A 228,419-nucleotide genomic window follows, 5' to 3' on the forward strand; every position below is an offset into this window, starting at 1 on the left:
GTTGGAGGATCTGAGCTGTAGGGAGAGGCTGAACAGGCTGGGGCTGTTTTCCCTGGAGCGTTGGAGGCTGAGGGGTGACCTTATAGAGGTTTACAAAATTATGAGGGGCATAGATAGGATAAATAGACAAAGTCTTTTCCCTGGGTCGGGGAGTTCAGAACTAGAGGGCATAGGTTTAGGATGAGAGGAGAAAGATATAAAAGGAACCTAAAGGGCAACTTTTTCATGCAGAGGGTGGTACATGTATGGAATGAGCTATCAGAGGATGTGGTGGAGGCTGGTACAATTGCAACATTTAAGAAGCATTTGGATGGGTATATGAATAGGAAGGGTTTGGAGGGATATGGGCTGGGTGCTGGCAGGTGAAACTAGATTGGGTTGGGATATCTGGTCGGCATGAATGGGTTATACCGAAGGGTCTGCTTCCATGCTTTACATCTCTATGACTCTATGACTCTAAATACTGAGCAAATAAACATAGCAACTCTGATAACAGGGCCAGGGAAAATAGTGCCACAAGGGCAACATGCTAGTTCAGTGGTTAGCACTGCCACCTCACAGCAGTAGGGACCCAAGTTCAATTCCACTCTTTGGTGCCTCTCTACGTGGAATTTGCATATTCTTGCCATGTCTGGGTGCTCTAGTCTCCTCCCACAGTCCAAAGATGTGCAAGTCAAGTGGATTGGCCATGCTAAATTACCCATAGTGTTCAGTGATGCCTAGGGTAGGTGCATTAGCCATGGGAAATGCAGGGTTATGGAATAGGGGATGGGATGCCATTCAGATGGTTGGTGTGGACTTGTTGGGCTAAATGGTCTGTTTCCACACTGTAAGGATTCTATTCAAGATGCTTTGCAATGTAGATCGCACTGTGGAGCAGAGAACCTGAAAGAGAGGGATTTTATAAGTTTTGAAGACCTACTTTGAAGTGTATTAATGTTATTTATTAATAAACTTCAGACCTTAGAAGGGAGAGACTGTTGATCAGTGTGTGACAGCTCTGTGATTCTACTGCAAGAGTGTGCCTCCTGAGATGGAGCTGAAAATGTGTTGCTGGAAAAGCGCAGCAGATCAGGCAGCATCCAAGGAGCAGGAGAATCGACCTTCTTCATGCCCGAAACATCGATTCTCCTGCTCCTTGGATGGTGCCTGACCTGCTGCATCCAGCAACACATTTTTAGCTCTGATCTCCAGCATCTGCAATCCTCACTTTCTCCTCCTGAGATGGAGTCAGGAAGTTGGGGGGGGGGGGTGGAGATTATTTACTATTAAGAGGGCTACTGAACATTGCCAAAACTCTGACATTGTCAATTATATACTCTAGGCTATTAAGGAATAATTGATACTTTGCTTTAAGCTGATAGACATTCCAGGATGAATGACAACACTATATTGAAAAAAAGGAAAACATCACAGGAACAAACAGATCCTAGGCAAACTGACAACAATAACTCACACTCAAGTCATTAAGAGACCTTAATACTTTAGATATAATCGATGGAACGTATGTGCAAAGACTGATGAAAGTAGGACTGACTATAATTAACATGGTTTTGTTAAAAATGATGGTTTTATTGATGGAAAAAAGACACTTTTTAAAGCTTTTCACCTTGCATTCAGCAGGACAATTTTAAAAAGTACTGACATAAGGGGACATTTATACAGTATGAGAGGAGGGTGTTGATTGTTTGGTAAATGTACCCATGCAGACAATGATCCAAGGCTGGAACTGAACCCAGATCCCTGGTGCTGTAAGGTAGCAACACTAGCTACAGTGTCACAATGTGAAAAATAGACCAGTAATTGACTGAGGACTTTACTTTCCTGATATGTATTAATGTATTACAGGACATCATTTCACAATTTGCAAATTAAAAGAAATTGAAAGTATTATAAACTGTTAGGAGGATAATGAATAGGCTTGTCCAACAACAGACCTATGGGCAACAATACGGCATTGCAAATGGTCTTAAACAGTCCACCATCCATGCTCTAATTGCAGGAAGTTGAAACAGAGGAATCTCGAAGTAGATGCTTGTTCAATCAGAGGCTGCTCCGTTCTCCCATTTGATGTCGACAAGTTTGCTATGGAGCATATCAGCAGCACATGCAGAAGAAAACAATGATCTCTGATTGGGAAAACAGTGAGCTGTGCAAACCTTAGTAGCTTCATTCGGCCTGAGGTCTGCAAACTGGGAGCTGATTTTGTTTGAGGGTGAGGAGAGGAGATATTTGCATGCCCTGTTGTTATAATGGAAACATATTCGGAGTTAGGGAGCAAATTGGGAGGAAGGTAAGGTTCTCTCCTTCCTATGCAAGTGCCAATCTCTTAAATGAAGCACTCAAATGGCAGTGAGCTACGTGAAAGTGAGTTTTGCAGAATGAAAGAAAGCATATGTATGTGGCAGATAGCATGTTTTCGTGTGTAAGTAAAATAAAAGTACTGTATGAGTGGGATGCTGATTGTAGTGTCAGTGTGGACTCAATGGCCTGCTTCTACACTGTAGGGATTACATGATTATATGTACTGGGGCACTCAGATCCCTTTTTCACTCAGATCTCTATAATCTCTCACAATTTAGATAATGTACTACTTTTGCATTCTTCCTGCCAAAATTAATAATTTTCCCATGTTATCTGCCACCTGCCAGACCTTTTCCCATTCAATTAATCCAGCTTTATCCCTTTCTAGCCTCCTTAAATCTCTTCACAACTTACTTTCCTATGTGTCTTTGTGCCATCAGTAAAATTACAAATAATAGCTTTGTTCCCTTTATCTAAGTCAGTTCTGGGTATCATATATTAGAATGCAAAGACATTTGAGAGAGTGCAGAAAAGGTTCACATGAATCATTCGAATGATTATTCTCTAGTTATTGAGATACATTGGAGAAGTTGGGGTTTTTTTGGAGAAGATTAAACGGAGATTTGATAGAGGCATTCAAAGTCCTGGTGGATCTGGATAGTGTAGACAGGGAGAGAATTATCCCATTGATTGAAGGGTATAGAACAAGAAGATAATGGTTAATTTTGGCTAAAGACATTTTGGAGACAAGCGGAGAAACTTACATGCAATGAATGATTAGGATCTGAAATAAGCTGCCTGGAAATGTGATGGAGGCAGATTCAATCAAGGTTTTCAAGAAGGATTTGGAATTAATTGAAAAGAATGTCTGTGTGTAGACACACACACACAGTAATGGAAATTGGTGAAATGCTTAGAGCTGCCAAATTGGCCTATTTTGTGCTGAAAAAATGAAGTGCATGTGATAAATCAGAAATTGCTGGAGATAGTCAGGTCTAGTAGGACCTTTGGAAAGAAAGCATAGTCAATGTGTTGAGTCTAGTGACATATCTTCATAACTGGATAAATTTGTGACTGCAAACAAAAAAAAGGATAATCTCAGTGTGTTGAGCATGTGGGATATAAGAAATTTATGTTTCTTCTGCAATTCTAAAATTCATTATATAACTCACATCAGTGCGTAATTGTTTCAGCCAGGAGCTGAGTCAACAAGAATGTGAACTCTGTGGAAGAAATGCTAATTGGTTTGCTAAGAATGTAACAAATGGTATCCCCATTTAGAAGGGCTTCATGATAAGATGCTGTGAAGACAGACATTTAAACTCAATATGCCTGTATAAACAGTAGGTCTAAACATCTGTTTCCTTGAAAAGGCAAGGATGAGGGCAAATGGCCTGAGAACAGGAATGAGCATGTTTTTCACAGACAAGACCGGATAAGACATGAGATAAGCAGGAGGGTCTCAGGGGAGTGGAGGATGTAAACCGGTGGGGGGGGCCAAACAATGAAATAAGAAAAAAAATATAGCAACCAAATTGTATAAATAACGAGTATTTGTTGACTTTGGTGTGTTTTGTCCTGACTTGTGGACATCACACCCACTTGCAAGTGTGAAATAAAGAGCTCTGCTGATTCAGATCTTGTCTCGGACTGAAATTATTGCAAGTGAGCGAGCTTTGTTTCTCACAAGCAGCATCCATGGATGGAGAGCAAGCACATGTTTAGAGTTGAAATGACTCTTCATCAGAGCGATGGACTCATCTTAGTTTGCTCTCTTCACGATGCTGCCCGACCCACCATAATTTTTAGCTTTTTTTTGTTTTCAGTATAGATTGCAACATCTGCAGTAATTTGCACCTATATTGTGGTGAATCTGTGACTCTGAAATACTGTGTGCGAGTTCTTCTTTGCTTTTGTTATCATCTACAACACCAGAGGAAACTGAAGAGTTATTTTGATTTTCGGTATTTGTTCCAATCCCGCCCCCCTCCCCAAACTCAGAAAGTTAGGCCTAACCGCCACTTTCACCATTCAATGTCACCTTCCCAGAATGCAACGTGAGACAGAAAACATCCAATATAAAGAGCGGCAAGCTTAAAGAGTTAAATTGCTGGCAGCAGTATCTAAAGCGGAGATGGTGAGATACTTGGAAGAGGGAATCTGGGGAGTGGGTAGGGGAATGAGGATGATGTTATTTATGCTCCAGTTTTGGCGCTGCAGTGTGTTGAGCCACGGTTACCCTGGCAACCAGTCGCCATTTTGTGTTGGATACAAGCAGCGGCGGCGGGCTCGATTCTTCCGAGAGCAGCAGTCAGCATCCGATTGTTACTCTGACAGTCTTTACCAGTGTCCACATTACTGGGCCAGACATTGATAACCAACGTTTCCGAAAAGTGCAGTGGAGCTTCAATCTAGTTGAATCCTCCATATGTCGGATCATCGGCGGAAGCTAGGCACGCCTCCTTTCTACAGCAGTAGCTGTCCTATTTTAGTGAGTCAATATGTTTAAATGACTCAGAGCTGCATTGAAAAGTCACGGAGAAAATGTAGTTAGGCATGATTAATGGTGGGTAAGGTAGGAAGGCTAGCGGGTACGGGGATAGATTCAACAGGTGATGAGGGAATGATTGAGCTCAGGAATAGTTTGGCTGAGGGGTGTGTTGTCGGGAGTGGGTGATGAGGAATTGGGCCAGATCAGTGAGGGGTTAGGATGTCAGATGCAGGAAGGGTAGGGTGTTAAGTGGGTGAGGCAAGGTAGGGTACGAATTCGGAGGTGTGGAGTGGTAGATGAGCGAGGCAGTCCGGGTGTCAGTGGGAGAGGGGTTGGAGTGTCAGGTGGGTGAAGGTATGGCGTGGATCTCTGGGCTGGTTAGGAATGTGTTAAGTCAGTAGTGAGTAAGGTTTTTGGGGATTTCGGGTGTGGGTGTTGGTAAAGTCGTTGCAGATACTGTCAACAATGAATAAGATACCCAATGTTATGATTATTCAAGAATTACTGCAAATGTTAATTACTTTATATTCCCTGAATAATTATTCAGATAATTCAGAACCTATCAAAGTTTCTTGATTTGGAGAACTTTTCAGAGGTTTGCAACAGTTGTCCAGTGTCTTATCAGGTTCTTACAAGCTAAACAGGCAGGCTAGGGATTGCAGATAGAATAAGCAAACTGGCCACAGCACTGTGGCACAGGCAGCAACTTAACTGGTTGGGAGGCAAAAGGAGTTGGGTAGTGATAGGACATATTATAACAAGGGGAATAGATACTGTTCTCTGAGAGTGAGTCCTGAAAGGCCTGTTGCCGGCCTAGCGTCACGGTTAAGGGCTGGAAAAGAATGCGGAGTAAGACAAAAGGGATCTGGTTGTTTTCCCTGTTGGTACAATAGCATTGATATGACTAGAAAGAATTTGAACAAGTTAAATTGAAAAGCAAACCATCATATAATAAACTCAGAATTACTGCTGGAACCTTGTGCAAACTGGAAATGGGTAAAAAAAAGTTAAGGAGTTGAATGTTGGGTTCAAAGATTGGTGTGGGAAGAATGGATTTCAGTTTACTGTATATGGCACTGGAACCAGTATTGGAGTAGAAAGAGATCTGAGGAAGGATTAACAAAATGTTAACTCTGATTTCTCTCCAATGATGTTGCCAGACATCCTGAGCTTTTCCAGCAATTTCTGTTTTTGTTTGAGATAGAAAAATGCTGTTCTAGTGGATGGGCTACACTTGAATTATGCTGAGATTGGTGTCCTGGTGAATCAAATAGTTTGTTCTGTAGCAAAGACTTCGAATTAATTAAAGGGGGTTCAGTTTGGGAAAGGAGAGATATATAATATGCAAAATGATATGATAGCATTGTAAGGCAGGTATTTAGGTACTGAAACCCAGAGTGGGGCAGAGTGTTCAAACTTTTTAAATATGCAACAGATAGGCTGAAGATGTAAAAAAAAAAGAGATCTTTTAGTGGTTCTTTACTTAAATGCACATAGTGGTTGTAACAAAATAAATGAATTAACAACACAAGTAATGAGTGATGGGTAGCTTTGTTCATACAAGATAAAGTACGATAGCAAGAAATGATCTTGGATTAGGTGATCTAGAATCCATAAAGTTAGAGGAAAGAAATAATGGGGAAGAAAAACTGGTGGGAAGGGTTTTATAGACCCTCTAACAGTAGCTAGAGTAGATATTAAATTAGGACACAATGAAGGCATGTAAAAAAGGGCAGTATATTACATGCAGTCCATGAGTTGCAAATGTGTTCCATTCTGGAGTCTACTTTCAAGTTGAACACCATGCAGGATAATATGAAGTAGTAATTCATATATCAGGTCTTTCAAATTACACCCTTTTACAGGATGTTTGTTAAGTTGACATTCATAAATTTGGGATCCCTCTAATTGTGGGTAAATTAATCTTCATCTAGATTGAGAAAATAAAATTAGCAGAGAGTAGCCATGAGGGAAAAAAAGAGTATTTGTAACAGTTTCCAAGAACAATACGTTAACCTAACCAGGGTTAAGGCTATTTTGAGTCAGGCAATGTGTAATGAAGTGGATATAATGAATGATTTGGGTAAAATATTCCCAAGGAAATTGTAACCACCCCGATAACATGGTAGAATTTAGCATTCAGTTTGAGGGGTAGAACTTGGATCAGAAAAACTAAATAAAGGTAATTGCAAAGAAATATCAGGGCAGAGATAGACTGGAGTAGACTGGAAAAGGACTTCAACAGAAAAAGACATTGAAATAATGCATTCAAATATATAAAGATAATTAATGCACTTCTGATTGGCAAGGTCATGTGATACATGACAGTCCTCACTCTATACTGGTTAATGCAAGGATGAACAGACTTCACCTGATGAAGTAGCAGCCCTCTGAAAGCTTGTGGTTTCAAATAAACTGTTTGACTGTAATATGGTGTCATGTGACTTCTGACTTTGTCCACCCCATTTCAACACTGGCATCTCCACGTCTTTGCAAGATAAATGACCATGATCAATCTTGCATTACAACCACATATACATTTAGAATATTGGCTCTAATAATAACATCTAAGGTGTCAAAACATCTTACATTTGGCTTTCAGAACAGTCCAGAGGGTTGACTTGACAGAAGTTGGGGATGGGACAGTCCGGGGATGGGATAGTCCAGCAATGGGAGATCAGAGTCTGGCATAGTCAGATTGCGGGGCTAGTGATGGGTGGTTGTCAGGTGTCCCAAGTTTGAAAGGGATTGGGGCAGTTGAACTGTCATTTTAATAGTTATCCAGGAGTTAAGGTAGTTTTTGTACCCCTTAGTGTTTCCTGCTTAAATAAGGAATTACGCGACTTCATTGTGTCCTGATTTATTATCTGTATTAGCTACTGTTAGGGGGGCCTATAATTCCTGAATTTCCTTTCAAATATTTCTAGATGCAGAGGAATTTTCCATTGGAATTATGTGTTGATATTCCACACACTTCCTATGCACAACTCCAGTCCATGCCAATATGTCCTGCCATCTTCAATCTATATTTAGGATATTAACTGTTTTTCCCTTTTTGGTGCCAACAGCCTCTACTATATTTGACCATACCTGTATCTTTGGCAAAATAAATTAGTTCTGAAATTAGATAATGTTTATCCTTTTCCAATCTTTTCCTAAAATTGCTTACCACACTCTTTTAATTGAAACATTCAAAGCTTTGCTTAGTATCTGATTTCTTTAATTTTTTTCTTGCATGATTTATGTCAAAATCATTGACCCAGATCTTCAGGTCACTACAGACAGGATGTACCCTGGCAGATGCATTGGGACGCTTTGAAAGCCATGACACATTGGATAATCACTGCATTGTCATACTTTCAAGTTTATGCTGCCTAAGAACACTTACCCAGCATCTGGAATCGTCTGACAAGACCCCAGCTTTGAGTTAGATTTGAAAATTCTGGAAGATCATCCAGAAAAAGTGGAATTAATAGCCCTGGTGCTTCTAGAAACATGTGCCTTCTTTGGCCTTCCTCATTGATCCAGACATACTAGTTCTCAATCTATGAAACCTTCCTTGTGTAACTCTTGACTTGAATTTTTCTTGCAGATTTATGATTTTCCATGATTTTGATCCACTTTGGATAGGAGAAGGCAAATTGGCATCTTTTCTGAATGACAAAATACCTATACACTTACACAAATTATTAATAGCTAGGCCATAGTAATCAGAAATTCACTGGACTTCAAAAGTGAGGAAGTTGTGCTTTGGTATACAAAATCTGGAGAAGTGTAATTTTGGACACTAAATCCAATGAAGATAAATTCGCTTGACAAGGTGTGCAGTGTAGATTTATCAGAATGATTGAAGTCATTTTGTGTAAGCATAATTTTTGCACTACTACTAGTAGTAGAAATCTGGAACTCACTTCTCCTGAATCTTCCCTTTCACAGGTTGAACCTCTGAGCTGACAATCCAGAATTGGCAATGCCGATACCAAGCAGCCTGATACCATCCCGGTTTCTGACACTTATGGCTCATTTAGTCATTGTTATCGACATCTTTTGGTCCAGGGTGAGTAAGAAATGTGGCTGAGAAGCTAAGAGCAGATACATAGGACAAGCAATTTTCTCTCCTTCTCTTCCCGGAACTTTTTAACCCCATCACCAAAATTAATGAACTGCAGTTCCAATTGGAAGAGATGACTGAGATGGGAAGGGATGCAGCTATAAGCGATTTAAACATGAGGATGAGAGCAAGGTTTGAGAAGATTTGTAGCTCAGGTTGAGGTTCTGGATGTAGGTTTGCTCACTGAGCTGGAAGGTTCGTTTTCAGACGCTTCGTCACCTTACTAAGTAACATCATCAGTGAGCCTCCGGATGAAGCACTGGTAGCATAGCCTGCTTTCTATTTATGGGTTTAGATTTCCTTGGGTTGGCGACATAATTTCCTGTGGTGACATCATTTCCTGTGGCGATACCATTTCCTGTTCTTTTACTCAGGGGTGGTAAATGTGATCCAAGTCAATGTGTTTGATAGAGCTCCGGTTGGAATGCCATGCTTCTAGGAATTCTCGTGCATGTCTCTCTTTGGCTAGTCCTAGGATGGATGTGTTGTCCAGTCAAAATGATGTCCTTCCTCATCTGTATGTAAGGATACTAGTGTGAGTGGGTCATGTCTTTTTGTGGCTAGTTGATGTTCATGTATTCTGGTGGATAGTTTTCTGCTTGTTTGTCCAATGTAGCGTTTGTTACAGTTCTTGCAAAGTATTTTGTAAATGACATTAGTTTTGTTTGTTGTCTGTATAGAGTCTTTCAAGTTCATTAGCTGCTGTCTTAGTGTGTGAGTGGGTTTGTGGGCTACCATGACACCAAGACGTCTGAGTAGACTGGCAATCATTTCCAAGATGTCTTTGATGTAGGGGAGAGTGACTAGGGTTTCTGGATGTGTTTTATCTGCTTGTTGGGGTTTGTTGCTGAGAAGTCGACAGACTGTGTTCATTGGGTGCCCATTCTTTTTGAATACACTGTATAGGTGATTTTCCTCTGCTCAGTGTAGTTCCTCTGTGCTGCAGTGTGTGGTGGTTCATTGAAATAATGTGCTAATGCAGCTTCGTTTGTGGTTATTTGGATGATCGCTTCTGTTGTTCAGTATTTGGTCAGTGTGTTGTTTTCCTGTAGACACTGGTTTGAAGTTCCCCATTGGCTGTTCGCTGAACTGCGACATCTAGGAATGGCAGTTGTTGTTGCTTTCCTCCTCTTTAGTGAATTTTATGCCAGTAAGGGTCTTGAAGGTTTCCTCTAATTTGTTTCGTTTAGTGATGACAAAGGTGTCATCCACATAGTGGACCCAAAGTTTGAGCTGAATGGTTGGCAGAGCTGTTTGTTCGAGTCTCTGAATTATTGCCTCTGCTAAGAACCCTGATATCAGCGATCCCATGGGTGTTCCATTGGTTTGTAGTTTTTGTTGTTGAAGGTGAAGTGGGTGGTAAGGCATAGGTCCACTAGCTTGATGATATTGTCTATGCTGATGACGTTGTTAGTGTTTGGTGTATGTGCCTTTGGTTCTAATAATGTAGTCAGTGTTCCCTTGGCCAGGTTGATGTTGGTGGATGTGAACAGGGCTGTTATATCAAAAGAGACCATTATTTCATTCTCTTCTATCTAGATATCTTTGGCCTGGAGTGGTGTGAGCCTTCAACTAGGTGTTTTTATCTTTGATGTAGCTCCTTGGCCAGTCTGTAAGTTCATGTTCCAGGTAGTGAAACTATGAGTCTGAGGAGGGATTCCTCATTTGTGAATTTTGCGTGATTTGTAGAAGCATAGTGTGTTGGATCCGTCTGGTTTCATTTTTTGGAAGTTGGTCTTATTTATTTCTTCAGATTTCTGAAGTTTTTGAGCATTTACCACTCCCTGGAAAAAAAGAACAGGAAATGACATCAGCACAGGAAATGACATTAGCACAGGAAATGATGTCACCAACCCAAGGAAACCTAAGCATCTGAATACAAAGTGGACCATGCCACTAGTGCTTCATCCGGAGCACTGTTGCCTAGATGATATTACCTAGTATGGTAACAAAACGAAAGAAAATGAACCTTACAGCACAGCGAGCAAACCTACATTCAGGCACAGGAATGCATTATGCAAATTACTTAGATCTGACAATGCTACAGGAATTACACATGGCAGAGTTGAGGCTCTGTCGATCTCTGCAGGATTGGTGGATTTAATGCATGAGACAGAGTCCACTGGGGGCCAGAAGGACCATCAGAGGAACGCTGATAAGGCAGTGAAAGCTGATTAACCTGCAACAACAATGTCCTGTGTAGGTCTAAAGATCTGGATCCAGCAATCAGTTATATTTACATTGTACACTTTGACCTAATAGGAGACCCAAAAACACTTCACGACAGCTTTATGTAGCAAAATTAGACACCGAGTCATAGAAGACAATATTAGTCCAGAGCACAAAATGCTTAGTGAATGACTTAATTTTTGGGGTGAGTTTTTAAGGTGTGTTTGAAAGGAAGAATGAGGGATCAAGAGGTGGTAAAGTTGAGGGATGATTTCCAGCGATAAAGTAATTAAAATTGGAAATGCCTGAGACCAGCATGAGATGAGCACAGGTCATAGAGTCCTGTAGCGTGGAGACAGGCCCTTTGGCCCAAACTGGTCCATGCCGACCAAAATGTCCATCCACGCGAACCCCATTTGCCTGCACTTAGCTCATATCCTTCTAAACCTTTCCTGCCCACATATTTATTCAAATGCCTTTTAAATATTGTTAATGTACCTGCCTCAACCACTGCTGTTGGCAGTTCATTCCATACATGTATCACCCTCTGTTTAAAAAAAAGTTGCCCCTCAGGTTCCCAGTTATTCTTTCCCCTAACCTTAAACTTATGTTCAAGACTGAATGCATTCACCCTATTCATGTCACTCATGATCTTATGCACTTCTATAAGATCCCCCCTCAATCTCCTGCACTCCTCAAGGAAAAAAAGTCATAGCGTGTCCAACCTCTCCCTATAACACAGTCCCTTGAGTCCTGGAACATTCTTGTATATTTCTTCTGCACTCTTTCCAGTTTACTAACATCGTTCCTATAGCAAGGTGACCAAAACTGAACACAATACGGACGAACCTCGATTATCCCAATATTGGATTATCCGGTGTCGGAGAATTTAGCCCAATTAATCAGAGATCACAAACCCACAGATTGGACTGAGAACTGACAAGGATTTATTTAATAAACACCGATATTGTGAAAGAGACTTGACTCCACTGAAACAGTCACTGACAAGCTGCTCAGAAGGAACCACAGCTTCTTTCCCGAACAGAGAATACAGTGCAGTTTATACCCTTAAAGCAATAAAGTGTGAGTTATGAGACAATGGTGTGAGTTGGACAACAAAGAGAAATAAACTTCATTCACTGAAGAGATTCAAGTGTCTGGTGTCTAACAATGAGTTTCTTAATTTATTCAGGAGATTCCGATCCTTGGCTGGAGTAGGTGTTAGTGGATTTCATCCTGGAGTTTGTATTGCTGAGAGGGCAAGCAAAGTACCTTTAGTGTCTCTTTGTCTGGGTACCCTTTGTGAAGGCTTGACTCCTAATGGGAGCAGTTGAGCCCAGGGAGGCGCATTATCAGTTTATCTGAAGAAGTATATTCTCTTTGTCTGGGGCTGGGTGATTTATGTCCTGAAGTATGTATGATGTCTGGGGTGGCTAGTTTTGCCAATTTGAGACATTGTGAGTAAACTTATTGGATAAGTGCAGACATTTTGTGTTGTTTGTTTTGTGGCCATGTCATGAGGAAGGCGGGACCTGTATATTCTCCCACATCTGGCAACATTACAAGGTACTGATGTTTGGCTAGACTATGTTATCTGGCATTCGATTAACCGAATGAAATACTTCCCGGCTGTGTTCTTTGGATAATAGAGGTTCCTGTGTACTCCCAAGTCAGCCTCACCAACATTCTGTACAACTGCAACAGAGGAGGTTTACCAGGATGTTGCCTGGCATGGTAGGAAGATCGTATGAGGAAAGGCTGAGGCACTTGGGGCTATTCTCATTGGAGAAAAGAAGGTTTAGGGGAGATTTGATGGAGGTGTACAAGATGATTAGGGGTTTAGATAGGGTGGACACTGAGAACCTTTTTCAGTTAATGGAGTCAGCTGTTACTAGGGGACACAGCTTTAAATTAAGGGGTGGTAGGTATAGGACAGATGTTAGGGGTAGATTCTTTACTCAGCGGGTTGTGAGTTCATGGAATGCCCTGCAAGTAGCAGTGGTGAACTCTCCCACTTTATGGTCATTTAAGCGGGCATTGGATAAGCATATGGAGGTTATTGGGCTAGTGTAGGTTAGGTAGACTTTGGTCGGCGCAACATCGAGGGCCGAAGGGCCTGTACTGTGCTGTATTTTCTATGTTCTATGTAACTTGCCAAATTCTATACTCAGTGCCCTAACTAATGAAGGCCAGTATGCCAAAAGCCTTCTTCACTGCCCTGTCTATCTGTGACTTCACTTTTAACTCAGAAGATAGCAAACCTGCAGGGGCTTACTGAAATAGAGAGAGACTGCACCCTGGAGGGACTTTAAAACAAATATAAGTTTTAAAGTTGAGATGCTGTTCAGCCAGCAGTCAGCACAGACCAGTGTTCATACTGGTGTTGGGTGAACAATATTTAGTGTGGGAGCAAAATTTTGGATGACATCAAATTCATGAAGACCAAAATAATCAGCCAAGAGTGTGTTAGAATTGTTATTGGCCAGACCAGCCTTGTCAAAATATTCAGAAGATATTCTAGAGGCAAACCTTTTCTTCATTTTAAAAGTAAATATCAGGAGTTCTGTTCCAGATGCAGGTGGATTGGTTAGCCTACTGGACTTAAAGCAAAATACAAATTATCCACCACTGTTAAAATACAGTAAAAGAAAGAAGAAGTTGGAATACTTAACTCTACTGGAAAATTTAACCAAATAATAGATACAGTAACTATTACTAATTAACTGTTCCAATATTGCGACATCCATGAACACACCTTGGCAAAAGGCAAATCAGAAAATAGATTGTCTCACAAGCAGTTCTCCAATCCAGGAGGAAAGAACATTAAAGGGCAAGTCTGAGAGAAAGAGAGAACTCCAGATTTCAGCTGTTGTAAAGAGAGATGTGGCAGCTTTTCACAAACCAAACAGCTTCTGCTACTGAAAAGCTAAAAAATGACAGATCCTGGGTCTATGGGAGTTTGACCACACCCTACTTCCATTGTTCCAACTTCCCAAAAATAAAACAGGCTATTTACCTTTATGGGCTGTTCAACTGGACAATTTGTCACCTCTGTCTTAAAACAGCACTTTTTTTAAATACAAAGGGACAAAATAACCCCTTAAAGCCATCATGTCATTACAGTTGTCAAATCCAGAGATAAGGTTTCAGCAGCAGTTGAGGTAAGGGAATTGTAGAATCGGGTGATGTTATTGCAAGAGGAAGAAGATAGTCTTAATGATGATGCAAGTGATGTCCAGTTTGTGAATACATTGATTCAACCTTGTACAGTTACCAGAGATATCAATTGAGCTGAGAAATTGAATTTGAAGCAGGAACCAAAATGACAGTGTCAGTCTTTAATAGGGAAATAAAGTTATGCTCAACCATTTATTGAAGACAGTCTGATATTTAGCAACAGTGGAAGATTAAAAAGAGATGGTGGTGAGGTTAGTGTTGGTGAGAGACAGCATGCAGATAACTAATAGGAGGAGACAAGGAAACACTGGCCAACAGCAGAGGTGACTGTGGGAGCAGAAAGAGAATGATAATGCAATCCCATCTGACTGGGTAGTGCGTGAGTTGTTAGAGTGGGATGGCGTGGTCAACTATGTCAAAGGCTGCCAACAGATTAAAAAGGACATGAAGGAAAATATCACCTTTGTGTCAGTCATATTGGATATGACTTTTGTTAAAGCCCTTTCAGAATTGTGGCCTGGGCAAAAACCTGAATGGAGTGATTCCAATAGTAAGCTCTGGGAAAGATGGAAATGGCAACTAATGGTTAACGTTGGAGCAGAAAAGGATGTTGGAGGTGATAGTTTACAATGATGGCAGGGATCCAGGATTAGATCTTTTTGAGGAGAAGGATGATTGTGGCAGATTTAAAGCAGTAGCACAGAACTTGAGCAGAAAGGACCATTAGCGAAAGTGGCTGCTGTAAGTTTGGGGAAGTATTTTTATGTTGAATACCCATATATATACACACACACACAAACAAAAACAGAAATAGTGGAGAAATTCAGCATTCGTTTGGACATTCTAATTTTTCACTATTTTCTTTTGAGGGGAGAGGGCCGAAGGGCCTGTACTACGCTCTAATGTTCTATGAGTCCTTTCTCTACAGCGTTTCTTCCATATCTTTTGCAGGAGAACAATGTTTTGGCCAGTCTTCCACCCACCTACACGTCTCTCCAATATCAAAACAGTGATACAGAGTAAGTATCTTAACACAGAAGAGATTTCTCATACTGTCACTATGCACCTTTCAATAGCAATATCCAGCACATTTTGTGGTGATGACTACATGTAGATCAAAACAGAATTAAGAAATGAGGACAGACTTTTCATTGTGGCTCCAAGGCTTGAATAATCACTGATTCAGATGGACAGGAGCAGTACGGTGGCTCTGTGGTTAGCACTGCTACCTCACAGTGCAAGGGACCTGGGTTCAATTCCCGCCTCATTCTCCCTGTGTCTGTGTGGGTTTCCTCTGGGTGCTCCAGTTTCCTCCCACAATCCGAAGATGTGCAGGTCGGAAAAATTGGCCATGCTAAATTACCCATAAGTGCATTAGTCAGGTGAAAATATAGAGAAGGCGAATGGGTGGGTTACTGTTTGGAGGGCCAGTGTAGTCTTGTTTGGCCAAATGCCTGTTTCTATACTGTAGGGAACCTAATCTAATTATTTTACACTGTGTGTGTGAAATAAGTCAGTGGCCAACTGCCTGACTTGTTAATACCTGTGAATTTCAAAATGTTGAGCAATGCATGCAGAACTGCCATCTGCCCCAGTGTTTTTTGCTATAATTATGAGCGCTCCATCTGAATCAGTGATTGTTTAAGCCACTTATAGCTTAGAGCCACAATGAAAATTCATTGATGTCTAATGGGTATTGTAAGCTCATGCATTCCTTGTGTGCATTTTTCCAATCTGATGTTTTCTTGCGGTGCATTGGTAATATCTCTTACCCTGAATTGAGAGACCCGGATTCAAGTCCCACATTCTTCAGAAGTGTATAATGACCTCCTCTGACTAGGGTGATTAGGAAAATAGGTCTGATGTTCTGCATTTTGTCTTGCCTGTTTCCATGTTCGCCAGACTGGTCCAATGTCATAACAAATGGCTAGTGTTCTGAGGAATCTCTCCTCAACCCTGCATGGTTTCTCTTAGGTTTCAAGCATGCTGAGGAACTGGTGCTTATTTCAAGTGAGATTCACTCAAGTACTTAGTCAAGAAAGTAAATTTTCCTAGAACCCTCTGCAACTACGTCTCTGGAGACACTTGTAAACCAAATTGTTTATTTTGTACAAATGTGCAACTGAACAGCATAACATTTGCATACAGAGTTTAAAAATTTCCCTGTATTACTAGGAGACCAAAACTGCACACAGTACTCTAGGTGTGACCTCACCAAGGCCCTGTATAACTGCTGCAAAGCATCTTTACTCCAATACTCAAATCCCCTCACAATGAAGGCCAGCATGCCATTAGCTTTCCTCAATGCTTTCTGGACCTGCATGCCAACCTTCAGCAACTGTTCCATTATGACAAACAGTCTTGTTGCACCTCAGCTTTTCCTAAACTGCTACCACTCCGATAATAATCTGCCTTCCAGTTTATTCCACCTGAGTGGATAACCTAAATTTATTTGCCCACTCAGCCAGTCTTTCCAAGTCACCCTGCAGCTTCTTAGCATCCTCCTTACAATGCACACTTCCACCCAGCTTGGTGTCATCTGCAAATATGGAGATATGGCATTCAATTCCTTTGTCCAAATCTTTACCGTATATTGTGAACAACTGAGGAATCCACACTGAACCCTGCAGTATCCCGTCACCAAGCCTGTTACTCTGAAAAGGTAAAAACAATGACTGCAGATGCTGGAAACCAGATTCTGGATTAGTGGTGCTGGCAGAGCACAGCAGTTCAGGCAGCATCCAAGGAGCAGTGAAATCGACGTTTCGGGCAAAAGCCCTTCAAAAGCTCTGAAAAGGACCCATTTATTCCAATTCTCTGTGAACAGGTTCTCCATCCAAGTCAATAGTTAATCTTCGGAATATCTCCGAAGAATACCGCAAAAGGATTCAGTACCCCTTCTTCAGAACTGATTTGTAGCTAAGAAATATTTGGTGCACATGCTGGAGAGGAGAGTTGGGGCTGGGTGATCGTTTTTACCATCAGAATGTAGATTTTCCCCAAGTTCGTTGCTCACTCTGCATTTCTTCCCCCGCCCCCCAACTTGTGTAGAGTAGGCGACATTTGTGAGCAGCAAACATATAAGTAAACTAAATTGAGTAAAGTGCAGATAAATCGCTGCTTCACCGAAAGGTGCATCTGGAGCCTTGAATCATGAAGGGATAGGAAGTAAACTGGCAGTAAACAACCTTCTTTGATTGCATGGGAAGGTGATGTAGGGATATAGGGATGTTAGTATGTCCTATAGGGAACAGTACCCGTGGAAGGCTGACAAAGGAGGGAACAGGAAAATGTCTGGTGGTGGCATCTTCCTGGAGGTGGTGGAAGTAGCTGATTATGATCCTTAGGACTTTGGTTCGGCCAAGACCACACTTGGAATATTGTGTCCAGTTCTGTTCACCCTATTATAAGAAAGATAAGGAGGATTTGGAGAGGGTGCAAAGAAGGTTTACCAAGATGCTGCCTGGACTGGAGGGCTTGTCTTGCGAAGAGAGGTTGTCTAAGCTCGAACTTTTCTCTCTGGAGAGAAGGAGGAAAAGAGGTGACCTGATCGAGGTGTACAAGGTAATGAGAGGCTTGAATAGAATCAATAGCCAGAGACTTTTTTGCCTAGGCAGGATTGACTGGCACGAGGGGTCATCATTTCAAGACATTAGGAGGAAGGCATAGAGGAGATGTCAGAGGTAGGTTCTTTACGCAGAGAGTTTTGAATGCATGGAATGCTTTGCCAGCGGTGGTGGTGGAAGCAGAGTTATTAGGGACATTTAAGCGACTGCTGGACATGCACATGGACAGCAATGAAGTGAGGGGTGCGTAGGTTAGGTTATTTTATTCTAGATTAGAGATAATCCTCGGCACAACATCGTGGGCTGAAGGGCCTGTTCTGTGCTGTACTCTTCTATGTTCTATGCACACAGTTCTTGTTGCCACATTACCGAAAGTTTGTGGATACTTTGGAGAGGGTGCAGAGGGTTCACCAGGATGTTGCCTGGTACGGAGGGCGCTAGCTTTGAAAAGAGGTTGAATAGATTAGGATTATTTTCATTAGAAAGACGAAGGTTGAGGGGGGACCTGATTGAGGTCTACAAAATCATGAGAGGTATAGACAGGGTAGACAGCAAGAAGCTTTTTCCTAGCATGCGGAACTATATTACTAGGGGTCATGAGTTCAAAGTGAGAGGGGAAAAGTTTAAGGGAGATATGCGTGGAAAGTTGTTTATGCAGAGGCTGGTGTGGGCCTGGAATGTGTTGCCAGCGGAGGTGGTACAGGTGGGAACGATAGCGTCATTTAAGATGTATCTAGACAGACACATGAATGGGCAGGGAGCAAAGGGATACAGATCTTTAGAAAATAGACGCCAGGTTTAGATAAAGGATTTGGATCGGTGCAGGCTTGGAGGGCTGAAGGGCTTGTTCCTCTGCTGTAATTTTCTTTGCTCTTTGAATGTGAATGCTGGTATGGTGGAAAGTGAAGACCAGAGGACCCTGGACACTATTCAGGGCGCTATCAACTAGAGTAGCAGGGAATCCTTGTTTGAGGAAAAAGGTGGAAATTTCTTAGGCCCCTGAGTATGAAAAATGGCATCATCAGAAAAGGTGTGACGAAGACCTAGAATCTGGCAGAATGGAATGGAGTCTTTACTGGAAATGGGACGTGAGGATGTATAGACAGACTGAGCGACTGCCTTGCGGAACATTTGTGTTCTCTGCAAAAATTATCTAGAGCTTTTGTTGTCCTGCCACTTCAACACTTCACCATGTTCTCTGGACAACATTTCTGTCTTGGATTTGCTGCAGGACTCCAGTAAAACTCAGTTCAAGTTGAATGAACAGCATCTCATTATCCACTTAGAGACTCTGCAGCCTTCAGAACTCTATCAGGTTCAACAATTTTAGGACCTGAGCACTTTCTTCCATGTTCTTTCCCCAACTCCACACATCAAGCCGTGTTGCCACATGTGTTGCATTCTCTACAGCCAAGCGATTTTCACCCACTAATGGTTCCTATTTACAGCTTTTCTTTCTCCCGGCTCGCATTTATCCATTATTTGTCTGCTTAATTACTGTTCTTCCTCTGGGCTCCATGTCCGTCTATTGGTTAACTCCATCCCCTTCCCGACTTAAATAGATATACCAGCCCTTTCCTTGCTAGAATCACTTCTGAAGAAGGGTCACTGGATGTGAAGCATTGACTGTTTTCTCTCTACATATGCTGCCAAACCTGCTGAGTTTCTGTAGCTATTTCTGTTTTTGTTTCTGTCAGGAATCAATGCCATGACTATGACTCTCAGTCAAATGAATCCAGTTGTAACATGATTTTGAATATGCTACATCTGCACAAATAGACTGGCAGAAAACCATTACAAATTGGTCCTGCAATTCAGATGATATTACTCAGTGCTGTCTACCATTTGTAGTCGCAGAATCAGTTCAAAACTTGCAATGGGTACTGCTTAGAAACTGGCTTTGAGAGCCCGGGAGCAGTCAAGCATCATCCACTTGTGCTTCTAATGAGTTGGGAGGAACTCTTGATCTTCAGGGACTCACATTGAGATGACTTAAAAATGTGATACCTTTTGGATAATATACCTTAGTTTCCAAAACTGACTTTTCAGTCTCTCATTTGAATAAACAGTGTGCAAATCAACTGTTTGAGAATCACATCCAGAGAGTCAGTCCAAGCAGCACCTGATCAAGATGATAGGTGACATCTCTGTGTCATTGGCTCCACGTATGCCACGTTTAATGAATTGAATTTAACTGAATTTATTGTCCTATTTACAGAGGCACAGTGAAAAGCTTTGTCTTGTGAACAATACAGGCAGATAAATAGCATAAATAATTAAATAATAGGTATACAGCAGCAAAATCCAAAACACAGGTACAGGCAAATGCTCAAGAGTTTGAGAGTCCATTCAGTACTCTAACAACAATAGGGTAGAAACTGTTTTGAAACTGGCTGGTGTGTGTGTTCAGGCTTGTGTACCTTCTCCCCAATGGTAGAAGTTGTAGAAAAGCACTGGTATGGATCTTTGAGAATGTTGGCAGCCTAGTAGATGCACTCTCTAGATGGAAGATTGGCCTTTGTGATTGTCCGGGCCAAGTTCACCACTATCTGTAAACGTCTCCGATCTTGAATGATACAGTTGGTGGACCAGATGGTGATACATCCAGACAGAATGCTCTTGAGGCGTACCTACAAAAGTTGGCAAGGGTATTTGCTGTCATGCCAAAGTTTATCAGCTGCCTGAGGAAGAAGAAACGTTGGTGGGCCTTTGTAATCAGTGCATCCACATGAAGAGTCCAAGAAAGGTGTTGTGGATGACCGCTCCCAGGAGCTTCACTCTCCACTCGTTCCACCTCTGTGCTGTTAATGTGTAGGTGGACATGAGTAACATCCCGCCAATAGTCAATAATGAGTTCCTTGGTTTGACCGGCATTGAGAGCTAGGTTGTTCTCAGTACAGCATTTTTTCAGGTTGTCCACCTCCTGTTGGTAACTGAAAATGTGTTGCTAGAAAGGCGCAGCAGGTCAGGCAGCATCCAAGGAGCAGGAGAATCGACGTTTCGGGCATGAGCCCTTCTTCAGAAATGAGGAAAGTGTGCCAAGCAGGCTAAGATAAAAGGTAGGGAGGAGGGACTTTGGGGAGGGGTGTTGGAAATGCGATAGGTGGAAGGAGGTTAAGGTGAGGGTGATAGGCCGGAGTGGGGTTGGGGACGGAGAGGTCGGGAAGAAGATTGCAGGTTAGGAAGGTGGCGCTGAGTTCGAGGGTTGAGACTGAGACAAGGTGGGGGGAGGGAAATGAGGAAACTGGAGAAATCTGAGTTCATCCTTTGTGGTTGGAGGGTTCCTAGGTGGAAGATGAGGCGCTCTTCCTCCAGCTGTCGTGTTGCTATGGTCTGGCGATGGAGGAGTCCAAGGACCTGCATCTCCTTGGTGGAGTGGGAGGGGGAGTTGAAGTGTTGAGCCACGGGGTGGTTGGGTTGGTTGGTCCGGGTGTCCCAGAGGTGTTCTCTGAAACGTTCCGCAAGTAGGCGGCTGGGGATACAGGCAGTTTACTTGCAGAACGTTTCAGAGAACACCTCTGGGATACCCGGATCAACCAACCCAACCATCCCGTGGCTCAACACTTCAACTCCCTCCCACTCCACCAAGGACATGCAGGTCCTTGGACTCCTCCATCGCCAGACCATAGCAACACAATGGCTGGAGGAAGAGCGCCTCATCTTCCACCTAGGAACCCTCCAACCACAAGGGATGAACTCAGATTTCTCCAGTTTCCTCATTTCCCCTCCCCCCACCTTGACTCAGTCCCAACCCTCGAACTCTGCACCACCTTCCTAACCTGCAATCTTCTTCCTGACCTCTCTGCCCCCACCCCCACTCCGGTCTATCACCCTCACCTTAACCTCCTTCCACCTATCGCATTTCCAACACCCCTCCCCCAAGTCCCTCCTCCCTACCTTTTATCTTAGCCTGTTTGGCACACTCTCCTTATTCCTGAAGAAGGGCTCATACCCGAAACGTCGATTCTCCTGCTCCTTGGATGCTGCCTGACCTGCTGCGCCTTTCCAGCAGCACATTTTCCAGCTCTGATCTCCAGCATCTGCAGACCTCACTTTCTCCTCCTAATTTGAGATTTTGCCAATAATGGCTACATAATTTAGGCATGTTATGCAGAATGCTTTCCCTTTTCTATGTTTTCCTGGTGTTATGCATTTTGCATATCTTATTCCATTTTTTTCTACAGAAACATGTACAAAATAATTTATTGTTTTCCCCTGAATATTTCATAATCATATTTGCTGATTGTTATTCTTTGCTTTGTTCCAGATTAATTGTGGCACTGTCAGTGACTCTGGGCATGTTTCTAATTGAGCTGCTGGGCTTCTTCTCTGGTGTTTCCATGTTCAACAGCACCCAGAGTCTCATTTGTATCCTTCAGGCATCTTTATGTCTAGGACTAAGATTAAAAGTGTCCTTGAATGTTTGCAACACTGCCACCTCCTGTCAATTTATCATTTTGTAATTGTATATACTGAGGGATTATAGTATGAAAATAAGATTAACATTTTCTGTAGCTGTCTGTTTAAAGATGTGTATAATTTATTGTGGGCTTTTTTCTTCTGTCTTTAAGTGAAGTTGGAGTTGTTACAGTTTTAATTTTATCATGTGGCTTTAAAAGGGGCCATGTTTTGAAAGGTTCAGACCTGCTGTTTGGATTTGGGCTTGTGACCAACCTTACTACCTTGAATTCATCATAATCAGAGAGAGAGTCCTTGGACTATCAATGACATCAGGATTGTGTTGGCATAAGTTAACACAATTGGTTGAAGAGTATGGAGAGTACAAATAGTTGAACATTATTTAGCAATATTGGCACAAAGCACCAATGTGTCAGTGGGACATCTTGTACCAGAGGTATTGCTGTGTCGCTCACTGCCAAGTTTCAGGGTTTCAGTGGTTTAGTTATTGTAGCAGATGCCAAAAATAGTTGATACACCCCATGAGTCTGAAGGGACATCCCATGTCGGGTTTGTCCTACATGGTAGACTAGAACTTTTAAGAAAGCTTTATTTATTTATTTATTTGTTTATTTATTTCATAATTTGTTTATCTATTTATTTATCTTTTTCAAACCTTTATTCATATTCCACCACCAGGAACAAAGAAACACTCAAGTGGTCAGTGACAAGCAGTGCCTTTCTCATCAAAGGGCAATGCTCAAGTGATCAAACAGTGAAGGGGGGGGATAGGGAATAAATCGAAATAGAATTGATGGGAGAGATAAATCACTCCACACACCATGGTGCACACCTCACTCTGAAAACCTAGAGGGTATTGGCAGACACCACATGCTCCTTCTCCAGGGACACCTGGGTCTGAATGTAACCATGGAAGAGGGGCAGCCTTTTAAACAGTTTTTCTTTCTTTTCAAGAAATACCAATTTACAGGGGAAAGGGGCTGCTAGACGAATCCTCAAACCCCAACATACAACCAATTCACAGGGAAATGAAGACGCACCTCAAATCCCACCTTATCGAAAAGAAACAGTAACACACACTCATACAAGACAGTCCAATCAACCGAACAACAAAACAGTGCACGGAAAACAGACACCACTGGCAACCCAGCAAACCACATGTCTCTCCCATCTTCTGGCCGCAAGGCAGCCTGCCTCTGTACCCTTCTGGCTCTCACTCAGCCAATGCGCCTTCTGGCTTATCCTGGTTATATATTTTATTCCTCCTCTTTACCCCCACACTACCGCCAAACTGCTGTAATGCTTATATTTTCCCCAGTACCCATGTTGTATGTGTGCAGGTGTGAGACACAGTGAAAGACAACAGGTGAATCTTTATTCAATTTCCACCACCAGGAAGAAAGGAAACACTAGGGTAGCCAGTGACAAGCAGTGCCCTTCTCATTAAAGGGCAATGCCCAAGTGATCAAAAAGTGAAGGGGGGGATAGGGATTAAATCAAAATCGAATTGAAGGGGGAAGTAAAACACTCCACTCACCTCTCTGTGAAAACCTAGAGGGTATTCGTAGACACCACATGCTTCTTCTCCAGGGACACCCGGGCCAGAACGTAACCGTGGAAGAGGGGTAGTCAATTAAACTATTTTTATTGTGGTAAATGGAATCAATCAGACTGAGCAAAGAAATTGGTCCTCAGGCCAGACTTAAATATTCTGCTAATGTGCCTCCACAGGTAGAATACCTAACAGAATCATTAGATTTGGGCCATTTGGCTGAAAGACAGTAGTCAGGAGAAAGCCGATTGCCGGAGGAAGGCACATAATGTCTTTGCTCCATGGAATGGTGTTCTACATTTCTCTTGTGTTCTTTGGCCATTAGCTTGGCAATATCAACATACTGAAAACATTTACTTGCAAATTTTTCAAATTGTTATGGAGTATTGCATTCCAAACATGGTCTTTCCAAATGTGCTCTAGAAGGTTAGTCAAACAAATGTCTGTGTCCAGGTTTTTGTGTATTATGCAGTGTTCTCTATCTGAAAAACATAGAGTTGGCCCGCTACTTTCAGTGGTGTCTATTGCCATGCAATACCCCACTATTTGTAGCACAAGGTGAATTTCTGCTTTTTGCCATTCAATAGCCATCTTTCCATGGGACTGTGCAGTGAGAGATAGGGGCTTAATTAGTCCTTTGCAGTACAATAGCGGGCAGGCCATTAAGGAGATGCTATAAGGAAGCTAAGTAGTGAAGATTCAACACTTCAGCATCAAAAACAGAAATTGCTGGAAATTTTAAGCAGATTTGGCAAGATCTGTGGAGAGAAATCAGCGTTAACATTTCAGGTCATGTGATTATTCAGAACTGTTCTGATTACTATTTTCTACCATATTTGGAAACTTGTGGAATTACCAAATTCTTGAATTTTGAGCTTGTCCAGGATTTAATTTAGTTATTGGCTGCTTGAGGTAGTCTTCTGAGTGTCACTTCTGATGTATACATTGCAATTAAACTTTATTCAAGTTGAGGTCTTAGAGGAAATTGCATATCAAAGATGCAACTTTCCTCAACTATACACCAAAGGTTGCCTAGGCACGAAACAGACAAAAAAAAATTAGCAGAAACTTGTTGTGTCAGCACTCCCTTTCAATTGATTCAAAATTTCCTCTGAGGCTGGTAGGCTACATCTCCATGTTGCACTGCTGTCATGCTGGCAAGGGGAATGTAGTTGCTGAGCTTATTGAGAAGTATTTCAGATCATTCAATTCCAGCTAATGCAATAAGTCATGGGTTTATGACTCCATTGACCAACCAACTATGTCATCTAAGTAGACAAAGCCGTACAGCACAGAAGCCTTAGGCTCACCACATCTATGCTGACCAACAGTCACCAAGGTACACTAATCGTATTTTCTTGCACTTGGTTGATAGCCTGTTATCTCTGGCACCTTACATGCTCTTCAGATGTTTGTTAAATTTGTGGGAGTAGCGTCTTCACCATCCTCTCAGGCAGGATGTTTCATACTTCGACCAGCCTCTGTGTAAAAATTATTTTGTCAGATGTGCTCTTAAACAATTTGTTCCTCACTTTAAACCTGCACCCTCTGGCCTGAGGCACATCACCAAGGATGAAAGGATTATCATGATTATCATGTTTATGCCTCTGATAATTTTTTATGCTTCATTCACAACTACCCCCCACCCGCCCCCCCGACCCCAACCCCACTCAACCTTCTCTGCTCCAAGAAAAATCAACTTGACCTATCCAGTCTTGCATCATAACTGAGATGTTTTTTTCCTAGGCAACATCCTGGTGAATCTCTACACCCTCTTTAGTTTATTTACATAATTCCAATTAGTGGAAATTGGATAATGGAGACTTCATGGAATTAAAGACTCTAGTAGGAGTTACAGATAGATCCCCTGGTGGTAGCCGTATAATAGTAGATTGCATAAATGCAAAGATTCCATGAGCATTTAGCAAAAACTTAGACAATATTAACCTGAATTTAGTTTGGGATGTGTAGACTTAGCGCATTGTCAGCGGTAGTGAATTTCTTGTATGTTCATAATTTTTGGTAACAGTGGCAACTTAGTGCAGAATTCCTGCACTCCATAGGAATGCCTGGGAAATTTAATTTTCTGATGGGGCAACTTCTGTGCATTTGGAACCCTCCATAAATGTCCACTGAAATCAGAGAATTTAGAGGCTTGCAACTCAGTTAAGTTTAATAGTTATCCAACAAAAGTCAGAAGGACCCTTTTTAAATCTTTCCCTTCTCACCTTTAATCTATGCCCTCTAGTTCTGGACTCCCCTACCTTGGGAAAAGGCATAGGGTGAATAACCAATCTATGTCCCTCATAATTTTATAAACTTCTAGAAGATTATCCTCAGCCTCTGACGCTTGGGAAAATAGCGCAGTCTTTTGAGCCTCTCCTTATACCTCAAACCATCCAATCCTGGCAACATCCTTGTAAATCTTTCCATAACTTGATCCAAGCTTCACAGCATTCTAAAGCAAAGAGACCAGAATTGAATGCAGTATTCCAAAACAGGCCTAACCATGTCCTGTACAGCCACAACATGGCCTCCCAACTCCCTGTACTGACCAATAAAGGGCCAGGGACCTGGGTTTGATTCCTGCCTTGGGCGGCTATCTGTGTGGAATTTGCATATTCTCCCTGGGTGCTCCGGGTTTGTCCCACAGTCCAAAGATGTGCAGGTCAGGTGAATTGGTCATACTAAATTGCCCATAGTGTTAATGTATTAGTCAGGTGTAAATATAGGCTAGGGGACTGGGTCTGGGTGAGCTACATTTCAGAGAGTTGGTGTGGAGTTGTTGGGCCAAATGGCCTATTTCCATGCTGTAGGGAATCTAAACAATACCAATCGCCAACTTCACTATCCTGTCTGTTTGTGACTCTACTTTCAAGGAACAATGAACCTGCACTCCAAGGTCTCTTTGTTTAGCAAGGCTGCCCAGGACCTGACCATTAAGTGTATAAGTCCTGCCATGATTTGCCTTTACAAAGTGCAGTATCTAATTTTTATCTGAATTAAACCTCCATCTGCTACTCCTCGGCCCATTAGCCCAACTGATCAAAGTACTTGTATGACCTTGTACTCTGAGGTAACCATCTTCACTGTTCACTACACTTCCAATTTTGGTGTCACCTGCAAACTTACTAACCATATGTCCTATATTCACATTCAAATCATTTATATAAATGACAAAACCAGCATCAGTCCTTGTGGCACACCGCTAATAACAGTCTGAAAAGCAACCTTTCAGGATCACCCTGTCTTTTACCTTTGAGCAATTCTGTATCCAGTGGCTAGTTCTCCCTGTATTCCATGTGATCTAAACTTCTAGCTAGTCAACATTGCACAACCTTGTTGAGCGCCTTACTGAAATCCATACAGATCATGTCCATCGCTCTGCCTTCATCAATCATCTTCATTACTTCAAAAAACTCAAGTTAGTGAGACATGATTTCCCATGCCAAGTTGACTATCCTTAATCAGTCCTTGCCTTTCCAAATACATGTAAGGCTTGTCCCTCAGGATCCCTTCCAACAATTTATCTGCCAATGATGTCAGGCTCACTGGCTTATAGCTCCCTGCTCTTCCTTACTACCTTCCTTAAATAGTTGCACTTTATTAGCCAACCTCCAGTCTTCCAGCACCTCACCTGTGGCTATTGATGATGCAAATATCTCAGCAAGGGGCTAGCAAACACTTCCTGAGCCTCCCACAAAGTTCAAGAATACGCCTGATCAGATCCCAAAGATTTATCCAACATTAGAGGGCGGCACGGTGGCACAGTGTTTAGCACTGCTGCCTCACAGCGCCTGAGACCCGGGTTCAATTCCCAACTCAGGCGACTGACTGTGTGGAATTTGCACGTTCCTCCCACAGTCACAAAGATGTGCAGGTCAGGTGAATGCTAAATTGTCCCTAGTGTTAGGTAAGGGGTAAATGTAGGGGTATGGGTGGGTTGCACTTCGGTGTGTCGGTGTGGACTTGTTGGGTCGAAGGGCCTGTTTCCACACTGTAAGTAATCTAATTATGTGTTTACAGACATCCAGCACCACCACCTCTGTAATGTGGAGATTTTTCAAGATATCACTATTTATTTCCCCAAGTTTTCTAGTTTCCATATCTTTCTCCACAGTAAACACAGATGCAAAATATTCATTTAGTATCTTGCCCCATTCTCAACTGTTGCAATACAATGGAAAAATTTGGAGCAGATTCAGTAGAGAATTTAAATGAGAAATTAGATAAACATTTGAAAGGTAAATGTGATTTTGATGAAAGGCCTAAAAAATAAACCTAATTTTTTAAAAAGTCATAAGACATAGGAGCAGAAGTAGGATCATTCAGACCATTGAGTCTGTTCCACCATTCAATGAGATCATGTCTAATCTGGTAATCGTCAAAACCAATTTCCTGCCTTTTCCCCTTAACCTTCTCTGTACAGTACCTCTCACAGATTCTCTTATTGATGAAAATTCTGTCTATTTCAGCTTTGAACATTCTATTCAGTACAGAATTCCTCAAATTCTTAATCTTCTAAGATAAGATATTTTTTAATCTCTGTTTTAAAAATGCGACTCCAATTCTGCCCTCTGCTCCTAGAGTCTTGCACGAAGCATCTATGTCAAGCACCACTAATATATTACAATCTTGCATGTTTCAATATGGTCACCTTACATTCTTCTGAATTATAATCAGTACAACCCCAACTCACTCACCCATTCCTCATAAGAACTTCCCTCCATATCAGGATAACCTAGTGAAACTTCTCTGAACTGGCGCCAATACTAGTATATTTTCCCTCAGGTAAAGAGACCAAAGCTTGACAGTGTAGTGTTTTTTCTAGTTTCAGCAAAGCACCTTTATGCAGGTAGTTCTGGGATAATATGCTTTTCAGAAGTATGATTTGGCCATAGTGTCGCTGAAGAAATAGGGATGGGTATTTTGGAGAACACTTACCTCCATTGGCAAACACGAAATACCAGTGGGGATTGGTTCACGTACTTCATTCTGCGTATGTGCCGATGTCCACTGTGCACCATGTCCACACCAAAGTCTGTGCGAATGCGCAACATCAGTGCTGGTCTTCATGCCATTCTGCACATGCGTCAATGTCAGCTGCTGACTGAATAGCTGTCTGTGAGAGGTACTGTACAGAGAGCAGCTTTCTTACATTTTTTGAAATGTACTATGTTTACTTTTGTCTCATTAATAAGTATGATTTCAACCTTCATTCAGGCCATGCTAAACTTTATGTTAGACTTCTGGGTAATTTTTGAGTGAATGTGAGTGATATTTTTTGCTGGTCTGTCCAACCCCACTTTTCCTATGGGCCCCATTATTTCTATTAAGCAAGGTTTTGTGGAACGCAGCTCCAGTGTTATGGGGAAACTACCTGTTCTCTATGCCCCTTGAAATAAAGGTCAAGATTCTGTGCTTCCCCATTACCAGTTAAACTTGAATACTAGTTTCTTTTTGTAATTTTGTATATAAAGACCCCCAAATCCCTTGGTGCTGCAGCATTCTGCTGTCTTTCTCAGTTAAAGTATCGGCTTCTCTTGTCTTCCTGCCAAAATGTATAATCTCACATTTCCCATATTATATTCCTTCTGCCAAATTTTTAGACCACCTGACGAACCTGTCTATATTCCTCTGTAGCTTATTTGTATCATCCTTCTCACTTGCTTTCTCATCTCTGTTCATGTCATCTGAAGACCTGATGATAGGACATTCACTTTCTGCATCCAAGTCATTAACATGTAATGCAAATAATTGTGTCCCCAGCACTGATCCTTGTGGCAGTCCACTAGTAACAGTTCACTAAGTTGAAAATGTGCTGTTTATCCTAACTGTTCGTCTTAGTTAGCCAATTCTCTGTGCAAATATCCTGCCCCCAAAACAGTGAGCTCTTATTAAATGGCCTTATGTATGGTATCTTTATCAAATGCCTTTTGGAAATCCAACATATTACACCTATGGTTCTTCTTTATCTATCCTGCTTATTAGCTTCGCAAAGAACTCTTAATAAATTTGTTAGGCATGACTTCCCTCCTTCTTCATGAAGCCATGTTGACTGTGCATCGCCAAATATTGTAATTCTAAATGATCTGCTATTATGTCCTTTCTTATAGAGTCATAGCATCATAACAGCACAGAAACAGACACTTTGGTCCAACCAGACCATGCCAAATATAATCCCAAACTAAACTAGTTCCACATGCCTGCTCCCAGCCCACATCCCTGGGGCGACACATTGGCTCAGTGGTTAGTACTGCTGCCTCACAGTACCAGGGTCCCAGGTTTGATTCCAGCCTTGGGCAACTGTCTGTGTGGAGTTTGTACATTCTCCCCATGTCTGCGTGGGTTTCCTCCAGGTGATCCGGTTTCCTCCCACAGTCCAAAGATGTGCAAGTCAGATGAATTGGCCATGCTAAATTGCCCATAATGTTAGCTGCATTAGTCAGAGGGAAATGGCTCTCGGTGGGTTACTCTTCGGAGGGTCAGTGTGGACTGGTTGGGCTGAAGGGCCTGTTTCCACACTGTAGGGAATCTAATCTAAACCTTTCCTATTCATGTATCCATCCAAATGTCTTTTAAACATTGTAATTGTACGATTCATTTCAAACCACCCTCTATGTCAGAAGAATTGCCTCATGTCTCACCTTAAAATTGTGCTGTCAAGTCTTGAAATTCCCCATTTCGGGGAAAAGACAACTACCACCAACTCTATCTGTATCTCTCATTATTTTATAAACGTCTTTCGGACTCATAATATTTTGCCAATATCAGATATTAAGCTAGCTGGTCCACAGTTACCTGTTTTATTGTCACCTTCCGTTCTGAATTAGGCTGTCATATCGACAGTTTTCCTTTCCTTTAGGACTTTTCCAGAATTCAAGGATTCTTGAAAGATTAATATCACTATATCTCCTATCTCTGTACAACTTCCTTTCATATCCTTGGATACAACCTGTGAAGTACAAAGGTATTTTTAGCTCTGAACTGTATCAAATTAGCTAATACTTTCTTCTAGCAATAGTTGTCTTATTGGACATAATGAATTTGGGTAATGGTATTTTTGGAAAGTCAGGCTGTTACTGTACCTGAGCAGTCTTCGGCTCTTTCCTATTAATTATCTGTCAGCTATTGGAACACATGCCAGTGCCTCAGTAACTCTTCTCTTCTTCCTCTTTGAACAATGGCCGTGCAGTACATACTGGTGGATATTTGCTTTCTGCAGGTAGGTCATATACCATGTACATTGTGTATGCGAACCATTTTCACTAGAAATTTAGCCAGTCTAAATCAGTTACAATACAGTTCGTGGCCTCTATTCCTCATAGCATTCCATTTCTGAAACTTTTTTTCCCAAAACTGTACTCAGCATTTGTGAAAGTACATTGCAAACATTTTAAATAGAAAATTGCAAAAAGTGTGATAAACTTCAACTTTCTGCCACACAGCACGTTCCAGTCATTAGTGTCTCAGCACAATTGCAGTACTGCTGATATCTGTCAATAAGGGATATGCTGATTTATGTTGAGAGTGTGGTGCTGGAAAAGCACAGCAGGATAGGCAGCATCCGAGAAGCAGGAAAATTGACGTTTCGGGCAAAAGCCTTTCATCAGGAATGTCCAAACGGATGCTGCCTGACCTGCTGTTCTTTTCCAGCACCACACTCGTGACTTTAATTTCCAGTATCTGCAGTATTCACTTTCGCCTGCAGTAAATGTGCCTACTCTGTGAAGGGAAAGAGGGTATTTAAATAATGAATAAAGTCCCAAAGGAAAAATGCACTGATACAGGTAGCTAGAGACACCTGAAGGTGGTGTATCACAGATGAAATAATGGATTCCTGGACGGACAACTCTAAAGCCCAAATTGATTGAATTTTTAAGAATGTAACCAAAATGAGTGATGAAGGTAGAGTGGTACATATTGTCGATGTGAACTTTCGCAAAGCCTTTGACAAGATTCTGCCTGGTAGACTGATTCGTAAAGTTAGATCATAGGGGATTCAGAAGCAGCTTGACAGTCACCCTCCAACAGACAAGAGCAGAGAGACATCACTGAGGAACGTGCAGAGAGAAGTTGGCTCATTCACTATATGACGATACTGTCCCTTTAAAAATGTTATTTTTGTTTTTTGGAGAGGTGTTGTAAAAGGAGATGTGCTAAAAAGTCTAGTTTAACAATGGAAGTGGAGTGGCCAGTTCTCATTGTTCAGGTTTTTTCTAGTTTGTGATTCCAGGAGAGTTGCAAGCTTCAGTAAAGAATCCCTCCGACTTCGTTTGAAATTTCTCTCTGGATGTTGGTCCTTCCAGCCTGTAAGAATCTATGTTTGTTCCAATACAGTAAAATCCCATAAATACAAAGATCGATTAAGTTTTGCAATGGTTGTTATCCTAAATTCTTTCTTTTGTTCATGTTTAAATAAATTCTGTTTTGCTTAAAGCTGAGCTGTATGACTAGTTGCATCACATCTGGGGCATTCACATCGCATCTGCCTTTAAATAAAGAAAACGTTAGGGTCTAGTCTATCTTCTTAAAATATTTTGGGGAGGGGTTCTGGCTGAGTCTATAACAACCACAACTGAACAGCAGATCAGGGAAGAACACGTCAAGGAATGGTAACAGGGAGAGAGAGATTGGGAGAGGCTGTTAGAAAATTTGTTGTAGCCTAGAAGCTACCTGTTTGTAAAGATTGCATTGTAATTTAAGTTATCAGTTAGTAAGAAAATACTGACAAAATATTTTGAGAGGGACTGCTATTGTGGTGAAAGTGCTGCTGGTTGGTCTGAATGCGGGCTTAGGTGAATACCTGGCTACAGTTATTCTGTTCATCTATCTTAGTCTAAAGAGGTAGAGATGGCAGTTAGGGCAGTGGTGTGCTTCTCCTGCCAGATGTGGAAGATTAGGGAACAGCAGTTCAACCCACTGAGGAGCATACGGGGCTTTTGGGAAGTGGTCACACCACAGGTTCAGTCAGATGACCATCAAGGAGGCAGACAGGTAGAGGAGGAGTCTCCTGTGGCTATTCCCCTCTCTAACAGGTATACTGTTTTGGATACTATTGGGGTGGGTGGATAACCTGTCAGTTATGCATAACAGCAGCAGCCAGGGCTATGATATCACAACTGGCTCAGCTGTAGACCAAGGTTGGGCAAAGTCCAAGCAAATGATAACGGTAGGACACTCATTAGTTGATGGCACAGGCAGGTGTATCTGTGGCCGCATTCAAGACTCCAGGATGGTATGATACCTCCCCGATGCCAGGGTCATGGACATCACTGAGCTGTCAAATGAAATTCTTAAGTGGGAGGGTGAGCAGCCAGAGATTGTTGTGCACATTAACACCAGCAATATAGATAGAAAGAGGCATTAGGTCCTGCAGAGTGAGTACAGGGAGTTAGAGTACAGGGAGTTATGAAAGAAACTGAAAAGCAGGACCTTGAGGGTAGTAAACGTTTGGTTATTACCAGAGCCACGTGCTGGTGATGCAAGGAATAGAAAGTTGTAACAAATGAATGTTAAGTAGCTGGTGCAAAGGGTGGAGTTTCAGGTTCTTAGTTCATTGGGAGGATGTGGATGAGATCTAAAGGAGTAGTTTGCGTTGGTATTCACCCAGGAGAAGGACAGTGGGATTAGTGTAAAGCATGATAATATGCTAGGGCATTTTGAGATCAAGAAAGAAATGGTGTTGGATCTCTTGAATAGGTCAATAAGTTCCAAGGCCCCATCAGGATCTACCTCCAATTGTTGAGAGAGGCAAGATTATTGACACCTTGACCAAGATCTTTTTATCCTTGCTTGCAATTGGAGAGGTTTTGGAGGACTGGCGAGTTGCTAATGTTGTTCTTCTGTTCAGGAAGGGAAGTTGGGTAATCTAGTAATCTAAACCAGTGTGTCTCTCATTTGTGGTTGAGAAGCTATTGGAGGGAATTCTTAGGAATGGAATTTATGCACAACTGGAAAAGCATGGCCTGACTAGGGGCAATCAGCATGGCTTTGTGTGGGGCAGGTAATGTCTGACCAACGTAATTGAATATTTCAAGGAGATGACAGGTAGAGGAGTGATATCTTACATGGATCTTAGTAAGGCTTTCAACAGGGTCTCTCATGGTAGCCTCCTCCAGAAGGTTAAGATGCGGGATCCATAGTGATTTGGCCACTTACATTCAGAATTGGCTTGCCTAGAGAAGACAGAGGGGCAATAGTGGAAGGGTGTTTGTCTGGCTGCAGGTCTGTGATTAGTGATGTCCTAGACGCATCCGTACTGATGCCTCTGCTATATATAAATCAAAATGCAGATGGGTGTGTTAATAAATTTGCAGGTGACACAAAGATCAGTGGAGTTGTGTATAGTGTGGTCAAAGGGTACAGCACAATTAAAGAACAAAGAAAATGATAGCAAAGGAACAGGCCCTTGGACCCTCCAAGCCTGCGGCGATCCAGATCCTCTGTCTAAACCTGTCGCCTATTTTCTAAGGAGAACTGTGACTAGCAGTGTTCTGCAGGGACTGGTGCTGGATCCACTGTTGTTTGTCATTTATATAAACCATTTGGGTGAGAATTTAGGAGGAAAAATTATTAAGTTAGTTTGTGGATGACACCAAAATCAGTGTTATATATCAGTATTTGTGGGCGGCACGGTGGCACAGTGGTTAGCACTGCTGCCTCACAGCGCCAGCGACCTCAGGCAACTGACCGTGTGGAGTTTGCACATTCTCCCCATGTCTGCGTGGGTTTCCTCCGGGTGCTCCGGTTTCCTCCCACAGTCCAAAGATGTGCGGGTCAGGTGAATTGGCCATGCTAAATTGCCCGTCGTGTTAAGTAAGAGGTAAGTGTAGGGGTATGGGTGGGTTGTGCTTTGGCGGGTCGGTGTGGGCTTGTTGGGCCAAAGGGCCTGTTTCCACACTGTAAGTAATCTAATCTAATCTTATAATTGACAGTATCTAAAATTACAAAGTGATCTTGATTAATTGGGCCAACGGGCTGAGGAGTGGCAGATGGAGCTTAACTTTGACAAATATGAGGTATTGCAGTTTGGTAAAGTGACCAGGACATGACTTTTACAGTTTAATAGTAGAGGTAGTACTGTAGAACAGAGAGACCTAGGGATTCAGGTATATAGTTCTTTGAAAGTTACTTCACAAGAAGACAGGGTGGTTAAGAAGGCATTTAGTATTTAGCCTTAGTTGCTGGGATCATTGAATATAGGAGTTGGAACATCGTGTTGAAGTTGTACAGGACATTGCTGAGGCCACTTGTGAAGTACTATGTATAGTTCTGGTTGCCTGCTATAGAAAGGATATTATTAAATTGGAGAATGTTCAGAAAAGATTTTCCAGGCTGTTGCAGGGAGGGTTTGAGTTATTGGGGGAGAATGGATAGGCTGGGACTTTTCTATTTGGAGCGTACGAGGTTGAGAAGTGACCTAAAAGAGGTTTATAAAATCATGTAGGGCATAAGGTGAATGGTAAAGGTCTTTTCTGGAGGGTGGGGGAGTTCAAAGGGTAGGGGCATCTTCTTAAGATTAGATTCCCTACAGTGTGGAAACAGGCCCTTCAGCCCAACAAGTCCACACCAACGCTCCAAAGAGTAACCCACCCAGACCCATTCCCCATACATACCCCTAACACTATGGGCAATTTAGAATGGCCAATTCACCTGGCCTGCACATCTTTGGATTGTGGGAGGACACTTCCAGACACTGGGAGAATGTGTAAACTCCACACAGACAGTTGCCCAAGGCTGGAATTGACCCTGGGTCCCTGGCGCTGTGAGGCGGCAGTGCTAGCCACTGGGCCACTGGGCCTACCCCAGATGAGAGAGAAAAAATTAATTGGGACCTGAGGGGCCACTTTATCACATAGAGGATGGTTCATATATGGAATGACCTGCCAGAGGAAGTGGTAGATGCTGGTACAGTTACAACATTTGGACAGGTACATGAAGAGGGAAGGTAAAGAGGGATATGAGCCAAAAGCAAGCAAATAGAAATAGTTTAGTTTGGGAAACTTGGTCAGCATTGGTGAATTGCACTGAAGGTTCTGTTTCCATGCTGTATGACTTGAAGACAAAACATTTGAAATTGAATATTACAGGAAATTCTATTGAACTTTACTTTTCTTTGTACAATACAATGTATTCAAGTAATTCAGTAACTTTAGTATTTGTAATATTAATTCCATGCTAGTTCCACAGTGTTTCCAACGCCTCAGTGCAACGTGGCCTTAGACCTACTCTATGGTGCCTCTTGTCAGCAGTTATCTGCAGGACTTCTGACATGCCAGTGCTTGATTGGCATATGATTTGATGGGTTTTCACTGGAAGGTTCAGTGTAGATCCATTGTCTGACAAGATCTGCAATCCCTTGACAGCAGAAATCAGGCAAAACCAAGAAGTGTAGGGAAAATAAAAGAACAAACTGAAGGCAGCATTTATACACAGAGAATTATTGAACAGGCACATGGATATAAATATAGCCAATATTGTATTAGCTAGCAAACGAGAGGTGTAAGCTAGCATTAGCAAAATTGAAGTTCAACATTGACCTAATGAAGGACATGGAATTCAACTATCCAGGTTCGAAAATATTTAGGATAGAGGAAGTAGTAATAATCAAAGACGCAGTTATAGAACTCAAAAATAGAAATGGTGCACAGAATATTTGATTGAATTAAAGAGTTAAAGGGGAGTGTTGATTAAAAGTTGTGGAAGAAATATGACAGGAAAATTTGCAAAATGTCTGATTATTCAAAGATGGATAAAATTACAAGTAACAGCCATGGCAAATTCTCAAAGCAATAACATAAGTGACCTGTTAATCTGTTTTTATGCAGTTAACTGACCTGGAAATGTTGGGAAAGACAATGAGGGCCATCCCTATTATTTGTTGATGTTGCTTTGACCTCTGACCTCTCGACCTGTTCATTGAAAAATGTTGACTTTGTAATCAAACCTGCCTGCAACAAGGATGGTGCTGTTGTCTGGCGTACTGCCTATTGCCTTGCAGAGGATGAGGAAAGTGGGACACCATGACCCACCCACCAACATCAGGTTGTTGTTTCCATGACTATCACTAACCTTATCTCATCTGGATCTCCCCCAGTCACAACCTCACAGCTCATAGTCGCTTACAGCCCCCTTCTACCTTCTTCTTCCCAAAATTCACAAACTGGACTGTCCAAGCAGAAGCAATGTTTCTGATTGGTCCTGCCCCAGGAACTTATTTCTTCCTACCTTGATTTGATTTTTTTCTTGTCCAGTCCCTTCCCACTTCCCACAATTCTTCTGAAGCGTTATATCAATTTCAAAGTTTCCAGTTTCCGAGCACTGGCTACCTCCTTTTTATAGGAAACCCTCTAAATATTTCATTCCCCCCTCCCCCCAAGAGTATGATCTTGAAGCTCACTGCTTCTTCCTTGAGAGACAACCTGAACCATAGAATTGCTATAGCGTGGAAACAGGCTCTTCTGACCAACAAGTCCATACCAACCCCTCCGAAGAGTCACCCATCCAGACCCATTCTCCTCCCCTATTCTCCTACATTTACCCCTGACTAATGCATCAAACCTACACATCTCTGAACATTATGGGCAATTTAGCATGGCCAATTCACCTAACCTGCACATCTTTGGATTGTGGGAGGAGACCAGAGCACCCATGCAAACCAGAGGAAGCCATGCAAACACAGGGAGAAGGTGCAAACTCCACACGGACAGGCACTCGAGGCTGGAATTGAACCTGGGTCCCTGGTGCTGTGAGGTAGCAATGCTAGCCACTGTGCTGCCCCAGAACATTAGCCAAGTTCCTGATCAACAATCTAGTGATAATACAACTAGGCTCCTGCCCCTTTCTCATTCACCAACCACTTGCACTGTCTGCCTGAGTTTGTCCTCACTTTCAACAATTTCTCCTTTAACTTCTCTCACATTTTGTTCAGATCAACAATCCTACTATATTTATCCATATGGACCCCACTTATGACTCTCTCTTTGTAAGGTACTTGGGTAACTCCTTGTTTGAGTTCTACTCAGGTCCCTCCCCAGATCTCTTTCTCTGGTACATTGATGACATCCTAAATTTGCAGAGTGCTGCTTCCTCTCTCATTTGGAATTGGAAAAATTTATAAATTTTACTTCCTATTTCCATCATTTCCTCACCTTCACATAATCTATCTCTGACTCCTCCCTTTCCCTTCCTCAACAGCTCTGTTTCCATTTCCGGGGATCTGTTCAAACTTACTGACTGCCACAGTCCTCATAGTCTGCATTCTTTAAGAACTCAGTCCCGTTCTCCCAGTTCCTCTATCTCCGTCACATCTGTTTTGGTGATGCCACCTTCCACAGGTTGTGGCCTCAGAAATATCCATCTTTTTCCTGAACTGAGGATTCCTTGCTACCATGATCGACAGGCCCCTTAGCTGATCCATTTCTCACACTTCTGACCTCATGCTTTCTCTTCCCTTCCACGCGACAACAATGAAATGCTTCCCTTGTCCTCACTTTCCACTCCATGAGCCTTCCCATCCAAAGGATATTTAAGCCACTATTTTGACCATCTCTGGTGAGATGCCAAGATGAGACACATATTTCACAGCATTCCATAGGGATCATTACTTTGGGACACCCTGGTCCACTCCTCTCCATTCCTAATACCACCTTGCTCCCCCATGGCACCTACCCATGCATTCAAGCAGAAGGTACAACACCTGCCCATTTGCCTCCTCCATCACTCACTTTCCAAGGCCCAAAACACATTGTCCAGGTGAAGTAGCGATTTACCTGCAATTCATTCAATCTATCCTACAGTATCCACCGTTCACAATGTGGTCTCCTCTGCATTGGGGAGCCAAACACAGACTGGGCAACTGCTTTGTGCAACACTTCTGTGTAAAAATGACCCCTAGCTTCCAGTTGCCTGCACTTCAACATACCATATGCCAACATTTCAGTTTCAGCCTGTTGTAATACTCCAATGAAATGCAAGCTGGAGGAATAACACCTCATCATTATCTCCTTGGGCACTTTACAGTCTTCAAGACTAAACATCAAGTGCAAAACCTATGCCCACACCTCCACTTCCTCACCTCCTTCCAAGGCCCCAAAGGATCCTTCCAAATCCTACAGAAATTTACCTGCACTTCCACCAATGTCATCTATTGTATCATTATACCCCATGTGGTCTCCTCCATATTGGGGAGACTGGTCACTAGCTTGTGGATCATTTTAGGGAACATCTCTGGGACACCCGCACCAACAAACCCCACTGCGCTGTGGCTGAACACTTCAACTCCCCCTCCCACTCCAACACGGACATGCAGGTCCTGGGCCTCTTCCATCGACAAACCCTAACCACCTGACACGTGGAGGTAGAATGCCCCATCTTCCGCCTTGGGACCCTGCAACCACATAGGATTAATATGGATTTCACCAGTTTCCTCAGTTCCCCTCCCCCACATTATCCTCTTCCCAACCTCAAACTTGGCACTGTCGTCTTGACCTTTCCGTCGCCTTTCCCATCTATCTGCTCCAGTCTCCTCTTTGACCTATCACCTTCTCCCTCACCTTCATCTACCTTCTCAGCTACCTTCCCACCAGCCCCATCCCCTCCCATTTATCTCTCAGCACCCCCGGCCCACAAGCTTCATACCTGATGAAGGGCATACACCGACGTGTCAATTCACCTGCTCTTCAGATGCTGCCTGACCGGCCGTGCTTTTCCAGCACCACACTGTCGAGTCATACAATATGGACCAAGTTAACTTCGGCCAAGCGTATCCAAGCAGATCATGTTTCCAAACTAAACTAGTCCTATTTTCCTGCATTTGGCCCATATCCTTCAGAACCTTTCCTAATCGTGTCCCTGTTGAAATGTCTTTTAAATGTTGTAACTGTGCCTGCATTTACAATTTCTTGGGCTGTTCATTCCATATGCACACCACCCTCTGTGTGAAGAAGTTGCCCCTTGGGTCACTTTAAAATCTTTCCGACTCACCTTAAAGCTATGCTCTCTAGTTTTGAACTTGCCTACTATAAGAATAAGAACTTTGCTATTCAACTTATCTAGCCCCTGATGATTTTATAAACCTCTGTAACTCCACCTCTCAGCCTTCTACGCTCCAGGGAAAATAGATCCCAGCCTATCCAGCTTCTTCCTATATCTTAAAACACCCCAGTCCCGGCTACATATAGAATCCCTACAGTGCAAATAGTGACCATGTGGCCTATCAACTCTGCACGAGCCCTATGAAGAGCATTTCACCCAGACCCATTCCCCCTGTAAGCCCATACCTAGCTTGCGCCTCTGTGGTCAATACAGGGCAATTTAGCATGGCAAATCCACCTAACCTGCATGTGTTTGGACTGTGGGAAGAAACTGGAGCACCCAGCAGAAACCCACACAGATTTGGAGAGAACTTACAAACTCCACAAAGATAGTCACCCAAAGCTGGAATCAAACCTGGGACCATGGCACTGAGAAGCAGAAGTGCTAACCACTGAGCCACCATCCTGCCCATCCATATAAATCTTTTCTGCACCCTCTCTAACTTAACAATGTCATTCCTAAAACAGGGCAATAGAACTGTACACAGTCCCATCAACATCCTATATAGCTACAACATCCCACCTCCTATACTCAATGCTCTGAACAATAAAGGCACACATACAAAATGCCTTCTTCATCGCCCTGTCTTACTGTGATGCCACTTTAAAGGAACTATGTACCTGAACCCCTAGGTTTCTCTGTTAGACAATACTCCCCAGAGCCCTACCATTAACTGTGTATGTCCTTCCCTTAATTTTTCTTACCAAAATGCAACACTTCGCAGTTATCTAAATTAAAACTCTATCTGCCACTCCTTGACCCTCAGCAAAGAGCTTGGGCAACCATTACTATCTTGAAATGCCTGACCCACAGATAGATTGTGGGCTCCAATTTTTTGATCTTTATCAAATTCAGAATATTTATTTGCATACATTAAAGTCATTTCATTTGCTTGGTGGCATCAGTTGTGAAAGCTTTAAAAGATCAAGAATGTTTGAAAGATTTATTGGTCTGTCGTGAATGGAGGTTTTTAACAAAAAAAGTTTTTATAAGATAGTGAAGTTATAAAATATTCCTTTTTTTGAAGCATTTGATTACATATACAACTGTCATAGGATTTGATGATATATAGTGAATGAATGGGCATGGAATTGAAGGGGTGTTATACTGAGGTAAGGAGGAAGTTCGAACTTTCTTTTCAAAAGACATGGACAGTGCATTTATGATATCTCTGTTGTGCCCTGAATCATGACTTTTTAAAAACTGGCCTGAAACTATAAAAGTTGTGCATAAATACACACAGTTCCAATTGCTGCAGTTTAATTGGCCAGGTCAGGGTGTCACCTCATGACCGGCACTACTCCACACTTTTGAAATGCCTTGGTGAAATTCATAAAGCCTGGGAATGCTGTTGAGAATCCTACAATGGGTCTTGGCCACCTTTTTAAAGGGGTCTCAAGTCAATTAAACTCTGAACTCAGTTCCCCCCAACCCCCCACCTTTTCTTTTTCTTCTTCCTGATTCCCAGTATCAATAATACTTTAGCGAGGTTTGTATCTGTTTTTCTTTAATGCAGTTACTCAAAACTTAGCATCTTGGCCAGGTCAGATGGTTTTGAACTCCACATGTAACTATATTTTTAACTTGAGGCCTTTTTTGTAAAGGTCCATCATAACAGGCTAGTGGGCAAATTTGAAGCATATGGCATTATGGCTACGTACTGCCATGTCTCAAAAATTGCTTGACAAACAAGAAACAAGAATGGAAGTAAACAAATGGCGGACAGTTATTCATGATACATGTAAATGATCTCAATGAGGGAACCAAATGCAAGATTTTCAGTACTGCTGATGATACAAAACTAGGTGGGTCTATGAATTGTGAGAATTCTAGGTGTCTTCAAGGTATTTTAGGCCAGTTGAACAAACACATGGCAGATGAAATATAATATGGCTAAATGTGAAGTCCATTGTGAAAAATAGAAAGGCAGAGTGTGATTTAAATGATAATAAGTTAGGAAATGTGGATGTACAAAGGGATCTGGGTATTCTTGTACACCAGTCAATGAAAATAGTCTGGTAGGTACAAGAATCAATTAAAAAGACAAATGATATGTTGGCCTTCATTGCAGAGGACTCAAGTTCATAAATGTAGGGATGTCTTACTGTAAGGCTTGAGTATTGTGTGCAGTTTTGCTCTCCCTACCTAAGAAAAGATATACTTGCCTAGAGTGAACGTTCACTAGGCTGATACTGGGATTGGCAGGACTTTGCAATAAAGATATTGATTGGACTAGACAGTACAGTGAGGTGAGAGGGATCTGATTGAAACATAAAATTCTAACAGGGCTAGATTAACTAGATGCAGGGAGGATGTTCCCCTTGGTAAGGAGAGTCTAGAATAAGGGAATTAGTCTCATGATACAGGGTAGACCATTTAAGACTGAGATTGTGAATTTCTACTACAAAAGGCTAGGGAGGCCAATCACTGAATATGTTTTAAGAAAAAGATAAATTGTTTGATTTTGAAGACATCAAGGGATTTGAGGAGAAAGCAGAAATTACTCTGAGTTGTTTTGTGACATTTGTTAGTCCTAATTTCCAGAATACCGTTTCTACTTCAAGATCTTCTAAGACCAAATCTTTCTTCATCACTTTTGTCATCTGACTGAATTTGTTAAGACTTGCTTTTGTGTCGTGTAAGTTTATCCCTCCTCCTTCAGTCTTGGAATTTTCAAAACTTAAAAAGATAGTGTTGCCTTCACAACCAGAAGGTAATGCATTTAAAGAGCTAAAAAGGCATTTAACTGCTTTTCTTCACACCATCACGTGAATTATAGATTCGAAAGTCTGAGGTTGTAGGGATAAAGTGTGAAAAGGATAGGGCAGAATGTGCAGCAGTATCATTACAACAACCATTTGGCAGAGTTTTCTTTGAAGGATAGGATATGAGGAATGATTATCATTCAGGAGAATGAAGATGCATTTGTGCAATAATGTCTCCACACATTTAGGAAGTGGATTAGAATGAAAGTAAGACTGTTCTGTGTCTGCCTGTCTTGGTTCTGTCTGCTACAGTCTCTGTATTAATTTTTTTCCTGAGTTGTGCTTCAGCTGTTGCAGCACATTGCAGTGCTTGCATCTGTCTTTCCTTTTTTGTCTTTGAGAAATGGGAGTGTTGGACCTACTGGTATATCTTTAGCTTCTGCAGGTATCAATGATTCATTTTCATTTAATTTCTGTCCTATATTAATTGTCTGCAAGATGGATATATGGCAATAAATATAATTGGAATCATTACCAGTTCAGAGATAAAAATCAAAAATGAATACATATCGCACTCACCTAAGCTGCTGTAGGCTCACCACCAGTCTAAAAGTCCAATCATGATAAATCTAGAAGCAGCTAGTCAGGAGTACCCATATAGATAGACACATTAACCTGCAGGGCACAAGCTCAAAATAGACCCAGGTATTGACACAGAACCATTCATAATAATGCCTCTTCTTTCATTCACACAGAATATGGTTTGATGGCAGAATTATCAGCAGCTTTCCTCTCCAGATCAAAAACTACAAAGACAAACTAAGTGGATAAAGAACTGGTTGAGCAACAGGAGACAGAGAAGGGAGTTTCTCAAAATGGAGAAAAGGAGTGGTGTTCCACAGGGATCAGTATCGGGGCCACTGTTGTTCTAGAAGAGGGCATTGTTGGTATGATCAGCAAGTTTGCACATGACACAAAGACTGTTGGAATAGCAGAAAGCATAAGGGACTGTCAAAGAATGCAGGAGAATATAGATGGACTGGAGGGCTGGGCGGAGAAGTGGTAGATGGAGTTCAATCCAGGCAAATATGAGGTGATACATTTTGGGAAGTCTAATTCTAAAGTGAATTATATAGTACACAGAAGAGCCTTGGGAAAAGTTGATGGGCAGAGAGATCTGGGAGTTCAGGTCCATTGTACCCTGATGGTTGCTGCTTAGGTGGATAGAAGGATATTAAGTATCAGAGCTGCAGGTCATGTTAAAATTGTACAAGACATTGATTGGGCCGCATTTAGAATACTGTGTACAGTTCTGGTCGCCACATTACCAAAAGGATATGAACGCTTTGGACAGTGTGCAGAGAAGGCTTACGAGGATGTTGCCTGGTATGGAAGGTGCCAGCTATGAAGAAAGGTTGAGTAGGTTAGGATTGTTTTCATTAGAAAAAAGGAGATTGAGGGGGGACCTGATTGAGGTCTACAAAATTATAAAGGGTATAGACAGGGTGGGTAGAGATGAGCTTTTTCCCAGGGTGAGGGATTCAATAATTAATGGGCGGCATGGTGGTACAGTGGTTAGCACTGCTGCCTCACAAGTCCAGAGACCTGGATTCAATTACCGCCTCAGGCGACTGACTGTGTGGAGTTTGCATGTTCTCCCTGTGTCTGCATGAGTTTCCTCCGGGTGCTCCGGTTTCCTCCCACAGTCCAAAAATGTGCAGGTTAGGTGAATTGGCCATGCTAAATTGCCCGTAGTGTTAGGTGTAGGGGAATAGGTCTGGGTGTCGGTGTGGACTTGTTGGGCTGAAGGGCCTGTTCCCACACTGTAAGTAATCTAAAAAAATATAATAATGAGATGTCACACATTCAAGGTGCAAGGTGAAATGTTTAAGGAGGATGCACATGGCAAGTACTTTATACAGAGGGTGGTAAGTGCCTAGAGCGTGTTGCCAGCAGAGGTAGTAGAGGCAGGCATGGTAGATTCATTTAAGATGTGTTTGGTCAGATGCATGAGTCGCTGGGGAGCAGAGGGATACAGATGCTTAGTAATTGGGCGACAGGTTTAGACAGTGGATTTGGATTGGCTCAGGCTTGGAGGGTCGAAGGACCTGTTCCTGGGCTGTAAATTTTCTCTGTTCTTTGTACAACACAGCAGAGAAAACTAGAAGGGCTGAATAGCCTACTCCTAGTTCTACGTCCTTTGTAACACACACTGATCTTCCTTTCTCCATCCCTGTACTCTTCTGCCCACATACAGAGCTGAATTTAGTCACTGTTCCAGAAGGATTCAGATTTTTTTTTGTTAAAGCAAACCCTTCTCTGAAGTAACCAACACTCATCTGTCTCTATTTTGAAATTGAAATTCCAATAAAGGATAGTATGTTATAAATTATACACTCTTCACCACGCTGAGCTTGCTCCCATGCCCAACAGTCATGCTTAATGTTATCAACATTTTGGCACAAAATAAAGTTTGCACTCTGAGAGGGAGTGCAGTGTTTCAGATTATACAGTAAACTGAGGTCCCATCTGCTCCTAAAAGTCCTTTGGCATGATTTGATGGAACAGCAAGGGAGATCTGGTCATCTGGCTAATATTTAGCCTTCAATCAATTTCATTAGCTGTTAACCACTTTGAGGTACTGAAGTTATGAAAAACACTTTTTATATCGAAATATTTCTTATATTGTACCAGATCACACCTGACACATTGCTGGGTATGCCTAAGCACATGGATCTTGATCTAGGTGAACTAACACACATCAATCACAGCATTGAGGACACCCAACGCGAAAGCCTACCCAAATAATCAGCACTGTGTACACATGTGTGCTAACACCTTATTGTCGACCCTGTACTAACTCAATGGTGCACAAGGTACAGGGAACTTCTTTGACAACAGAATCATGACTTGGTATTGCTGCATTAGTGCACAGAGACATAAGCTTCTCATTGATAACTCTCGTGTTTTTGTCTAGATTGTGTAACATAAAATGTTTGTACGTTGAAGAATTTTTACTGTGATATAATATAGTGGTTCTGCTTGTCTTTTAGTGCTCTTCCAGCATGTATTGAAATCATTCTGATGATCGGAGTGTTTGGGCTGAAGAAGAAGCCATTGTGAATGTACTGAAACCCCTTAAATAAAAAACTGGAATCCATCAGTAAAGTAACAAGAATAGCGGAAGACATGACTAATCGCAATGGATCCCCACTCAGGATTGTGCAGTGGACAATGAATACCAGCAACATTTAGAGAGTTTCAGTGCCAGGGTACTTTATAAAACATGTATTTCATTGTCTGTATTATATCTCCTTCCTCATCATAGAAGGTATGGATCTTATGTTTTCTAAATTGTTTACATTATATGTTATATTACAGAACTATGCATCAGATAATTCAATATTGAACTTTTTTTTAGCATCTTCAGTTTCAATCATATCTGTCACAACCTGCATTACGGAAGTGTACATCAGTATCTCAATCTCAGAACATGAATATCACAGTTTATATTACAGAACATGTGTACCACTTGGATCTCTGTTCTAGAAAATGTATAATCAGTCTCCGTTATAGAAAGTATGCATTGCCATCTTCATTATCATGCTTTGTGTTGGGGGTATTGAGACGCCTTTTTGTTTATATGTTAACAGATGAGACTTCAGGCCAAAGTGGTCATAATTTAGGAGTGACCTGTATAATGAAAGGGGAGCAGTCAGCTCTCTAGCAGTTCAGTTCAGAGCTGGTTGGGGGTTTAACAGTGAGCTGTTTGGAAACTCTCTCTCTCCTTCTGCCCTTCTAACTTCAACTTGTAAGCTTCTGTTCCATTTTTTTAAACTAGTCTTTAAGTGGGGGTTGCTTATTGGGAATGTTGTGTATATCCGGAACAGTATAATTAAGTTTAGTTTGAATAATCTGAGTTCTGTAGGGGTTCTTTATTCTGTTCTTTGTGTTCAATTGTGTAATTCTGTGAATATATTTTTGTCTGTTTTAAAATCTGGTAGACATCCTAGCTGCCTTACTCCAGGTAATTTTCACTGTACGCTTACTGAAACAAACTGCAAAGTTATGGTCTGGGCTGCCTGCTTAAGAATGTTTTGAGTGGTTCGGCTGGATCCATAACAAACTGGGGGCACTTTGTGGGATATTAAACAGCGAGTGGTAGGTGCTAGTGTCTTTATTTCAGGTGTTGGTTTGGTTGGGTAGACAAAGCTTGGGATAGTAATGATTCTTTCAGTCGCCAAAAGTTTTCTGGATGTGGATGCAGTGATTTTGGAAGTTTTGCAAAAGGTGAATAAGACCAAGCTGGAATTGGACCTGCCACTTCTGTGAGGAAAGCAGAGATAATTACAGAAGTAGTTCAGCATTTAAACTTGCTGGAGAAATCATCAGAATCTCTAGAAATGGCAGGAATTTGATTGCAAATGGAGCAGCTTAAGTTGGAGGTGAGAGATATGGAAAGGGCAGCAGAAATGAAACAGTTTGAGTTACGATATAAAGCGGAAGAGAGAAAATGAAGAGCAACAGAACAGAGAGAAAAAGAGAGAGCAGCAGAAGAGAAAGAAAAAGAGAGCTTTTGAACTTCAAAAACTGACACCTAAAAAGGAAAGTCAGCTTAAAAGGCTGGAGATAAAGGCTGAGGTAGGCTTAGTGAGGAAGAGAGTGAGGAGGAGCAAGACCCTGGTAGTCAGAAGCCTAGTGAGAAACTGCTTAAGTATTTTCATGCATTGCCTAAATTTGTTGAGAAGGATGTGGAAGCCTTTTTCATTTCATTTGAAAAGGTGGCTAAACAAATGCAGTGGCTAGTGGTAATGTGGGTTTTGTTGATCTAAACAAAACTTGTCAGTAGGGCTAGTAAGGTCTATCAGAGGAGGTATGTGGGGAGTATGAGGAGGTGAAAAAGCCATTTTAAGTGCATATGAGCTTATGCCAGAAGCCTATAGACAACATTTCAGTAATCTAAGGAGAGATCCAGGTCAAACCTACAGTGAGTTTGAAAGGATCAGAGTAATTTCGAGAGATGGATAAGAGCTTTAAGAATCAAACAAACCTATGATGCCCTTAGAGAGGTAATTATTTTGGAGGAATTCAAAAATTCACTGCCTGAACTCATGTGGAAGAGCAGAGTTAAAACAGCAAGGTTAGCAGCTGAGGATTATGAGCTAGTCCATAAAACATGGTTTGGCTTCCAGAATCACTTTCAGTCCATGAGGGATAGAAACTGGGGCAAAGAAAAATCTTCATGTGGATAGGGAAAGTTAGATCTCAGTGAAGATCATAAGGAGAACTTACCACAGGGTAAAAATGAAACTCTTGAGGGGGACACAGAAGTTAAAAAGCTCCGGTGTTTTCATTGTAATAAAATGGCCACACGAAATCACAGTGTTGGTGGGCTAGGAGAAAGCCAGATGGAGAAAAACCAGACAAGCCTGGGAGTTTTGTTGGACTAGTAGTAAAAAGCACAAGGGATGTTAGACCACTGCATCAGAATGTACAAGATGGTCAGAGGTTGGTTACGGAGGAAATATCAGATTTGCTTAATGCACGCGTAAAGTTTATTCACATAGACCAGGAATAGCAGGTAAAGAAGGGACACAAGATCCTCTCAGTCTGTAATGCCGAAGGATGAAGAGATATGTACTCCTATTGTCAGAAAAGGTACTGGTAACAGAAATTCATGGTGAGACAAAAAGCACTCAATTATGTAAAGTGAGGCTAGAGAGTCCAGAGAACAGTGGAGAATTTGTGGTAGGAGTACTGGACGAACTCTCAGCTCCAGGAATACATTTTGTCCTTGCAAATGATATAGCTGATTCACCAGTAGGTGTGCTGCCTATTCTGTTTGAAAAGCCAGTGGAGATGCAGGCAACTGAAGAAAGGAACGATCTTTATTCAGGAATTTTCTCTGGTTGTATGATCGCAAGATCACAGAGGAAAAGTTGAAGCAAGAGAGATCAAGGGGCACAGATAAGGCATAGCTTTATCCGAGACTTTTTTTGACCAGATAACTGGGACAGAAAAGGAGCAAATAGGTAAACATGCAAGTATTTTAGCTCTGCTAAGCTGTTCGAGTTACAGCAGAAAGATTAGAACTTAAAATAGTTATATCAAAATGTGTGTTATTACTTAACAAATGATGTCTTAATGAGGCAATTAAGGCCATCACACACTCAAGCAGATAAGAAATGGGCAGTGTTACATCAAACTGTTTGCCAGTAGGGTATAGGAAGGAGATGCTGTGAGTGTTGCATGTGCTACCACTTGGAGGTCATTTAGGAGTGAGGAAAACACAGACTAAAATACAAAGACATTTTTACTGGCCTGGATGACACAAGGATGTAGCTGAATTTTAACAGATGTGTCATACATGCCAGCTAATCTGAAAACCACAGGTAGTAATAAAATATATATCTTTAATACCTATTCCAGCATTTGAGGAATCTTTCATAAGATCTTGAATGATTGTGTAGGTCCCCTATCTCAAGCAAGAAGTGGGAATAAGTATTTATTAACAATAATGGATGTGTCGACTAGATTTCCAGAGGCAATCCCATTGTGCAACATTACACCAAAAAGGATTTTAGAAGAATTACTTAATTTTTTTTAACTAGATATGGACCACCAGTCAGATCATGGATCAAACTTCACATCCAAATTATTCAAGGAGGTTATGGATATCTTGGGAATAAAGCAATTCAAATCTACTGCATACCATCTGGAATCACAGGGAACACTAGAGAGATGGCATCAATCACTAAAGACCATGTTGTGGGCTTATGGAGAGGACTATCCAGATGATTGAGATAAGAGAGTTCACACCAAATGAATCAACTAAATCCAAAGAACAGAACAAAGAAACTTTACAGCCCAGGAACAACGTGTTCCAAATGCCCACCACCCTCTGTGTGAAGTACTTACCACGTATATCCCCCTTAAACTTTCCACCTCTCACTTTGAAAGCATGACCTCTGGTTATTGAATTTTTCACCCTGGGCAAAAGCTTGTCTCTATCCACCCTGTCTATACCCTTCATGATTTTGTAAACCTCAATCAGGTCGCCCCCCCCCCCCGCTCATCTCCTTTTTTCTAGTGAAAACAAACCTAACCTACTCAACCTCTCTTCATAGCTAACACCTTCCATACCAGGCCACATCCTCCTAAACCTTCTCTGCATCCTCTCCAAAGCATCCACATCCTTTTGGTAATGTGGCACCCAGAACTGTACACAGTAGTCTAAATGCGGCCGAACCAATGTCTTGTAAATTTTAACATGACTTGCCAGCTCTTATACTCAATACCCCATCCAATGAAGGCAAGCATACTATATGCTTTCTTGACCACTCTATCCACCTGTGCAGCAACCTTCAGGGTACAATGTACCTGCACTCCCAGATCTCTCTGCCCATCAACTTTTCCAAAGGCTCTTCTGTGTACTATATAATTCACTTTAGAATTAGACTTGCCTAACTGCATCACCTCACATTTGTCTGGATTGAAATCCATCTGCCACTTTTCCGCCCAACTCTCCAGTCTATGTATATCCTCCTGTATTCTCTGACAGTCCCTTATGCTTTCTGCCACTCCATCAATCTTTGTGTCATCTGCAAACTTGTTGATCATACCAACAGTGTCCTCTTCTAGATCATTTATGTATATTACAAACAACAGTGGCTCCAATATTGACCCCTGTGGAACACCACTGGTCACCTTTCTCCATTTCAAGAAACCCCCTTCAACTACTACTCTCGGTCTCCTGTTGCTCAACCTGTTCTTTATCGACCTAGCTAGAACACCATATGACTTCACTTTCTCGATTAGTCTACAATGGGGAACCTTATCAAACGTCTTACTAAAGTCCATGTATATGACATCAACAGCCCTTCTTTCATCTAACAACTTGGTCACTTCCTCAAAGAACTCTATCAAGTTGGTAAGGCACGATCTCTCCCGCACAAAACCATATTGCCCATCACCAATAAGTTCATTCCTTTCCAAATATAAATAGATCCTATCCCTCAGTACCCTCTCCAGCAACTTCCCCACCACCGACATCATGCTCACTGGTCTGTAGTTACCCGGAATATCCCTACTACCCTTCTTGTATAGGGGGACAACATGAGCAACCTTCCAGTGCTCTGGCACCTCACCTGCATTTACGAATGCCACAAAGATATCTGTCAGGGCCCCAGCTATTTCCTCTCTCGCCTCCCTCAGCAACCTGGGATAGATCCCATCTGGTCCTGGGGATTTGTCCAATTTAATAACCTCTAGCATACCCAACACATCTTCCCCATTCATGCCAATGTGAACCAGACTAATCAAACTTCTATCTCTAATCTCAAGATTCAGCATGTTCCTCTCCTCAGTGAATACTGATGCAGAGTAATCATTCAGAATCTCACCCATTCTCTCAGGTTCGTCACACAGCCTTCCTTCATTATCTTTCAGTGGACCAATCCTTTCTCTAGTTACCCACTGGCTCCTTATGTAAAGATAAAATGCTTTGGGATTTTCCTTAATTCTGCTCGCTAAAGCTATTTTATTACCCCTTTTAGCCCACTTGATTCCTTGTTTAAGACTTGTCCTACTCTTCCGATATTCCTCCAGGGCCCGTTCTGTCCTCAGCTGCCTAGACCTTATGTACGCTTCCCTTTTCCTCATGGCTAGTCGTATAATTTCTTCTGTCATCCATGGTTCATGAATCTTGCCCTTCCTATCCTTTGCCTTCAACGGGACATGCCTATCCTGCACTGCCGTTAACCTATCTTTAAAACCTCCCACATCTCAAATGTGGACTTCCCTTCCAATCCACATTTCCCAGCTCCTGCCTAATTTTGATATAATTGGCCTTGGCCCAGTTTAATACTCTTCCCTTAGGACCACTTTCTTCTTTATCTACGAGTATTGTAAAATTTACAGAATTGTGGTCACTGTTCCTAAAGAAATCCCCCACCGCAACTTCTACCACTTGTCCCGGCTCGTTCCCCAGTACCACGTCCAATATGGCCCCTTCCCTCGTCGGACTATTAACATACTGCACTAGGAAACTCTCCTGCATGCTTCGTACAAATTCTACTCCATCCAGACCTCACGCAAAGTGTATCCCAGTCAATGTTGGGAAAATTAAAATCTCCCATCACCACTACCCTATTGCCTTTACATCTATTCATAATCTATTTACCTATTTGTTCTTTTACCTCACATTCTCACCTCACATTCTTTTACCTCACATACAGCCCCAACAGTGTAACTGCACCCTTATTTCTCAGCTCCACCCATAATGCCTCTACCCAAGACCGACATCGTGTCGTCCTTTAGCACAGCTGTAATATCATCTCTGACCATCAATGCAACTCCACCCCCTCTTTTACTTCCCTCCCTGTCCTGTCTGAAACGTCTATATCCTGCAACATTCAGTTCCCAATCATCATGCCCTTCCTTCAACCAAGTCTCTGTGATTGCAATAATGTCATACTCCTAGGCACCAACCCAAGTCCGAAGATCATCTGCCTTACACAATATACTCCTTGCATTATTGTAGATGCATTTCAGGTCGCAGTTCTTTTGTGCTCACCTGCTCTCTGCCTACTCTTCCCTTTATTAATGCTATCTTCATGATTCTTTCAGTCTGCAGTCTCCACCTCACTGTCTACTTGTTTTCTCTTCTGGTTCCCAGTCCCCTGCCACATTAGTTTAAAACCTCCGCAACAGCAGTATCAAAAACTCCCCAAGGACATTGGGGATTCAGTCCCTTTGAATTTATTTTTGAGAAGTAAGAGGGCCTTTAACATTTATTAAAGAGAAATTAATAAGTCAGAATTCAGAGACCGCCCATTTGGACGACGTGTCAAATTTTAGGGAATGAAGAAAATAGAGCTGCAGAGTTGGCTAGATAACATTTAAAAGTATCAGCATACAATGAAACAGGAAGTATTGGTGTTACTTCCAATAACAGGTGAGCCTTTAAAAGCAATGTTTAGTGGGCCCTATCAAATCTGGAGGAAATTGATTGAGGTGAACTACTTAATAACGACTCCAGACAGGAAGAAATCTCACCAAGTGTGTCATGTGAAAATGCTCAAAAGGTATGTTGATAGGGACAACTGATATTTCTAAGTGGACCTGCTCAGAGGCTATTGGCAAGTACCTCGGTCAGAGCAAAGGCAATTTCAGCTTTCGTGACGCCAAATGGACTGTATGAGTTCAAAGCCCCCACACCAACCTACATGCCACTCCTCAAGCCCCGCATCCTAACAGCCCACACCCCATTCCCCTGACCCCTCACCAGCCCACACCCCACTCCTGGCATCCCTCCACCAGCCCACACTCCACTTCCCCGACCCCCCCCCCCCCCACTGGTACCACATCCCACTCCTCACGCCCATCACCAGGCCACACCCCACCAGCCCACACCTCACTCCCAGCATCAGGTCCACGCCCCTGCACCAACCCAAACCCCACTTCCAGCACCTGCCCTTGCCACGTCAGAAAGTGCAAAACCTGCACCCACACCACTCCCCTCACCTCCGTCCAAGGCCCCAAAGGATTCTTCCACATCCGACAGAAATTTACCTGTACCTCCACCAACATCATCTATTGTATCTTTTGCACCTGATATGGTCTCCTCTATGTCAGGGTGACAGGAAGCCTTCTTGCGGATCGTTTCAGCTAACATCTCTGGGACACCTGCTCTAACCAACCCCACCATCCCATGGCCAAACCCTTCAAACTCCCCCTCCCGCTCCATCAAGGCCATGCAGGTCCTGGGCCTCTTCCACCACCAAACCATTACCACCCGACGCCTAGAGGAAGAACGCCTCATATTCCACCTTGGGACCCTGCAACCACATGGGATAAACATGGATTTCAACAGTTTCCTCAATTCCCCCACCCCCACATTATTCTAGTCCCCAGCCTCTAACTCGGCACCACCCTATTGACCTGTCCATTAACTTTCCCATCTATCCACTCCACCTTCCTCTCCGACCTATCACCTTCTCCCTCACCATCATCTATCTATTGCACTCTCAGCTACCTTCCCTCTAGTTCCACCCCACCTCCCACTTATCTCTCAGCCCCCTCCCCCCCACCCCGGCCGACAAGCCTCATTCCTGATGACGGGCTTATGCCGGAAACGTCAATTCTCCTGCTACTAAGATGCTGCCTGACCTGCTGTGCTTTTCCAGCACCACACTCCTGACTACATCAGTTCAAAGTCTTGCCATTTGGTATGAAAAATGCTCCAGCCACATTTCAGAGACTAACTAATCATGTCATTGCTGGATTACCCAACTGTGGGGTGTATATTGATGACCTGATGATTTTTAGTCACTTGTAGAAGGAACATTTACAGCATTTATTGGACTTGTTCAATCGGTTTTGGAAGGCAGGCTTGGTAGCAAACCCAGCTAAAAGTGAATTTGCCAAAGCCCGGGTCACTTTGCTGGGCCATGTTATTGGACGTGGACAAATGGCCCCACAGGATGCAAAAACGAAAGTAATTGGGAAATTTCTCATACCGTCAACAAAAAAATGCAGTACCATGCTTCCTGGGATTGAGTGGATTTTACCAAAAGTTTGTGCCGAACTTTAGCAGTGTGGCTGCTCCACTCATTGAATTGTTAAAAAGGGGGAAGATGTTTTAATGGACAGCGGACTGTCAAAAGGCATTTGATACCCTAAAAACTGGGTTAACCACTGCCCCAGTATTAGCCACATCGGATTACATGAAGCCTTTCAAAGTGGCTTTCGATGCCAGCGATGTGGGTGTCGGTACGGTGCTCCTGCAGGAGAATGACGAGAGGGTTAGAAAGACCCAGTGGGTATTTTTCCAGGAAGTTGAACGTTCATCACCAGAAATTTTCAACGGTGCAGAAAGAGACTTTAAGCTTGGTGTTGGCATTACAACATTTCAGTATTTATCTTACCAGCAATGCACCTGAGACAATCGTATACTCTGATCACAACCCACTGATACCTGTGGAAAGATTTAAGGACAAAAATGCCAGACTGTTTAAATGGAGCTTGTTATTGCAACCATTCATTTTGACAGTAGTGCATGTGGCAGGTTACGACAACATGTTTGCCGAAGCGTTATCGAGGTGCGAATGATATATGGAGGCGTTTGGTGGCGGCTGTACCATAGCCTGAATTTGCACATGGTTATGAATGGTTGGAAGTGTGCATTTAGGGTAGTGTATATGTGTGTTTTAGAATACTAACCAGTTTGTTTTTGAAGGGTTTTAAAAAATCAAGCCATCTTTTGATATTGATAGTTGATATTTTTAAGGGGGAGGTGTCACAAAGCTGATCCCTTTTTTTCTAGAAGCTGTTCCTTTTCTCAAGGATACTGTGTCCTTGTTTTTGTTCAGAGGGGTCGTAAACCACTCCCGGTTCAGAGATGACTAATTTGGTACAGAGATTAAAGGGTATTGAGATGCCTTTCTGTTTATATGTAAACAGATGAGACTTCAGGCTAAAGTGGTCATGTTTTAGAAGTGACCTGTATAATGAAATTGGAGTGGTCAGCTCTCTAGCAGTTTAGTTCAGAACTAGTTGGGAGTTCAGCAGTAAGCTGTGTGATAATTCTGTCTCTCCTTCTGCCCTTCTAACTTCAATCTGTAAGCACCTATTCCTTTTTTTTAACTGGTCTTTCAGGGCATTTGCTTACTAGGACTGTTGTGTAAATCTGGAACAGCATAATTAAGTCAAATTTCGATAGAATGAGTTCTGTTGGAGTTCTTTATTCTGTTCTTTGTGTTAAATCTTTGTTTTAAAACGTGTCAGTCATCCTAGTTATCTTACTCCGAATAATTTTCACTGTACAGTCAACCGTAACAAATTGCAAAGTTATGGTCTGGGCTTCTTGCTTTAGATGTTTTGATTATTCTGGCCTAGTCCATATTAACACACGCAAACACACACTCTGACATGCATGCACACTTACAAGCACAACACTCTCCCCCATACACACTCTCTCTCTCCACATAAGTCTATGGGGTGAATTAGCATTTGCAGAATTCTAATTACACATACATTCTATTTTGTTCAAAAGGCACACATAAAATCCTAAGTTGTCTTGAGAATGTGACTTGAAAGAAGTTCTGGGATTTATATATTAATAAATGCAACCCATTCTACAAGCTGAAACACTTAACAGCAATCCAGGTTTGTTCAATATATTATTTCAGTTGCAAGACACTGTGATATATATTCTATGTCTTTTGACCCTGCTCCACAGCTACATGATGCAGGACCAGTGCTCCAAAAGCTACTGCTTCCAAATAAACCTGTTGGGCTATAAACTGGTGTTGTGTGATTTTTAACTTTATCCACCCCAATCCAACACCGGCATCTCCACATCATGGCCTTATTATGAATGCACCTTTCTTGGTCATCAAGACCTGGATTGAGACTTGAAGCTGAAGGTGCTGACTCAGAGACAAGACGTGACTGACAGTGCCACAAACATTTAACAGAAGTGTTCAAAATCATGAATAGAAATGGTAGGGTGAAAGCTTTCTAAAAGGCACAGATCTGAGGTCATTAATTTTAAAAAAATTCAGAGGTGAGTTGAGTATTGTGTGTTGTGATCTGGAATGCTCCAACTGAAAGGGTAGTGGAAATGAATCTAACAGTAACCTTCAGAAAAGAAATGGATATATACTTAAATGGGACTCGTGTACAGCTATGAGAAAATAAAAAAGGTGTAACATATTCCAGTAAAGTGTTAGATAAGGTAGGCTGATGGAGAAGGTGAAGTCACATGGGGTCCAGGCTATACTAGCTAGATGGATAGAGAACTGGCTGGGCAGCAGGAGATAAAGAGTAGTAGTGGAAGGGAGTTTATCAAAATGGAAAACTCTGACCAGTGGTATTCCACAGGAATCTGTCCTGGGATCACTGTTGTTTGTAATATACATAAATGATCTGGAGGAAGGTATAGGTGGTCTGATTAGCAAGTTTGCAGATGGCACTAAGATTGGAGGAGTACCAGATAATGAATGGGGACTGTCTGAGAATACAGCAGAATATAGATAGATTGGAGAGTTGGGTGGAGAAATGGCAGATGATGGAGTTTAATCCGGACAAATGCAAGATGATGCATTTTGGAAGATCCAATCCAAGAGCAAACTATTTGGTAAATGGAAAAGCCCTAGGTAAAATTGATGTACAGAGAGATCTAGGTATTCAGGTCCATTGTATCTTGAAGGTGGTAACGCAGGTTGATAAGAGTGGTCAAGAAGGCAGATGGCATGCCTTCCTTCATCAATCAGGTATTGAGTACAAGAGTTGGTAGGTTATGTTGCAGTTGTATTAGATTTTGACTTGGCCACATTTAGAATATAGTTCTGGTTGCCACATTACCAGAAGGATATGGATGCTTTGGAGAGGGTGCAGAGGACGTTCACCAGGATGTTGTATGGGATGGAGGGTGCTAGCTCTGAAGGCAGGTTGAGTAGATTACAATTATTTCCACTGGAAAGACGAAGGTTGAGGGAGAACCTGATTTAAGTCTTCAAAATCATGAGGAATATAGACAAGTTGAATAGCAGGAAGCTTTTTCTCAGAGTGGGGGACTCAATTACGAGGGGTCATGAGTTCAAGGGGAGAGGGGAGACATTTAAGGGAGATCTGTATATAAAGTTCTTTACACAAAGGGTGGTGGGGGCATGCAACACGGTGCCAGTAGAGGTGGTAGAGGTCGGCAAGATAGCATCATTTAAGAAGTATCTAGACAGACACATGAATAGGCAGGGAGCAGAGGGACATAGATCCTCAAAAATAGGTGACAGTTTTAGATACAGGATCTGGATCAGCGTAGGCTTGGAGGGCCTAAAGGCCTGTACTTTCTTTGTTCTTGGTTCCAAACGAGTTCCAAAGAGACCAATCCATTCTGGGATGCAAGATACATGTTTTATTAATTTTGATTTAAAAGAGTACACAGCAGTCAGAATTAAACAAGTTGACTCACAAGCAATGTATAATTCTTTTGAACAAGAACAGCCTAATAATCAACAGATTAAAGCAGTTAACACTAACAATATAATCTGATGCTATTGGGAGAAGTGTCAGCCTCTATATTTCTTTCTCAACATTTGGAATTTCTTATGTCATTCCATATTTGGCCTCATGTCTTAGAATCCTAGCTCTGTCTATTGCCCAATCGTTAAGTGTAGTCATTTTCTTTTGGTAGCTTCATAAATATAGAGTTATTCCAGCCTTGAGGGAACTTTGCTATACATCAATCTGAAACAATTGATGATTTATAAGGGCTGTTACAAAGTAAGTGTCATGAAGTCAAAAACGTGGGTTTGTTCACTTTAAAAGAGGGAGTTTTTTTTGAATTTGAAATGCAGCTTAGCTGGCCGAGCAGAACAGCTGGGAGATGGGCTATTCCAGAATAGATATTAGATTAGATTACTTACAGTGTGGAAACAGGCCCTTCGGCCCAACAAGTCCACACCGACCCGCCAAAGCGCCACCCACCCATACCCCTACATTTACCCCTTACTTAACACTACGGGCAATTTAGCATGGCCAATTCACCTGACCCGCACATCTTTGTGACTGTGGGAGGAAACTGGAGCACCCGGAGGAAACCCACGCAGACACGGGGAGAACGTGCAAACTCCACACAGTCAGTCGCCTGAGGCGGGAATTGAACCCAGGCCCCTGGCGCTGTGAGGCAGCAGTGCTAACCACTGTGCCACCGTGCCACCCTTTTGGAAACAGAACTATATGTAACAATTAGCTGTTAAATAGATACCTGAGTTTTTGGTTGCTGTTTTGACAACAATTCAAATTTAATCAGTTAATTTAAATTATGACCAGGATGCTAAAACCCAATTGAGTTTGAATTCATTGTTTTGATAACATTTGAACAATGAGAGGGCATTTTGAAAATTGGACACAGCAACTACCCCCAAACAGCAGAGTAACTGCCATAGAGCCAGAGAGTTAACTGCCCATCTAAAATCTTGTGCTCAAAGTTAGAAGACACTCTATATAAAAGGTACCTCTTCCTGTAAAACATACTTGCTGTAAAAAGAAAGAAGAGGACTTGAGATTAAGTTAATGTAATGTTTAAAATTGTGCTACTTGAACAGTATGTTAACAGGATTATGTTCAGTTAGGGGAAAGAGTTCAGTTTGTTAATAGCTTCATTTAGTGTTTTATTAGGAAAATAAATTATTATTTTTCTTTAAATAGTGGGAATTAGGACTGCTCTGTCACTCACTCACATTTGAACAGATTATGAGGCAAGGCGAGCTTTTCTGGGTGTTCGAACTTTGCATTGTAACATAAGCTTGTTTCAAAAAACATATTTAGATAACTAAATGTTTATAATAATATGTACAATTTAAATAAGAATGCAATGGCACTCTTGGCTATACCTCATAGATTCCACCTTGAGGGTGAAGAAACTTTTATAAATGTCTACACTACTAAATATCTCCACAAATATCTGTGCTTTTCCAGCACCATACTTCTCGATCATCTCCATCTAACATCCAATACTTAGTTTAACTGAACATGATGCTTTTGCAGCCAAAATGCGGAGTCACCATCTTGAATGGCTGCAGTCCATGTGATGAAGACTGTCCCGTTGTGTGGTTAGGGTGGAGTTCAGGATTTTGACTCAATGACCGTGAAGGAACGGCAGTATAGACCCAAGTCCAGGTCTGTGGCTTGCAGAAGTCAAGAAAACATCTGCTGCCTGTGCTTCTAAGAGAGACAGGTCACAATTTTGGAAGGTGCTGTCAAAGGAGCCTTGGTAACTTAGTACATCTTGCAGACACTGAAACCATGATGCACCTTTTATGCATACTTAGAGTAAGTAATGTGATGAGTCAAACAGACTGCTTTGTCTTAGATGACTCAAACTTTTTGAGTGCTGCACTCAACCATTCAAGCAGAGTGTGCCATCATATTCCTGACTGTTGTAGATAGTGGGTCAATTCTGTATCGAATGGAGAATTATTTATTGCAGAATTCCTAGCCTCTGACCTGTTGCAAAGTATTTATTTGGTTGATCTGTCAAGTTGGTGATGAAATTTTAAAGTACAACAGGGGGAGTCAGAGTTGAATATCAGGGGAGTTTATTCTTCCTGGCTATAGATAGTCTTTACCTGGCACTTATCAAATATCAGTCCAGATTCAAGTGTTTGTCAGACATTGCTGCATTCAGTTACATACTGCTTCAATACTGAGGAGTTGAGAATTAAATGAAAGGAGGAATAATCTCTTGAATAACTTTGATTATTTTTCCTGTGCCTTCCATGCTGATGTACCGTAAAGAAGTTTGTACATCAAGCCACCCAGTCTACATGCAGGAAACACACACAGGTAAAGTTCAAACTATTTCAGCACATGTAATATTAAGCATATCCTCTGCATTATCAGAATTCGGATTCCAAAAGTTGTTGAAGCTACAATGCCCAAAATTTCATTTTATTTCTCATTAGGTCATTTTATAACTGATCTTACAACACTGGGCTGGTAGCTTCTAATGTGAAACCTGTCACTTTGATAATATTAGTAAAGGATTTTAAAACTGCTTTCTTATGCTAACTCATGAGTTGGTGAACTGACATTGCTTTGAACTCCTTCTTGAAGCATGAGTTCTGTATGTGAGGTCACACTCTGTCAAGTTTATAATTTAAGGCTTTTGATTAGATTCCCTACAGTGTGGAAACAGGCCCTTCGGCCAACAAGTCCACACCGACCTTCTGAAGAGTAACCCACCCAGACCCATTTCTCTCTGACTAATGCACCTAACACTATGGACAATTTAGCATGACCAATTCATCTGACCTGCACATCTTTGAACTGTGGGAAGAAACTGGAGCACCCGGAGGAAACCCACGCAGACACGGGGAGAATGCACAAACTCCACACAGAAAGTCGCCCGAGGCTGGAATTGAACCTGGGTCCCTGATCCTGTGAGGCAGCAGTGCTAACCACTGAGCCACCATACTGCCCATTAAAATTGTTCCTATTAAAATTATTGCAAACACTCACTGATCACAGCCAAGATTGTAATTTACATTCTATAAGTGTTTCACTCAATTTTTAATTAAAATACAAACATGACATGCTATTGATAGATTTATCAATGACCCAATATTGTTAGATCTCTGAGCAGATTACTGCATGTATAAGTTTATTATTCAATTTAAAATATTCATATCATGCAGGAAAGTCAATGCTATAGTTCCAGCTTGTGTACCCTTCTAAGATTATTTATTTCACACATTAGAAAAAGCAGAAAATGTATTAATATTAAAGTCTGACAGGATCGCATTGGATTCAAAATTTCTACTGACCTTTCAAATTCAGTACATGAAATATCAGATTTGCATCACCCCAATGGGAAGGAGATCTAGACTGGCACTAAAGTTGGTCATATTTTAAACAGTCTAAATATCCCTAAAATTTATTTTATAGCAACGATTTGATAGGCGACATTCAGAATGGTCCATTGTGGATTGGTTGTATCATGAATGTTGGAGCAGGTAAGTTAGAATCTTTGCTGTATAAAGGGCACTTCTTCAGGTCACATGGCCACTCCATCCAAGCATAACGGATACCAGTCACCTTCTGGTGACACTGATTTAGAGATAAAGATATTGTATTGACAGAATGGTCGACAATGGGGACAGAGAGCCACTTACAGCTAGACAAATTCCATGTTGTACAGCAACACACCTAGAGAGTGAAAAATGCAAATATCCTCTCATAAATTATGCATTAATCTCAACATCCATTAAACTGTCAATCAACAACCATATACCCACACGTCAGTCACTGCAACTACAAGGTAATGGTTTGAATACTGCCTGCATACTCGCAATGGTTGATTTATTTATTTTGCCTCACAACTGATGTGGAAATATAAGCTCTTCCTCTCAATGCATGTATAATTATGAAACTTACTCCTTTTACAAGCAAATCAAGTGGATGGATGGAATCACTTCAATTCTAATTAGAGTAATTTTGTTTTCAAAAAGATACTTGTAGGACAGCAAATATTTTATTTGCAGATCTTGATCTGACAATAAAAATCAATGCTGTGATGAGTAGGGCAGTTACCATGGGGAAACAAAAACTGAAAATACTGAAAATATTCATCAAGTCAGGTAGTTTCTGTTCAGAGAAGCAAAACAGCACATTTTGGAAATAACCAACATTTGGAGAATAGGAAGTTCTTTACCCAGTATCCATTGTGGCAGAGAAACCCCTCCATCCGTGGGTTATGGGCGTACAAAGCAATCAATCCCAAGATATAGTGGTTTCTCTCTCACAATGGATGCTCAGATTTCCCAAAATGTGACCTTATTGACAACATTGCCCTGCAGTGCCCCACTGACCAGACATGCTCTGACTTTACAAAAATGACATCCCAAAGAAAATCTGAGGGCAGAGATTCTTTTCCAGGGAAGGAAGACTATGACTGTGATCTGAAGTGGTCCAGCTAAAAGAAATGAAAGGAATTAGGGATGGGCAACATCATTCACAAGTTTTTAATTATTTTGAAGGTTTTCAAAGTTGTGTGTGTTTGTGTTTGTATGTAGAGTGAGAATGCATCTGGATTAGTTAGTGGGTGTGAATGAGCGGGTGAATGGGCAAGTAGATCATAATCTGATTGAGAACGGGAGAGATGGTAGGTTGAGTAACACTATTAATCATGGAGTTACTCGAGAGGGTTAACCCTAATCCTAGAGTTAAGTCAAGTGTATCTAGCTGAAGTCCCCAACCCTGAGCTCTCTGTAAGAGGTACTCATGGAGAGTTGTGGACTGTGCAGATTAGCCTGTTGGAGGTTTTGACCTCCTGGGCACTTAGCACACGTAAAGACATCCGCAGGATCCTGTTTGCACTAACAGATTAGGTGTTCACTGTTCCAGATATTGGAAGACCTGGCCCATTAAATATACTTCTCTCAAAGAAACTTACCATCCCTTCAAATACCATGACAGAGTTACTCTTGTCCTTTTAGGTAGATACATAAACTGGCAGAGAATAGACGGATATAGACCACGTGCAGGCAATAGGGTTAGTTTAGAATGGTATTATGCTTGGTGCAGGCATGATGGGCTGAAATGCCTGTTCCTGTACTGTACTGTTCTATGTCCTTACATCCCATCCCATCAGCCTGATTTCAACTGATCATCCTCTGCCATTTTTGACAGCTTCAGTGTAATGTCACAAAGCACATCTTCCACTGCCCCCCTTTCCAGTATTTCCAAAGGACCATTCCCCGAGACTGCATGGTCCATTCCTCAGTCATACCTAACAATGTCCTTCCAATGGCAATAACAGGGTTATAATACTTTCAATTCCTCTATCTCACTAGCCAAGGCCTAACACTCTTTCCAGTTATTTGTATTCTTTTCAGTTTAGTATTAGATTAGATTAGATTACTTACAGTGTGAAACAGGCCCTTCGGCCCAACAAATCCACACTGACCCGCCGAAGCATAACCCACCCATACCCATTCCCCTACATTTTCCCCTTCACCTAACACTACGGGCAATTTAGCATGGCCAATTCATCTAACCTGCACATTTTTGGACTGTGGGAGGAAACCGGAGAACCCGGAGGAAACCTACGCAGACACGGAGAGAATGTGCAAACTCCACACAGTCAGTCGCCTGAGGCAGGAATTGAACCCGGGTCTCTGGCGCTGTGAGGCAGCAGTGCTAACCACTGTGCCACCGTATATTCACTGATCCCCTCTATAAAGGGGAAATCAACACAGATTGTGAGACCACTTAGCGGAGCTTCCTATCATTTGTCATTATAATTGTTCACTTGACTCACACCCTGATCTTGACTTATTACAATACTTCCGTGAATTGAATCTTCAATGAGATTCAACGCAAACTTGCTTGATTCAGCATTGTACAGCCTTCTGGATTCAACACTGAGTTAAATAATCTTACAATCATAATATCTGCCTCCATCATGTTCTACATGTTGCTTGTTGGCTGGCTCAGTCTTGTTTCATTTATTTCTTAATGCCTCATGTTGCATTTAGACAGTTATTTCTGTCATTCCAACCTCATCTGGACATATCTTGTTTCTTTATTACAACCATTACCCACCAACATGGCTTTTACTTCACAAAATGTTTTGTTCATTACACTCCCTTATCACAGACCTTCCCCTTGTTTTTCCTGCCCATTCATACTTCTGCTGACTCAAAACCTATTTCATCCCTGTCATTCTTCAGATCTAGCGAAAGGTCATTCGTGACCTGAAGCATGAACAGTTACTCCACAAATGCTGCCTGACCTGCTGAGAAATGCTAGCATTTTCTATTTTCATGTCTGATTTCCAGCATCATCAATTTATCCTTTTGTTGAAATATATTTCTGTCATGACACTATCTCCTTCAGCATCAAAAACGCAAATTGCTGGCAAAGACCCGTAGAGAGAAATCAGAGTTAATGTTTTGGGTCCAGTGAGCCAAAACGCAGAACTAATGGCAGCTAGGAAAATGTCAGTTTATACGCAGAAGACAGAGTGAAAGGAGGGGGTAAAGATTAAATGATAGTGGGAATAGAGCCCAAAGATAGCGAAGAATAGTTGGACAGACAAAGCAGTGAATAACGATCTGGCTTGAAGGGTGAATAGCTATTAATGGGGTCTGTTCCTGATGAAGGGCTTTTGCCCAAAACATAGATTTTCCTGCTCCTGACCTACTGTGCTTTTCCAGCACCACTCTGATCTAAACTCTGTTAGTGGCTAACAATGGGTTGTGAGTAATAACAGACTTCGCGATAACAAGGCCTAGTGTGTGGGAGTAGGGGTAAGGACATGGGAGAGTTCAAGACCTAAAGCTGATGAAAGGATCCCCAAGCAGGAATTGAGGTGATGTTCTTTCAGCTTGTGCAGAGCTTCACTGGAGCACTGCAGTAAGTCTGAGAGAGATTATGGCCAGGTAACTGGAAGCTCAGGGTCTTTTCTGCAGGTAGAACAAAGGTTCTGCGAAGTGGTCACCCAGTATACGCTACGTTTCTCAATGTAGAGGAGACCACATTGTGAGAAGTGAATGTAGTAGACTAGATTGTATGAAAAGCACTACTTCACCTGGAAGCTATGTTTGGGCTCTTGGATACTAATGGAGGAAGTCTAGATTAGAGTGGTGCTGGAAAAGCACAGCAAGTCAGGCAACATCAGAAGAGCAGGATCCTCCAGTATCTGCAGTCTCACTTATACTAATGGAGGAAGTAAATGGACAAGTGTTACAACTTCTGCAGTTGCAAGAGAAGATACTGTGGGATCGTGGGGAGGTGTAAGGAGTGAAAGCAGAGTGTCTCAGTGGGAAAGGTCCCTGCGAGAGGAGAAGACGGGAAGGGAAGTGAACACGTGTCTGGCAGTGGCATCTCTCTGAAGGTGGCAGAAATGGTGGCTAATGATCCTTTGGATATGGATGCTGCTTGAATGGTAAGTAAGGACAAGGGGAATCCAATTGCTGCTGTGGGAGAAAAGAGGGGCAATGAGGGCCAAAGTGTGGGAAATTGGTTGAACCCTGTCAACGACAGTGCTGGGGAATCTCTGCTTGACGAAGGTGGACCTTTCGGAGGCTCCCTTGTTGAAGTTAGCATCACCGGAACAGATGTGACAGAGATGAAGGAAGTGGGAGAATGGAACAGAGTCTTTACAGGAAGCAGGGTGAGAATGTACACCCAAGGTAACTGTGGGATTCAGTGGATTTATAGTGGATATTGGTGACCAGCTTATTCTCAGAAATTGAAACAGAGGACCAGAAGGGAGGAGTCAGAGATGGACTAGGTGCAAAAGAGGGCAGGGTGGAAATTTGAAGCAAGATCGATTAATCTTTCCAATTCAAGATGAGAGAGACAGCACCGATGGGAGGACCGATCGGCCTCTGTGGGCGCAACTGAGATGCTCGGCTAAATATGGCCTGAGTTTATGTTTGGTCTCTCTAATGTAAAGAAGAGAACATCGGGAGCACTGGATACAATAAACAAGGTCGGAGGAAAGGCAGGTGAACCTCTGTCTTACTTGGATGGAGATTGAGGGGGGGGGATGGTATGCCCAGCAGGTTTTGCATCTTTTGACTGAGGGTTCGGGGTGGAGATAGCAGTAAATTGGTGGGGAGATTGGTGCGAACCAAGAATTGGCGGAGGGAACAGTCCTTGCAGAAGGCAGAGAGGGGTGGAGATGGGAAGATATTTTTGGTGGTGGAGTCAAATTGAAATCGGCACAAGTGTTTAAGGATGAGATACTGGATGCGAAAACTGGTGGGGTGGGCAGAGAGAAAAAGGGGGACCCTGTCTATTTGCATTTGGGAGGGCGGTTTTAGAGCAATGCAGCAGACAATGGAAGAGGTGCAGTGGAGGGCTGTCTACATGACAGAGGGGGGGAAAGGCATGTTGTTCCAAAGAGGTGGACATCTGGGATGAGTGGAAGTGGAATGTCTCCTTTTCCGAAGTGGAGGTGGAATAATTGGGAGAAAGGAATGGAGTTCTTGCAAGCGAGAGGGTGGAAGGAGGTGTAGCAATGGGAGTTAATGGTTTTATAGTAAATGTCTGTCTGGAGACTATTGCCGGAGACGGGAATTGAGAGGTCAAGAAAAGGGAAGGAGTGTCCTAGATGGACCAAGTGAATTTGAGGAGAAAGTGAGGACTGCGGATGCTGGAGAGCAGAGCGGAAAATGTGTTGCTGGAAAAGCGCAGCAGGTCAGGCAGCATCCAAGAAGCAGAAGAATCGACATTTCGGGCCCGAAACGTCGATTCTCCTGCTCTTTGGATGCTGCCTGACCTGCTGTGCTTTTCCAGCAACACATTTTCAGCAAGTGAATTTGAGGGTGAGTTGAAAATTGTGGGCGGAATCTATCAACTGCTCCAGTTCAGGTGTAACTGTGCCATACCTCAAATATATCACGACTGAGCTCCAGCACTGTCAGCTCCTGCATGTAGATGATGGTCAATACTGTGCTGTTCTTGAGCTGGACATCCTTAGGAAATGGGCCCTGGAAAACGACTGCTGTTTCTCCATAAGCCTCTGCTCGAGCACCAAGGTACAATCTATATGCGACATCTTGTTTGTATCGAGGATGAATGCTGAAATATAGTAAATGTTTACTTGCACACTTGGCACAGCTGAGATTCTACACAGTTAAGAGGTGGTGGATTCCACTCTCACTCAAGACTTGTTAGCAAGTAATTAAGTAATGCACTATTATGTGCAACATTGTTCAAATGAGGAGTCAAGCTGCAAGATTCCATAACACTCTTCAAAGGAATGGATAGAAGTTCTCTTGGGCTCCTGGCAAACTCCATTATCACTGATTCATTTGCATTTAGTGGAAACTTGCTGTGCACAAATTGCCGATGCATTTGCATAACTAACAAGTATTTTTTCAAAAGTTTGATCATGAAATACGCTTAAAAATTTTGAAGACAGTACATTATGTGAAAGCAACATTTTTTTCTTAGGACGGACTGCTATGTAACCATTATCATTTGCAAGGCCCTTAATGTTACGTCCCTCTGTTCAGGTAAACTTTCCACTTTGTCTGCAGCCGTCATCCATTACTCCCACATAGTTTTATCCCCACCAACCTCTGCTCCTGTCATTTGCAAAAGCAAGATCCATATTCAGAGTATTTACAGCCCACTGTTCACAGCTGGCTTTGAATGCAAATGTGTGATTGATTTTACGAATCTTTATCTCGACATCTTTAAACATTGGTACCTACGTGCCATAAGGTGATTTCTCATCACCCAGGTCCATTGCGACTGCCATGAATGTTCTCTTCATCTTTGGGTTTGGAGCATAACCAAAATCAGCAGTTTGATGCCAACGTATCCATGGGAAAGAATCATCTGGGACAGCATGGTGGTATGTGGACAGCTACAGGAATAATAATTACAGAATAATTAATTATGAACCATAACTGATAAATAGAAATTAAAGTAGTTGGGCAATACTAGGGAATGGCAGTATGCTGTTGGAGGACAGTACTGAGTGAGTGCTAACTTATCAGAAGGACAGTACTGAGCACGTTCTGAAGAAAAGTCATATTAAACTGAAAATGTTAACACTGTTTCGTCTCTCCTCAGTTACTGCCAGACTTGCTCAGTTTTTCCTGCGCATTGTTTTTATTTCCGAGAGAGCATTGTGCCATTGGAGGGTCAGGCCAGAGAGTGTGCTCCACTAGCAATTTTTGAGAAGACTTGTAGCTCAGGTTGATGATACGTAAATTAGCTCGCTGAACTTGAAGGCTGTTTTCAGACGTTTTTCACACATGATCAGAGAGAGTCTCTGGTGAAGTGTTGATTTGCTTCCTATCTATTTTATAGGTCTTGGCTTTTTAAGGTGGGCGATGTCATTTCCGGTTCTTCCTTTTCCTTCAGGGGACGTTAGATGGATTCTAAATCAATGTGTTTATTGATGGAATTCTGGTTAGAATGCCATGCATCTAAGAATTCTTGTGCGTGTCTTTGTTTCACCTGTGGGTGTTGTCCCAGTCAAAAGTGGTGCCTTTCTTTCTCTGTATGTATGGAAACTAGTAAGCATGGGTCGTGTCTTTTGGTGGCCAGTTGGCATTCATGTATCCTGATGGAAAGTTTCCTGCTTGTTTTTCGGATGTAGTGTTTTTTACAGTTCTTGTTTAGTATCTTGTCAATAACATTAGATTTGCTGGTAGTATCTAATGGAACCTTTAGGTTAATTAATGGCTGTTTAAGTGTGTTGGTAGATTTGTGGGCTACTATGATGCCAAGGGATCTGGAAGTTATATCTGATAATGTCTATGATGTAATGTAATGTGGCTATAGTTTTGGTTGCGTTGTGTCTGTTTGTTGGGTTTCTTGAAAACGTTGTACAGATATTTTTCTTCTGCTTTTTGTAGCTCTTGGGTGCTGCAGTGTGATGTAGCTTGTTGAAGTAATGTCTTGATGCAACTCTGTGGGTGTTGGGATGATTGCTTCTGAAGTTAAGTATTTGGTCTGTGTTTGTTGCTTTTCTGTAGACACTGGTTTAAAGCTCTCTGTTAACTGTACATTCAACTGTCACATTTAGGAATGGGAGTCTGGCTGTCATTCTCCTCCTCTTTTGTGAATTTTATGCCTGTCAGGATATTGTTGATGGTGTTGTGTTTCCTCTAATTTGTTCCATTTTGTGATGACAAAGGTGTCATCTATGTAGTGGACCCAAAGTTTGGGTTGGGTAGATGGGAGGGCAGCTTATTCAATTCTCTGTATTACTGCATCTGCTATGAGCTCTGATATTGGTGATGCCATGGGTGTTCCATTGACTTGTTTGTAGGTTTTGTTATTGAATGTGAAGTGGATGGTGAGGCAGAGGTCCACTAGCTTGAGGATGTTGTCTTTGCTGATGAAGTTGGTGCTGTCTGGTGTTTGTGGTCCTGGTTTTCCTCATAAGTGATGCCAGTGTTTCTTTGGTCAGGTCAATGTTAATTAATGTGAAAAGAACTGTAATGTCAAAGGAGACCATTATTTTATCCTCTTATATCTTGGTGTCTTTAATGGTGTTCAGGAATTTTTGGGTGGAGTGAATTCTTTGGTGGCTAGTCTGTATGTTGATGTACCAGGTAGGGAGAGTATGGGTCTGGGAGAGGGTCACTGTTTGAGTAGCTGCACTGTGGACGCTACAGTATCAGACAGGGAACACTACACTTTTGTAATGGTAGCTCTGTGATAGTATAAAAGGAGGGAGTGCTTGGATGGGCAAGTGGGTTGAACATGTAGGAATGCAGTGACATGGGCAGGTAAGGTGCAGAAGGGCAAGTACAGGGATTAGGGTTGCTATTGTGAAGTGGGAGGGAAGGGATAGAATTGAGAGTGGGAGATTTGACAACACAATAACAGATCATTATAAAAGATTCAAACTTTAGGTAGATCTAAGATTGAAATTTGTTTCTGGAGTGCTTTGTTCTAAATTAGTGAAGGACAATAAACAGTGGATTACCAAGACATTTTGAGATCAAAAAAGTAGTGGTGTTGGATATCTTGAAGAATAGTAGGTAGATAAGCCCCAAGATCTGATGGTATCTACTCCGGGTTATTGAGGGAGGCAAGAGAGGAGATTGTTGAGGCTTTAACCAAGATCGTTGTATCCTTGCCAGCTACTGGAGAGGAGCCAGAAGACTGGCTAATGTTGTTCATCTGTTCCAGAAGGCAAATAGGGATAATCCCAAACTACAGACTGGTGAGTCTCACATCAGTGGTTGGGAAACTATTAGAGAGAATTCTTAGAGATAGGATTCACATGCATTTGGAAAAGTGTGGCCTAATGGGAAACAGTCAGCAAGGCTTTGTTCAGGGCATGCCATGTCTTACTAAATTGACTGAATTTTTCAAGGAGGTGACAGAAGTGATCAATGAGGGTTGAGCAATGGATGTTGTCTACATGGACTTTAATAAGGCCTATGACAAGGTCCCTCATGGTCGGCTCATCCAGAGGATTAAGATGCATGTGATCCCACAGTGACTTGGTCGTGTGGATTCAGAATTGGTGTGCTTCAAGAAGCAGCACTTTGACAGCTAGTGTCTCCAAATATATCTGTTGGCCTATAACCTGATGTTGTGTGATTTTTAACTCAGAAAAAGTAGACAGTTAATGGCCAGATCCTGAGCAGCATTGACGTACAGAAGAAACTTGGGGTTCAAGTTCATAGCTACTTGAAAGTGGCCACAAAAGTAGGTGGGTGGTAAAGAAGGCAGGCTTGCCTTTATTGGTCGGGGAATTGAGTAAAGAGTCAATATGTTATGTTGCAGCTTTATAAGACTTTGGCTAGGCCACACTTAAAGTATTACAGGCGATTCTGGGCACCACATGACAGGAAGGATGTGAAAGCTTTGGGGAGAGTGCAGAAGAGCTTTGGGGAGGATGCTGTCTGGCTTACAGGATATGATCAATTAGGAGAGGTTAGTGAGGCTGCAGCAGCGGAGGCTGAGGGAAGACTTGATAAATGTCAGAATCCTTCTTCTCAGAGTTGAAATGTCTATGACAACGGGGCATGCATTTAAGGTGAGAGGGGAAAGTTCAAAGGAGATGTGAGGGCAGGTTTTTTTTATACAGAGTGGTGCGAGTCTGAAATGTGCTGCCAGGGTGGTGGTGGGGGAAGAAACAATAGAGATGTTTAAGGGGCTTTGAGATAAGCACATGAATGTGCAAGGAATGGAGGGATCCAAAACAAGGCAGAAGGGATTAGTTTAATTTGGCGTCATGTTCAGCAAAACATCATGGGCCTAAGGGCCTGTTCCTGTGCTATTAAGTTCTACATTCTATATTCTGGGATAACAACCACTCTCTTAATGTCAGCAAAACAAATGAACTGATCAATGACTTCAGAAAGAAAAGAGAACACACCCCCATCTACATCAACAGAGTGGAGGTTGAGAGGACTGATGGCATCAACTTCCTAGGAGTGACAATAACCAACAACCTGTCCTGGATTTCCACATAGTTGCAATGATCAAGAAGGCACAATAATGCCACTTCTCCCTCAGGCAGCTCAGGAAATTTGGCATGTCTTTAAGGACCCTCACCAGATGCACCACAGAAAGCATGTCTGGGTGCATGATGACCTGGTATGGCAACTGCTTTGCCTAGGACTGTAAAAAACTACAGAAAGTTCTGTGCACAGCCTGTACCATCATGGAAACCAACCTCCCAGCCATGGACTCTATTTACACCTCTTTTTGCCATTGTAAGGCTGCCAACATCATCCAAGAGCCTTCCCATCCAGGTAATGCACTCCTACAATCTTTTAAGTCAGGCAGAAGCAGAAGCTTGAACACACGCACCAACAGGTTCATAACCTCATGGCTCCAAAATTCAAACTCTCTACCAATAAAAGCTAACACACCGTATAAAGTTAAAAATCACACAATGCCAGGTTATAGTCCAACAGTTTAATTGGAAGCACACTAGCTTTTGGAGCGACACTCCTTCATCAGATGATTGTGGAGGGCTCCATCGTAACACAGAATTTATAGCAAAAATTTGCAGTGTGATGTAACTGGAATTATACATTGAAAAATTGATTGTCTGTTAAGCCTTTCATCTGTTAGAATACAGTGATAGTTTCACTTCTTTCATGTGTAAATCACACATGATTTACACATGAAAGAAGTGAAACTATTACTGTATGCAGGTGTCCCAGAGGTGTTCCCTGAAATTTGAGGGAATACCTCTGAGACACTCGCACCAACCAACCCAACCACCCGGTGGCTGAACACTTTAACTCTCCCGCCCATTCCGCCAATGACATGCAGGTCCTTGGCCTCCCCCATTGCCAGATCCTGGCCACACGACTCCTGGAGGAAGAGCACCTCATCTTCCGCCTAGGAACCCTCCAACCACACGTGATGAATGTAGATTTCTCCAGCTTCCTCATGTCCCCTCCCCCCACCTTATTGCAGTCCCAACCCTCGGATTCAGCACTGCCCTCTTGACCTGCAATCTTCTTCCTGACCTCTCCGTCCCCACCCCCTCTCCGGCCTATCACCTTCACCCTCACCTCCTTCCACCTATCGTATTCCTAGCACCTGTCCCCCAAATTCCCTCCCCCCTACCTTTTATCTCAGCCCGTTTGGCACACCAGCCTCATTCCTGAAGAAGGGCTTATGCCTGAAACGTCAATTCTCCCGCTCCTCGGATGCTGCCTGCCCTGTGTTTTTCCAGCACCACAGTTTTCAACTCTGGTACTCCAGCATCTACAGTCCTCACTTTCTCCTGTACTCAATACTCTGACCAATAAAGGAAAGCATACCAAACATCTTCTTCACTATCCTATCTACCTGTGACTCCACTTTCAAGGAGCAATGGACCTGCACTCCAAGGTCTTTTTGTTCAGCAACACTCGCTAGGACCTTACCATTAAGTGTATATATCCTGCTAAGATTTGCTTTCCCAAAATGCAGCACCTTGCTTTTATCTGAATTAAACTCCATCTGCCACTTCTCAGCCCATTGGCCCATCTGCGGTGTAACTTGTATACTTCACTCTGTCCAAGTTATTTTCACCCTATGATCTAAGTGGAATCGAAACACCCATCAGCCATGATTCAATGGTGGATTGGACTCGATGGGACAAAAGGCCTTACTTCCACTCCTATCTATGTCTTATGATCTTACAATCATATGTCCTTGCTTGCCATGATCTGCCTGTACTGTTCGCAAACATAAGCTTTTCACTGTACTTAGGTACACGTGACAAAAAAACAAATCTTGTCATTGTACTACCTGAACAATGCACCAATTATTGTTCATGTTAAAGAATTAAATATGTGGCTCAAAGAGTCATGTGGGAGAAAGTGATGAGGAAATGGAGAGGTGTTCTGTTATGATGGGCTTTCCTTTAACTAGTCTTGGATCAGCATCCAGGCAAATCATATAATCAAAGCTGTGGATAGGCAATTAAACTTCTCAGGGGGCAAAGGGTTCAACTGAAGGGAAAGTTCAAAATATATAGAGACAAGTTAAGGCATTGTTGTAGCAATTTGGATAGAAACATTCAGAGAATGAAGGAGTTTGACTACAATAGTAGTAAGCAAATAAGAATCGAATGGGAATAATGGTTTAAAAACAAAAGGTTCTTACCTGAATGTATTTTTAACAAGCCAGTTAAACAGTGACATCAATAAAGGGAAATGGCTTAATAGGAGTTTTTTTTTCATTCATTCATGGGATTGAGTGAATTGGCTGGCCAGCATTTATGCCCATTTCTAGCTGCCCTTGGGAAGGTGGTAGTGAGCTGCCTTCTTGAAATGCTGCAGTCCATCACAAAAGTGTTGACCCACAATGCTGTCGGAAAGGGAATTAAAAAATTCTGACCCAGTGACAGTGAAAGAACGGCGATATATTTCTAAATCAGGATGGCGAGTGGCTTGGATCTTGCAGGTGGTGTGCCCATGTATCTGCAGCCCTTGTCCTTCTTGATAATAGTAGTTTTGGCTTCTTTAGGAATCCTGAAGAAGGGCTCATGCCCAAAACGTCGATTCTCCTGCTCCTTGGATGCTGTCTGACCTGTTGCGCTTTTCCAGCAACACATTTTCAGCTCTGATCTCCAGCATCTGCAGTCCTCACTTTCTCCTAATAGTAGTCTTGGGTTTGGGAGGTGAGGATCTTTGGTGAATTTCTGCAGTGCATCTTGTAGATAGTAAACACTATTGGTACCGAGCTTGAGTGATGCAGGTAGTGGGAGTTTATGGATGTGGTGCCAGTCAAATGGACTGCTTTGTCCTGGATAATTGACATTTATTGGAGGTGCAGCCATTCAGGCACTTATCCATCACACTCCAACCTGTGACTTGCAAATATTGGAGAGGCTTTGGGGAATCACAAGGTGAGTTAATCCCAGTATTCCCAGCTTCTGATCTGCTCTTGTAAGCCACAGTGAGTCCAGTTGAGTTTCTGGTCAATGGTAACCCCAAGGATGTGGATAGTGAGGGATTCAGTGATGTTAACAACATTGAATGTCAAGGAGTGGTGGTTTAGATTGTCTTTGGTGATGTTCACTGCCGGGATTTATGTTGAAAATGTGTTGCTGGTTAAAGCACAGCAGGTTAGACAGCATCCAAGGAACAGGAAATTCGATGTTTCGGGCCAGAGCCTCCTGATGAAGGGCTCTGGCCCGAAACGTCGAATTTCCTGTTCCTTGGATGCTGCCTAACCTGCTGTGCTTTAACCAGCAACACATTTTCAGCTCTGACCTCCAGCATCTGCAGACCTCACTTTTCACGCCTGGATTTATGTGGCATGAATGGCACCTGTTACTTAACAGCCCGTGCCGGATTCTGTCCAGATCTTGTTGCATTTGGAAATGGACTGCTTCAGTATCTGAGTGGCATAGAATCAAAGAATTCCTACTGCCCATACGGCCCATTGAATCCACACAGACCTTCTGAAGAGCATCCCACCCAGACCCATAGCCATATCTTACCCCTGCATTTCCCCTGGATAATCCACTTAGCCTGCACATCCCTAGATATTATGAGCAATTTATCATGACCAATCCACCTAAACTGCACATTCTGGACTGTCAGAGGAATCTGGAGCACCCAGCGGAAACCCACACAGACATGGCGGAGAATGAAAAGAAGCATGTAACGAAGGTAACAATAATCATGGAACACATTGAACTTCATATATATGTTGAATAAGACATAAAGGCAGTCAAAAATATACATTTGAGACAGTTCCTTAAAAATGCAGAAAAGTTAGGGAAAGAAAAACAGAGTAGTACAGATTGAGAAAGATTGTTGGAAAGAGGATGCCCTTGAGGGGGCAAGGACAGAATCCATTTAGTTAGAGCTGAGAAGCAAAAAAACGTAATTATCATTGACTTAGAACATTCTGTAGTCCTCCAAATAATGAGAGAGAGAAGCACAAAATCTGCAGAGGGAGCAGTGAGATGTGAATTTGAAAGTGGTGATTTTGGGAACTTTAATTATCTGCATATCAATATGGATAATGGTAAAGGATAGATAGGAAGGAATAAGAATTTCTGAAAAATGTTTAGGAGAACTTCTTCAACTAGTTTGTTCTAGTTCAGCTATGAAGGAGTCATTGCCTATCTGGTACTGGGAAATAAGGTGAGCCATAAGTACCAGATGCCTGTGGGAAAACACTTGGATAAGCATGATCACTGTATCATAAGGTTTAGATTAATAATAGACAAAAGCAAGGATTAATATAAATGAGAATATCTAGATTTTATTTTTTTCATGCACTGATATACATTGAAAAGTCTTGTTTTACGTGTTATCTAGGCAAATCATACCATACATAAGTACATTAGGGAATAGAATGCAGAATATAGGCTATAGCCACAGAGAAGGTGCAGAGAGAGATTAACTTTAATATAGAACATAGAACATAGAAGGATACAGCGCAGTACAGGCCCTTCGGCCCTCGATGTTGCGCCGACCGAATCCTACCTAACCTATACTAGCCCAATAACTTCCAAATGCCTATCCAGTGCCCGCTTAAATGACCATAAAGAAGGAGAGTTCACCACTGATACGGGCAGGGCGTTCCATGAACTCACAACCCGCTGTGTGAAGAATCTACCCCTAACATCTGTCCTATACCTACCACCCCTTAATTTAAAGCTATGTCCCCTAGTAACACCTGACTCCATTAGCGGTAAAAGGTTCTTAGTATCTACCCTATCTAAACCCCTAATCATCTTATACACTTCTATCAGATCTCCCCTAAACCTTCTCTTCTCCAATGAGAACAGCCCCAAGTGCCTCAGCCTTTCCTCATAAGATTTTCCTACCATTCCAGGCAACATCCTGGTAAACCTCCTCTGCACTCGTTCTAAAGCTTCCACATCCTTCCTATAGTATGGCGACCAAAACTGCACACAATACTCCAGATGAGGCCGCACCAGAGTCTTATACAACTGCAACATGACCTCAGGACTCCGGAACTCAATTCCTCTGCCAATAAAGCCCAGTACACCATATGCCTTCCTCACAGCACTATTTACCTGGGTGGCAACTTTCAGAGATCTGTGTACATGGACACCAAGATCCCTCTGCTCATCCACACTACCAAGTAGCCTACCATTAGCCCAGTAATCCATCATCTTGTTATTCCTACCAAAGTGAACGACTTCGCACTTAGCTACATTGAATTCCATTTGCCACATTTCCGCCCAGCTCTGCAACTTATCTATATCCCGCTGTAACCTACCACTTCCTTCCTCACTATCCACAACTCCACCGACTTTTGTGTCATCCGCAAACTTGCTTACCCAGCTTTCAAGTCCTTCCTCTAGATCATTTATAAAGATAACAAAAAGCAATGGTCCCAAAACAGATCCTTGTGGTACACCGCTAGTAACTGCGCTCCAAGATGAACATAATCCATCAACTACTACCCTCTGTCTCCTTCCAGCCAGCCAATTCCTAATCCAAACCTCTAATGTATCCTCAATGCCATACCTCCGAAGTTTTAGCATTAGCCTACCATGGGGAACCTTATCGAACGCCTTACTAAAATCCATATACACAACATCTACTGCTTTACCCTCATCCACTTCCTTGGTCACCTTCTCAAAGAACTCAATAAGGTTTGTGAGGCACGACCTGCCCTTCACAAAACCATGCTGGCTATCCCTGATCACGTTATTCCTACCCAGATGTTCATAAATCTTATCCCTTACCATTCTCTCTAAGACTTTGCCCACCACTGAAGTCAGACTCACTGGCCTATAGTTGCTAGGGCTATCCCTACTCCCTTTCTTGAACAATGGGACCACATTCGCTATCCTCCAGTCCTCTGGTACTATTCCTGTTGACAACGACGACATAAAAATCCAGGCCAATGGCTCTGCTATCTCCTCCCTAGCTTCCCATAGGATCCTGGGGTAAATGCCATCAGGCCCAGGAGACTTATCTATATTCATCCTTTCCAATATTCCCAAAACCTCTTCCCTGCATATTTCCAGGGCATCCATTCTAATTATTTGTGATTCCATATTCACATCAGCAACAGTGTCCTGTTCCTGAGTGAATACTGAGGAAAAGTACTGATTTAATGTCTCTCCAATCTCCTCCGCCTCCACACACAACTTCCCACTACTATCCTTGACTGGACCGATACCTACCCTAGTCATCCTTTTATTCTTGACATATCTATAGAAAGCCTTTGGGTTTTCCCTAATCCTACCAGCTAAAGACTTTTCATGTCCCCTTCTCGCTTCTCTTAGCTCCCTCTTTAGCTCCTTCCTGGCTACCTTATAACACTCAATCGCCCCTACTGAACCTTCACGCCTCATCTTTACATATGCCGCCTTCTTCCCTTTCACAAGGGACTCCAATTCCTTACTAAACCACGGCTGCCTCACAAGGCCCTTTACACCATGCCTGACTGGTACATACCTATCGAGGACACGCAGTAGCTGCTCCTTGAACACTCCCCACATCTCATTAGTGTTCTTCCCTTGAAGCCTGTTTTTCCAATCCACACATCCTAAGTCATGCCTCACTGCATCATAATTTCCCTGCCCCCAGCTATAGCTCTTGCCCTGCGGCACACGATTATCCCTCTCCATCACTAAAGTAAAAGTCACCGAATTGTGGTCACTGTCCCCGAAGTGCTCACCTACCTCCAAGTCTAACACCTGGCCTGATTCATTACCTAGAACCAAATCCAATATAGCCTCCCCTCTCGTTGGCCTGTCGACATATTGTGTCAGGAAACCCTCCTGCACACATTGGACAAACACCGACCCATCTAATGAACTCGAGCTATAGCTCTCCCAGTCAATATCTGGGAAGTTAAAGTCCCCCATAACAACCACCCTGCTACCTTCACTCTTTTCCTGAATCATCCTCGCAATATTATCCTCTACTTCTCTAGGACTATTAGGAGGCCTGTAGAAAACACCTAACAGGGTGACCTCACCTTTCCTATTTCTAACCTCAGCCCAAACTACCTCAGATGGCAAGTCCTCTTCCATCGTCCATTCCACTGCTGTGATACTGTCTTTGACAAGTAATGCCACGCCTCCCCCTTTTTTACCCCCATGTCTGATCCTACTAAAACATTTGAACCCTGGAACGTGCAACAGCCATTCTTGTCCCTGTTCTACCCACGTCTCTGTAATGGCCACAACATCGAAGTCCCAGGTACCAACCCACGCTGCAAGTTCACCTACCTTATTCCTTATACTTCTGGCATTGAAGTATACACACTTCAATCCACCTTTCTGGTTACAGGCACCCTCCTTAGAGATCACTGCATTATTCCTAACCTCCCTACACTCAAGGTCCTGTACCCTAAAGCTACAGTCCTGGTTCCCATGCCCCCGCGGAGTTAGTTTAAACCCTCCCAAAGAGCACTAGCAAACCTCCCCCCAAGGATACTGGTGCCCCTCAGGTTCAAGTGTAGACCATCCTTTTTATAGAGGTCCCACCTTCCCCAGAAAGGACCCCAGTTATCCAGAAACCGGAATCCCTCCCTCCTGCACCATCCCTGTAGCCACGCATTTAACTGCTCTCTCTCCCTGTTCCTCGACTCTCTATCACGTGGCACGGGTAACAAACCAGAGACTACAACTCTGTTTGTTCTAACTCTGAGCTTCCAACCTAGCTCCCTGAAAGCCTGCCTTACATCCTCACCCTTCTTCCTACCTATATCGTTGGTGCCAACGTGGACCACGATCTGGGGCTGCTCCCCCTCCCCCTTAAGGACCCGGAAAACACGATCAGCGACATCACGTACCCTTGCACCTGGGAGGCAACATACCAAACGTGAGTCCCTGTCGCCCCCACAAAACCGTCTGTCTGTACCCCTCACTATCGAGTCCCCAAGAACAATTGCTCTACCTTTCTCCACCCTACCCTTCTGAGCAACGGGGCCAGGCTCCGTGCCAGAGGCCTGAACCTCGTTGCTTACCCCTGGTAAGTCATCCCCCCCACAAGTATCCAAAACGGTATACTTGTTCTTGAGGGGAATGACCGCAGGGGGTCCCTGCACTGTCTTCCTCCTCCCACTCCCCCTCACTGTCACCCATCTATCTTGAACTTTCGGAGTAACTACTTGCCTATAGCTCCGATCTATGACCTCCTCTGCCTCCCGAATGATCCGCAGTTCATCCAACTCCAGCTCCAGTTCCCTAACACGGGTTTGGAGGAGCTGGAGATGGGTGCACTTCTTGCAAGTGTACTCAGCAGGGAGGCTAATGGCTTCCCTCACCTCATACATGTTGCAAGAGGAACATTGCCCTCTCTGCACTGCCTACGCGTTTAAATAAGGGGAGAGAGAAAAAAAACCTTACCCAGGTAACCTAGCGCGCCTTCCGGGTCTGCTACCGCTTTTTTTTAAAGGAAAACTTTAAATTTTTAACTATTAAATAAACGACCAAACTTACCCACCAGCCGTCGCGAAGTCTTCCGAGAGACTGAATATATGAGCGGTCTCTTCAAATAATTGATAACTGTGATTTAAAAAATTATTCTTGAATCTGTTGATACATGTTTTCAAACTTTGAATCTTATGCCGGACGGAAGAAATGGAAGAGATTACAACTAGGATGGGTGGGTCTTTGATTATTTTGTTTGCTTTCCTGAGGCAGCAGGACGTATAGGTGGAGTCAATGGATGGGAGGCTCATGTGCATGGTGGACTGGGCTACATTCACAATTCTCTATCATTTCTTGCAGTCTTGGGCAAAGCAACTGCTATACCAAGCTGTGATGCATCTGCACAGGATGCTTTCTCTGGTCCAACTATGAAAATTGGTAGAAGTCATTGTGGACATGCCAAATTTTCTTTCAGCACAGGAAGAAGGCATATAACCAAGTTAAACAGAACCTAGGACTGACAGAAAAAATAATAACGGAACAATGGGTGATCTTTAAGGAAGACATATTTTAGATATAAACATTCCTTATTCCAGTCCCACTCCACCCCCATCCACAATTCTTTCTCCAATACATCGATGACAACATCTGTACTGCTTCCCTCTTGTTTGGAATTGGGAAAGTTTATCTATTTCACTTCAAATATCCACCTTGTGTCACCTTCACTGACTCTGACTCGTCCCTTCCTTTCCTCGGCATCTCTGTTTCTATTTCTGGCTAGCCACCAATATCCACTACAAATCCACTGACTCCCACAGATACCTCACAGCTTGCTTGCTGTAAAGACTCTACTCCATTTTCCCAGCTCCTCTATCTCCATCACACCTCTTCCAATGATGTTAACTTCAACAAGGAGGCCTCCTTTCTTCCTCAACTGTGGATTTCCCAACACTGTGGTAGAAAGGGCCTTCAATTGTGTCTGACCCACCTCTCATACTTTGGCCCTCACCCTCTGTCCTCCCTCCCACAACAGCAATACGGACCCTGTTGTCCTCATCTACCGTCCCACCAGCATCCAGATTTAAAGGAATCATGAGCCCCCATTTCTGCCAGCTCTAGCAGGACACCACCATCAGGCACACGGAAGTTAGTACGATGAAGGGCATACACGCTAGTCTGATCTTAGAAGGATAGAAGGCCAGTACAACAGAGAATCAAAGGGCCTGTACTGTGCTGTACTGTTCCATGTCCCATGGATATTCCCGTCCCCTTCCTCATCAGCCTTCCACACGGATAGTTCCTTCCAGAATTGTTTGATGCACTCGTCCTTCACTCAGAAAATGTCCCCACACTTCCACGGCACTTTCCCATGCAACCTCAGAAGGTGTAACTCCTGCCTGTTTACTTTCTTCTTCCTCACTATTCAAGGCCCAGGCACACCTTCCAGGTGAAGTCTTCATTCAATCTATTTTACTCCTTTCGCTATTTCACTTCAAATTTCCACCCTGCTCTCACCTTCACTGACTCTGACTTGGCCCTTCCTTTGCTTGACATCTCTGTTTTCATTTCTGCTAGCCACCAATATCCACTATAAATCACTGACTCCCACGGTTATCTCACATCCTGGTTGCTGGAAAGACACTTGCACAATGTGGAGTACAAAAATCGGCACACCATTTTGCAGCTACAATGAACTGCCTGCCCCATTGGCTGCTGAAGGGAGTGAAGATGGAGAGAGCAGAATCTTCCAACCTCCCTAACTTACAGGAGAGGTGCCAGAGGATGAGAATATGCCAAATGTGGCATTTTATTCAAGAAAGGATGTAGAAACATTCACAGTAACTACAGGTCACTCAGTGATGATTATTATTTTAGAAACCATAATCAGGGAAAAAAATAACAGACAATTGGAGAAATTTGAGTTAGAACACAGAACAGTACAAAACAGTACAGGCCTTTCAGCCATGATGTTGTGCTGAGCATTTACCTTAATCTAAGATCATCCTAACCTTCACACCTTTCAATTTACTGCCGTCCATGTGCTTGTCCAGCAGTCGCTTAAATATCCTTAATGTCTCTGACTCTACTACTTTCGCTGGCAGTGCATTCCATGTATCCACCACACTCTGACATCTTCCTCATACCTTCCTCCAATCACCTTAAAATTATGACCCTTTGTGACAGCCATTTCTGCTCTGGCTATCTACTCTATCGATGCCTTTCATTACCTTGTACACCTCTATCAAGTCAGCTCTTTTTTCTTCTCTCCAGTGTGAAAAGCCCGAGCTCACTCAACCTCTCTTCATAAGACAAACCCTCCAATCCAGGCAGCATCCTTGTAAAGCTCCTCTACACCCTCCCTAAAGCATCTATATCCTTCCTATAATGAGACATTGAGAACTGGACACAGTATTCCAAGTGTGGTCTAACCAGGGCACTACAGAGCTGCAGCAAAAGCTCGTGGCTCTTAAACTCAATCCTCCTGCTAATGATAGCCAAAACACCGTATGCCATCTTAACAACTCGGGTTGTATCTTTGAGGGATCTATGTGCATGGACCCCACGATCCCGCTGTTCTTCTACAATGGCAAGAATCCTGTCTTTAACCCCGTATTCCGCATTCAAATTCTACCTTCCCAAATGGATCTCTTCGCATTTATCCAGGTTGAACTGCACATTCCATTTCTCAGCCCAGCTCTGCATCTTTGGATGCTGCCTGAAGATTTCGCTGCACTTTGGATGCTGCCTGAACTGCTGTGCTCTTCCAGCACCACTAATCCAGAATCTGCATTCTGTCAATGTCTTGTTGTAGCTTGCAACAGCCCTTGACACTATCTACAAACCACCGACCTTTGTATCATCGGCAAACTTACTAACCTACTCTTCCACTTCTTCATCCAAGTCATTTACAAAAACTATGAAGAGCAGAAGCCCAAGACCAGATCCCTGTGGGACACCAATAGTCACCAACCTCCAGGTAGAATACTTTCCATCCACTACCACTCTCTGTCTTAGCAATTTTTGAGAAGATTTGTAGCTTAGGTAGATGATAAGTGTGTAAGCTAGCTTGCTGAGCTGGAAGATTTGTTTTCAGATGTTTTGTCACCATACTAGATAACATCATCAGTGAGAGTGATTCACTGGAGACTCTCACTTCTGCCTTCTATCGGCCAGCCAATTCTGTATCCAGTCAGCCATATTTTCCTGTATCCCATATCTCCTAATTATCTGAATGAGCCTACTGTGGGGAACATTACAAATGTCTTACTGAAATCCATGTATGCTACATCAACTTGTCTCGTTGCATCCTCAAAGAACTCAATAAGGCTTATGTGGCATAACCTGCCCCTCACAAAGTCACACTGACTATTTTTAGAACAATGAACAAAGAAAATTTACAGCCCAGAAACAGGCCCTTCGGCCCTCCAAGCCTGAGCTGATCCAAGTCCACTGTCTACACCTACTGCCGAATTTCGAATCATCTGTGTCCCTCTGCCCCCCACCTACTCATGCATCTGTCCAGATGCACCTTAAATGAATCCACCATGCCTGCTTCTACTATCTCTGCTGGCAACACTTTCCAGGCACTGACCACCCTCTTTGTAAAGTACTTGCCGCGTATATCCCCCTCAAACTTTTCACCTCTCACCTTGAACACGTGACCTCTTGTTATTGAATCCCTCAGGCTAGGAAAAAGGTTACCTCCATCCACCCTGTCTATATCCTTCATGATTTTGTAGACTGCATTCAGGTCCCCCCTCAATTTCCTTTTCTCGAATGAAAACAATCCTAACCGCGCTTCATAGCTAGCACCTTCCATACCAGGCAACATCCTCATAAACCTTCTCCACACTCTCTCCAAAGCATCCACATTCTTTTGTTAATGTGATGACCAGAACTGTACAGTATTCTAAATGCAGCTGAACTGATGTCTTGTACAATTTTAACATGACCTGTTACACTCTTACACTCAATGCCCTTATACTCAAAAGCATACTATATGCCTTATTGACCACTCTAACCCCTGTGCAGTCACCTTCAGGTTACAATGGACCTGAACTCCCAGATCTCTCTGCTCATCAACTTTTCCCAAGGCTCTTGCGTTTATAGCTTGTTCGCTCGAGAATTAGACTTCCCAAAATGCATCCCCTCGCATTTGCCTGGATTGAACTCCATCTGCCACTTCTCCGCCCAACTCTCCAGTCTATCAATATTCTCCTGTATTCTTTGACAGTCCCCTATATTTTCTGCTACTCCAGGTGCGGGAGGACTCTTTTTGTAATTAAGAACCCTTGGATTAATTTGCTGTAAATCATGTCACCTCATTATATGTGATTTGTCTTTCTTGTAATTAAGACTATACTATTTCTTTAAAAATATATAAATAATGTGTAATTTTCAAATGTAATTGTGCAACTTCACCACGGAACACGGAAGCTTCAACCTCTGTGTTGCTGGATAGAATTGCAACAAGGTACCTTAATTCAATAAACTAATAACCTTGTCTTTGAACAGACTATATTTGTTGATTCTTTTGACCAATCTCGAACCAAGAGGCCCCTCTTGAGGGGTCATAGAACTTCATTTTGGTGCTGTGACACATTTCGGCTTGGACAGATTGTGAACAGAGGTGTAAGATTTAAATATTCTTCACTATGGACTGTTGAAGAATTCGGCCGGCCAGACGTGAGTATTTTAAGAGCATTTGGTTTTCCCCTCTTTCAAGTGGTGTCTGACTTGATCCTTCGCTGTTTATTTTCCAGTCCAGCCTGAAAGGATCAGTCTTAGGGGACTAAGGTTGGGTCTGGGGGATATTTTAAACGTTTAAAAAAAGGGGGAAGAGATTAATTGAAGTTGAGGGAGCTTTGGTATTTACAGACAGTGGTGTTCAAAAATTGCTGAATTCTGAGGGGATGGTTGAAATCTGAATTCCCAAGCCTTGTTAATTTTTAGGTTTTAAATAAAACTTTGATCTCCTGAGCTTTGTATATTTCCAGGTTCTAAAAAATTGGATGCTTGCATTTTCAGCAGTTTTCGGTGGCTGTTGCCCTCAACAGTTTCCACATAGGCAGTTACTAATATTCAATATTTGAAGTTTTTAAGGAGGCAAGAGGCCCACAATATTTGAAGTTTCTAGGAGGCAGAGGGCCCCCAGTTTTTAATAAGAGGTTATTATTAATATAATAAAATAAAATATAATACTTAACAATACATTAATTCATAATAATAAATTGATAATAAAAAATATTTAATTTGATTTTTTAAAGAAAAGAAGTTTCGCGATATTTTATAATAAGTTTTTTTTTAAAAGAGGTTTGTGAAATTGATTAGAGTTTGTGGAAGTCTGAACAGTGAGTAATAATATTTTTTTTAAATTAGTTGCTATAAAAGTGAGGTAATTTTAAAATGGATAATGACATAGAGGATCCAGCATTAACATTAGTGAAATTATGCGAAAAATTTCCCCAAAAGTCTAAGGCCTTTAGAAAACTGTACGGAGGTCTAAACAAAACATTGGATGATGAACAATGGCCATTAGGTGGCCCTAAAGCTGTTCAATTGATTAAATCAGCTCAACAATTGATTTGGCAACATAATATGGGAGCGGGAACGAAAGAGTTAATTGGACTGTGGCGATAGTTTTGTGATGAGAGGCACAAAGAATCAGTTTTTTGCTCATGGCAGGGTACTGCCACCAAATTCGGGATTGAATTAACTGCAAGTAGTGCTATGAAATCTGTTGAGGTTCTTAAAAGTGAATATGCTCGAGCAAAACAATTACAGAAACAAAAGGAGAAGTCACAAGTGACTGGTAAACAAACAGAGCTGTGCAGTTTGATGGTTGGCTTTAGTTTTAACGAGAAAGTCAATAATAATTCAGATTTAGATAATTGGTGTTCTTTTTTTGTGGCTTCCATTTCAAACTCTTCTTTACAGGCTGATCAGTCCTTGGAATGTACAGCTGTTTCACTTCATTCTCAATAACTTTATTGCTTTCGCTAATGTTGTAGTCCAGGAACAACAGTGACAAGAAAATATTCTCGCTGCTGCATCTGCTATACTAGTAAAGCCTATTGACTTTACTCATATCCTTGAACTTTGCCCCAAAAATAAGGAATCTGCTGAGGATTTTTTGGAACATTTTAGAGAATGTTATTAGTCCTATTCTGGCAATTGGGCTTGGAATTTAAATGCTATTAACGCTCAGTATAATTCTATGCTATTAAACTGCTTGCCGCCCTCTGTAGTCACAACAGTCAAAACAATCTAGACTGGGTTGAAGCCATCCCTAACCAACTCCATCATTCTATTGGGGACTTGAGGAATTAGCTGAGGGAAAACAAGCCATCAATCCGTGTAAAATCAGAATTTGTAGTTCAAGAGGAGGCACCTAAACAACTACCCAGGCGTCATAGTTGTGGACCCGCACCCATTCAAGGCTGCAATCGTGGGTATGGCAGAGGGACTTCACCTAGGCGTCTGTCCCTGGCCTCTTCTAATTGTAACAGTCTATATCACTGGGCTCGTGACTGACCAACTAGTAACTGCCAAACTTGCAGCAGTACCCTCCACTGGACCTCTAATTGCCACTGGGGAAACCAAGGAAGTTTTCATGAGAATTACCCTCAAAACTCCGATGACACTTGTTTTGAATCTAATTTGCATTTTGGAAATTTAACATGATTTCTTTTAAGGTATCCTTCAGTAAAATATTAACTCCTGTTTTTTTTACAGGTCATGACTGCCTTACTGTTAGTTTCTAACTAATCTCTTTTATCCTTAGATGACTGCAAGACCAAACCAACCAGATTTTTTCAATATATCCAAGTGTGATATGGATGCAAATGCAGTAAAATTCTAGGAGTAGCCTAAATACAAATGGCGCCTATCTGTCTGATGGAAGTGACAAACAATTGAACTATAATCAAGAAGCTCAATTACCTTTATTTAACCCTATACTTTTGCAATGTTTTCTGCCTGGAGTCACTGAGATGATCCAGACCAACAGTACAAACCAGTCCAGAAATTTCCAGTCGCAAATGACGTGAGCGGTGGTTTTCCATTGGGATGGCCAGAACCGGACTCAACCCTGATGAAAGTTACAGGTAAAACAAATTATATTCAGCATCCTCGCGATCCCAAATGCCATATGCCAGTCCTATAGGGTTGATCAGAACCAGGATACCCACTGGGGGCGGAACCTAACTCATGTGCTCAAACAACGACCACTACTGGACAATCCTTTCCCGAGTGGGTCCTGAAAATGGGGACAGGGAGGCCCCAGCACCTCACCTTTGAGACTGGCAACAAAACATCAAAAAACCCAGGGGCAAATGCCCAGCCCTTGCTTTAACTGTTGAAATGTGGCCAATGAGGAGTAATGAGTCTTAAATATTACCTCGGAGCTGATGTTGGGAATTGACATGCTTTCATCCTATCAAAAGGAAAATCTACTAATATACACTGACTCTTCATGGTGCTTTTAATATGATCCATGATTTTGGAGCCTTGTACGAACATTGAAGATATTTAACCCCTAAGGGGGCAGCATTATAGTAATGCTATTTTGTCCAATCAATCTGACAGTTATCAAGATGTTCGGCTCATGCTGATGAAACTGACACAATTTCCAAAGTAGTGGGCAAGTATATGCAGCTGCCAAGCAGGCAGCCTAACTCCTCAAACTTCTGATCCCATTGGGTCCCCAGCAAAACCCAGTTAGACACAGTATGAGGACGGGCATGCCAGACTTAGGTAAGGTTCAAAAATCACGGGGGAATGAGACTGTCTGTTCAGTACCAATTCACAATAGAGAGATTGATTCCTCTATTGCTTACTGACTGTAATCATACAGGTTTAGTGTTTGGATTGTTTTCAATATTGTTTTGAAATTTGGAAGTAATTTGCAAATTTCCATTTCTGAAATAATTACAGGCACTTTATACGACTGACTGAATTATCAAGTGATTTGTTTTCATACATGGACACTAAGCCTAAATATCTTTGTTTTTTGTATGGAGCTTATAAGAATACACACTGGTTGACTTGATTTATTTTTGGATTGGGCTGTTAGATTTAAGAAGGAGTGTCTGGCTGAGCTATTATCTTCCCGTAGATAATTAATAGCGAACAGTGATGGTTTATAATTTTAAGATTGTACCAATATCTAAATTCTAGGATTAGCTCAATATTAGAAAAATTTCAGTGTGATTTGAAAGCTTTGTGTTATGTCACCATAATTTGGGGACAGCATTGCCCTCCAGCCAATATTCATTACCAATTTTTGCTCAAAATACCATCAGGTTTCTACACTTAATTCTAATTACTGTTAACTACAGCTGTAGATCAGGCCATTTAATTAGGCACAAGGTTAATGATTTTTTTTAAAAAAGATACAATATATTGCAGAACTAATCTAAATTTTAAATAATACGGATGTTTTTAATAGGAAAACTTCAAAGAGCATTACATTCTAGCAATGTTGGATTTATAAGAATAGGTTTGCTTAATTGGGCTTGCCTGGGCTTTTTCATATAAAATAAGAAAATAATGGGTAGGAAGGAAATTCCAGTGCAGAGTTTAAAATGAATGAGCTTTTTTGCCAATAATAAAATTACTCTTAGGGCTTCTAGCCAGCTGAAGAGCACAAATTACGGCCTCAAATAAGGTACTCCCGCGATACTCAAACTAGAATATGGGTATCTTTACTAGATTAGTTTGTGTTACTTCTTTGCTGCTGCCTATTTTAATTGAATATTGTATATACTTAAATACAAGAAGGAAATGGTTTATACTTTATTACAATGAACACTTCACGGTCTCCAACCTTCCAAGGGGTGAGATGACAAAGATCGAATTTGACCTGCGGTGTAGACTTGCCATTGCCAGCATTGGTGCACAAGAAGGGACAGTTTACCTGTGCAATCCTGAGCAAACAGAGGCTGTGTACCAACTATATCACGAAGATGTCCTTGTGTGCCGAAAGATTGAATGTTACCAAGAATGACTATTGCAGTGATCAACTGCATCAAAAATATTGAACAGTTTATTTACAGAATAAGTCTAAATGGTCTTTACCCTGTAAAGGTGTTGTGTGCCAGTTTGATTACATTTGTACTATGGGCATTCCTGATAAGCTTTGTCCCCTTGCTATGTTTCTAGAAACTCATAATAAAATGTTTGGAGAGGATGAAGTAATTTGTTACGCTCTTACTTCAGTAAGAGACTCCCTGACCCCTTTTATCCAAATCCTAACATGGGGGTATGGAATAGTACTAAAGTATTTACAGGACGTAATATCTTTTTAAATTATTACCTATCCCCATCTGCTACTTGTTTATGGACTTCCTCCTATAAATCTGCAATATCCTATCCAAATTGCTACAATTGTAAGGGATGGGGGTGCACTTATGTAAGAGTGCCTAAAGTTATTCCCTGTGCTATGATTAAATGTATTAGTCGTCACTGCTTTTCTGAAGGACCTTGCATCTCATGTGTATGCCTTAACGAAAAATGTATCCCTATTATCACTGGAATTCAAACTCTATGTGGAAAGGGTAACGACACCCACCTTCGTTATGCTACCCCAAACGGCACTAATATTTTCCCAATTGTTGGATGGGTAGAATCATTTTGGGATGTTGACCATGTTTCTTATCAGAAAACTCATCTCAGCACCCAGGCCCAAATTATGTAATCATGGATTATCCACATACCCCAGGAAGTCACAAAGATAGGCCTGCTTCTTACTTGGAAGGTCCCTCTGTTACCTATACTAAATCAGGATATATATTTTTTAATTATGATAAAGCATCTAACTACCTTGTCCTAAATGAAGCGAGGTGGGAAAGATGCTGGAGTCTATTATAAAGGATAAAATCATGACACATCTGGATAGTAGTAACAGGATTGGTCAGAGTCAGCACGGATTTATGAAGGGGAAATCATGCTTGACTAATCTTCTGGAGTTTTTTGAGGATGTAACTCTGAAGATGGACGAGGGAGATCCAGTAGATGTAGTGTACCTGGACTTTCAGAAAGCTTTTCATAAAGTCTCACATAGGAGGTTAGTGAGCAAAATTAGGGCACATGGTATTGGGGGCAAAGTACTAACTTGGATTAAAAGTTGGTTGGCTGACAGGAAACAAAGAATAGTGATAAACGGCTCCATTTCGGAATGGCAGGCAGTGACCAGTGGGGTACTGCAGCTTTTTACAATATATATTAATGATATAGAAGATAGTATTAGTAATAACATTAGCAAATTTGCTGATGATACTAAGCTGGGTGGCAGGGTGAAATGTGAGGAGGATCTTAGGAGATTACAGGGTGAACTGGACAGGTTAGGAGAGTGGTCAGGTGCATGGCAGATGCAGTTTAATGTGGATAAATGTATGGTTATCCACTTTGGTGGCAAGAACAGCAAGGCAGATTACTACCTAAATGGAATCAATTTAGGTAAAGGGGCAGTACAAAGAGATCTGGGCGTTCTTGTACACCAGTCAATGAAGGTAAGCATGCAGGTACAGCAGGTAGTGAAGAAGGCTAATAGCATGCTGGCCTTCATAACAAGAGGGATTGAGTATAGAAGCAAAGAGGTTCTTCTGTGGCTGTACAGGGCTCTGGTGAGACCACACCTGGAGTATTGTGTGTTGTTCTGGTCTCCAAATTTGAGGAAAGACATTCTGGCTATCGAGGGAGTGCAGCTTAGGTTCACGAGGTCAATTCCTGGAATGGCGGGACTACCTTACGCTGAAAGACTGGAGCGACTGGGCTTGTATACCCTTGAGTTTAGAAGACTGAGAGGTGATCTGATTGAGACATATAGGATTATTAAAGGACTGGACACTCTGGAGGCAAGAAACATGTTTCTGCTGATGGGTGAGTGCCAAACCAGAGGACACAGCTTAAAAATATAGGGTAGACCATTTAGGACAGAGATGAGGAAAAACTCTTCACCCAGAGAGTGGTGGCTGTGTGGAATGCTCTGCCCCAGAGGACAATGGAGGTCCAATCTCTGGATTAATTTAAGAAAGAGTTGGATAGAGCTCTCAAGGACAGGGGAATCAAGGGTTATGGAGATAAGGCAGGAACAGGATACTGATTAAGGATGATCAGCCATGATCATATTGAATGGTGGTGCAGGCTCGAAGGGCAAAATGGCCTACTCCTGCACCTACTGTCTATTGTCTACTTCTCATGCCGTAGTTGTAGGAACACTCCTTCTAACTCCTGTTCCTTGTCCAATTACCTGGCAACGAGATCATAATTCCCCTTTTAAACATACAGTTTCTTCTCACTTCTGTGGAGAATGGAAGAATCCAAAGGCCATATCAAGAAGTAAAATACACTCATTGGCATATGCAGCTCTTAGTGTTCTTTCATTAGGAGCGCCTTCAGGAATTATTAGTCATCAAAACCATAATTATCTCATTTGTGGATTCACGATTTTGTGAAATGAGACAACTGCTGCCTTAATAGAAATTAGGGACATGCTTTCAGAATTGTGTCTATTTGCCCAACAAAACCGATCACATACTTGCGAAGGAAGGTGAATTTTGCACTATAGTTAAAGGAAAATGCATTATGAGGGTCACTGATCTTATTGAAAACATTACTTGACATATTGATAATATTCGCACTTTTGTCAACCAAATGAATGAAGGTGCAGGATGGGGAGATTGGGGTTTTGGCTCATGGTACAACTGGCTAAATAATATGGCTATGTATGGTGCTATTGTTTTAATTGGTCTTTTTATTGGTTTTGGTATAATTAAATGTATTATTGCTAAAATATTAACTTTTAATGACAATATTGGTTCCACCCAGAAAATGCTTGTTCACTTAAATCATGATGAGGCAACATCATTGCCTGCCCTTGATTCCCCTTCGGAGGAAGAGGAAGTATGGCAGTCTTTTGTTGCCATTGAATTGGATTAATTTGATCAATGCCTTTATGGTGTGGTCATAGCATGGCCAAAGGGGGGAATAAGGATCTAAAATTTGAATTTAGGCAATAATTATATGTAGATTTTAATTTACTACAAAATGGTTTCTCAATTTAAAAAGAATACTATAAAATGGCCTGTGAACCTGTACTGCGGATTTGCAGCATTAAGCTGAAATTTAAAGATAAGAGGACAATAGAGTTTTCATAAAACGAATACTGACACATTAATTGACCATTTGAACTAACCTTGAACTGATACATAGCATGACAATTTTGTAAATAAGATATTTTTTCCAAAGAATACCATTGGATTAGCCTGTCTTCAATCATGTCACCATATTACAGTTGATTGGACTTTTCTCGTAATTAAGAACCCTTTCCCAGGAAACATCATTGGATTAACTTGCTGTAAATCATGCCACCTTATCATATGTGATTGGTCTTTCTTGTAATTAAGGCTGTACTATTTCTTAAAAGACATATAAATAATGTGTAATTTTCAAATGTAATTGTGCAATTTCACCACAGAACACAGAAGCTTCAATCTCTGTGTTGCTGGATAGAATTGCGTCAAGGGACCTTCATTCAATAAACTATTGACCCTTGCTTTTGAACAGTCTGCATTTTGACCGATCTCGAACCAAGAGGCCCCTCTTGAGGGGTCAGAGATCTTCAACTCCACCAATCTTCGTGTCATTTGCAAACGTACTGATCAGACCAACAGTACCCTCTTCGAGATCATTTATGTACATTACAAACAACAGTGACCCCAGCACTGATCCTTGTGGAACACCACTGGTCACCTTTCTCCATTTTGAGAAACTCCCTTCAACTACTAGTCTCTGTCTCCTGTTGCTCAACCAGTTCTTTATCTACCTAGCTAGAACACCCTGCACACTGTGTGACTGCACTTTCTCTATTAGTTTACCATGGGGAACCTTATCAATCATCCATGCACATGACATCTTTAATCAAACTATGTTTTTCCAAATAACCATAAATCCTATCTCTCAGAATCCTTTCCAGTACCTTGCTTACCACAGATGTAAGACTGACTGATCTGTAGTTCTCAGGGATATCCCCATTCTCTTTCTTGAAAAGATAAACAGCACTTGCCTCCCTCCCATCATCTGGTACTCCTCCCGTGGAGAGTGAGAATGGAAAGATCATTTCCAAAGGCGCAGCAATCTCATTCCTCAGTTCCTGTAGTAACCTTGGATATATCAGGTCCAGCACTGGGGCCTTGTCTATGTTGATGCTTCCCAGAATTTCCAGGACATCTACTTTCTTAATTTCAATCTGTTCAAGTCTATTAACCTGGTCCATGGTATTCTCACCATCAACAAGGTCCATCTCTCTGGTGAATACTGAAGCAAAAAACTCATTTTTAAATTCATTAATGAGACTTGGGCACTGCTGGCTGGCCAGCACTGTTAGCACATTCTTATTTCCCCTTGAGAGGTGGGGGTGAGCTGCCTTCTTGAATCGCTGCAGTCCACTTGCTGTGGGTTGACCCACAATGCCAGTAGGGAGAGAATTTCAGGATTTTGACCCAACAATTGTGAAGGAACAACGGTGTATTTCCAAGTGGTGAGTGGCTTGGAGGGGAACCTACAGGTGATGGTGTTCCCATGTATCTGCTTCTCTTGTCCTTCTAGGTGGAAGTAGTCATGGGTTTGAAAGGTGTTCTCTAAGGATCTTTGGTGAATTTCCATAATGTATCTTGTAGATAGTACACACTGCTGCTACTGAGCGCCAGTAGTGGAGGGATTGAATGTTTGTAGATGTGGTGCCAATCAAGCAGGTTGCTTTGTCCTGGATGGTGTCAAACTTCTTGAGTGTTTTTGGAGCTGTATCCAATCAGGCAAGTGGGGAGTATTCCATGACACTCTTGACTTGTACTTTGTAGATGCTGGGGTGTCAAGAGGTGAGTTCTCCGCCACAGTATCCCTAGACTTGACCTGCTCTTGTGTTTGTGTGGTGAGTCCAATTCAATTTCTGGTCAATGGTAATGCCAAGGATGTTGTCAATGAGGGATTCAGAGATGGTAATACCATTGAATGTCAAGGGGTAGTAGTTACAGTATCACTTCTTGGTGATGGCCATTGTCTGGCATTTGTGTGGCACAAATGTTACTTGCCACTTGTCGGTCTAAGCCTGGATATTGCCCAGATTGTGTTGCATTTATTCACAGACTGCTTCAGTATCTGAGGAGTCGCAGAAAGTGCAGACCATGGCGTCTTAGAATCATAGAGATGTACAGCATGGAAACAGACTCTTTAGTCCAACCCGTTCATGCCGACCAGATATTCCAACCCAATCTAGTCGCATCTGCCAGCACCCGACCCATATCCTTCCAAACCCGTCCTATTCATTTACCGATCCAAATGCCTCTTAAATGTTGCAATTGTACCAGCCTCCAAACCTTACTCTGGCAACACATACCATACACATACCATCCTCTGTGTGAAAACATTGCCCCTTAGGTCTCTTTTATATCTTTCCCCTTTCACCCTAAACCTATGCCCTCTAGTTCTGGACTCCCCGACCCCAGGGAAAAGACTTTGCCTATTTACCCCATCCATGCCCCTCATAATTTGTAAACTGCGATAAGGTCACCCCTCAGCCTCTGACATTCCAGGGAAAACAGCCCCCTCCTGTTCAGCCTCTCCCTATAGATCAAATCCTCCAACCCTGGCAACATCCTTGTAAATCTTTTCTGAACCCTTTCAAGTTTCACAACATCTTTCCTATAGGAAGGAGATCAGAATTACACACAATATTCCAGCAGTGGCCTAACCAATGTCCTGTACAGCCACAACATGACCTCCCAACTCCTGTACTCAATACTCTGACCAATAAAGGAAAGCATACCAAACGCCTTCTTCACTATCCTATCTACCTGCGACTCCACTTTCAAGGAGCTATAAACCTGTCGTCCAAGATCTCTTTGTTGAATAACACTGCCTAGGACCTTCCTATTAAGTGTATACATTCTGCTAAGATTTGCTTTCCCAAAATGCAGCACCTCGCATTTATCTGAATTAAACTCCATCTGCCACTTCTCAGCCTATTGGCCCGTCTGGTCAAGATCCTGTTGTAATCTGAGGTAACCATCTTCGCTGTCCACTTCACCTCCAATTTTGGTGTCATCTGCAAACTTACTAACTGTACCTCTTATGCTCGCATCCAAATCATTTATGTAAATGACAGAATGTAGAGGACCCAGCACCGATCCTTGTGGCACTCCACTGGTCACAGGCCTCCAGTCTGAAAAACTACCTTCCATCACCACCCTCTGCCTTCTACCTTTGAGCCAGTTCTGTATCCAAAGGCTAGATTTCCCTGTATTCCGTGAGATCTAACCTTGCTAACCAGTCTCCGATGGGGAACCTTGTCAAACGCCTTACATCAACCGCTCTGCCCTCATCAATCCTCTTTGTTACTTCATCAAAAAATTCAATCAAATTTGTGAGACATGAATTCCCACGCACAAAGCAATGTTGACTATCCCGAATCAGTCCTTGCATTTCCAAATACATGTACATTCTGTCCCTCAGGATTCCTTCCAACAACTTGCCCACCACCGAGGTCAGGCTCACCGGTCTATAGTTCCCTGGCTGGTCCTTACCACCCTTGTTTAACAGCAGCACCACGTTAGCCAACCTCCAGCCTTCAGGCACCTCACCTGTGACTATTGATGATACAAATATCTCAGCAAGAGGCCCAGCAATCACTTCTCTCACTTCCCACAGAGTTCTAGGGTACACCTGATCAAGTCCTGGGGATTTGTCCACCTTTACCCGTTTCAAGACATCCAGCACTTCTTCCTCTGTAATATGGGCATTTTGCAAGGTGTCACCATCTATTTCCCTACTGTCTATGTCTTCCATATCCTTTTCCACAGTAAATACTGATGCAAAATACTCATTTAGTATCTCCCCCATTTTCTGCGGCTCCACACAAAGGCTGCCTTGCTGATCTTTGAGGGGCCCTATTTTCTCCCTAGTTATCCTTTTGTCCTTAACGTATTTATAAAAACCCTTTGGATTTTCCTCAATTCTATTTGCCAAAGCTATCTCATGTCCCCTTTTTGCCCTCCTGAGTTCCCTTTTAAGTATACTCCTACTGACTTTATACTCTTCTAAGGAATCACTCGATCTATCCTGTCTATACCTTACATATGCTTCCTTCTTTTTCTTAACCAAATCCTCAATTTCTTTAGTCATCCAGCATTCCCTCTACCTACCAGCCTTTCCTTTCACCCCTCTGCAATCATTGGCAAACATCTCCACTTCTGACCTTATGACAGGGGGAAGGCTGTTGATGAAGCAGATGAAGATTGTTGGGCCTAGGATGTCCTGGAGTTGAGATGACTGACCCTCCACAACCATGGGGTGATTCCTGAGGAAGGGCTCATGCCTGAAACGTCGATTCTCCTGCTCCTTGGATGCTGCCTGACCTGTTGTGCTTTTCCAGCAACACATTTTCAGCTCTGATCTCCAGCATCTGCAGTCCTCACTTGCTCCTCCACAACCACAACCATCCTCCTTTTGTCAGGTATGACTCTAACCAGCAGAGTGTTTGTCACCTGATACCCATTGATTCCAGTTTTGCCAAGACTCCTTGATATCATACTCTGTCAATGCAGCTTTGATATCACTCTCCCCTCCCCGCTGGAATACAGCTGTTTTGTTCATGTTTGAACCAAGGCTGTAATGTGATCAGGAGCTGAGTGACCCAGGTGAAACACAAGCTGGGCGCCACTGATTGTTGTTGCTGAGTAGGTGCTGCTTGATAGCACTGTTGATGACCCCTTCCATCACTTTACTGATGATGGAGAGCAGACTGATTGAGCGGTAATTGGCCCGGGTTGGTTTTGTCCTACTTTTTGGGTACTGGACATACCTGGGCAATTTTCCACATTGTTGGGTAGATACCAGTGCTGTAACTGTACTGGAAGAGCTTGGCTAGGGGAGTGGCAAGTTCTGGAGCACACATCTTCAGTACTATTGCCGGAATGTTATCCTTTGCAGTATCCAGAGCCTCCAGCCGTTTCTTGATATGACATGGGGTGAATCGAATTGGCTGGAGACTGGTGTCTGTGATGCTGGGGACCACTGGAGGAGCCTGAGATGGATCATCCATTCGGCACTTCTGATTGAAGATTGTTGCAAATGCTTCAGCCTTATCTTTTGCCCTGATGTGCGGGCTCCTCCATCATTGAGGATGGGGATATTTGTAGAGCCTCCTCCTCCTTCACCAATGAGTTGTTTAATTATCCATCGCCATTCACAACTGGATATGGAAGAACTGCAGAGCTTAGATCTGTCCATCACTTGCTGTTTATGCAGTTTGGTATGCAAGTAGTCCTGTTTGGTAGCTGCACCAGGTTGATAGCTCATTTTTAGGTCTGCCTGAGGCTGTTCCTGGCATGCCTTCTTGCTCTCTCCATTGAATCAGGGTTGACCCCCTGTATCGACGGTGAAGGTGGAAAATGAAGTTTTAAAATTAAATGTGTACTGAGCCTTGTTTTGCAAACTATAATGTGATGTACTGCCAGATTTGCTGCAAACAGACTTGCAGGAGGGCCTCTGTGGTCATGGTCTGTGGTTACGCAGCAGAGCTGAGACAGCTTCTAAGAAAAACCGCAAGACCATTCAGAGCTCTGTGTCACATAGGCTGGGTTCTGTAATTATCTTGATTATACAGATGGTTCTGTATAAATCTTTGGGAGTTGCCTGTACTCTGCGAGTAGCTAGTTTTGACTGCCATGTTGCAACATTCCTATGCTTCTCCCAAAAGCCTTTGTCTTTAGTAAATGACTTCTGATTGACTTCTAAGTTTGTAATGTGGCATAACCATTACCATTGTTGTAGGTAAAACTAAGTGGGGGATGTGCCAGGCCATGAGGTTGCAGATTATGCAGTTCTGCTGTTGTTGATGGCCCACAGCGCCTCATGGATGCCTAGTCTTGAGCTGCTAGATCAGTTCGAAGTCTGTCCCATTTGGCGTGGTGATAGTACCACACACACAATTGGGGTTATTCTCAATGTGAAGGCGGGACTCCGTCTCCACAAGAACAATGCAGTGGTCACTTTTACTTATTCTGTCACAGACAGATGCTTCTGCAGCCGGCAGGTTAGTAAGGATGAGGTTAAGTATATTTTTCCTCTTGTTGGTTCCTTCACCACCTGCTGCAGACCCACTCTAGCAGCTATATCCTTTAGGACCCAACCAGCTCAATCAGTAATGCTGCTGCCGAGCGATTCGTGGTGGTGGACGTTGAAATCCCCACCCAGAGTATATTTTGTGTCCTTGACACCTTCAGTGCTTCCTCAAAGTGTTGTTCAACATGGAGGAGTACTGACTCATCAGCTGAAGGAGACAGTACGTGGTAACCAGTAAGAGGTTTCCTTGCCCATGTTTAGCGTGCAGGGCAACTCCCTCCCCACTGTGCTGCCACCTCTGCTGGGTCTGTCCTGCCAGTGGGGCAGGACATATCCACGGATGTAATGGTGGTGTCCGGCTGTTATCTGTAAGGTATGATTCCGTAAGAATGACAATATCAGGCTTGACTAGTCTGTGAGACAGCTCTCTCAATTTCCCAATAGTCCCCAGATGTTGATAAGGAGGACTTTGCATTGTTGACAGGGGTGTATGTGTTTTTGTCGTTGTCTTTTCTAGCCCCAAGGTGGATGCCAGGTAGTGCGTCCAGTTTCATTTCTTTGTAGTGACTTTCCAGTGATTGATACAACTGAGTGGCTTGTTTGGCCATTTCAGAGGGCAGTTGACACTCACATGTAGGCCAAACGAGTAATTAGAGACAAAAAAAAAGTGCAGATGCTGGAATCCAAAATAGCCAGGCAGGAGGCTGGAATAACACAAAAAGTCAGGCAACATCTGGAGGTGGAGAAGTTGATGTTTCAGGTGTAATCCTTCTTCGGGACCCAGGTAAGGATGGTAGATTTCCTTCCCGAAAGGACATTAGTGCACCAGATGGATTTTTTCAACAATTTAGGGCCTTCCCTCTCTCTTCAGACTCCCTGCACTATCCCTGATCGGATCTACCCTCTCTCTGATTATTCTCTTATTCTACAATGTACATCTCCACATGTAGAATGCCTGTAGGTTTTTCCCCAAACCTTCCCGCCAAGGCTTTTTCACGCCCCATCCTAATTCTCCTCAGTCCATTTTTCAGTTTTTTCCTAGCTACCCTGTAACCTTCTAAAGCTGTGCCAGGTCCTTGCTTCCTCAACCTTAAATAAGCTTCCTTTTTTCTCTTCATGAGAAGTTCCTCTTCTCTTGTCATCCAAGGTTCCTTCACCTTATCATACCTTGACTGTCTCAGTGGAACAAAATTATCCAACACTCGCAACAAGTGCACCTTAAACAGCCTCCTCATTTTGCTGTGCATTTCCCGCAGAACCATTGTTCCCAATTTATATTCCACAGTTCCTGTCTAATAACAATATAATTTCCCTTCCCCCAATTAAATACTTTCCCATACTGTCTGTTCCTATCCTTCTCCATGGCTATGGTAAAGGTGAGGTGGTTGTGGTCACTGTTGTTGAAGTGCTCTACGACCGAGATCTGACACCTGACCTGGCTCGTTGCCTTGCACCAAATCCAATATGGCCTTCCCCCAGTTGGCCTATTTACATATTGAGTCAGGAATCTTTCCTGGACACACCTGACAAAATCATCTCCACCCAGACCATCTGCACTGAGGAGATTCTAATCAATATTGGGCAAGTTGAAGTCACCCATAACAACTCTGTTACATCTGCACCTTTCCAAGATCTGCTGTCCAATCTGTTCTTCTATCTTCCTGCTGTTATTTGGGAGGTTCTATAGAAAACACCTAATAAAGTGACTACTCCTTTCCTGTTACTGACTTCCACCCATACTGACCCATACTGTCCTCAACAATCTCCTTTTCTGCAGCTGTGATGCACTCTCTAATTATAAATATTACTCCCCCTCCTCTTTTATACCCCTCCCTGTTCTTCTTAAAAGATCTAAACCCTAGATCATCCAGCAACCACTCCTGTACCTGTGAAATCCATGTCTCCTTTATGGCTACAACAATGTAGATCCAAGTACTGATTCCATGCTCTAAGTTCATCACTCTGATTCCTGACACTCTTTGCATTGAAACAAACACACTTTAATCCATCCCTTTGCCCTAAAACTCTCCTGAAGTGCTCTAGCAAATCTCTCACCAAGGACATTGCTGCACCTCCAGTTTAAGTGCAACTGTCCTTCAGGTACAGGTCCCACCTTCCTCCAATGATCTACCTATCTGAAGCCTGAACCAATCCCATAGCAACGTATTTAGCTGCACTCACTCCCTGTTCCTCACTTCACTAGCACGTGGCACTGGTAGTAATCCTCAGATTATTACTCTGCTTGTACTGCTTTTTAGATTCCAACCTAACTTCCTGAAATCTCTTTTTCGATCCTCATCCCTTTTCCAAGCTATGTCATTGGTGCCAAAATGCACCATGACTTCTGGCTGCTCACCCTCCCCCTTCAGAATCTTGTAGACTCGATCAGAGACATCCCGGGCCCTGGCACCTGGGAGGCAACATACTTTCTGGGAGTCCTGTTCGTGACCACAGAATCTCCCGTCCATTCCGCTAACTATTGAGTCTCCTACCACTAGTGCATTTCTATTCTCCTCCCCTTCTCTTCTGAGCCACAGAGACAGGCTCATTGCCAGAGACCTGGCCACAAAGGCTTTCCACTGGTAGGTCATCCCCCATTCCACCCCCCCCCCCCCCCCCCCAACAATATCTAAAACGGTTTACTTATTATTGAGGGGAACAGTCATAGGGGAAGCCTGTACTGTCTGTCTGTTCCCTATCCCCTGACTGTAACCCATCTACCTTTATCCTGGACCTGAGGTGAGACTACTTCCCTGTAACTAGTCTCTACTCCACCCTCCGCTTTCCAAATGATCCAAAGTTTATTCAGCTCTTGCTCCAGTTCCCTAACATGGTTCCCAAGAAGCTGGAGTTGGGTGCACGTCCCGTAGATTAAGTCGGTGGGGACACTAGTGGTGACCCTTACCTCCCACATCCTACAGGAGGAGCATGCAACTGCCCTAACATCCATTCCCACTGTTCTGAATTCCCAAAGAGAATTTTGAAAAAAACGAATAACCTTATCCTGCACACAGAACCTTTAGTTTTGGTTAGGGGAAGAGGATGGATGGAAGACACTACCTAAGTATGTTTCAGGTTAGATAAAGACAGCCAGGACACTTGATATTTTGATGAAGCAACAGAGGTTGATACAAGAAAAGCAATTTCTCTTTTGTTTGTTTCAGATCTCTAACATCTGCACTTCTTTGTTTTATTCAAAATATAAGAGTTTTAAATTACCTGGACAAATCCAAAAGGGAAGTCTATTTGTGTGGCTCCTCCAGAGCCTTGATGGAAAACCTGCCTCCAATCTTCTATCATTGCTGGGAAGGTGCAGTTATACTGTGCACTGTGCCAATTTGTGTTTGCTTCACCTGAAAGAAAATGTCATGAAGCAAAACTGAACCTCAAAAATGATATGGGCAAACCTCTCACATCACATTCACTATTCAAGCAAAGAGCATCAACATCAATCCACATAACTCAAAGTCCTCCCACTTGACAATGAAAACAGCCTTTCTTTGGTCAATTTAATTTAATTCAAATGCATTGCACAAACTAAGTGAGGAAGAGGATTTTAATTCTCGCCTACTGATAGGAAATCCTCGAATTCCTCAACTGTAGATTGTGAAGGAGCAAAAATGGCCTTTAATAGAGCGATATGTACTTCTTGTCAGATGTGGGAGTTTAAAGAGAGTTTAAGGGTTACTGTGGATTATATCTGCCATAAATGCTGTTGACTGTGGTTCTTATCAAATCGAATGGATGGGTTAGAAGCGATAAGGAATTTGCAACAGCAACAGTATGTGATGGATGGCAGTCATAGGAAAGGGGGGAAAGTCTCAGATACAATAATTCCAGGAAAGGTAAGAGAGGTAGGCAATTATTGCAGGAGTATTTTGTGGATATACCCATTTCAAACATGCTGTTTCGGAAAATGTAGGGGGTGATGGATTCTCAGGGAACATAGCACGAACAGCCAAGTTTCTGGTATTGAGACAGGCTCTAACGTAACAAGGGGTACGTCGGCTTCCGAGAGATCAATTGTGTTAGTGGATTCTCTTGTCTGAGGTACGGACAGACGTTTCTGTGGCCAGCAGCGAAAAAGCAGAATGGTGTGTTGCTTCCCTGGTGCCAGGATCAAGGATGCTTCAGAGAGGGTGCAGAATGTTCTCACGGGGGAAAGGGCCCAGCAAGAGGTCATTGTCCACATTGGATCCAACGACATAGGAAGGGAAAAGGTTGAGATTCTGAAGGGAGATTACAGGGAGTTAGGTAGAATTTTAAAAAGGAGGTCCTCGAGAGTAGTAATATCTGGATTACTCCCAGGGCTACGAGCTAGTGAGGGCAGGAATAGGAGGATAGAGCAGACAAATCCATGGCTAAGGAGCTGGTATATGGGAGAAGGATTCAGATTTTTGGATCATTGGAATCTCTTTTGGGGTAGAAGTGACCTGTACAAGAAAGACAGATTGCACCTAAATTGGAAGGAGACTAATATACTGGCAGGGAAATTTGCTAGAGCTGCTCAGGAGGATTCAAACTAGTAAGGTGGGGGTTGGGACCCAGGGAGATAGTGAGGAAAGAGATTAATCTGAGCCTGGTACAGTTGAGAACAGAAGAGAGTCAAACAGTCAGGGCAGACGGGAACAAGGTAGGACTAATAAATTAAACTGCATGTATTTCAATGCAAGGGGCCTAACAGGAAGGCAGATGAACTCAGGGCATGGTTAGGAGCATGGGACTGGGATACCATATCAATTACAGAAACATGGCTCAGGGATGGGCAGGACTGGCAGCTTAATGTTCCAGGATACAAATGCTACAGGAAGGATAGAAAGAGAGACAAGAGAGGCCTTGGGGGGTGGGGAGCATTTTTGATACAGGATAGCATTACACCTGTGCTGAGGGAGGATATTCCTGGAAATACATCCAGGGAAGTTATTTGGGTGGAACTGAGAAATAAGAAAGAGATGATAACCTTATTGTGATTGTATTATAGACCCCCTAATAGTCAGAGGGACCTTGAGAAACAAACTTGTAAGGAGATCTCAGCTATCTGTAAGAATAATAGGGTGGTTATGGTGGGGGATTTTAACTTTCCAAACATAGACTGGCACGGCTATAGTGTTAAGGGTTTAGATGGAGAGGAATTTCTTAAGTGTGTACAAGACAATTTTCTGATTCAGTATGTGAATGTACCTTGGGAAATTGGGCAGGGCAGGTGACTGAGGTGTCAGTGGGGGAGCACTTTGGGGCCAGCGACAACAATTCTATTAGATTTAAAATAATGATGGAAAAGGATAGACTAGATCTAAAAGTTGAAGTTCTAAATTGGAGAAAGGCCAATTTTGACAACATTAGGCAAGAACTTTCAAAAGCTGATTGGGGGCAGATGTTTGCAGGTAAAGGGACAGCTGGAAAATGGGAAGCCTTCAGAAATGAGATAACGAGAATCCAGAGAAAGTAAATTCCTGTTAGGGTGAAAGGAAAGACTGGTAGGTAGAGGAAATGCTGGATGATTAAAGAAATTGAGGGTTTGGTTAAAAAAAGGAAGCATATGTCAGATATGATTTGGAGATGCCGGTGTTGGACTGTGGTGTACAAAGTTAAAAATCACACACCAGGTTATACTCCAACAGGTTTAATTGGAAGCACACTAGCTTTCAGAGCGATGCTCCTTCATCAGGTGGTAGTGGAAGGCTCAATCCTAACACACAGAATTTATAGCAAAAATTTACGGTGTGATGTAACTGAAATTTAACATTGAAAGATTGACTGTCTGTTAAGCCTTTCATCTGTTAGAATACAGTGATAGTTTCACTTCTTTCATGTGTAAATCACAAAACCTTTTTTTAAAAAAAGTTGCATTCTCGGGTTAGCTGTTAACAATGGTGATAGCTGGACAATATGTTGAAGGTATTGGCCCCCTGTGTTCTCTGTCTATGCCATGATGTTTAGATTGATTCTAATCTAAAAAGTGAGGTAACAGAGTTTTAGATAAATTCATTCAGTTTTTGAGCTCAGAGTTCTACATGAATGCATGCAGTTTTTGAGCAAAGTACAATGTAACCCTGCAAGTACAAATTCACCCCACAAAATATATGTGTGCATGTGGGTCTTTGTCTGTGTGTGTGTCTGTCTGGGTTGGGGGTTGAGAATGTGAGAAAGTGTATATGTGTGTGTAGTGAGTGCAGAGTGTCTTAAGTCTGTGAGGGAGTGCATGTGAGAGTGTAGGAGTGTGTGTACCTGTAAGGGTGTGTGGGTGTCTGTGTGCGCATCTGTGAGTATGTGTATCCGTGTGTATGTGTGTATAGGACTGCGTGTGTGTGTGTGTGTGTGTGTGTAGTGCAATGGTGGTCACCTGTAATGTGACTTGAACCCAAGGTCCCGGTTAGGCCCTCCCTATGGGTACTGAACTTAGCTATCAGCCTCTGCTCGGCCACCTTTCTCTGCTACTCGTCCCGAAGTCCACCTTGGAGGATGGTCACCCGAAGGTCCGGGGCTGAATATCCGGGACCACTGAAGTCTTCCCTAACTGGGAGGGAACCCTCCTGTCTGTTGATTGTTGTGTAGTGCCCATTCATCCGTTGTCGTAGCCTTTGCTCAGTTTCCCCAATGTACCATGCCTCCAGGCACCCTTGCCTGCAACGTATAAGATAGACAACGTTGGCTGAGTCACATGAGTACCTGCCATGTGCAAGGTGGGAGGCGTCCCCACGCGTAATAGTGTTATCTATGTCCACACTCTGACAGGTCTTGCAGTGCCTACCGTGACAGGGTTGTATGGAGTTGTCCTGAGAGCCGGGCAGCTCGCTACGAATAACGATCTGTTTGAGGTTTGGCGGTTGTTTCAAGGCAAGTAGTGGAGGTATAGGGAAGGTCTTGGTGAGGTGCTCATCCTCATTGATCATGTGTTGCAGGTCACGAAGAGCATGGTGTAATTTTTCTACTCCTGGGAAATACTGAACAACGAAGGGTACCCTGTCAGTTGCAGCACGTGTCTGTCTCCTGAGGAGGTCATTACGGTTCCCTGCTGTGGCACGTCAGAACTGGCGGTTGATGAGTTGGGCACCGTACCCCGTTCTTGTGAGGGCATCCCTGAGTACTTTCAGGTACCCGTCACGTTTCTCATCTGAGCAGATCTGATGTATGCGTAGGGCTTGTCCATAGGGGATGGCTGTTTTAATATGTTTTGGATGGAAGCTGGAGAAGTGTAGCATTGTGAGGTTGTCTGTGGGTTTGCGATAGAGTATGGTGCTGAGGTGTCCATCCTTGATGAAGAATGAGAGAGATAGTCGAACGTAGTCCATGGTGAGTTTGATGGTGGAATCAACCGGGACCTTGGGTTCATGTCACATTACAGGTGACCACCATTGCACTCTACACACACACAGATACTCCTACACGCGCACACTCTCTCTCTCACACACACACACACAGGCACTCCAATACACACGTATACACAGACACGCACACAGACACCCACACACACCCTTACAGACACACACACTCCTACACTCACACATGCACCCCCTCACAGACTTAAGACACTCTGCACTCACTACACACATACACTTTCTCACACTCACAACCCCCAACCCTGACAGACAAACAGACAAAGACCCACATGCACACATATATTTTGTGGAGTGAATTTGTACTTGCAGGATTACATTGTACTTTGCTCAAATACTGCATGCATTCATGTAGAACTCTGAGCTCAAAAACTGCATGAATTTATGTAAAACTCTGTTATCTCACTTTTTAGATTAGAATCAATCTAAACATCATGGCATAGACAGAGAACACAGGGGGCCAACACCTTCAACATATTGTCTGGCTATCACCATTGTTAACAGCCAACCCGAGAATGCAACTTCTTTTAAAAAAGGTTTTGTGATTTACACATGAAAGAAGTGAAACTATCACTGTATTCTAACAGATGAAAGGCTTAACAGACAGTCAATCTTTCAATGTTAAATTTCAGTTACATTACACTGTAAATTTTTGCTATAAATTCTGTGTGTTAGGATTGAGCCCTCCACTACCACCTGATGAAGGAGCGTCGCTCTGAAAGCTAGTGTGCTTCCAATTAAACCTGTTGGAATATAACCTGGTGTTGCGTGATTCTTAACTATGTCAAGTATAAACACTAGATCGAGTGAATCCTTAGAAGAGTTTAAAGGCAGTAGGAGTATACTTAAAAAGGAAATCAGAGGGCAAAAAGAGGACATGAGATAGCTTTGGCAAGTAGAATTAAGGAGAATCCAAAAGGTCTTTACAAATACATTAAGGACAAAAGGGTAACTAGGGAAAGAATACGGCCCCTCAAAGATCAGCAAAGTGGCCTTTGAGTGGAGCCACAGAAAATGGGGGCGATACTAAATAAGCACTGTGGAAAAGGACATGGAATATATAGAATTCCAGGAAATAGATGGTGACATCTTAAAAAATGTCCATATTACAGAGGAGGAAATGCTGGATAGTCTTGAAACGCATAAAAGTAGATAAATCCCCAGGACCTGATCAGGTGTGCAAAGCTAGAGAAATGATTGCTGGGCCTCTTGCTGAGATATTTGTATCATCAATAGTCACAGGTGTGGTGCTGGAAGACTGGAGGTTGGCTAACATGGTGCCACCGTTTAAGAAAGGTGGTAAGGCCAAGCCAGGGAACTATAGATGTACCTCAATTATCCAAATATCAATTATTCAAATATTGGATTATCTGAAGGCGATCTCAAGGTCCCGATAAAAATATTACGTCAAAGAGCTGTTTCATACCTGATCGCATGCAATGATTAAAAATGAACCCGGCTCACTGAAAAGCTGCCATATCTGAGCCATGCCTTCTTTCTTCTGGTCAAAGCCACAGTATTTCTTGTCATCCGGCCAACCTTGCCTTTCACCCTCACAGGAACATACAGACCTTGAACTCTAGCTATCTCACCTTTAAAGGCCTCCCACTTGTCAGAGATTTCTTTGCTTGCAAACAAACTTTTGTGATATGCATTATTTTAAGTTTCTCCATCCTTCTGGCTCTTGATTTTCTACTATTCTTAGAATTCTTTTTCTGCCCTCTATACTGAAAATAGATAAAAATTATTCCAAGCCATTTCCTTATTTACCACTTTCAATTTCCCAGTCTTAATGTCTAAAAGAACACTGATCTTTTCCTTGTAATACACCTTTCAAAGTTTTTCCTATCTTTACTTTTGCTAGTTTAATCACATAGTCCAATTTCACCCTCCTAATTTTCATTCTTTCCTTGTTACTTGTTTATAAAACAATACCAATCTACTAGGATTCTGGGTAATCCAAGATGGAAGACAGGAAAAAAATTGTGGCTGTAAGAGCTGCTCCTTTTTGAAGGGATTTTGGAGTTGGAGGTGATTTCCTCGAATTCCAGGAGCAACAATTACTGTTTTATATGCTGTTGCATTGTTTTAGAACTTTGGAGAAAATAAGTCAAAACAATGATACTTTTAAAAGGGAGAAAAACATTGTCTGTCAGTAAGGAAGAGAGAGAAAGAAGCCTACACTGCTAACTGACACAGCAAGTCACACCAACTGTCTTTGCTGCTGAGTTCATTTACTTCTGGACATCACAATGCATGTAGAAAAAAATAACAAACAGTGAAATTCACAGCTGACCTTGGAGGAACCTGTGTGGGAGAGCTCACAGCACAGGAACAGATAACTGCATAGTTTTTAAATGTAGCCTTGCAATAAGTCTACGGTAGTGAGTAGGAGTACTGAGTAAAGTGGGTTCTTTCTTGATTATGTATTTTATTGAAATCTGTCTCTTGACTAAATTTTGAAAATATAAACCATAAGTATTAAGTTAGCCCGGAGCACTTCTTTTAAGAGCAAAAGACTGTGCTATTTTCTGGGTCAGCAGATTGTGAAGGGACAAAGATAGTCTTTAGTAGATTGATATGATCTTCTTGGAGTCATAGAGTCATAGAGATGTGCAGCATGGAAGCAGACCATTCGGTCTAACTCATCCATTAGATATCCCAATCCAATCTAGTCCTATTTGCCATTTGGCCCATATCCCTCTAAACCCTTCCTATTCATATATATCCATTCAGATACTTTTAAATGTTGCAATTGTACCAGCCTGCACCACATATTGGTTAGGCCACTTTTGGAATATTGCGTGCAATTCTGGTCTCCCTCGTATTGAGGATATTGTGAAATTTGAAAGGGTTCAAAAAAGATTTACCAGGATGTTGCCAGGGTTGGAAGATTTGAGCGATAGGGAGAGGCTGAACAGGCTGGGACTGTTTTCCCTGTCAGAGGCTGAGGGGTGACTTTAGAGAGGTTTATAAAATCATGAGGAGCACGGATTGAGTAAATAGAGAAGATTTTTTTCGCTGGGGTGAGGGAGTTCAGAACAAGAGGGCATAGGTTTAGAGTGGGAGGGGAAGTATATAAAAGGGATCTAAGGGGCAAATGTTTCACACAGAGGGTAGTGCATGTATGGAATGAACTGCCAGAAGAAATCGTGAAGGCTGGGACATTTACAACATTTAAAAGACATCTGGACATATGAATAGGAAAGATTCAAAGGGATATGGGCCAAGTGCTGGCAAATGGGACTAGATTAGTTTAGAATAACTGATTGGCTGGGACAAGCTTGACCAAAAGGTCTGTTTCCTTGATGTACTTCTATGTGACTCTATGACTCTACCTCCAATTATTGCATTATTGGACACTTTTTTTTGATAGAACCCTTAACTAAGTCATTGAACATAGAACATAGAAAAGTACAGCACAGAACAGGTTCTTCAGCCCACGACGTTGTGCGGAGGATTATTTCTAATCTAAAATAAAATAACCTAACCTACGTACCCCTCAATTCACTGTTGTCCATCTGCATTTGCAGCAGTCACTTGAATGTCCCTAATGACTCTGCTTCCACCACCACCGCTGGCAACACATTCCATGCATTCAAAACTCTGCGTAAAGAACCTTCCTCTGACATCTCCTCTATACCTTCCTCCTAATATCTTAAAACTATGACCCCATTGTGCCAGTCTTGGGGAAATGTCTCTAGCTATTGACTCTATGCATGCCTCTCATTAGCTTGTATACCTCAATCAGGTCCTCCAGAGAGAAAAATCCAAGCTTAGTCAATCTCTCTTCGTAAGGCAAGACCTCCAGTCCAGGCAGTATCCTGGTAAACCTTCTTTGCACCCTCTCCAAAGCCTCTGTATCTTTCCTACAGTAGGGCAACCAAACCTAAACACAATATTCCAAGTGTGGTCTCACCAGGGACTTAGAGCTGCAGCAAAACCTTGCAGCTCTTAAACTCGATTCCACTGTTCATGAAAGCCAAAATGCCAAATGCTTTCTTAACAACCCCATCCACTTGGGTGGCAACCTTGAGGGATCTATGCACTTGAACACCAAGATCTCTCTGTTCTTCCACACTGCCAAGAATCCTGTCTTTAATCCTACATTCAGCATTCAAGTTTGACCTTCCAAAATCCATCACTTCTCAGTTATCCAGGTTGAATTCCATCTGCCATTTCTCAGCCTAGCTCTGCATCCTGTCTATGTCGCGCTGCAGCCAGCGATAGCCCTCGATACTATCAATGGCACCCCCAACATTTGTGTCATCTGCAAATCTTTTAACCCACCCCTCAACCTCCTCATCCAAGTCAATATAAAAACTACAAAGACCAGAGGTCCAAGAACAGAGCCCTGGGGGAGACCACTCAACACTGATCTCTAGGCAGAATACTTTCCATGTACAACCACTCTCTGCCTTCTGTCACCAACCAATTCTGAATCCAAATGGCCAAATCTCCCTGTATCCCATACTTCCTGACTTTATGAATAAGTCTACAATGGGGAGGGATGCCTTGCTGAAGTCCATATACACCACATCCACCATTCGATCTTTGTCGACCTGTCTTGTCACTTCCTCAAAAAACTCAATAAGATTAGTGCTCTTCCAAATTGTCATAAATCCTATCTCACAGAGTTCTTTCCAAACCCTTGCTGACCATAGATGTAAGACTGACTGATCTGTAATTGCCAGGGACCTTTCTTGAAAAGAAGAACAACATTCGCCTCCCTCCAGTCCTCCAGTACGACACCCATGGAGAGTGAAGAAGCAAAGATCTTCGCCAACATCTGAGCAACCTAGGATAAATCTGATCTAGCCTTGGGGACTTACCAATTTTAATGTTGCCAAAATTTCCAGCACATCAACTTCATCAATCTTGATCTGGTCAAGCCTGTATCCCAGCTCCGCAAAGTCCTCATTCACAACAAGGTCCCTTTCCTCAGTGAAAAACAGAGCAAAAAAACTCATTTAGGGCTTCCCTATCTGCTCAAACTCCACACACAAGTTCCCTACGCTATCCCTGATTGGTCCTACCTGCTCCCTGATCATTCTCTTATTCCTCACCTCTGAGTAAAATGTCTTTGTGTTCTCCCTAATCCTTCCTGCCAAGCCTTTTTTGTGCTCACTCCTGGCTCTCCTCATTCCATTTCTGAGCTCCTTTCTATTAAGCCTGTAATCCTCTAAAGCTGTGTTAGATCCTTGCTTCCTCCACCTTACGTAAGCTGCCTTCTTCCTTTTTACGAGAAGCTCCTCTGTTCTTGTCATCCAAGACTCCTTAATCTTAATCTTACCCTTTCTTGCCTGTCTCAGAGGAACAAATTTGTGCATCACTCACAACTACTGCTTCTAAAACAGTCTCCACATGTCCGTTGTACCCTTTCTGTGGAACAATTGCTCCCAATCTGTACTTCACAACTCCTGGCTGATAGCATCATAATTTCCTCTTCACAAATTAGAAATCTTCCCTTGGTAACTGCTCCTTTCCCTCTCCAAGGCTATGGTAAATGTGAGGCAGTTGTGGTCACTGTTACCAAAGTGTCCTCCCACCATGAGATCTGACACCTGTCCTGGCTTATTGCTGAACACCAAATCCAAAATGGCCCCTCCCCTCGTCGGCCTGTCTATATATTGAGTAAGGAAGCCCTTCTGAATACGGCTCCATCCACACCATTTGCACTAAGGAGGTTCCAGCCAATATTGGGAACGTTGAAGTCACCCATAACAACAACCCTGCTACATCTGCATTTTTCCAAAATCTGCCTCCCTATGAGTTCTTATATCTCCCTACTGCTATTAGGGAAACCCCCAATGAGGTAGCTGCTCCCTTGCTGTTCCTCACTTCCACCCATACTGACTCAGTAGACAAACCATCCTCAACAACCTTTGGTTCTGTAGCTGTGATGTATTCTCTGATTAGCAATGCCACACCCCGTCCTCTTTTTCCACCATCCTTTTAAATGTTCTAAACCCTGGAACATCTAGAAACCATTCCTGCCCCTGTGAAACCCACATCTCCTTTATGGCCAGAACATCATATCCATGCTCTAAGTCCATCACTCCTTGTGTTAACGCAGACACACTTTAACCGATCCCTTTGCTTCATCATGTGAAAAACCTACCTAATAGATCCACTACATCCCCATCACTGTCACTGCCCCATCCACAACTATCCCCCTCTCAGATATGTAGCTGCGATTCCCACACTCTTGCCAAACTAGTTTAAACCCTCCTGAACCACACAAACAAATCTCCCACCCAGGACACTTGTGCCCCTCCAGTTCACGTCAACCCGTCCTTCATGTATAGGTCTCACCTTCTCTCGAAGGCATCCCATGGTGTAAGTATCTGAAGCCCTCCCTCCTGCACCAGCCCCGCAGCCACATGTTAAGCTGCACTCACTGACCTTTCTTCACCTCACTATCTTAGGGGTGGCAGGGCGGCTCACTGCTGCCTCGCAGCACTAGGGTCCCAGGTTCAATTCCAGCCTCGGGTGACTGTCTGTCTGAAGTTTGCACATTCTCGTAGTATCTGCGTGGGTTTCCTCCCACAGTCCAAAGATGTGCAGGTCATGTGAATTGGCTATGCTAAATTGCCCATAATGTTAGGTGCATTAGTCAGAGGGAAGTGGGTCTGGGTGGGTTACTTTTCAGAGGGTCAGTGTGGACTGGTTGGGCCAAAGGGCCTGTTTCCACATTGTAGGGAATCTAATCTAATCATCTTGTGGGACCGGTAGCAAACCTAAGATCACTACTCTACTCATCCTGCTCTTCAGTTTCCAACCTAACTCTCTGTAGTCACTTTTCAGATCCTCAATCCCTTTCCTAGCTATATTTTTGGTGTCAATATGTACCACTATTTCTGGCTGTTCCCCCTCCCCCTTCAGAATCCTGTAAACGCAATCAGGTTCTGGTACAGTCTTATTTCTCAGTGGAACATAACTTTGTTGAGGGTTATGAAATATCTCCTGAAATGTCTGCCAGTGCCTCTTTACTTTTCAACTGACATACACCTCAGCCAGCCCTCTCTTCACACATCTGTAATTGTCTTTTAAGTTTAGGACACTAGCTTTGGATCCAGATTTCTCATTCTCAAATTGAACGTGAAATTTGACCATGTTATTATGATTGATCTTGCCCACAAGGCCTTTTCTTGGGAGATATTCAATTAATTGTCTCATTAGACATTATCAGGTCAAATCAAGCCTTGTTCCAGGTGATATTTTATTCTAAGAAACGGTGCTGAACACAATGAACTCATCCTCCAGGTGACATTTATGAATGCAAAGGTTAAAGTCACAGATGATTATCACAATATCTTTATTGTAAAGCCCCTGCCTACTCAGTGATGAAGATCTTAAAATGTTATCTCTATCACTGCATTCACAGTTCTTGACTCTTCTGGCTTTATACAGGATGAACCCAACAACTAAATGAGTAGCTAAATACTGCAAACACATTGTCACAACTTAACCGTCAAGAGTATGCAAATAATTATGCCTCATTGTTCCACAAGCCATCAAAAAACATATCAAATCTAAATTCGACCATCAAGATGAGCATGCCTGATTGCCATTTAGGACAAATCAATTCATTCCTGGTGCCATCATGAATAGAAATGAACTATTTATTGTAACACTTTTGACTTTAACAAATGACAGTGAAAAAAAGTATTACTATTCTATTCTTATGTGACTTCTATACTAACTACACAATACTAAGAAGCATCATGTCGACCACAACAAGTGTCGGCGGGAGATTGACAAATTAAAAGCGCAGCTCTCATTTAGAAATGGGATAAAGTGAGGCTAGAAGAGGCTAGAGAGGAAGAACAAGAAGGGATAAACTGGGATGAGCTCAGGGAATATGCACAGCCTATGCCAGGAGCACAGACGATTGGGGTCCACCTCCACCCTTCTCAGAGGAGTCAACTTCTTTATCGCTTCTGGGAATGGCCCCCAGTCACAATGATCCCGATAACAACTGAAAGGCAGTTTGGAGACACCGAAGCCCCAGCAACCTCCAAAGGTTACAGGTGCTGTTGATAGTATGGAAGGCTATTGCAGGCTGCAACACGACATAGACAGGATGCAGAGCTGGATTGAGTAATGGCAGATGGAATTCAATCTGGATAAGTGCGAAGTGATGTTGCGAAGGGTTGTTAAGAAAGCATATGGTGTTTTGGCTTTCATTAACAGGGGGGTCGTGTTTAAGAGCCGCGAGGTTTTGCTGCAGCTCTACAAGTCCCTGGTGAGACCACACTTGGAATATTGTGTTCAGTTTTGGTTGCCCTACTGTAGGAAAGATACGGAGTCTTTGGAGAGGGTGCAAAGAAGGTTTACCAGGATGCTGGGATGAACGACTTGCCTTTCAAAGAGAGGTTGACTAAGCTTGGACTTTCTCTCTGGAGAGGAGGAGGAAGAGAGGAGACCTGATCAAGGTATACAAGATAATGAGAGGCATGGATAGAGTCAATAGCCAGAGACTTTTCCCCAGGGCAGGATTGACTGGTACGAGGGGTCATAGTTTTTACATATTAGGAGGAAGGTATAGAAGGGATATCAGAGTAAGGTTCTTTACACAGAGAGTTGCGAATGCATGGAATGCATTGCCAGTGGTGATGGTGGAAGCAGTGTCATTAGGGACATTTAATCAACTGCTAGACATGCACATGAATAGCAGTGAGTTGAGGAATGTTTAGGTTAGGTTTTGTTACTTTAGATTAGAAATAATCCTCAGCACAAAATCGTGGCCCAAAGGGCCTGTTCTGTGCTGTACTCTTCTATGTTCTATGTTCAATCAAATATACGACCCCATCTACTGCAGCATAGTTAGCAGAGACCGCGAAAAAGAGTCTGAACCGTCAGCTGATCCAATTATGTTCTTTGAGAGGGTCAGACAGCAGAAATGTTACATGGGCTGGATGGGAGAGAGGTGAAACTCCTCGTCATGTGTTTAGGCCAGTCAGTCCAGTCTGCGATCCCAGCCCCACTAATGTAGGAGACAGAGCCCTTGCCAACATGAAAAAGGCAATCCTAACAGTAATTCGCTACAATCAAGGGACCCCGTGGATGGGTTAAACAAGTGTTGGCAAAAGAAGGGGGAACCCCTTTGTCGTTACTGATGGGTACATTTTACAGGAGTTTACAAAGACTTAGACAGAGGTCAGTTATTCAAGGCTGACTCAGCTAAGTGGGCTAGGATTCTAGATTCCCATGCCTCGAAGGAGAGCAGGAAGGCCTGCGCGAATTTTGATTCCACAAAGCCAAGCCACAATGAGGCATGGATTTTGAGAAGAATGTCCCGGGTATGGGAGAAAGAAGCCCATGAATTGAATAAAGGCAAGGTAGAGAAAGAAAGGAAAATGCTTTCTTTTCAAACCTCAAACCTGGGTCAGGTGTGGAGGAATGAAAGGATGGGGGGAGGGGGGGAATCTCTTACCAGAAAAACCCAACTCCACCACACAGCCACAGGGAGAGATACAGGAACAAAGCAAGGGAACAGTTGTCATCCAGCGCAGTGTTACACTGCAGGTGCACAGGACATTATGCGTGGGAATGTCGAGCCCATGTGCGGCCACACTCACAGCCACGTGGAGCACCAACTGCAGCGGGACCAAGGGGTGATACAGGGAGTCACTAACTACTGTTAGAATGCCCAATTCAGCAGGTTCCAGTCCCTGCTGTGGATACTAGCCAACACATATACTCCCCACTCTCAACCTATGAGGCATCCGCATGACAGTGCCAGGCTTCTGCTTCCCCAGTAAGGGTCTGCAACACGATGTGGGATAGCATAGGCAGACCACTATTTGATGGTGAGGTAGGCTACCCTGTCAAATTCCTTTGGGATACCAGAGGTTCCCACATAACCATGAATACCTCCAGATTAATAATATTCCCTGGTGTACCACAGGGGCAATTGTTTTAAGTGGGTTTACTGGCCATTTTAATCAACCTTCCTCCAGGTGCAGAATACCTACTTGGCATCAATTATATGACTAGGTGTAATCTTAGTTTCGACCCAGTGAATGCCTGTATATGTCAATTATCTCTGGTCATTAATACCCCATCCATCCTGGGCCATTATGCTAATCAAGTCAGCACAGTAGGGGAGTTTTAGTTCAATCCCCTAACCATGACCAAGAATCTGGCTATGACAGAGGTGACTGTAAAGCACTAAGGGGTGTTTGCACAGCATAAGCACGACTTTGGGCATATCCCAGGAGAGGTGATAATTGAGGGGCCTGACACGAAACCACAAAGGCAATATAGTTTCCCCAGACGGGGGGGGGGGGGGGGGGGTGAGTGGCCAAGGTGATTGACAGTCTGTGACTGCAAGGAGTGCTGATACTTGTAGTCTCCACTCATAATGCTCCAATTTGGTTGGTCAGGAAAGCAGATGGGTCATGGCATTTAACTATCAATTGTCAAGAACTTAATGAAGTCACCACTCTCACAATGGTGAAACAGGCCCTGCAAGCGAAGTACTTCACAGTACTCGATACCAGTAATGGTTTCTAGTCTGTACCCTTAAACAGGTCCTATCAGTTACAAATTTGCTTTTACCTTCCTGGACCTGTCTCCTCCAAGGGTTTCATAACTCACCCCTGATTTTTCACAGATAGTTAGCCGAGGCCTGATTGCCTAATACAATATGTGGTCAATCTATTTCTACAAACAGAAACAAAGAAGGAGGAGCACATTCAACACATTACTCGAGCTGTTAAACAGGCAAAATAAATCCTAAAAAGGCAAGAATTCTGCAAACTCGGGTCACATATTTGGAAATGATAGTCACCCATGGGAAAAGGGAAATAGACTGAAAGTGAATTGAGACCCCAGAACAGCTCTTACTCCCCAGAGATGTCAGTGCACTTCGATCTTTCCTAGCTCTAGTATGAACCTTCAGGAACACATTGATGGATTTGCCCCCAAAGCAGCTTCACTCTCAAAGTAGCTAAAAACGAATGCTGCCTGGAATTGGATGTCTCAACACACAGAGGCAGTAACTGATTTAAATCAAGCCCTTGCAACTGCACCTGCCTTACTCGTACCAGACCCTTACAAACCATACACCTTAGAAGTTACAGCCACAGACCAGACAATAGCTGCTGTTTCTACTACAAGAGCAGCACAGTAGGCAAGGCCCAGTGGCCTATGCCTCTTGGGTCTTACAACCAGTGGAACAATGGTTTTTCACGTGCAAACGACATCACCTCATAGTGTTATGGGCTGTCCAGTCCTTCAACTATATCATTGGCTTAACCACAGGATGCAATTATCAATTCATTACCTCCATGGTTTCGATAGTTTATTCGTTGTATATGTAAAGTACTGAAACTGATCCATTGGGATAGGTACTTGAGAATTGTCTGTTTACCTCAGTGCTCTTAGACCACATGTAGACACTCTGTGGTTACCCCCCCCCCCCGTTGTACATTCAAGCAATTTTAGACCACGTATAGATGTTCTGTGGTTACCTCCTGCTGAGCGCCTCTTGTAGACGGTCCCACCGCCTGCTTGCTTTAGTTCCCTTTTTGTCACTATAGTTGCCACTGAAAACTTTAATTCTGATCTAATTAAGTTTTTTCTGATCTAATTAGTTCTCTTCTTTGATCCTTTCCTGCCTTTGATTCTTTCTCGGCTGACTCACAGGTGCAGAGATGGGTTATTTTGATTTGGCCTACCTTGATATTGAAACATACTACAGAACCACAATTTATTTGGCCATTTCTCCAATGTATAAATTATAACATTTGCTCAATTTAAAGATTCCCATTACGGAAATGTTTGTTACTGCTTTTTTTGTGAGATTTTATAACATTGTTTGGCTTTGCCATTTTATTTTTCATTTGATCAGATAGTGAATCTTAGCCACCTTATATACTTTTTTTTATATAATTAATGTCTTTTTATGACTTTGTGATGTATGTTGCCCTTGTACTTTCACAATTGTTTTGTATTTGCACATTTCTCCGATACCTTATTTATTTTAGTTTCTGATATTAGTTAAATGTAGCTTTCTCATGCCATCTGTAACAGTTTACTTGTTTAAGTATGTATTGTGCTTTATCTGAGCTTGAATGGTCATATACCCACTGCATAGAGATTGGTCTTTTAGTATGTGATCCATCATGCTTTGCATTCAGGATCAAGAGGAGGGACTGTGGCTGGTAAGGCCGCCCAAAATAATTGATTTTTGATGAACTTCAATAAAGTGGCCATAAATTAAAGGATGCTGGGAAATGAAAGCCAGCTTTGACTAAAGTGACTGTGTCAATCCACATGCTGCAGAATCCAGACAGGCTGCAGCTGCCCACAGACAGTTTGCAAACAAATTTGACAACTGCAGACCCTGCAATACACATCTGAAGTTGGACTTGAATGAGACAATGGAATGTCACACTTGGGACAATCGCCAGTCATGGAGGTGCCTAGCATGCTTATTTGGAGGAGGCTGTGTGCACCCAGCACCTTCCAGAATGGTCACTTAAGGGCACCCTCCATCAACATGCCAATCCCTGGCTGAGTCTAATCCATTAGGGTATTAGGCAGATCCTCAAGACGAACCCAAAAGGGCCCAAACAGTTTGAAGGATAAGAATTGCTGCAAAACCCTGCTTAGCGCGGTAACTTGAGAATAACCCACCAAAACAGAAGACACCTCTGAGATCCTTGGAAGACGACCAGACAACATCATCATATGGAGCCTGGCCAAGTTCTAGTGTGGTGGTATACAAACATATAAATTTAAGTTAAAACATAAGATCGTGCAGTGTTTATCGTTAGAATCTTATGGTTCTAATATTGTGTCAAACAAATGAGGATTGCTGTATATCATTATTAAGAGTCTATTCACAGTTCTTTTGCTAGATAAAAGAGTTCAAACACATTGTGTGGCAGGTGCAACACCTGGAAATAATCCAGTTTGGCAATGTGAGTTCATAACCCATTAAAAAAAGATAAATATTTCCAAGTTATCTAAAAATACGGATCCGATTGTTAAATGCATTAAATTTAAATTTAAGATTGTAACAATTAAAAAAAAACTGGTGTGGTTGTTCCAGAATTCTCAACATGTGGAAAGCTCTGCCCTTTTAAACCTTTGGTAAGTGTTGAATTTCACATTGCAAAAGCTGACCGTTTCTTCAGGTTTGTGTTTAGTCATTTTGAAATGTGCTAATGAAAAGAAGCGAGAGACACCTTTCCTGCCAGCATTGTTTTTTGTATTTAGTTAAATAGTTGGCCTAACTTCAATTGGAATGACTGAGGGTACCTTATCTCTTCAATTGTGAGAAACTAACTGTCATTGCTGCCAAAGTAAAAATCTGGGTATTATGTTTGATTATATTGAGGTCTTTCATTCAGAATAGATGACATGCAAATGTAAAAGGCTAACAGTTATGATTTTATTTACTAATGGTTTGAATTTTGAGATAATATAAGATAATTTTGCTTGTTCAACCATCTTGATTGTACTCAAATACCTGAAGTCGGAAACATTTTCTCAAATGAAAGGCACTGAAAATTACTAAAACAAATGAAGTGAATAATGTAAAATGCTGTCTTCCTTAATGGAAATGTTTTTGAAATTAATAACACAATCAATGATTACTACTATTTTAATAGAGTTTCAATTTCTAGGATAAAAATTAGGAAGGATTTGTGAAGTCTTAGTCAAGGAATTGCAGGTTTTCGACATTATTTTGTTCTGTCTTAGGAAAACCAGTTAACTCTTCTGTTGAAAATTACTTTTTTTCTCTTTAGATTATCACAATTGTTTAATGTAATAAACACACATTGGGCATTATTAAATTTAAACTTCTTCATTTTAATTGGACTTTTTCCACGGTGACAAAACAAAACCATAATTTGACAAATTAGCCTCCTGGCTGCTAAACACGGTCACAAAGAATTTGCTGCTTTTGTTTTCAACTCACGGCCCTGATAAATGGGTGAACCATGGACAATAACACTGCAGTAGCTTGAAGAATAAAATAACTTATCTGCAGACACCATCAGACTTGCATAATGTGGTGACAATTTTGACCAAAAGCTTTGCTTTTCAAGGATTTGGCTGCAATCTATTTAGGGTAATTTGTGAGCTGAAGTAATGTGCTGCATACGACATGGATTGCAAGTATTTCTGTCCATAATGCAAAACCACCAGGGTTGTGCATGATTGTTTCTGAGATTGGAAATGATAAAATTCATTGCACTCCAGGAGAAGAAATTTATTTACTGTTTGAGGAAATTGTATTATTTTTAATAAAGGAAAAGGACAGAAAGCAGTCTTAGATTTCTAGAATATCATTGAAGCTAGTTTGATTTGATTAGATTAGATTAGATTCCCCACAGTGTGGAAACAGGCCCTCGGAAACCGGAGGAAATAAAATTGAACATAGGACTGACAAGTTGTGTCAAAAAATCCATCTGGGTTTGGCATTGTTTTGAAATGATAAAAAAGAAAAAGAAAACAAAATGTGTTAAAATCTACAATATTTCTACTGTGTAGAAACAGTGATATTTTAATGATCTAAGAATAGGGTATAGGACAGTAAAGTTCCTCCAGGACTCTCAAATTAGATAGAATCTTGATTAGGTTCTGTGGACTAGAATAGTGATAAGGGATAAAAGATAGAGATAGAAAAATCATTCCAACAAGTTGGAAGTTTTCTAAAATAATTTTGAATTGAATTGAAATAAATCATCTGGGTGAAATCCAGTGAAATGTATCAATCTGGTATCAAAATACACTAATGCAAGAGATCTTGGAGAAGAATTGTACCCTCATGAAACTCAGGTATGTGTAGTAAACTGAATACTAAATTGTAAACTGGTAGTTTTTATTTATTTGGAGATGTTTACCTCCTTGTCTACCTTGATGATATTATCAATGACAAGACTGAAATGAAACAGGAAATGTGTCCAAGTGCCACTGACCAACCAAGCTGGAACATAATTAAATCTTGGAGGGTTTCATCAACAATGCCTACCTTTTGTGAAAGTTCCCAAACTACAGAAAACAGTATACATTTTCCTGAATCTCACTAGTGATCTTAATCAACATGGAGGTGTTTAGCTGCTGGAGCTGGTGGAAGATGGTTTCAGTGAAAGGCCCATTATCTCAAGTGGTTGGAGTTCAATTTCTAAGTGAACACATGCAACATGTACATGGTGAAGCTCGATGGAGTGGTTTTGAATTTGGATCGAAGGTGGCAAGGGATAAGTAATTTCCAGAACATTCTGTAGACTTTGAGTTCCTAACGGTAATTTGTTGGAGGGGAGGTGCAATTAACGTGTTCAGGAAAATGGATGACAGTTGGCACAAAATTGGTGTCCATTTGACCCCAGTTTTCGCAGAAAATCTGTGGTTCCATTGCTGAGGAACATAGCTTACAATACATGAAGGAGTAGGCAGAGAATAATGACATATTTTGGAGGAGCATCTCCATATGCTTCTGGGGTTTGATTGGAGTGGCTTCTGAGAGGTCATGTGCAGTAGTTATTGATATTCCTTGCACTTTTCTTAAATGGATCAATGATGAATGATCACTTCTGTGCTGTCACTCAATAGGTGAAAACTGCAGAATGAATCTGAAAGGAGTTCATGGACATTGGGAGGAAGCAGCTGAGGAGGCTTCTTGCAATGATCTTCATGGTGACAGACAGCAAGAAGACTCATTGTAGTTATAGGAAGGTGTTGTTATGAGTGACACATGAGCTACCACTAGGGGGTCATTAATGAGTGAGAAAAATTCAACCTAAAATATAAAAACATTCTTATTGGCTTGGACTGATAAGGATATAGTTGAATTTTGCTAGCCATGTCATACATTCAGGAAATTGGCAAACCTCAGGCAGTAATAAAACCCACAATCTTAATACCTATTGCTACATTTGAGGAACCTTTTACAAGAGTCTTAATTGATTGCATCGGACCCCTAACTAAAACAAAATGTGAAAATCAGTATTTGTTAACAATAATGTTTGTGTCCACCGGATTTCCAGAGGCTGTTCTATTACACAATATCATAGCTAAAAGGACTAGAGAAGAATTACTCAAATTTTTCACTAGATACGGATACTAGATAAGGTGGCATGGTGGTTCAGTGGCTCAGTGGTAAGCACTGTTGCGTCACAGTGCCAGGAACCCAGGTTTGATTCCAGCCTCGGGAGACAGTCTATATGAAGTTTGCACATTCTCCTTGTGTCTACGTGGGTTTCTTCTGGGTACTCCAGTTTCCTCCCACAATCCAGTAGATTAGGTGAATTGGACATGCTAAATTGCCCATAGTGTTCAGGATTGTGTAGGTTAGGTACGTTTGTCAGGGGTAAATTGTCGAGTAATGGGATAGTTGGTGTGGAGTTGTTGGGCCGAAGGACCTGTTTCCACACTGTAGGGATTCTATACAATCAAATCAAGGGTCAAACTTTATATCAAAATTATTCAAGGAAGTTATTGACAGCTTAGGAATTAAACAATTTAAATCTACTGCATACCATCCAGAGTTGCAGGGAGGGCTCCAAAGATGGCATCAGACATTAAAGACAATGTTAAGGGCTTATTGTCAAAACTATCCAGATGATTGGGATAAGGGGATATCGCATTTGTACTTTTTGCGATCAAGAGATGCCCCAAATGAATTGAACAAATTCAATCCGTTTGAACTATTTTTTGAGTATAACGTGAGAGGACCACTAAAATTGATTAAGTAGAAATTGGTAATTCATTATTCGGAGACCACATATTTGGACAATATGTCAACTTTTCGGGAATGATGAAATAGAGTGGGGGAGTTGGCTAGACAGCATTTAAAAGTATCACAGCATACAATGAAACAGGAAGCAGACAAGAAATCAAAAATCTACAATTTTGCTATCGGTGAGATGTTAACATTACTTCCAGTGATAGGTGAACCTTTAAAATCAAGGTTTAGTGGAACTTATCAAGTCGAAAGGAAATTGAGTGAGGTGAACTACTTGATAAGGCCTCTGGTTAGAAAGAAATCTCACAGAGTGTATTGTGTGAATATGCTCAAAAGATATTTTGACAGGGAAAAAAAAAGCAACACAGAGGGAAGAACCAAATTCAGAGGATTCTGAATTGGACATTCCTCAAATTAAATTGGACAATGAGGAAGTTCTCAAAAATTGGGATAAATTATTGGGTTACCTTCCAGAGGAAAATCAAAATGATCTAAAAGAGATATTACAATCACATGGAGAGATAGGAGGAAATAAGCCAGGAAGTACTAACCTAATTATGTATTATGTAGATATAGGAGATGCTGTTCTGATTAAGCATCCTTGTAGGCATAAAACTCTAAAGTTGGCACAGCACCAAAACAACATAATCAAAGTGAATTACAATGACTGGAGCTCACCCTTACTAATGGTGCCAAAGATAGATAGTGCCCAAAGGTTACGTGTGGACTATCACAACATTAATGCAGTTATAAAGACTGATACATATCTGATTCAATGTTTAGAAGACTGTTGAGAAGGTGGGTCAAGCAACTTATATTTCTAAGTTGGACTTGCTCAGAGGATACTGACAGGCACCTTTGTCAGAAAGAGCAAGGACAATTTTGGCTTTTTATGCCAACTGAGCTGAAAATGTGTTACTGGTTAAAGATCAGCAGGTCAGGCAGCATCCAAGGAACAGGAAATTTGACGTTTCGGGCACAAGCACAAGCCCGAAACGTCGAATTTCCTGTTCCTTGGATGCTGCCTGATCTGCTGCGCTTTAACCAGCAACACATTTTCAGCTCTGATCTCCAGCATCTGCAGACCTCACTTTTTACTTTTTATGCCAACTGGATTGTATCAGTTTAAAGTCATGCCATTTGGCATGAAAAATGTGCCAGCCACATTTCAGTGATATGAAGCAGACTGCCGATACTTCAACTGATGTCAGGATTTCATCTAGATGAACTTCTAGCAAAAGTACATTTTAAAAATATGACTATGATGGTTCAGCTTGCAAAAAGTTTCATTTCCTCTCTGGCCACAGGAAAACTGCTGGAGAACAACCAACATGCTCACCATTATTCAAGAAGAAAGCAAGGGATAAACCAGGAAAGTATAGGCCAGTCAGTCTAACTCCAGAGTTGAGGAAACTAGCAAAAGCAATTCTGGGTGTTTTCAGTGAGTCACAAACAATGGTGTGTGTTCCATTAGAAACATGATCATGTGCTTTCTACATCCTCATCATCCTCACATTTGGGCCATCACCCATAATTACCCAACCTTTCCCATCCTGTTATGCTTAAACCTAGACCAGACCACATTACCAAATCCCTATACACATTGTCTTCCCCCTTGACCATTAAAATTACCACTCTAATCCTGAATCAGCTCTTTATCCAGCTTAAATCTTTTGTTTGGTGCTGTGAACCATTTCAAGAGACCATCCAAACCCCAAACGTGACTCTAGACCTAACCCCATACTCAGGAGAGTTTCCAATTTTCACTGAATCCTCTACCAAACAGTACGTCAATTCAACCTCCACCTTTGATTGCACTGACCACTCTTTAAAGCCTTCATTGATCTTCCAATCTCTGCTTGATCTGCCCATTCCCTGACAGGACCAGTACTCTCAATCCTTCTCTCCACCACAGGTCTCTACAACTGAACATAACCTTTCACCACGCACTACCATGTGCAACAGTTCAACATGGAGACCTGCTTACCTCTATCACAACTGCACAGAGCCATCTACTGCACACCTCCTTTAAACAATTGTGAAGCGAGTGGCACTAACTTTAAACAAAAACTGTTTTAAATTGAGTATTCATAACATGCAAATATGTTAGAAGTACAAACCTGCTACAATCCAGCATAACTTTCAGCACACCACTGTTTTTATCTTTGCAACTCAACTCACCATCTGGAAATCAAATTCTGTCTAGTTAAGTTACTAGGCACACTATTTTCCCCCTCTTGAGAGTTCCCAAATTGTACTTTAAATATTTAGTTCTCCATCCTGCCCTGTCTTTTATTGCCCTAGGTCCTTACGACACCAAGTTGAAGTTCAAGGACAGGTTTCCATTAGTGACACAAGGTCAACAATTCCCTAATTTTGCGGTGTTATTTATTAACCAGAAGCTAAGTCTAGCCAGAGATCCAGAAATACCCCTTGCCATTGACAGAGGCCAGCAGGTGAAGTGCACCATCCAACTATGACTCTCCCAGCACTGAGTCCGTAGCTTCTGGTGTAACAGATGCCTCACCTTGATACCAGATGGCTCCTGTGATTGCCATTCTACGTAGAGGGTGTATCATTGCATTCCACAAAACAGTGGGTTGATGGGGACCGGTTTTCTCATTTACTCGATTGCCAATACTGAAATGAAACAGACAAGTTACCAAACATATAATAGAAACACAACAGTATTAGAATAATCTGCAAGAAGCAATTTAAGAATCTTAAACTGTTAAAAATAAACTAGTAAATACTAAATTGTAACCTATTAAACTAAGATCAGCTGATGACTTCCCATCTCTGCAGAATTTCATGCCAATATTGGATTCCCCTGTGAGGTACACTCTCATTTATTTGAGAAATCAAGTTTCCTAATTGAGTTTTCTGACAACATCAGTTAGCCACAAAACCCAACAAGATATGAGTCAGTGAACAGAGCTCATTCCTCTACCATCACTGAAAATGGACAGTAAATAATGTATTATAATTCCCAGATCACACAGTTATTCTCTAGCTCATATTTTACATTTTTTAATTATTATGTAAACCTCCCAATTCACCTCACTATATAGAAGACATTGTGCTTATATCTGTATGAAATTTCATCTGCCCATTGCAAATACAAATCCTTCATCAGACTTTACTGCCTTGTGCCTATGACTCATAATCTACATAGTACTCAATTTAATTTGTGTATTGGAATCAAGGTCACATATTAAAATCATAAATAATGGGATGGGAAGGGGGTGTCAGCACTAATTCCAGATGTAATCTGTATCAATTGTGTACATTCAGAAGGTGACATGTTTCTTTCTTCCGATGAACAAACAGTGATACCTACCATCTCAGCTCGTTCTTCAAACACCTTCAAGTCCAAACTAAAATACAGAAACTTAAAGGTAACCACGTCTGGACTCTCACCCGAGTCGTGTGCTGAATAGCACTGAAGGAAGTTGAATGACAAACTAAATTCATGGCTCAAAGAATCTTGTCGGTGTTGGTTCATGTGGCACTGACACCAGTATCACTAGGGGAGGCGATCGCCTAGTGGGATTATCGCTTGACTATTAATCCAGAAACCCCAAATAATGTTCTGGGGAACAGGGTTCAAATCCCGCCATGGTAGATGGTGGAATTTGAATGCAATAGTTGACTGATATCATGAAACCATTGTCAATTGTCGGAAAATCCCATCTGGTTCACTAATGTCCTTTGGGAAGGAAATCTGACATCCTTACTTGTGACTCCAGAGCCAGAGCAATGTGGTTGACTCTCAAGCGCCCTCTGAAATAGCCCAGCAAGTTGTATCAATCACTAGAAAGTAAGTTTCTACAATGAAATGAAACTGGACGGGCCCCTGACATTGACCTTGGAACTGTAAAGATAAAGCCAAAAACACAAACAGCCCTGTCGACATTGCAAAGTCCCCCTTACCAACATCTGGGGGCTAGTGTCGAAATTGGGAGAGCTGTCTCACAGACTAGTCAAGCCTGACAGACACTGTCATTCTTACAGAATCATAGCTTACAGATAACATCCTAGACACCACCATTACCATCCCTGGATAGGTCCTGTTCCACCGGCAGGCCAGACACAGCAGAGATGACAGCACAGTGAGACACAGTCAGGAGAGAGTTGCCCTGGGAGTCTTTGACATTGACTCTGGACTCCATGAAGTCTCATAGCTTCTCATTAAACATGGGCAAGGAAACATCTTACTGGTTACCACGTACCGTCTCTTTCAGCTGATGAGTCAGTACTCCTCCATGTTGAACAACACTTTGAGGAAGCACTGAGGATGGCAAAAGGCACAAAATATACTCTGGATGGGGACTTCAACGTCCACCACCAAGAGTGGCTCGGCAGCAGCATTACTGATTGAGCTGGTCAGGTCCTAGAGGATATAACTGCTGGAATGAGTTTACAGCAGGCGATGAAGGAACCAACAGGAGGAAAAAACATATTTGACATTATCCTTACTAATTTCTGGCTGCAGAAGCATCAGTCCATGACAGTACAGGTAAAAGTGACCACAGCACTGTCATTGTGGAGACGAAGTCCCGTCTTCACATTGAGAATAATCTCCATCGTGTTGTGTGGTACTATCATAGAACATAGAACATAGAAAAATACAGCGCAGTACAGGCCCTTCGGCCCTCGATGTTGCGCCGACCGAAGCCTACCTAACCTACACTAGCCCAATAATCTCCATATGCTTATCCAATGCCCACTTAAATGACCATAAAGAGGGAGTGTCCACCACTGCTACTGGCAGGGCATTCCATGAACTCACAACCCGCTGAGTAAAGAATCTACCCCTAACATCTGTCTTATACCTACCACCCCTTAATTTAAAGCTGTGTCCCCTAGTAACAGCTGACTCCTTTAGCAGAAAAAGGTTCTCACTGTCAACCCTATCTAAACCCCTAATCATCTTGTACACCTCTATCAAATCTCCCCTAAACCTTCTTTTCTCCAATGAGAACAGCCCCAAGTGCCTCAGCCTTTCCTCATAAGATCTTCACCAAGCTAAATGGGACAGATTTTGAACTGATCTAGCAGTTCATCTAGATGGGCATCCATGAGGTGCTGTGAGCCATCAACAGCAGTAGAACTGTACAATCCAGCACAATTTGGCTTGGCATATCCCCTATTCAATCATTACCATCAAGCCCGGGGGTCAACCCTGGTTCAATGGAGAGAGAGCAGTAAGGCATGCCCAGGGCAGCTTCAAGCAGACCTAAAAATAAAGTATCAACCTGGTGAAGCTACCAAACAGGACTACTTGCATACAAAACTGCATAAACAGCAAGTGATGGACAGAGCTAAACGATCCCACAACCAATGGATCAGCTCTAAGCTCTGCAGTCCTTCCAGATCCAGTCATGAATGGTAATGGATGTTATGGTTCTGTTCACCGAGCTGGGAATTTTTGTTGCAAACGTTTTGTCCCCTTTCTAGGTGACATCCTCAGTGCTTGGGAGCCTCCTGTGAAGCGCTTCTGTGCTGATTCCTCCGGCATTTATAGTGGTTTGAATCTGCCACTTCCGGTTGTCAGTTGCTGTCCGCTGCAGTTGCCGGTATATAGGGTCTAGGTCGATGTGTCTGTTGATAGAATTTGTGGATGAGTGCCATGCCTCTAGGAATTCCCTGGCTGTTCTCTGTTTGGCTTGCCCTATAATAGTGGTGTTGTCCCAGTCGAATTCATGTTGTTTGTCATCTGAGTGTATGGCTAAGGATAGCTGGTCATGTCGTTTCGTGGCTAGTTGGTGTTCATGGATGCGGGTTGTTAGTTGCCTTCCTGTTTGTCCTATGTAGTGTTTTGTGCAGTCCTTGCATGGGATTTTGTACACTACATTGGTTTTGCTCATGCTGGGTATCGGGTCCTTTGTCCTGGTGAGTTGTTGTCTGAGCATGGCTGTTGGTTTGTGTGCTGTTATGAGTCCTAGTGGTCGCAGTAGTCTGGCTGTCAGTTCGGAAATGCTCCTGATGTATGGTAGTGTGGCCAGTCCTTTGGGTTGTGGTATGTCCTCATTTCGTTGTCTTTCCCTTAGGCATTTGTTGATGAAATTGCGCGGGTATCCGTTTTTGGTGAATACCTTGTACAGGTGTTCTTCTTCCTCTTTTTGTAGTTCTGGTGTGCTGCAGTGTGTTGTGGCCCTTTTGAATAATGTTCTGATGCAACTTCGTTTGTGTGTGTTGGGGTGGTTGCTTTCATAGTTCAGGACTTGGTCTGTGTGTGTGGCTTTTCTGTATACCTTCGTGGTGAATTCTCCGTTCGGTGTTCTCTGTACCATCACGTCTAGGATCCAGACACTCTATACAGTCATCACAAGAATTCTTGGACATCATAAATATACACATAGACAAGGAAGAAACCATGGTCTCATTCGATGTAACGGCACTGTTCACCTCTGTTGACAAAACCCTAGCCAGAGAAACAATATCCAACCTGCTGGACATACATAACAGACAACAGGACGTTGAACCTATTAACAAAGACAGCATACTTAAACTACTGGACCTGTGCCTCACAACACACTTCACATTCAAAAACCAGACTAGTGTTGCAGCTTTATAGGACCTTGGTAAGGCCACATTTGAAGAACTGTGTGTAGTTCTGGTCGCCTCACTTTAGGAAAGATGTGGAAGCTTTGGAGAGGGTGCAGAGGAGATTTACCAGGCTGTTGCCTGGAATGGAGAATAGGTCGTACGTGGATAGGTTGAGAGTGCTAGTACTTTTCTCATTGGAACGACGAAGGATGAGGAGTGACTTGATAGAGGTTTATAAGATGATCAGGGGAATAGATAGAGTAGACAGTCAGAGACTTTTTCCCCGGGTACAACAGAGTGTTACAAAGGGACATAAATTTAAGGTGAAGGGTGGAAGGTATAGGGGGGATGTCAAGGGTAGGTTCTTTATCCAGAGAGTGGTGGGGGCATGGAATGCACTGCCTGTGGGAGTGGCAGAGTCAGAATCATTGGTGACCTTTAAGCGGCAATTGGATAGGTACATGGATGGGTGCTTAAGCTAGGACAAATGTTCGGCACAACATCGTGGGCCGAAGGGCCTGTCATGTGCTGTATTGTTCTATGTTCAAACATTCTGTTGGCTAGAGTCTTACCAAGCACAAAGGAAGATGGTTGTGCAGAGTTAGTCATCTCAGCTCTAAGACATCTCTGCAGGAGTCCCTCAGGTAGTGTCCTCAGCCCAACAATCTTCAGCTGCTTCATCAACAACCTTCACTCTGTCATAATGTCAGAAGTGGAGAAGTTCGCTGATGATTGCACAATATTCAGCATCATTCGTGACTCCTCAAATATTGAATCAGTCCATGCTCAAATGCAACAAGATCTGGACAATATCCATGCTAGGGCTAACAAGTGGCAAGAAACATTCGCACCACACAAGTGCCAGACAATGACCATCACCAATAAGAGAAACTGAAACCACCTTTCCTTGACATTTAAGTTTTACCATCACTGAATCCCCTATATCCTTGAGGTTCCCATTGACCAGAAACTCAACTAGACTCACCACATAAACATATTGGTTCCAACAATAGGTCAAGACTAGGGATACTGCAGCAAGTAACTCACCTCCTGACACCCCCAAGTGTTTTCACCATCTACAAGGCACAAGTTAGGAGCGTGATGGAACACATCTCTCTTGCCTGAATGGGTGCAGCTCCAACAACACTCAAGAAGCTTGACACCATCCAGGACAAAGCAACCTGCTTGACTGGCACCAGATCTACAAACCACCACTCCTTCCATCACTAGCGCTCAGATGCACTGCAGAAATTCACCAAAGATCCTTAGACAGCACCTTCCAAACCCACAACCGTTTCCATCTAAAAGGACAAGGACAGCAGGAATTTGGGAACACCACCACCTGCAAGTTGCCCTCCAAGCCGCTCACCACCCTGACTTGGAAATTTACCAGCATTCCTTCACAGTCATTGGGTCAAAATCCTGGAATTCCCTTGCTGCTCAAACCACAACAAGTGGGCTACAGCGATTCAAAAAGGCAGCTCACCATCACCTTCTCGAGGACAAATAAAGATGGGCTATCAATGCTGGCTAGCCAGTCAATGCTGGCCAGTCAGTGATGCCCATGTCCCAGAAATGAATAAAAAAAAGTGCTCAGGATGCTGTTACCTTAAGAGTGGGCCCTATTTTAACTCGGTTGAGCAGGGTCCTGGCCACACCATAACTACAACTGTAGTCAATTTAGAAAGTAAGAGAAGTGGGCAGCAGTTTCAGATGGAGAAAGTTTTAGAAATCCAGGGACTTAAGGCCATATAGCAGTACAGTTCCTTAGGTAAAGTCAAGCAAAGCAAAGCAAGATGGAAAAGGATAAAATCTTTAAACAGTAACAGTGCATCAGCAGAGTCCACTAAATGAATAGTGCAAAATCATGTAAATTGAATGCATAAAACATTTGCAATAAGAAAGCTAAACCTGTGACAAAAATAGATAAATGATTTAACTTATACAATTAAAAATTGAGCCTTGGATAGTGATGTAAACAGAGGGACCTAGGAGCTCAGGTGTATAATTCTTCGACATCTGCATCATATATACAGATGGCGGTTAAGAAGCTGTTGCGGTTCTGTTCGCCGAGCTGGAAGTTTTTGTTGCAAACGTTTCGTCCCCTGGCTAGGCGACATCATCAGTGCTTTGGAGCCTCCTGCGAAGCGCTTCTTTGATGTTTCTTCCGGTATTTATAGTGGTCTGTCCTTGCCGCTTCCGGGTGTCAGTTTCAGCTGTCCGCTGTAGTGGTTGGTATATTGGGTCCAGGTCGATGTGTTTGTTGATGGAGTTTGTGGATGAATGCCATGCCTCTAGGAATTCCCTGGCTGTTCTCTGTCTGGCTTGCCCTATGATAGTAGTGTTTTCCCAGTCGAATTCATGTTGCTTGTTGTCTGCGTGTGTGGCTACTAGGGATAGCTGGTCTTGTCGTTTCGTGGCTAGTTGATGTTCATGTATGCGGATTGTTAGCTGTCTTCCTGTTTGTCCTATATAGTGTTTTGTGCAGTCCTTGCATGGTATTTTGTCCCGGAAGCAGCAAGGACAGACCACTATAAATACCGGAAGAAACATCAAAGAAGCGCTTCGCAGGAGGCTCCAAAGCACTGATGAGGTCGCCTAGCCAGGGGACGAAATGTTTGCAACAAAAACTTCCAGCTCGGCGAACAGAACCACAACAACGAGCACCCGAGCTACAAATCTTCGCACAAACCTTGGTTAAGAAGCTGTTTCAATACGCTTACCTTCATTACTCAGACCCTTGAGTAGAAGGCCTGGGACAGTATATTAAGGTTGTACAGGACATTGGTAAGGCCTGTTCAGTTTTGGTCGCCCTGTTATCGGATGGATATTATTAAGTTGGAGAGGGCTCAGAACAGATTTTCTGGGATATTGCTAGGAATGGAGGGTTCGAGTTATAAGGAGAGGCTGGATCAGCTGGGACCTTTTTCATTGGAGCATAGGAGGTTGAAAGGTAACCTTACGGTGGTTTATAAAATTATGAACCTGTGAACTAATTCTGTTTCCTTGCCATATGATGTGGTGTATATGGACTTCAGCAAGGCATTTGATAAGGTTCCCCATGGTAGGCTCATTCAGAAGGTCAGGATGAATGGGATACAGGGGAACTTAGCTGTCTGGATACAGAATTGGCTGGCCAACAGAAGACAACGAGTGGTAGTAGAAGGAAAGTATTCTGCCTGGAAGTCAGTGGTGAGTGGTGTTCCAGAGGGCTCTGTCCTTGGGCCTCTACTGTTTGTAATTTTTATCAATGACTTGGATGAGGGGATTGAAGGATAGGTCAGCAAGTTTGCAGATGACACAAAGATTGGAGGTGTCGGCAGTATAGAGGGCTGTTGTAGGCTGCAGCAGGACATTGACAGGATACAGAGATGGGCTGAGAGGTGGCAGATGGAGTTCAACCTGGAAAAATGCGAGGTGATGCATTTTGGAAGGTCCAATTTGAAAGCTGAGTACAGGATTAAGGATAGGATTCTTGGCAGTGTGGAGGAACAGAGGGATCTTGGTGTGCAGGTACATAGTTCCCTTAAAATGGCCACCCAAGTGGACAGGGTTGTTAAGAAAGCATTTGGTGTTTTGGCTTTCATTAACAGAGGAATTGAGTTTAAGAGTCGTGAGATCTTGTTGCTGCTCTATAAAACTTTGGTTAGACCGCACTTGGATTACTGCGTCCAGTTCTGGTCGCCCTATTATAGGAAAGATGTGAATGCTTTGGAGAGGGTTCAGAGGAGGTTACCAGGATGCTGCCTAGACAGGAGGGCTTATCTTATGAAGAGAGGTTGACTGAGCTCAGACTTTTTTCATTGGAGAAAAGGAGGAGGAGAGAGGACCTAATTGGTCCATACAAGATAACGAGAGGCATAGATTCAGTTGATAGCCAGAGACTATTTCCCAGGGCAGAAATGGCTAACCAGAAATGGCCATAGTTTTAAGCTGGTTGGAGGAAAGTATAGAGGGGATGTCAGAGGTGGCTTCTTTACATAGAGTTGTGAGAGCGTGGAATGCATTGCCAGCAGCAGTTGTGGAAGCAAGGTCATTGGGGACATTTAAGAGACTGCTGGACATGCATTTGGTCACAGAAGTTTGAGGGTGCATACATGAGGATCAATGGTCGGCACAACATCATGGGCTGAAGGGCCTGTTCTGTTCTATGTTCTATGGACTCTATAACTCTAAATTACATTAGAGACTTTTTAATACAAAGTCCCACTGCCTGGCTGGCTGCAAGACTTTGTTTCCTTCTTCTTTACTACATTCTCTCACACTGCAGCTCAGTCATTCCCTGATACTCATAGAACATAATAGCGCAGTACAGGCCCTTCGGCCCTCGGCGCCGACCTGTGATACCAATCTGAAGCCCATCTAACCTACACTATTCCGTGTACATCCATATGCCTGTCCAATGACGACTTAAATGTACTTAAAGTTGGCAAATCTACTACTGTTGCAGGCAAAGCATTCCATACACTTACTACTCTCAGAGTAAAGAACTTCCTCTGATATCTGTCCTATATCTATCACCCCTCAATTTAAAGCTAAGCCCCCTCATGCTCGCTGTCACCGTACTTGGAAAAAGGCTCTCCCTTGTCCACCCTATCTAACCCTCTGATTATCTTATATGTCTCTTTTAAGTCATCTCTTAACCTTCTTCTCTCCAACGAAAACAGCCTCAAGTCCGTCAGCCTTTCCTCATAAGACATTCCCTCCATACCAGGCAACATCCTAGTAAATCTCCTCTGCATCCTTTCCAAAGTTTTCACATCCTTCTTATAATGCAGTGACCAGAATTATACACAATACTCCAAGTGCGGCCACACCAGAGTTTTGTACAGCTGTAGCATAACCTCATGGTTCTGGAACTCGATCCCTCCAATAATAAAAGCTAAAATACTGTATGCCTTCTTAATAACCCTGTCAACCTGGGTGGCAACTTTCAAGGATCTGTGTACCAGGACACCGAGATCTCTCTGCTCACCTACACTACACTACACTCCGCCCTCTATTATTTACTGCCTGTTCATGACCCCATGTTTATTAACCACTCTCCATATACTTGCCTATGCTCAGCTTTCTAGCACTTCTTCATATGATTCACGTTCATTTCTTCTATTTCTCCTTGATATTCTAAGTTTATTTCTAGAACTTTCCGATCTTCTCTCTTTTCATAGAAATCCCCGAAGCTTCAGAGATTTCTTACATCAAGCTTAGATACTTAAATCTCAACACACCTGAGAATATTTCTACCATGCACCTTCACAATGCTGTCACATCTCAGTATCCCTTTCCATCACTGTTCTCTCGCTGTAGTATTGCTGCCCTCACTGCTGCTGTTACTAATTTCTGAACCACCATTCCATCATTACTACTGCCCCACAATTAAATTCGGAGTCATCAGTCCAGTTGATGGCATATTTTGAGGCTATCCCCTGTTGCACTGATCAGGCTTATTCCACAAAACTTTCAGCCCCTGCCTTCACCATTCTCTCAGCCTAAAGTATCTTCTTTCCATTTCCGATTACTACTTAGGCAGAATGCTGGAATATCCATCTCTGTATCCTGACCTTCAAGGTACGTTAAAAACATTTATGGTAGTACATGTACAGAATCCATACAGAAATGATCTGGAAGAGGGCACTGTTGGTATGATCAGCAAGTGGCAGATGACATGAAGACTGATGGAGTAGCAGAAATCATTGGGGACTGTCAAAGAATACAGGAAAGTTGGGCGGAGAAGTGGCAGATGGAGTTCAATCCAGGCAAATGTGAGGTGATGCATTTTGGGAAGTCTAATTCTAGAGCAAATTATACAGTAAACGGAAAAGCCTTGGGAAAAGTTGATGAGCAGAGAGATCTTGGAGTTCAGGTCCATTGTACCCTGAAGATTGCTGCACAGGTGGATAGAGTGGTCAAGAAGGCATATTGTATGCTTGCCTTCATCGGACGGGATATTGAGTATAAGACCCTGCAGGTCATGTTAAAACTGTACAAGACATTGGTTCGGCCACATTTAGAATACAGTGTACAGTTCTGGTTGCCACATTACCAAAAGGATGTGGACACTTTGCAGAGAGTGCAAAGAAGATTTACGAGGATGTTGCCTGGTATGGAAGGTGATAGCTATGAAGAGGGGTGGAATAGGTTAGGATTGTTTTCATTAGAACAATGGAGATTAAGGAGGGACCTGATTGAGGTTTACAAAATCATGAAGGGTATAGACAGGATAGATAGAGATACGCTTTTTCCCAGGGTGAGAGATTCAATAATGAGAGGTCACGCTTTCGAGATGAGAGGTGAAAAGCTTAAGGGGGATATACGCGGCAAGTACTTTACACAGAGGTGCCTGGAACGTGTTGCCAGCAGAGGTGGTAGAGGCAAGCACGGTAAACTCATTTGAGATGCGTCTGGACAGATGCATGAGTAAATGGAGAGCAGAGGAATACAGATGCTTAGGAACTGGGCGACATGTTTCGACAGTACATTTGGAACGGCTCAGGCTTGGAGGGCCTGTAAATTTTCTTTGTTCTTCTTTGTCCTAATCCTGCATCTTGGTTTTTGTATCTTCCACAAAATAAGATGAATAGTAAGTCTTTTCCCCAGGGTAGGGGAGTCCAAAGGTGAGAGTGGAAAGACTTAAAAGGGACCTAAGGGACAACTTTTTCACACAGAGCGTGGTATGCATATGGAATGAGCTGCCAGAGGCGGATACAATAACAACAATTAAAAGACATTTGGATATGTACATGGATAGGAAAAATTGGAAAGGACATGGGCCAAACATAGGACAATGGGACTGGTTCAGGAAACCTGGTCAGCACAGACTAGTTGAGCCAAAGGGCCTGTTGCTGTGAAGTTGAGTAAAGTAATTGTGGATTAGGAGGCAGGACATTATGCCGGCCGGGGGGAGGGGGGGCGGGGGGGTGCATTGCACGGTCCTTTTAAAAGATTGTGCTTCTTCTGTGCTTAGAGATTTAAAATGCTAGTGCACAGGGTACAAGAGAAGGGGGCAATTGGAAAATTGGCAGAATTAACTGCCATACGCTAGAGATAACACCTCTCAGCTCTTCGAGAAAGCATCATCTATTTACGAAGGTATCAAAGGCGGAGAAGATGTTCCTGACAGAATATTCCAGAGGACACATAATCTAGTTGTAATTTCAAAATACTAAATTCTATTTGTTTCATATAAGTGGGGCTTATATTTATTGGAACAGCATACCATTAGAATCTTGCTTTATTCAGGAATAGTTAATAGTTAGAACGGATTTATTCTGTTTGTTATTAGTTTGGTTAATTTGTTCACTGTTAAGAGTTAGATAAATAATTTGTTACTTATTGATTTTAGAGTGTCAGGGATTTATTTTCTGTAATCACTACAAGTTTCTGAAAAGCAAGTTACACCACATTTCATACTCATTTTATAGAGTATAAGAGAGTATCACAGGTTTCTCTTTCATATGAAAAATCTGTGCAGCAGAAAACTGAAGACGACACAGGGAGATCTACAAACAGGGGAAGATTGACACCAGAGGTGACAGCTGATGTCTGGTTTTGAAAACTGCGTTGTTGTAAATTTAATAGGGGTTTTATTGGATCAGTATATTTTCAAAGATTGGGAGGTAGATAACAAACCTTTAAGAGAAAGGAGGGTTAATGTTGTAAATAGTTGATGTTCAATGTTCGCTTGAGAGTTAAAGAATAATTTTTTTTATTAATTAGTGGAATTTAGGTAGCGCTCTGTCACTCATACTTTAACAGAAAATGAGGCAAGGCGAGCTTTTTTGTGTGTTTGGTTTAAATAGCAGAAGGTTTTATTGCCATGTTGTAACAAGAGATAGAAGATATGGTTGCTAAATTTGCAAATGACAAAAATGGGGAGGAAAGTAGGTTGTAAAAAGGACACAAGGGGCTACAAAAAGGTATGTTCAGTGAGTGGGTAAAGATACCTCAACAGTGAAAGATTGCAGAGTCCTGAGATGCAGCAGAATCTGAAAGCGCATGAATTGCAAAACGTTAATATGCAGGTACAGCAAGTAATACAGGAAAGCAAATAAAACATTATTGTTATTGCAAGAGGAATTGAGGGAGGGAATTTGTGCTTCAGTTGTACAGAACATTGGCAAGACCACGTTTGGAGTCCTGCATACAGCACTGATCGTCCTGTTTAAGAAATGATGAGAAGGTTTGCTAGTCTAATAACTGGTAGGAGTGTGTTGTCATATAAGGAGAGGCTGGACAGATTAGACTTATATCCATTGAAGATTAGAACAGTAAGAACTGTTTTGATGGAAACCTATAAGATCCTGGGAGGACTTTACAGGGTGGATGTAGATAGTATATTTTTAGTAGCGGGAGAATCTAGAACGAGATGTTTGGGAGCAACTATACAGGACAGTTAAAGAGAATGTATTTTCTCTCAGAAGGCTTACTTCTGGACTCTTTGGACTCTTCTTCAAAAGGCAGCAAAGGCAGAATCTTTGAATGTTTTAAGGTAAAAATAGACAGATTCTTGATAAGCAAAGAGGTGAAAGGTTACTAAGCATAGGCAGGAATGTCTAGATGAGGTTAAAATCACATCAACTGTGATTTTATCAAATGCAAAGCAGCTCCAAAAGGCGAAGTGGCCTATTTCTGGTCTTGATCCATCAGGCCTGTCTTGGCTCTCGAAATTAGCAATTTGCTAATAGCACTTTTCCTCATAATCCTGCATGCTTCCTTTTGAGAAAACAGTCCAATTCCCTTTTGAATGGTTTTATTGAATCTGCTTCCATCACACTCTCAAAATGTGCATTTCAGACTTTAACCAGTTGCTGTCTGAAGTTTTTCTCATGTCACTTTTGCACATTTACTAATAAGTTTAAATATTTATAGCGACTTACGTATATATACACCCAGATCTCTGTTACTGCACACTCTTTTAGAGCTACCCCCCTAACATTAAACAGTTTTTCCATGTTCTTCCTACTAAAATGTACTTAGCTCCAATCCACACTATTGCAGACACACAAGTGACCTTGAAGCCATTTAAAGAACACAGTCTGGGTGAATGCTTGTGTCTACTAGTTAAAATAGAGTTTTCGAATTATTCTCACTCATACTTTTTCCCATGGCTGTGCAAATCATTTCATTTTCAGATAATTCCCTGAATCCTTTTGAATCTCCTTCCACTGCCCTTTCATTGTTGTGTTCCAGATGAAAATAAAATTCTCAACACAGTTTCAAGGTGATTGGCAGAAGACCCAGAGTTGTGTCCTGTGATTCTCATTTCTTCATGATGTGGAGGTGCTGGTGTTCGACTGGCATTGACAAGGTCAGAAGTCAGGTAGGAGAAAGTGAGGACTGCAGATGCTGGAGTACCAGAGTTGAAAAATGTGGTGTTGGAAAAACACAGCAAGCCAGGCAGCATCCGAGGAGCAGGAGAATCGACGTTTCGGGCAAAAGCCCTTCTTTAGAAGTCACACAACACCAGGTAATAGTCCAACAGATTTATATGAAATCACAAGCTTTCAGAGCGTTCGTCTTTCATCAAGAGAAGTGACAAAGTAACAGCGCTCTGAAAGCTTGTGATTTCAAATAATCCTGTTGAACTATAAAGTGGTATCAGGTGGCTTACAGAACACAGAACTTGGGTGTCATGGTGGCACAGTGGTTAGTACTGCATCCTCACAGGGATTCTGGGTTCAATTCCTACCTTGGGCAACTGTCTATGTGGATTTTGCATATTTTCCCTTTTCTGTGTGGGTTTCCTTCCACAATCCAAACATATGCAGGTCAGGTGAACTGGCCGTGCTAAATTGCCCGTTGTGTTAGGTGCATTTATCAGGGGTAAATATAGGATAGGGGAATGGATCTGGGTGGGTTAATCTTCAGTGGGTCGGTGTGGACTTGATGAGCTGAAGGGCCTGTTTCCATATTGTAGGGAATCTAATCTAATTGAATTACAGCACAGTACAGGCTCTTCATTGGATAGGCATATGGACGAGAATGGAATAGTATTAGATGGGTTTCAGATTGGTTCCACAGATCGAAGGCTGAAGGGCCTGTACAGAACTGTAATTCAATTAGATTAGACTCCCCACAGTATGGAAACAGAGTTTTGTACAGCTGCAGCATAACCTCGTGGTCCTGCTTCTTCTTTGAAACCATCAGCAACCCCTTCAAAGTCTTATTCTTCAGAAAGTGACATGCCCAGAACAGAACAGAGCAGGAAGCTCCTCATTGATGTTTTATAGAGGTGGAACATTATTTATTTATCTTTCTACTAAGCATCTATTTGTAAAATGTTGGATTTCAGATGTCTATTTCGCAGCCGCATCAAATTATTCTGCAAGCTTCATAGATCGAATTGTGTGCATCCAGGTTCCTCTGATCCTTTATTCCCTTTAAAATATATGTATAAAGAAGGTGGCTTTTGTGTATGTGCATGTCTATGAAACTTCATTTTGACTTTCCATTTCCTTCAGCTGTGGACTTTACACTACAAGTGCTATGTAAAAATTTGTATTGGCAGAATGTGTGGTCAGGTGACGTGCAGGGGACAGTTTGAGTGCTAAGTGATCAATGGGTTAGGTTGATGAGTTGAGTGCTGCTTGATGAGTGGATCACAAGTGAAGGGCTGCACGAGTCAACTCTGACAGATAGATGCTGAAGTGATGGCCTGTGGTTGCAGGTATGACAGGCTGGGGCTAAGTCTTCATAGAATCATAGAGCTCCTACAGCGTGGAAGCAGGCAACTTGGCACAACAAGTCCACACTGACTCTCTGAAAAGTAATCCACCCAGATCCATTCCCATAATGTTCAACTTTCCCATGACTCATGCACCTAACCTACACATACATCCCTGAACACTATGGGCAACTGAGCACAGCCAATCCACCTGACCCGCACATCTTTGGACTGTGAGAGGAAACTGGAGCACCTGGCGGAAACCCATGCAGACACAGAGAGAACGTGAAAACTCTACAGAAATAGTCGCCAGAGGCTACCTCACAGCGCCAGAGACTGGGGTTCAATTCCCGCCTCAGGCGACTGACTGTGTGGAGTTTGCACGTTCTCCACGTGTCTGCGTGGGTTTCCTCCCACAGTCCAAAGATGTGAGGATCAGGTGAATTGGCCATGCTAAATTGCCCGTAGTGTTAGGTAGGGGGGTAAATGTAGGGGTATGGGTGGGTTGTGCTTCAGCAGGTCAGTGTGGACTTGTTGGGCCGAAGGGCCTGTTTCCACACTGTAAGTAATCTTATCCAGGTCCCTGGCGCTGAGGCAGCAGTGCTAACCACTGAGCCATCGTAGATTAAGAGATATGTGGGTGGAAGTCTGAGGGCTTGGAGGGTGATGGGAAGTGGCAGAAGGAGAAGGCTGGTGCTGTGTGAGTGATGAGTCAAATGTTACAGGGATACTTACTGGACTGCCATAGAAAATATAGGTCAGGTCCCGTAAGGGCTGGCTGATTGAGAGGTGCACAATCGTACTGAGGATTTATTAGTTGATGATTGGCAGGCTGGACAGACTTGCTGCTTTATCCTATCTGACACGATGTATTGTCCAAGGAAGAGTTGAGTCAATAGCCTCCCTTGTTCTGATCCGTTTGACAGTTGTTAATTATTCTGTGGCCACAGCAAACTAAGAGAGAATTCTAAGAAGGTCAACTGTAAACTTACCTGAAAGGAATTTCACATTTGTGCAGGACTCGTTGGGAAGACCAAGCTTCAATGGGAGTTCCTCCCCAACATGATTCCACCAAGCCGATAGGATACTGTAGCTTATCATAGAGGTATTGACCAAACAACCAGCAGACAGCCGAGAATGAGGTGAAGTTGCCTTGTCCAAGAATCTCTAAGATTCAATAAATGGAAATGATGACAAGTAGGAAGCAAACTTAGCATCTTCAAATAAACATTGAGCCTTTCCACGATCAAATAGAGAGAAAACCAGACAAAGGGAATATAATCGTCAAACTAGAGTTAGACCTTATAGAAGTGAAGTCAAGAAGTATTTATTTTGAACAACAGCTACTGGAAATCTGGAGCACTAACATTCTGCATTCTGTCAGACAGACAGACACCCACACACACACTCCCACCCACTCACAACCAGATGTGACTGAGTTCATAGAATCATAGAGTTCTTTACTCATGAACTGAGGGCTTTGTCAGGAATGCTAAAACAGCTGACAGTTTACAAAACAATTAACATTAGCAGCTGTATACAGAAAATAGCACTTTTACAAGGGAGAGGAGCAGCAAAACCATGCCCCAAACCCTACCGTTCAACCAATTTTTTTTTCTTTTTCTTTTTTTTTGACAAACAAGGGAGATTCCTCGACACTGGTCCAGCTCCCTCAGAGCCAGGTCTCAGAGTAAACAGGATGTCTAACACTCCTGTTTATTTTTTCTATTTTATTACCCCCACACTACTGCCTAACTGTGGTAGTGCTTATTTTTCCCCAGCACCCATGTTGTGTGAAGAATAGTAGTTTATTGTAGCAAGAAGGTAATTTCCTGCAACTGGTTTTCTAATTTGTTTTAATATTGGCTGATGCAATCCTCGATTTTGTTGCTTATATATTTCCAATATAGCACATTTCTTGCCATCCTCAGACAGAATTCAATTCTTTTATGTGCTTTATTGAGCTCTTCTCAACTCTTTCAGGATAATGACTATTTCCTTATGCAATGTGCCATCTGAGGCTGTCAATTAATCTCTGTATGCCTTTTAGGTAGAAAGGTGAAAAGCAGGATATCTTATGTTGTAATTTTGGATTTATCCCATGCCACATACTAATGAGGCCAGAAATAGGAAGATAATATAGTTGAACATGAGGATAAAGTGTGATATAGGAGTGAGGGCTTCAGTTTTGTAACAAAATGCATGTGACAGTAATTAAATCAAATAAAATGGAATTCAACCCTGAAAAGTGAGAGGTTATATCTTTTCTTAATAGAATTATAGAATTCCTAAGTGTGGAAACAGACCCTTTGGCCTAACAGGTCCACATCAATCCTCCAAAGAGTTACCACCCGGACCCATTCCCCCACTTTTGTCCAAAATTTACCCCTGACTAATGCAACTAACCTACATATCCCTGAACACTATGTTCAATTTGGCATGGCCAATTCACCTAACCTGCACATCTTTGGACTGTCGGAGGAAATCGGAGCACCCAGAGGAAACTCACGCAGACACAAGGACAATGTACAAACTCCACATAGGCAGTCACTCAAGGCTGGAATTGAACCTGGTCCCTGGTGCTGTGCGGCAGCTGTGCTAAACATCAAGCCATCCTTTAGAAGCAGTGATTAGACATGGGAATACTCAATACCAGGCGAAACAGAGGGATCTTGTGTGCTTGTTGACAGATCCCTGAAGAGAGCAGGACAGGTTAATAGAGTAGTTCAAATGAGAATTAGGTTTATAGTTACATGTGCACAAGTACGCAATATAGGTTCAGTGAAAAGTCACCCATCCCAACGCCATGTTAGGTACAAATGTACCCAAGTACAAAATTTTAAATTCAAAATAGAAAAGAGAAAGAAATACAGTTAGAAGTTCAACATTACAGTGTTTTCGTAGTCTGGGCCTGCAGTTGCTCCATGCTGGGTTTTCCTCATGAGGGCCTGTTCACCCTCACACTGGGCTGAGTCTCTCACTGCCAACTGCCATCCAGACTTGCAAGCTACTGACCGCCATCCAGGTTGGCTAGCTGCTCTGTCTCTGACCACCAACGAGGCTGGTCAGCTGCTTCATCTCTGACTGCCATCCAGGCTGGTCATCTGTTCCATCTCTGCCATCCAGGCTGGTCATCTGCTCCGTCTCTGACCTCCATCCAGGCTGGTCATCTGCTCCGTCTCTGACCACCATCCAGGCTGGTCAGCTGCTCCGTCTCTGACCACCATCCAGGCTGGTCAGCTGCTCCGTGTCCGACCACCATCCAGGCTGGTCAGCTGTCCCATCTCCAACCACCTTGCAAGCTGGTCAGCTGACTCACCATTGACCAAAGTCCCGCCAACTCCAGTCACTGTAATGCTCTGCACTCCAATGTCATTGCTGGCACTGCTTCCACAACTGAACTCTCTCCAGAATGTATGTTTAAAAAAACCCTAAAAAACTGGGGAAAAACAGAGGATACTTGCCTTTGTCTGCCATGGCATAGATTATAAAAGCTGGTAAACTATTTCAGAGCTCTAAAGAAAATTGGTTAGGCCATTGCTGGAGTACGGCATCCAGCTCTGGTCACCACATTATACAAGGATTGTTCTAGAGAGACGCAGAGGAGATTCACTAGGATGATGCCTGATTTGGAGGCATTTTAGCTAAGAGAAGAAGCTAGAAAAACTTGGTTGCTGTTTTGAGCAGAGAGGGTTAAAGGAGGACCTGACTGAGGTGTACAAGATTATAAGGGCATGACCAGGATGGATAGATTGCAGTTGTTCCCCTCAGGTGAGGGTCAATAATAAAAGGGCGAAAGGCAGGAGGTTTAGACATGAGTTGAGGAAAGATCTTTTCACCCTGAGGATAGTGGGAATCTGGAATCCATTGCCTGGAGGACTGTAGGGTTGGGAAACATTGCAACCTTTTCAAAGTAAGTGAATGAGCACTTCAAATGTCATGGAATTCAATCCGGATAAGTGTGACATGATACACTTCGGCAGTATAAAATGTGAGGGAATACATGACAATTAGTAGGCCCCTGGGAAGCACCAAGCATCAGATTGTGTATATACACCAATTCCATAGGTTATCGGGACACGTGGATAAAGTGGTTAAGAAGGCAGGTACAATTGCCTTTACTAGGCAAGGACATAGGATTTAAGAGCAGCGTCATTATGCTGAAACTGTTTAAAACATTGGTTAGGCCATTGTAGTGCTGGAATGTCCCTTCTAAATAAAATAACAACCTTTTGGAACACTGAGAGCAATGTTGGCCAACTGAATAGCATGCTGGGAAAACTGGCCAACTGAACAGCATGCTGGGGATTGGATCAGGCCAGATGACAGGTAGCACATCTTGATTGACTATATTGAATAGGTGTCAATGAGACAGTGGAACTAAAATATTAAGCCATGAAAGCTTGCAGCATTCACTGTCAAATTGAATCAGGCCAGACAGATAAGCAAACTATTCACCTTGATTGATTATCGAATGTGTTGTTGATGAGACAATGCTGCAAGGTTTTGGATGGACTGATATTGAGACACCCTGGTTCAGAGGGTTGGTTCAATCAATAGGGAAAATTACAATATCCAATGCTGTCTTTTGTAATCTGAGATTGAACTCAATTTAAATTGTGCATTGTTACATCAAACTACTGCTAAACCACTGTCTTTGGAAATGACCTAGATAACTAGTTAAGAGTCATTGAATCACAGATGTACAGCACGAAAACACACTCTCCAATTCAACTTGTCTCTGCCGACCAGATATCCTAATCTAGTTCTGTTTGCCAGCAATTGGCCCATATCTCTCTAAACCCTTCCTAGTCATATACCCATCTAGATACCTTTGAAATTTTGTAATTGTACCAGACTCCACCACTTCCTCTGGCAGCTCATTCCATACATGCACTGCTCTCTGTGTGAAAATGTCGCCCCTTAGGTCCTTTATAAATCTTTCCCATCTCATCCTAAACCTATGCCCTCTAGTTCTGGACTTCCCTAATCCAGTGAAAATACCTTATTTGTTCACCCTATCCATGTCCTTCATGATTTTACAAACCTCTATAAGGTCACGCCTCAACCACCAACACTCAAGGGAAAACAGCCTCTTCCTATAGCTCAAATCCTCCAACCCTGGCAACATCCTTGTAAATCTTTTCTGAACCCTTTCAAGTTTCTCAGCATCCTTCCTATACGAGTGAGGCCAGAATTACACACAATATTCCAAAAGGGGCTTAACCAATGTCCTGTACAGCCACAATATTGATCTGTATAACAGCCAGTGTTATACTCAATGCTCTGACCACACTCCCAGGATCTTACCGTTAAGTGTATAAGTCCTGCCCTGATTTGCCTTTCCAAATACAGCACCACACATTTGACTAAATTAAACTCTATCTGCTACTCCTCAGCCCATTGGCCCTTCTTATCAAGATCCTGTTGTATTCTGAGGTAATATCCGTTAGTTAAAAGAAGCCACTCAAATCAGAAAAGTAAATAGACACACTCCAGAGAATATCAGGAAAAGAAGCAAAAATAAGAGTCTCAACTCCAGTTCAACCAACTGTAATATTATACAACGTTTAACATCTTGCACTTCTAAAGCAGATTTTAAATTAGTATGTGAGCATGCACATATAAGAAGTGTAAGATTACTCAGGATATTAGAGGGAAAGACTATATGTGTCTATCTTGTGTTTCAATGATAATAAAACACGTAGAATAGAATATCCTTTATCGTCACATATCCTCAATAAGTTTATACATTGCCAACTACAGCATTAACTTAGATATAAAAGTACGTAGGCACAGCTTTTGTTACAAGGTTTGCTATAAAAATAAGATGTCCAGCATTACAGAAAAGAGTTCAGTACAGCAGAGCATGTAGGCATTTAACTTCCTGTTGGCTCTAGGCTCTGGCTCCATAACGTGCCTGCACCATGCCGTGCAGGGAAGTTGCTGCGCCAGGCCAGGAAATTACCAAACCATGCTTGGAGCCCCCACCAGCAGCAGACCACTGCAGGAGGCCAAAAGGTCACCACGCCATGAGGTGCTTACAGGAGGAGGCCACTGTGTTACGCTGACAGGTCATCACGCCAACGACAGGAGGTATCCATGCCACCCAAGGGAGGCCACTGCAGGAGGCTGGGAAGCCACTATGCGAAGCCAGGTGTCATCACTCACCAGTGGCTGGGAATCGTTGTTCCTTGCCAGGAGCCAGGAGTCGTTGTTGGAGGCCGGGGGGGTTGTTGTCGAAGGCCAGGAGTCAAAACGAAGAAAGAAAGAAGAACACTAGGAGGAAGAAAAAGAGAAGAAAAACAAAAAAAAAGAGTGGACAAGCTTCAGTTGGAGTGCCCTACTCCGTTACCATCTTGCAACAAGACAAGATGTCTCATGGTAAACCACATCTCATTATCGATAAACAACATGTAAAACTAAGTCAGCAAGTAGATCAGAACATTCAAAAAGAAGCTTGCAGCACAGTTAGAGTATTGTGTGCAGTTCTGGAATCCACATCATAGGATGAATGATAGCACTGGACAGAATACAGAAGAGATTTTTCAAGACGTTGCCTCAGCTGGAGAGATTCAGTTTATGAAGAAAGATAGAACAGACTAGGGTTGTTTTCCTTAGAGAAGACCTTTTGCTGTCAGCACATGGACATATTCTTGACTTCAGGGGTGGCATAGTGACTTAGTGGTTAGCACTGCTGCCTCACAGCACCAAGGTCCCAGGTTCAATTCCAGCCTTGGCTGACTGTCTGTGTGGAGTTTGCACATTCTCCCCATGTCTTTGTGGGTTTCCTCTGGGTACTCTGGTTTCCTCCCACAGTCCAAAGATGTGCAGGTCAGGTGAATTGGCAATACTAAATTGCCCGTAGTGTTAGGTGCATTAGTCAGGGAAATGGGTCTGGGTGGGTTACTCTTCGGAGAGCCAGTGTGGACTGGTTGGGCCGAAGAGCCTGTTTCCACATGGTAGGTAATCTAATTATTTTATTTTGTTCACCTGCAGATGCACCTGATGAGTTCTGTTAATATTATGGACCAGACCAAACCCCCTTCAAATATATCAAGGAGATGACCTTGATTCTAATTTTTTATCTTATTTAAAGGCAAGTGTAAGGTACCATGTTCCAGATATAAGTTAATTGGTTGCAATACTCAGCTTTAAGCAAAACATACTTTATTCTTCCCCTAATGTTAAAATACAAACAAAAGGAGGAAGGACTGGTATAACTTTAAGTCTACTGAAAAACTTAACACATTAATAGACTATTTAACTACTAAACAGCAATTGATCCAATATAGTGATATCCCATAAACACATCCTTAGCAAAAATGTGGAGGAGCCGATGTAGGACTAGGATGGAATTTTTTTTTAAATCACACAAGGAGCACCTGAAGGAGTAGTGCTCTGAAAGCTAGTGCTTCCAAATAAACCTGATGGACTATAACCTAGTGTTGTGTGGTTTTTAATTTTATCCTTAGCAAAGGCTAAATCAGTCAAACAGATCACCTCACATGCAATTCTGGCCCAGAAAGCGATCCCAAGCTTTTAGGTGTAACAGAGAGACAGAGCGAGAGAGATGTAGCAGTTTGCATGACTAGCTTCAAAATTAAAGGCGACACAGTGACTCAGTGGTTAGCACTGCTGCCTCACAGCACCAGAGTCCCAGGTTCAATTCCAGCCTCGGGGGACTGTGTGTGTGTCGAGTTTGCACATTCTCTCTGTGTCTGTGTGAGTTTCCTCTGGGTGCTTCAGTTTCCTCTCACAGTCCAAAGATGTGAAGGCCAGGAGAACTGGCCATGCTAAATTGCCCATAGTGTTAGGTGCATTAGTCAGAGGGAAATGGGTCTGGGTGTGTTACTCTTCGGAGGGTCAGCGTGGACTGAAGGGCCTGTTTCCACAATGTAGGGAATCTAATTTAATCCCAACAATTGCTGAAAGCTAAACTAAAACCCTAATTCTGTGGGGGCCCATCTTTACCAATTCATGCTGCTTCTATTGATCCAACCTTATATAAAAAAACAACGGGCTCAAGCTAGTCTATCTTCTTAATATGTTTTGAGGGAGTTTGGTCTGGTCCATACCAATTTTTCACATAATATTTATGTCAAACTGCCTTTAAGATCTTATTTGTGAATGAATGCATTTGCAGTTTTAAACAGCAAATATCATAAGTCTCATAGTAGTTAGCTAGTAATCCATTTTTGTCTTTATTCAAAGAATAAATTTGTTTACAATAAATATATTTTTCCATTAATGACAAATCCATGTGTGAAATATATTTATCCTGGATATCAGTGTGATGGGATAATTTATCATCTTGGTTATTTGGTTAAGTAAGTGTAGAACGGCGCCTCAGTGATTAGCACTGTTGCCTCACAGTGCCAGGGACCCAGGTTCGATTCTGGCCTCGGACGACTGTCTGTGTGGAGTTTGCACGTTCTCCCAGTGTTGGCGTGGGTTTCCTCCGGGTGCTCTGGTTTCCTCCCACAGTCCAAAGATGTGCAGGTTAGGTGAAATGGCCGTACTAATTTGCCCATAGTGTTCAGGGATGTGTAGGTGAGGTCCATTAGTCAGGGTAGAGGGAAATGGGTCCAGGTGGGTTACTCTTTCGAGGATCGGTGTGGACTTATTGGGCTGCAGGGCCTGTTTCCACACTGTAAGGATTCTATAATTCTAGTTATACGTTTATAATGACTTGTGGAATAGTGAGGTTCAACTATCTGTACTGTCTTCTCAACAGTGTTAGACATATCGCAACAAGGGATATGGAATAAAGGTGAGTTAATCAAACGAAGATCCCAATCTGCCACGGTTTGACAATATAGCCTGCCAATACCATTCTGTAAGCTAAAGTTTCTTCCTCGCTATTTACTTTAACTCAAATTTTCATGTCATCTGCAAATTTACTGACCATACCTCCTCCATTCATGTCAAGACCATTTCTATACACAACAAACAGCAAGGGAGACTCAGCATCAATCCCTGTGCTTTGCAACTGGATACAGACTTCCAATGATCAAAACACTCATTGTCAATGACCGCCTGCTTCCTGATTTGGGTCCAATTTGCTAAATTACCCTAGAAACCATGAAGTCTTAGCTTAACCAGTCTCCACATGAAACTTTATCAAAAGCTTGACGGACGTCCATTCAAACTACATCAACTACCTTCATTTACATAACCAGTCACCTTGTCAAAATAAAAAAAATCAACCAAAGCTTTCAAACTTAAAAACATGTGAATCTTTTACTTTCTCTATACTGGAGGGATGTTCTGTAGTTGAATACTTTTAACGCTGTGATAAACAAAATTCAGGTCTCTCTCAGAAGCAAGGTTATGGGGAATGGACAGCAAATTAGAGTTGAAGCTCAAGATCAGGCAAGGTTGTAATGGCCTCAAATAGCCTACTTCTGTTACTATTTTATCCTGTTCATCTGGTACCTTGGCGGCAATGTACCATTCTGGAAACAGAGCTGTAAACACGAATCACCTATCTATTCTCCTCATCGTATCCCCTATCACTGTTGTCTTCTGATCTTCCTCTTCCTACACAGCAGAGACAAACCAAAGGAATTGAAGACTGGATGGGGAAAAAAACTGATTTATTACAAATACCATATTTTCTTCCACATTAAAACCCGAATTTACATATTAGTTAAATCCATCAACTGGAAGAACCTCAGAAAGCAGAATATCATAGACAGCCAAACAAAGAGACAGTATGCACAACAGGGAATTGCCCTGCCAGTTAGGAATACAAATATAGTGCAATACAACACACTGCATGTTATGCCATGCTTTAGTTTACTGTTATTTACCAGATCCATGACAACATGTTCAAACTTGAATACAACTCATGTTATGAAGTTCAAGGTGTGGACCATATCTTTAAGAGAATGTGAATGTTGTTCTGAACTGAGAAATGACAAGCATCTGTGATATGATTAGATGATAGTCCCAGAGTGTACTGGAAAGTTGAAAATATGTAACATTTGGTTGTGAAATGGATAGTGGAGTTTTGGTTGCTGTTTTCACAACAATACGAATTTAACCCATCAGATTAAATTATGTCCCATGATACTAAAACCCAATCGAGTTTGAATTTATTGTCTCATTGTTTTGCCAACATTGAACCAATGTGATAATGAGGGGCTATAAAACGAGGACCGTTGAAAATTGATCAGAGAGCAACTGCCAGCAAGTCAGAAATGCCTGGAGATCGAACATCTTGCTCTCCAAGAAATTAGGAAATACTCTTAATTAAAGGTACCTTTTCACATGAAACATACTCATAGTAAAAATGAAGACGATGACCCAGGGAATTCAGCAATCAGAAGAGTGAAGTCACAGAAGATGACAGCTGCTGTGTGGTTTTTGAAATTTTAAGTAAGTGTCTTATTGGAATAACATACTGTTATAGAGTTGGAGGCAAATAATAAATAGTTAAGAGAAAAGGGGGCTAAAAGTTGTGAATAATTGTTTAATATTTACTTTTAGAGTTAAAAAAATTGATTCTACTTCCTTCAAATAGTGGAATTTGTGAGTTACGAGGCAAGGCGATCTTTTCTGGGTGTTTAGTTTAATTAAAAGAGGGGGACCACCTCCTTGTCGTAACAGTAAGATTTTCCAAACAGGGCCCTGGGAAATATTTTCTGTAGACTTGACATTCTTTTTGGCTTGTTATTTTGAAAATAGTTTTGTAGATACTTAACACAAAGAACAAAGCTTACATTGAGTAAGCTGTTTGTGTCTACTGCTAGAGTTAGTTTTCCTCGCTACAATGTTACCCTTCAGTGCAATACCCTTCTTACCTGCAGTGGGAATCGACCACTGTACCGCAATGCTATCAAGATCATTCAACTCTTCAGCTGATTCGTTCAATCCTGCTTGGAAGAGTCGTATAAAAGGATAATGAGAAGCAAGCGAGAGCACTTCACTTGCATTAATAATCTGAAAGACAGGAAGTATTGCAATGACCATATTGCACACTATATTATTAAACCAGACAAACATAAAGCTCAACATAGGTTTACATAACTCTTAAGAAATTTTCCAACTAGGAGCTGTTTCCAACACTTTACTCCCCTCACTGCCATACTTCGAGAGCCTCATAACATACTCCACCTCTTCTTCTCTTACAAACTCCTTCCCTCTCCCCTCATGACATGTGTGACAATGTTGCTCTTTTTACAAGGCTATGTTGTCCTTGTCTTTTTTTCAAAAGGGGGTCATAAACGCAGCGGGTCCGATATGACGGAAAACATTTACTTGAGAATGCTTTTAAGTCTTTCTTTTAAAAAAAACTTTTACAATGAAAGGGGAGTGACCAGTTCTCCCTGTTCAGGATTTGGTTTGGTTTGCTTTCGGCTAACAGTCAGCCTTTGAGGCAGCTGCTCAAAGAAACAGCTCCATGCTGATCCTCTCTCTCTCTCTGACATCTCTCCTGTGTTTCATATAACTTTTTTTGCCAAGGATGCGTAAATGGTGATGTTGTAAGTATTTGGAACAGCATCATTAAGTTGCGATAGAGTCAACTGGATTTTCAAATAGTTATGTTATTCTACATTATCTTCTCTTTTGTCCATTTATATATAAATTCTGTTTTGTTTGAAACAGAGTGGTTGGGCCAGCTGCATCACTCCTGGAGAAATCTGCTTGAAACAACTCGAACAGTTAGGGTCCAGACAGTCTTCCTGAAATGTTTTGAGGGGTCTGGCCTGGTCCATAACAACTTGGGGGCTCTTTGCGCAATTTGTTCCAAAGTTCCAAATTGGCATTAGGGTTGGTAGACTCAGTGGCAATGAGTGGTTAAGTCTTTTGTTATGGGTGTTGAATTCAGTTAGTTTAAACAGTGCTAGGTGTAGGAATGGCTCTTTCAGTCACTAAGAGTTTCCTGGGGGTGGAACAAGGAAAAGTTGCTGGAATTGGCAAACAAGCTAGAGTTGGACCTGTCTCTTTCCATGAGGAAAGGAGAGATAATTACAGTGATCTGAAGGTGGAGGTGTGTACTGTACCTTTAAGAGAGAGTGAAAGCTGGCACGAAGCTAGAAAGGCACAGAGTATGCTAAAAAATTTCAAAATGTAACATTTGGTTGTGAAACAAATACCTGAGCTGAGCTGTTAAGCCATACAACAAATTCGAATTTGGCCAGTTTAAATTATGCCCCAAGATACCAAAATCTAATCAAATTTGCATTTTACTGTTTTGATGACATCAAACCAAGGAGACGGACCAATAAGACGGTCCATTGATTTGGTGTATTTAAAAATCGGGCATTTTGAACAGTTAGCCAGAGTGACAAAAAGCACCAACAGACTGCCCCCACAGAATCGCTCTCTGACAGGTACCTGTTCATATGAAATCTGTGAAGCAGAAGACTGGAGAAAAGAACTAAGAATAATCTACAGAGGAAAATACAAAGGGAATACCGAAAGCTGACTGGTTTTGAAATTTGCATTTTTGTTAAACTTAATCAGAGGGTTTTAATCGATTCAGTATAGCATTGCAAAGTGAACGGTAGATAAATTGATCAGACAAAGGGGGTCTACACTGTAGATAATTGTTCTTTAATGTTCTTTTTCTTTACTTGGAGTGAAAGAAGAAATTGTTAATTTTTTTCCTTAAATAGTGGAATTTCGGTAGTTCTTTATCACTCATACTTTAACAGGTTATGAGGTGAGATGAGATTTTCTGTGTGTCTGGTTTAAATTTGCAGAAATGTTTACCCAGTGTCATAACAGTCTGTGATTTGAACCATTGAGACATATCCAGTTTGAGATGTGGACATATCGGAATAGATTTGGGGTACAGAAAAGCCCAGTAAATTTAAAAAATTACAAGTTAGTGTCCTAGAAGTTTAAATAAAACATAGATGAGACAATTTGTTTAATTTTGGTTACTTGTGGTTGGTTAAATTAAAATTGAGAGAAATGGCTCTTAAAATTGTTAAAGAGGTTCTGGGGCTTGAAGTTGATTCCCAAATTTGCAAAGAAAGTTTAGAAGGAAAGAAAAAGACCTTACTCTTAGAATTAGCAAAGTGTCAGAATTGGGTTTAACCAAGGACAAAGGTCAAGCTGAAATTGTAAGGCAATTACTCAAACACTTAGGTTTGTCAGAGAAACAGACAAGTGAAATAGAATTAGAAAAACTTAAATTACAATTAAGGAAAATCCTAGAAGATAAACAAAGAGAGAGAGAGGAATGAGAGAGGGAGACAGAACGTGAAAGAGAGAGAGGAGCAAGAGAGAGGGGAAAAAAGAGAGAGAAGGTTCTTATCTGAGCAAAGAGAGAGGGAAGAAAAGGGAGAGAGAGAAAAAAAAAGAGAATTTGAACTTGAGACGTTGTGGCTTAGTTACCAAAGTCATATTAACAGGATGGAGGTTAAAAGAGCAAGTAGTGATACATACAAATATGTCAAAACTCTGCCACATTCTGATGAGAAAGATATTGCAGCCTTATTTATTTCACTTGAAAAACTGGCTAGGCAGATGGAGTGGTCCGAAGACTTGTGGATAATGCTTGTTCAGACTAAACTAGTAGGCAGAGCGAGTGAGGTATTTGTAGCGCTGTTAGATGAGAGGTCATCTTAGAACTCGTGACCCCTAGTAATTGAGTCCTCCACTCTGGGAAGAAGTTTCTTGTTATCCAACCTTCTACACCTCTCATGATTTTGTAGGCTTCAATCAGGTCCCCCCTCAACTTCCATCTTTCTAATGAAAATAATCCTAATCTACTCAACCTCTCTTCATAGTTCGTGTCCGCCATACCAGTCAACATCCTGGTGAACTTTCTCTGCACCCTCTCCAAAGCATCCACATCCTTTTGGTAATGTGGTGACCAGAACTGTATTCCAAACGTAACCAAACCAACTGCAAATGTGTTGCTGGTCAAAGCACAGCAGGTTAGGCAGCATCTCAGGAATAGAGAATTCGACGTTTCGAGCAGAAGGGCTTATGCTCGAAACGTCGAATTCTCTATTCCTGAGATGCTGCCTAACCTGCTGTGCTTTGACCAGCAACACATTTGCAGCTGTGATCTCCAGCATCTGCAGACCTCATTTTTTACGTAACCAAACCAAAGTCTAATACAACTGTAACATGACCTGACAACTCTTGTACTCAATAACCCATCTGATGAAGGAAAGCATGCTGTATGCCTTTTTAACCTCTCTCCTGACCTGCGTTGCCACCTTCAGGGAACAATGGACCTGAACACCCAGATCTTTATGTACATCAAATTTTTCTAGGACTTTTCCATTTCTTATATGGTTGACTCTTGAATTGGATCTTCCAAAATGCATCACCTTACAGTTGCCTAGATTAAACTCCATCTGTCATTTCTCTGCCCAACTGTGCAATCTATCTGCTGTATTCTCTGACAGTCCCCTTCACTATCTGCTACTCCACCAATCCTAGTGTCATCTGCAAACTTGCTAATGAGGCAACCTACATTTTCCTCAAATCATTTATGGATATCACAAACAACAGCAGTCTCAGCATGGATCCCTGTGGAACACCATTTTGAGGTCTCCATTTTGAGAAGCCCCCTTCTACTACTACTGTCTCTTTTTGCCCAACCAGTTCTCTATCCATCTAGCTAGAACACCGTGGACCGCATGCAACTTCACCTTCTTCATCAGCCTACCATGGGTAACCTTATCAAATGCCTTAGCGTCCATGTACATGACATCTACATCAATCAACTTTGTCACTTATTCAAAGAATTCTATTAAGTTGGTAAGACATGACCTCCCCCACACAACACCATGTTGCCTATCATTGATAAGGCTATTTTCTTCCAAATGGGAATATGTCCTATTCCTCAGTATCTTCTCCAACAACATCCCTACCAATGACATCAGGCTTAATGGTCTATAATTACCTGGAGTAATCAAACATCTATCCCTTACCTCAGCATCCATCATATCCTTCTCCTCGGTGAATATCGTGCAAAGTACTCATTAAGAATCTCATCCATTTTCTCTGATTCCACGGATAACTTTCCTCCTATGTCCTTGAGTGGGCCAATCCTTTCTCTAGCTAACCTCTTGCTTCTTATATAATGAATAAAGGGTTTGGAATTTTCCTTAACTCTGTTTTCTAAAGATATTTCATGACCCATTTTAGCCCTCTTAATTCCTTGTTTCAGATTAACTACTTCAAATTCAGTAAATGATCAGGCTCAGGAGGGTGTCACTATCAACCAGGCAAGTAGAGGGATACAAGAGATTGTGTTGAAGGAGCCCCAGTCCTTCAGCTTGTCTAACAGCTTTGAAATTCTTGCTCCCTGTGTGGATGAGATTGGGGGCTGTAGGAAGGATGAGCAAACTGACCAAAACACTGTGGATCAGGGAGTCATTTAAGTGGGGGAGCAGAGTGCAAAGAAAAGGGAATTGCAGTTGTAATTGAGGATAGTATAGCCAGTGGAACAGAAACTCTTCTCTCTGACCAAGATTGAGTACCAAAGGCCTGATGCTCAGAATATCTCATCTTGGCCGCAGAAGAATTTGGAAAGAGGGGAAGGATCTAGCTTCCGTGCTCCACTAAGGTACCAACATTACAGCCAGAAAGAGGAAACAAACTCTGCTGAGGGAAAATAAATAGCTAGGAGCTAAATTTGAAAGCATGACCAAAAGGTAAGAATCTTTGGATTATTTGCTGAGACATGTGCAAATTACCACAGGGTAAACAAGATCAAAGTGGTCAACACCTGACTCGAAGACCACACCAGGGACAAACTGGCATCAGTACTGGGCAAGGACAGAGCTGTTCCGATGGGATGGGCTCCACTTGAATCCTGCTTGATTGACAGCCATGTGTATCACTTAACTAGGACTATCAATAGTTTTGGACAGGGCTTGGGTTGGAGGTGTCCACTTGGATGGAAAATTATGGACAAAGTTAAAAGCATAGAGGAAGGGCTCAGAGGTTATTAAAGTTTCCAGTACAAGCAACAGGGCAGAAAGAGGCAAGAATCTAAGTTCAGATGCAGCACAGAAGTGGTTAACTGTGAGAAGTGGGGGGTGGGGGAGGGTGGGACTTAACTGCACACAGTATATGAAAAAAGGTAAATGGCTTGTAGAACAGACTGAAAATCGACAAATAAATGTTGTGGGTATCACAGAGATACAGCTGCAAGGAGATTAGGGCTGGGAACTAAAGTTCCAAGGATACATGTCTTATCAAAAGGACAGGCAGTTGGGCAGAGGGGGCCAGTTTGCCATGTTAGTAAATTAAATCAATAGCAAGAAGAGATATACAGTCAGAAGGCACAGTTGAGGATCACAAAAAGAAAAAGACCTAATGGGAGTTGTGCACAGGCCAACTAGCAGTAGGCAGGATGTGGGGAAGAAAATAAATCATAAAATAGAATAAACATGTAAGAAAGGCACTATTACAATAATCTGAGGTGTTGATGGTAGTCAATAATCTGAGGGGACTTCAATATTCAGGTAGACTGGAAAAATCCGATTGGTAGCAGATTAGGGCAGCATGGTAGCTAAGTGGCTAGCACAGCTGCCTCCCAGTGCCAGGGACCCAGGTTTGATTCCAACCTCCATCTATGTGTAGTTTGCACAGTCTCCTCGTGTCTGTGTGGGTTTCCTCAGGGTGCCCCAGTTTCCTCCCACAGTCCAAAGATGTGCAGGTTAGCTTAGTTGGCCAATGCTAAATTGTCCATAGTGTTCAGGGATGGGTAGGTTAGGTGCATTAGGTTACTCTTCGGAGGGTCGGTGTTGACTTGTTGGGCTGAAGGGCCTGTCTCCACACTGTAGGGATTCTATTATCTCAAGAAAAGGAATTTGTGGAATGTCTGAGATGACATTTTGGAGCAGCTTGCAGTACAGCTCAATAAGGAAGAGGTGATTCTGGATTTTGAGATACATCATGAGGTAGATTTGATTAGGGAGCTGAAAGTGAAGGAACCCCTCAGGGTCGTGACCATATTATGATAAAATTCACCCTGTAGCTTGAGAGGGGGAAGATTGAATCAGTTGTAACGGTATTACAATTGAGTAAAGGTAACTACAAAAGCAAGAGGGAGGAGCTGGCCAGAGTGGATTGGAAGGGGAGCCTCGCAGGGAAGACGGTGGAACAACAATGGCAGGATATTCTGCAGGTAACGTGGGAGCCACAGGTGAAATTGTCCCAACGAAGAAAAAAAAAGACTAAGGGGAGGATGCGGCAACCAAGACTGATGAGGAAAATCAGGAACAATATTAAAAGCAAAAGAGAAAGGATACAATGTGGTGAAGATTAGTGGGAAGCCAGCGAATGGGAAGCCTCTCTAAAGCCAGCAGAGAATAACTGAATAAGCAATAAAAGGAGGGGGGTGGGGGTGGGGGTGGGGGTGGGGAGAAGATGAAATAGGAGTGTAAATAGCTCATAATTTTGGGCGGCACAGTGGCTAGCACTGCTGCCTCACAGCGCCAGAGACCCAGGTTCAATTCCCGACTCAGGCGACTGACTGTGTGGAGTTTGCACATTCCCCCAGTGTCTGCGTGGGTTTCCTCCGGGTGCTCCGGTTTCCTCCCACAGTCCAAAGATGTGCAGGTTAGGTGAATTGGCTATGCTAAATGTGTTAGGTGAAGGGATAAATGTAGGAGAATGGGTGGATTGTGCTTCGGCGGGTCAGTGTGGACTTGTTGGGCCGAAGGGCCGATTTCCACACTGTAAGTAATCTAATCTAAGTAATCTAATCTAATCTAATCTAATAATATAAAAGAAGGTTGCAAAAGTTTTTTTTTCAGATACCTAAAAAGGTAAGAGAGAGGCAGGAGTAGACACTGGACCATTGGAAAATGAGCCTGGAGTAGCAGTAATAGGGAACAAAGAAATGGTGGAGGCACTGAAAATGTAATTTGCATCAGTTTTCCCAGTTGAAGACACCAGCATCATATCAGACCTTCAAGTGAATTGCGGCGGCAGGGGGTGGGGGGGGGAGAAATGAGTGTAATGGCAATCAGTAAGGAGTTGCTGGGGAAACCGCAAGATCTGAAGTTGGGTAAATCACCCAGACTAGATGGACTACCTCCAAGAATTCTGAAGGAGATAGTTGGTGAAATTATCCTGGCATTGGTGGGGATTTTTTAGGAGACACTGGAGTCAGGGAGTTTCCAGAGGATTGGAAAATGGCTAACGCCACACCTCTGTTTAAGGTGGGGGGGGGGGGGGGGGGGGGGGCGGGGGGGGGGGGGCAGGGGCAGGGGCAAGTCAGACAAAGGAGAGCCAGTCAAAGTGATCTATTTGTATTTCCAGAAGGCCTTTGACAAGATACAACAGAGGAGGCTGCTGAATAAGAACCCAAGGCGTCACAGGCAAGGTGTCAAGACAGCAGCCAGTGATTCAGAGTTCCTCAGGGATTAGCGTTGTAGGCGAAGAAACTGAGGGAATTGTTGCTAAGTTTGCAGATGACACAAAGATTTCTATTTTCATAGAATCAGAGTCATACAGCACAGAAATAGGCTCTTCAACGCACCACATCTATGCTGATCAATAAATAATCAAACAACACTAATCCTATTTACCTGCACTCGTTCTACAGCTTACTTTTTATTTATTCATTCACCTGATGAGGGTGTCACTGGCTAAGAGAACATTTATTGCCCATCATTAACTGCCCAGAGGACAGTTAAGAATAAGTAGAAAGTGAGAATGCTGGAGATTAGAGTCGAAGACTGTGGTGCTGGAAAAGCACAACTGGTGAGGTAGCATCCGAGGAGTACGAGAGTCAACATTTCGGGAATAAGCCCTGATGAAGTTAAGAATAAACCACGTTGTTGTGGGTCTGGAGTCACATGTAGGCCAGACCAGGTAAGGATGGCAGTTTCCTTCCCTAAAGGATATTTGTGAACCTGATGAATTTTTCCAACAATCAACAGTGGATTCAGGGCCATCATTAGACTCTTAATTTCAGATTTTTATTGATTCAAATTCCACCATCTGCCTTGGCAGGATTCAAACCCAGGTCCCCAAAACATTACCTGGGTCTCTGGATTAACCTCCCCAATACCCTGGTATCTTAAGAGCTCATCCAGATGCTTCTTAAATATTTTGAGAATACTTTCCTCCACCACTCTCCTAGGCAGCACATTCCAAATCTAAATAAGTCTGAATAAAGAAGTTTCTCTTCATCTCCACTCCTTGCTCTCTTGCTGACAATCTTGAAATTGTGACTCCCTAGTTACTGACAGAAACGTAAAATCCCTTTCCATATTATTCATAATTTTGAACATCTCAATAAGGTCACCTCTTAATCTTCTCTGCTGCAAGGAAAACAGGAAAAGGGAGGACTGCAGATGCTGTCATTCCTGATGAAGGGCTTGTGCCCGAAATGTTGATTCTCCTGCTCCTCAGATGCTGCCTGACATAAAAGGAAAACAAGCTCAATTTCTTTCATCTTTCATTGTATCTAGAATCACTCATTCCTGGGCTGATTCTAATAAATCATACTTTCTCCAGGGGTTTAACATTCTTCCTTATATAGAACTCAACACAATACTGCAAATGTGGTCTTATTCATAGAGGTGTAGCATCACTTCATTGCTTTTATACTCTATGCCTCTATTATAAACCCAAGAATCCTATAAGCCTTTTTAACAATTGTTTCAACTTGCCTGGTCCCCCTCAGAGAATCAATGAATATGAGACCCAAGGTCTCTCTGTCCTCCAAATTTGTACACTTGAGTCTTGTTTCTTCTACCAAAATACATTACTTCACATTTCTCTGCATTGAAATTCATCTGCCAGGCATCTGCCCATTTGGACAACTTGCCAATGCTCACCTGAAGTCGCTCAGCATCATCTTGACAATTCACTATTCTACCCAGCTTAGTATTTAGAGATTTTGCCTTCAGCACCTCTCTCCAAATCGTTGATGTAAATCAGAAAAAGTAAGGATCCCAATGCAGAGTCCTGGGAATACCACTTTCAAGTCCTTTCCTTTCTGAGAAATGCCCACCTGTACGTACCATCTGTCTCCTATCTTTTAATCAACTTCTCATCCATATTGCTAAGGATCCATCAAACCCAAACATTTCTAATTTGCAAACAAATGTTCCATATGGCAATGTACCAAATTCTTACTGCAAGTCGAAATATACAACTTCCACTGCATTACTCCCCATCCACTGCCTGTGTTACCTCGTCAAAGAATTAAATTTGTTAGACATGACCTGCCCTTGACGAAGCAATGTTGACTGCCTAGCATTTATTTTTCTCCAAGTGTACCTTATCTTATTCTATACCATGGCCTCCATCAGCTTTTCCACTATTAGTGTTAAGCTGACAGATCTGTAGTTTCCTGGATTATCCTTTGTCCATTTCTTAAACATCAGCAACATATTTGCATGCAACATTCCAATCATAGAGTCATAGAGATGTACAGCATGGAAACATTTGGTCTAACTCAAAGAACAAAGAACAGTACAGCACAGGAATGAGCCCTTCAGCCTTCCAAGTCTGCAATGACATGTTTTGCCCTTCCACATGAAAACTGTCTTCACTTACAGGATCTGTATCCCTCTATGCCCTTCCTCTTCATATATTCATCCAGTCGCTTCTTGGACGTTGCTACTATGTCTGCTTTCACCATCTCCTGACAGCGCGTACCGAGCACACACGATCCTGTGTGTGAAATACTTGCCCACAAATCTGTTTTAAACATTGCCCTCACCCCTCACCCCCACCCCCTTGAACCTGTGTCCCTAGTAATTAATGCCTCCACCCTGGGAAAAAGCCTCATACTTTCAACTCTAACCATGCCATTCACAATCTTATAAACTTCTACCAGGTTGCCCCTCAACCTCATGCATTCCAGTGAAAATGAAACCCAGTCTATCCAACCTTTCTTCATAGCTAAATTCCCCCAAGTAAAAGCAAAATATTGTACATGCTGAAGATCTGAAATAAAACAGAAAATGCTACAGAAACTGAGTTAATATTTCTTCTCTGACTCTTCTTTGAAACTGCGTATTGAAGTCAAAATGTTAGCATTGCTGCTCTTTCCACAGATGCTGTCAGACTTGTTGGGTTTCTCCAGCACTTTCTGTGTTGATTACCCGTGAACTCCGGAGATTGAGCAACTTTAAGTATAACTTGGATCTCTAATAAATAAGGGATAAAGCTCCTTTACTCTCTGGGTATCAAAGATGAAATACACTATAAATAACCCACATATTTTATAAATACAATGAATGACTGAAGCCTCCTGTAGGACACCACAAACCACATCCTATTTTGAGAACATACGCATTATTCCTAAAGTCTCTATCTACCAGAATAACTCCTAACTGAAGCCAGTAAATTACTTCAATTCCATATGTCCTCACTTTTGTTACCAGTCTCTTATGTAGTGGGAATAGATGGAGGACAAAGAGGCAAAAGAGATGAAGCAGAGGAAACTGGTCATAACATTGCAGTACATGACTGGACACTGGCAGTGTCAGCAACAATGATTACAATCACAGCTGAAACAGATTTGTAGGAGGGAGCAAAGACTTCTGGCTGTCTTTTGCTGTGCTTTCAGTTGCATTACAGCCCAATGCTTCTGACCTTGGGCATTCGGTATGGAGGGGTATAATAAGTCAAAGGACTTCCTCGTGGGTATGTTCCTGGGCCTGACCAAGTGGCTATTATTAAGCCCAGGCAGCAGGTTATGGAAGGAGTCATAGCCCCTCTCCCACAGCTATATTTGTGTCCGGGTGTACTTGACGAGGGAGCATAAGTGTCAACCAATATTCTCAATGCCTTCAGGGAAGGTGGACATCAATGGATGGAGTGCTTTATCTCCCTTTCCAACTACATTTAATTTAGGCCCTCATCCTTAATGTTTTGCATTCTCCTTTAATAGGTTGTGCATGTAAATTAACCAATTAGAAAATACTTGTGATTTCTCAATGGTTAGTATTGCTGCCCCATAGTACCAAGGACCTGGGTTCAATTCTACCCTTGGGTGATTGTGGAAAATGCATATTCTCCCACTGTTTGCATGAAATTCCTCCAGGTGCTCCAGTTTCCTCCCATAGTCCAAATATGTGCAGGTTGGGTAGATTTGCTATGCTAAATTGCCCAGTGTCTAAGGATGTGCAGGCTAGGTGGATTAGCCATGGGAAATGCAGGGTTACAGGGATAGGTAGGGAGATGGGTCTAGGTGGGATGTTCTTCAGAGGGTCAGAGTGGACACAATAAGCTGAAAGACCTGCTTCCACACTGGAGGGGTTCTATGATACACTGCTGCTGGTTAATAGATGAAAAATAAATACCACAAGTGATTTGATGATGGGCAAAAAAAGCCATTCAGATGTGTTTAAAAACACTTCTGAATATTTAACTGATATAAGAAAAGGACAAGCTAATACTTCTTTAGAAACCAGACTTCTAGCTGTGATCATGGATTTTACAAATAGAAGCAGAGAGCCAGGAAGCTATGCAGTCATACATTTAGAGTTATATAGCACAGAAGCAGACCCTTCCAGTGCAACTCATCTGTGTCAACCAGATATCCTAAACTGATCTACTCTCATTTGCCAACTTTTGATCCTTATCCCCCTATTCATGTACCCATCCGGATGGCTTTTAAATGTTGTAATTATATCCACCTCCACCACTTTCTGTGGCATTTTGTGAAAAAGTTGTTCTTCAGGTGCGTTTTAAATCTTTCCCTTCCCACCTTAAACCTAAGCCCCCTAGTTTTGGACTCCCCTACCCTAGGAAAACAACCTTGGCAATTCACCCTATCCATGCCCCTCATTATTTTATAAACCTCTATAAAGATCACACCTCAGCCTCCAATGTTCCAGGAAAAATGCTCAGGCCTATTCAGCCTCTCCATATAGCTCAAACACTCTAATCCTGGCAATATTAGTTGTGCTAAATTAATTAAAAAAGAAACAAAATTATGTTCAACTGGAATTTGGTTTCAAATTCTGAGCACATTTTAGAAAGGACATAAAGACTTTGTGAAGTGATACAGAAGGGACTCATGAAATTTGTTCCAGGCACGAGTCATTGCCTGAAGACTGAGTCAAAACCTGGAACTTCCTTCCTATCAGCATAGGTATATCTACACACTCATGAACTGCAGCAATTCAAGGAGGAAGTTCACCATCACCTTCTCATTTCACCATTTGAAGTGAGCAATAAATGCTTGCTTAACCAGTGACACCACATACCGTGGATTTTTGTTTTAATATAGTCAAACAGTCAGAGATGGCAGAATTCCACATGACGAATTTGGACTTCGAATTGTAGACTGGTCTGGTAACATGGTGGAAAAAGACAGGAGAAAAAGTTGCAGGTTATGGTGTAGAAACTGAGAAATTGGATTGCTCAAGTTTGCACTGGCAGTTTCAATATATCAAATGGCCTCCTGCTGTAATTCTGTGAAGCAGGACAATGCCTTGGCTTCTGAATTACAACGGGTAGAAGCATGGGTTTTCTCAGCCAGTGGCCAGTTGGCAGAGTTGGAAAGAACTGTAAAACAAGCTCAACAATAAGAATGTAATGAGATCTCTGTCAGCCAGAAACACTGCACGGTATTTTATGCTACGTGGTAACTGCCTCTCTTGGGAGAGGAACCAACTTCATGGTATAATTGTGATTATCGGACATCTTCAAGGTCATGTGTGTATTTCTGTCTTTTTCCTGACAACACAAGACTTTTCTCCTTAAAGCTCCTCCAGCACAAGGAAAAAATAATTACCTGCGATACTGTCATCTGCATATTGCTTTGCCCACCGCACAGCCAGATATCTCCAAAATAAACATCTTTTAAAACAATTCTTTCCAATCTTCTGGAATAACTCTGCTCTGCAATAATCCAAAATGGACCACCTGGACCAAAAGGGCGAAGGAAAACATTCCAGACACCTGAAAAATAACACAGAAATAAAAGTAAAGTATTTATATTCATAGTAAAATATTCCAATGCATTTCAGAGCATAATTGTCAAACAAAATCTGACATCAATCCACATAAACAAAAATTAGAACCTGTAACCAAAAAGACAGTGCTTTCAATAAATGTCTTAAAAGGTGGAGGGAAGGAATTTCAGAGTCTTAGGCACAGGTCAACAGTGATTAAAATCAGACGTGTGCAAGGAGCAGATTGGAGAAAGGCAAACGTTGCAGCCATGGAGACTGTGTCTGAGATGTAACTGGGCACCTTTAGGGGAGCAGCTGGGGAGATGGTGATAAGGCAGAGGTCATGATACACATTGGCTCCAACAATGTACGTAGAACATATGGTTAGTACTGCTGCCTCATAACGCCAGAGACCTGGGTTGAAATCCTGCTTCGGGCAACCGTCAGTGTGGAGTTTGCACATTCTCTCTGTGTCTGCGTGGGTTTCCTCTGGGTGCTCTGTTTAGCTCCCACAGTCCAAAGATGTGCAGGTTGGGTGAATTGGCCATGCTAAATTGCCTGCAGTGTTAGGTGAAGGGGTAAATGTAGGGGAATAGGTCTGGGTGCTCTTCAGAGGGTCAGTGTGGACTTGTTGGGCCGAAGGGCCTATTTCCACACTGTAAGTAATCTAATCTAATCTAATCTAATCTAACAAGGGATGACTTCTTGTGTTAGGAATTCAGGAAGCTAGGCAGTAGAATGAGAGGCAAAACCTCAACGGTTGTAATCTCAGGATTACTCCCAGTGCTGAGCACCAGCACATGCAGAAATAGGAGGATGTATGGCTCAAGCTTGGTGCAGGAGGGAAGGCTTTAGATTCCTGGATCACTGGAACCATTCCTGGGGAAAATGGGGCTTTACAAGTGGGACAGTCTGCACTGGAACCAGAATGGGACTTACATCCTTGCAGAACGGTTTGCAAGTGCTGTTGGGAAGAGTTTGACTTGTTCCGCAGGAAAAACAGTGTGTTAGTTCAATTGTGACATGGCACAACTTAGAAAAGGAACCAAGGCAGAGCATGTTCAGTCATATGGTGTCTCAAGGGAGTAAGCAGAGGCTGGATGGCCTCTAATGCCAGGAGAGGCAAGACAGATGAGTTAAGGTTATTAACTGATACATGGAAATATGATATTGTGGCCATCACAAAAACATATTGAAGATGGCAACTTGAGGTGGCAAGATGGCAACTTGAGATATCAATGTTGCATTAGTCATGAGGGAGCTAGCGGGGAGGTGAGAAGTACAAACGTAGTCAATTCACTAAGACATATGAAAATTACAATAGAGTTTTGGGGGATTTCAACTACCCCATAATCAATTTGGATAATGATTATATGAAGAGTTTGGGGGGGGGGAACACGTTTCTTGAAATGAATGCAGGAGAGCTTCTAACGTCAACACCTAATTCTGGGGAATGAAGCTGGACAGATGCTCAAGGTAACAATGGTGACAATTTTAGTGACAGTGACCACAATACAGTAAGTTATGGTAAGTTATTATGAAAAACAGAAAATATTATTGCAAAAAGAGTGTTTGGATTGTTCTTGGGCAGATTTTATTCAAATAAAGGTAGGATATGGCCAAAGTAGACTACAAACAGTCATTTGAGAGTAAATGTACAGCAGAACATAGAACAATACAGCACAGAAAAGGCCCTTTGGCCCACGATGTTGTGCCAAACATCCTAGCTTAAGCACCTATCCATGGACCTATCCAATTGCTGCTTAAAGGTCACCAATGATTCTGACTCTGCCACTCCCACAGGCAGCACATTCCATGCCCCCACCACTCTCTGGGTAAAGAACCTACGACCTATTCTCCATTCCAGGCAACAGCCTGGTAAATCTCCTCTGCACCCTCTGCAAAGCTTCCGCATCTTTCCTAAAGTGAGGCGACCAGAACTGCACACAGTACTCCAAATGTGGTCTTACCAAGGTTCTGTAGAGCTGCAACATCACCTCACAGCTCTTGAATTCAATCCCTCTGCTAATGAACGCCAGTACACCATAGGCCTTCTTACAAGCTCTATCCACCTGAGTGGCAACTTTCAAAGAGCTATGAACATAGACCCCAAGATCCCTCTGCTCCTCCACCTGACTAAGAACCCTACCGTTAACCCTGTATTCTGCATTCTTATTTGTCCTTCAAAAATGGACAACCTCACACTTGACAGGGTTGAATTCCATCTGCCACTCCTCAGCCCAGCTCTGCATCATATCTAAGTCACTTTGCAGCTGACAACAGCCCTCCTCACTATACACAACTCCACCTATCTTTGTATCGTCTGCAAATTTACTGACCCACCCTTCGACTCCCTCTTCCAAGTCATCAATAAAACTTACAAACAGCAGAGGACCCAGAACTGATCCCTGCGGAACTCCACTCGTAACTGGGCTCCAGGCTGAATATTTACCATCTACCACCACTCTCTGACTTCGACCGGTTAGCCAGTTCTCTATCCAACTGGCCAAATTTCCCACTATCCCATGCCTCCTGACTTTCCGCATAAGCCTATCATGGGGAACTTTGTCAAATGCCTTACTAAAATCCATGTACACTACATCCACTGCTCTACCCTCATCCACATGCTTGGTCACCTCCTCAAAGAATTCAATAAGACTTGTAAGGCAAGACCTACCCCTCATAAATCCGTGCTGGCTGTCCCTAATCAAGCAGTGTCTTTCCAGATACTCATAAATCCTATCCCTCAGTACACTTTCCATTACTTTGCCTACCACCAAAGAAAGACCAACTGGCCTGTAATTCCCGGGGTTATCTCTATTCCCTTTTTTGAACAGGGGCACAACATTCGCCACTCTCCAGTCCCCTGGTACCATCCCCGTTGACAGTGAAGACGAAAAGATCATTGCCAACTGCTCTGCAATTTCCTCTCTTGCTTCTCACATAATCCTAGGATATATCCCGTCAGGCCCATGGGACTTGTCCATCCTCAAGTTTTTCAAAATGCCCAACACATCTTCCTTCCTAAAAAGTATCTCCTCTAGCTTACCAGTCCGTTTCATACTCTCCTCTTCAACAATACACTCTCTCTCATTTGTAAATACTGAAGAAAAGTACTCATTCAAGACCTCCCCTATCTCTTCCGACTCAATACACAGTCTCCCACTACTGTCCTTGATCGGACCTACCCTCGTTCTCGTCATTCTCATGTTTCTCACATATGCATAAAAGGCCTCAGGGCTATCCTTGATCCTACCCGCCAAAGATTTTTCATTCCCTCTCTTAGCTCTCCTATACCTTTCTTCAGCTCCCTCCTAGCTATCCTGTATCCCTCCAACGCTCTGTCTGAACCTGTTTCCTCAACCTTATGTAAGCCTCCTTCTTCCTCCTTACAAGACATTCAACCTCCCTCGTCAACCAAGGTTCCCTCACATGACCATCATTTTCCTGCCTGACAGGTACATACATATCAAGGACACGTCATATCTGTTCCTTGAAAAAGTTCCACATTTCAATGACATCCTTCCCTGACAGCATACGCTCCCAACTTATGCTCCTCAGATCCTGCCTTGCAGCATCGTATTTACTCTTCCCCCAACTGTAAAACCTACCCTGTTGCACGCACCTATCTCTCTCCATAACTAAGGTGAAAGTCACAGAATTGTGGTCACCATCACCAAAATGCTCACCCACTAACAAGCCCATCACTTGTCCGGTTCGTTACCGAGCACCAAATCCAATATGGCCTCCCCTCTGGTTGGACAATCTACATACTGAGTTAGAAAAGCTTCCTGGACACACTGCACAAACACTGCCCCGTCCAATTTACTTGACCTAAAGAGCTTCCAATCAATATTTGGGAAGTTAAAATCGCCCATGACAACTACCCTGTGGCTTCTGCACCTTTCCAAAATCTGTTTCCCAATCTGTTTCTCCACATCTTTGCTGCTATTGGGGGGCCTATAGTAAACACCCAACAAGGTGACTGCTCCTTTCCTATTTCTGACTTCAGCCCATACTGCCTCCAAAGGCAGATCCCCCTCAAAATGTCTTTCTGCAGCTATTATACCAATTCTAATTAGCAACGCCACACCCCCTCCTTTTTTTACCACCCTCCCTAATCTTACTGAAACATCTGTAACCAGGAACCTCCAACAACCATTCCTGTCCCTCTTCTATCCACGTTTCTGTGATGGCCACAACATCATAGTCCCAAGGAACAATCCACGCCTTAAGTTCACCCACCTTATTTCTGATACTTAGGTACTGAGGAGAATGCAAGCCCAACATGTTTCCTTTAAGGTGAAATATAGGAGGAACAACCCAGCCAACCATGGATGTCTAGGAATATTCAGGACTTGATAAAAAGAAAGAGTGATGTATCACAAGTACAAAGGTAACATGCAATGGAGGCCCTAAAGGAAAATAGAAAGTGCTGTGGGGAGATCAAGAAATCAATTAAGGGAGCAAAGGGATATGAGAAAATGCTGAAACAAATTACTGCTGACGCTGGAATCTGCACTGAAAACAAAAAGTACCTGAAATCATCCTAAGTCAGGTAGTATCCATGGAGACAGCATAAGATAACTGAATATAGATGACCTGCTCAAGCCACTGTAATTTCCAGCATTTTGTGTTTTCAGTATGAGAAAATGCTGGTGGTCAAGAATAAGGAGAATCCCAATATATTCTTCAAGTGTATCAAGGGGAAGAAAATAACCAGGAAGAAAGTTAGGATGATCAGTGACCAAGGGGGGAATCTATATATGAAGCTGGAGGACACTGGCAGACTGTTAAATGAGTTCTTCACATCTGTCTTAACTCATGAGGAGACGTATAGAATTTGAGATGATGTACTGTGAAATTCTTCAGCAAACTGATATAAGCAGAGGTATTGGACGTATTGGCAGATGATTTGTAATATTCATCAATGATGTAGATGAGAATTGCGTGGTGGGGGTGTTAATGATAATTAAGTTTATGGATGACACAAAGATTGATTGGGTGATGACAGTGAGGAAGAAGGTCTTAGGTTACAGGGGAACTTAAACAGATTGGCAAGATGGGCAGATCAGTGGCAGATAGAATTTAACCCTGATACATATGAGATTATGCACTTTAGAAAAACGAAGACGACAAGGAAGCAATCCATTAGGACACTCAGTGGAACAGGGACGTTGGAACAGGAACAGGTTACTTTGCTAACCTAAACTAATAATGACCATTGTCAATCGACATAAACACCTAGCAGGTTCACTGGATATCCTTGAGAGAAGGAAATCTGCCATCCTTACTTGGCGTGTCCAAAGATCCCTGACAATGGCAGGACAGATTAATAGCATAGTTAAGATAACATATGAGATGATTGAGTTTATTGGTTGTGGTACACATTTTAAGAGCAAGAAGGTAATGTTGGAGCATACAGAACTTTAGTTAGGCCACAGCTGGAGTAATGTTGTGGTCACCACTCTATCGGAGAAATGTAATTGCTCTGGAGAGGGTGCAAAGGATATTCAGTGGGATACTGCCTGGAATGGACCGTTTCAGCTATGAAGAGACGCTTGATACGCTCAGGTGGTTTTCTTCAGGAAGTTTTAGTGAGGGGAGCCTTTTGGAGGTGTATAAAATTATGAGATGCAGAAACAAGGTAAGTGAAAAGCAGCTGTTCCCCTTAGTCGAACTGTCAATGACAAGGGGCATAATGTTAAAGGAGGTTTAGAGGGAATTTGAGGAAAACCGATTTTAACCAGAATATGGAGGAGTCTGGAATGCAATGCCTGAGAAGATAGCTGAGGCAGGAAATATCACAACTTTTAAAAAGGTACTTCACTGAACACGTGAAGTGTCATAACACTCAAGGCTGTGGACTTAATAGGACTCGTGTAAAGATTTGGCAGTAAAGACTTGATGGCCGAAGGGTCTCTTCTGTAGTCTATCATTCTATGAACAGAAGCAGTGTTAATGACACTGGACTGGTAATCCACAATCCTAGGCTAATGCTCTGAAAGGATGGGTCCAAATCCCACTATGGCAGATGGTAAAATCTGACTTTTTTTTCCAAAATCTGGAATTAAAACCTAAACTAATAATGACCATTGTCAATCGACATAAACACCCAGCAGGTTCACTGGATATCCTTGAGAAAAGGAAATCTGCCATCCTTACTTTGCTGAAATTATATTAGGCAGATTTCAAAGACATTGAAATTTATGCCTTGAATAACATTGTAGGGATACTATGATTCAATGTGGAAGCAGACCATTCAGTCCACACCAACCGTCTAAAGTGCATCCCACCCTGCCCTTTCCCTGTAACCCTGCATTTCCCATGGCTAATCCACTTAGCCTGCACATCCCTGGACACTATGGGCAATTGAGCATGGCCAACTCACCAAACGTACACATCTTTGGATAGAGGAAGGAAACCAGAATATCTGCAGAAAACCCACGCAGACTTGGGAAGAACGTGCAACCTCAAAACAGACAGTTGCCTGACACTGGAATTGAACTTGTGCCCCTGGTGCTGCAAGGCTGCAGTGCTAACCACTGAGTCCTGTAAATTTGTCTTTTTAAGTCAGAAGGAAACAGTTCCCAAGTAGAGTTTCATATTCAATAATTATTAGCAATGCAAAATCTAAGTCAAACTCCAGGAACTCCTTTCCTGACAGCACTGAGGATGTACTTTGACAAGGGCGAGACTGGTTCAATGCAGCAGGTTCACCACCACCTACTTCAGGACTGTTAGAGAACAGCAATAAATGCTGACCCTGTCAGAGGCACCCACATTGCATGAATGAATAAAAAAAAGTTACAAGGTTAGACTTTTGATAAAATTTGTACTTATAACTGTTTGCACCTTTATGTTACTTTTTCCAGAGTGGAAAGATTTAATTTTGTTGTCAAGTTTTTGGTGAAAGAATACTTTCATCCTCAAAGATATGTATACCTCCAATCTCACGGTTCCTGATGCCCTTTAAAAATCTCACAGTTTAATGTACACTGCCTCTCGTTGTTCCAACAAATGTACATCATTTTACATTTCTGTTAAATTACATCTGCCATGCCCCTGCCCATTTCACCTGTCTATGTTTTCCCATAACTATCCTCTTCACTGCTTGTGACATTGTAAATTTTGAAATAATATCACCACAATTTAGGTTATTAATTTATTTTTATTCACTTGTTCAACATGAGCATCACTGATTGGCCAGCATTTACTATCTCCCCGCGCCCCCCCCCCAGCTGCCCTTGACCCGAGTGGCTTACTAAGCCAATTTAGAGGGCTGAGATTCAACCACATTGCTGTGGGAATCGACTCTGGAAGGACATCATGAGCCAGATCCACTATTTTGACCATCAGTAATGTTTCATGGTCATTAGACTTGATTAGATTAGACTTACAGTGTGGAAACAGGCCCTTCGGCCCAACAAGTCCACACCGACCCGCCGAAGCGCAACCCACCCATACCCCTACATTTACCCCTTACCTAACACTATGGGCAATTTAGCTTGGCCAATTCACCTGACCCGCACATCTTTGTGACTGTGGGAGGAAACCGGAGCACCCGGAGGAAACCCACGCAGACACGGGGAGAACGTGCAAACTCCACACAGTCAGTCGGGAATTGAACCCGGGTCTACAGGCGCTGTGAGGCAGCAGTGCTAACCACTGTGCCACCGTGCAGTAGATTCTTAATTCCTGTGTTTTTTTTAAATTGAATTCAACAATCCTCCATTTGCCAAAGAATTTGAATCAAGGTCTCCAGAACATTAGCTGAGTTTCTGGATTAATAGTTTCACGATAATACCACATTCCCCTTAATATATAATCAAAAGAAAAGTGGTGGTAATACTGATGGCTGGCAAATACCACTGCTTGATTCGTTCAAGTCTAAAACATAATTATTACCATCTGTTTTCTGTACCGTGAGTAATTTTACATTTAGACTTGTCCTGCCAATTTTGCTAAGAAAAAGTGAGGACTGCAGATGCTAGAGACTCCCCACTAACACCCTCTGCACACCTGGCATGTTCCTCTGCTAGTGTAAGAGTGCAAAACCTGCTCCCACACCTCCCCACTCACCTCAGTCCAAGGCCCCAAAGGGTTTCCAAACCCAGCAGAGATTTACTTGTATATCCTCCAACCTCATTTATTGCATCTACTGCTCTCCTCTACATTAGAGAGATCAAATGTCATGGACCAGCCAGAGCCCCTCAAAAAATTTCAAGAAAGTAGCCCAGATCCTAACTTTCCTAGCTGTTTTAAGCAGGGGTATAGTGGATATAGTGGATATTCCAGGAGGGATGCAGCTGGTCAAACCACTTATTTGAAACAAAACAGAATTTATTTACAAGATTACAGAATGAAGCACGCACAAAAAAAATCTGAATACCGAATAACTTGACCTATTCAAAAACCCAAGAGATTATCCCAACGTAATGATGCCGTTTGACATCCTTGCAACAATCCCCATAAACATGCTTGGCGAGAGAGGGCAAGAGACTGTTTCTTGGACAAGCAGCGTCACTGACTGACTGCTTTCGGTGAGCAGCCAGGCTGCTAAAACCAAACCAGAGAAAAGCTGAGCTGGGAGAACTGGCTGTCCCTCTTTCATTATACAAGTGTTTCTTTTAAAAACATGGCAACCTTTTGCCTCAGCGCTGAAAATGTGTTGCTGGTGTAAGCACAGCAGGTCAGGCAGCATCCAAGGAACAGGAAATTCGACGTTTCGGGCCAGAGCCCTTCATCAGGAATGAGGAGAGTGTGCCAGGCAGGCTAAGATAAAAGGTAGGGAGGAGGGACTTGGGGGAGGGGCGATGGAGATGTTATAGGTGGAAGGAGGTCAAGATGAGGGTGATAGGCCAGAGTAGGATGGGGGCGGAGAGGTCAGGAAGAAGATTGCAGGTTAGGAGGGCGGTGCTGAGTTGAGGGAACCGACTGAGACAAGGTGGGGGGGGGGGGGGGAAAATGAGGAAACTGGAGAAATCTGAGTTCATTCCTTGTGGTTGGAGGGTCCCCAGACGGAAGATGAGGCGCTCTTCCTCCAACCGTCGTGTTGTTATGTTCTGCCTATGGAGGAGTCCAAGGACCTGCATATCCTCGGTGGAGTGGGAGGGAGAGTTAAAGTGTTGAGCCACGGGATGGTTGGGTTGGTTGGTCCGGGCGTCCCAGAGGTGTTCCCTGAAGCGTTCCGCAAGTAGGCGGCCCGTCTCCCCAATATAGAGGACGCCACATCGGGTGCAGCGTGGAGGTGCAGGTGAATTTGTGGTGGATATGGAAGGATCCCTTGGGGCCTTGGAGAGAAGTAAGGGAGGAGGTGTGGGCGCAAGTTTTACATTTCCTGCGGTTGCAGGGGAAGGTGCCGGGAGTGGAGGTTGGGTTGGTGGGGGGTGTGGACCTGACGAGGGAGTCACGAAGGGAGTGATCTTTGCGGAACGCTGATGGGGAGGTGAGGGAAATATATCCCTGGTGTGGGGTCCGTTTGGAGGTGGCGGAAATGACGGCGGATGATACGCTGTATACGGAGGTTGGTGGGGTGGTAGGTGAGAACCAGTGGGGTCCTGTCTTGGTGGCGGTTGGAGGAGCGGGAAGTGGAGTAGATGCGGTGGAGGGCATCGTCGATCACGTCTGGGGGGAATCTGCAGTCCTTGAAGAAGGAGGCCATCTGGGCTGCATGGTATTGGAATTGGTCCTCCTGGGAGCAGATGCGGCGGAGTCGAAGGAATTGGGAATATGGGATGGCGTTTTTACAGGGCGCAGGGTGGGAGGAGGTGTAGTCCAGGTAGCTGTGGGAGTCAGTCAGTTTTTAGTAGATGTCTGTGTTGAGTCGGTCACCCGAGATAGAAATGGAAAGGTCTAGGAAGGGGAGGGAGGAGTCTGAGACAGTCCAGGTGAATTTCAGGTCGGGATGGAAGGTGTTAGTAAAGTTGATGAACTGTTCAACCTCCTCGTGGGAGCACGAGGCAGCGCCGATACAGTCATCGATGTAGGGGGTGGTGCCAGTGTAGTTGCGGAAGATGGACTGTTCCACATATCCTACGAAGAGACAGGCATAGCTGGGGCCCATGAGGGTGCCCATGGCAACTGCTTTAGTTTGGAGGAAGTGGGAGGATTGAAAAGAGAAGTTATTCAGGGTGAGGACCAGTTCAGTCAGTCGAAGGAGGGTGTCAGTGGAAGGGTACTGGTTGGTGCGGCGGGAAAAGAAGAAGCGGAGGGCTTTGAGTCCTTCGTGATGGGGGATGGAGGTGTACAGGGACTGGAGATAAGGCGTTGGAGACCGGGGAAGCGAAAATCATGGAGGTGGTAGAGGGCGTGGGTGGTGTCCCGAACGTAGGTGGGGAGTTCTTGGACTAAAGGGGACAGAACCGTGTCGAGGTACGTGGAGATGAGTTCGGTGGGGCAGGAGCAGGCTGAGACAATGGGTCGGCCGGGGCAGTCAGGTTTGTGGATTTTGGGCAGGAGGTAGAAACGGGCGGTGCGGGGTTGTGGGACTATGAGGTTGGAGGCGGTGGATGGGAGATCCCCTGAGGTGATGAGGTTATGGATGGTCTGGGAGATGATGGTTTGATGGTGGGAGGTGGGGTCATGGTCAAGGGGGCGATAAGAGGAGGTGTCTGCGAGCTGGCGTTTGGCCTCAGCAGTATAAAGGTCGGTGCGCCAAACTACTACCGCGCCTCCCTTGTCTGCCGGTTTGATGGTGAGGTTGGGGTTGGAGCGGAGGGAGTGGAGGGCTGCACGTTCTGAGGGTGAGAGGTTGGAGTGGGTGAGAGGGGTGGACAGGTTGAGTCGGTTAATGTCGCGGCGGCAGTTGGCTATAAATAGATCGAGGGCGGGTAAGAGGCCAGCATGGGGTGTTCAGGTGGATGGAGTGTGTTGGAGGCGGGAGAAGGGGTCTTCAGAGGATGGGCGGGAGTCTTGGTTGTAAAGGTAGGCACGGAGGCGAAGGCAGCGGAAGAATTGTTCAATATCTCGCCGCGTGTTGAACTCAGACAGTATCTATGGCTATAATCAAATTGGCCCTATAATCCATTCAAGTCAGACATTTCAGGATCACTGCTTTTATGACCTCTCTCAAAAAGCAGCCAAAGACAGCATAACCTCGTTAAGGAGTAGCATCGGCACAACACCTCCTTTAAAATAAAAACCATTAATAAAAAAAGGCTTCATCATAAAACCCTCTCATTTTAAATTATTAGTAACCACAACATACATAGAACAAAGAATAGCACAGCACACTACAGGCCCTTCGGCCCACGACGTGGTGCCGAGCATTTATCTTAATCTAAATCAACCTGACCTAAACACCCCTCAATTTACTGCTGTCCATGTGTTTGTTCAGCAGTCGCTTAAATATCCTTAACATCTCTGACTGTTGTACCTCTGCTGGTACTACATTCAACGCACCCACCACTGTGTGTAAAGAATCTACCTCTGACATCTCCTCTATACCTTCCTCCAATCACTCTAAACTTATAATCTTTCATGGCAGACATTCCTGCCCTGGGGATAGGTCTGTGGCTATCTACTCGATCTATGCCTCTCATTATCTTGTACACCTCTATCAAGTCAACTCTCTTCCTTCTTTCCAGTGTGAGAAGCCCTAGCTCACTCAACCTCTTCATAAGACATGCCCTCCAATTCAGGCAACATCCTGGTAAATCTCCTCTCTAAAGCATCCACATCCTTTCTATAAGGAGACAACCAGAACTGGGCACAATATTCTAGGTTAGCTCTATCCATTTTCCTGAACAAGGGAACAACATTTGCTGTCCTGCAGTCTTTTGGCACTATTCTTGCAGACAATGGCAACAAAGATTTTGACATGGAGAGAAAGGCAAAGGAGACAGTGTTATTGGTTCCAATACAGAGGGAAAAACCAAATTCAGGGGATTATGAATTGGACATTCCTCAAATTAAATCGGACAATGAGGAAGTTGTCAAAAATTGGGATAAATTATTAAGTTACCTTCCAAAGGAAAATCAAAATGTCCTGAAAGAGATACTACAATCACTTAGGGAGATATGTGGAAATAGGCTGGGAAGTACTGACCTAATTATGCATGATGCAGATATAGGAAATGCTGTTCCAATTAAGAACAAGATCAAAGAGGAAAGAAAATTACACCACAGAAACAGGCCTTTTGGCCCTCCAAGCCTGCACCAATCCAGATCCTCTACCTAACCCTGTCACCTATTTTCTATTGTATTCCTCTGCTCCCTGCCCATTCATGTACACCTTAAATGGTGCTATCGTGCAAAATCCTTGTAGGTATTAACCCTCTAGAGGTGGCACAGGTTCAAAGGAGATTGAATGCATACTCTCCGAAAACATAGTCAAGCTGCAGCTGTATAAGACTCTGCAGCGGCCACACCTGGAGTATTGTGTACAGTTCTGGTTACTGCATTATGGGAAGGATGTGAAAGCTTTGGAAAGGATTCAGAGGAGATTTACTAGGATGTTGCCTGGAATGGAGGAAAGGCTGAGGGACTTGAGGCAGTTTTTTTTGGACAGAAGGTAGAGCGGTGACTTAATTAAGACATAGAAGACGAGAGGGTTTGATAGGGTGGACAGCAAGAGCCTTTTTCCTCGATGGTGATGGCTAGCATGAAGGGGCACAGCTTTAAATTGAGGGGTGATAGATATAGGACAGATGTCAGAGGTAGTTTCTTTACTCAGAGTAGTAGGGGTGTGTAATGGCATGCTTGCAACTGTAGTAGACCGAGTAAAAAATGAGGTCTGCAGATGCTGGAGATCACAGCTGCAAATGTGTTGCTGGTCAAAGCACAGCAGGTTAGGCAGCATCTCAGGAATAGAGAATTCGACGTTTCGAGCATAAGCCCTTCATCAGGAATAAGAGAGAGAGAGCCAAGCAGGCTGAGATAAAAGGTAGGGAGGAGGGACTAGGGGGAGGGGCGATGGAGGTGGGATAGGTGGAAGGAGGTCAAGGTGAGGGTGATAGGCCGGAGTGGGGTGGGGGCGGAGAGGTCAGGAAGAGGATTGCAGGTTAGGAGGGCGGTGCTGAGTTGAGGGAACCGACTGAGACAAGGTGGGGGGAGGGGAAATGAGGAAGCTGGAGAAATCTGAATTCATACCTTGTGGTTGGAGGGTTCCCAGGCGGAAGATGAGGCGCTCCTCCTCCAGCCGTCGTGTAGTTGTGTTCTGCCGGTGGAGGAGTCCAAGGACCTGCATGTCCTCGGTGGAGTGGGAGGGGGAGTTAAAGTGTTGAGCCACGGGGTGATTGGGTTGGTTGGTTCGGGCGGCCCAGAGGTGTTCTCTGAAGCGTTCCGCAAGTAAGCGGCCTGTCTCACCAATATAGAGGAGGCCACATCGGGTGCAGCGGATGCAATAGATGATGTGTGTGGAGGTACAGGTGAACTTGTGGCGGATATGGAAGGATCCCTTGGGGCCTTGGAGGGAAGTGAGTGTGGAGGTGTGGGCGCAAGTTTTACATTTCCTGCGGTTGCAGGGGAAGGTGCCGGGGGTGGAGGTTGGGTTGGTGGGGGGTGTGGATCTGACAAGGGAGTCACGAAGGGAGTGGTCCTTGCGGAACGCTGATAGGGGAGGGGAGGGAAATATATCCTTGGTGGTGGGGTCCGTTTGGAGGTGGCGGAAATGGCGGCGGATAATACGTTGTATGCGCAGGTTGGTGGGGTGGTAGGTGAGAACCAGTGGGGTTCTGTCTTGGTGGCGGTTGGAGGAGCGGGGCTCAAGGGCGGAGGAGCGGGAAGTGGAGGAGATGCGGTGGAGGGCATCGTCGATCACGTCTGGGGGGAATCTGCGGTCCTTGAAGAAGGACGCCATCTGGGTTGTGCGGTGTTGGAATTGGTCCTCCTGGGAGCAGATGCGGCGGAGACGAAGGAATTGGGAATATGGGATGGCGTTTTTACAGGGGGCAGGGTGGGAGGAGGTGTAGTCCAGGTAGCTGTGGGAGTCAGTCGGTTTATAATAGATGTCTGTGTTGAGTCGGTCGCCCGAGATAGAAATGGAAAGGTCTAGGAAGGGGAGGGAGGAGTCTGAGACAGTCCAGGTGAATTTCAGGTCGGGATGGAAGGTGTTAGTAAAGTTGATGAACTGTTCAACCTCCTCGTGGGAGCACGAGGCAGCGCCGATACAGTCATCGATGTAGCGGAGGAAAAGGTGGGGGGTGGTGCCAGTGTAGTTGCGGAAGATGGACTGTTCCACATATCCTACGAAGAGGCAGGCATAGCTGGGGCCCATGCGGGTGCCCATGGCAACTCCTTTAGTTTGGAGGAAGTGGGAGGATTGAAAAGAGAAGTTATTCAGGGTGAGGACCAGTTCAGTCAGTCGAAGGAGGGTGTCAGTGGAAGGGTACTGGTTAGTGCGGCGGGAAAGGAAGAAGCGGAGGGCTTTGAGTCCTTCGTGATGGGGGATGGAGGTGTACAGGGACTGGATGTCCATAGTGAAAATAAGGCGTTGGGGACCGGGGAAGCGAAAATCCTGGAGGAGGTGGAGGGCGTGGGTGGTGTCCCGAACGTAGGTGGGGAGTTCTTGGACTAAAGGGGACAGGACCGTGTCGAGGTATTGGGAGATGAGTTCGGTGGGGCAGGAGCAGGCTGAGACAATGGGTCGGCCGGGGCAGGCAGGTTTGTGGATTTTGGGCAGGAGGTAGAAACGGGCGGTGCGGGGTTGTGGGACTATGAGGTTGGAGGCGGTGGATGGGAGATCCCCTGAGGTGATGAGGTCCTGGATGGTCTGGGAGATGATGGTTTGGTGGTGGGAGGTGGGGTCGTGGTCAAGGGGGCGATAAGAGGAGGCGTCCGCGAGCTGGCGTTTGTCGACGATGCCCTCCACCGCATCTCCTCCACTTCCCGCTCCTCCGCCCTTGAGCCCCGCTCCTCCAACCGCCACCAAGACAGAACCCCACTGGTTCTCACCTACCACCCCACCAACCTGCGCATACAACGTATTATCCGCCGCCATTTCCGCCACCTCCAAACGGACCCCACCACCAAGGATATATTTCCCTCCCCTCCCCTATCAGCGTTCCGCAAGGACCACTCCCTTCGTGACTCCCTTGTCAGATCCACACCCCCCACCAACCCAACCTCCACCCCCGGCACCTTCCCCTGCAACCGCAGGAAATGTAAAACTTGCGCCCACACCTCCACACTCACTTCCCTCCAAGGCCCCAAGGGATCCTTCCATATCCGCCACAAGTTCACCTGTACCTCCACACACATCATCTATTGCATCCGCTGCACCCGATGTGGCCTCCTCTATATTGGTGAGACAGGCCGCTTACTTGCGGAACGCTTCAGAGAACACCTCTGGGCCGCCCGAACCAACCAACCCAATCACCCCGTGGCTCAACACTTTAACTCCCCCTCCCACTCCACCGAGGACATGCAGGTCCTTGGACTCCTCCACCGGCAGAACACAACTACACGACGGCTGGAGGAGGAGCGCCTCATCTTCCGCCTGGGAACCCTCCAACCACAAGGTATGAATTCAGATTTCTCCAGCTTCCTCATTTCCCCTCCCCCCACCTTGTCTCAGTCGGTTCCCTCAACTCAGCACCGCCCTCCTAACCTGCAATCCTCTTCCTGACCTCTCCGCCCCCACCCACTCCGGCCTATCACCCTCACCTTGACCTCCTTCCACCTATCCCACCTCCATCGCCCCTCCCCCTAGTCCCTCCTCCCTACCTTTTATCTCAGCCGGCTTGGCTCTCTCTCTCTTATTCCTGATGAAGGGCTTATGCTCGAAACGTCGAATTCTCTATTCCTGAGATGCTGCCTAACCTGCTGTGCTTTGACCAGCAACACATTTGCAACTGTAGTAGACCCGCCAACTTTAAGGGCATTTAAATGGTCATTGGATAGGCATATGGATGAAAATGGAATAGTATAGGTTAGATGGGCTTCAGATTGGTTTTGCAGGTCGGCAAACATCGAGGGCTGAGGGGCCTGTACTGTGCTGTAATGTTCTATGTTCTAACATACCTTATAAGCATCTTCACATGACACACTCAGATTTCTTTCTGTCTGGAGTCCTTATCACCTCACTCAATTTCCTTTCAACTTGATAAGGTTCATCTATCACTGGAAGTAACATTAACACCTTAACCAAACATCAAAGTTGCAAGTTTTTGATTTCTTGTCTGTTTTCTGTTTCATTATATGCCGTGATACGATTAAATGCTATCCAGCCAATTCCTCCACTCTACTTAGTAGTTTCCTAAAATTTGACACAAAGTCCACATATGTGGTCTCTGAATTATGACCTACAAATTCTCTTTAATCAATTTTAGCAGTCCTCTCACTTCAATCCCAAAAGTTCATTCAAATGGACTGAATTTGGTTGATTCATTTGGTGGATCTCTGTTTGCAAAAAATACAAGTAAAAAATCCCAATCATCTGGATGATTTTGAGTATAAGCCCTTAACATGGTATTTAATGTCTGGTGCCACCTTTCGAGTGCTCGATGCGACCCTGGATATTACACTGTAGATTTGAATTGCTTTATTCCTAAGCTGTTCATAATTTCCTTGAATAATTTTGATGTGAAGTTTGACCATTGATCTGATTGTACCTCCGTGGGTAGTTCATATCTTGTAAACAATTTGAGTAATTCCTCGACAATCCTTTTAGCTGTGATATTGCGAAATGGAATGGCCTCTGGAAATCTAATGGACACCTCCATTATTATTTACAAATACTGATTTCCACTTTTTGTTTTAGATAGGGGTCCTATGCAATCAATTAAGACTCTTGTAAAAAGTTCCTCAAATGCAGGAATAGGTATTAAAGATGGGGTTTTATTACTTCTTGTGGTTTTCCAATTACCTGGCACGTATGGTATGTCTGGCAAAATTCAACTACATCCTTGTGCCGTCCAGACCACTAAAAATGTTTTTGTATTTTAGCTTGAGTTTTTCTCACTCCTAAATGACCCCCTAGTGGTAGCTCATGCGCTACCCACAACACCACCTTTCTATAACTCACTGGCAATATGAATTGATGAACTCCTGCAAATTCTCATCTGTCTAAATATGTGACGGTCTCCATTTCCTCATGAAGACATCATTCTTAAGATAGTAGCATGTATGATAGGAATACATGCGGATTCTTTTTCCGTGTATACCTTTTGAGACAATTGCTTTACATTTTCATCTTTCTGCTGTAACTAAGTCTACTTATCTCTTTTGTCATCTATTTGTTCCTGGGTTGTGCCAACCATCTGATCAATCTGCTAATTCCACTTGACCTTTCTTATCTGCACTCTTTTACTCTTCAGTTTCAACTGCTGACTTTGTGACCTCGTTACCACACATCAGGAAAAATTCCAGATATGTGTCCTATAAAAGTTCAGTTGCCGGAGTTTCCACTGGCTTTTCAACCACAGTAGGCAGCACTCCTACCTGTGAACCAGCCATATTGTTAACAAGAACAGGTTGGCTCCTGGAACTGAGAGTTTGTCCAGTACTCCTCCCACACGTTCTCCACTCATCACTGGACACTCAAGCCTCATTTTACATAATTGAGTACTTCTTGTCTCACCGGGAATTTCCGTTACTAGTACTTTTTTCTGGCAACGGTCCTTCAGAAGTATATATCTCCTCATCTTTCAACATCACAGATTCAAAGAAGCCTGTATTTCTTAATATTGTAACCTCTTTACCTGCTGTTCCTGGCATATGTGAGTTAACTCTATTTTATCAGGTATACAGTTCAAGAAGATCTGGCGTTTCCTCTTTAACCAACCTCTGACCAGATTGTACATTCTGGTGCAGCTTACCAAACTTCACTATGCTTTCCATTACCACTCCAACAAAATTCACTGGCTTATCCTGTTTTCCTACATCTGGCTTCACGGTGTTTTTTGTAATCCACTAACACTGTGATTTCACATGGCCTACTTTTTGCAGTGAAAACACCGGAGATTTTATTTTCTCTTTCCCCTTCAAAGGTTTCATTTTTATCCTGTGTTGTTATCCTTATGACCTACGCTGAGATCTAACTTTCCCTTTCCAAGCAAGAATTTCTCTTTGCCCCAGCTTCTATCTCAAATTGATGTTGGAAGCCAAACTTTGACTTCTTGACCAATTCAATCAACAGCCATTTCAGCTGATGATCTTGCCTTTTTAATTCTCTGCTCGTACGTGAATTCTCACTACTTCAAGAGTTGAATTTTTGAACTCCTCCAAAATAATTCACTCTCTAAGAGCATCATGGGCGGCATGGTGGCACAGTGGTTAGCACTGCGGCCTCACAGCGCCAGAGACCCGAGTTCAATCCCCACCTCAGGTGACTGCAGAGGAGATTACACATTCGCCCCGTGTCTGCGCGGGTTTCCTCCGGGCGCTCCGGTTTCCTCCCATAATCCAAAAAGTGTGCAGGTTAGGTGAATTGGCCATGCTAAATTGCCCGTGGTGTTAAGTGAAGGGGTATATTTAGGGGAATGGGTCTGGGTGGGTTGTGCTTCGGCGGGTCAGGGTGGACTTGTTGGGCTGAAGGGCCTGTTTCCACACTGTAATCTAATCTAATCTAATAGATTTGCTTTATTTTTAATGCCCTTATCCACTTATCAAAATTACTTTGTTTGATCCTTTCAAACTCACTGCTGGATTCACCAGGGTCATCGAAGTTTCAAGTTTTTGTTGTATTCAGAGTCATAGAGTCACAGAGGTGTACAGCATGGAAACAGACCCTTTGGTCCAACTCATCCATGCTGAGTGGATATCCTAAACTCGATTTTACTGCTCCTCGGATGCTGCCTGAACTGCTGTGCTGTTCCAGCAGCACTAATCCACAATCTGGATATCCTAAACTGCCCCTCCTTTGACTCCTGAAATGTTGTCTGTTGGTTTCTGGCACAAGCTCATACATTCATCAGATGGCTGTCTTCACCTCCTCATATGGCCCAGATACCTCCTTGGATAACGATGCAATCACCTCACTACCGCTACTTTCAAAAGTTTTGTTTGGATCAACGCAACCATTGGTCATCACATTTGTTTACCCCACCTTTTCAAATGAGATGAAAAAGGTTTCCATATCCTTTTCATCAAATTAGGAAATGCTTGAAGATATTTAACAGTTTCTCACCATGCCTTCAGCTACCATGGGTTTCCTCATCCTCACTCTGTACTGAGCTTACCTTCAACCTTCATGTCCATCTTTTTAAGCTGTCTTTCCTGTCTAGGTACCAATTTCTGAAGTTCAAACTCTGCCTTTTTCTTCCTTTTCTCTCTCTCTCTCTCTCTCTCTTTGCTCTGCTAAAGCAATTCATTCCTTTTCTCTTTCCTCTGCTTTTAATTGTAATTCAAACTGTTTTATTTCTGCTGACCTTTCCTGTCTTTTGTCTCTAACTTAATCTACCCCAGAAAGCCCTTGGTGACTGAAGAGAGCCATTGCTATGCCAAGTATTGATTAAACCAACTTAATTCAACACCCAGAACAAAAGACACTAACACCTAACACTCGCTGCCTTTGAGTCCAGCATCACGAATCCCAATCTGGAGCTATAGAACAAAGAGCCCCAAATCTGTATTGGGCCAGGCCAGACCCCCACCCCCAAAAAAAAACATTTCAAGAAAGTAGCCCGGATCCTAACTTTACTAGTTGTTTTAAAGCAGGTATAAGTGGATATTCAAGGAGAGATGCAGCTGGTCAAACTACTTAGTTTGAAACAAAACAGAGTTTATATACAAGATTACTGAATGAAACATATACAAAAGAGAACAGAATATTTAATAATTTAACCTCGCTGAAAACCCAGCCAATTATCCCAACTTAATGATGCTGTTCCAATTCATTGCAACAATCCTCATAAACACCTCTTGGCACAAAAGAGAGAGAGAGAGAAAAAAAAGAGAGAGTGAGAGCAAGAGTGAGAGTGAGAGAGAGAGAGATGGCAGAGGGGTTCAGCATAGAACACTTTTGTCCATGTAGCTTCTTGCACCATCAACCTCACTGACTGACTGCTTTTAGTGAACAGCCAGACTGCTAAAACCAAACCAAACCAAACTAGTAAAAAGTTGAACCTCGAGCACTGGCCACCCCCTCTTCAATCATACAAGTGTTTCTTTTAAAAATATGAACGCCTTTTGCCTGAGGCAGTATCTGTTAGCTATAATCAAATTGGCACTAAAACCCATCTGAGTCAGACTTTTCAGAATGGCTGCTTTTACGAACTCTGAAACAAAGCCAAGGACAGTATAACCTTGTTAAATGAGCAGTATCGGTGCACCAAGTGCAAAGTCACAGAATGGTTCAGGGAATATTTCTGATCCGTACACCAACCAACCCCACCTTCACGTGGCCATCCACTTCAACTCCCCCTCCCACACTCCTGAGGACATGTCCATTCTGGGCCTACAGAAGGACATGTCCTCCACTGCCTACACAAGGCCACCACAAATTGGAGGAGGAACACCTCATCTTCCGCCTCAAGAGCCTACAACTGCATGGCATGAACACTGAATTTGCCAGTTTCCAAATCTCACCTCCCCCCACCCCATCCCAGATCCAACCCTCCAAGTCAGATCCGCCCTTGTGATATGGCCTACTTGTCCACTGTTCCTCCCATATATCCGTGTCACACTTTCACCAACCTATCACTATCACCTCCTACTTATCTTTCCCTAGCCCTAACTCCCTCCCCGATTTAGCTCTCAGCCCCCTTCTCCTTCCCCAGTCTTGAAGAAGGGTTATGCCCAAAACATCGACTCTCGTGGTCCTTGGACGCTGCCTGACCTGCTGTGCTTTTTCCACTCTGGCACTTTTACTGAGCATCTTCAATTTTGTGCACAAGTAGTAGCATTTTATCAAATATTTTTGATATACATAATATGAACTGTACTCTACACTCATTGGCCCTCTTTGTTAATCAAATTGAGCTTCATTTGACTTTAACATAGAACATAGAAAAATACAGCACAGTACAGGTCCTTCGGCCTTCAATGTTGCGCCGATCCAAGCCCACCTAACCTACACTAGTCCATTATACTCCATATGCCTATCCAATGCCCGTTTAAATGCCCATAAAGAGGGAGAGTCCACCACTGTTACTGGCAGGGAATTCCATGAACTCACAACTCGCTGAGTAAAGAATCTACCCCTAACGTCTGTCCTATATCTACCACCCCTTAATTTAAAGCTATGCCCCCTCGTAATATCTGACTCCATACGTGGAAAAAGGTCTCATGGTCAACCCTATCTAAACCCCTAATCATCTTGTACACCTCTATCAAGTCACCCCTAAACTTTCTTTTCTCCAATGAAAACAGCCCCAAGTGCCTCAGCCTTTCCTCATACGATCTTCCTACCATACCAGGCAACATCCTGGTAAACCTCCTCTGCACCCGTTCCAGTGCATCCACATCCTTCCTATTATATGGCGACCAAAACTGCACACAATACTCCAGATGCGGCCGCACCAGAATCTTATAACAAATTCATCTTGACTTTCATTCACTAATCCAAGGGACTGTCAAGTGGCAATTAATTTTTACTTGGGTTCTTCACTCAGTTTTGTCACCACCAGTTCACGTGGCTGGTCTACAGTTACTGGTCCCTCCTTCTCCTAGTTTCTAAACAAGAATATGACATTTATCGCCAGAGTCCTCTGTCATTTCTAGAATTTGAAGACTTGGCCAAATCCTCCACTGTCTCTACCTTTACTTCCCTCTGCAAACTTGAATCTAACCCATTTCGTCAGATGATGTATATTCTTATGAAAAAGAAACTTTAAAAATCAGTGAAGCAGGCCCCAGTGGGGCACTTGAAGAGAGGTCACGAGCAGTGAATGGAACTTATTAAATCAAAATACCATCATCCAGGGTGATGTCGTCTCCCAGGCCCTGCAATGCCCACTTGTCTCTAAAAGAAGGTGTATTTATAAATTCATAGGTACAGCAAATACTGTACATCAAATCTGGCATAACTACCACTAATAATGCACGAATCCCAATTTCTTGTAATTGTACCATATTCTTGAATTTTATGATTTTTGGAATACTCATTCAAATATCTTTTAAAGTTTGTAAGGCTTCCAGCCTCCACTACTTTTCCAAACAGTGCATTCCAGACGCCCATCAAACTCTAAGTCTCCTGCCCATACCCGAAAACAATGCCCTTTCATGATTGACCCTCAGCCAAGGGGAATAGCTGCACTCTATTCACTCCTCAATCTTATATAGCTCAATCATGTCCCCCTCAGTCGTCTCAGCTCTAAAGAAAATAATCCAAATCTATTTAGTCTCTCACTAAACAGTTAGCAGGTCATGTTACAGTTATATAACAGGTCAGACACATTTGGAATACGGCGTACAGTTCTGGTCACCACATTACCAAAAGGATGTGGATGATTTGGTGCAGAGGATGGTCACCAGGATGTTGCCTGGTATGGAGGGTGCTAGCTATGAGAGGTTGAATAGATTATGATTATTTTCATTGGAAAGAAGGAAGTTGAGGGTGGTCCTGATTGAGGCCGGTCCTGATTGAGGCCTACAAAATCATGAGTGGTGTAGATAGAATGGATAGCAAAAAACATTTTCCCCAGATTGGAGGACTCAAATACTATGGGTCACAGGTTCAAACTGAGAGGGGAAAGGTTTAGGGGAGATATGCATCGAAAGTTCTTCATGCAGAGGGTGGTGGTGCCTGGAATGCGCTGCCAGCAGAGGTGTTTGGGGCAGGAATGATAGGATCATTTAAGGTGTATTTAGATAGGTACATGAATGGGTAGGGAAGCAAAGGGATATAGATCCTTAGAAAATAGACAGCAGATTTAGATAGAGGATCTGGATCGACACAGGCTTGGAGGTCTGAAGGGCGTGCTCCTGTGTTGTAATGTTCTTTATTCTCTCCTTATACCTCAATTCCTCCATCCCAGGCAACATACTAGTGAACTTTCTCCCTACCCCCTCTACTGCTATCACAGGTAGTGAGTTTTGAGAAGATTTGTATCTCACGTTGAGGTTCCAGATGTAGGTTTGCTCGCTGAGCTGGAAGGCTCATTTTCAGATGTTTCATCACCATACTAATGTAACACCTTCGGTGAGCCTCCGGATGAAGAACTGCTAGTGTTTCCTGCTTTCTATTTATATGTTTGGGTTTCCTTGGGTTCATGATGTCATTTCCTGTTCTTTTTCTCAGGGGGAGCTAACTTTGACAAGGACAACACATCCATCCTAGGACAAGCCAAAGAGACACACATGATAATTCCTAGAAGCATGGCATTCCAATCGGAACTCTATCAATAAACACATCGAGTTAGATCCCATCTACCATCCCTGAGAAAAAGAACAGGAAATGACATCACCATAGGAAATGATGTCACCAACCCAAGGAACCCCAAGCATATAAACAGAAAGCAGGAAACACCAGCAGTTTTTTTGTCCGGGGGCTCACTTAAAATGTTACCTAGTATGGTGACGAAACATCTGAAATTGAACCTTCCAGCTCAGCAAGCAAACCTACATCCAGAGTTATCACAGCTTTCCTGTAGTGAGGTGACCATAACTGCACACAATACTCCAGCTGTGATCTGATCAATGCTCTGCGCAACTCCAACATTATTTCCTTTCTCTTATGCTTGTGACAATGCTACCTCTTTAATAAGGTTATGCTGTCCTTAGCTTTTTTTTCCCAAGAAAGTTTGTAAAGCCAGTTCAGGTTTATTTTCTAATTTGGTTTGTTTTAGCAAGCAGTCAAGAAAATTACAGGGGACCTAAAGAAGTGGCTACAGTGAAAAGCAGTTCTATGCTTTAACAGAGGTCTTGCCTGAACTTTCTCTCTGAAACCTCTCCTGCCTGTAAGAATCTGTGTTTCAATTAATCTTTTGTTAAGGGGTGTGTTTATGGGATGTTGCCAGGATTGAAACACCTTCATTAAGTTGCAATATTGTGTTGGTCGGGTTATCAAACAAGTTATTCTAAATTCTGTTTTCTTTTGTTTGTATTTCATCTGTAATGTTTAAATAAATTCTGTTTTGTTTAAAACTGAATGGTTGCCTAGCTGCATCACTCCTGGAATATCCGCTTAGCACAAAATAAAATTTAAATTCTGGGTTGGCTTCTTAAAATGTTTTGAGGGGGGCTGGCCTAGTCCATAACATGCTTTCATCAATCAATGCATAGATTCCATATGCCTTAACTATCCTATTCACATGCTCTACCAACTTCAAGGATCTATGAATAATTATCCAAAAATCCCTCTGTCCTCTAAACTACCCAATGTCCTGCCATTCACCAACTACTCCCTTATCTTGTTTCTTCTTCCAAAGTACATCTCCTTGCACTAATCAGGATTAAATACCATTTGCCGCTGGTCTGCCCATCTGACCAACCTACCTATATCTTCATATAACTTACAATCATTTTCTTCATTGTTAACCACTCTACCAATCTTGGCATCACCTAGAATTTTACTTTGCATTCCCTCCCCCATTTTCACGTGCATTATTTCTGAATATAACAAGTAATAAAGGTCCCAGTACTGATCTTTGTGGTACACCACTGGATGCCAACCTCCAGTCACTCGAACAGCCTTCTACCATATTCTGTGTGTCATATTACTAAACCCATTTCTGACCCATCTCACTATGTTTCTCTCAATTCAATGCCCTTCTCGATCAGTCTCCCATGATGCACCTTGTAAAAAGCTTTGCTAAAATCCACATAAACTACATCAACTGAACTTCCTTCATCCACACACTTAATCTCATTTTCAATTTATTTGTACAAATTTGTTAGGCATAACCACCCTCTGACAATGCTATGCTGACTATCTTTAATCAACACCTGTCCTTCCAAGTCAGCAAAGATTTACCAGAATGTTACCAGGAAAGGAGGGTTTGAGTTATAAAAAAAATAGGCTTGATAGGCTAGGACTTTCTTCAGTGGAGCACAGGAAGTTGAGGGGGGTCCTTTGAGAGGTTTATAAAATCATGAAGGGCATAGAGAGATAAATAACAAGGGTCCATTGTCTAGCGGGCATATTTTTAAGATAAATTTGAACAAATACATAAATACAAAAGGTTTAGAGGGATATGGCCAAATTGATCTAGTTTAGTATGGAAACATTGTTAGCATGGACCATGCTGTTCCTTGCTGATCAACTCTATGACACTAATTAGCATTACTTTGTTCCTCAGAATTTTCTTCAATAATTTCCATATTACCAACGTGAAACCAGACTGTAATTTCCCAGTTCATCTCCACCAAGCCTCTTAAAAAGTGGAACCACATCAGCTGTCCTCCTGTCCTCTGGCACTTCCCAGAGAGGAATTAAAAATTGTCTGCCTCGCCTCTCACAGCAGTAATTCAGCTGGGTCAGGGGGATGCATCTGTTTTAATCCTAACAGAACCTCCAATACCTCCCTATTGCCTATGTCAAACTATGCAAGTTCTTCACTGTCCCTTTCCCCGAATTTCATTCCTACATTCTCCTTTTCCAGAGTGAAGACCGAAGAGAAGTATTCATTCCACATCCTTCTAACATCTTGTGGCTTCAAAGCCAGGACTTGACTATGGGGGCAGGGTATGGTGGGTGAGGGGGCGGGGCAGGGTGAGTCAAATCCTTGATCACTCGTGGACCCTACTCTTTCCCCGGTCAACCTCTTGCCTTTAAATGTATTCATAAAATATCTTAGCGTTGTCCCGAATCCTGTTCACAAGTCCTTTTCCATGTCTACGGTTTGCTGTTTAAATTGCTTTCTTAAAGTTCCCTAAAATGGGTTTTCTACTTTTGAGTGTTGGAAGCCTTTTCCTGGTACTTCCTGGTTAGTTACTATGATCAGAATTTCCTTACTAAATCCTGTTCTACTCTATAATTGGCAGCATTAAAACATTAAGGAATAGATTCAGGAATAAGTCCCCCAAGTCTGGTTCTTAATTTCATAAAATCATGACTGATCCTCAACTTCAAATCTACTTTTCCACTCAATCCTCACATTCCTTGATGCGCCTCAAGTGCAGTACTCTTTCGATCTCAATCTAGAATATGCTCAACAGCTGATCATCCACAACATTCAAGGTTAGAATACTCTCAACCAGATGGTGAAACTTCTAATTATAATCCAAAATTAGCTCTAGCTTGAAGGCCTGCAGCCAGGGAAAGGCGGATTCTAGACTTTTCTACCAATTGTACCATCACAACTGGCAGCTTAATGTTCCAAGATACAAATGCTACAGGAAGGGAGGCAAGAGAAGAGGGGCAGTGGCATTTTTGATAAGGGATAGCATTACAGCTATACTGCAGGAGGATATTCCCAGAAATACATCCAGGCAAGTTATTTGGGTGGAACTGAGGAATAAGAAAAGGATGGTCACCTTATTGGGATTGTATTCTAGACCCTCTAATAGTCAAAGGGAAATCGAGAAACAAATTTGCAAGGAGATCTCAGTTATCCGGAAGAATAATAGGGGATTTTACCTTTTCAAACATAGACTGAGACTGCCATAGTGTTAAAGGTTTAGATGGAGAACAATTTTTTTAAGTGCAAACAAGAATATTTTCTGATTCAGTGTATGGATGTACCTCCGAGAAAAAGTGCAAAACTTCACCTACTCTTGCGAAATAAGGCAGGGTAGGTGACTGAGGTGTCAGAGGGGGAGCATGTTGGGGCCAGCAACCATAATTCTAATAGTTTTAAAATAGTGATGGAAAAAATGGACCAGATCCAAAAGTTGAGATTCTAAATTGAAGAAAGGCCAATTTTGATGGTATTAGGCAAGAACATTCAAAAGCTGATTGATGGCAGATGTCCACAGGTAAAAGGACGGCTGAAAATGGGAAACCTTTAGAAATTAGATAACGAGAGTCCAAAGACAGTACATTCCTGTTAGGATGAAAGAAAAGGCTGGTAGGTGTAGGAAATGCTGGATGACTAAAGAAATTGAGGGTTTGGTTAAGAAAAAGGAGGAAGCATATGTCAGGTATTCAGGATAGATCGAGTGAATCCTTAGAAGGTATGAGGAGTATATTTAAGAGGGAAATCAGGAGGGCAAAAAGGGGATGTGAGATAGCTTTGGCAAATAGAGTTAAAGAGAATCCAAAGGGTCTTAACAAATACATTAAGGACAATACGGTAACTAGGGAGAGAATAGGACTCCACAAGCATCAGCAAGGCGGCATTTGTGTGGAGCTGCACATGATGGGGGAGATATTAAATGAGTATTTTGCTTCAGTATTTACTGTGGAATAGGACATGGAAAATATAGAACGTAGGGAAATAGACAATGACATCTTGAAAATGTCCATATTACAGAGAAGGAAATGCTGGATGTCTTTAAACACAGTGAAAAAAATGGATGTAGGTTTGCTCGCTGAGCCGCAAGGTTCATTTCCAGATGTTTCGTTACCCTACAAAGTAACGTCTTCAGTGGGCCTCAGACGAAGCAATGATGAAAATTCCTGCTTTCTATTTATATGTTTGGGTTTCTTTGGGTTGATGTCATTTCCTGTGGTGATTTTAACCTTGTTGTGAGGTCATTTCCTGTTCCTTTTCTCAGGGGGTGGTAAATAGGGTTTAACTCAATGTGTTTGTTGATAGAGTTCAGGTTGGAATGCCAAGCTTCTAGGAATTCTCATGCGTATCTTTGTTTGGCTTCTCCTAGGATGGAAGTGGTGTCCTTCCTCCTCTGTACGTGAGGATACTAGTGAGAGACGGTCATGTCTTTTTGTGGCTAGTTAGTGTTCATGTATACTGGTGGCTAGTTTTCTGCGTGTTTGTCCAATGTAGTGTTTGTTACAGTCCATGCATGGTATTTTGTAAATGACATTAGTTTTGTTTGATGTCTGTATAGGGTCTTTGAAGTTCATTAGCTGCTGTTTTAATGTGTTGGTGGGTTTGTGATGCCAAGGGGTCTGAGTAGTCTGGCAGTTTGTTGATAAGTCCTAGGGAGTGTTGCTGAACAAAGAGACCTTGGAGTGCAGGTTCTTAGCTCCTTGAAAGTGGAGCTGTAGATAGGATAGTGAAAGCGGCATTTGGTATGCTTTCCTTTATTGGTCAGAGTATTGAGTACAGAGTATTAAGTATATAGTCATGTTGCGGCTATACAGGACATTGATTAGACCACTGTTGGAATATTGCATGCAGTTCTTGTCTCCTTCCTATTGGAAAGATGTTGTGAAACTTGAAAGGGTTCAGAAAAGATTTACAAGGATGTTGTCAGGGTTGGAGGATTTGAGCTATAGGGAGAGGCTGAATAGACTGGGGCTGTTTTTCCTGGAGCATGGGAGGCTGAGAGATGACCGTATAGAGATTTATAAAATTATGAGGGGAGGGGTATAAAAGAGACCTAAGGGGCAATTTTTTTCATGCAAAGGGTGGTACATGTATGGAATGAGCTGCCAGAAGAAGTGATAGAGGCTGGTAAAATTGCAACATTTAAGAAGCATTTGGGTGGGTATATGAATAGGAAGAGTTTGGAGGGATATGGGCCGGGTGCTGGCAGGTGATTGGGTTGGGATATCTGGTCAGCATAGACGGGTTGGAGCGGAGGGTCTGTTTCCATGATGTACACCTCTATGACTTTATGAATCAGACATTCTCGATACAGATTATACAAACAAGCACAATTCCCTACCTTGGTTCACTCTTGTTACTTCATGAGTTAATGTATTGTTGTCTGTCCGGACTGACACACGGATTATTGCTCCTACTGCACCATATCCCCACACCACAGCTCGGCCAGGTTCTTTCTGTAACACCATGTGATCGGCATAGTAAGATCCAAAACGGAAGAGAAACTCTGAAAAACAAAAACAAACTGCCTTAGAACAATTCAACCAGGATTGATTACATACTTAATTTATCTTCAATAACCAGGGGAGGTATTGTCACTTACCCGCACAAAACCCGTGACTCGACAACAACAACAATACAACCCCGACAAACAAATACCCGCGCCTCGCCATCATCCACCCGGCACCAATTCTGACCCGCCCAATCCCGCCACTCACCCGCAATGTCCCGCCCCCTGAGCCGCAATGTCCCGCCCCCTCACCCGTAATGTCCCTCCCCCTCAGTGACCCGCCCACTCACCCGCAATGTCCCGCCCCCTCAGTGACCCGCCCCTTCATCCGACTTGCCCCGTCCCCTCACCCACAATGACCCGCTGCCTCAGTGACCCGCCCCCTCACCCACAATGTCCCGCCCCCTCAGTGACCCGCCCCCTGAGCCGCAATGTCCCGCCCCCTCAGTGACCCGCCCCCTGAGCCGCAATGTCCCGCCCCCTCAGTGACCCGCCCCGTGAGCCGCAATGTCCCGCCCCCTCAGTGACCCGCCCCCTGAGCCGCAATGTCCCGCCCCCTCAGTGACCCGCCCCTTCATCCACCTTGCCCCGTCCCCTCACCCGCAATGTCCCGCCCCCTCAGTGACCCGCCCCCTGAGCCGCAATGTCCCGCCCCCTCAGTGACCCGCCCCTTCATCCACCTTGCCCCGTCCCCTCACCCACAATGACCCGCCCCCATAGTCAATCATGGTCCCTTTGCCGAAATCTACAAACGGGACTGACTGGGTATCCATCTGCATCCCATCTACCTTTCCCCCTGTTTAATTCTCGGCCCTCAGTCCTGATGAAATGTTCCGAGCTGAAACGTGCTCTCCCCTCCTCCTCTGAGGTTGCCTGACCTGCTGTGCTTTTCCCAGCTTCATCAACTCTTACTTTCCACTATTTGCAGTTCTCAATATCTCCAAACAACTGACCGCATAGACCCACTGCTTCTGATTGTTCCTTCTCCATAGAACTTATTTCTTCCTACCTTGATTTTTTTTCTCACCTTGTACAGACCATCCCCATTTACCGAAACAATTCTTCTGATGCTTTATATCAGTTATAGAATTTTGAGATAGCTAGCTCTCAGCCACCTCTTTACCATGGCGTGCAACCTCTTCCAATTTCCATCCTCCCTTTCGCTCTCCTTCACCTGGTCCATAACTGACATCTCCCTTCCTTTCTGTGACAACTCATCCCATCTCCCTCTGAGCTATGACCCCATGATGGAACATCAGGCCATTATGTCAACTACGGTCACCTACCTCAGTTCATTTGGTGATCTCTCCCCCACTGACTCCAAGCTGATAGTATCCCAACTCCACATAGCTCGCTTCTATCTCCATTCCCAATATCCACAAATACGACCGGCTGGGCAGACAATTGTTTCTGCCTGCTTCTGCTCTTCTTACCTTGCCTTATCATTTTTCTTCCGCTTACTTGCGAGATTCCTCTAATACTTTACGAGAGTTTTTAAATTTCCAGTTTGTGGGCTTCCTCTTTGTCATGGTCATGCAGTACCTTTACATGTCCATCACCAACCTCAATAATCCTACGGCTGTCTGCTTCTTCATGGAACAAAGACCTGAACTATTCACACCCAAAAGCACCCTCCTCCGCACGGCTGAGCTCATCCCCACCCTGAATAACACTCTTTTAACTCGTCTCATTTTCTTCAGGTCAGAGGGGTGGCCATGGGTACCTCCATAGGCCCCAGTTCTGCCTGGCTTTTAGTGAGGTAGGTGGAATATTCCTTATTCCACTCCTGTTCGGGACCCCACATGCATTGCCGATAAATTGATGATATTAGATTCCCTACATTGTGGAAACAGGCCCGTCGCCTCAACAAGTCCACACCGACCTTCTGAAGTGTAACCTACCCTGACCCATTTCCCTCTGACTAATACACTTGACACTATGGCCACATCACCTAACCTGGACATCTTTGGATTGAGCACCCGAAGGAAACCCACGCAGATGCAGGGAGAATGTGTAAACTCCACGCAGTCGCCCAAGGCTGGAATCGAACCTGGGTCCCTGGCGCTTTGAGGCAGCACTGCTAACCACTGAGCCACCATGCCGCCCGAAATCATTGGTGCTGTCTCTGTCTCTCAACTGGAATTGGAAACATGAATCGATCTTGCTTCAAATTTCCACCCTGCCCTCTTTTGCACCTAGTCCATCTCTCACTCCTCCCTCCTGGTCCATAAGACCATAAGACATAGGAGTGGAAGTAAGGCCATTTGGCCCATCAAGTCCACTCCGCCATTCAATCATGGCTGATTGGCATTTCAACTCCACTTACCAGCGTTCTCCCCGTAGCCCTTAATTCCTCGAGACAACAAGAATCTATCAATCTCGGCCTTGAAGACATTAAGCGTCCCGGCCTCCACTGCACTCCGTGGCAATGAATTCCATAGGCCCACCACCCTCTGGCTGAAGAAATGTCTCCGCATTTCTGTTCTGAATTGACCCCCTCTAATTCTAAGGCTGTGTCCACGGGTTCCAGTCTCCTCACCTAACGGAAACAATTTCCTAGCGTCCACCTTTTCCAAGCCATGTATTATCTTGTACGTCTCTATTAAGTCTCCCCTCAATCTTCTAAACTCCAACGAATACAATCCCAGTATCCTCAGCCGTTCCTCATATGTTAGACCTGCCATTCCAGGGATCATCCGCGTGAATCTCCGCTGGACACGTTCCAGTGCCAGTGTGTCCTTCCTGAGGTGTGGGGACCAAAACTGGACACAATACTCCAAATGGGGCCTAACCAGAGTCTCAGTAGCACATCTCTGCTTTTATATTCCAACCCTCTTGAGATAAGAGACAACTTTGCATTCGCTTTCTTAATCACGGACTCAACCTGCATGTTTACCTTTAGAGAATCCTCGACTAGCACACCCAGATCCCTTTGTGCTTTGGATTTACTAATTTTCTCACCATTTAGAAAGTAGTCTATGCTTTTATTCTTTTTGCCAAAGTGCAAGACCTCGCACTTGCTCACGTTAAATTCCATCAGCCATTTCCTGGACCACTCTCCCAATCTGTCTAGATCCTTCTGTAGCCTCCCCACTTCCTCAGTACTACCTGCCTGTCCACCTAACTTCGTATCATCGGTCCTCTGTTTCAATTTCTGAGAATAAGCTGGTCACCAATATCCACTATAAATCCACTGAATCCCACAGTTACCTTGAGTGTACATTCTCAACCTGTTTCCTGAAAAGACTCTGTTCCATTCTCCCACTTCCTTCATCTCTGTCACATCTGTTCCGGTGATGCTAACTTCAACAAAGGAGCCTCAGAAAGGTCCTTCTTCGTCAAGCAGAGATTCCCCAGCACTGTAGTTGACAGGGCCATCAGCTGGGTCCAATGAATTTCCCACTTTGGCCCTCATTGTCCCTCTTTTCTCCCACAGTAGCAATTGGATTCCCCTTGTCCTTACTTACCATCCCAGCAGCATTCATATCCAAAGGATCATTAGCCACCATTTCTGCACCTTCAGAGAGATGCCATGCCAGACACCTATTCACCTCCTTTCCCGTCTTCTCTCGCAGGGACCTTTCCCATTGAGATACTCTTCCTTCACTCCTTACACGTCCTCACGATCCCACAGTACCTTCTCTTGCAACTGCAGAAGTTGTAACACTTGTCCATTTACTTCCTCCATTAGTATTAGTGAAACTGCAGATGCTGGAGGTCAGAGTCTGGATTAGAGTGGTGCTGGAGGGGCACAGCAGATCAGGCAACATCTGAGGTGCAGGAAAATCCTGCACTTCCGATGTTGCCTGGCCTGCTGTGCTTTTCCAGCGCCACTCTAATCTAGACTTCCTCCATTAGTATCCAAAGGCTCAAACATAGCTTCCAGGTGAAGTAGTGCATTTCATATAATCTAGTCTACTACATTCACTTCTCACAATGTGGTCTCCTCTACAAAGTCTGTTATTACTCACAATCCATTGTTAGCCACTAACAGAGTTTAGATCAGAGTGGTGCTGGAAAAGCACAGCAGGTCAGGAGCAGGAAAGTCTATGTTTTGGGCAAAAGCCCTTCATCAGGAACAGACCCCATTAATAGTTATTCACCCTTCAAGCCAGATCGTTATTCACTGCTTTGTCTGGCCAAATATTCTTCGCTGTCTTTGGGCGCTATTCCCACTATCATTTAATCTTTACCCCCTCCTTTCACCCTGCCTTCTGCGTATAAACTGACATTTTCCTTGCTGTCATTAGTTCTGCGTTTTGGCTCACTGGACCCAAAACATTAACTCTGATTTCTCTCTACGGGTCTTTGCCAGCAATTTGTGTTTTTGATGCTGAAGGAGATAGTGTCATGACAGAAATATATTTCAACAAAAGGATAAATTGATGATGCTGGAAATCAGACATGAAAATAGAAAATGCTTGCATTTCTCAGCAGGTCAGTGTTGAATCCAGAAGGCTGTACAATGCTGAATCAAGCAAGTTTGCGTTGAATCTCATTGAAGATTCAATTCACGGAAGTATTGTAATAAGTCAAGATCAGAGTGTGAGTCAAGTGAACAATTATAATGACAAATGATAGGAAGTTCCGCTAAGTGGTCTCACAATCTGTGTTGATTTCCCCTTTATAGAGGGGATCAGTGATTATACAATACTAAACTGAAAAGAATACAAATAACTGGAAAGAGTGTTAGGCCTTGGCTAGTGAGATAGAGGAGTTGAAAGTATTATAAACCTGTTATTGCCATTGGAAGGACATTATTAGGTATGACTGAGGAGTGGACCATGCAGTCTTCGGGAATGGTCCTTTGGAAATACTGGAAAGGGGGGCAGTGGAAGATGTGCTTTGTGACATTACACTGAAGCTGTCAAAAATGGTAAAGGATGATCAGTTGAAATCAGGCTGATGGGATGGGATGTAAGGACATAGAACAGTACAGTATAGGAATAGGCATTTCAGCCCATCATGCCTGCATCAAGCATAATACCATTCTAAACTAACCCTATTGCCTGCATGTGGTCTATATCCCTCTATTCTCTGCCAGTTTATGTATCTACCTAAATGACTCTTAAAAAGGACAAGAATAACTCTGTCACGGTATTTGAAGGGATGGTAAGTTTCTTTGAGAGAAGTATATTTAATGGGCCAGGTCTTCCAATGTCTGGAACAGTGAACACCTAATCTGTTAGTGCAAACAGGATCCTGCGGATGTCTTTACGCGTGCTAAGTGCCCAGGAGGTTAAAACCTCCAATGGGCTAATCTGCACAGTCCATATCTCTCCATGAGTACCTCTTACAGAGAGCTCAGGGTTGGAGACTTCAGCTAGATACACATGACTTAACCCTAGGATTGGGGTTAACCCTCTCGGGTAACTCCATGATTAATAGTGTTACTCAATCTACCATCTCTCCCATTCTCAATCTGATTATGATCTACTTGCCCATTCACCCGCTCATTCACACTCACTAACTAATCCAGATGCATTCTCACTCTACATACAAGCACAATTCCTTTCATTTCTTTTACCTGGACCACTTCAGATCACAGTCATAGTCTTCCTTCCCTAGAAAAGAACCTCTGCCCTCAGATTTTCTTTGGGGTGTCATTTTTGTAAAGTCAGAGCATGGCTGGTCAGTGGGGCACTGCAGGGCAATGTTGTCAATAAGGTCACATTTTGTGAAATGTGTAACCTCTACTGAGCATCCATTGTGAGAGAGAAACTACTCTATCTCGGGATTGATTGCTTTGTACGCCCATAACCCACGGATGGAGGGGTTTCTCTGCCACAATGGATATTGGGTAAAGAACTTCCTATTCTCCAAATGTTGGTTATTTCCAAAATGTGATGCTGTTGCTTCTCTGAACAGAAACTACCTGATTTGATGAATATTTTCAGTAGTTTCAGTTTTTGTTTCCCCATGGTAACTGCCCCTACTCATCACAGCATTGATTTTTATTGTCTGATCAAGATCTGCAAATAAAATATTTGCTGTCCTACAAGTATCGTCTTGAAAACAAAATTACTCTAATTAGAATTGAAGTGATTCCATCCATCCACTTGATTTGCTTGTAAAAGGAGTAAGTTTCATAATCATACATGCATTGAGAGAAAGAGCTTATATTTCCACATCAGTTGTGAAGCAAAATAAATAAATCACCCATTGTGAGTATGCAGGCAGTATTCAAACCATTTCCTTGTAGTTGCAGTGACTGACGTGTGGGTATATGGTTGTTGATTGACAGTTTAATGGATGTTGAGACTAATGCGTAATTTATGAGAGGATATTTGCATTTTTCACTCTAGGTGTGTTGCTGTACAACATGGAATTTGTCTAGCTGTAAGTGGCTCTCTGTCCCCATTGTCGACCATTCTGTCAATACAATATCTTTATCTCTAAATCAGTGTCACCAGAAGGTGACTGGTATCCGTTATGCTTAGATGGAGTGGCCATGTGACCTGAAGAAGTGCCTTTTATACAGCAAAGATTCTAACTTACCTGCTCCAACATGATACAACCAATCCACAATGGACCATTCTGAATGTCGCCTATCAAACCGTTGCTATAAAATAAATTTTAGGGATATTTAGACTGTTTAAAATATGACCAACTTTAGTGCCAGTCTAGATCTCCTTCCCATTGGGGTGATGCAAATCTGATATTTCATGTACTGAATTTGAAAGGTCAGTAGAAATTTTGAATCCAATGTGATCCTGTCAGACTTTAATATTAATACATTTTCTGCTTTTTCTAATGTGTGAAATAAATAAATCTTAGAATGGTACACAAGCAGGAACTATAGCATTGACTTTCCTGCATGATATGAATATTTTAAATTGAATAATAAACTTATACATGCAGAAATCTGCTCAGAGATCTAACAATATTGGGTCATTGATAAATCTATTCGTATTTTAATTAAAAATTGAGTGAAACACTTATAGAATATAAATTACAATCTTGGCTGTGATCAGTGAGTGTTTGCAATAATTTTAATAGGAACAATTTTAATGGGGCAGTATGGTGGCTCAGTGGTTATCACTGCTGCCTCACAGAATCAGGGACGCAGGTTGAATTACAGCCTCGGGCGACTTTCTGTGTGGAGTTTGTGCATTCTCCCAGTGTCTGCCTGGGTTTCCTCCAGGTGGTCCAGTTTCCTCCCACAGTCCAAAGATGTGCAGGTCAGGTGAATTGGCCATGCTAAATTGTCCATAGTGTTAGGTGCATGAGTTAGAGAGAAATGGGTCTGGGTGGGTTACTCTTCAGAAGGTTGGTGTGGACTTGTTGGGCCAAAGGGCCTGTTTCCACACGGTAGGGAATCTAATCTCTGTTTCCATTTCTAAAGATAGGCCAGCCATCTTAACTATACATCCTCATAATGTGCCTTCTGTAGAGATTCCATTCTATTCTCCCAGTTTCTCCACTTTCAATTCATTTATTTCAGTAATGTCATTTTCAACAGGTGGACCTCAGATGTTCACCTTTTTCCTCAACTGAAGTTTCCCTATTACTGTGGTCAACAGAACTCTTAATTGTGGTCAACCCATTCACTGATTTTCTGCCTTCACACTTTCCCTTCTCTCTCACAACAGTGATAGGGTCACCAGGTTGTCACATACCACTCCACCAGCCTCCATATCCAAAATATTGTAAGATGACTTTTCTGTTACATCCAATATGATACCATCATCAGATTCATATTCACCTCCCTTTCCTTATCAGCATTCTACAGGCACTGTTCCCTTCAGGACATCCTGGACCGCTCTTCTTCCATTGATCCAAACAGCAATGATAGTCTGGTCATTTCCTGGTGATCCCAGGGGTTGGTCTCGAGTTACCTTTCTGAGGCTCGATCACCCTGATCAACTAGACCCAACCAGGCGTTGACATGTCAATGGCGGCGTGGTCTTTGGGCATCCCTAAAACCTCCAGGAATGAGCACATAGGTCAGGTAGTTCTCTCCAAATAAGGTTGTGAGGCGCCACTTATACTGGTAAACGACTCGATGTTTCCAATTATCCTGGGGATGGCAATCAGGTCGATTCCGTTCAATTCAAACTCAAGTGCATGTTGTATTGTCTGCAGCTGCTGAGTCAATTGTATACTGTCTGTCTGTAGCTGCAGTCTGTCTGAATTCTACGGCTTGTTTATTTCAGAGGCTTTGAGCACAGTCAATTTTGGCCAAGGCTTGTCTCAATTTCCCAGCATACATCCTTTACTGTCCCTTTTTCATAAATCCATCATTTTGAGTGGCCCATCCAGCCATACCCTTTTATATCTCTTTAAGCCCCATTTTCACCTCTCAGTTCAACCTCTCCCCTTCGACCCATCCTCACTCCCTCCACATACACCTACAATTTCATCTTCAGCATAAATATCACTTTTTCCTAGCTGCTAACAATTCCCATGAAGAGTCACTGGACTCAAAGCATTAACTCTGTTTCTTCCTCATATACTGCCAGATCTATTGAATTTTGCCAGCAATTTCTGTTTTTGCCTCAAAAACCTGTCCTACTTTGATGATTAAGATACAATATCTGGAACAAATCTAAATTATAGTAAAAAGCCTTACATTCCCCTTTTCTGGCAGAGAATGCTTGAGAATGCGATGGTCAAGGAGGCACAATAAAGCACCTTCTTCTTCAGGAAGCTAAGGAAATTCGGAATGTCCATAAGGACTCTCACCAATTTTTATACAATAAATCATAGAAAGCATACTACCTGGATGCATTATGCATTACAGCAACTGCTCTGCCCAAGGATCACATAAGCCAACCTTCTATCCATTGACTCCATCTACACTTTTTGCTGCCTCAGAAAGGCAGCCATCATTACCAAAAACCTCTCCCAACCCGATTATAATCTCTTACAACCTCTTCCATTAGGCAGAAGATACAAAAGTTTAAACACATGTACCAATAGGTTCAAGAGCAGCTTCTTCCTCATTGTTATTAGACTTCTCAACGGAGCTCTCAAATTTCAAATCTAATGTTGATCTTGTTTTTTAGATTACTTACAGTGTGGAAACAGGTCCTTCGGCCCAACAAGTCCACACCGACCCGCCGAAGCGCAACCTACCCATACCCCTACATATACCCCTTACCTAACACTACGGGCAATTTAGCATGGCCAATTCACCTGACCCGCACATCTTTGGACTGTGGGAGGAAACTGGAGCACCCGGAGGAAACCCACGCAGACACGGGGAGAACGTGCAAACTCCACACAGTCAGTCGCCTGAGTCGGGAATTGAACCCAGTTCTCAGGCGCTGTGAGGCAGCAGTGCTAACCACTGTGCCGCCCAACTTTGTGTGTACCTTTGTTGCAGTGATAATTTTGCATTCTTTGCTCTATTCAATCACCCTTTAATCTTTATATATTATGATCTGTTTGTGCAGATTGGAGTGGCACGGTGGCTCTGTGGTTAGCACTGCTGCCTTACAGCACCAGGGTCCCAGGATCAATTCCAGCCTCGAGTGACTGTCTGTGTGGAGTCTGCGCATTCTCCTTGAGTCTGCGTGGGTCCCCTCCGGGTGCTCCAGTTTCCTCCCACTGTCCAAAGATGTGCAGGTCAGGTGAATTGGCCATGTTAAATTGCCCATAGTGCTAGGTGCATTTGTCAGAGGGAAATGGGCCTGGGTGGGTTACTCTTCAGAGGGTCGGTGTGGACTTGTTGGGCCAAAGGGCCTGTTTCTACACTGTAGGGAATCTAACCTAACCAAAAAAAATGCAAAACAAAAGTTTTCACTGTACATGTGACAATAATATATCAAATCAGAAACTCAACATGTCAGGCAGCATCTATGAAGAGAAATACAGATAAAATTTTAAGTCTGATATGACTCTTCTTCATAACTGAAATGAATTGAAAAATAAGTTTTTTTTATACTTTTGACGGAGGCATTATGGGTAGAGCTGAGAAATAAGAAGGGTGCAGTTACATTGTTGGGGTTGTATTACAGACCTCCCAACAGTGAGTGTGAGGTAAAAGAACAAATAGGTAAATAGATTAGGGAAAGATGTAGAATAGGGTAGTGGTGATGGGAGATTTTAATTTTCCCAACAGTGACTGGGATACACTTAGCGTCAGAGGTCTGGATGGGGTCGAAATTGTAAGATGCGTCCAGGGGGGATCCAAGATGGCGGCGACCCAGCAAGACTGAGACCACAGTGCTCTACCCAAAACTTGGGGAAAGTGGGCTATCCACCCCCACCACACTCACTAAACCATTTATAATAGTTGTTAACCTTAAATAGTTACCTATTAGTACATTTAAATAGTCTAATACTAGCTGGAAAATGAGTAAAGGGAAGGGAACAGGCGGCTCTAAGAAAGCAGGGACCCCTCCCCCACCCTCTCCCTCTTCAGCTGCAACAAAGGTGTCTTCAGCTACTTCAGGAGATTTACCAATGAAGATGAGCTTTGGGGAGATGTTTGCCAGGTGGGAGGCGAAGATTGATGCTTTTATCGATGAGTCTCGGCAGAGCAGAGAAGCACTATCAGCCGAGCTGCAGAAGCAGGGCAGAGACATTCAGGAATTGGAGTGCCGAGTCAGAGAGGTGGAGTCGAAGGCCGCAGCCTCAGAGACTGGGATAAAATCAACAGCCGACCACATCCGTTTTCTCGAGAATCGAGTCCAGAACCTAGAAAACCACATTGATGACCTCGAAAATCGATGTCGTAGAAAAAATATTCGATTGTTGGGCCTGCCCGAGCAGGAAGAGGGAGGTCAGCTGATAGCATTCTTAGAGCATTGGCTGCCACAACTTTTAAATCTGCATAATGGATCAGGCCAGGTAAGGGTAGAATGGGCCTACCGGGTCACAGTACGTGGGCCCGGCTCAACCCAGCGCCCACGCCCGGTCCTGTTCCAGCTGCAGAGCTATAGGGAGAGGCAGATGCTCCTGGAAGCCTCAAGAAATCTGGGAAAAGATCCCCAAGCTATGACCCACAAAGGATCCAGGATCATGCTGTTCCAGAACTTCTCCCCAGCTTTGGTCCGAAAGAGGAAGGCATTCGATGAGGCGAAGAAGCGTTTAAGGGACTTAAATATCCAGTACTCCTTACGATATCCAGCGACGCTACGCCTTAGCCATGAAGGATCCATATATAACTTCGGATCACCGGAGAAGGCTAAGGAATTCTTGGACTCTCTTAAATAAACTGTAAGAGATTGTGGACGCTGGTCTGCCTTTCCCATTATTTTGGTTTACATCCCTTCATCTTTTCTTATCTTTCCCCCTATGTGTGTATGTATATATATATATATATATATATATGTTGGGGCGTTTGGTTAATGTTGATGGGGAGAGGTGGTTACCTTATTCTATTTTACTTCTGTTTTTAGGAGTGGGGTTGTTTTTCTTTCCCCTGTTATTTTGTGGTATTATATTTAAGTATTACATGTTGAGATTGTAATCTTATAGTTATATATGGTATTAATATTCCCAAATATATTTAGATGTGGGTGTGGGTGGGGGTGGGGTGTTCACTGTTAACTCTAGCTTTATATTATATTTGAATTCTCCTCATTTTATTGAGGAACACCTGGGTCAAGGGTGGGGCACTGGTTGGAAGAGGGTAAGATGGACTGTGGGAGAGGAAGTGACGCTCCCTGGGAACAGGGGAGAGAATCTCCAATTCGGAATGTTTTATATTTTTTATACTTAGAAAGAGTTTTTTGTTATATTGTTTTGAGTGTATCAGAGAGTCTTTACTTTTGTAAATCTTGTATGCTCCATGCTCGGGATGTTCTAGATAGGGTTTCCCCTCCCGAGGGGTCTCGGATCTGTCCAGATGATTATGGCTGAACAGTCGGTTAAGTGGTGCACCTGGAATGTCAGGGGGAGTAATTCGCCAGTTAAAAGGAAGAAAATATTATCAAATCTTAAGAAGGAGAGAGTTGATATAGCTCTCCTACAGGAGACACACCTGTCGGATAAAGAACACTTAAAATTACGACAGGGCGGATTTGATCAGGCCTTTTTTTCCTCTTTTAATTCAAAAAGCAGGGGAGTCGTTATCCTTGTCCGGAAGAACTTCCCTTTGAAAATTCTAAATCAGATAAAAGACGAATCTGGACGATATATTTTGATTAAAGCCCTCATAAATGGAGAGGAATATGGGATCTTAAATGTGTACTGCCCCCGGCACACCCCTTTAAATTCATAACGGAAGCTTTTTCAAAACTGATGGCCTTTGGTGCCCGTCATACAATTATAGGGGGAGACTTTAATTGTATTATGGATCCGGAAATAGACAGGATTCCCAAGAGTGCCGCTGGAGTATCTCCCAGATCTAGACAACTGGCGGACCTGAATAAAGAATTAGGATTGGTAGATGTATGGAGATGTCTCCATCCACAGGGTAGAGATTTTTCTTTCTACTCTAATCCACATAAATGTCACACAAGAATTGATATGTTTTTTGCCCCATCGATTTTTCTAAACTCTATAGCAACCTGTAAAATAGGTACTATAGCAATCGCTGACCATGCCGCTGTATACATGGAAACTAAGGTAAAGAACAATGGGACATTTGCTCGGCATTGGCGTATGGACCCCTTCCTGATAAAAGATAGCAAATTTTTAAAGTACTTCTCCCAAGAACTTAAAACTTTTTTAGAAATTAATACTGGTACGGCTAGCAATCCGTCAATGATGTGGGAGACCATCAAAGCTTATGCACGAGGTTTGATCATCTCCTATTCAGCGACCCAGAGGAAAATGAAGGGAGAGCAACAGCGTCTGCTCGAAGCTCGCCTAAAAGCAGCCGAAACAGCATACGCTGATAGACCTTCTATCACAAAATTGCAGAGGATTACAGCTCTTAGGACAGCTTTAAACACCGCGCTTACTCAAACGGCTAAAAGGGAAATATTATTTGCGAAACAAAGATTATATGAATATGGCGACAAACCGGGTAGATACTTAGCATTTCTTGCAAAGAAAAAGAAAGCCCCTCAAACTATTCCGACCATCAAGGAAAGTACAGGTACCCTGACTCATGATCATAAAAAGATCAATGCGACCTTTAAAGAATTTTATTCTGAACTATATAGATCGCAGGATTGTGAAGATAGGATTAGGAGGATGCAGTCATTTTTTAAAAATTTGACCTTCCCGGGCCTGACTCCGGAACAGGTGTCGGCCCTAAATACCCCTTTAACAATCCAAGAAATACTTGAGGCAATTAGGCAACTTCAGAGCGGAAAAGCACCGGGCCCGGATGGTTTTCAAGCTGAATTCTATAAAGAATTTACAGGAATATTGGTTGACCCACTTATGGATATGTATAATTTTGCGCATAGTCAGGTCTGTCTCCCGCCCACGCTGAAAGAAGCAAATATTTCTCTTATCCTCAAAAAAGGAAAAGACCCAGAAGATTGTGCATCTTACAGACCAATATCCTTACTAAATGTAGACTTTAAAATTCTCTCAAAAATGTTAGCACTAAGACTAGAAAGGGTACTGCCATATATTATAAAGGAGGACCAGACGGGATTTATTAAGGGCCGCAGATCATCCAATAATATCAGAAGGGTCTTGAATATGATCCAAGCCTGTCATCAGGGAAAGATACCAGGAGTAGTAATTTCATTGGATGCGGAAAAGGCATTTGATAGGGTTGAATGGTCATATTTATTTTACACATTGGAAAGGTTTGGCGTTAGACAGGTGTTTACCAAATGGGTTTCAACATTGTATAATGACCTCAAAGCAGCTGTTATTACTAATGGGTTAAGATCGGATGGCTTCAGTGTGGGTAGGGGCTGCCGTCAAGGATGTCCTCTCTCACCATTGTTGTTTACACTGATAATCGAACCATTAGCAGAAGCCATCCGGACTGATCCTAATATAACGGCCCCGAGGATTGGTACAGGTAAACACAAAATTACCCTCTATGCAGATGACGTTCTCTTATTCCTCAGTAATCCTTTAATGTCAGTGCCTCGTCTAATTCAAGTTATTAATACATTTAGTGCATTCTCAGGCTATAAAATTAATTTTTCAAAATCGGAAGCCATGCCAATGGGTGGTCTGGCTATGATACCCCACTTAATGGACGGATCCCCTTTTCCCTTCCGGTGGTCCCTGGAGGGCTTCTTATATTTAGGTATTTTTATCACGCCAGTATTTGATCAGCTGTATAGGGCTAATTTTGTACAATTAATGGAAAGGATAAGGCAGGACCTCCAGCGATGGAGAGACCTTCCGATTTCCTGGCTAGGGAGAATAGCATTAATTAAAATGAATGTTCTGCCCCGTCTCTTATATCCTATGAGAATGCTCCCGCTGATGCTGTCAAGGCTAGCCCTACGTAAATTATATGGCTGGTTGGGCTCCTTTATTTGGAACCATAGACGGCCCCTTATTAAGCTGAAGAAGCTACAGCTTCCACAGGCAAGGGGAGGACTGGACTTCCCAGACTTTAGGAAATATCAGTTAAGCTCCCTACTAAGTTACATAGCTGATTGGGTTTCATCTGATCCACAATCAATTTGGCTGGATATCGAAGCCTCCCAAGTAAAATACCCACTTATTAACCTTTTATTTTCAGATAAGAGGAAAATCATTACAGACCACTGTAAAAATCCCATAATATTAAACACAATTAAGGCCTGGAATATAATGCGGCAAAATTAGGGTAACTCACATAAAACATCCCCCCATGCACCAATAGTAGGCGCATGGGGATTCCAACCGGGGATTACAGATGCCACCTTTAAACTCTGGAGATCCAGGGGCATCTCATGCTTAGGGGACCTATTTAAAGATGGGATCCTGATGTCCTTTGAGCAGCTGCGTCTGAAATTCGGAATACCTAATGGGGATCTCTTTCGATACTTCCAAGTTCGAGATTATATACAGAGGAAGACTACATTAATAGATAGTCTTTATAAATCAGACAGAGAACGTAATGTCTTACGACCAGCGGGGGCATCCTCCGTTAGTACTATATACCATTTGCTACATGATGGAGTCTCAGGAGACATGGATGACCTGCTTAAAACATGGGAGCAGGACTTGGGGCTAGAAATCTCTGAGGATATGTGGAATGACATTTGGGAAAATGCTAGAAGAATTGCTATCTGTAACAGAACTCAGGCTATCCAACTAAAGATACTTCATAGGGCCCATATAGCTCCGGCTCGACTGGCAAAATTTATGGCAGGAGCATCTCCAATGTGTCCTAAATGCAAAATAGAGGTGGGTACTCTTGTACATTGTCTGTGGACTTGTCAGAAAATCCGCAGATACTGGACTAAAGTGGCAAATACCCTGACAGAAATTTTAGGAACGGAAATTAGGGTGGACCCTGTATCTCTCCTTTTGGGCTTTTCGAACCTCTCATCTCTGGATATGCATGGGAAGAGACTATTTTCTATTCTCTCTTTCTGTGCAAGGAAAAATATTTTGGTGAACTGGGTGGCTGAGGGCCCCCCTGGACTTTCAAATTGGCACAGATTAATTATGGAATATATCCCCCTTGACTTCCTGACAAATATGGTGCACCGAAAGACTGAATTATTTTATAAAATATGGCAGCCCTTTTTGAATTATATAAATGCAGATATTTCGGCCATCCTAACAAGGGCTTTTATTTAGTGAAGATTTCAGACCGGGCTGCTCCGGGGCCCCTTGGGAGAGGAATCCTGCGCGAATACGGGTTTTATTATATTTGATGTTTATACATTCCGAGCATGTAAGAGACTTAGGTATACACTCTGGTTAGTTATAGGTTAGATTAGTAGAAAGTTGAGTTTTTTTTTTCTTTCTTTTTTCGTTTCTTTTTTTTCTTTTTTTGTTTTCTTTCTTTCTCTTTTCTTTGTTAAATTATGACTATTGTATATATGATTTAATTGTACATCAATGTTTGTATTTGAGAGTTTTCTTTATTTTTGTAAATTTGCAAAAATGTTAAATTTCAATAAAAATATCTACAAAAAAAAGATGCGTCCAGGACAGTTTTCTAGAGCAGTATGTCAATAGTCCGATGAGGAATGGGCCATATTGGACCTGGTACTGGGGCATGAGCAAGGACAGATGGTAGAAGTTGTGGTGGGGGATTTCTTTGAGAACAGTGACCATAATTCTGTAAGTTTTAGAATACTCGTGGACAAAGATAAGGGAAGAGTACTATACTGGCCAATTATATCAAAATTAGGCAGGAGCTGGGAAATGTGGATTGGACACAGCTATTTGAAGGGAAGTCCACATTTGATATGTGGGAGGCTTTCAAAGTTAGGCTAACGATAGTGCAGGATAGGCATGTCCCGTTGAAGGCAAAGGATAGGAAAGGCAACATTCTGAACTGTGGATGACAGGAGAAATCATACGACCAGCCAAGAGGAAAAGGCAAGTGTACATAAGGTCTAGGCAGCTTAGAACAGAACGGGCCCTGGAGGAATATTGGAAGAGTAGGACCAGTCTTAAACGAGGAATCAAGTGGGTTAAATAGCTTTAGCAAGCAGAATTAAGGAGAATGTCAAAGCATTTTATTCTTATATAAGAAGCAAGAGGGTAACTAGAGAAAGGATTGGTCCACTAAAGGATAATGAAGGAAGGCTGTGTGACGAACCTAAGAGAATGGGTGAGATTCCGAATGTTACTTTGAACATAGAACATAGAACATAGAACATAGAAGGATACAGCGCAGTACAGGCCCTTCGGCCCTCGATGTTGCGCCGACCGAGTCCTACCTAACCTATACTAGCCCAATAACTTCCAAATGCCTATCCAATGCCCGCTTAAATGAACATAAAGAAGGAGAGTTCACCACTGATACGGGCAGGGCATTCCATGAACTCACAACCCGCTGTGTGAAGAATCTACCCCTAACATCTGTCCTATACCTACCACCCCTTAATTTAAAGCTATGTCCCCTAGTAACACCTGACTCCATTAGCGGTAAAAGGTTCTTAGTATCTACCCTATCTAAACCCCTAATCATCTTATACACTTCTATCAGATCTCCCCTAAACCTTCTCTTCTCCAATGAGAACAGCCCCAAGTGCCTCAGCCTTTCCTCATACGATCTTCCTACCATTCCAGGCAACATCCTGGTAAACCTCCTCTGCACTCGTTCTAAAGCTTCCACATCCTTCCTATAGTATGGCGACCAAAACTGCACACAATACTCCAGATGAGGCCGCACCAGAGTCTTATACAACTGCAACATGACCTCAGGACTCCGGAACTCAATTCCTCTGCCAATAAAGCGCAGTACACCATATGCCTTCCTCACAGCACTATTTACCTGGGTGGCAACTTTCAGAGATCTGTGTACATAGACACCAAGATCCCTCTGCTCATCCACACTACCAAGTAGCCTACCATTAGCCCAGTAATCCATCATCTTGTTATTCCTACCAAAGTGAACGACTTCGCACTTAGCTACATTGAATTCCATTTGCCACATTTCCGCCCAGCTCTGCAACTTATCTATATCCCGCTGTAACCTACCACTTCCTTCCTCACTATCCACAACTCCACCGACTTTTGTGTCATCCGCAAACTTGCTTACCCAGCTTTCAAGTCCTTCCTCTAGATCATTTATAAAGATAACAAAAAGCAATGGTCCCAAAACAGATCCTTGTGGTACACCGCTAGTAACTGCGCTCCAAGATGAACATAATCCATCAACTACTACCCTCTGTCTCCTTCCAGCCAGCCAATTCCTAATCCAAACCTCTAATGTATCCTCAATGCCATACCTCCGAAGTTTTAGCATTAGCCTACCATGGGGAACCTTATCGAACGCCTTACTAAAATCCATATACACAACATCTACTGCTTTACCCTCATCCACTTCCTTAGTCACCTTCTCAAAGAACTCAATAAGGTTTGTGAGGCATGACCTGCCCTTCACAAAACCATGCTGGCTATCCCTGATCACGTTATTCCTACCCAGATGTTCATAAATCTTATCCCTTACCATTCTCTCTAAGACTTTGCCCACCACTGAAGTCAGACTCACTGGCCTATAGTTACTAGGGCTATCCCTACTCCCTTTCTTGAACAATGGGACCACATTCGCTATCCTCCAGTCCTCTGGTACTATTCCCGTTGACAATGACGACATAAAAATCCAGGCCAATGGCTCTGCTATCTCCTCCCTAGCTTCCCATAGGATCCTGGGGTAAATGCCATCAGGCCCAGGAGACTTATCTATATTCATCCTTTCCAATATTCCCAAAACCTCTTCCCTGCATATTTCCAGGGCATCCATTCTAATTATTTGTGATTCCATATTCACATCAGCAACAGTGTCCTGTTCCTGAGTGAATACTGATGAAAAGTACTGATTTAATGTCTCTCCAATCTCCTCCGCCTCCACACACAACTTCCCACTACTATCCTTGACTGGACCGATACCTACCCTAGTCATCCTTTTATTCTTGACATACCTATAGAAAGCCTTTGGGTTTTCCCTAATCCTACCAGCTAAAGACTTTTCATGTCCCCTTCTCGCTTTTCTTAGCTCCCTCTTTAGCTCCTTCCTGGCTACCTTATAACTCTCAATCGCCCCTACTGAACCTTCACGCCTCATCTTTACATATGCCGCCTTCTTCCCTTTCACAAGGGACTCCAATTCCTTACTAAACCACGGCTGCCTCACAAGGCCCTTTACACCATGCCTGACTGGTACATACCTATCGAGGACACGCAGTAGCTGCTCCTTGAACAATCCCCACATCTCATTAGTGTTCTTCTCTTGAAGCCTGTTTTTCCAATCCACACAACCTAAGTCATGCCTCACTGCATCATAATTTCCCTGCCCCCAGCTATAGCTCTTGCCCTGCGGCGCACGATTATCCCTCTCCATCACTAAAGTAAAAGTCACCGAGTTGTGGTCACTGTCCCCGAAGTGCTCACCTACCTCCAAGTCTAACACCTGGCCTGGTTCATTACCTAGAACCAAATCCAATATAGCCTCCCCTCTTGTTGGCCTGTCGACATATTGTGTCAGGAAACCCTCCTGCACACATTGTACAAACACCGACCCATCTAATGAACTCGAGCTATAGCTCTCCCAGTCAATATCTGGGAAGTTAAAGTCACTGAGGAGAGGAACATGATGAATGTTGAAATTAGAGATAGAAGTTTGATTAGTCTGAATCACATTGACATAAGTAGGAAAGATGTGTTGGGTAGGCTACAGGTTATTAAAGTGGAAAAATCCCCAGGATCAGATGGGATCTATCCTTGGTTGCTAAGAGAGGCGAGAGAGGAAATAGCTGGGGCCCTGACAGATATCTTTGTGGCATCCTTAAGCACAGATGTGATGCCGGGGGACTGGAAGTTTGCTCATATTGTCCCCCTGTACAAGAAGGGTAGTAGGGATATTCCAGGTAACTACAGACCAGTGAGCCTGACATCAGTGGTGGGAAAGTTGCTGGAGAAGGTACTGAGGGATAGGATCTATTTATATTTAGAAATGAATGGGCTTATCAGTGAAAGGCAACATGGTTTTGTGCGGGGGATATTGTGCCTTACCAACTGAATAGAGTTCTTTGAGGAAATGACCAAGTTGATAGATGAAGAAAGTGCTGTTGATGTCATATACATGGACTTTAGTAAGGCATTTGATTAGGTACCCCATGGTAAACTAATAGAGAAAGTGGAGTCACATGGTGTGCAGGGTGTTCTAGCTAGGGGGATAAAGAACTGGTTGAGCAACAGGAGACAGAGAGTAGTAGTTGAAGGGAGTTTCTCGAAATGGAGAAAGATGACCAGTGGTGTTCCACAGGGGTCAGTGTTGGGGCCACTGTTGTTCGTGATATACATAAATGATCTGGAAGAGGGCACTGTTGGTATGATCAGCAAGTTTGCAGATGACACGAAGATTAGTGGAGTAGCAGAAAACATAAGGGATTGTCAAAGAATACAGGAGGATATAGATAGATTGGAGACTTGGGCGAAAAAGTGGCAGATGAAGTTCAATCCAGGCAAATGTGAGGTGATGCATTTCGGCAAGTCTAATTCTAGATTGAATTATACTATAAAAGTAAGAGCCTTAGGAAAAGTTGATGGGCAGAGAGATCTGGGAGTGCAGGTCCATTTCTGCCCTGAAGGTTGCTGCACAGATGGATAGAGTGGTCCAGAAAGTATATTGTATGCTTGCCTTTATTGGATGGGGTATTGAGTATAAGAGCAGGCAGATTAGGTTAAAATTGTACAAGACATTGGTTAGGCCACATTTAAAATACTGTGTACAGTTCTGGCCGCCACATTACTTTTTGGAAAGGGATGTGGACTCTTTGGAGAGGGATGTGGAGCTTTGGAGAGGGTACAGAGAAGGTTTACGAGGATGTTGCCTGGTATGGAAGGTGCTAGCTATGAAGAGAGGTTGACTAGGTTAGGTTTGTTTTTGTGAGAAAAAAGGAAATTGAGAGGGGACCTGATTGAGGTTTACAAAATCATGAAGGGTATAGACATGGTAGATAGAGATAAACTTTTTCCCAGGGTGAAGGATTCAATAACGGCAGGTGACGCTTTCAAGGTGAGAGGTGAAAGGGTTAAGGGGAATACACGCGGCAAATACTTCACACAGAGGGTGGTGGGTGACTCGAATGCATTGCCAGCAGAGGTGGTAGAAGCAGGCATGATAGATTCATTTAAGATGCATCTGGACAAATGCATGAGTAGGTGGGGAGCAGAGGGATACAGATGCTTAGGAATTGGGAGACAGTTGAAACAGTAGATTTGGATTGGCTCAGGCTTGGAGGGCCAAAGGGCCTGTTCCTGGGCTGTAAATTGTCTTTGTTCTTTGTAGAACAGAAACATGGAGGCTGTTTAAGAAGCACTTGTTGCGAGTGTTGGATAACTTTTTCCCCTGAGACAGGCAAGGAATGATAAAGTGAAGGAGCCTTGGATGACAAGAGAAGAGGAGCTTCTCGTCAAGAGCAAGAAGGAAGCTTACTTAAGGTTGTGGAAGCAATGATCTGGTCCAACTTTAGAGGATTACAGTGTAACTAGGAAAAAAAAACACAAAAATGGACTGAGGAGAACTAGGAGGGGGCACAAAAAGGTCTTGGGGAGAAAGATGGGGGAAAGATTAGGGAAAACCCAAAGGTGTTCTGCATTTATGTGAGAAATAAGAGAATGGTCAGACAGAGGATAGGGCTGATCAGGGATTGTGGAGGGAACTTGTGCCTGAAGTCTGAAGTGGTAGGGGAGGCCCGAAATGAGTTTTTTGCTGGAAATTCTGGGAAGCATCAAGATAGATAAGTCCCCAGGGCCAGATATATTCAAAGTTACCACAGAAAGTGAGGAATGAGATTGCTGCGCCTCTGGTGATGATCTTTGCTTCCACACTCTCCACGGGAATCGTACCAGATGACTGGGGGGAGGCGAATGTTGTTCCTCTGTTCAAGAAAGGGAATAGGGAAATCCCTGGGAATTACAGACCAGTCAGTCTTACATCTCTGGTAAGCAAGGGACTGGAAAGGATTCTGAGAGATAGGATTTATGCCGAAAGGTGTGAGGGAGGAGCGAAGGACTGCTGGGAAGGCGAGTCTGACTGTTTAAGTCACTTACTTCAGGGTCGGAGCTTCCATTTGCCGAGAGGTGCGAGGGAGGAGCTGGAAGTTTTTTTAAGTGGCTGCGAGGCTGGTGCAGGAGGAAGGGCTTCAGATACCTACACCATTGGGATACCTTCTGGGGAAGGTGGGACCTATACATGAAGGATGGGTTGCACCTGAACTGGAGGGGTACAAATGTCCAGGATGGAGATTTGCTCATGTGATTCAGGAAGGTTTAAACTAAATTGGCAGGAGGATGGGAATCAGAGCCACATATTTGGGGCTGTTCTCATTGGAGAAGAGAAGGTTTAGGGGAGATCTGATAGAAGTGTATAAGATGATTAGGGGTTTAGATAGGGTAGATAATAAGAACCTTCTACCGCTAATGGAGTCAGGTGTTACTAGGGGACATAGCTTTAAATTAAGGGGTGGTAGGTATAGGACAGATGTTAGGGGTAGATTCTTCACACAGCGGGTTGTGAGTTCATGGAATGCCCTGCCCGTATCAGTGGTGAACTCTCCTTCTTTATGGTCATTTAAGCGGGCATTGGATAGGCATTTGGAAGTTATTGGGCTAGTATAGGTTAGGTAGGATTCGGTCGGCGCAACATCGAGGGCCGAAGGGCCAGTACTGCGCTGTATCCTTCTATGTTCTATGTTCTATGTTCTATATCTGAGAGAGGGACAATTGCAAATGGGGCAGTGATAAGATGTAGTGAATCTATCGGGAAAGTTTCTCATGTGGTGAAACAAAGGGATTGGTTAAAGTGTGTCTGCTTCAATGCAAGGAGTGTCAGAAATATGAGTGACGAACTTAGAGCATGGATCAGTACTTGGGGATACAATGTTGTGGCCATAACGGAGATGTGGGTTTCACAGGGGCAGGAATGGTTGCTTGGTGTTCCAGGGTTTAGAACATTTATAAAGAACAGGGAGGGTGGAAAACGAGGAGGGGGTGCAGCATTGCTAGTCAGAGAGTGCATCACAGCTATAGAAATGAAAGTTGTTGAGGAAGACTTGTCACTGAGTCGGTATGGGTGGAAGTTAGGAACAGAAAGGGAACAGCCGCTTCATTGGGGGTTTTCTACAGACCACCTAATAGCAAGAGAGAGATTAAAGAATGCATAGGCGGGCAGATTCTGGAAAAATGCAGAGGTAGCAGGGTTGTAGTTATGGGTGATTTCAACTTTCCCAATATCGACTGGAACCTCCTAAGTGCAGATGGTTTGGATGGAGCTGTTTTTGTCAGGTGTATTCAGGAGGGTTTCCTTACTCAGAATATAGACAGACCAACAAGGGGAGAAGTCATTTTGGATTTGGTGCTCGGCAATGAGACAGAACAGGTGTCAGATCTCGCGGTGGGAGAACACTTCGGTGACAGTGATCACAACTGCCTAACATTTACCGTAGTCTTAGAGAGGGAAAGGAGCAGTTACCGAGGAAAGATATTTAATTGGGGAAAAGGAAATTATGACACTATCAGACAGGAGTTGGGAAGTACAGATTGGGAGCAATTGTTCCACAGAAAGGGCATGGCAGACATGTGGAGACTATTTAAGGAGCAGTTGTTGCGAGTAATGCACGCATTTATTCCTCTGAAACAGGTAGGAAGGGGTAAGATTAAGGAACCTTGGATGATGAGAACAAAGGAGCTTCTTGCCAAAAGTAAGAAGGCAGCTTATGTAAGGTGGAGGAAGCAAGGATCGAGCACAGCTTTAGAGGATTACAGGCTTGCTAGAAAGGAGCTCAGAAATGGACTGAGGAGAGCCAGGAGGGGGCACGGAAAAGGCTTGGCAAATAGGATTAGGGAGAACCCAAAGGCATTTTACTCGTACGTGAGGAATAAGATAACAATCAGGGATAGCGTAGGAAACTCGTGCGTCAAGTCTGAGCAGATAGGGGAAGCCCTTAATGAGCATTTTGCTTCAGTTTTCCCTAAAGAAAGAGACCTTGTTGTGAATGAGAACTTTGAGGAGCTGGGATACAGGCTTGACCAGATCAAGATTAATGAAGTTGATGTGCTGGAAAATTTGGAAAACATTAAGATTTATGAGTCCCCAGGACCAGACCAGATTTATCCCAGGTTGCTCCAGGAAGCAAGAAAGCAGGTTGCTAAGCCACTGGTGAAGATCTTTGCCTCCTCACTCTCCACAGGAGTCATACCGGAGGATTGGAAGGAGGCGAATGTTGTTCCTCTTTTCAAGAAGGGTAATAGGGGATTCCCTGGCAATTACATACCAATCAGTCTTATGTTTGTGGTCAGCAAAGGTTTGGAAAGAATTCTGAGGGATACAATCTATCACTATTTGCAAAAGCATAGCGTCATTAAAGGCAGTCAGCATGGCTTTGTAAGGGAGAGGTCATGCCTCATAAATCTTATTGAGTTCTTTGAGGAGGTGACAAGATAGGCCAATGAAGGTCGAGCAGTGGATGTGGTGCGTACGGACTTCAGCAAGGCATTTGATAAGGTTCCCCATGGTAGGCTTATTCATAAAGTCAGGAAGTATGGGATACAGGGAGATTTGGCTATTTGGATTCCAAATTGGTTGGCTGACAGAAAGTAGAGAGTGGTTGTAGATGGAAATTATTCTGCCTAGAGATCAGTGTTGAGTGGGTTCCCGCAGGGCTCTGTTCTTGGGCCTCTACTCTTCGTAGTTTTTATAAATGACTTAGACGAGGAGGTTGAGGGGTGGTTTAGTAAATTTACAGATGACAAAAAGGTTGGAGGTGCCGATAATAGTAGGGAGGGCTATTGCATGCTGCAGCGCAACATAAACAGGATGCTGAGGATGGAGTTCAACCTGGATAAATGTGAAGTGATGCATTTTGGAAGGGTGAAATCGAATGCTGAATATAGAATTAAAGACAGGATTCTTGGCAATGTGGAGGAACAGAAGGATCTGGGTGTGCAAGTACATTGATCCCTCAAAGTTTTCATCCAAGTGGATAGGGTTGTTAAGAAAGCTAATGGTGTTTTGGTTTTCATTAACAGGGGGTCGAGTTTAAGAGCCACGAGGTTTTGCTACAGCTCTACAAGTCCCCGGTGAGACCACACTTGGAATACTGTGTCCAGTTCTGGTCGCCCTACTACAGGAAAGATACAAAGGCTTTGGAGAAGGTGCAAAGAAGGTTTACCAGGATGCTGCCTGGACTGGAGGGCTTGCTTTATGAAGAAAGGTTGAAAAAGCTCAGACTTTTCTCTCTGGAGGGAAGGAGGAAGAGGGGAGACCTGATCGAGGTATACTAGATAATGAGAGGAATGGATAGAGTCAATAGCCAGAGACTTTTCCAAGGGCAGGATTGATGGGTACGAGGGCTCATAGTTTTAAGATATTAGGAGAAAGGTATAGAGGAGATGTCAGAGGTAGGTCCTTTATGCAGAGAGTTGTGAATGCATGGAATGCATTGCCAGCGGCAATGGTGGAAGCAGAGTCATTATGGACATTTAAGCGACTGCTGGACATGCACATGGATAGCAGTGAGTTGAAGGGTGTGTAGGTTAAGTTATTACATTTTACATTAGAATTAAACCTCGGCACAACATTGTGGGCCAAAGGGCCTGTTCTGTGCTGTACTTTTCTATGTTCAATGTTATTTGGAAAAGCATAGTTTGATTAAAGATAGTCAGCATGGCTTTGTGAGGGGCAGGTCATGCCTCACAAGCCTTTGATTTATTTGAGGATGTGATGAGACAATCTGACGAAGGGCGAGCAGTGGATATGGTTAGTATGGATTTCAGTAAGGCATTTGATAAGGTTTCCCACAGTAGGCTCATTCAGAAAGTTAGGAGGCTTGGGATCAAGGGAAATGTGGCTGCCTGGATACAGAACTGGCTGGTCAAAAGAAGACAGCGAGTGGTAGTGGATGGAAAGTATTCTGCCTGGAGGTTGCTGAACAGTGATGTCCTGCAGGGATCTGTTCTTGGGTCTCTGCTCTTTGTAGTTTTTATAAATAACTTGGATGAAGAAGTGGCAGGTGGTTTGGCAAGTTTGCCAATGACACAAAGGTCAGTGATGTCGTAAATAATGTGAAGGGCTGTTGCAGGCGACAACAAGACACTGACAGGATGCAGAGCTGGGATGAGAAGTGACAGATGGAATTCAGAACAAAGAACAAAGAACAAAACAGTTTACAGCCCAGGAACAGGCCCCTCGGCCCTTCAAGCCAAAGTCGATCCAAATCTGCTGTCTAAACCTGTCGCCCAATTCCTGAGCATCTGTATCCCTCTGCTTCCCACCTACTCATGCATCTATCCAGATGCCTCTTAAATGAATCTACTGTGCCTGCCGCTACCACCTCTGCTGGCAACGCGTTACAGACGCCTACCACCCTCTGTGTGAAGTACTTGCTGAGTGTATCCCCCTTAAACACCTCTCACCTTGAAACCGTGACCTCTCGTTATTGAACCTTTCATCCTGGGAAAAAGCTTGTCTCTATCCACCCTTCATGATTTTGTAAACCTCAATCAGGTTCCCCCTCAGTCTCCTTTTTTCTAATGAAAATAAACCTAACCTACTCAACCTCTCTTCATAGCTCGCACTTTCCATACCAGGCAACATCCTCGTAAACCTTCTTTGCACTCTCTCGAAAGGGCCCACATCCTTTTGGTAATGTGGTGACCAGAACTGTACACATTATTCTATATGCGGCCGAACCAATGTCTTGTATAATTTTAATATGACTTGCCAGCTCTTATACTCAATACCCCGTCTGATGAAGGCAAGCATACTATTTATCTTCTTGACCACGCTATCCACCTGTGCAGTAAACTTCAGGTACAATGGACCTGCACTCCCAGACCTCTCTGCCCATCAACTTTTCCCAAGGCTCTTCCATTCATTGTATAATTCACTCTAGAATTAGTCTTGCCTAAATGCATCACCTCACATTTGTCTGGATTGAAATCCATCCGCCACTTTTCCGCCCAACTCTCCAGTCTATCTATATCCTCCCGTATTCTTTGACAGTCCCTTATGTTTTCTGCTACTCCACCAATCTTCGTCTCATCTGCAAACTTGCTGATCATACCAGATGCCCTCTTGTGATATACATTTATGTATATCACAAACAACAGTGGCCCCAACACTGACCCCTGTGGAACACCACTGGTCACCATTCTCCATTTCAAGAAACTCCCTTCAACTACTACTCTCGGTCTCCCGTTGCCCAATCAGTTCTTTATCCACCTAGCTAGAACACCCTCCACAACATATGACTTCACTTTCTCTATTAGTCTACCATGGGGAACCTTATCAAATCTGAAAATGTGTTGCTAGTTAAAGCACAGCAGGTCAGGCAGCATCCAAGGAACAGGAAATCCGACGTTTCGGGCCAGAGCCCTTCATCAGGAACCTTATCAAATGCCTTACTAAAGTCCATGTATATGACATCAATAGCCCTTCCTTCATCTATCAACTTGGTCACTTCCTCAAAGAACTTTATTAAATTGGTAAGGCATGATTTCCCTGCACAATACCATGTTGCCTATCACTGACAAATGTGAAGTGATTTATTTTGGAAGGTCAAATTTGAATGCTGAATACAGCATTAAAGATAGGATTCTTGGCAATGTGGAGGAACAGCAGGATCTTGGGATCCCTCAAAGTTGCCACCGAAGTTGAAAGGGTTGTTAAGAAGGCGTATGGTGTTTTTGCTTGCATTAACAGGGGGATTGAATTTAAGAGCCGCCAGGCTTTGCTGCAACTCTATTGACCACATTTGGAATATTGTGTCCAGTTCTGGTCACCTCACTACAAGAAGGATGTAGATACCTTAGAGAGGGTGCAGAGGTGATTTACCATGATGCTGCCTAGATTGGAGGGCTTGTCTTATGAAGAAAGGTTGAGTGAGCTAGAGCTTTTCACACTGGAGAGAAGAAGGATGAAAGGTGACTTGATAGAGGTGTACAAGGTATTGAGAGGCATAGAACGAGTAGATAGTCAGAGACATGTCCCCAAGGCAGAAATCGCTGTCATGAGGGGTATTAATTTTAAGGCACCTGGAGGAAGATATAGGGGAGATGTCAGAGGTAGGTTCTTTACAAAGAGTGGTGAGTGCCTGGAATGCACTGCCAGCGGTGGTAGTAGAGTCAGAGACAGGAGGGGCATTTAAGTGACTGCTGGACAAGCACATAGACGGCAGTAAGTTGAGCAGTATGTAAGTTAGGTTGATCTTAGATTAAGATAAATGCTCTGCACAAATTAAGGGCCAAAGGGCCTGTAATGTGCTGTACTGTTCTTTGTTCTGAGCTAGGATGTAAATATATGGGATGCTGTTCTGATCAAGCAAAATCTTTATAGACATAATGCTCTAAAGTTGGCACAAGTTCAAAAGGTGATTGAACATATGTTCCAAGACTACATAATTGAAGTGAGTTACTGTGATTGGTGGTCACCTGTAGTAATGGTGCCAAACCAGATGGCACCTAACAGTTGTGCATGGGACTATCGCAAAGTCAATGCCGTTACAAAGACTGAGTCATATCCAATTCCATGTTTGGAAGACTATGTTGAAAAGGTGGGACAAGCATCTTATGTTTCTAAGTTGAACTTGCTCAGAGGATACCTTTGTCCGAAAGAGCGACAACAATTTCAGCTTTCGTATCACCGACTGGACTGTATGAGTTTAAAGTCATGCCATTTGGTATGAAAAATATGCCAGACACATTTCAGAGGCTAACTAATAATTTCATTGTCGGATAACCCATTTGTGTCGAATATATAAACGACCTGGTGATTTTTAGTCACACATGGAAGGAACATTTGCTACATTTATCGGAATTGTTTGATTGACTTCGGGAAACAAGCTTGGCGATAAACCTGGCTAAAAGCGAATTTGTTAAAGCCCAGTTCTTCAGAGGCTGAAGGGTGACTTTTTGAGGTTTATAAAATCATGAGGAGCATGGATAGGATAAATAGACAAAAGAAGGAGGGGCTTTTCCCTGGGGTGCTGGAATCAAGAACTAGAGGGCATACGTTTAGGATGAAAGGGGAAAGATATAAAAGGCACCTAATGGGCAACTTCTTCACACAGAGGGTTGTGCGTTTATGGAATGAGCAGCGAAGGTAAGTGGTGGAGACTGCTACAATTACAGCATTTAAAAGGCATCTGGATGGATATTTGAATAGGAAAGGTTTAGAGGGACATGAGCCATTTGCTGGCAAACAGGACTAGATTAGATTGGAATATCTGATCAGCATGAATGAGTTGGACCGAAGGGTCTGTTTGTGTGCTGTACATCTCTATGACTCTAAGTCATCTTCCTGGCCATGTTATCGGACATGAACAAACAGTCCCATGGAATGCAAAAACAAAGGTAATCGGGGAGTTTCCCATACCATTGACAAAAAGAGATGTAATAAGATTCCTGGGATTGAGTGGATTTATCGAAAACTCGTCCCAAATTTTAGTAGTGTGTCTGCTCCACTAAGTGAATTGCTAACGAAAGGGAAGAGGTTTCAGTGGACAGCGGACTGTCAGAAGGCATTTGACAGCCTGAAAGTTGTTACCCACTGCTCCAATATTAGCCTCACCTAATTACGTGAAGCCATTCAAGCCTATTGATGCAAGTGATGTGGGTGTCATTACTGTGCTCTTGCAGGAAGACAACAAGAAGATAGAAAGATCTATTGGGTATTTCTCCAGAAAATTGAACATTCATCAGCAGAAATGCTCGTCAGTTGAGAAAGAGACTTGGAGCTTGGTGTTGGCATTATGACATTTCGATGTTTTTGTTGCCAGTAATGTATCTGAGACAATCATATGCACTGATCATAACCCATTGAAGATTCCACAAGAAGTTGAAAGACAAACATGCCAGATTGTTTTAGATGGAGCTTGTTGTTACAGCCATTCAACTTGAAAATTGTGCATTTGGCAGGATGAGAAAATGTGATTGCTGACGGATTGTCAGACTTGAATGAGAAACAGAGGCATTCAGTGGCAGGAGTCAAACAGACTGAAACAAAATGTAGTAGTGCATGCTTGCATGACTGTTGTCAATGTAATTTAAATTTGTGTTGTAGTGTACTAACAGTGTAAGACTAAGGGGTTTCAAAATGAAGCCATCTTTGGATAATTACGGTTCATTTCTTTTAAGGGGGTTGTGAGATGATGCTGCTTCTTTAACAAGCTCAGGCTGTCCTGGGTTTGTTTTTCAGGTGGTCATAAAAGACACAGACTCCGAAATGTCTGAGGTCGATCTACTTGAGAATGCTTTCAAGTTAAAAAATCACTTGTACGATGAAAGGGGAGTGGTCAGTTCTCACTGCTCAGCTTTTCTCTGGTTTAGTTTGGTTTGGGTTTAGCAGTCTGGCTATTCACTGAAAGCTGGCAGGCTGTTTGAGGCTGCTGGTCCAAGAAACAGCTACATGGAAGAAGGTGTTCTGCCGAATCCCGCTGCCATCTCTCTCTCTTTCTCTCTCTTGTAAGACCCTGTGTTTTAATTTACCTTTTGTGCCATTGGGTTTGTTGCAAGGATTTGGAATAGCACCATTAAGTTGGGATAACCTGTTGGGTTTTCGGTTAGGTTAAGTTATTCAGTATTCCGTTCTCTTTTGTTTGTGCCAAATGGAGCAATCTTGTAAATAAATTCTGTTTTGTTTCACACCAACTGGTTTGACCAGCTGCATCTCTCCTGGAATATCCACAGTACCCCAGCTTAAAACACATGGCAAAGTTAGGGTCCGGGTTACTTTCTTGAAATGTTTTGAGCGGTCTGGCCTTGTCCATAACAGGAGATAAGTCTCCCAAACACAGGATCCTGGGGCACATCTTCCAAGGATGTAACATCTGGTCACAGAGTGTAAGGAACAACTCCCTAGGGTGAAGGGTTGGAATAGTTTTCATTATATTCCAGTTGGGGGAGTACAGTTCCGTGGCATACAAGGTAGGAGTATTGCTCTCCAAGGTACAATGTGAGGGAAAGGATTTCCTGGGGTGCAGGGTGAGGGGAGATGGCAGCAGCTATCTCCAGGTTATAGGATGAGGGAAAGGGAACAAGTCTTCCTGGGGTACTAGGAACAGGTGGAGACAGATCTACCTGGGTCCAGGATGTGAATACTTGTCTAAGCCATAGAGTCTTACAGCATGGAAAGAGACCCATTTTGTCAGTGCTGATTATCAAACACTTTTTTCCCTCTGTTCCGTGTGCCAGTAGATGGCCTCTAATGTTTTAAATGCCTTGGTGCTTCAAATATTCATCTAATTACTTCTTATATTTTATAATGGTTCCTACCTTTATCATACTTTCAAGCAAGTTCCATATCCTCTGGTGAGTTTTTTTCCCCCCCAATTATTCTCCTGCCCTTATATTAAATCTATACCTCTGGTCATTGATCCCTCTGCTAAGGGGAAAAGTTTATTTTTATTGATCCTAATTATGCCTCTTGAAATGTTATGTAGCCCCATCAGGCACTCACCTCAGCCTTCTCTGCTCTAAGGAAAACAACTCCCTTTATAGCTTAAAAATTCTAGTCCAAGCAACCTCCTGATGAATCACTTCTCCAGTGCAATAACATGGTTCCTGGAGTGTATAACTGACATCTTATTCAGCTCCATCATAACCTCTTACATTAAATGCCTCGACTAATAAAGGCAAATATTTCCATATGCTTTTCTAACCATTTTATCTACCTGTCCTATGCCTTCAAGGATTTATGTACATGCGCACCATAGGGGTTTATCAATTTTAAACCAACTAGGATTGCTATTACCTCCTCTTTCTCAATTGTAATTTGACTAAACATTTTACAGTCCTCTTCCATGATTTCTATACCTACGTTATTATTTTCTATTGTTAGTAAAGATGTAAGTTGCTCATTTAAAACCTCACTTCATCGTCCAACTCCATCCAGTTTGCTGTTTAGGTCCCCAATGGGCTCCACACCAACCTCTTGCCTCTAACAAATGCCTTTGGATTTTCCTTTATTTTCCACACAAGTGTTTTCTCATGCCCCAGATTTCCTTTCCCAATATATTTTAGAACTGAAGTCCCTGGACTTTCTACATGCCTCAGGGGCATATGGTGTTCTGAGTCCTTGACAGCTGCTCTAAACGTCCCTTTTTCTCCTTATCCAATTCTGTACATTGCTCGATGTTTAGGGTTCACTGGAATTTCTGGTTCAACTCTTCACCTTTACAGGAACATGACCTAAAACTTTGGTATTTTCTCTTTCAAAAGTCTCCCACTACTCTGATATAGATTTTGTTCTCAGTCCATTTTGGCCAAATCCTATATTATTGTATCAAAGTTGGTCTTCTCCAATTCAAATCTTTTATTTCTGATCCATCATTGTCCTTTACAATGACAACAGCACTTTTAAAAAGAGGAAGACAGACAAAGGCAGTGACCACGTGACCAGAGAAAGAAATCAATACTGCTATCAGACACAGCAGTGAATCTGCAGTTACTGCCTTTGCTGTTTGAGTTCAAGTATCTTTGGACATCGGACTGTGTCTAGGAAAATTATACAGCAAAATTCATAGCTGACCTTGGAGGAACCTGTGGTAGAGCCCACAGCACAGGAACAGGTAAGTGCATAGCTTTTAAGTGTAGCCTTGCTGTAAATCTACAACAATGAGTAAAGTGTGTTCTTTCTTGATTATGTTTTATTGAGATATGTCTCTTGATTAAATTTTAAAAAAAAAAGCCATAAGTATTAAGGTAGCCCAGAGCAGTGTTTTTTTTATAGCAATAAGACGGTGCTATCTTCTGGGTCTGTAGATTGTGAAGGAGCAAAGATGGCCTTTTGTAGAATGATGTGCTCTTCCTGCCGGATATGGCAATTTAGGGAGAATTTCCACGTTACTGATGATTATGTCTGCAGAAAGTGACTTTGGTTGCAAATCCTATCACATTGCATGAATTGATTACAGTGGCAATTAGAGGCAATAAGGAATTTACAGGAGCTGGGGTTGTGATGGATGGCAGTTATAGGAAGGGTGAACAACCGCAGATCCAGTCAAGTAGATGGGTTAACTCCAGGAACGGTAGAAGGGGTAGGCAGGTTGTGCAGGAGTGTCCTGTGGCTATCCCCATTTCAAACAAGTATACTGTTTTGAAAGATGTAGGGGATGATGGACTCTCAGAGGAATGTAACACGTACAGCCAAGTTTTTGGTAATGAGAATAGCTCTAAAGAAATGAGGAGTATATTGGGTTCCAAGCTATATGTGATAGGGACTCTCTTGTCAGAGACACAGACGTTTCCACTTCCAGCAATGAAAAATCAGAATGGTGTGTTGCCTCCCTGGTGCCAGGATCAAGGATATCTTGGTGAGGGTGCTGAATATTCTCAAAAGGGAGAGGGATTAGCAGGAGGTCGTTGTACATATTGGAACTAACAACATAGGAAGGGAAAACAATGATATTCTGAAGGGAATATAGAAAGTTAGGCCAGAATTTAAAAAGAAAGCCATGAAGAGTTACTAATACCTGGATTACTTTCGGTGCTTCAAGCTAGTGAGAGTGGAATGGGAGGATAGAGCAGATGAATGTGTGGCTGAGGAGCTGGTCCAGGGGAGAAGGGTTCACATTTCTGGATCATTGTAATCTCTTCAGGAGTAGAAGTGACCTGTACAAGAAGGATGGATTACACCTGAATTGGAAGGGGACTAATATACTGGCCGGGAGATTTGCTAGAGCTGCTCAGGAGAATTTAAACTAGTAAGTTTGGGGAGGGGACCAAGGGAAATAGTGGGGAAAGAGGTCAATCTGAGAATAATACAGTTGGGAAAAGGAGCATGCCAAACAGTTACGGCAGGCATGAACAAAAAGAATAAAGTAGGACTGATAAATTATACCGTATTTATTTCAATACAAGAGGCCTAACAGGGAAGGCAGATGAACTCAGAGCAGGCTAGGAACATGGGGCTGGGATATCATAGCAATTACAGAAACATGACTCAGGGATGGACAGGACTGGCAGCTTAATGTTCCAGAATACAAATGCGATAGGGAGGATAGAAAGGGGAACAAGAGAGGAGGGGGAGTGGAGTTTTTGATAATGGATAGCATTACAGCTGTACTTAGGGAGGATATTCATGGGAATAAATCCAGGAAGTTATGTGGGTGGAACTAATATCATCTTATTGGGATTGTATTGTAGACTCCCCAATAGACAGCAGGAAATTGAGAAACAAATTTTTAAGGAGATCTCAATTATCTATGAGAAGAATACAGTGGTTATGGTTTAACTTTCCAATCATAGACTGGGACTGCCAAAGTGTTAAGGGCTTAGATGGAGAGGAACTTGTTAGGTGTGCACAAAAAAATCTTCTGACTCAGTATGTGGATGTACTTATTAGAGAAGGTGCAAAATTTGGCCTACTCTTGGGAAATAAGGCAGGGCAGGTGACCGAGGTGTCAGTGGGGGAGCATTTTAGGGCCAGTGACCATAATTCTATTAGTTTTAATATAGTGATGGAAAAGGATAGACCGGATGTAAAAATTGAAGTTCTAAATTGGAGGAAGGCAAATTTTGATGGTATTAGGCAAGAACTTTCAAAAGTTGGTTGGGAGCAGATGGTCGCAGGGAAAGAGACAGGTGTAAAATGGGAAGACTTCAAAAATGAGATAACGAGGGTACAGAGAAAGTATATTCCTGTTAGGGTGAAAGGAAAGGCTAGTAGGTATAGGGAATACTAGTACACAAGAGAAATTGAGGTTTCGGTTAAGAAAAAGATGGAAGCATATGTCAAGTATAGACAGCAGGGATTGAGTGAATCCTCAAAAGAGTACAAAGGCAGTAGGGGTATACTTAAGAGGGAAATCAGGAAGGCAAAAAGGGGACATGAGATACCTTTCGCAAATAGGGTTAAGGAGAATCCAAAGGGATTTTTAAAATACATTAATGACAAAAGGTAACTCAGGAGAAATAGGACCCCTCAAAGATCAGCAAGGCAGCCTATGTGGGAAACCACAGGAGATGGGAGAGATACTAAACGAGTATTTTACATCAGGGTTTACTGTGGAGAAGGACATGAAAGATATAGAAGCTGGGGAAATAGATGGTGAAATCTTGAGAAATGTCCATAATACAAAGGAGGTAGTGGTGCTAGATATTTTAAAATACATAAAAGTGAATAAATCCCTAGGACCTGATCAGGTGTACCCTAGAATTCTACGGGAAGATAGGGGAGTGAGTGTTGGGCTCCTTGCTGAGATATTTGTGTCATTGAAAGCCACAGGTGAGGTGCTGGAAGACGGGAGGTTGGCTAACATGGTGCCAATATTTAAGAAAGGTGGTAAGGAAAAGCCAGGGAACTATAGACTGGTGAGCCAGACATCAGTGGTGGGCAAGTTGTTGGAGAGAATCCTGAGGGACAGGATTTACACGCATTTAGAAAGGCGAGGACTGCTTAGGGATAGTCAATATGGCTGTATGTCTTGGAAAACATGTCTCATGAACTTGATTGAGTTTTTTGAAGTAACAAAGAGGATTGGTGAGGGCAGAGCGGTGGACATGATCTATATGGACTACAGTAAGGCCTTCAACATGGCTCCTCATGGTAGACTGGTTAGTAAGGTTAGATCACATAGAATGCAGCAAGAACTAGCTATTTGGATACAGAACTGGCTTGAAGGTAGAAGACAGCATGTGGTTTCTTTTCAGACTGGAGACCTGTGACTAGTGGTGTGCCACAAGGATCAGTGCTGGATCCACTGCTTTTACACACTGAATTATACAATGAACGGAAGAGCCTTGGAAAAAGTTGATGAGCAGAGAGATCTGGGAGTTCAGGTCCATTGTCCCTGAAGGTTGCTGCATAGGTGGATAGAGTTGTTAAGGTGACGTATGGTATGCTTGCCTTCATCGGACAGGGTATTGAGTATAAGAGCTGGCAGGTCATGTTAAAATTATACAAGACATTGGTTAGGCCGTATTTAGAATACTGTGTACAGTTCTGGGCGCCACGTTACCAAAAAGATGTAGACGCTTTGGAAAGGGTGTGGAGTAGGTTTACGAGGATGTTGCCCGATATGGAAGGTGCTAGCTATGAAGAGAGGTTGAGTAGGTTAGGTTTGTTTTCATTAGAAAAAAAGGAGATTGAGGGGGGACCTGATTGAGGTTTACAAAATCATGAAGGGTACAGACAGGATAGATAGAGATAAACTTTTTCCCAGGGTGAAGGATTCAATAACGAGATGTTATGCTTTCAAGGTGAGAGGTGAAAAATTTAAGGGGGATACACATGGCAAATACTTTGCACAGAGAGCAGAGGGTGTCTGGAGCATGTTGCCAGCAGAGGTAGTAGAGGCAGGCACGGCAGTTCATTTAAGCTGCGTCTGAACAGATGCAGGAGTAAATGGGGAACAGAGGGATACAGATGCTTAGGAATTGGGTGACAGTTTTGACAGTAGATTTGGAGTGGCTCAGGCTTGTAAGGTCGAAGGGGCTGTTCCTGGGCTATAGATTTTCTTTGTTCCTTATACTGCAAGCTATCTAACACATGGGACTGAACTCCCTTGCAGATCAGATAGACTGACACAATAGCCAAGCACGGCACAGTAGCAACAATTAGTCAGGAAACTCTGAACCACTGACAAATTGCTTGGGAAAAGGATTAGGGCAGAAAACAGTGAAAACTGAGACAGCATCTAGAACTAGAAACATGTTTTGAAACTGAACAACCTCAATTCCTGTCCTGAGCTTACTGTTCAGCCAACTTGTGAAGGGATAATTTGGGTATGATGTAAGTTAACCTGTAAATTGAATGACATTCCAGCTGGGATTAAAATGAAGTAGAGTTTTAGTTAACTTCATATGCTATAACCGTATTGTCATTGGGTCATGCAGTCATACTCATTTCCATTTATTTGGTCAAAAAACTTAAAAGAAAACCACAGAATCCCTATAGTGTGGAAGCAGGCCATTCAGCTCATCAAGTCCACATCAATCCTCTGAAGAGCATCACTGAAATAAATGCACAGAGGCGATATGCTGTCACCAAGTCACTTTTTATTTACAAGAGCACAGCACATAGACTCTAACCAGTTACTGCAAAGCCAGTCCCCACAGTGAGGAAACTATGAGCTTCCTTTTTAATTCTCCCACACTACCACTGCACCAAAAGGGGCCCAAGCAGTAGAGCTTATAGTTTCCCCAAATCACCCGTGGCTATTTTACGTACAACAGGACAGTAAAAAGGACACCATTGTGCAAATACTTCATTCTGCATTCTCAACCCGTGTGACTAGCAAAATGTTATCAGGTAAGATAAGGGCAATGCTTATGTCAAAAAGCAAATTTTGCCCTCCCTTCAGGTGGTAATTAGCTCTCACCCCGATTTTCAAAATTCCCTTTTTTTATGCTCTTGATTACTGTCGGAGAAATTTGCCCAATAGGTTAGAGATCACAAAACACAGTTCGAAGTGAAATTGACAAAAAGTTTATTGCAAGTGATATCGCTGGAGGAGAAAACAGACTAGCTGAAACAGAACTGACAGCATGCACAGAGATCAGATTTCCCCTCCCAGAGCTGAGGATGAGACCAGTTTTATAGTAATGCTTCACAAT

At 42.9% G+C, this 228,419-nt stretch overlaps 2 protein-coding genes across 2 annotated transcripts; one reads left to right on the forward strand and one right to left on the reverse strand.

Moving 5' to 3' along the window:
* The first annotated feature begins 4,577 nt into the window (after positions 1–4,577).
* tmem107l (transmembrane protein 107 like) lies at positions 4,578–55,896 on the forward strand. The gene is made up of 6 exons (XM_060846690.1): positions 4,578–4,795; positions 8,732–8,852; positions 15,204–15,271; positions 22,086–22,186; positions 30,918–31,014; positions 45,646–55,896. The coding sequence occupies exons 2-6, from the start codon at positions 8,766–8,768 to the stop codon at positions 45,713–45,715; spliced, it is 423 nt and encodes a 140-aa protein (XP_060702673.1). The 5' UTR covers positions 4,578–4,795; positions 8,732–8,765; the 3' UTR covers positions 45,716–55,896.
* Positions 55,897–57,486: 1,590 nt separating this feature from the next.
* siae (sialic acid acetylesterase) lies at positions 57,487–191,552 on the reverse strand. The gene is made up of 10 exons (XM_060846842.1): positions 191,469–191,552; positions 191,208–191,372; positions 162,491–162,657; positions 149,604–149,742; positions 139,788–139,962; positions 124,108–124,220; positions 100,755–100,888; positions 67,327–67,481; positions 66,496–66,688; positions 57,487–61,303 (listed from the first exon to the last, which is right to left on the reverse strand). The coding sequence occupies exons 1-10, from the start codon at positions 191,539–191,541 to the stop codon at positions 61,064–61,066; spliced, it is 1,554 nt and encodes a 517-aa protein (XP_060702825.1). The 5' UTR covers positions 191,542–191,552; the 3' UTR covers positions 57,487–61,063.
* Between the last annotated feature and the right edge of the window lie 36,867 nt (positions 191,553–228,419).

The sequence above is a fragment of the Hemiscyllium ocellatum genome, chromosome 29 (genome assembly GCF_020745735.1).
Source record: "Hemiscyllium ocellatum isolate sHemOce1 chromosome 29, sHemOce1.pat.X.cur, whole genome shotgun sequence".
Taxonomy (NCBI): Eukaryota; Metazoa; Chordata; class Chondrichthyes; order Orectolobiformes; family Hemiscylliidae; genus Hemiscyllium; species Hemiscyllium ocellatum.

Excerpts from the sequence above, each read along its gene's own strand:
- tmem107l (XM_060846690.1), top strand. The coding sequence starts at position 8,766 with ATGCCGATACCAAGCAGCCTGATACCATCCCGGTTTCTGACACTTATG. Across the intron at positions 8,853-15,203 it reads TCGACATCTTTTGGTCCAGG|GAGAACAATGTTTTGGCCAG; the intron begins GTGAGTAAGAAA and ends TATCTTTTGCAG. Across the intron at positions 22,187-30,917 it reads CAGCACCCAGAGTCTCATTT|CTATTGGAACACATGCCAGT; the intron begins GTATCCTTCAGG and ends ATTATCTGTCAG.
- siae (XM_060846842.1), bottom strand. The coding sequence starts at position 191,541 with ATGATGGCGAGGCGCGGGTATTTGTTTGTCGGGGTTGTATTGTTGTTG. Across the intron at positions 162,658-191,207 it reads AGTAACAAGAGTGAACCAAG|GTGTCTGGAATGTTTTCCTT; the intron begins GTAGGGAATTGT and ends GTTATTTTTCAG. Across the intron at positions 66,689-67,326 it reads GAGAAATCACCTTATGGCAC|CATTCATCCTCGATACAAAC; the intron begins GTAGGTACCAAT and ends ACTATATTTCAG.